Below are 288,358 nucleotides of genomic sequence, written 5' to 3'. Positions count from 1 at the left end.
GATAATGTGTACAAATCATTCAGCACCTTCCCTGCACCAGGGTGAGCACTCCGAACGCATTAAGTATTTTTAGCAGCAGTCAAAATTGAAAAAAGAAATGTATCCAACTTCATCAGGAATCTCCACAAAGTAGTAGAGAAAGAAATCACCACTTAGCATAACTGTTTTCTCACCTCAAAGGCATTGTGTGGGTCTTTCTCTCTGAACAAATGGAAGTTGTTTTTCTTTCCATAACAACATTAATTCCTTTGATTAGAGAGTAAGAAGGCCATTGGATGATTTCTGAACTCTGACTAAGCAGATACAAAGGAGATGATAAAAGCTGGGTTTGTGGAGCAGGTCTTGCTCATTCCAGAATGATGACACAAGTTTGGGTTAAGGATAGTGGAGATACATAAAGCGGTTGTACTGACATTTCAACTCAGTTCTTTAAGCCATGTTTATTAATGCCCTGACTTCTGGATACTCAGGCGACCACCCTCTGTCTGTGGAGGATGTTCATTTCAGAGGTGTGCCTTTAAGTGAACTGAAAGGACCCCGAGGAGAATGCCTGTCTTTCCTGCCCCCAGCCCCTCCTGTCCTCGGTGAATCTAAATGCAGGGCTTTCATCTTCTCATCTCTCAGCTTAGGTCTCCTTTTGTTTGGTGATGCCCTGTTAGGTTGCTTTGTGTTGGTTTCTCTGGGAGGCCTGCCAACCCCAGCCTCAGAAAAGGTTGGAAATGATTGAGATCAAACGCTTTGAGACAGTGTTACATTTCCTTTTCTTCCCAAAGCTTGTCTTTGTTTAGTCCATGCCCTGTGTTGTCTTAAATCTTCTCTCCCTCATGTAGTGCCTCTAGAGCCAAAGCGATTGCTAGGTCATAGAATCATACTCTTTGAATTGATCCTAAGAGTCATCAAATCCACCTGCCCAATATAGGAATCTCTTTCACAACTCTAACCCATGCTTATGTTCAAATATGAATTGCACACACTTCATAAAAGGGAATGCATTACTACAAAGGGTGTTAATTTCATTTTTAACCTAATTTTTAGAAATTTCTCCATATCTTTTAAGAAATCGAGTTGCACAGAATGTCTGTGTGATGAGTAGCTATCATATTCCCTCTTCTCTTATTTGTCTTTTCTTTATCAGATCAACTCCATTTTCTAAGCATTAAGGAGAAATTAAGTGTACAAGTAGAGGGTAGCCATAAAAATAGACAGATATACTTCATGCAATTCATTCAACAAATGGCCCAAAGTATGGTTCAGAAACTGTACTACATTCTGGGGATATATACTGAATGTTTGCATCCCCCCTAAATTCATACACTGAAATTCTAACCTCTCAATGTTGACAGTAATAGGAAGGGGAATGTTTGGGAGATGATGTGGTCATGAGGTGGAGGAGATCTCATGAATGAGATTTGTGCCCTTATTAAAAAAGTCCCCAGAGAGCTCCCATGCTCTATTACAGGAGGACACAGGAAGAAGACAAGCCATCCACCAGGAAGGGAATCCTCCCGAGATACTGAATTTGCTAGTATCTTGATCTTGCACTGCTCAGCCTCCATAGCCCTAAGAAATACACGTCTGCTATTTATAAGCTTTTGGTCTGTGGTATTTTGTTATAGAAGTCTGAATGGACTAAGACACATAGTAAGACTCATAGCAGAATCCTCACAAAGTTACCAACTAGCAAGAAATACATTAGAAAGGCAATTAACCAAAGATGACCACAGGGTAAAAATGAAAGTGTATAACAGGAGCACTTTTCCTAGGTAGGTGGAGGGAAGTATTCCTGAGGCAAGAATATTTGATCTCAGACCTGAAAATATTTAGGAATTAGCCAGGCAAGAAAATATGTGTGTGGAGGAGACAGAGGTGGGGAGGGGTGAAATAAGGCATTCTAGGTTGGGTGGTTGGTACTTGGGTGGTTCTGAAGTGAGGAGGAATTGAATATATTAAAGGGTCATGAGAGATTAGAACTTTGTGAGCAAGGGAGGGAGTCTTACGAGGCTGAATCTTATATAGTTTTGGACTTTATTATGAGAGTAATAAGAAATGAAGGGGGAATTTTAATTTGCTAAGTCATAAGATTTCCAGACATTTTACCACTTCAGCCCACCTGTCCTGGACAGACCCTAGTTATTCACCATTCTCCTTCAGATGTGGTGCAAGGCACTAACCACATGAGCTATGCAGGGTCTGATGAGTTCAGACTGGACTGGGCTATAGCCTCCTCTGCCCTGGACATTGGGCTAATGCATCCTAAATGGTGTTATTTGCTCAGATGGCCACTAAGTCATGGCTTATTATATAAACCCTGTGGTCTAGTAAACCAATGCCTGGTTTGAGTTGGATTTTTGACCCTAGGTGGAACCTTATGCCAAACATGGATGTCAAGGATTAAATTCATATTCTCTTTCTGCATCTTATTTAACCTGTATAATTTGAGTTTTGCTGTCATTTTGATTTTTCTTCTCTCTTCCATAATGTTTCTCATTATAAAAGCAAACTTTTATAAAGAAATATAAATATAGATAGTAAAATATAGAAAACTTACTATACTTTAGAAAACTTTACTATATATTCTATAGTAAAATATAGAAAAACATGGCAAAAAGAGAAATCATCAATAAGTAAATAGAAATAGCTACTATTATCACTGCTATTTATATCTTTCTGTAAGTATCATTTTCTACACCTGACATCATACTGTATTGTATCATAGCCTGTTTTTTTCCATTATTATTATTAGGTCATAAGAATTTATTTTCCACTGTAATTAAATGGCCTTCATATGTGCTCTTATTTAAGGACATTTAAGCTTCCTGGTATTTTACTTTACAAAAGAATATTTTTATATTTAAATACTTGCTTGCATTTCAGAATATTTCCTCAGAGTAGAACCCTACCAACATATTTAAAACTTCCTTGATACATAATTACAAATTGCTTTACCAAATCTGCTGACTAAATTTATACTTCTACCTGCACTGTATATTTTGAACAAACCATGCTAATTAAGGTCTTCTCTTGTGGCTCAGCTGGTAAAGAATCCACCTGCAATGCAGGAGACCTGTGTGCGATCCCTGGGTTGGAAAGATCCCTTGGAGAAGGGAAGGGATACCCACTCCAGTATTCTGGCCTGGAGAATTCCATGCACTATTTAGTCCATGGGGTTGCAAAGAGTTGGACACGACTGAGCAAATTTCACTTTCATGCTAATTAATAGGAGAAAATTAAATTTCTTTATTATTTTAATTTTAATTTGTAATTATTAATGACATTAATGATTTAAAATTTTGTCATAAGCCACTTGTATCTCCCTTTGTATAAACTTTTTCCTACATATGCATAGTGATCTTACCAAGTTTCTTATACATTTGTGTAATCCTTTTTTATATAAGGATTTTAATCCTTAGTTTTCCATAGCTCTGATAAGTATTCATCTCAATCCATTTGGAAATTTTAATTTTGTGATATAAAAATATAGGCAAATCTTTAAATACAGCCTTTCTGTGTACATACCATTTGAGTATTATTGTAGTAAAAAGGAAAAAACCACAGAGGTTTCCTTGCCTGATTTACTTTCTCTTTCAGTTTGACATGAGCCTAAAAAAAAAAAAAGTAAAGTAAAAAACAAGCTTTCATGGGCTTCACCCTAAGTAAATCTTATATAAATCCTTTCAAATGCAGTTAGAAATAAGTCAGGAAGAATCTTATTTCTCTAATAAAACTAAAGACTTAAAATGTAATTGAGGGTATGAGTTGGGGCCTGCAAAGATTGTATTCCAAGACTTGCCTTAATATTTTATAGTGTGCATGTATTTCATTGAAGAGAGAAAAAATTAATAAGACTCACATAATTCTTTTCTGGTACATAGTAATTACTCAACCACCATTAAATAAATGGAGTTAACTTATTATTTGTTGTAACTTTTATTTAAATTCTAATCTTAACCCAGTTCTCCTTAGGAAGGACTTTGAGATCAAAGTGTTCTGAACCTACTTTCTAATATATAAAATGAGGATAAAAATTTAGACTAAGCACCACAGTGTATGTAAAATACTGAGCCTGGAGCCATCATCCAGGAGATGGTCTGTTAGTGCTACATGTCTCTACTCGGCCTCTCACTCCTGTCTCAGGGTAGGAAAGACTCTGTAGTTCTTGAGAAAGAACGTGTGTGTATCTGAGTGCAGGCAGCCTACACTGGCATAATCCCAGTAGCATCCAAGTGGAAAAATAAATGATAGCTGAATTTTGCATATTGAGAGTCAGCTGTGTAGTTAGTACTGTGTGAGGCACTGGTCATACGGAGAATAATAGAACTCACTGCCTGCATTCACAAAGGAGTATTGGAACCTTTTGAGTAAACACTGAGAAATGCTGATCAAACTAATTTACCACTAGGTCTAGCTTTGCCTATTCTGCTGCTCCAATTTAAAATTTTCCTGGAAACAAAGAATGATCACATTGACTGCCTGGCACTGGAGTATGGCAGAGAAGAGCTCTGCACATGTACCATGTGATAATCCAGAAGAATCAAAGAAAATAACGTATTTATTGAGTCAACTAAGTAAGGAGGCAGGGGTTGTTACAGCACCCCATGGTACCATCTAATGTCAGAAGAAGTGGTTTTCATGTGATTCTGATGAAATATTCCAATAAAGAAAATTCAAATAATACAAGTAAGTCATTTGCTCCCAGAGGAACTGCTGACTCTTCTTCTTGTACAGGGCATATTACTGACCACATAACTCTGTGGGATTTTCAAGTTTCTTGGGACAACGCTGCTTTTAATAGAAAGTAAAACAAATTTTTATAAATTTGTTTTAATGTTCTTATGATTCACATTTTTCTTGTACAGTTATTTTTTTATTTTCAAGCTGTGTATTCTTAAAGCTTTGCAAAACTGAGATATTTAATCTTAGAGAAGAGATTAACCTTTTATCTACCTGGTTTGTTTTACTTAGTAGGATAGGAACATATGTATTATAACCTACAAAATATATAAGCTACCAATTGCCAGCATAGAAATCACTGAATCTTTTTTACAGGCAGTTTTTTCTCTTAAACTAGAAGAAATCCTAATTTAAAGAGTATGTGTAAAAGAAAAAGAGAACTGGCTCTCATTTCTTTCTATTTGTGTGTACCTAGTGTTTCTCCAGAATTCTTAAGTATTAATAAAACAAATTTTAGATGTGTTTTTATTTATTATTTCCAAAAGTAGATCTGACTCAAACACATTAAATAATTTCAAATGGAGGCTCTTTATTCCTAAGGCTCTTTATTTCTCTTTATTCCTTAAGAAACCATCCACTTAAATATCAGGTGAGTTTTTGTGCTTCCAAATTATATTACCACTATTCAATTAAAAATGTGGTAAGTGGACTTTTGTTACCATCTTGGTAACACTCTCGGATTCTCCTCTCTTCGCACCTAGTTATTTACGTGACTTTTCAGGGAGCGATTTGCACAGCCTAGTGGGCAGCCCATCATCAGTTAAAGTCACCTGTCTGGTTCAGAAGTGTTGGATTTTGGGGAGATCAGGCAGAATATAAAAACTGAAAAGGAAGGACAGGAAGGGAAAAGAGAAAAGAAGAGAGAAAAAGAAAAACAAAGAAAAGAAAAAGGAAAAAAAAATCTTAGGGTAATACAGGTGTGTTTTAATTAATTTGGATATTTTCTGAATCTTCTGTAATGTAGGCCATCACTGCCCCAGCAGATTTATTGTCTCTCAAGTCTGGGTGGTAGGAAGTTTAAAAAAGGAACTGGAAAGTGATAGAAGTCTTCCATCCTGGTATCTTCTAAGTATAGGCAGTCCATGCCCAGTCATGAGGCATTTGCTGCATCATTGTCATTTTATAAGTTAAAGCCAAGGGAAACACTCACGCAAACATCACTAACACCCTTAAGGCAATAACCACTCTGGAGATTGTGCGTTGAGACAGGAATCATTATCATTTTCTACCCCGGTCTTTCTGATCTCTCTATTCCTTCCAACATACACATAGGTCCAAAGGAACATACATGTGATTTAAGCTTATAATGTGTAGGTAGAATTCCTTGGTACACACAGAATTCAGCTCAGGTGCTATGTCTGGAGGAAAAACTATTCTAAGTAATTTAGAAAGAGTGCTATAAATCTGAAACTGATTTTAACAGGTTCTAAAGTATAGCTATAATTTGAGACACATATATATTTTTGCTTGCTGTAATTTACTAAATATTTTACTTTGAACTTTATTAATTTGCTTCCTTAGTTTCCAACTATTCTGATAAATATAAAAAGGAGCGCCAACGAGTCCTCTTCTTTCTTACTATGTTCTTTCTACAACTTTGTTTCTTATTAAACTTCCTGTAATTCACCAAAAGGCCAGGAATTAATTTTATTAATTTATTTGGAGTGTGTGTATGTATGTGTTTGAGAGAACAAGACATAGAAAGAGAAAGAGAGGATTGTCAAAAAAGGCTGCCTTGGTAGTGCTCCAATAAGTAGAGAGAATTGTCCTTGAACACAATTGTGCTGTTAAGCTGCTTTTGGGGTACAGGGGTCATAACAACTTTTTAGAGAGTAGAAAAACAAAAAGTGAAAGAAAAGTAGAGTTTCCTTGTGATAGAATTATGTCAGAACATATATGTTTTATACGTTTATGTTTGCTGCCATAATTTAGTTTATATTGAATTTTCATGTTTATTAATTTCTGTGGTATATGCCATGCACTGGATACATAGTGAGAATTTCTAAACCTGCAGCTTCTTAGAGGAAAGTGTAAAATTATTAAGTGTGTTCATATAAACTTAAAAACATACTATTTTGGTCTTTATTCTCTAGGCTATAAAGAAAAATGTTAAATTCACATTTTTTTTCCTCCACAACTTTGTCTCTGTCCGTTTCTATTGTTCTGACTTCCACTGTGGGATAATGTGTTTGTGGTTTCAGTTGCTTGCTATGTTCAAAGGGGTTTCAACTATGCATGAGGAACAACAGAATAGCTATTAGTTAAGGGTAACTATATACCAGTCACCAATAGCTGTCAGCAATTTGAGAGGATATCCTTTACCAGGATATACTTGAATGCTGGATATTGAAAAGGAAAGAAAGCAATCTATAAATGTGCATAAAACTATAACTGTCATAAAATAAAGTCTTTAGGAAACATTTCATTTATTTTTCATTCAATTTGAGGGTAGCTCCATTTTGTTTTATAATCATAATGCTTTCTTAATCAACCTGGGCTTGCTTTCTTTAAGTATTCCCCTTCCCTTCTGGCTTTAGTGTGCCTTCGAGTCTCAAACAGGAAGACAAACTCTAAGGATGTGAGATAAAAGGAATAGCTTCTTCTCTGTATGTGCTGAAGTACATTTTAAAAATGTTTGAACAAGTCCACAAAATCTGAGCCAAAAATAAATAAAGAAAAGAAAAATGATACAGAACAAAAGAGTAGAAGTTTGTTGCACACACGCAAACGCACATACTTGTATCTTTGGAGATTCTTGGTTCTCTGGTTACCTTCTTACCCTGAAAATTATGTTGGCATGTTTTCTTCTGAAAATCCCATCACATCACAGATCTGATACTTGTAATGTCAAATATTGCTTTTATACATAAGACACTGTATGCATTTTAAACAAAAACAGTTTATAGTCATGCTAAGAGAAATTTCTAAATTTCTTTCTTAATTTTACAGATATTATAACAGAAACACTAGTGATTGAATCAATACAGTTCATTGCAACTGAGAGTTGTTTTCTGTGTAAAGTCCTTAGCCATATCTATTCTGGATCTGACAGCAAAAACAGTAGGTAAGAACTCAGATTCTGGATCGAGACTGCCTGGTTGCAAATCCTGACTCTGCCCCTGGAAGCTATAAGGCCTTGAGCAAGTTGCTCAACCTCTCTATCTCAATTTTATCATCTATTTCAAAGGGTGGTTGTGAGAATTAAATGACTTGAAAGATGTTTAAAATTGTGCCTGGTACATAGAAATCTTCAATAAATGTTAACTATTATCATCAGTCAAGCACTTCTGCAATACTTGAGAGCTCAAACTGGACATTATTTCCTGGGAGGAAATTGATGGCTGCATATTATTGTATATTCCACTAGTTCCTGTTATGAGAGGAAACATTTAAAGGCCATTGACCGGGGAGGAAGTTAGCCTCGTGTAGTTGGATCCTGCCAGTTGTAGCCATCCCAGATCTGGCTTCCCACTTCCCTGACTGGCCTGGCCTTCTTTCACTTTTGCAGATCTGTTCCCTCATTTTTAACTCTGGGTTTTAATCATTTACATTGATTAGCCTTTTGGCACCTCCTCTTTCTGTCTGCTTTGTCTGTCTCCCAAAACGATGATTTCCAGCTTGCTCTGACCCCGGTATTTAGCTCCTAAGATGTCCCCAACACCTCCGTGTGCATGATCCTTCAACGCCTATTTTGTCTCGTTCAATCTTGCCTCCTCTTTTTCCAGCTCCCTGCTCCAGGGCTTATGGCAGAAAGAGGCCTTAGAAAGCATTGGTTTGGTAACTTAATATTCAAACCCTAGGAAAGGCACTCCTTGGTTTCATAGAAGCTACAGAATGTAGCAGTGATCCACACATTTTAGGGTACACCAGAATTATTCGGGGTGTGTTTAAAATGCAGATTTCTGAACCCTTTTCCCAGAGATTCTGAGTAAGTCTTTGATGGAGCTGATGAATTGGCATTTTAATCCACACGCTAGGTGATTCTGAAGCAGACTAGTCTAAGAAGCTTAATTTGAGAGACACTTGACTAAATTTTTGTCCTTGAATATATAGTCTGCTATATTGGCCTCTTCTACAAACTCCTTTCTTATTTTCTGGAAAGCACTGTGCACTGGGCCCACAATTATGCCTAAAAATAAATATATAGTGAAAAGGAAGAGGGTGCAGAGATAGCATTTTCCCCAGGGTTAGAATTTTTTCATGTCTCCCGGTTCTTACAGCAGTAAGTTAGGTGGCCAGTAATATACTTTTGTCCATATCTTACCTTTCAGAAGACAGAAAAGAACCCATACTTTTCCTAAAGTACACTTCTATATTATTCTTAAAGAATTATCTATTTACCCCTTTAGCATTTCAGATATTTTCAGAATGATCACTTACCCCTTTAGAAGAATATGCAGTCAGAAGATTTGGGAGAAAACTGAAACTAATTCTCTGAGCTATGATTCTTGAGTCAATTCTTCACTCCAGTTTTTCCCCCTCTTTTAGGCATCTTCATACCCACATGCCTGAATTTGAGCCTCATGTCACTACCACTAACCTCAAGCCAGAGGCCAAGAGAGAAGAATAGAGCTTTCTTCACTGAGCAAGGCTGAGTAATGCCATAGTCTCACCTTCCCCGGGGCTCAGTGTGCCATTGTAGCCCAGCCAACTCTGGTCTTTTCTGGGAGTGGTCCAGCCCCAGCCTCCTGCCTACATGACCTGAGTGCACTATCCTTGCCAGACTTTGAAACTTCTGTCTTTGAAGCATTTAAACTACACAGGCAATGCCGAAAAACCCATTCTTCCTTCCTGGCTTCTCTGGTTTGGTAAGTTTTCCTTTCCACAACACAGTCATGTGTGGAGCACAATTTGATAGAGCCTGGCTCTGTATTAGAAAAGGAAGACATGGTCTCTGCACTCGAGGAGTTCATCAGCTAGCTAGGAAGTCAGAAAAATAAAAGGCTCGAATGCATGGTGAATTGAGCCGTAACTGAGGATGGGCCAAGTGCACCGAAGTGTTGTCCCACACTGAGCTGTGATTGACAGTGTCCTTGGAGCCTTTGAGGCTCCTGGGATCCAAGTACCACAGTCATCCAAGCTCTCTCTCCTCATCACTGAGGTTCTAGGTCACTAATGCATAACCTAAGTCTCACCTAATGGCAGCATCTTCTAAGCTCTTCCTTTACCGTTAATAAAACATATGAAGTGTTTCCATCTCCCCTCAATAGGAAATGCCTTTTTCATCAACTGAAATCCCATAATACTTTACCTCAACATTTCTGTGGTGCTTACCAAAGTTTACCTTGCATAATGGCTATTTAAATACATGCTTTCTCTCTCTTCCAGATTAGAGATTCCCTGAGAGCGTGGACTACTCACCTCAGTGCCTTGCACGGAGCACCATACATAATTGATGCCTAATACATATTGGAACAAACGAATCAACAATGACAACAAAATCCTTCTGATAAAAGATCTTGAACCTGAGGTACCAGAGATTTCCCTGGTATGAATCATTTCCTTTTGGTTTTAGATTATGCAATCTTCCACCTCTGGTCTTGGGAGAGAGGGGGAAGCAAGGAATCAACCAACTCAAACCCTTAAATTCTGATAAATTTTACCAGATCCAGGAGTTTTTAAGTCTATACATAATATGTTGAAAGACATATTATCAAAAATAATATAATATCAAAATAAAATAATATAATATCAAAAATTCCAGTTATTCCATGTGTATATTTTAGTAAATACTCTGCTCACAAAAATCGGATGTGTAAATCTGAAGGCTAAGTTGTGCAGTTTATTGAGAAAAAGACACAATGAAAACAATGGTAGGAGAAACTGTTCAAAACTGCTGATTTAAAAGTACTTTACCTTGATCTTGAAGACTAAGTAAAAAAAATACCACATGTAGAATATTTACATAATTGTTAGGACAGCAGATAAAATAATGAAAGGGAAGAAAGTTGAGCATTTACATAGAACTTCTCCATTAGGCTCTATGCAAATGGCTTTCGTGTAGAGTATCTATTCAATATCTATAGCCACTGGGTGACATGGGTGTTACTGACTCGAAGGAGTCTAAGAAACTTGGACAAGATCACTTGTTCAGTATGTGGAGGAGCCAGGCTACACATCTAGTTCTATCTAACTCCAAGTCCCATCTTCTTTAATTATGCTAGTTAAGTATCAAAGATGTAGCTGAGTCTCCAAAATGAGGTCCAGAGATGTCTCATTTTAATACATTTTTAATGTATTATAAGTAAAATTAATAATTTATTCACTCTGCAGATGTAGTCTTTTAGTGGCTACGTTATTGTTCAAAGTTCTTGAGTATTATAATATGCAGCATGGGAACAGAGGCACATGATTGCACTAAATGGCCTTAGAAGTATAGTATAAAGTGATTAGATTTAGTATGTGTTAAAATCCCCAGATAAGTTATCGTACAATTAAAAAACACTGAGGCTATGATTTGGTGACCTTCTGGAAGGAGTGCCCCATGCTACTGATACCTGTCCTCATCATAAGAGATTGGAGTTGATGGGATAGGAAGGGGAGGCATTTAAATTCTTCCCAACTCACTTTTCTTGGTAATTTTTAGTTGTTATATTTATAAAATGGGAAAAATAATAGTACTCACTTGGTACAGATATAAAAGTAGATAATGTAAACAAAGTGCTTATCAGAATGACTGAATAAATCATCTATTTTAAGTATTGTTCTTAAAGTACAAACATTCATTCACTCAACATTCATGTAGCAAATACATATTGAGTATATGAAAGTGCCAGGCAGTATTACAGGAAGGATAAATACAATGTGAATAAGACAGACAAGATTGTTTACCAATGAAATTAAGATTTAATTTGAGTAGTTGTATTGCTAATAATAGTAGTATCTGTTGGGTGCACATTGTTGCTAAGTGCCTTGCCTATCAGTCACACAGGTTAGAATTATTATCTCCATGTATAGTTGGAGAAACTGAGGCTCAGAAATAATAAATAACATTGTCACAGTCAAAGATCTCCTGACTGAGGCACCTGATATTTACCCCAGAATTATTGGTTCAAAGTCAATGTTCTTTTCACTATATGCCAGATTTTCTTCTGACCAGGTGCTTAGCTCAAACATTTCCTGCTATTTTCCTTATATTTGCAGAATGTGCAAACTGGAGTTTGGTGATGGTTTCACAGAGTAATGGCTTAAACAGCTTGATGATATTAGTTGGGGTAAAAGTAACAATGGATAGGGCTTCCCAGATGGCTCAATGGTAAAGAATCCGCCTGCCAATGCAGGAGATGTAAGAGATGCAGGTTTGATCCCTATGTTGGGATGATTCCCTTGAGGAGGCATGGCAACCCACTCCAGTATTCTTGCCTGGAGAACCCCTTGGACAGAGGAGCCTGGCAGGTTATAGTCCAAGGGGTCGCAAAGAGTCGGACACAACCGAGGGGATTTAGCACACACAAACCTATAGAAGGGGAAATGGTGCCATAGGAGCCTAAGAGAACTGGAGCCATAGAGAAGAGGCTGTCTAACTGGAACTGTAATCAGTAGAGGAAGGAAGCTGCAACCATAGCATCAAAGGCAGGTAGTAAGAAATATCCTAACCTTGATCTCTCCTAGTTGCTTTTGTTGTTTAGTTGCTAAGTTGGGTCTGACTCTTTGTGACCTCATGGTCTGTAACCTACCAGGCTCCTCTGTCCATGGGATTTCCAAGGCAATACTGGAGTGGGTTGCCATTTCCTTTTCCAGTTGGGATCTTCCCAACCCAGGGATCAAACCTGCATCTCCTGCTTGGCAGGCAGATTCTTTACTTCTGAGCTACCAGGGAAGCCCCCTCCTCCTGGTACCTCCTACTAATTGAACCCAGCTGGAAAACAAAAGGAACATGCATTCAGGTGATATGGTCCCCAGAGGTCAGTCTTTCTAGGGCCCATAGCAGGGCAGAGAAGAGGAGAAATAGTTCTGAAGAGATTTAATCCAAACTCAAAAGATACCAAACTACGTAACTCAATGTTCAGCACAGCACGCCCATGTTAGTAGCACCGAAGCTGCAGGACCAAACAGAGGAGGAGTTGGCCGGGGAGGGGCGGGGGGGCGGGCAGGGATGTCCTGGTCTCTCTCCTTCCAATCTGCTGCCAGCACCTCCCATTGGTTAAATTCAATTCTTTGTTTTTTGTTTGTTCATTTTTACTGCTACTAACTGCCTGATCACTTAGGAGGTCAGCATAGTTAATAGAGGGGAAATTCCAAAGCTCTACAGTGATACATACATCTTTTCAGGGTTTGGTGGGACTGACCATGTGCTCTTTCTTGAAACCCCATCCTGCCAGGCTCCTCCGACGTCTGACTTTCCTGTTTTAACTTCTCTGGTATGTGTGTGTATGTGTGTGTTAGTCGCTCAGTCATATCCAACTCTTTGTGACTCCGTGGACTGTAGCCCACCAGGTTCCTCTGTCCATGTGATTCTCCAGGCAAGAATACTGGAGTGGGTTGCTATTTCCTTCTCTAGGGCATCTTCACAACCCAGGGATTGAACCCACGGCTCCCACGTTGCAGACAGATTCTTTACCATCTGAGCCACCAGGGAAGTCTCTGTGGTAGCAGGTATAGATTTTACACACCATATGGCTTAAGCAAATAAAGAAGATTTTAAAAAATATATATGTATTTATTTGGCTGCACCAGGTGTCAGGTGTGGCACATGGGATTTTTTTTTTTTCAGTTAAGGCATGTGAACACTTAGTTGTAATATGTGGGATCTAATTCCCTAACTAGGGATTGAACCCGAGCCCCCTGCTTGGGGAGCATGGAGTCCCAGCCCCTGGACCACCAGGAAAGTCTCAAGAAGACATTTTATTTCATTCCAAATGAACCTAGTGACTTTCAAGTCTATTAATGTTGAAAGACTTGAATTTATCAAATCAGTATCACTGAGGCTTTTTTTGTATTAAAGCACAGGGCTCTTTGATTCTTGCCTCCTATGTTCTCTTTTTCTTCTCTGAGGGGCCTACCTTTGTTTCTTACACGGGAGAGACTGTCTCTGCTGGAACTGTTCCTGTTCTCTTGCTCGGCAAATGCATGGTGGCTGCTGCTGGAAACTCGATGGTCTACCTCTGCTGACTCACTGCTCTCTCATGGAGCTTGGCACTGTGACCCTTTCAGTTGCATCCTCTGTGCATTCGTGGCTTTCACCGGCCTCCCTGCAGCTTCTGCTGAAGGCTCTCCTATCCCCATTTTATTCTTTAATAACTGGTCATTTTGACCTGTTATCTTTTGTGATAACTGCTTGTGACAAGATGATTTCTTGATTAGCTTCATTAGACATACAAAATATTTTGGGATCTCTTATGTATCTCAAGGAAATCTAAAAAGGTTGGGCAGTGGGTGGAGAGAGCTGGAGGAGGCTCTTTCAATCCATGCCCTGCCTAGGTCTGTGAGTAAACCTTTCCACTTTGCTCTGGCTACTCCAGTTGACAAAAGACCCTCCAGAACTCTATATCCTTCCAGAGCTTGAAAAAGGAGCACAGAGTCCCTTGTTTTTCAATCCCAAAACCCATCTGGGTACCTCTATCTCCACCTCAGATTTGGACCCTGAGGTGACAACTCTCACTAGCATCTGAACTCCCTTGACCTTTTTTTTTCCTGTTTCTCTGCTGGCTTCTCCTTCCCTCAGTACAGAAAGGATCCTACTTCTCTCTCTATGGTACAAAATCTGCTCTTGAATGATCATAAATTCTTATCGATTCTATAGTCTAAAGAAGAGAGTACTCTGAATTCACCAGACTTTTAGATGTATGTTGGGCATGGGGGTGGGGCTTGGGGGTGGGGCTTAAAAAAAAAAAAAAGCTTTCTTTTTCAAAGTTCGTGTCTCTATCACTGACATTCAAGGTCCTCTTTTGGAGCTCAAAAGAATGATCTTTTTTGTTGTGAGATTTCCTCCTCCCAACATTATTGTTTGTTTCCTTAACACATTAAGCCTCAGCCTCAGAGTTTACAGTCAATGATACATGAAAAGGAATTGGCAAGAAGGAAAATTGGGTAATGTTTGAAAATTTTATTGTTAGATTGTCTTTGTCTGCTGCTTTTCTAATTTCTTTTCATTCTCCCACAATGTCAACAATAATATTAATCAAGACATTATCAGTGAATAGCTTCAGTTCTTTCTATATATTTTCTTTCACTGCCTAACATAGTTTTGTGCCTGTAGTTCTTCACTTCTTTGAGAACATGTATCCTTGTGAGATTTGCTGAAGGTAGGGACTTTTTCCCCTAGAAAAATACACTCAAGTATATAACACATTGTCTTAGTCATTCAGGCTGTTATAATTAAAAAGAAAACAAAAACATAGACTAAGTGACTTGAGCAACAAACACTTGTTCTCACAGCTCTGGAGACTAGGAAGTCCAACATCAAAATGTTGGCAAATTCTGCCTGATGTGGACCTACTTTATGGCTCATAGACCACTATCTGCTTACTGTGTCCTCACATGGCAGAAGAGGCAAGGCAGCTCCCTAGGGTCTCTTTTATAAGAGCACTAACTCCATCAAGAAGGGCTCTACCCTCAACACCTAGTCATCTCCAAAATCTCACCTCCTAATACAACCACATTGAGGGGGGTTAGGATTTCAACATATGAATTTTGGGAGGATACAAACATTGAGTCCATAGCACATATGAAATTTTTTCAATTATTTTAAGAGGTTTATGGAGTTTCTTAACTCCATTAACTTCTATTAATGAAACCATGAGGGATACAATTTCCTGAGTTAAGACAACTTGTCTGCCTTGTTCATTGCTATAGTTGCAAGGCCTGAAACAGTTCTTGCCACTTAAAAAGTACTCAGAATCAATTACCCAGTTAAATTAAAAAATTAATATCTCCAACTCTTACCTCTCTTCTGAATTCTAGCTCATTTTGCCAACTGCCATTCAGATATCATATCAGAACATTAAACTCAATATATCCAAACAGAACCATTATCTTTTACTTTTGTTGCCTGTTCAAATCAATATTTTATTCTCCAGAGTCACTCTGACTCTACTGTCAGCATCTTTGACTCCTTCTTTTCTCGCTTTATGTTCAATTGGCTTTTCCAAACCCTACTGATTCTATCTCTACAATATTTCTCAGTTTCCAACAATCTATTGTCATTCTATGAAAAAGGTACTTTGGGGGGTATCTATCCACCTTCAAATGACCCACAAGCTTCAATCCCTCACTCACAGGATGGGTTCCAGGAAGCTATGTTTATCTCCTGCCCCCTTGTCCATAATTGGTTGGACACCTGATCAAAGCTAGGCCATTAGCATTCTATCTTTTAGGAATCTGGAATTAGGACTGAGAAATTCTAACTCACCTTAGATTAATTTCTCAAAAAGAGGATATATAAAAACTAGAGCATTCTGAGACATCTACCTTCAACCAAGTGGAGTGAATAGCAGAAGAATAAGATGCTGAGAGAAAAGAATGATGTCATTCTGAGAACAGGAAGAGCCAGCAAGTCAGAATCCAGAGCCACATCCAGGGTTCCTGACTTCTCCTAGCCAGGTTTCTTTCTATTCTCGAAGTCCGGATGTAGTCCTGATCATGAGACCTGTAGCACACCCTTTTTTATTCTTATATCCTTTTTTTTTTTTCTTTTTAAAAATTGATTAATTTATTTTATCTGGAGGCTAATTACTTTACAATATCGTGGTGGTTTTTGCCATACATTGACATGAATCAGCCATGGGTGTACATGTGTCCCCTGTCACAAACCCCCTTTCACCTCCCTCTCTGTCACATCCCCTGGGTTGTCCCAGTGCATCGGCTTTGAGTCTCCGTTTCATGCATCGAACTTGGACTGGTCATTTCACATATGGTAATATACATGTTTCAATGTTTTTCTCTCAAATCATCCCACCCTTGCCTTCTCCCACAGAGTCCAAAAGTCTGTTCTTTATGTCTATGACTCTTTTGCTGTCTTGCATATAGGGTCATTGTACCATCTTTCTAAATCCCATATATATATGTTAATATACTGTATTGATGTTTTTCTTTCTGACTTACTTCATTCTGTGTAATAGGCTCTGTTTCATCCACCTCATTAGAACTGACTCAAATGTGTTCTTTTTAATAGTTGAGTAATATTCCATTGTGTATATGTACCATAGCATTCTTATCCATTCATCTGCCGATGGATGTCTAGGTTGCTTCCATGTCCTAGCTATTGTAAACAGTGCTGCAGTAAACACTGGGGTACATGTGTCTCTTTCAATTCTGGTTTCCTCAGTGTGTATGCCAAGCAGTGGGATTGCTGGGTCATATGGCAGTTCTATTTCCAGTTTTTTAAAGAATCTCCACACTGTTCTCCATAAAGGCTGTATTTGTTCGCATTCCCACCAACAGTGTAAGAGGGTTCCCTTTTCTCCACACCCTCTCCAGCATTTATTGTTTATAGACTTTTTGATGGCAGCCATTCTGACCAGTGTGAGATGGTACCTAATTGTGGTTTTGATTTGCATTTCTCTGATAATGAGTGATGTGGAGCATCTTTTCATGTGTTAACATGGCTAACATACAGTTAGCCATCTGTATGTCTTCTTTGGAGAAATGTCTGTTTTGTTCTTTGGCCCATTTTTTGATTGGGTCATTTATTTTTCTGGTATTGAGTTGCATGAGCTGCTTGTATATTTTGGAGATTAATTCTTTGTCAGTTGTTTCATTTGCTATTATTTTCTCCCATTCTGAGGGCTGCCTTTTCACCTTGCTTATAGTTTCCTTCATTGTGCAAAAGCTTTTAAGTTTAATTAAGTCCCATTTGTTTAGTTTTGCTTTTATTTCCACTACTCTGGAAGGTAGGTCATAGAGGATCTTGCTGTAATTTATGTCAGAGAGTGTTCTGCTGATGTTTTCCTCTAGAAGTTTTATAGTTTCTGGTCTTAGATTTAGATCTTTAATCTATTTTGAGTTTATTTTTGTATATGGTGTTGGAAAGTGTTCTAGTTTCATTCTTTTATAGGTGGTTGACCAGCTTTCCCAGCTACACTTGTTAAAGAGATTGTCTTTTATCCATTGAATATTTTTGCCACTTTTGTCAAATATAAGGTGTCCATAGGTTCATGGATTCATCTCTGGGCTTTCTATTTTGTTCCATTGATCTATATTTCTGTCTTTGTGCCAATACCATACTGTCTTGATGACTGTAGCTTTGTAGTATAGTCTGAAATCAGGCAGATTGATTCCTCCAGTTCCATTTTTCTTTCTCAAGATTGCTTGGTCTAGTCTAGGTTTTTTGTGTTTCCATGCAAATTGTGAAATTATTTGTTCTAGTTCTGTGAAAAATACCATTGGTAGCTTGATAGGGATTGAATTGAATCTATATATTGCTTTGGGTAGTGTACTAATTTTCACTATATTGATTCTTCTGATCCATGAACATGGTATATTTCTCCATCTATTTGTGTCACCTTTGATTTCTTTCATCAGTGTTTTATAGTTTTCTATATATAGGTCTTTTGTTTCTTTAGGTAAATTTATACCTAAGTATTTTATTCTTTTCATTGGAATGGTGACTGGGATTGTTTCCTTAATTTATCTTTCTTTTTTCCCATTGTTAGTGTATAGGAATGCAAGGGATTTCTGTGTATTAATTTTATATCCTGAAACTTTACTATATTCATTGATTAGCTCTAGTAATTTTCTGGTGATTTCTTTAGGGTTTTCTATGTAGAGTATCATGTCATCTGTAAATAGTGAGAGTTTTACTTCTTTTCCAATCTGGATTCCTTTTATTTCTTTTTTCTTCTCTGACTGCTGTGGCTAAAACTTCCAAAACTATGTTGAATAGTAGTGGTGAGAGTGGGCACCCTTGTCTTGTTCCTGACTTTAGGGGAGATGCTTTCAATTTTTTGCCATTGAGGATAATGTTTGCTGTGGGTTTATCATAGATGTCTTTTATTATGTTGAGGAATGTTCCTTCTATGCCTGCTTTCTGGAGAGTTTTTATCATAAATGCATGTTGAATTTTTTCAAAGGCTTTCTCTGCATTTATTGAGATAAGCATATAGTTTTTATCTTTCAATTTGTTAGTGTGGTGCATCACATTGATTGATTTGTGAATATTGAAGAATCATTGCATCCCTGGGATAAAGCCCACTTGGTCATGATGTATGATGTTTTTAATATGTTGTTGGATTCTGTTTGCTAGAATTTTGTTGAGGATTTTTGCATCTCTGTTCATCAGTGATATCAGCCTGTAGTTTTCCTTTTTTTGTGGCATCTTTGTCCGGTTTTGGTATTAGGGTGATGGTGGCCTCATAGAACAAAGGAGCCTACAGCAAATATCAACAAAAATAAAAGCTGGTTCTTTGAGAAGATAAATCAAATGGACAAACCATTAGCCAGACTCATCAAGAAAAAAAGGGAGAAGAATCAAATCAATAAAATTAGAAATGAAAATGGAGAAATCACAACAGACAACACAGAAATACAAAGGCTCATAAGAGACTACTATCAGCAACTATATGCCAATAAAACAGACAACTTGGAAGAAATAGACAAACCTTAGAAAACTATAACCTTCCAAAACTGAACCAGGAAGAAGTTGAAAATCTTAACAGACCCATCACAAGCATGGAAATTGAAACTGTAATCAAAAATCTTCCAACAAACAAAAGTACAGGACCAGATGGCTTCACGGGTGAATTCTACCAAAAATTTAGAGAAGAGCTAACACCTATCCTACTCTAACTCTTCCAGAAAATTGCAGAGAAAGGTAAACTCCCAAACTTACTCTTATACCCTTTTAAGAAAATTTCTTGATTTCTTTGTTTGCTTTCTCTAGCTTGTGGTTTTCTGTTATTTGTGGGGCTGCGTGTTAGAGTGCAACTTGCCCTGTGTCAGCTTCCATTAAGGTGAGATAATAGATGATGTATCTTATTGTTAGTTGAGAAGTGGAGTATCATGACTATATTGATACAACTTTTGAACTACCTCATTCACATAAGGCTATAAAAGAGCTGACAGAGAGCAGAGCTAGAGAGAATTTGTGAGAGGGTTTCTTTACAGGGACTTCAACTTCCTAACACTGGGGCTCTTAATTTCTAACAAACCTCAGTAGGATCTGGCTGTGTGATCCTTTAAAAAGAGATCCTGTCCACAAGAGAATGCCTGCAGCATATTGTAATGCACAGAGGGAAGATCAAGAGCGTCCAGAAAGAGAAAAGGAACCTCTGTGTCAAGAGCATGCAGTTTAGTTGCAGCTCATGTGCAAATTTTGTGCTTAAAATCTGGCCATCATTGGCTTCTGTGTTCTGCTTATTCTATTCTGTCTTTCTCAACTTAACATAATAGACTTGGATATGAAGGCAACTTACCCTGCCAGTGGGTTGGCTCTCACCATCTGGCTAAGATGTCTTAATTGGGAGGTACATGAGAAAGATAGGTGTGACACCCCAGCCTTATCTCCTCTTTAAAGCAACCCCTGACCAGAACTTAGTTACATGGACACACCTATTGGGAAATATTGACTTTAGCTTGGCTGCTATTTGATCAGCTAATACTTCAGAGTTCTCTTACTATTAATCATAAAAAAAAGGGGAGAACAAATACTGAGGGCAACAGGTAATCTCATCCACAATTCTCATACTAATTTAATTGACCCTACATTCTACTGGCTGATTATTTTTGCTAAGGTATAATTTGATCATTTCACTTATTATCTCAAAAAATTTCAATGATCTCAAATTGCCTACTGAATGGAGTTCAAACTCAGTTTCCCTTAAAAATAATTCTTAGTGCTTTATTGACAGATATACTATAGACTTAATTATCTATTTTTCTATTCTTGAACATTTATATATTTTCCTTTCTTTTGCTAGTATAAGCAATGTTGCCTTATAATTCTTGTAGTTAACATCACTGTATTAGTCACTTCTAAAAGGATATTTTATAGTTTTTTACTCATAGTCCCATGTGTCATTTAACATATAGCACAGGATATATGGTTATTAAATACTTGCTCAGTGAGTAACAAGTAGACTAAATCTGCCATGAAAATGGCAGAGCCATGAACTGCAGAAACTGATTCACAAAATGAGTTAAAATAATTAAGCAAATTTTAACATAAAGCATCAAAATAGAAATAAGAAAGAGAAAAAAGAACATTAAAGTGCCTAGAAATTTTAATTAATTGTATTAGTTAGGTAATACCAGTTGCTAAAACAAATAAACCCCCAATTATAATGATTTAACAAAAAACTTTATTTTTTTACTGAAGTAATTGTTCCCTGGTAGCTCAGTCAGTAAAGAATCAGCCTGCAATGCAGGAGACTTGGGTTCGATCCCTGGGTCGAGAAGATCCCCATGGCAACCCACTCCAGTACTCTTGCCTGGAGAATCCCCATGGACAGAGGAGCCTGGTGGGCTACAGTCCTTGGGGTCTCAAAGAGCCAGACACGACTGAGTGACTAAGAACACAGCACAATAGTTAAATACTGATCTTCATGTTTGAAGAGAGGAAGAGGGAGGAGGTAGTAGTAGTTTTTCAGGAGCCAGGTTGACAGAAGCTCTGTGTTTTTAATAAAGTGGCTTCCAAGGTCATTCCTGGTGCTAGTCAAAAGAGAGGAAAAGAGGAATGGTGAAGAAGGAGTACCTTCTTCTTTACAGCCTTGGCCTGGAATTAACAAGTTACATGGCTCTATAGATAAAGGGGGGCTAGAACTAGTAGTCCCTTGTTGAGCAGCCTGTGCCAGACACAACCCTTCACCAGGAAAAGGAGCCTTAATCTCTGGAGGACAGCCATCTCTCTCTCTCAAATCAGCATTAGTTGAATAAAAAAAAAAAAAGTCTTAAAATCTGAATAGATCACATGTATGTGGAGGAAAGGGGAACTGCAAGGAGTCATCTCTCATTTTACTTCTCTTCATTTCCTTTGAAATTTTCTAAGAATTTCATGGTAGCTTCTCTCTTCTACTTAATGCTAAGGTTGGAAATAAATGCAAGAGCAGATAACTTCTGAACTTAAATTTTCTGAATGCAAGGGTCATCACTGTAAAGTGAAAAGAGCTTGGACTTAAGACTTATCTTTAAGTCCTAGCTAGCCCACTGCTAAATATGGTTTTTTGGTGTAAATGATTTAACTTCTCTCAGTCTTAATTTGCTCATCTATAAAATAAGGAGGAGCATTTGGCTGGTGTGTGACAATCCATATAAAATATGGTATCAGCCTCTTTTTGCCTTTTAAGAACTTGATCCCACCCAGACTGGATGTGCTAAGTGATCTTACACAATGTTGCAGAATTTATTTTCCTATTCACCCTCTCATATTTATTCTATAACTTGCTCCTCATCCTAGTCTTTCTCCTCCTCTGGCAATGGACCTAGTCATTCACTCTGCTCTTTGCATCATATCCCTTTAGTTCAATGCCAAGTCTAACTCTCCTCTGCTAACAAACCTTGACTCAGTATTTGTGTTTGTTTTTATCTCTATTTTAGCCAAATTCACTCATGATCACTTCTAAGTAATTCTCCTCTCAACTGACTCTGGAGCCTGGAATTCCCTTTTTATAGATTCCCTTCTTGAATTTTCCTGTTGTTTTATAAAGAAAATCAATATTACTTATTCCCTTCTTCTGATTAAATCCCAAAGCTACTGAAGCTATTGTCCTGCTCTCTGCCCTTATCCCATTCTGAGCTTTCTCTTGTAGTCTACAGAGGATCACTTGCTACATGGCATACATCAGACTCTCATGAACTCTGCTAAGGATGTCCTGTGGGGAATTCATTGAAAGCCTTTCTTGCATGTCACTCTGAAAAATGCGGTGCTTACTCAGACCATTCTGTTGTAATCTTGGCCTCAGAGACAACTGATGTAATAACAGCTTTCACATCATCATCTTTTCTGACTGCTTTAGACAGACAGACAGGTAGCCACAGGTATTGCTAACATAAGCATAGGGACAAGCCCCAGGTTTCAGCCAGTGTTTCCCTCCTCTTTCCCTTTCTTTACCAGCTGCAGAGGGTAGAGAATAAGCCTCAGAGTATGAACTGCACTAGCTAATATCCTGGATCTGGCTGGGCATTCCTCACTTTCACCTCCCTGGCATTCTTTCTCAAACCATTACATGTTTCCAATAAGAATGGCATGTTCCACCTGGAACTTCACATAGAGTAGGAAAATGAGATCACTACTGGTACAAATGCATACAGCAGACATTTGCTGTTATTTCTGGCTGGCCAACAATCATAACCTCATTTCATTTTGGAACCTTCCACCCCCCTTCCCCCAAATGTATGTGCTTTGGTGAGAAGGAGGTATACAGGCCTAGATGTTTCTTTTCTAAACAACCACCTGGTGACTTGAGGATGTGACTGAGGTTCCTACCTGGGACTTGAAGAATGACACAAAGACTTTCAGATATTCACTTAAGCTGTGATCAGTAACGTTAGTAGAAGAGCAGTGGCAACAGCCAATGCTACTACAAGGGTACAGAGGCCACAAGTGTCAATGCAGCACCCTAATAGGTCTCTGTGTTTGGCCTGACCATGACTATCTCAATTAATATTTTCTGAAATGGATTCTCCAGCTTTCCTATCCATTCAGTAAGCTACCTGACAGCCTTCCGATGAATCTCTTTACTGTATACACTAACCAAAGCAAATTTTTGTGTTTACAACCAAGAACTTTAACTGGCACAGTATATGATGTTTGACTTAGGAAATCTCATGATACTGCCAAAAAAAAAAAAAGAAGGGTGCTGCTTTCTACATATATAACCTGAGCTTTCATCCTGGTTCTGCCACTCAACTAGTTATGTATTTTAGGGCAAGTCACTGAAGGTGCCTCCAGTTTTCATTGATAAAATGGAAATAATTAAGCCTTTTCTAAATGCCCCCTCTGGTACATTGGTCTTTTTCTTTTTTTTGGTATATTTTCTTTAATGTCTCTTCTCCTTGTCTCACGTATGAATTTTATAAAAAAAGTTCCTACTATGAGCAGTCTTCACAGATTCAGCCCCAAATGCACCACTTCTTGAGATATGAAGAAAGGGGAACCCTCATACACTGTTGATGAGAAGATAAATTGGTACAGCCACTGTGGAAAACAGTATGGAGGTTTCTCAAAAATACTAAAAATAGAACTACCATATGGCCCAGCAATTCCACCCCTGGGTATATATCAGAAAAAAAAAAACACTAATTCCAAAGGGTACATGCACCCCAATGTCATAGCAGCATTATTTATACTTGCCAAGATATAGAAGAAACCTAAGTGTTCATCAACACATGAATGGATAAAGAAGATGTGATATGTATATATAAAAAATTAAAAAGCCAAATCAAAAAATGGGTGGAAGACCTAAATAGACATTTCTCCAAAGCAGATACACAGATGACCAACAAACACACAAAAATATACTCAGCATCACTAATTATCAGAGAAATGCTAATCAAAAGTACAATGAGATGTCTCACACTAGTCAGAATGGTCATCAGTATATGCTAGAAAAGGTGCAGAGAGAAGTGAACTTTTTTACACTGTTGGTGGGAATGTAAATTAATACAGCCACTATGGAGGACAGTATGGAGCTTCCTTAAGAATTTAAAAATATAACTACCATATGACCCAGCTACCCCACTCCTGGGCATATAACCGGAGAAAACCATAATTCAAAAAGAAATATGCACCTCAATGCTCATTGTAGCATTATTTACAATAGCCAGGACATAGAAGCAACCTAAATGTCCATCAGTAGAGGAATGGATAAAGAAGATGTGGAACATATACAGTGGAATATTACTCAGCCATAAAAAGGAACGAAATTGTATCATTTGCAGAGATGTAGAGGGACACAGAGTTTGTCACACAGAGTGAAGTTAGTCAGAAAAATAAAAACAAATATCATATAATATTGCTTATATGTGGAATCTAGAAAAATGATACAGATGAAATTATTTGCAAAGCAGAAATACACAGACATAGAGAACAAATATATGGACACCAAGAGGGGAAGAAGGGTGGGATGAATTGGAAGGTTAGGATTGACATATATATACTACCATGTATAAAATGGATAACTAAATAGAACCTACTGTATAACACAGGGACCTCTGCTCAGTGTTCTGAGGTGACCTAAATGGGAAGGAAATCCAAAAAAGAGGGGATAAATATATATGTACATTTGATTCACTTTGCTGTACAGCAGAAACTAACACAACATTGTAAAGCAGTAATATTCCAGTAAAAGTTGATTTAAAATTATTTTAAAAGGATGAAATTTTGCCATTTTCAGTAACATGGACGGACTTGGAAGACATTATGCTAAGTGAAATAAGTCAGATAGAGGAAGACAAACACTGTGCAATATCATTTATATGTGGAATCTAAAAAATACAATGAACTAGTGAGGATAGAGAAAAGAAGCAGATTCACAGATATAGAGAACAAACTAGTAGTTACCAGTGGGAAGAGGGTAGCGGGGAGGACATATGGTGGTCGGGGAGTGGGAGGTACAAACTTTGGATGTAAGACAGGCTACAAGGATGTATTGTACAACACCAAGAATATAGCCAATATTTTGTAATAAGAAAAAATTAAAATTAAGAAACAAAACAAATGCACCACATCTTCCTCTCAAAACTGGTATTCTTTCATACTATATTTGGTAATGGTACCCCACTCCAGTACTCTTGTCTGGGAAACTCCATGGATGGAGGAGCCTGGTAGGCTGCAGCCCATGGGGTTGCGAAGAGTCGGACACGACTGAGCGACTTCACTTTCACTTTTCACTTTCATGCACTGGAGGAGGAAATGGCAGCCCACTCCAGTATTCTTGCCTGGAGAATCCCAGGGATGGAGGAGCCTGGTGGGCTGCCGTCTATGGGGGTCACACAGAGTCGGACACGACTGACGCAACTTAGCAGCAGCAGCATATTTGGTAATTAATTGTACTCTCTCTTCACTGAGTTTTTTCTCCAATACCGTCTGTCCCTAATATTCTATGACTTAGACTTCCAAGTATGACACATATTCTCAGAGAAGAGATACTCCCAAGCATGGAGTTACCAGCAGTAAATGATCATTTAGCCTGGAAAACTATGGGATCCCTCTTTTCATTTGCTTCCAATGATGAGCATCCTCAAACTTCCATCTTAAAGATACAGTATCAGTCAAGATAATGCAAGTGAAAGAGGCTACTACTCTGCAAAGTACTACATTGTTAACTATTCCTCAGCAATGGTCCCCAACTTAGTGTTGTTTTCCCCCCAGTTTGGATTGGTCCTGTGTAACCTATAGAATGTGACAGAAATAATGCTGCATGAATTTTGAGGCTAGGTCATAAGAAGCATTAAGGTGTCCACTGGGTACTCTTGGAATGCTTGTTTAGGGGAAGCCAGTCACTATGAAAGAAGTCTGACTACTTGTGTTTGATCCCTGGGTTGGGAAGATCCCCTGGAGGAGGGCATGGCAACCCACTCCAGCATCCTTGCCTGGAGAATTCCCATGGACAGAGGATCTTGGCAGGCTGCAGTCCATGGGGACACAAAGAGTTGGACACAACTGAGCAACTAACACACAGCACCCTGGGACTGCCATGTTGTAAGGAAGCCCAAACTAACCACATGGAGGGAAGGAAGGAGCGGAGAAGAGATAGCGGGGAGACTGAGAGATTGATGTACAGCCAGTGCCCCTCTGTTTCTGGTATCTTGGCCCAGGAGCCAGACGTGTGAGTAAAGGAGGCATCTTATACATTGACCCTGGCAGATACCATGTAGAAAAGAACTGAAGAGTCCAGATTACAGTATAAACCAAGACCCTGGACACAGTAGACTTAGTGAAGAATTCCAGCCTCTCCAGCTGAGGCCCCAGATGTCAGAGCAGAGGTAAGCTGTTCATTCTGTGCCCTCTCTGTATGTCTGACGAACAGAACAATGAGCATAAGAAAACTGGTGTTGTTTTACACTATTAAGATTTGAGGTGATTTATATAGCAATAGATAACCAAAACACACCATCTTGGTATGTTTATTATTAGATGCATGAATAAAATCTTCCCTTGAACAGAATACAATTCATAAATGAAAGAGAATCTATTTTCAAAGATCCAGTGACATGCCTACAGAATGGCTAGCAGTGATGTAGCTCATATGCCACCACCCCTACTGAAGACTTTGCTAATAGATGTCAGCACTTTGTCCCACTGAGAGCACCCTTGATGTCCCGTCATTGCAGGGGTCTATGCAGCCAGTGCTGTGGGCACATGTGATGGAGTCTACTTACCATCCCCATCTCAAATATTTACCTTTCTCCTTGTTCTTCAAAAGACCTCTGAATCAAAAGTGAATAAAAATTATTACTACTAAATATTCAAGATTAGGCTTGAGGGGTTTTTTGATGAACATAATTTTACATCATCTTTTATCTAAAAAGAAACAATAAATTGAGAATCTCAAAAAGATTGAACAAATATTTGATTGAATGAAAAGGCATCTTCTAAAAATGTGTGGAATACAAACCATATATATATATATATACACATAAAATAATAATATAATAATAAAATATAAACTGGCTTGGTGGGATTATAAAGAGTTAAAATTTTGTGTATTTTGCTGTTCATTTTCCCTCCAATTTTCTACAAAGAACACATTTATCTTTTGTAGTTAAGAAATAAAATGAAATTTAATCATGAATACCCAACTTACCTAAAATATCTAACAGTACAAAATGGGCACTGATCAACCTGGTGCATACCTGCTGGGTATTATAACCTTGATCATACCAATTACTGCCACTGAGATGGCCAAAGACAAGTTGCTTTCTATATAATGCCTTTGCTGGCGCCTCTAAGAAAGCAGGAACTTAATGAATTAAACTATACATTTACTTTAAGGGAACATAAACTTCTCAGTTAATGGAATTTGGAGGATCCTCTGAAGTCATCTTTATTTACCAGTGCCAGTCAGCGTCCTGGAAATAGAAATCAGACCAATAAAATATTATTAATCAGATTTTGAGAACTGAAAAGACCAAAAAGGAACACTAGGCTATTTCAAAGGTAGTGATTACAGGAAGCAGCTTCTACCACTAAGGCTGAGGAACAGGTTGGGATTATTAGAAGTTAGCAGTTAAGAGGAAGGGCCTTTTAAGAGCCAAACCTCTGAGGAGAAGGTATTGAGTGTGTCTGGTGTGATACCTCTGACCTCTGATGGGGTGAAATCTGCGTCTGGCAAGATGAGAAAATTGCAAACTGGAACCAACTTCTATGGAAGCAGCTGCTGCTGCTAAGTAAAGAATCCGTTCTGACAGGCAGCAAACACACAGGAAGGAGCAAGTCCCTTCCCGCTCCAGCTTTCCACCTCCATCCTGTGCTCCGTGTTGACAGAGCTGGGGAAGAACTGTGGTTTGCGAGGACCAACCCAGAGTCATAAACAGATTATAGGATAAGAGACACTATAATCTCAATATCTACCCTGTCTCTACAATGCAGCTGGGAGTGCCCATTTCCAATATGTTATATTTAACCAACATTAAGTATAATAATGTTCTATGAATATACAGTGATGGATCATTTTACCTGTATTAAAAACCATCTTTCTAATAACCATGTCTACTTCTACTTCTGCTTTATTGACTACACCAAAGCCTTTAACTGTGTAATCACAACAAACTGTGGAAAATTCTTCAATAGACGGGAATACCAGACCACTTGACCTGCCTCCTGAGAAATCTGTATGCAGGTCAAGAAGCAACACTTAGAACTAGACATGGAACAACAGACTGGTTCCAAATCAGGAAAGGAGTACATCAAGGCTGTATACTGTCACCATGCTTATTTAACTTATATGCAGAATACATCATGCAAAATGCTGGGCTGGAAGAAGCACAAGCTGGAATCAAGATTGCCAGGAGAAATATTAATAACCTCAGATATGCAAATGACACCACCCTCGTGGCAGAAAGCGAAGAAAAACTAAAGAGCCTCTTGATGAAAGTGAAAGAAGAGAGTGAAAAAGTTGGCTTAAATCTCAACATTCAGTAAACTAAGATCATGGCATCCGGTCCCATCACTTCATAGCAAATAAATGGGGAAACAATGGAAACAGTGGCAGACTTGATTTTCTTGGGCTCCAAAATCACTGCAGATGATGACTGCAGCCATGAAATTAAAAGACACTTGCTCCTTGTAAGAAAAGCTATGACCAACCTAGACAGCATATTAAAAAGCAGAGACATTACTTTGCCAACAAAGGTCCATCTAGTCAAAGCTGTGGTTTTTCCAATAGTCATGTATAGATGTGAGAGTTGGACTATAAAGAAAGCTGAGCGCCAAAGAACTGATGCATTAGAACTGTGGTGTTGGAGAAGACTCTTGAGAGTCCCTTGGACTGCAAGGAGATCCAATCAGTCCATCCTAAAGGAGATCAGTCCTGAATATTCATTGGAAGAGCTGATGCTGAAGCTGAAACTCCAATCCTTTGGCCACCTGATGCGAAGAACTGACTCATTTGAAAAGACCCTGATGCTGCGAAAGATTGAAGGCAGAAGGAGAAGGGGTCGACAGAGAATGAGATGATTGGATGGCATCACCGACTTGATGGACATGAGTTTGAGCAAGTTCTGGGAGTTGGTGATGGACAGGGAAGCCTGGCTGCAGTCCATGGGGTAGCAAAGAGTTGGACATGACTGAGCAACTGAACTGAGCTGAATAGCCATGTCAACCAACAAGTAATTTTAAACAAACCCTTGCATGATGCCTGAAAGCTTTTGGACTTGAGCTCAGCTAAAAGCTGGAGTGAGTCTTCATTATCAAAGAAGGATCAGAATGGTCCATCCTTAATTTTTTGGACTTTTCTTTTGCTCAAGAAAATTGTAACTAGTTTGAAGATCTCTGAAGCAATCTTTTCAGTAAGCTGAACTTCAATAGGAGTGCATCGATTTATATTAGGGGGTCTTTATAAGAAAAAGCTTCTGATTCTAAAGTTGTCATCAGAAATGTATTTTCTGCATCAGAAATTTATTTCCAAATCACGTGTTATCCTTTTTATGATGACTTCTGGGAGAAATTCCCAACTGATCTCACTACCGAGAACAAATATTATTCTTCTGAGCAGTCAGTTTTTATCTTATGGACTCTGAACTATATAACTGATCACATTATCTTCACTTAGCTGCTGACAGATTGTGTCCCTACTGTATCCCCTACTCCACTGTATGTGTGAGTCACCATGAAATGCACTTTTTATTCTATTTCTGTCTAATCTTTGCCCCTGATTTTATTTCCTTTATTCCACTTTTAACTTATAACACTTGATGACATTTCATATACCCATTATAAACCTCCTAATACACATTACAGAAAAGGCAAAATATATTTAAATACATGTATAAGACAACAAACAAAAGAGTTTTATAGGTATTCTTGGGAAAAGACATCTGACAAGATCAAGTGATGCAATTTCAAGCAATAGGCTAAGTAAAATTATATATATATATATATATATATATTTGAAAACAGTGGAATATTTGAGACTGATGAAATGCTTACATTTTTATTGCTGCCACTGCAGAATATGTAATATAAAAGAAGAACTGATATAGTGTTCATAGTTTAAATTGCATTTATCTCACTTGACCTATATCTCTGTGGAGTAACTGGATCTCAGGAGAGTCGTGTGCAGAGGAGAGAGAGGGTCTTTGGCTAAGGAACTTGAATTCCCTGCCCCCATTCTTGTGGCTATCACTTTAAGAAACCTAAACACTCCACCAGCATTTAGGATAAACACTGGCTAGATACATACTGTAATGTTTAACTACCATATTACTGTCATTAGATCAATTAACATCTCTGAGCCTCAGGCTCCTGGGAAATAGTACACACCTGCCATTGCAGATAATCAAGAGGATCTGGCTAGCTAGTGTCTGTGATAGAAGAGCCCATCTCAGAATAGGCCTCCAAATGTGGTAGTCACAGTTATTATTGCTAAATATCTCCTACGTAAGAGGAGACAGATTATACTATATCCTCCTGGTGTTCCAATTTTCTGTCAGGTTAGGGGAAGCAACTGTTGAAAGGAAAATCCATCTTTTAAGCAATCTGTTGTTTTTAATTACTTGAGACCAAAGCCAATGGCCAGAGTTTGGGTTGAAGAGGCTGGCTGCTTGCTCTGAGGGGATTAGCTTTCTGGTGTGGAATAAACATCACCCTTGGAAATTTAAAATGACATTGGTGTAGTTTTGGAAGCAATTTTGGCTCTTTAAGAATACCACATAAGAATTGTTTGCTGCCCTGACTGTGGTCTTTTGAAATGTATGCTCTGGCTTGCTTGGTAACTCAGATGTCTAAGAGGTGCCACTTGCTGAAAATAGCTTTAGGTCAGTTCTTTTCCTCCCTGGTGGGAGCAGAAGGAACCAAGTGCTGTATAGGCAGAGCTATAGAGACAGTAGGAGATTCGTCCTGTTGTTTATAAAACGTTTTAAAGAGAACCCTGCAAGAAATGCCCAGAGAGGCCTCTCAACTACTTAAGTACCAACAATACTTAAATGTCCAATACCCACCCAAACAATTCCCTCTTTTCCATAGGGGCCACTTCACACAATCATATAAATGAAGAAATGAAGTCGCTCAGTTGTGTCCGACTCTTTGTGACCCCATGGACAGTAACCTACCAGGCTCCTCCATCCATGGGATTTTCCAGGCAAGAATACTGGAGTGGGGTGCCATTTCCTTCTCCAGGGGATCTTCCCAACCCAGGGATCGAACCTGGGCCTCCCACACTGCAGGTAGGCTCTACCGTCTGACCCACCAGGGAAGCCAATCATACATGAGACCATCAACTGAGAAAGACGACTAGGTTGTTGATTCACTCATGAATTTTATTGACTGTAGATGGTCCCAGTTCTCAACAGTTTTCCTTAAAACTCCACTCAGAGAGGACCCAGAAGGATCTCTGACTCTGACTCATCTGATTCCACGAGTAGCAATATCTTTTGTTGTGTTTACTACCACATGCTGTAGATTATTAATATTTACACTACTCTGCCTTCTATTAGAATGGGAGCTTCTGGGGAAAACACAATTTCTCTTTTCATTTCACATCTATATTGCCTTTTACATCTATATCTTTGTATTTCTATGTCACACATAATAAGTGTTTAATAAATATGAGTTAATTGAGTTAAACCATCTGCTCATCATGAAGCCAGCGCATGCAATGTCAGAAATGCTTTAAACACCTCCTACCTTTGCTTATTCGAAGCTTAAATTTAGAAGAGCTTAAAATGGAGATTAAAAAGCACCAAGTCGAACCAACAGACATTATACATAATGGTTCTGAGAGGCAGAGAAGTAAACCATGTTACCTAAGGTCACAGCTCTGACCCACAGCAGAGGCAGGACTGGCATCAACTATCTGATTCTCCCTTCAGTATTTTCAGATGATATGTAATAACACATCATTTTAGAACCAGAAAACCCTTTCTCTCAGTGTCTGTGTTTCTGTTGGTTGCCCATGGCAACTAAAGTTTCAGTGGGATTTCATCTCATTTGTGGGTATCCATGGGATGAGTGCCCTAATCGCCCCATCCCATTCCTTAAAGTCCTCCCTTTGGTGTTCCAGAAGGAAAATAAAAATTCTCCCTGAGGATCCCATTCTGATTTTCCACTTGAACATTCATTTTCTTTTTGTCAAAATCAATTGATAACAAATTTAAGCTAATGTTGTTTTTTCCTCTTTTTTGGATAAATTTCTCTCAGAATGAGAGCCCATTCTCCATTGCTTGAATGTATTAAAACAAAATATTTAACCGTGTTTGTGATAAATCTTACAAATGAGATGTTTTGGTTGACTTTTCCTAAGCTGGAAATGGTTTTTATCAACCTTACAAACTGAAGGCATAAATATCATATAAACTGCTATATTAGCTGTATTATGATTTAAATCTTTATACAGAGGTGGCAGGCAAAAAATGTCTATTTCTATAGAAATATTCCACAGGGTTTCAATCTAGAAAGAATTTTTAAAGAGGAAAAAAGTCTAAAACAGAAGGTATATCCTCAAAGAATACAGCACATAAATTACACACTTTAAATAGAATTGGCTTATAACAAAATAGTAAAAACCACCATTTATATTTTGAGCTTATCATGTGTCAGGCATATTTCTGATAACTTTACTTTTATAAGCTGACTCAGAGCTTATAACCACCCTATAAAGTGGACAGTACTACGATGTCTTTTACATAATAACTATAATGTCCAGCACATTCACATCTTCTGGGCAATAGCTATATGCCAAAGCCTAATTTAAGCATGTCAGGTACTTATATATTCATCTAGTCCAAAGTCCAAGTTCTGTTCACAGGCAGCAGTCCCCCTGAAGTCAGGCGGAGGTTTGTGATTACTTCCCAATCCTGAACCCACTGCATCTCTCCTTGCCGGCCTTCCACTATCTGCAGCCTGAGGTTCATGGGTTGACTTCATTTTGTTTAGCAATTGTATTCACAGTATTTAACAACCAGAATTACATGGATAACATCCCATCAGCACCACTGGGGCCACAGACTTGGAGCAGAGGACACGGTCACTCAAGGCTTTATTATTATTATTTTATTTTCTGGGCATGCCCCATGGCATCCAAGATCTTAGTTCTCCAACCAGGTATCAAACCTGCATGCCCTGCATTGGAAGTGTAGAGTCTAACCACTAGACCACCAGGGAAGTCCCTCAAGGCTTTATCTTGTGGTGTGTGTGTGTGTGTGTGTGTGTGTGTGTGTGTGTGTGTGTGTGTGTGTGTGTGTGTGTGTGTGTTGCAAGGGGGAGGCTGATATCCCAAAGGTAGGGCCAAGAAGACTGGAATAATGAAATGGTGCTCAGGAATCTCAGGACAGTGCCTGTTTACCAACTGCCATGGAAGTATTTTAATATTTTGAGAAGTGACATTGGCATAAAGCAAATGAATATCCAGTAATAAATTTCACACAAAAAAGAAAAAATGCTGGTGACTAATGACAGGAAGTAATGAACAGTAGTATAACGTAGAGATTGACTTGAAGCTTAGTCTCTGGAACCACACTGACTGAACTCAAATCCCTGCTTCCTAGTCATGTGGTACTGACAAATTGCTCAGCCTCTGTGCCTCAGTATACTCATCTGTTAAATGGGTGCCATGATAATGCTTAACTCAAATGCTGTAAGGAGTATTGAGAAAGGTCATCCAAGTAAAGCCCTTAGAAGAATATCTAATGCATAGTGTGTATCAGCTATTTTTCTAAGACTCTGTATGTCTTCAGAGGGCATCTTTGTGCCCCCTCTTTTATGTAGTGGATTTTAGAAGACTTTCTTGTAGTAGTTTGCCACCACCAAGCTCTTTATGCTACTTTAATGTTCACTTTTTTAATACTACCTCTCAGAAAAGTTGTTTTCCTGCATTTTTCAATCTGAAAGTCTTAGGGTTAATAAAACTCTTAATTGGCTACATTAATGAAGAACAGTAAAGACATAGATAACCCAGAAAGACAGTTAATGCTGAAGATTATTCCTTTTTGGCTTTTAAAAAAACACTTTCTGGAATTTGTCCCTTGAGAATTAATCTTTACTTCAATTCATCAAATATTTATAGAATGCCCATTTTGTGTCTTATTCTGTGGTATGCAAGGGATACAGAAATTAATAATATAAAATCCTTGATATTGGGGAAATCAGTCTAGTATGAAAACAGACCTGCAAATAATCTTTTACAATAAAGACTCATATAAGGTGAATGGAAGCATCCTCTCTGCTTAGGAAATCATGGAAAGTTCTATGGATGGGTAAGTGTCCCCTTTAGGGGGCAGGAAGGAAGGGACATTCTAGCCAGAACACCATGTGCAAAGGAAAAACATGGAGACCAGAAAAAGTGTGACACATTCAGGGAACAACAAGGACCTCAAGGACTACAGAGAATGTTGTACCTGGGAGCGTGGAGGGGGAGGACCCAGATCAAGAAGGACTTCGTTTGCTCTTCTGAGGAGCCTGGACCTAATTCTTTTGATGAAGGGTCTCCTTAGGAGGAACAGAGATCACAGTGGCAGCAGGGGGCAGGTTGGTTCTGAGGGTACATCAGGAAGAAAGTTAACTTTGTCTTTATGTTCCTCTTGCACTGACTTTGGCGATGCATTGTCCCTTTGCATTGTGACACCAGATGTACCAAGTAGCAGAAGCCAGCTGGACCATAAGCCATAGAGTATGCTGTGGACATGCTCTCAATGAGCTAGGCCTGTGCTTCTAGAAGGAGCCTCCCTCAAGCAGCGTTTATGTGTCCCTAACTTGCACTCCCACATCATTTGTCTCTACTTCTACAGTGCTCTATTTAGCACACTGAACTCTTGCTTTACATGTCTAACTGCCACCCTGGCCACTGGCATCCGAGGATGATGCCTCGTGCTTGGGCCCCAGTGAGGTTTGTAAGGCACTGGGCATGAATAGGACAGCAGTGTGATCCCTGACATTCAGCTGCACTTTGTATAAAATCCCAACAAGGCCCTTCTTTAGTCCCATGGACAACTTTCACTCCACTAGCTCTTGCCTCCTCAAGACCTACACCACATACACACAAATATGCACACACAAGCACACATGCATATATACACACACTTGGACCTTGCCTGAGACTACCCTGTGGCTTTGGAGCCATGAGGGCTCAGGCAGCTATATCCAGCCAAGCAGCACTGTCACAGAGAGCACAGGCCATAGACACAGACAAATGCTATAGACAACGCTTGTGTCTCTCCCCCCAAATTCCTATATGGAAAACTAACTTCCAATATGATAGTGTTAGGAGGTCAGGCCTTTGGGAAATGATCAGGCCACAAGGGTGGAGCCCTCAATAGTGGGATTAGTACTTTTATAAAAGAGACTCCAGAGAGCTCCCTTGCCCTTTTGTCATATGAGGCCATCCATCTATGAACCAGGAGCTGACTCTCACCAGACATCAAATCTGTAGGCACTTTGATCTTGGACTTCCCAGGCTCCAGACTATGAGAAATAAATTTCTGTTGTTTATTAGCCTCCCAGTCCATTCTGGAATGACAGCCTGAATGGATTAAGACAACAGGCTACAGTGGAAGGACAGGAGCAGTCTTGCTCCTGCAGACAAAGGAGACCCCCAAGGACCACTGTAGTGTCCTCTGCATTTGGACCAGGGTCCTGAGCTGGCACATGAGGCTATGAACGACTGTAATGTAGGTGTTAGTGTTAATTTACCCTCATTTCTATATGTTATTGGAGAAATATAGAAAAGTTCAGAGGATAATATAATACTTATATTTCTACCACCTAGAATTAATAACTGTTAATGTTTTGTCATAGTTGCCCTCAGTGTTCTTTAAAAAACAAAAACTTGTAGATAAATCTAAACATCTCCTAAAGATGACTCTCTCATTCCTCATCCCCTTTCCCAGAGGCTATGATCAAAATAAATTTTGAATGTGTACCACCAAATTAGTTTTCATCATTTTACATGTATATAGTAGTATCCACATGCTCTCATCTTATTTGTGCTCTTAACTTTATATAAGTCAGTATATAATTTTACTTTTTTCACATATTATTACTTTTACACACATTCTTGATGATTTTAACTGTTCTAGATCATCATATAAATATATCACAATTTATTTATTTTCTTACCTGCTGAGAGGCATTAAGGGAGTAGTTAATTTTTTCGGTGATACAAAAATATGTTATAATGAACATCTCTCTGTCTCTCTGCCTGCCTGTCTGTCTGTCTGTCTGTCTCTCTTCTTAGTTTAAGACTTAGATGCCTAGAGAAGGTTAAGTTGGGTAGCCAGTTTATGGAATAATGCCTTAAATAGGTTTTCTTTTCAATGCAAATCAAAACCACAATGAGGTATCACCTCACATTGATAAGAATGGTTATCACCAAAATGTCTACAAATAATAAATGCTGGACAGGGCATGGAGAAAAAGGAACTCTCCTAGAGTTTTGGAAGGAATGTACATTAGTGAAAATACTATGGAAAACAGTGGTTATTTCAAAAACTAAAAATAGACATATTATATTTTCCAGAAATCCTATTCCTGGGTATATATCCAGAAAAGATGAAAGCCCTAATTTGAAAAGATACAAGCACCCCAATGTTCACAGCAGCACTATTTACATTAGTCAAGACATGGGAACAACCCAAGTGCCCAGCAACAGATGATTGACTTAAGGAGATGTGGTATATGTATATATAATGGAATATTACTCAGCCATAAAAAAGAATGAAATATTGCCTTTTCAGGAACATAGATGAACCTAGAGAATATGATACTTAGTGAAATAAGTCAAAGACAGACAAATATCATAGGATATCACTTACATGTGGAATCTAAAAAATAATTAATAGAGATGTACAAAACAGAAACATACAGACATAGAAAACAAACTTATGGTTACCAAAGGGGAAAAGGAGTGGGGGAGGAATAAATTAGGAGCATGGGATTAACAGATACAATAAATAGATAGTTATACATAAAATAGATAAGCAACAAGGATTTACTGTATAGCACAGGGAACTATGTTCAATATCTTATAATAACCTATAATGGATAATAATCTGAAAAAGAATATATGACTGAATCACTCTGAATTACACCTGAAACTAACACAGTGTTGTAAATCAACTGAATTTCAATAAAAATATAGGTTTTCTTCTCTTAGGGTGTAAATATCATAAGGTCCTTTGGCAAATACTACTCACTCAGTTCATCTTGGTTACATGAATGAATGGTGGAAATGTGATCGGTAAATAAAAGAAGGATCAGTTAACAAGCTACTTTTAGATTTATTTATCATAAATATCTATCATATGTGTTTATCGTATATCCATGACTAATATTACTGGGAATCCACATCTTTAACAAATAACCTATTGTTACTTTTCTTTAAACTATTATTAAATACTTTATAATGCATCTGTTTATAAGTAAATGGATTTTTTCAAAGAGTTGTAAAATAATTGCTTTTAATTTTGCTTCTCTGGTGTCGCTGTTTGGAAAGTCCTTTTTATTTTTATCATGAGCAATGACACTTCAGCATACTTTTCCACGTAGTCACAAATTTTTAATCAAGAAAGTATTCCTAATTTAGTCTCTAAATTAAGTGTTGAACTTAGAAGGACATAATCACAACCTATATGTGTTTTCAAAGATATATTTATTTCTCTCTGTCCTTTTCACTTAAAATTACAAACACTATTTATGTTCATTGTAACAAACCAAGCAATATTCATTTAATCCAAAAATGTTTGTTAAGGCTCACTATTTTCCAAGCAATCTGATAAAGCAGGTAGACATAATAAGATGAATAGGTAGGAAATCAGAGATTCACATCACTCTTTCAACAAATGCTGCTAGATATCAGGGACTAAATCATGTCCTAAAGATACCAAAATGGATAAGACATCATGACTGGTTTTTAAGAGCTTACTGCCTAGTAAAAACATAAAGAATATACAAGATACTCTCTACTGGAGAAGAATTGAGCATACAGTCTTACGGCATCCCTAGGTGATCTGGGGAATTCTTTGTTGGCTGGAGCTGAGGTGAAATTGAGCCACTGTGCCACGTGGAAAGTCTGATAAAATATTAAGCCCCACAACTGAGGGATAATCAAGGCAAATGAAAGAAATAGTAGTTGTAGACTAACATCAAAGGCCTGAGTCAGGTCTAGTCTCTTAGTAACTTTGAAGTTTATAACAAAGTGAACATTTCTTACTCCTTTTCATATAACTTCATTTTGGGGGACAATTTAACTAAATTGAAGAGAATATTAAAACTGCGGCTTGAAAGTTTTTCTTTCAGTTCCTCTAAGGCCAGAAGTGTATGACCACATTAAAAGTAAAATTTAGCACAAAGAACATTTTCAAGCTTTTAAAAGGGGAATATGTCTGTCCTTATGTTTTCTGATCCAACAATTCTTTTCTAACAAACTGGAATTGATTTTTACCAAGGCTGTAAGTCTGATAACTGTTTGAATGCGTCCTGTATATTTTGTTATCTTCTGTTAGAAAAGAATAACATTGATTTGTATATTCTATCCTATTATACATGTGTTGGTGTGTGTAATTTCTTAGTGATGGATAAATAAAGAAATAAAATGATATAAGAAATAATTCCAGCTCTCATAATCTGAACTTCAAATCCTAACCTAAAGACACTTTCTCCTCTACAAAAGTAACAGAAATAAGATCAAATGTACTCTCTTAGAAACACAATTTTAAGCTGTCTTTTAAGAAGTCATTCATTTCAGAGTTTGTCCCTGGCTTCAATAAGAAAATAATTTTCTTAATCTTTTCTTTCCCTGCATCTAGTCTCCTTCTCTTTCTAATCTGTTTTGTTTTCCACAAAGTTCTTTTAAAACATGAAATACCCATATGTGTGTTTCTTTCTTCCCTTCAGCTGCTGCATTCTCCACCACATATTTACATAATCTGGTTGACCAGCTCATCAGTCCGTCCCTTCATGTGGAAATCACTGGAGTCCACAGGCCTCTAAGGGGTGGCGCTGCACTAATTATTTGTATGACATTGCTAGAGGAGCCATACTTGCTCCGGACTCATTTTGAACTTATCAAGGAAGGATGTGGATGACATCAGGGAAGGATTTTACAAGACTCTGTCTAGACTGCCAAAACAATCTGTGGTGGGAGAAAATTGCGTAAATATGGGCTACCAGGAAACAGTCATTTTTCTTCTCCCCTCCTTGTGGTCTTTTTTTGGTGTGGGACAGAGTGCAGCCTGGGTTGGCAATTCTGTAAATTATACTCTTTGAATCATGTAATAATAACTCAAGGACCAGAATGATTTAATGCCATATGGTAAGTGAATGTGGGAATCATCTCAGACCAAATAAATAAATAGAAGAAGCAAGTGACTCTGAGCTAGTTTTAACTTACATGTTTCTTCCAAATTTCTTAGCTTTATCCAAGGTTTTGTGGGTATTCCAGATATACAGACACTCTAAGGATAAATAATAGGTGGACAACTGATCATCCAGAATTTCTCCTTTGGATGGAAGACAGTTTGAACCCAGAGCCAACCCATCGGTATGTATAAGGCAGTCTATGCTTGCACCCTAGCTACTCGGATCTGGTGGAGGGGAGCCCTTGATCAGTTTAATTGGAAAATAAAAAGCCAATGCCCTCTATGTTCCAAATTGTGTTTTTTTCCAGACATACAAAGATCCACTGGCTTAATGTGATTATTTGCTTGGTCCAACTCTCTAAGAGCATTACTGGGTGGGTTTTCTTCATTGAATCTACTTTTTACTTCTTGCACCCAAAAATCAACACAAAAAAGAAAACAGATGCACTCCTTGAAATGTTAGGCCCGACAAACCTCTGTTATAGGCAACTTTTTTTCTCTATTTTTAACAAAGCCTGACACACAGAAAGGGAATCAGAGTTACACAGAACTGAATACAAAATCCTAAAAAAAGATTACTTTTTCTTCCTCCATAGTTTCCTTCTCTGGATTCCTATTCCATTTTTGGCTTAAATTCTCTTTACCCTACCTACTAACCACCATATACCATTTACCATTATGCCACTTTAGATCACCAAAATCTATCCCAAACTGGCCTATTTGGGGCCCCGTTTTTCAGACTAGATAAAAGTTACTGAACATTCAGACTGGGGTGTAAGTGAACAATTATGCTGCATAACAAACCATCTAAAAACATAGTGGCTTAAAACAGCTAATATTTTTGTTATATTTCATGATTCTCTGGATTGGCAAGGACCAGTTTGGTGGTTTCTTTACCAGTCACACTTGACTTTTCTTATGAGGTTGCAAGCAGATAGCCTCTGGGCTACAGATAGGACTTGGTGATTGGCTCCTTGTTTCTCTACAGGCCTTTCATCTTCCAGGGCCTCTCCATATGGTCATTCTCTCTATCAGAGTAACCTGGATGTCTTACATGGTGGCTTATGGTTTTAAAGGAATAAACCAAGTTTCCAGGCCTTCTTAATGGGGTTTGAGGTGTCAGCAGATTACTTTATTCTTAGGTCCAACCTAGATTCATTGAGGACACACAAACTCTGACTCTTGATGGGAGGGACAGTATGTACACACACAGAGGAACAGAATTAGTTGGGGCCATTTGTAAAGATTAACTGTACACTAGGTATCTATCTATTAGGTAAGAAAAAAAGAGGGAGAGAGAGACAGAGAGGAAGGAAGGAAGGAAAAGAAAATGAATGGAAGAAATATACAAAAAAGAAAACAAAAATATTTTCACAAAAGTTGATCCTTTCAGGAGTGCACTTCTGTTGTTGGGCATCTTGGGCAGCATGACTAAACTATAAAGGAGATGACTTGAAGTACAATTCCAGTTCAAATTGCACCAGGTGGAGACATTTTATATTGACTTAAGTCAATCTATTCTGGTCATACCTCCACACCTTTCCTGAGAACATAGCTCCCACCTCAACCTTAATTTATGAAGAACTGGGATGGCCAGCTAACCTCATTGCATAGCACAATCTTCTTCCAGACAATGAGAAACCTTGGAGAATCTATGAATTGGATAAGAGGTAGAGGCCAAGTAAGCAAGGGTAAAATGAATATATATGAAGTCTTTGAGACAGAAAAAGTATATGGCTTGGATGGGCAACAGTGAGCAGCTGAGGTTCAAAGGGAAATTGGCATTAGAAATCTAAGGTTCTGGTCACATTTCTGTCATTTGCCAAGAATGTGACCTCTACCAGATCATTGGAGTTCTTGAACCTATAGTTTCCTTAACTGGACAATGAGGGTGTAGAGCTGCCAACTATGTAGGTTGTAGGGTTGAACCTACATGAGTACAGTAGAAAGAAATGCATGAGTACTATTCTTTTGTAAGCTTTAAAATGTTTTGCCAATGCAAACTATCAAGAGTATAAGATGAGAGTTAGTAGGAGGTTCCCCAGTGGCTCAGTGGTAAAGAATCCACCTGCAATGCAGGAGACGGAGTTTCGATCCCTAGGTTGGGATGATACCCTGGAGAAGGAAATGGCAACCCATTCCAGTATTCTTGTCTGGGAAATCCCATGGACAGAGGATCCTGATGAGCTACAGTTCATGGGATCACAAAGAGTCGGACACAACTGAGCACTCACAGACACACTCACAGTAGGAAATAAGCTAGAAACATACTGTAGTTTATGATAGATTATATGAAGAAAATAACATGAAGCTTAAGTGTAGTTTAGCTGGAAGAAATTTAAAAGCACATAAATCACATGGATGGCCTGAATAATAAATCTGTTCATTCTAAAAATACACTTTATATTGCTCTTTCATTTGAATTTATACTCTTGGTTTCTCTAGAAATCATTTAAAAAGTTTTAGTTAACTAGTGTTATTTGCAACTCCTCTACGTTTGTATTTAAAGCAGAGATGAACATGAGCAGAAGTTATTCCATTATTTAAGTTCCATAGGTGTTTGCCTCTCAAATCCTAGGACAATTAGCAGACTTGCACTAATGCTTACATAAGACCTCACCGAGAACAATGAGTCACAGGGAAAATTGTTTTACACAAAGCGGTTAACTCCTTATCCTTGACTCAGAAAAACTGACTGGCTTTTGACCAGATGTAGTAAGGAGAGGAGACAGGGAGACACAAGAGAAGGAGCTTTTTCCTCCTGCTCTTAGCACATGGTTCAAAGGGTGTGTCGACACATAAATTCTAGGAGTAGTACTGACACATGAGTTTTCACACACACGTGGAATGAGGAGTTAGCTGAGGGTGTACCTGCAGCCCTGTGTGGGTTTTCCCTTGTCTTCCTGTTGAAAAATAAAGTGCCTCGTTCACCTAAAGAGAATGACTCACTTATAGAGCCTCCCTTGAACCCTGAAGCTCCAGGAACCTGCATGTAGCCTCCAGGAGGACTACAGTGGGTCGGAGCCGAGCAAGCAAGATGGGACACTTGCCAGGAACCAACTGCACGGGATTGAAGATGGCGCAACAGGTCATGATTCAGCACTCAGCAAAGTGGATTCAGGCAGTGGGATGATCCTGCCTTTTCTCTATTTCACTCAAATTGATGTTAATACCTCTTTGAAGAAGAAGAATGTCAAGATGACTCATTTTCATATTTTATCGCCTACTCTTAGAACATAGTAGAGTATTAGTCCTTAGAATTCTCTCCTTTCCATGTTTGTAAATCATGAAGATATTACCACCTGAAGAAACAAGCCTGTGAACGAATCTCGGAGAGAAAGATTCACAGGTGTATGATAGACTGGTTCTTCAAGAAAGGACATTCCTTGGAAAATTTGACTCAGGGAAACAGAACTTAAATGTTATGCAGACAGCAAATCCAGATGATTTCTGTTAGTGGAGCCACAGATAAAATGTCCTTGAATAATATATCAACCTTGGATTTAAAGAATAGGACACATAACTCGTAAAATCATTCTTTTAAAAAATTACTCAATTTTGCTTAAATATTTGGAACCCTGAGATGGGAATATCTTTAAATTTAATCATTTGTATAAGAATTCACTGGTACTATGTACATTGTTTGAAGTCAGTTATTGCATAAAAACAAAAGAGGGGCTCTTAGGGAGAAAAAAGGACATGGTATTTGAGGAAATGCCTTTTGAATCCTTTAATATCAATTATAACCAAATAAACTGAAATAAACCAAATAAACTGTGATGGACAGTGGAAGGAGAGGTGAAGGGCTGTCTGATCTCCGGGGCCCTGACATAAACTCCAGTAAGCCCACCACAATCCTGGTTGTCTGTGGGATCGTGCTCCACAGAGAAGTAGAGCTGTGCTTTGAAAAAGAAGCAGAGAGGTTGAATCAGTCACGGTAGCGATTTCTATCAGCAGAGTTCAAGCTCGTATCGGAAGCCAACCTCCTTCCTATCCGTGATGCCAGAGGGCCTCCATCTGAAGGTGACTCACTTGGCACTCTTCAACAGAATGGGGCGTTTAACTGATCTTTTTTAAAAAAAAGTCCTACTGATTTCTCTTTCCTATTGTGAGGTATCTCAGGATGTACTTAAAACAATAATTTGGTTCTTTTGTTTTCCTTAGCCATCTCAAGAAACCCACCTTAGAGGAGACAGAAAAAAAATGTGCATATGTGTGTGCATGGGTGTATGTGGATATATACACATATATATTTAAGAGTGTAAAGCCAAGTAATGACCAGAAAGAGGTATTTTTCTTCTGTCACAGTTTTAATTTGCTCTGTCCATTTTTCAATTTAGACTGGTGGAATAAAACCCAAAGATCACTTATTTATGTGAATGGTTCCTGCGGATGCTTCATTCCTATTCTATTTCTGAGTTCGGGTTTTTTTAAGCATTAAAGAGAAATAAGAAATAAACTGCTTTCTGCTTTAAGACCCAATCTCTGTAGTGAAATGATTTTGGGGTGTGGCAACAGGTACTACACTGGGAAGGCAACCTGCTACAGGGTAAAGAACCAGAGCTGAGGTCAGGAAATCTGGATTCTTGTCCTGACTCTGGTTTTACTTAGGTCATACCTAGCAAATCGGTTAACCACTTGGGGTCCTAAACTTTCTAAGCTGTAAAATGAAAGGGATGTATCGAGTCATCTTTATGGTCTCTTCTAGCTTTCGTATTCTATTATTCTTTTCATGGTATGTAAGTTGAAAATGTAGAAAAGTCCCAGATATGAAAAGAGTCAAGTCATGGTTTCTGATATCATGATATGATATCACACAGAGTTGATCCAACAGCTGGAGGTCTTGTTACACAATATTAAATGTTTGAAAAATATTCAATTGACCAGGAAGTACATGATTTTAGGTTGAATGTCCTACTAGACTACAAAGAATATAAAAATTAAAAATAGCATATATAGGATCAGTTTACCAAGTCCAATTTTTCTTTCTCTGATACTAGCTCCAAGGGGGTATTTTTATGATTAAACATCCATGTTGACTTGTGCTAAAGACTTCTAAAACATAGAGATAGCCCTTAAATGCCCATAATGTTGCCTTAACAATAAAGTTTACATATTTGAAGTTACATGTACCCTTCTGGTAATTATTTTCAGAAAAAAGTTTCAATAGTATATGCTTTTCCTAGTAAATTAAGAACAAGACTCCTATGTCCTCTCTAGATCTCTTTCTAGGCAAGTCCATCCAATCCCAGAAGTATATTATTTTTGTACAAACACCTAAGAACCAAATCCATATTGTCTGTGGAAAAGTCCCCTTGGAAGGCTCTGTGACAATTTAAATTCAATCTCATTGTCTTCCTGCCAAAATCTACTCCTCCTTGTCCTGGGTTTTCTATCTTGGTTGTTGTCTCTGTCTATCAATCATCCAAGTTAAAACCTGGCAGTAATCTCTACAAATATTTCTGACTCACACACCACATTCAAATGTTTTAAGAACCAGCAAATTAGTGGCAACTCCATGTGTGTGTTTGTATGTGTGTGTGGCTAAAACATTCTCTTATTATTTTCTGTATAATGATACTGAAATTTCAATGTACCAAGAGACAGAGGGCAGTTAAAGAATCTCACATGAAATTTAATTTTCTGTCAAATGCAATCCTCCCCATTTACCCAAATAACTGGATTTTACCTATATGGCTCTTAGCTTTCGGCTTCAATGTGGAAACTTCTAATTGTTCAAGTGGTCCTAAGGCTGAAATCAATATGGCTCATTCATGATTGGCGTAAATGACAGAACTCAGTTACAAAAACCTACAAATTGAAACTCGAAGGGACTTTCCAGGCTACTGCTCTAGCAAGAGGAAAAGGATGGGCTAATCCCTTGATTACTTTTCTCAGAATAGAGATTGAAATAGTTTTCCCATTCTCCCCAATGGACTAATCCAATTAGCCTTTATACAGGTGAAAACCACAAGGCCTTAATCAAAGGAACAGGCCTTCATACATACACACTAGGGCTTCTCAAAGTGTAGCCTCTGGACCATAAATTCTTGAGTTCCACCCCAGATCTATTGAATAAAAAACTCTGGGCACATACACAGTAGTCTATTTTAACAAGCCCTTCCAGTGATTCTGGTGCATGCTAGTCTGAGATCACTACTCTCCTAAACTAAAAACTGAAAGCATTGAATTTAAATATATCTTCATGTCTCCTTCAGTTATGCATGCAAATGTTTACTGGAAAGGATATCATGAACTTAGACCTAGCTTATTAAAAACTAAGTCAACTTTTATAATAGGCAACGTTATGAATAATCTCTAATCCTCACAAAAAGGAAAAAAAATTATTGATGTAGTAGCTCTAAATCTTACAAGTTTTGGTCTCCAAAGAAAGCAGCTTTTCTTTGTTTTGAAAAGTCTACTGTAGAACCCTTTTTATATCCATTTCCTCATATCTATTCTTACCATTATGACCTGAATTTATGACCTGACCATAATTATTCACAAAGACTATTTAGTAGCCTCCTAAAAGTTTGGTGGTTTGATTGCTAAGTCATGTCCGACTCTTGCAACTCCATGGACTATAGCCTGCTGGGCTCCTCTGTCCATGGAATTCTATAGATAGTCAAATCTTGTTATTCCATTGCCTCAACATTGCTGTGTAAAAGTGCTTTTCCTATGTTTTAGTTAGATCACAAATTACTCCTCTGTGCTGTGGTTTCAAACCTTCTTTCTACAGTCTCTAGTTTGGTTACATTGGACCATTCACCAAGGCTCAAACATATATGTGCTTCAAAAACTGGGCCTTTACTCATTGTTCTGCAAATGAAAAGATCTCACCACATCTATTAAAGTTCTATATCTTCCTCTGAGATACGTTCTCCAATTCTCACTGGAATTAATTTCATCCTTCCCTAATCCTAGGAAGAATGAAAGGGATGTAATACCTTCTAATTTTGTTGTGTGTTACTATCTGATTTAATCTTTATAACCATATAAAGTAATTCTAATGATTCCCATTTTACAGATGAGAAAGTTGAGGTTTCAAGAGATTAAGAGACTTGCCCAGGATCACACTGATAATAACTGGTAGAGATACGATGCAGACTCAGACCTATTTGTGGCTCAGGGATGATGACCTCTTGATTTATTATGATGTGTCTCCATCTAATGTTTATTTCAATATTAAAGCACATATATGACTCTATCTTCCATAAACTGAAGGAAGGTATCATTTGCCTCAGATGCCTGTTGCTGTTACAATATGCTGCATATATAAATGCTTAATAAATGTTTGTTGTAATGAAATTGAATTGAATCCCTTCCAAGGCACTTTTAACTGAGATATTTTTCAAATGCAGTAATCTCTCTTTCTAACTCTGATTCTTCATTAAGGAAATACTCTTCATTAATCTAGTCACTGTGTGAGGGGTGAGTGAATCAGTGCTGACACTGTTAAAATTTTTACTTTTTCACTTTTGCAGTGCTGACATTGCTGCTGGTGTGTGACATACATCTTGGCTCAGCTCAGATTTAATAAGCTAAATTGTACATGCTAATGTAATAGATGCCCCCCCCTTTCCTCTTGCAGAAATTGCAGGTTGATTATCATTTAGGACTTGATTATTAATTAGGATTATTATTAGAGCTATGTGCATTCTGCAAGTTACAAGTTCTTCCCTGTCTAAGCTTTTCTTTAATTTTCAGAATGAAAAATAAAGGAACCATGTTTGCATCAAGAAATTAAATGCATTAGCAAATCAAGCAATGGTCTTGAGAGTTTAATTACTGTGTTCAATCTGCTTAAAAGTGATTGAAGCCAAATAATTGTCTCAAAGTTTTGTTTCACATATTCTTTGTAGATGTGAAATAGGTTGACCCATCCAGACCAACAAGTTTAGCCCTTAATAGTGGAGCAGCCACTGGCTTGGCTCTAGGCCTGTGTAATTCACACCTTTCTTTTTCTCCTTCAGGGAACTATGAACATCAGCACATTTCTCCAACTCCCAGCTGCTCAGTTAGCATCTCCCTCTGCCCTGTCTACACAGGCTTATCAGATGACTGGAGTCCTGATTGGCTACATCCTGACAAAAGTGCTTTTCTCTGGATACCACTTTCCCTTCCTTTTTATTGGTTTTTCTGTGTTTGAACTTACCTGCTCTTTTAAAGGACTCAGCAGGTTGCTTGGCTTCGAAGCAGTTGCAAGGGCTGAAAAGACTCAGCTAATTTATACTCTAAAAGCTAAAGAGACAGAAGGAAGGAAGGAAGAAGGAAGAGTTCCAAGATGGGCCACTATGGAGTGAACTATTGATCTTTCTGTAGAGATCAAGCACCGTCTGTGGGGGAAGGGAGGTGTAAGGAGAACAAAATTAAGTTGAATCACTTATCTGTTTTAAGAGGTCCAAACCAAGCGATCAAAGCAAAGAGTTTTCTAGAATTTTTTGAACCACTGTTGGTTGCTGAAGAGAGAAAAATTCATCTGAAGTCATTAAGACAACCCCTATTCATCTAATTTAACTGAATTGTCACGTGTTCATCTAGTTTTTGAGCATAGGGGAGGAAATATAAGAATGAGTAACATCCTAGTTGTTTTTACAGCCTTAATTGCTTTTTTACATTTCCAAATGTAATGCATTCCAGAAAGTCACACTCAACTGAATTTCCTGCTTTTCATCTATTTTTTCACCAGTTTCTCTTCCTGACCTTATTCTTTCACTTACTTTTTCCTCTCAACATCTTTTTAAATTTCAAAGAGGCAAACACTGGGGCATAGCCAGGTTTGGGCAATAGGCTTAGGGCAGGAAGGTGTGGTTAGGGTGGAGGTGGTAAGAAGGCATTCTAGTTCTTTTATTTTCTCATTTCTCATTTCGGGTCTGGTTAAAAATGCAGCCTTTGTGTGGGTGTTTTTCTATGATGCACAGGTATGCACAACTCTATTCTCTCAAATGACTAACTATGAGTATGCCCATCTTGGAATAGTCTATGAATTTATATTAGCCACAAGGGAAATTCTACACTCAGAGGCAATTTTGCATGAGTGCCCAGTTTTTCAAATGATGTGTGTGTGTGTGTATGTGTGTGTGTGTGTTTGTGCACAAGTGTTCTTAGTCACTCAGTCATATCCAACTTTTCACAACCTCATAGACTGTAGCTGGCCAGGCTCATCTGTATGTGGGATTTCTCAGGCAAGAATACTGGAGTGGGTTGCCATTTCCTTCTCCAGGGGATTGTCCTGACTCAGGGATCGAACCTGTGTCTCCTGCATCTCCTGCATTGGCAGGCAGATTCTTTACCACTGAGACACCTGAGAAGACCTTTGAATGATGCAAACAATCAAATTAGTTCACAAAATATAGGGAGATTGATGTTTTTCATTTGGTTTTAATTTTGAGTGGGAATAACCATATATTAATTAAGGCACTTCTTTATAAGATATCACTCTGAATAGATAAATACCTTCATAGACATAAGCCAAATTTAATTCATCATTGCTTTGGTAACATCAACACTTTGTTGGGAAATTATTAGTAATTTGGGAAATTACTAATAAAGTGTGGGAAATTATTAGTAATTTCCCAAAAAAGAGGGGATAATTTAGTGATTCACAGGGAATTTCTGAGACTATGTGTCCAGAAATCTTTATAGAAAGATGTTTTGTGGATGGTTGATGATTTGGGGGTTGGATGGTTAGTAATGATGCTCTAGAATCAAAGAATATTGAGATGAGAAAAGACCGTGGAGATCACCTGGTACAACCTCTCATTCCATAGAGATTCTGTAGCTCCCAGATGCGTGACTCCAGGTTATCCATTCATTAAGGGCAGATGTGGGTCTGGCCCTTCTTCACTTTCCTTTAAGCTACACTTCTTTTCATTCTATGGTGCTATGACTGTGAGCAAACTCTATCAGGCTCATACATGCTGAAAGAGATAAAACATTCTTGAGTTTTTAACATTGTAAAGAATAGTGGGGATGACATAAGTGTTGGTTAAAACCTTAAATTTGGTCAAGTAGAGTTATGTTCTTATATTAATGTCCACATTTTTTTGTTTTCTACCAAAATAACTGTTTAATGGTTACAGCCATCTAAGAAAATCACAGTGCAGTGTAAACAGCTATGTGTAATATGTGGGTGGCTTCCCTGCTGGCTCAGTGGTAAAGAATCCATCTGCAATGCAGGAGACATAGGAGACACAGGTTCAATCCCTGGGTTGGGAAGATCCCCTGGAGAAGGAAATGGCAACCCACTCCAGTATTCTTGCCTGGAAAATCCCCTGGACAGAAGAGTCTGGTGGGCTACAGTCCACAGGGTTGCAAAAGAGTCAGACACAACTTAGCGACTAAACAACAATATGCGGGGAGCACTCTGATTCCCAAATCCGTTCTAAATTCCTCACAAATAATACAAAAACCAACTTAATTTCAGCTTGTCATTTTTTTCTTATTTAGGAAGGTTCAGTCAATTTTTATTCCAAATAGAAATGTCAGTATTAAAGTTTCTGTGGAAATAGATTTTTAATGGAAGAAGAAAATAGGTGCATTAAATTGATTCTGAACAAAATTTACAAGGTTGAGTGGAAAAGTTTTTGACTGACTCCTAGGAGAGGATCAATTCCATCTTTATCTTAGTTAATGAAATGAAGTTATCCTAAATAGTCTGAAATTTCAACAATGAAAATGTAACTTTCTTCTTATTTCTTAAAATATTAAATCTACCTTTAGTTGTTTGACCCAGTATCATTTAAGGGGAACAAGAAAGTAAATATGAAGTACATTCAGGGTATTTCCCCAGTCATAACTCTGTCAATTTGTGTGCATGGATCTACTAAAGTTACATATTCTTTGTAATTTCCTGATGTAGTATTAAAAACATTTAATCTTCATTTTGAAATATCTATCTTCCACATTATTTCTCATTCTGTTTTCATTTTTCCTACTTTTCCCAATGTTATCAGAGAAAAAAGAGGAAACACAGTGAAGCAGAGAAAAGGAATACACACAAAGTTCTTCTGTTTTTGTTTGTGACCAAGGTTAACACCAACAGTTATAAGTCATACCGGTAGCATATCAGTTCAGTTCGGTTGCTCAGTTGTGTCCGACTCTTTGCGACCCCATGAACCACAGCACGCCAGGCCTCCCTATCCATCATCAACTCCTGGAGTCCACCAAAACCCATGTCCATTGAGTTGGTGGTGCCATCCAGCCATCTCATCCTCTGTTGTCCCCTTCTCCTCCTGCCTTCAATCTTTCCCAACATCAGAGTGTTTTCAAATGACTCAGCTTTTAACATCAGGTGGCCAAAGTATTGGAGTTTCAGCTTCAACATCAGTCCTTCCAATGAACACCCAAGACTGATCTCTGTTAGGATGAACTGGTTGGATCTCGAAGTCCAAGGGACTCTCAAGAGTCTTCTCCAACACCATAGTTCAAAAGCATCAATTCTTCGGGGCTCAGCTTTCTTTATAGTCCAACTCTCACATCCATACATGACCACTGGAAAAACCATAGCCTTGACTAGGTGGACCTTTGTTGGCAAAGTAATGTCTCTGCTATTTAATATGCTGTCTAGGTTGGTCATAGCTTTCTTTCCAAGGAGTAAGCGTCTTTTAATTTCATGGCTGCAGTCACCATCTGCAGTGATTTTGGAGCCCCCAAAAATAAAGTCAGCCACTGTTTCCACTGTTTCTCCATCTATTTGCCATGAAGTGATGGGACCAGATGCCATGATCTTAGTTTTTTGAATGTTGAGCTTTAAGCCAACTTTTCCACTCTCCTCTTTCACTTTCATCAAGAGGCTCTTTAGCTCTTCTTCACTTCCTGCTGTAAAGGTGGTGTCATCTGCATATCTGAGGTTAATGATATTTCTCCCGGCAATCTTGATTCCAGCTTGTGCTTCTTCCAGCCCAGCGTTACTCATGATGTACTCTGCATATAAGTTAAACAAGCAGGGTGACAATATACAGCCTTGACATACTCCTTTTCCTATTTGGAACCAGTCTGTTGTTCCATGTCCAGTTCTAACTGTTGCTTCCTGACCTGAATACAGATTTCTCCAGAGGTAGGTCAGGTGGTCTGGTATTCCCATCTCTTTCAGAATTTTGCCAAATTCAGACTTAGATTGAAGAAAGTGGGGAAAACCACTAGATCATTCAGGTATGACCTAAATTAAATCCCTTATGATTAACAGTGGAAGTAAAAAATAGATATAAGGGACTAGATCTGATAGAGAGAGTGCCTGATGAACTATGGATGGAAGTTTGTGACATTGTACAGGAGACAGGGATCAAGACCATCCCCAAGAAAAAGAAATGCAAAAAAGCAAAATGGCTCTCTGAGGAGGCCTTACAAATAGCTGTGAAAAGAAGAGAAGCGAAAAGCAAAGGAGAAAAGGAAAGATATATCCATTTGAATGCAGAGTTCCAAAGAATAGCAAGGAGAGATAAGAAAGCCTCCCTCAGCAATCAATGCAAAGAAATAGAAGAAAACAATAGAATGGGAATGACTAGAGATTTCTTCAAGAAAATTAGAGATACCAAGGGAACATTTCATGCAAAGATAGGCTCAATAAAGGACAGAAATGGTATGGACCTAACAGAAGCAGAAGATACTAAGAAGAGGTGGCAAGAACACATAGAACTGTACAAAAAAGATCTTCACGACCCAGATAATCATGAAGGTGTGATCACTCACCTAGAGCCAGACATCCTGGAATGTGAAGTCAAGTGGGCCTTAGGAAGCATCACTACAAACAAAGCTAGTAGACGTGATGGAATTCCAGTTGAGCTATTTCAAACCCTGAAAGATGATGCTGTGAAAGTGCTACACTCAATATGCCAACAAATTTGGAAAACTCCGCAGTGGCCACAGGACTGGAAAAGGTCAGCTTTCATTCCAATCCCAAAGAAAGGCAATGTCAAAGAATGCTCAAACTACCACACAATTGCACTCATCTCACATGCTAGTAAAGTAATGCTTAAAATTCTCCAAGCCAGGCTTCAGCAATACGGGAACCGTGAATTTCCAGATGTTCAAGCTGGATTTAGAAAAGGCAGAGGAACCAGAGATCAAATTTCCAACATCTGCTGGATCATCGAAAAAGCAAGAGAATTCCAGAAAAACATCTATCTCTGCTTTATTGACTATGCCAAAGCCTTTGAGTGTATGGATCACAATAAACTGGTAGCATATATCCTTGATATTATGTGATCAGAATGGCAATTTACTTCTGTGGTCTTCCTCCCAAAATCATATAACCCCAGTTTAATCATAAGAAAACATCAGTCAAATCCCACTTGAAGGGAGTTCTACAAAATCTTGACCCATACTCAAAACTGTTAGGGTCATCAAAAATAAAGTCTGAGAAACTATTAAACCAAGGCTAGGCTAAGGAGACCTGATTGTTAAATGTAATGCAGTATCCTGGATGGAACCCTGAAACAGAGATAGGGATATTAGGGGGGAAAATGAGGATCTGAGATAAAATATGGACTTTAGCTAATAATGTATCAATACTGGTTAGTTGATTGTAACAAATGTACCCTACAAAGGTAAGATGTTAGCAATCAAGGAAATTGAGTATAGGATATATGGAAACTCTCTATACTATCTATGCAATAATTCTATATATCTAGAACTGTTCTAAAAAATAAAGTTTTCTGAAGCATATTGGAGTCTCCACAACAGATGTGGGAAGAGGAATGGGGAGGACATTTTAGCAAAAGGTCCATGTGTGCAAAGGCATAGACACCAAAACCCACTCTCCTTTTTATCCTCTACTTTATTAATACTGCTGAGTGAACCAAGAATTAGAAGCCTCAGTATTTTACTTATATAAGATTACTGAATGAACAATAAAGCTGCAGATAGAAATCTGGACATTGTTTTTTTCTCCCACTTCCTAGCCATATGACCATGGATCAGGCGCTTAATTTTAAAGCTTATTTTTCTTATTTGTAAAGTGGAATTAACAATGCCTACCTAATTAATTGTTGTTCAGTTGCTAATTCATGTCTGACTCTTTGCAATCCCATGAATTGCAGCACTCCAGGCTTCCCTGTCCTTCACTATCTCCCTGAGTTTGCTCAAACTCATGTCCATTGAATCAGTGATACCATCCAACCATCTCATCCTCTGTCACCCCCTTTTCCTTTTGCCCTCAATCTTTCCCAGCATCAGGGTCTTTTCCAGCAAGTTGCTCTTCACATCAGGCGGCCAAAGTATTGGAGCTTCAGCATCGTTTCCTTCTAGTGAATATTCAGGCTCAATTTCATTTAGGATTGACTAGTTTGATCTCATTGCCGTCCAATGGACTCTCAAGAGTCTTCTCCAGCACCCCAATTTGAAAGCATCAGTTCTTTGGCACGCAGCCTTTTTTTTGGTCCGACTCTCACATCTGTACTTGACAACTGGAAAAACCATAGCTTTGACTATACGGACTTTGTCGGAAAGTGATGTCTCTGCTTTTTAATACACTGTCTAAGTTTGTCACAGCTTTTCTTCCAAGGAGCAAGAATCTTTTAATTGCATGTCTGCAGTCACCATCCACAGTGATTTTGTAGCCGAAGAAAATGGAATCTGACACTGTTCCACTTTTTCCCATCTATTTGCCATGAAGTGATGGGAAGGGATGCCATGATATTTATTTTTTGAATGTTGAGTTTTAAGCCAGCTTTTTCACTCTCCTCTTTCACCTTCATCAAGAGGCTCTTTAGTTCCTTTTCACTTTCTGCCTTTAAAGTGGTATCATGTGCATATCTGAGGTTGTTGACATTTCTCCCGGCAATCTTGATTCCAGCTTGTGCATCGTCCAGCCCAGCATTTTGTATGATGTACTCTGCATGTAAGTTAAATGAACAGGGCAACAATATACAGCCTTAACATACTCCTTTCCCAATTTTGAACTGGTCCACTGTTCCAAGTTTGAACCCAATTTTGAACCAGTCCAAGTTCTAACTGTTGCTTCTTGTCCTGCACTAATGTTTCTCATTAGTAAGATGGTTATAAAGATGAAACAGAAAAAAAAGATGTGAAATAACAAGGAAATATTGGGATTATTTTTTTCTTTGTACATCCTGACTGCTCTGTCCATTCTTCTCAGGCCCATATGCTAGGTCACTGGCTCTGTTTCTTCTCCGATCAGACTTTCTGTGGTGCAGCAATAGGTAAAGAAGTAACACTATCAAGTGAAGAACAAGGAGTTTGGTTCTAGACCTCGCTTAACCTGGGAGATGGCTATACTGGAGTGTTTTAATGTAAGCAGAGTGGCTGTTGACAGAAAGCCAGGGTTCAAAGTACATATTCTCCACTCTCTGCTGCATCAATTAATATCTCTATTACATATTATGGATTATAAATTCCTTCATATTATTAAGCAGTTCTTATTTATAGCGTTCAGTACTTGGTGTGCATGCTCAGTCGCTCAGTTGCGTCCAACCCTTTGCAACCCCATGGAATGTAGCCTGCCAGGTTTCTCTGTCCATGGAATTTTTCAGGCAAGAATACTGGAATGGGATGCCATTTCCTACACACCAAGAACTTGGTATATGTTATATGATAAACAAATGAGTGATAATTGAGATTGAAATTTCTGTGTGCCAGTTTCACAATTCAATTCAGTTCAGTTCAGTTCAGTTGCTCCTTCATGTCCGACTCTTTGTGACCCTACGGACTGCAGCATGCCAGAATTCCCTGTCCATCACCAACTCCCAGAGCCGGCTCAAACTCATGTCCATTGAGTCGGTGATGCCATCCAACCATCTCATCCTCTGTTGTCCCCTTCTCCTCCCACCTTCAATCTTCCCCAGCATCAGGGTCTTTGCCAGTGAATCCGTCCTTCTCATCAGGTGGCCAAAGTATTAGAGTTTCAGCTTCAGCATCAGTCCTTCCAATGAATATTCAGGACTGATCTCCTTTAGGATGGACTGGTTGGGTCTCCTTACAGTCCAAGGGACTCTCAAGAGTCTTCTCCAACACCACAGTTCAAAAGCATCAATTCTTCAGCGCTCAGCTTGCTTTATAGCCCAACTCTCACATCCATACATGACTACTGGAAAACCATCCATAGTCTGACTAGATGGACTTTTGTCAGCAAAGTAATATCTCTGCTTTTTAATATGCTGTCTAGGTTGGTCATAGCTTTTCTTCCAAGGAGTAAGTGTCTTTTAATTTCATGGCTGCAGTCACCATCTGCAATGATTTTGGAGCCCAAGAGAATAGTCTGTCACTGTTTCCATTGTTTCCCCATCTATTTGCCATGAAGTGATGGGACCAGATGCCATGATCTTAGTTTTTTGAATGTTGAGTTTTAAGCCAGCTTTTTCACTCTCCTCTTTCACTTTCATCAAGAGGTTCTTTAGCTCTTCTTCACTTTCTGCCATAAGGGTGGTGTCATCTGCATATCTGAGGTTATTGATATTTCTCCCAGCAATCTTGATTCCAGCTTGTGCTTCCTCCAGCCCAGCGTTTCTCATGATATACTCTGCATATAAGTTAAATAAGCAGGGTGACAATATACACACTTGACATACTCCTTTCCTGATTTGGAACCAGTCTGTTGTTCCATGTCCAGTTCTAACTGTTGCTTCTTGACCTGCATACACATTTCACAAGAGACAGGTCTGGTTATCTGGTATCCTCATCTCCTGAAGAATTTTCCACAGTTTGTTGTGATCCACACAGTCAAAGGATTTGGCATAGTCAATAAAGCAGAAGTAGATGTTTTTCTGGAATTCTCTTGCTTTTTTGATAATCCAGTGGATGTTGGAAATTTGATCTCTGGTTCCTCTGCCTTTTCTAAATCCAGCTTGAACATCTGGAAGTTCATGGTTCACATATTGCTGAAGCCTGGCTTGGAGAATTTTAAGCATTACTTTACTAGCATGTGAGATGAGTGCAATTGTGTGGTAGTTTGAGCATTCTTTGGCACTGCCCTTCTTTGGGATTGGAATGAAAACCTTTTCCAGTCCTGTGGCCACTGCGGAGTTTTCCAAATTTGTTGGCATATTGAGTGTAGCACTTTAACAGCATCATCTTTTAGGATTTGAAATAGCTCAGTTGGAATTCTATCACTTCCACTAGTTTTGTTCATAGTGGTGCTTCCTAAGGCCCACTTGACTTGACATTCCAAGATGTTTGGCTCTAGGTGAGTGATCACACCATCACGATTATCTGGGTCATGAAGATCTTTTTTGTATAGTTCTTCTGTGTATTCTTGCCACCTCTTCTTAATATCTTCTGCTTCTGTTAGGTCCATACCATTTCTGTCCTTTATGGTGCACATCTTTGCATGAAACGTTCCCTTGGTATCTCTAATTTTCTTGAAGAGATCTTTAGTCTTCCCATTCTGTTGTTTTCTTCTACTTCTTTGCATTGATCACTGAAGAAGGCTTTCTTATGTCTCCTTTCCTTTTCTTTGGAATTCTGCATTCAAATGGATATATTTTTCCTTTTCTCATTTGCCTTTAGCTTCTCTTCTTTCCTCAGCTATTTGTAAGACCTCCTCAGACAGCCATTTTGCTTTTTTGCATTTCTTTTTCTTGGGGATGGTCTTGATCACTGCCTCCTGTACAATGTCACGGACCTCCGTCCATAGTTCTTCAGGCACTCTGTCTATCAGATCTAATTCCTTGAATCTATTCACATTTATGACTAAATCTATTGTCTCATTTAAACTTTGAAATTGTTCCAATAGGAGGAAATTAATATGTTCATTTTACAACTTAAATTCTGAGACGTGACCAAGGATATACTCCCAGGTCCAGGCCTTGGCTTGTGCAAATCTGAATACCTCTGTCTGGAAAACTCTTCTTCCTGATGCCATCACATTTACTTTCTTACTTCTTATATGCTTTTTTTTTTTAAGAAAAAAAAAACCACAAACACCACTTTCTCCTTGAGGATTTCTCTAATCATCCTATATAAAATTTCAAATCTTATTCCTATCTCTCAACCTTGTCTCTCACAGCCTGATTTATTTTTTCCTATAGCAATAATCACAATTTAATTTCCTAAAGAATCTACTTTTACATTTTATTTATCATTTGCCTTTCTCTTTCCCTTACACACACACACACCATGTTTTTGACTATTTTGTTTACAGCAATATTTCCAGAGCCTTGAGGAGTGCCTGGTACACTGAATGAAGGAGTGAAGAAATGAATGAATGAGGCTTGGTCCTATTTATCTTAGCAGGATGACCTCAGGCAAGATCATATGTCCTTTCTCTATGAGTTCTTCTTTTTCTTCACTGGGAGTCAGGGCCTGGTATCCACAGGTTGAATTCAGTTCTACCTTTTTAATTAAACAGGATCTCTACAGTGAATACAAAGATTTTCAAATAAAGTGTTTTTCTATCTTTGTGGAGTTTGTTGATATTGCTGTTGTTTTATTTGTTTCAATGTCACTTAGATCCCTTCATTAGAGATTAGGAGTACTGGCTGGAATTCAAGAAGCTCTTGGATGTTCAGAATGAAATTTCAGCTGCCCAAGCTATGTAAGAGAGAAAGAATTAATATAAAACCTGGGAAGTTTCTTTACTGTGTCTTTTAAAGACTCGCTTACTTACAATGTGCGTTTGTTCTAAGAAAAAAAGAACACAGGATGAGAATGGTGGGGGTGGAATAACTTGAAAGTTCAAAACGTTAATGACAGTAGGGGGTGGTACCTCGAGGCTTGAAGGACAATTAGAAAAGGAATTATATTCGAAGGGATGTTTTTCTTCTTTTGACCCACATTGGCTTAAGAATTTCAATTATATAAAGATGCTTTGGGTTTTCTGTGGTGTGATAGGAATTAATTTTCTTTTAAATTCTAACTTTGTTTGTATGAGTCTTTCTGTATATGTAAATTGAGAAGGATTTAAAGGAAGTTTAGCATCTAGATCAGTTGTTTTCATATGAAAAATCACATAAGAATCTTGTAAAAACACAGGTTTCTGGGTGTTTCTGAAGCCCCGTTAGATTGTAAACTCCACAAGAGTAGGAATTTGTCATTGTTGTTCACTGCAGTGTCCTCAGCATCTACAGTTCCTGACACATAGCAGGTGCTCAACATATAATGTTGAATGAATGAATGGGAATCTAGGGTGGCAAGTCCTGAGAACTTGCATATTTGAAAGTTCCCTTGGCCCTTCTGTGTAGGAAATCCCCCTCCCCAAATCCAACCACAACTAAGAAAGTTTAATCTATACTTTTCAATTATTCACCACTGTATAGCAGTGGTGTCATCAAACATTTTTATTGTTAAATATTACACATATTGAGAAAACTTAAATGTCAGTTTAATAAACTATTATAAAATAAAGAGCCATGTGACCACTACCCAGAGCAAGAAATAGAAAAGCATCACTCTCTAGAAGCTTCCCTTGGATCTCTTCCCAATCATGACATCTTTCTCCTGTGAAGAGACTCATAACCCTGATTTTTCTGGAACTCAAAGTCCTTGCTTTTATTTACTATTTCCCATATATATGTGCATCGCTAAACACAATAACTTAGTTTAGTTTATAAATAAATAGAACCATACAGTACGTTTGTGTCTGGCTTCTTTTATTCAGTCTTTGGGCAATTCATACACACTGCTGGGAATGTCTGTTTGTTCATTTTCGTGCTGTTTGCTATTCCATGTACAGAAAAGTTCATCTGCAGGACCTTACTGTTATAAGTGGAAGTCAGGCTGTTTCCTGACCTTTTCATCAGCAAGAGAAAATACAGATATAGATACAACAGATGTAGATACAGGTATGCTGATACCATATGAGTGTCTTATATGTAACATTGTGCTTTAAAAGAGCACACCCAGAAACAAGTAGTATTGGTTTTTATCAAGTAACAATTTAATGGATTTGTGTTAACTGAAGTATATAAAACTGCTGCTTCTCAGAGCCTCTGCCTCTTACACTGAAATTTACAGAGCCCAGGGGAGTGTAGCCAAATGTTGACAAGTAAGGGCTTTGGAATCAGGCTACTTCGGTTTGGTAGCTGCCTCTTCCATTTACTATCTGTGTGCTCTTGGGCTACTTACTTCCCCCCGAACCTTAGTTTTCTAAGTCTATAATGTGGGGGTTTTATAATAATACCTCATATAATCATAGCAGTGATTAAAAACAATGTCTGAGAAGCACCTGATTAATATCGGGCACTTACCATGTGCTGGGTATGCCGCTAAGGGCCTCTAAAGGCATGATGGGTAATTAATTCATTTAACCTCCTTTGACCTAGAAATCTACCAAGGAAATGTGGGAAATGCAAAGGTATGAAAGGCAAGAGCAACTTGAGATTCGGGTTTCTAGGGTCAAATGAATTCTAGTCCAACTCTCCTGCACATTTTAAAATAGCATAGAATAACTGCTAAAAGTGAACCTGGGGAGTTATTTAGAGACATACTTGTGAGGGATGCAATTTTTCAATGTCTTTTCTTCTCTAATGAACCGTGACTCATTTTATAAATAAAATGGCCTCTTTCAGCTGTTTCCTTTGAACAAGGAAGGCTTAGGCTGGCAGAGTTACACTAGATTAAGAGCTTCTTTATCTTATTCTGGAAAGTCATACAATATAGGTCTAGAGGAATATATTAATAAAGAAGTATGTCTCTAGTAAGAGATATGATAATACAACAAGAGGTTTTAATTATAAGTATTAACATATATTAGTTGCTCATCTTTGTATCATAACACTAGGCACTAAAGTAAGTACATGACATACATAAGATGGTGTTTTTCTCTGTATGCTTCCCTTTCCTTTCACCTCATTTAATTAGAAAGTTAAAGCCAAAGGAGAAATATAGGATGGGGGAGTGGAGTGGGGTAGCTCAGCAATAAACAGCGTGATCCCAAGTATATTCCCCTTCCATCCCCCTCAATCAACTTGCTATTGCATGGTGATCCAGAATTGTGTGTTCAGTATGTTAGCATTGTGCCACAAGTGCAAAGCAAGCACTTGCAATGTGACCAGTCTGAATTGAAATGCTCTGCAAATGCAAAACGCACACCAGGTTTCAATGACAGTATGAAACAATTAATGTAAAATATCTCATTAATACATGTTGAAATAATATTTTGGATATTGAGTGAAATAAAGTGTGTTATTAAAATTAAACTATTGTTTCTTCTAACTTTTAAAAATATAGCTTCAAGAAATTCTTAAATTACATGTACAACTTGCATTGTATTTCTATTAACAGCCTTGGTCTAGAACCTAGAACAATTCAGAGTAAAGGGTCAATATGCAAAGGTTAACTTTTAAAACAGCCAACAAGTGTGAGAAGTGTTAAAACAAACTGAGTTATTAAAGTTCTATTTCTTACATGCTTGAGTTTTTCTATGGATATTCAAAACTGATGCCTGATCTCATTTAATCCTCACAACAACCCTAAGAAGATATTATCTCTGTTTTAAAGCCGAAGAAACTGCAACTGAGAAATGTTAGTGGACTAAGTCCAAACTCCACATCCAGGTATTGGATCAAAGGCAAGAAGTTTTCCTCCAGGGCTCCTTTTAAATACCAGACAGACAGCTCTGCCTCCCTAGAACACAAGGGCTGCAGTAAAATGACTACTAAAATCAGTAAATTTGACATATCTGATGCACTCTTTCTTCTTCAAAGAACAAATAAAATCTAACCTATCAGCCAGGCTGAATTCCCCAAGATGGTCCAATGCATGTCCCTGCATCTAAAAGAAAGAATGAGATTCAAATTCTGAACCAAAAGAGATGCCTAGATGCTTTCAGGCTCCATTCTTGTGGTACAAAAAACAACCGACATATAGGATAAGTCTTACTTTATGTTTGTATAGTTTTCCACAGTTTACTAAACACTTTCTCATAAATAATTTCTTTAATGACAACTGGGAACCAGGAAGGAGTAAGTGACCTGTACAGGGTCTAACAACTCACAGGCTGATGCATCCTGGATGAACTCTCTTGCCACTGCACTGTGTTATAATCCACAACACTCCTTGTAGAAAATAAGCAAGAAAATCATCTATTTACCCATTTATTCACTTGTAAAATGAGAGTCTACTGCTCAGTATTAGGGATCCAATGATGAACAAAATTTGATATCTTCCCTAAAGAAGAAATTCTAGTGGAGAGGAGGGTCTTACATATAAATAACGATCACTGGTTATGTTTTCTCTGGAGAATCTTGACTAATACAAATGCTGGAGAAAAGGGGTGGGAAAAAGGCAATGATGACTCCCAGGTTTATAGTTTGGCATTTAAAAGTGTTGGGGAGGTTAGTCATTGATCAATATCAGTACTGCAAAAGGAAAAAAATCACTTTCCACTTTTCAGATGATGATAGTAGTTTTCCATCCCCCGCCCCTTTTAGCAAGCAAAAACTCATCATAGCTAGTTATTACAAACTCACATACATATATATTTAGCTCTCTTTCTGCAAGGGGATTTGACATCTGCTATATAATTTTCCTCACTATTTGAGCTAATAGAAATAAACAACTGAAAAGGACTTAACTTCTTATATAGATAGCATATTAACTGTACCAAACATTTTCAAGGAAAAAAAACACTATAAAATCCTGGGCTGATTGATATCATTAAGTATAGAGAGTATAGAGAGCTTGGGCAGAGAACTTTATGAGATTTTATCACTTCCTAATTATGCTGAGAAGACTGTTGAGAGTCCCTTGGACTGCAAGGAGATCCAACTAGTCCAACCTAAAGGAAATCAGCCCTGAATATTCATTGGAAGGACTGATGCTGAAGCTGAAACTACAATACTTTGGCCTCTTAACATGAAGAACTGATTCACTGGAAAAGACCCTGATGCTGGGAGATTGAAGGCAGGAGGAGAAGGGGATGACAGAGGATGAGATGGTTGGATGGCATCACCAACTCAATGGACATAAGTTTGAGTAAACTCTGGGAGTTGGCGATGGACAGGGAGGCCTGGCGCGCTGCAGTCCGTGGGTTCACAAAGAGTCGGACATGACTGAAGTGACTGAACTGAACTGAACTGAACTGAATTATGCTGAAATTACAGTGGACTTGCAGATGTACTGTAGGAGACAAGAAGACCAGGGCTTTTGTTTAACCCAATATGTCCAAACCCCATTTTTAAATTGTGCATTTGACTCCATTTAAAAGATCAAATATGGAGCTCTTGGAAAATAAGCAAAAAAAAAAGTCCTATAGGCCCTTCACAGAGAAGTGGTTACTTATGCTTCTGAAAGGAGCTGGGTCAGCACTTCACTTTCTAGAAGGTGAGGTTGTTTGCAGATGTCTCTTTTCTACCTTTCTTTCCTGCTAATGGTTTCTTTTAATGTTATCTTCCCTTTGATGATTTCTCTGTTTGATAGAGACTCCAAAGAAGGTCAACAAGAAAAATGAGATGCTCAGATCCTTCTCAGCTGACTTTAAAAAGATGTGTAGGGCAGCAAAATGTCTACAACAGCCATGCAAAAGTTTCAATCATTCTATAGACCCAGGAATATATTTACTACATGAACTAACTAGCTTTTTCTGTCTTAATACTGTCTGGTAGGATTAGGTTTGTGCAAGGGAGCACATGCTGCCCGAAAAAACACAGATCCAGTTAAGGAATTTCTTCAATTTCTTTACAATATGCCTTCATTTCTATTAGGAGATAGGTCTCAGATAATCTAGAGATGGCATATGATATGAAAAAGGGTTTGCAACCCTTCAGTACTCATGGAACTGGTTTCGAACAGCACCTTATATTGAAGTCTAAAAGTAGAATAGAACCCTAGGTATTCTTGCCTGGAGAATTCCATGGACAGAGGAGCCTGGCAGGCTACAGTCCATGGAGTCACAAAAGTTGGACATGACTTGGCTACTAAACTACCACCAGAAACCTAAGACAGGTAGAAAGCTGGACTAGTCCCCTTATTCATGCCCTTTTGTCTTTTGTGAGTAGTAGGACTCTTAAGATTCCATAGAGGAGGTATGAGAACTACTCACTCAATCAATATGTGGAGTTTATTATGTACATCATAAATTCACTCATGGAAAATAATGATTGGATTTTGAAGCACTTTTATTCTGAGTATGGTCCTAAACTCAAATATTTTGGATTTTTAAAATAATTGATTCTTAATGTGCATGTTTGATAGACTTACCCTCTGTTCAGTTGGTAAATAATATCTATTAAAATTATTGCTCAAGATACATGATTAGGAGTCTGATGGTTTAGCATTTCATAACAAAGTTACTTGGATCCATTCATTTCTGATAATATGATGGATGAGAGATCCTGAAATCTTTAAGATAGAAACCATCTAGTGATAGGAAGGATGGGAATACACATAAACACACACACACACACTCAAGCACATACACACACATCAGTGGAGGACAATGGAAGAAGATAAGAATCATCCAAGGTGCAGAACAAACCAGTTTACAAAGGAAAATAAGCACTGAAATTGCCCTAAGTGCATGTATAAAGTTCTGTGACTAAGAGCTTCCACAAAAGGCAGTTCCTATGAAGGAGGGGGCTGTGATCTAAGCCACAGCATTGTGCAGAGTAGATAGCTTTAGAAAACTCAGCAGTGGCCACAGGACTGTAAAAGGTCAGTTTTCATTCCAATCTCAATGAAAGGCAATGCCAAAGAATGCTCAAACTACCACACAATTGCACTCATCTCACACGCTAGCAAAGTAATGCTTAAAATTCTCCAAGCCAGGCTTCAATAGTACATGAACCGTGAACTTCCAGATGTTCAAGCTGGATTTAGAAAAGGCAGAGGAACCAGAGATCAAATTGCCAATATCTGTTGGATTATTGAAAAAGCAAGAAAGTTCCAGAAAAACATCTATTTCTGCTTTATTGATTATGCCAAATCCTTTGACTGTGTGGATTACAACAAACTGTGGAAAATTCTTCAAGAGATGGGAATAGCAGACCTCCTGACCTGCCTCTTGAGAAATGTGTATGCAGGTCAAGAAGCAACAGTTAGAACTGGACATGGAACAAAAGACTGGTTCCAAATCGGGAAAGGAGTACGTCAAGGCTGTATATTGTCACCCTGCTTATTTAACTTATATGCAGAGTACATCATGAGAAATGCTGGGTGGGATAAAGCACAAGCTGGAATCAAGATTGCCGGGAGAAATATCAAAAACCGCAGATACGCAGATGACACCACTCTTATGGCAGAAAGTAAAGAAGAACTAAAGAGCCTCTTGATGAAAGTGAAAGAGGAGAGTGAAAAAGCTGGCTTAAAACTCAACATTCAGAAAAGTAAGATCATGGCATCTGGTCCCATTACTTCATGGCAAATAGATGGGGAAACAATGGATACAGTAACAGACTTTATTTTGGGGGGCTCCAAAATCATTGCAGATGGTGACTGCAGCCATGAAATTAAAAGATGCTTGCTCCTTGGAAGAAAATTTATGACCAACCCAGACAGCATATTAAAAAGAAGAGAGATTACTTTGCCAACAAAGGTCTGTCTAGTTAAAGCTATGGTTTTTCTAGTCAAAGCTATGGTTTTTATTTTATTTAAAAATAAATTTTAAAGCTATGGTTTTTCCAGTAGTCATGCATGGATGTGAGAGTTGGACTATAAAGAAAGCTGAGTGCTGAAGAATTGATGTTTTTGAACTGTGGTGTTGGTGAAGACTTTTGAGAGTCCCTTGGACTGCAAGGAGATCCAACCAGTCCATCCTAAAGGAAATCAGTCCTGAATATTCATTCATTGAAAGGACTGATGCTGAAGCTGAAACTCCAATACTTTGGCCACCTGATGTGAAGAACTGACTCACTGGAAAAGATCCTGATGGTGGGAAAGATTGAAGGTGGGAGGAGAAGGGGATGACAGAGGATGAGATGGTTGGCTGGCATCACCAACTCAATGGACATAAGTTTGAGTAAACTCCGGGAGTTGATGATGGACAGGGAGGCCTGGTGTGCTGCAGTCCATAAGGTTGCAAAGAGTCAGACATGACTGAGTGACTGAACTGAACTGAACTGAACGACCCACACAAAACAGAGCACATGAAGGATTGTACTGTACTTGCTTGTAAGGTCAGTTGTTTCAGGAGTTTTGAAAGTTGGTTAACTTCATATTGATGACTTGAAATAAAGCTATGGTGAGAATATTTACACTACAGAAATCCATATAGACTATAAATCAGGGCCTCTTTTTTCTTTTCAGACAATTATTTGTTAAACATTTACCAGTATATCACTGGTCACTTTACAATAAAATGCCTGACTGACACTAAATGAAAATCTACCCAGAGAGGCAAATAGCAAAGGAAAATATCTGTTTTAGTCTCAGCTCTTCATAGCAGTGGGAAAAAAAAACAATAAAACTTCCTCTGAGATTTCAAGGTCAACTAGAGCTTTCAAAATATTTAGTCCTGAATGCACAAAATTATGTGGTTAAATAAAAAGATTTCTAAGGCAAAATTTTTATGATAAAATTTAGGGTTAAATTTTAGGCTACAATCTAGAATTGATTCAGTGGTGGTATACGATAAGCCTAAAATATCTTATGCCAGAAAGCAAGGAAGTGATCTAAGAATGATAAGAACACATCAAAATAACATAGAATCAGTTTGACAGAGCCCCTGGTCAAATCCAGGACAGTCTGTATCATATTAACACTATGGCATATTACTTAGCAATAGAAAGAAATTAACTACTGATATAACAATATGGACAAATTCTCAAACGCATCATGTTTAATGAGAGAAGGAGACACTAAGATTACATACCATATAATTCCACTTCCATAAAACATTAGAAAAAGTGACAAACACATCAGCTGTTGCCAGGGACAGTGGATTAACTCCAAATGGACACAAAGGAACATTTTAGATTATGAAATTGTTATCTATTATGATTGTGGTGGTGACTTCCTCAATAAAGCTGATGAAAAGGAAAAAAAAGAGAAAGCTATTGTCACTATATTAACATCAAACAAAATAGACTTTAAGGCAGGAAACACTATGGGACAAAAAAGGACATTTCATTATGATGAAGGGCTCAATCTGTCAGGGAAATGGCAGAATTCTAAAGTCGTATGCCTCAAATAATATAGTTTCACTATATGTATAAAGCAAAAATTCTAAAAACTAGAAGGAGCAATAGATAATTCCATAATCACACTGAGAGCCATTAACATCTTTTCCAGTGACTTTTAGAACAAGTACACCTTCCACACAAAAATGAGTATATTAACAAACGATTGGTAACAAACTTGACCTTATTGACACCCAGCCACTGCAGAGTACATATTTTTTCATGTGCATATGGAATATTAATAAAAAATCAACCATTTCTCAACAAATATTAGATAATTGAACTCATTCACAGTATATTTTCTGAACATAGCGGAAATAAGCTAGGAAAAATGTTAAGAAAAGATAACTAGAAAATCCCCAACTACTTCTGTGACATAATAAAGACTATATCTGATCTCTTTCATTGGTTTCTGGTTCGTGGCACAAGGAGCTTCAAAACCCTTGGATTTTCCTGATAGGATTGTCTTTTGCTTTTTATAATGAGTCACTTTGACTATACCTGAGTTTATGCTATGAGGTCACTCACGGTAAGCTCTTAGATAGTGTCTAGGGAGGAGCTGACCACGTCAGAAAAAACTAAGCACCTGATTAGAGGTTCAGAACTTTCAGCCCAATTCCTCCACTTCCATGGAGGAGAGGAGGCTAGGGACTGCGTTCGATCATGCGGCCAATGATTTAATCCATCATGCTGTATAATGAAGCCTTGATTAAATTCTGAACACTTCCTGACTGGTGAATATATTCATGTATATATAGAGAAGACGGCTGCACCTTGACTCCAAGGGGACAGAAGCTCCCATGTTCGGAACCTTTCCAGTCTTGCCCTATGTACTTGCATGCAGCTGTTCATTTGATTCCTTTATAATAAAAAAATAAGTGTAAGTATAGTGCTTTCATGAGTTCTGTGAGTCATTCTAGTGAATTATTGAACTGAGGGTGTATGCTGCTGCTGCTGCTGCTAAGTCACTTTAGTCGTGTCCGATTCTGTGCGACCCCATAGACGGCAGGCCACCAGGCTCCCCTGTCCCTGGGATTCTCCAGGCAAGAACACTGGAGTGGGTTGCCATTTCCTTCTCCAATGCATGAAAGTGAAAAGTGAAAATGAAGTCGTTCAGTCGTGTCCGACTCTTAGCGACCTCATGGACCACAGCCTACCAGGCTCCTCCATCCATGGGATTTTCCAGGCAAGAGTACTGGAGTGGGGTGCCATTGCCTTCTCCGAGGGTGTGTGGGAAGTCCTGAATTTGTAGCTAGTCAGGCAGAAGTGCAGATGCATTGTGAACATGAAGGACTAGCAGGTAGCATTTGAAATGGGGCAGTCTTGTGGGCCCTTAACTTCTGGGGTCTGTGCTACCTCTGGGAAGCTAACATTAGAATTGAATTGAGCTGTTGAACACCTAGATGGTATTGGAGAATAGATGTCAAAAAGCAATGTGGAGGTTAAGAAATACATCTCTTAATAATTTATAGATTGAAAATAAATACTGCTATATTTCAAAACATTGGGAGATACAATTGACCTTTGAACAACACAGGTTTGAACTGTACAGGTCCACTTATATGCAGATTTTTTTCAACAAATACATTAGAAAAAAAATTTGGAGACTTGCAACAGCTTGAAAAAACTCACAGGTGAACTGTGTAGCCTAGAAATATTAAAAAAGAATCAGAAAAAGTTTAGTATGTCATGAATGCATATAATACAGGTAGATAGTGTTCTATCACTTTATCAGTTCAGTTCAGTCGCTCAGTCGTGTCCGACTCTCTGCGACCCCATGAATTGCAGCACGCCAGGCCTCTCTGTCCATCACCAACTCCCAGAGTCTACCCAAACCCATGTTCATCGAGTCGGTGATGCCATCCAACCATCTCATCCTCTGTTGTCCCCTTCTCCTCCCGCCCCCAATCCTACCCAGCATTAGGGTCTTTTCCAATGAGTCAACACTTCGCATGAGGTGCCCAAAGTATTGGAGCTTCAGCTTCAACATCAGACCTTCCAATGAACACCCAGGATTGATCTCTTTTAGGATGGATTGATTGGATCTCCTTGCAGTCCAAGAAACTCTCAAGAGTCTTCTCCAACACCACAGTTCAAAAGCATCAATTCTGCGGCGCTCAGCTTTCTTCACCGTCCAACTCTCACATCCATACATGACCACTGGAAAAACCATAGTCTTGACTAGACGGACTTTTGTTGGCAAAGTAATGTCTCTGCTTTTAAACATGCTATCTAGGTTGGCCATAACCTTCCTTCCAAGTAGTAAGCGTCTTTTAATTTCATGGCTGCAGTCACCATCAGCAGTGATTCTCGAGCCCAAAAAAGTAAAGTCTGACACTGTTTCCACTGTTTCCCCATCTATTTCCCATGGATTGATGGGACCAGATGCCATGATCTTAGTTTTCTGAACGTTGAGCTTTAAGCCAACTTTTTCACTCTCCTCCTTCACCTTCATCAAGAGGCTCTTTAGTTCTTCTTCACTTTCTGCCATAAGGGTGGTGTCATCCGCATATCTGAGGTTATTGATATTTCTCCCGGCAATCTATCACTTTATAGGTGGGTGATATTTAACATGAAGTTAATACCCTTAGTTTACTTACCATTTTATAATTTTGCTTTCAAAGAATACTGTACAATGTGCCTCTCAGTCTCTCTCATAATTGGAGAAACTGCCTATCAGCCTATCATCACAGGTAAGCACTTTTTAAATATAACAATGTTTTCAATACTGTATTATGAATATGACTGTAATACTGTATGCTATAAAAATTGTATAATGATTGACTCATTGGTATAGGTCAGTCTTACACAGTACACTAGGCTACCATAAAGCAATAATATTGATTCTTTGTTATCAGTGCATGAATGGCTACACCTATAAATAATTATGAATTTATTTTTCACATTATCTTTTCCTTTTTGATGTCTAATATTAGTAATATATATATATAACATCTACAGTGTTTTGTATCATATAAGACAGTAGTGATATATACAACTCATCTTATAAACAGATGATATAAGATTATTGTATTGATAAATATAGTAAAGTACTGTAAATGTATTTTCTCTTCCTTATGACTTTCTTAATAACATTTTCTTTTCTTAACTTTATTGTAAGAATGTAGTATATAATACATGTAACTTGTAAGACATATAAATCAACAGTGTATGTTATCAGTGAGACTTCTGGTCAACAGTAGGCTATTAGTTAAGTTTTGGGGAATCAAAAGTTATATGCAAATATTCAACTGTGTGAGGGTTTGGTACTCCTAACCCTTGTGTTGTTCAAGCAGTCAACTGTATTTTGAAGTAAATTACAATGTTATGAACACAGCATATCAAAACTTGCAGGATACAGCTGAGCAATGTTTTAAGGTAAATTAATAGATATAAACACATGTCAGAATAGAAGAATAAAGGCAAAAAATATCTAAATTTTCACTTCAGGAAGCTAGAAAAGAATAGCAAATCAAAACAAAATATGTAGGGGGAAATAAATAACAAAGACAATAGAAAAAATCAAAGAAATAGAAAAAATCATATTATTGAATAAAATTAAAGCTAAAAGCTGATTCTTTGAAACAATTAATAAAATTGAAAAATTTACCAGGACTAATTAAGCAAAAAGACAGAAAATACAAATTACCAAGAGAAAGAATAAACAGATGATGTCACTACAACTCCTATAGAAATAAAGACAAATGCACAAAAATGAGTATTATATACATGACACTAAGAAATTCTACAATTTAGATGAAATGAGTAAAGGGAAAAATACAACTTATCAAAAACAGAAAATCTGAATAATCCAGTATCTATTAAAGAAACTGCATACACAATTTTAAACTTTCTCACAAAGAGAACTCAGGCCCAAATCACTTCACCATTCAATTCTTCCAAATATTTAAAATAAAAAAAAATACCAGTCACAGAGAAATTCTTTCAGAACACACGTTAAAAAGGAGCTCCTCCTAACTAATGTTATGAAGATGATGATTAAATATAATGTGAGATCCTGAGTGAGACCCTAGAGAAGAAAAGACATTAGGCAAAAACAGAAGAAATCTGAAAAAACTATAGATTTTAGTTAATGTTGGTTCATTAATTACAGCTAATGTATCATACAAGTGTAAGATGTTAATAAGGGGAACTGAAGAGTATGTGGCAACTCTCTGTACTGCCTTCTCAATTTTTCTGTAAATCTAAAACTCTTCTAAAAAGTTGTCTATTAAAAACCTTAAGAGATAAGAATATTGTGAAAATTTAAGAAAGATAAGCATATTCCAATAAAATAATTGCTTTTATATTGAGATGATTACCAAAAACAAACATATAAAAATAGATTTTAAAAATAATTTTTGTACCCCCATGTTCATATTAGCACTATTTACAATAGCCAAGACATAGAAGCAATCTATGAATGGATAAAGATGATGTGGTATATATATACCATACACACACACATATTCAATATATGTGTATATTTATTTATACATATACATACATGGACTGTTACCCATAAAAAAGAATGAAATAATGTCATTTGCAGCAACATGGGTGGATCTAGAGATTATCATATGAAGTGAAGTAAATCAGACAAAGAGAGACAAATATATCACTTATATGTGAATCTAAAATATGACACAAATAAACTTATTTATAACACAGAAACAGACTTATTGATGTACAAAACAAACTTATGATTAAAATGGAAAGTGGGGGAGGGATAAATTAGGAGCTTTGGATTAGCATATACAAACTACTACACAAAATCGGTAAACAATAAAGTTCAACTGTATAGCACAGGGAACTATATCCAAAATCTTGTAATAAACCCTAATGGAAAAATATGAAAAAATATATATATACGTATATGTGTATATTTTTATTATTTGTTTATTTATTTTTAACATTGTAAATCAGCTATACAGCAATAAAAATAAGTAAATAATAAAAAAGATTTTAAGGCTGAAGAGCATTAGTAGGGTTAAAGAAAGTCAGCATATAATGATAAAAGCTTCAAATCACTAGAGGGGTATAGCATATCTAAGTCTGTATGCACCTAAAATATAGATTCACCTAAACTATATAGTCAAATATTTAAAGCAAAATTTGACCAACCTATTGCTGCTTTTGAACTGTGGTGTTGGAGAAGACTCTTGAGAGTCCCTTGGGCTGCAAGGAGATCCAACCATTCCATCCTAAAGGAGATCAACAGACAAACAATTAATCTCAAAAATATACAAGCAACTTCTGCAGCTGTATTCCTGAAAAATAAACGACCCGATCAAAAAATGGGCCAAAGAACTAAACAGACATTTCTCCAAAGAAGACATACAGATGGCTAACAAACACATGAAAAGATGCTCAACATCACTCATTATTAGAGAAATGCAAATCAAAACCACAATGAGGTATCATTTCACACCAGTCAGAATGGCTGCTATCCAAAAGTCTACAAGCAATAAATGCTGGAGAGGGTGTGGAGAAAAGGGAACCCTCTTACACTGTTGGTGGGAATGCAAACTAGTACAGCCACTATGGAGAACAGTGTGGAGATTCCTTAAAAAACTGGGAATAGAACTGCCATATGACCCAGCAATCCCACTGCTGGGCATATACACCGAGGAAACCAGAATTGAAAGAGACGCGTGTACCCCAATGTTCATCGCAGCACTGTTTACAATAGCCAGGACATGGAAGCAACCTAGATGTCCATCAGCAGACGAATGGATAAGGAAGCTGTGGTACATATACACAATGGAATATTACTCAGCCATTAAAAAAAATACATTTGAATCGGTTCTACTGAGATGGATGAAACTGGAGCCCATTATACAGAGTGAAGTAAGCCAGAAAGAAAAACAACAATACAGTATACTAATGCATATATATGGAATTTGAAAGATGGTAACGATAACCCTATATGCGAGACAGAATAAGAGACACAGATGCATGGAACAATTTTATGGACTCTGAGGGAGAAGGTGAGGGTGGGACGTTCTGGGAGAATAGCATTGAGACATGTGTATTGTCATATGTGAAACAGAGCACCATTCCATGTTCGATGCATGTGACAAGGGCTCAGGGCCGGGGCAATGGGATGATCCAGAAGGATGGGATGGGGAGGGAGGTGGGTGGGGGGTCCGGGAAGGGGAACACATGTAAACCCATGGCTGATTCATGTCAATGTATGGCAAAAACTATTACAATAATGTAAAGTAATTAGCCCCCAACTAAAATAAATAAATTTATAAAAAAAAAAAAAAAATAAAGGAGATCAGTCCTGGGTGTTCATTGGAAGGACTGATGTTGAAGCTGAAACTCCCAATACTTTGGCCACCTCATGCGAAGAGTTGACTCATTGGAAAAGACCCTAATGCTGGGAAGGATTGGGGGCAGGAGGAGAAGGGGACGACAGAGGATGAGATGGCTGGATGACATCACCAACTCGGTGGCATGGGTTTGGGTAAACTCCGGGAGTTGGTGATGGACAGGGAGGCCTGGTGTGCTGCTGTTCATGGGGTCACAAAGAGTCAGACACAACTGAGCAACTGAACTGAACTGAACTGACCAACCTATTAAAAAATGTATAAACTTGCCATCATAAAAAAAGATATTAACGCACTTCTCTCACAAGTAGACAAAAAGCAATAGAATATAAAATATATGTACAATATAACTAATATATATGACCTCATGGATATACATGGAGCCCTGCATCCAGTAATTGAAAAATACACATTCTTTTCAAACCAACATGGAACCAAAAAACTGATCACATATTGAACCACAGAGTGGATCAAAATGAATTTAAAAAATCAGTTTCATAAAAGTTACTTTTCTGGGACCAGGAGAATTAAGTCAAAAACCAGTAACCAAAAATAACTTAAAGCTTCTAGACCAAAAATTTTCAAAAGACCTTTAAATTACCATTGAGTCAAAGGAGAATCATAACATCACTATATATATCAAATGTGTGTGATGTAGTAAAAGCAGTACTTAAAGAAAAATGTATAGTTCTAAGTATGTTTATTAGAAAAAAAGAAAGGATGAATAATCATGAACTAATTACACAACTGATGAAGTTAAAACAACAGAATAAAATAAAAGGAAGTAGAAGACATAAATAATTTTAAAATATGGACAGAAGTTAAGGAAATAAGAAATAAAGCTGTAACAGAATCTACAAAGCCAGGAGCTTCTTTGAAAATTAATAGCATTAACAAAATGCTATCAATACTGATCAAAATAATAAATAATAGAGCCAAAACACCAAGAGTAAAACTATTAAAAATGTAAAAGAACTAAAATATAGAAGATTAAGGAGATAATCAAGAAATTAACAGGAACAAGTTTATGCAATAAACTTGATAATTTATTTAAAAATCTAACTCAAGAAGTAAAAGAAAAATACATATTATGCTATAACCGCAAAGACTGAATTCATATTTAAAAATTCTATGAAGAAAATTCCAGGGCTGGATGGCTTTACATGGTTAGTTTCACCAAACATTCAAAAATCCAATAATTACAATCTTATAGAAATTTTTCTAAAGAATTGAAAAAAAGGGAATGCTCCCAAACTTTTTCTGACCCTTGATTGGAAAGGATAGTATGAAAAAGGAAAATCAAAAGTCAGTCTCACTCCTGAACAGATTTTTTTTTAAAACATCAAATTAAACTTAACATTATATGAAGAAGACAATGGCCAAGAGTGGTTTATCCTAGGAATGCTATGTTATTTTAACATTAGACAGTGTGACAGTGGAGTGGGAGTAGGTGAAATCCCGGTTAAACTTCTTCTCCCATGCTCAGAGTGAACACTGAAAATGGATCTCCTCTTGCACAGTGATAAGCTCTGTGTGATACCATTAAACATCCTGAAGAACCAGTTTTTTCAGACATTATATCTTTGCATCTATTTGTCTGGAAATAAAACTGGGTTTCAACTAGTTTTCTTAAGCAAAGGGACAATTTACTGACAATCAAAGATTATATGAAATGCTATCTCTATATTATAGGCATTGATAATACATCATCTGGTTATTAACAGGTTTTCTGCTTTGATAGACCCAAACTATGGGGGTGATCCCTTCCTGCTTCTAACCTGAGACCTCAGTGAAGGCATTCAGAACAAGCATTCTGTTCTAAAATGGGAACTGTGAGTCCTAAACACACATGTGAGTGCGTCCTAAACACACAAATATGTGTGTGTGTGTGTGTGTAGCCCTACCTAAGTGTATTGGTAGGGCTAGGGGGAGGCAGTAGAAGGGAGCAATGTCTTGACTGGTTCTCAACAATAATGGCTACCGTATACTACAGACATGATGCTAAGTGCTTTAAACATATTTTCTCATTTAATCAGCACAATTTTGTAAGAAAAGTCCTAGGGAACATTGGATCGCTTGTCCACGCATCTGTTATAAAGATGTTAGTGAAGAGAACAAAGTTTTATGACCGTATAACAAAGGTATTTTCCCTTTATGTAGTGACTGGAAGATTCTGATTATAATCAAATAATTTAAAGAGTCGGCCAACTACGAACCTACATGTAGTTAACTGATGTGGAAAAAGGAGCAGAGTTCAGTCCCCAGTTGACACTCTTCTCATTTTAAAATGATGAGAAGTTTTTTTGGATGCTAGTCTGGGAAAAGGAGTAAAGATGATTCATTTACTAATTTGCTGAATGGCAGCTATTCGAGCTGTGCCTTGGTCACTGATGCTGTAAGAAATATATTCTTCCACGTTGTTATTTTTTTTAATCTCACAAATGTATCATGAATTTAAAAATCCCCAGTGTTTCTTTATGATGCTAACAATAAGCCCTGTTTTCTTTCATCAGCAGCATCCAGGTTCATTGTCAAGCCCTCAATCTCTTTCAGCTTCAGTTTTTACTTAACTTGCAGAGATATTGCAAGCATTAGAAATATTGTGTGCAAGGCACCTCATATACTGCCTGTCACACAGTAAGTGCTCAGTTAAAGGTGTCCATCCCATCACTTCCCCTTTACTCTCATGTAAGCAGATTGCTATGATTTTTACACAAGAAGGCATATGTTCTTTCATTATAACATCTTTCAAACTATTTAGTTCCTTTATCATAATAAGTGAGGAAACTTACAAATGTCTAATGGAAAAAGCTTAAGACACTATCTTCAGGTAAGATATTGTGACTTGTAAGACTTTTGTGATGCAATCCCTATATAAAGCTTTTTTCAGCCCTCTTACCAGTCCTTATCTGCAGCCTTATATGGCAGCTAAACTTAGTTATTTGTATCTCTTTTATACATGATATTCCCTTAACCATATTGAAAAGACATTTTTGGGTTTTTTTAAATTATTTGTTTTAATTGGAGGACAATTACTCTACTAATTAATATTGTGGTAGCTTCCACCACACTTCAACATGAATCAGCTACAGGTGCACAAGTGTCCCCTGATCCCGAAACCCCCTCCCACCTCCCTCCCCACCCCATCCCTCTGGGTTGTCCCAGAGCACCAGCTTTGAGTGCCCTGCTTCGTGCATTGAACTTGCACTGGTCTTCTATTTTACATACAATAATATACATATTTCAATGCTATTCTCTCATATCTATCCCACCCTCATATTTTACCACATAGTCCAAACGTCTGTTCTTTACATCTATGTTTCTTTTGCTGCCTTGCATATAGGATTGTCATCACCATCTTTCTAAATTCCATATACATGTGTTAATATACTGTATTGGTGTTTCTCTTTCTGACTTATTTCACTCTGTATAATAGGCTCCGGTTTCATCAACCTCATTAGAACTGACTCAAATGCATTCTTTTTTATAGTTGAATAATATTCCATTGTGTATATGTACTACAACTTCCTTATCCATTCATCTGCCGATGGACATCTAGGTTGCTTCCATGTCCTAGCTATTGTAAACAGTGCTTCAGTGAACATTGGGGTACATGTGTCTCTTTCAATTCCAGTTTCCTTGGTGTGTACGCCCAGCAGTGGGGTTGCTGGGTCATATGGCAGTTCTGTTTCCAGTTTTTAAAGTAATCTCCATGCTGTTCTCTATAGTGGCTGTATCAGTTTGCATTCCCACCAATGGTGTAAGAGGGTTCCCTTTTCTCCACACCTTCTCCAGCATGAAATGACATTTTCTTATTTTTCTGCCTGGCTAATTCCTCTGCAAAGCACTATATCCTCCAGAGCCTTCTATTCTCCATTCTCATTCCACTCCCCTGGCTGAATTTGGTACTTTTCCCTTAGGTTTTCACAGCATTCCATGCTTACTCTGGCATTCATCTGTAAACTGAATTATTAAAGATGATTTTCTTAATTGTTTCTCCCTCTAGACAAGAAATCTTTAATATTGGGGTATGTGTTTCTAAATATTGTCAGTCTGCTACAGTGCCTATCTCTTGGTTGGTGCCCCACTAATGCTAGTTATTTGTTGAATAAGCATGAAGTAGGGTAAAAAATATCAGTGATTTCCTCTCCAGGGATCAATGCTATCAATGTGGTACCCACAGAGAGTACCTTAAGAATTTAAGGATAAAAAAACATAGCCTTTGCCAGTAAGTTCTTTTGGTTCTGACACATCATGATAAACATTTTGGAACAAATAAAAGTCCTTCATGTTAGTAAGTCTTTAATTATCTCTATTAATTGATAAAGAATGATAGTTATTAAGGGGTTTATCTAAAATTTTCCCAAAACCATATATTCAACAAGTATCTATTCTTTAAGCTAACAAAAAAATCAAATATAATAGTATTCAGTTTGGCAGTTTCAAACCATCTTCATTCAAACTTTAACAGATTACCTCCTGGGTTTTAAGGAGGATAATAAGGACTTTATTATTGAATTAGTTCATAGCTACCTTATTTATTTACTTTTCTGATTCGTTAAATTTTAATCTTAGCTCCTTTGCTGAAATCATTCTGGCCTAGGTAATTGTAACTTTTTATCTTTTTTTTTTCCTTTGAAATCTGAAGGATTTTCAACATTTTGATTGTAATCATCTATAATAGAACCAAAATAAAGTCTTTATCAGTTCATAGGCCAAGAAAGGCATTTCAAGAACTTGAATTATGATAAAATGCAAGCTGAAAATATTCAAAGTTGTAAACATAGTGTGAATGTATAGTTAAGAAAATCCACTTGGTGATCCCAGGCTTGTAAATAACTCAGAATTATTTTCTCTTGCTTAAAGGCCAATTTGTTAAATTCTATGACTATTTTTGGGAAAGTATGTATTTTAAAGAACATGAAAAAAATCTTATGTTTTTCTTCTCTCTTTACTGAGGTCTTTCCTCTTTTATAAAGCCTGTCCTGGTTCACCCACAAGAGACTGTTATACAAGTGATTTTCTGAAAGGAGAAATTTTCTTCCTGCATGTCAAAGAACATATTCTTATATGATACCATGGTATATCATGACAAAAGTAAAAACTTTCTCATTTTAATCTATCTTTTACCATCCTTGTGTTATGACTCCTTTTCAGTGTAACTATGTACTTTGCTTACTGGTTCCCTCTTTCTGGCTACAGCAGGTTCTAGTTGAGATTATTTAGATGTAGATGGTGCTGGAATCACCAAGGATAAGCTGTAATGCTTTTTGCATGACTTTGTCCTCCTTTCCACACTGACTCTAGACACAGAAATAAGTATCTCATGGTGGAAAGCACACTAGTCCAAGAATCAAAAACTGCATGTTTCTGGCACTTCCTCGTTGTGCTTACCTTGTAGGTCTGTGAGGCTTCTACTCATTGTAGCACCATTATAAGGTAGAGACTCCTTTTGTCAGAAGGATTTTAAAAGAATTATAGTCGTCATGGTAGTTGACTCCCCTGCAACATTTTATCTTCAGATGATTAATCTAAGACAGTGGTTTTCAAATGGCTGTACATTAGAGTCACCTGGGAAATTTTTTAAACTCTGGGTGCCCTGGCTACACCCTAGGCCAATTAAATCACAAGCTCTAGGGTTTGGGTCCAGAATTTTTTTTTTTTTTACATTTTCCCAGTGATTCCAGTGTGCAGTCAAGGCTGAGAACCTTTGATCTTGGGAATGCCATGACCTTTGCTCGTAACCAGTTTATGAATGAGCATGAGATTCAATTTTGGCCAGCAAAATGCATAGCAAAGACTGCAGGAAAGCTTTGGGAAAAGATTTCCTTTCCCGCAAACAGATACAAGAAGTAAAGAGACTTATTAAAAAGCCTAAGGTTGAAAATATCTCTAAGAGACAGACAGACCTGCCAAATCAGACAAAAGTGGGACCAAACCTTGGGCATGGAACATGCCCAACCTCTAAGCTTCCAGTTATTCAAGATTATAAATTTTCTCACTGTATAAATAAAAAATCAGTCTTCTTCTTATTAGCAATTGAAACATTCTAGGTGACTTGCTCCAAATGGGAAATATTGATTTTACTCGTGGCTGCTGGCACTCTAGGTCTGTGGTTCTTGAGTCTGGCTACATGTTAGGATGGGTAGCACTTTCAAAAATATGTGAAATCTTGAGCCTCACCCCAGACCTACTGAAGCAGAATCTTTGGGACAAAACCTAAGACTATATTTTTACAAAGCTCACTAAAAGATTTAAACATGGCCAGGGGTGTTTGAAAATAATTACTTTTTAAAAATTTTTAATTAGTTTATTTATCTATTTTTTAACTTTACAATATTGTATTTGCTTTGCCATACATTGACATGAATACACCATGGGTGTACATGTTTTCCCCTTCCAGAACCCCCTCCCACCTCCCTCCCCATCCCATCCCTCTGGGTCATCCCAGTGCACCAGAAAGTTTTTAAAAATACAGTTATTACGTCATGCAAATTTGGATGGAAAGAATTCAAAACATTATGTAATATGACTTTATCATTGCACAGATGCAAATTTTGAGGTCCAGGGAAGTGAAATTATTTTCTCAAAGAAAAATATTAGTTTCTTAATACATGTACAAAAGTTATGTTTAGATCTATAATTTGGTCTTTCTGTAACTGAATATTTCTCTTATTCTCAATCACTGGATTGGGATGTGGGTTTATAGATTGTGGACATTCTTCTTTAAACAAATCAGCTCAAAAACTACCTGAACTACATACTAAAAGATATATTAATATATTATTCATCTAACATGTAACTTCTACCAGAGATTTGTTTCATGCCTTCTTGTGCTCAGAAAAAGTATGAGTTAATTCCATTGGAATTTCCTTGCCCTTTGCTCTGCTGAGGTTGAATGTGGTTGGAAGCCAGAGGTCTAGGGGGAAAATTGCCAATAGTTGAAACAGTATCTCCTGTCAGGTTTGTTTGATCTCTTTGTGTTTTTTACTCTTTAGATTTGTCCTTGGATACTTTCCCCCTGCATTTGGATTCTCTAGCTTGCTACAGAGAACATTTTAAATAATTGACGCCAAACGAAAATGGGTATTTAGGTTGGGGATTTCTTATCTCACATACCGACTTTCGTAGAATATCTTGTACACTGTATTTCCAGTGAAGAAAATTTGCCTCTACCTAGCCCAATACTAATAATTATTATTTTATAATAATAAATACAGTATCCAATTTGGAAGGGAGCTGGAAACAGAACGTCTTCATCAATTAGGTTCACATTTATAAGTAAATTGTATGTGGCTACTAAATGGCACTAATAGTTGTGACAAATCTAGACAGTGTATTAAAAAGCAGAGACATCACTTTACTGACAAAGGTCTGTATAGTCAAAGCTGTGGTTTTTCTAGTAGTTAGGTATGGATGTGAGAGTTGGACCATAAAGAAGGCTGAGCACCAAAAAATTGAAGCTTTCAAACTGTGGTGTTGGAGAAGATTCTGGAGAGTCCTTTGGAGACCTAGGAGATCAAACCAGTCAATCCTAGGGGAAATCAACCCTGAATATTCATTGGAAGGACTGATGTTGAAGCTCCAATATTTTGGCCACCTGATATGAAGAGCTGACTCATTGGGAAAGACCCTGATGCTGGGAAAAATTGAGGGCAAGAGAGGGGTGTGACAGAGAATGAGATGGTTGGATGGCATCACTGACGCAATGGACATGAGTTTGAGCAAACTCAGGGAGACAGTGATGAACAGAGAAGCCTGGCGTGCTGCGGTTCATGAGGTCACAAAGAGTCGGACATGACTGAGAGACCGAACAACAACAACTAAATGGCAACCCACTCCTGTATCCTTACCTGGAAAATCGCGTGGACAGAGCAGCCTGGGGGGCGATAGTCCACGGGGTCTCAGTGAGTGAGACCCGACTGAGAGACTGAGCACCCACTGAGCGTGCGTAGCTGCCAAGTTCGGCACGTTGTTTCTGAAATGTAGTAGTATATGCCTTTTCCACAGTCAGCGTAAAATTTGATGTTATCAGGGTGAAATTGTGGCTCTTTGGACAGCCCTGCTATTTATGGATTCCTTCCCAGCTCAGAATCTGAAGTGTGAATATGAAGGGGTTCTATGTTCTTCATATTTGGGTTACCTTGGAGCACAATGCATAGTGGTTTGGGGCTATGGGCATGGAGGATTTATGCTCCTATACATCTAATATAGATAATAAAATAATTTTTAAACTATATATATATATAAATTTAAAATATTAGTTTCTGTTCTCCTGTTTCTAAGATTTTGTCTTTTTTCCCCCCTGAGAGCTAATCTCTAGGAGATTTGAGATACTAAAGCTCAACATATTGGTCATAAAGTGGGAAAACTGATAGAAGCCAGAAAAGGAAGCCCATTCTGTTCCATCCCTTTAGGTACCTTGGAAACTTTATGCAAATAAAAGTAATAGGATAAAGTGAAAAAGTTTGGAAAATACTCAAATGAGTAAAAATTGAAGGTATTTTTAAAATCGGTACAGCAATACTTGTGCATGAAAAACAATATAACCTCTGTGACAGTAAGAGTTAAGTCTAAATGAATGTTTCCCAAAGTACAGTCTGCAGAACAATAATTATGCAGGGTACAAAATAAAGTTACATGAAAAAATTTAAGTGAGTATCTTGGGGAAAATGAGTTAAATGGGATTTTTCAGTCTTCAATACTTTACTACAGAGTGTGATCATCCAAAAACAAAGTTCTAATCTGCCATGTTTTCCAAATATATTTGAGCATGTGATTTTTTTAAATGAAGCATTTTGCAGGAGTGAAGTTGATCTGTATCCATCTGTGGTATCTCCAGGACCACAATAAAGACTTCTCTGAGGTGTTGGAGTGGATTTCTGAAAATGGGAGAGAAGAACCAGAGGCTAAAGGCTGGAATGCACAGTGCAAATATTCCTGCAGATAATGAGCATCAGAATAGCCTACAACACAGCCTTGACACATATGTATGTCAGTAGCACAGGGCTGCTGTTCCACCATCCCTGAAGATTTACTGGTTCCACTCAGTTACAGAAAAAGTTATCTACACTTTCTTTTTGGAACTTGACTTAATTTTTCATTAAAATGCCTACTTTTATTTAAATACACAACACCCTTCTCCCCACAAACACGCTACTTAATGCCTTACCAACAGTAGTCATATTTCCAATCAGTATCCAACAATTGAGCTCATTTTGTTACTGTTGCTGATGTCACGAATTTTTGAGCCAACTTTCCTATGAAAAGCTGGCTCTCAACCATATTAACTAGAAGCTACATAAGAGGATCAAAATGAGGTGCCTCTTTCTGACTTGGCTTTCTCTTCCAGCATTAAAATGATAACCATCATTTATTGAGCTTTGTACTATTAAGCACCTCTGTACTGCCTCTTCTTTTTAAAACAAGCTGTTGAAGTAGCCATTATTATCTTCATTTTACAAGTGAAGAAGCTGAATCTTGGAGGGTTTAAGCAACGTGCCAAGATAACCAGTTGTCTCCCAATAAGCCTGTACTTCAATAGAAGTTGAAGAAAGCATATTGATGACTCAAAAGGTCAATAACAAGAAACAGATTAATTTGTAAACATCTAAGAAGTCAAAAGTAGCAGCTACTTCTCTTTCTTTCTCTTTAATTTGGTAAAAACCTAAATCCTCTGTTCTTTTAAATGACCAATTACAGCAAGCTATCAAACTGATCAAATCCAATGTGTGTGTGTGTGTGTGTGTGTGTGTGTATTAGGATGGATAAATGACCAAATATCTGAATGATTTTTGTAATCAAAACCTTGTACTTATAAGCTGGTAAGCCAACCATGGGAGAAAAGTCCAAATATAAAATTAATGCAATAATGGTGTTTATGTTTTTATTACCCCATAATTATATCATTCCTGTGATTGTTTTTCTTTTCATGCTGGCCTATAAAATGTTGCTGCCTCAACCTGTTTTAAACATCTACATCTGTAGGATTAGAACCAGTGATGTTTTGCCAGTTTCCATGAAAGAGAAGCCAGATGTACTGAACCCACCTTCTTTGATAGTTATAGTCCTTCATTAATATGACACCTGGCACTCTCAGCTTATTCTTTTTAGTGGAATTGTCATAGTCTTTAAATAACAATATGTTCTCTGTCATGAGAAATATGTCATAAAATTGATTATTCTACTGGTCTTTATACTTTGCTGTCATAATTTACATTAGTTATCCTCTTACTGTAAATAGTGATTTATTGTAAAGTTAAGATTGCTTATTTTTGAAAGTGAAAGTGTTAGTCACTCAATTGTGTTCGACTCTTTGCAACTCCATGGACTGTAGCCCACCAGGCTCTTCTGTCCATGGGATTCTCCAGGCAAGAATACTGGAGTGGCTAGTCATTCCCTTCTCCAGGGAATATTCCTGACCCAGAGATTGAATCCAGGTCTCCGGTATTGCAGACAGATTCTTTACCATCTGAGCCATCAGGGAAGCCCTTGTTTATTTTTAGGTTTACTTATTCAGATAAAATTTTCCATATATTTTTCATTGCTATCAAATCATTTATTCCAAAGATTTTTTATTTGTCCTTATTCACTTTGCACTATTTCAAATGCTGCTGAAATTCATATTAAAGTATAGAGATATAATTAACTCTAGGTTTGCCAATTAGGTTTGGGTAGACTCCGGGAGTTGGTGATGGACAGAGAGGCCTGGCGTGCTGCAATTCATGGGGTCGCAGAGAGTCGGACACGACTGAGCGACTGAACTGAACTGAACTATGTTTATGTATCAGTAGTTTGCTCATTTGGAGAAGGCAATGGCACCCCACTCCAGTACTCTTGCCTGGAAAATCCCATGGACGGAGGAGCCTGGTAGGCTGCAGTCCATGGGGTCGCTAAGAGTCAGACACAACTGAGCGACTTCACTTTCACTTTGCCAATTAGTGGGTGGTTATTTTTTTTTCATTCTCACAAAAGGATTATCAAATTCCTATAAATGCCAAGTTTTCAATGTGATCACATTTCTAGAAGTCCATTTGCTAGCAAGTTTTTAGGACTCAGTCTCTTACATTAAGTGAAATATGTACTCCTGCATAAGTAAAAAGTGTCCTACCTAATATATTGTTAACCTTAAAAATGCATTCCAATATACATTAGATAAAATTCTGTTTGATTCCACTTATATGAGGTACCTAGAACAGTCAAATTCAGAGTCAGAAAGTACACTGGAAGATGCCAGAGGCCGGGGGTGGGAAGGTGAGGGAAAGAGGATGGGGAGTTAATGTTTAATGGGGACAGAGTTTCAGTTTAGAACAATTTGGGAGATGGATGATGGTGAGATTTGCACAACACTGTGAATGTCCCTAGTGCCACTGAACTGTTCAGCTAAAATGGTTAAAATAGTATATTTTATGTGACTTTTATCACAATTTTAAAAAGTATCTCCTACCTAAAAATTTGGGGTTTGTATCTAGAAATGAAAAATTGCTACTCAAAACTGTACTAACTTGAACCCTCCATATCTATTATCAATTAAAACACTGTTAGAATAAATAAGTATTTAACAGTATATCTGTATTACTTTCTGGCATGACCCCAATACTACTGATTATTTTAAATTTAAATTATCTATTAAAATACATTTAGCCTTTGCCTCAGAATTATTTTCACTATTTTAATAATACAAAATACTAAAATTGTTAGTAGATAGAGCCTGTTAAAGTTGGCCTCTGGGTTTGTCTATTCTGCTTGGAAACGTTCCAGACCACTCTGACTTTGACCTTGTAATCCAGTATTTGCCAGTCAAAGCAGCACTGTGTAAACCATCCTGTGGCTCTTCCTTGACCTACATCTCAGCAGCTTGACTACTCTCCCATCAGCTCTCCCCTTCCCGCAGCTACTGCTGCTGCTAAGTCGCTTCAGTCGTGTCCGACTTTGTGCGACCCCATAGATGGCAGCCTACCAGGCTCCCCTGTCCCTGGGATTCTCCAGGAAAGAACACTGGAGTGGGTTGCCATTTCCTTCTCCAGTGCATGAAAGGGAAAAGTTAAAGTGAGGTCGCTCAGTCATGTCCGACTCTTAGCGACCCCATGGACTATAGCCTACCAGGCTCCTCTGTCCATGGGATTTTCCAGGCAAGAGTACTGGAGTGGGGTGCCATAGCAGTGAAGGGCAATGAGTGCAGTTCAGTGACTTCTCCTTTGATTTTATAATCAAATGATGCTGGGGGAATAGGGGTCCTGGACCAAATGTAGAGATGACCACTGTTCTAGATCTATGCTGCTCATTTATGGTCTAGCTCAGTGTACAGTCCACGGACAACTTATAGCTGAATACACATCTGATGCTTGTTCAAAATGCAGATCCCTGGGTCCCACTCCAGACCTACTGGACTCAGGGAAACTCTCTGGAGTCTACAAATTTAACAGGTTCCCCAGCTGTTTCTCATGCACGTTGAAGTTCAAGCACCGCCATTCTAGATGGTCAGGCTCACTTTACTGCATGTGCTGCAAAAAGAAAAAAAACAAAAACACATATACAGGAGACATCTATGAAGATGGCAAAATGAGGAGACCTTTCAATCTCTTCTAAAGAAATTTCCCTGAAATAGTTATGAAACTGTTAAAAACCAAAAATGTCTTAGGCAAGAACAATAAATGCCAAATATAAGTACATACTAGGATATGACATTTTATATGTATTTAAACCTCAAAAAACATTTTTAACTCTAAAATGGAATTATGATTCCCACTTCATAAAGTGTGGGTTAATTGTTCAGTCGTGTCTGACTCTTTGCAACCCCATGGACTGTACGGTTTGCCAGGCTCCTCTGCCAACGGAATTCTCCAGGCAAGAATACTGGAGTGGATAGCCATTCCTTTCTCCAGCGGATCTTCCTGACCCAGTGATTGAACCCAGGTCTCCTGCATTGCAGATTCTTTACCATCTAAGTCACCAGGGAAGCCCATTTCAAAAAGGGATTGTGAAGATTAAACAGTAAGGCAAATAGAGAAGTTATCATAGCACTGGGTATATAGGCAGCACTTAAAAATTATCCACACTTGTTCACTCTCCCCACTAAGATTTTCGTCAACTTCTGCCCATCCCAAGCTAGGTGTACAAGCTGAACATTTGCTGACACTACACTACTGAGGTATGGGCCACCTCCTTAAGAGTCAATAGGGTTTGATATTATTCTGAGATCCTAAACCCCAAATTTTTAGGGCATTAGTTTCAGAGAACTTACACTTCTGTACTGATTGCTGGTGTTTACGCAAATCTACCCTGCCTTCCACCTGTTTTTTATATCCACCCAAAACCCTCCCAGGAACTATGATTCAGGTACTTTTCAGATACCAACTATTACTAAGGACTAGAAGCCCCTGCTGAGACCTTTTGATTCCTTACATGTCAACAACACTAGTCTAAGACTCACACTCACTGCCCCACTGAGGCTCCATCCTACTGACTCCAGTCTATAGAGGAATTCCCCTGTGGGTCCCAGTTCCCAGTCATTTCCTTGCTGGCCACAAGTACTCTCCCTCTCCTCCCAGAATGTGTCATATCTTGGAACATTGTTGTTCAGTTGCTAAGTCACGTCCGATTCTTTGCGACCCCATGGCCTGCAGCATGCCAAGTCTCCCTATCCTTCACCATCTCCCGGAGTTTGCTCAAACTAATGTCCACTGAGCCAACGATGCCATCCAACCATCTCATCCTCTGTCGTCCCCTTCTCCTCTTGCCCTCAATCTTTCCCAGCTTCAGGGTATTTTCCAATGAGTCAGTTCTTCACATGAGGTGGCCAAAGTATTGGAGCTTCAGCTTCAGCATCAGTCCTTCCAATGAATATTCAGGACTGATTTCCTTTAGGATTGACTGGTTTGGTTTCCTTGCTGTCCTAGGGACTCTCCAGAGTCTTCTCCAGCACAATTTGAAAGCATCAATTCTTCAGTGCTCAGCTTTCTTTATGGTCCAACTATCACATTTGTGCATGACTACTGGAAAAACCACAGCTTTGACTATACAGACCTTTGTCGGCAAAGTGATGTCTCTGCTTTTTAAAATGCTGTCTAGATTTATCACAACTTTTCTTCCAAGGAGAAAGCGTCTTAATTTCATGGCTATAGTCACCGTCTGCCGTGATTTTCAGTTCAGTCCAGTTTCTCAGTCGTGTCTGACTCTTTGCGACCCCATGAACCGCAGCACGCCAGGCCTCCCTGTCCATCACCAATTCCCTGAGTCCACCCAAACCCATGTCCATTGAGTCAGTGATGCCATCTGACCATCTCATCCTCTGTCGTCCCCTTCTTCTCCTGCCCTCAATCTTTCCCAGCATCAGGGTCTTTTCAAATGAGTCAGTTCTTCGCATCAGGTGGCCAAAGTATTGGAGTTTCAGCTTCAACATCAGTCCTTCCAATGAACACCCAGGACTGATCTCCTTTAGGATGGACTGGTTGGATCTCCTTGCAGTCCAAGGGACTCTCAAGAGTCTTCTCCAACACCACAGTTCAAAAGCATCAATTCTTCAGTGCTCAGCTTTCTTTATAGTTCAACTCTCACATCCATACATGACCACTGGAAAAACCATAGCCTTGACTAGACAGACCTTTGTTGGCAAAGTAATGTCTCTGCTTTTTAATATGCTGTCTAGGTTGGTCATAGTGATTTTGGATCCCAACAGAATAAAATCTGTCACTGATTCCACTTTTTTCCACTGTCTTTTGCCATGATGTAATGGGACTGGTTGCCATGATCTTAGTTTTTTGAACGTTCAGTTTTAAACCAGTTTTTTCACTCTCATCTTTCACCCTCATCAAGAAGCTCTTTAGTTCCTCTTTGCTTTCTGCTATTAGGGTGGTATTATCTGCATATCTGAGGTTATTGATATTTCTCCTGACAATCTTGATTCCAGCTTGGGATTCATACAGCCTGGCATTTCGCATGATGTACTCTGCATTTAAGTTAAATAAGCAGGGTGACAATACACAGCCTTGATGTACTCCTTTCCCAATTTTTAAAAAGGCCATTGTTCCATGTCTGGTTCTAACTGTTGCTTCTTGACCTGCATACAGGTTTCTCAGGAAGCAAGTAAGGTGGTCTGGCATTTCCATCTCTTTAAGAATTTTCCAGTTTGTTGTGATCCACAAAGTCAAAGGCTTTCGTGTAGTCAATGAAGCAAATGTTTTTCTGGAATTCCTTTGCTTTCTCTCTATGGCCCAACAGATGTTGGCAATTTGATCTCTGGTTCCTCTGCCTTTTCTAAATTCAGCTTGAACATCTGGAAGTTCTTGGTCATGTACTGCTGAAGCCTAGCTTGAGGAGTTTGAACTCTACCTTGTTGGTTGAATGGCAATTTGAAAATTCTCTGGCATTGCCTTTCTTTGGAATTGGGATGAAAGCTGACCTTTTCCAGTCCTGTAGCCACTGTTGAGTTTTCCAAATTTGTTGACATATTGAGTGCAGCACTTTAACAGCATCACCTTTTAGGATTTTAAATAGTTCAGCTGGAATTCTATCACCTCCACTAGCTTCATTCATAATAATGCTTCCTATGGGAAAAGACCTTGATGCTGGGAAAGACTGAAGGCAAAAGGAGAAGAGAGTGGCAGAGGATGAGATGGTTAGATTGCTCAGATTCATGTCCATTGAGTTGGTGATGCTAAGTCCAGAAGATAGTGAAGGACAGGGAAGCCTGGTGTGCTGCAGTCCATGTGGTCTTGAAGAGTAGGACATGACTTAGAGAATGAACAAGAACAACAATGCTTCCTAAGGCCCACTTGACTTCACACTCCAGTATGTGTGGCTCTAGGTGAGTGACCACACCATTGTGGTTATCAGGTCATTAAGACCATTTTTTGTATAGTTCTTCTGTGTATTCTTGCCACCTCTTCTTAATCTCTTTTGCTTCTGTTAGGTCCTTGCCTAACTAAGCTTGGAATGTAGCCATCACTTTCTACAAACCTCCACATGAAATGGGAGACACTGAACATACACCATCTCTTGCCCGTCAGCCCCTCTCTCCCTTGCTCCTCTACTTACACATTGTCTTTCCTCTAGCTTTGATTCAGGTTCCTTTCATATTTATTTGCATCATGGACTAATCAAATGAAAATTAATACCAAAAAAATGCCAGCACAGACTATGATAAAAGTTTAAACTGTGTGAAATCTATAAGCATCTAAACAAGGGGAAAAATACCTGTTACAACTTACTATGGAAAGAGCCAAAATCAGGTTATTTTCAGATTTCTTTTGTGTAAGCACCAACTCTGAAAGAGTTGTCACAGAGTGGTAAGGATATCTCTCTCAAGGAAAAAATAAAAGACCCAGGAGTTTTATAACAAACCAAGCTTGGTATAAAGGAAAATAGGATACTATCTGATTCCTAACATTTCAGAAATACACCACTTGAGTGTTTTGTTTTATTTTATGAAAAAGGTAAGCATAAAATGAATCTGAATGTTGAATAATATTTTCCCATTTCTAATATATTTTCAGGGCTATGTTCCCATAGATAGCTAGAAGGGAAAAACAATAGCCACTTGAAAAGAAGTTTCTGCTTTTTGTTAGTCTTGGTGTCTTTTATTCCCATATGTATGTTTCAGAAAAAGATGATAAGTATGTCATCTAGTCACATTTTGAATAAATGTTCAACTGATAACAGGGTTAAATGCTATTTCAGAGTTTCACTGACTCCATGGAAGCTGAATATATAAAGCCAACTTATAGCCAGAAATAGTTTTATTGCCAATTTCCTCAGAATTCACAGTCTAGAAGAGTCAGCTAAGAAATTTTCAGCTAGGAATTCCATTTTATATATTAAGAAACTGAGCTTAGAGAAGTTTTTATCTTTTTAAAGAAATTTTTATTAGAGTATAGTTGACTTAAAATGTTTTATCAGTTTCTGCTGTTTAGAAAAGTGCATCAATTATACATATACATACAGTCACTCTTTTTTAGATTCTTTTCCCATATAGGTCATTACAGAGTATTAAGAATAGTTCCCTATGCTATATAGTAGGTCCTTATTAGTTATCTATTTTATATATGGTAGTATGTATATGTCAGTCCCACTATCCCAATTTACCCCTTTCCCCATTTCCTCTCTCATAACTATAAGTTTGTTTGCTACATCTGTGATGCTATTTCTGTTTTGTAAATAAGTTCATTTGTACCCATTGTTTAGATTCCACATATAAGTGATACATGATATTTATCTTTCTCTGACTTATTTCACTCGGTATGATAATCTCTAGGTCCACCCATGTTGCTGCAAATGACATTATTTCATTCCTTTTTATGGCCAAGTAATATTCCATTGGATATATATTCCACGTGGATAATTTATTAGTGTTAAGTCACAAAAATAGTGAATGGAAGAAACAGGTTCAAACTTTGCCTTTATGACACCAGAGTTGGTAGCTTTGACTCCTTTGTTGTCACTCCCATACTGAATGGGGAACACAAACATGCCCTATGTCTTGTGCACAAAATGAGATTAATTTACACGCAGAATCTTCTCACAGAACTCCTTTGCTACCCAGCGTGATCTTAATTAATGTTTGTTCTGATGATGCAGTAAATTCAGGGGTGCATGTCATCTGAGCTGCTAAAGAGCATGAGAATATGGGGATGCAAAGCCGTTTACACACTGTATTGAAAGTATAAATTATAGACCTTCCCTGTTAGCCTATGGCCATTATGAAGGCATGATATTTCCTTATCTCTTCATTAATGGAATCTATTACTATATATAACCAAAAACTGCCAATTTTGTAACGAACCTTTAAGATAAGAGAGGCAAATCTGCCCATAGTATTTGTGAAGTTCTGGGACAAATGAAAACTTGCAGTTCATGATCTTCCCCCTTTTTTCCCTTATCCTCTGCCCACTCCTACACTAAGTTTCAAGGGCCCCTGAAACTTGTGTGGGGACACTCCAACCGGTTATGTTAAAGGTCTGTCTATACCTCATGCAAATAGACTTCATTTGGCTACTTCTCAGGCCTGGGATGTGTCCAATGACATCACAGTGTCCCTTCAGGAGGGCCAGGGAGTATGCTCATGCAGCCCTAGAGTAGGGCTTGGGTCCACTTGGGACAGAGAACTCTGAAGACCTGTGTATCAAGACCGTGTCTAGCAGAGGGATGCATAGTGTCTGGTTGGGCCTAGCTTTCTTGATCCCGTTAACTCTTAGGACTAGGGGAGGGACACACCATAGGGAGATTTTAAAGTGTAGGATATAAATATGGTACTGGATCTTGCTATGACCTACTTTACAGAATGAGGAAATGAAAACTCGGAATCTTTATGTGCCTCATTCAGACACAAAAAACTAGTGAGAAGATCTGAACCAATGACTTCTAATGTCAAAGTCAAGACATTTTCCCCTATACCAGCTGCACTGTTGTGTTTCTATAGGGAACAGTAACAAATTATCCAGAATATTTAAGAGCAACAGATTCTCTCTTAACTTTTCCCTGCAGGCAAGGCTAGATTCTCCCTCTGGACATTGTCAAAAGGTTCCCAACAACTTTATAACCTTTGGGCCTCTGACCTCTAAAGCAGAGAATGGGGCTGATCAAGTGATAGTAAATTTGTAAGGGCTTCTGTCTCTTGTGGAGCAGAACTGTCAAAAGTGATGCTTGTTGTGTTGAAAGAAAACTGAAGTTTTATAAGAGCTGTAACTAGAGATTTCTTCTTATCATAATATGTCACTCATCCCAGCTGGTTTCTAGTCTGGATGGGATTGTGGGAAAGAGCATTTTCTTTCTTAGCAATTACAAAGACCAGGTTGAGTATCAAGGAGTTCTTAAGATTAGCATTTCTGAGTTCTAACTAATTGTCCATTAAGTTAACTTTATTTAGTTAGGTTATACTGTAAACATAGAGGATAATATGGTAAAATGTCAGGAAAGACTAATACTAAGACAAGCTTTCATGTTTTATTTTAATTCTCTTTGTGACAGAAGCCCTCTTTAAATTGAAGATAATTAATTATTAGTCTTTTATTATTATCATTCATATGGTAAAGAATCTGTCTGCCATGCAGGAGACCTGGGTTCGATCTCTGGGTCTGGAGAAGGAAGTGGTAACCCACTCCAGTATTCTTGCCTGGAGAATCCCATGGACAGAGGAGTCCTGTGGGCTATAGTCCATGGGGTCGAGAAGAGTTGGACACAACTGAGTGACTTTCACACACACACACATTATTGTCATTATTACAATTTATTGAGTATGTACTGGAAGTCAGTATGCTATCAAGTACTTTACATACATTTTTCTCCAAACACTACTGAGAATTTTTTTAAGTAAAAAAAAAAAAAATGGGGCTCAAAATTCTCAAGTAAACTCATCTAAGGCATCTGCTACTTAGCTAAGAGTGGTGAAGTTGGGATTCTAAGCCAGGCCTGTTTCCCTTCCTTAGTTGTTTGCCTTTTATTTTTAAAATCTATCTAATGGAGATCAAATTTGTGCTTTAACTTTATTCACCAATCTATTTGAGATTCTAGTTGATAGTTTGATTGCAAGGAAGAATGGATAATATTTACATTATTAACCCTAGGAGAAGATGGTATTTCTTATGCAATTTTGTACCCCTACATGTATATTCACAATATTAATACTTTGGGAAGAAGATTTTCTTTGACATCTACCTCGACTATCTAAAAGAGAATGAGGATCCTGAAAGAATAAAGACAGAGTACTAGGCCTATGTTTGGGAAATAGGGGTTGAGATTTGTGAGCCTAATATATATTGGGTTGGCCAGATAGTTCTTTCAAGATTTTCATAACATCTTATGGAAAAACCTGAATGAACTTTTTGGTCAACCCAATATATATTAGGTTACTAAATACCATGGTGTTTAAACACATGTTGCTAAACACCGTGCAATAAGTAAGCAACAACTCTTCATGTGTGTGTTGGTGCCGAATCTGGGCAGGTTTCTAGGTTCCCTTCTAAACCTTCCGGGCTGTGCCATAAATCCCAGGAAGGTGACCTATGACCTACATTTCTTGGTTATTTCTCATTCTGTTTTCAGCTCATCCTAGTGATTAGTTGGAAGATCTCACAGAGACTGCTGGTCACAGAGGCTTCCCTGCCATGCAGTCCCTCTGCCCTTCTGGAAGCATGTCTCCCACCGGCTAAAGTAAGTCATTTTTCCCTTAGGGAACCAAATCCAAACACTAGACCTTCTCTCGCAGCCTGTAATTAAATCTGGCGGGCAGGTCAGCAGTGCCAGTGGGTCAGGAAAGAGAAGAAAAAGGAAGGGGAAGAAGTGGCATTTGTTTCTTGGCTGTGCTGGTGCTTCTCTTAGAGGGAGGCTCTGGCAGCCGTACAGTGGTGTCCCTGTGCCCAGAATATTCGTGCTTATTCAGGGACTGCCAGCTGACTCCAAAATGGTTCTTCCCAATCAAGGGCTTTCGTGTTCACTCAGCACTGGAGGTTGAAGCACTTTCCTGGTGGTCCACTGCTGCCCAAAGATCTTTTCTGCATTCACCACCTGAGATTATAACACGGCAGAGCTTCTCATACGTTAACATTCAGCACAACTGCTTGAAGGGCTTGTTAAAGTAAGACCCCTGGACCCCTCTCCACCCCCCTGCACAGGTATTCTGGTTTAGTGAGGCCTGAGAACTTGCATGTCTAACAACTCCCAGGTAATGCAGATGCTGTTTGTTTATGGCTACTAAGGCTTCAGGTGGTCAAGGGAGGAGAAATGAGTTGAGATTAAGTGTCTAAAGACTAGAAAACAAACAATGTCTTAGTGAAGATACATAAGAACTCTGTGGTGTCTTCAACACAAAATCTTCTCCATGATTTGCTTTAAAACATAGTTGAAGCCATCGTTTATAGCAACAATTGAATAAGGAAATACTGTCCCTTTTCAAATTACATAGCATGAAATGCATGAATCTCAAGTCTACAGTTTGATGAATTTTCATGAATGCACACACCCATTGCGATGAATAAGCTTGTAAGATATAGAACATTTCCATTTCCCCAGAAAGTTCCCTCATGCCCCTTCCTAGTAAATCTCCTCCTACTCCTCCCTTCCAGGAAAACACTACTTTAATTTAGTTAACAAAAAGTAGTTTTCTTGTTCTAGAACTTCATATAAATAGAAAAATACAATACATATTCTTGTGTCTTGTGTATTTTGCTTTGGTCAGCATATTGTTGAGATTCATCATGCTATTGCACGTTCAACAGGTGCTCATTTTTGTTGCTTAATAGTATTCCAGTGTATTAATATCCTAAAATGTGTTTATCAGTTCTCCTGCTGATGAATGTTCTGGTTGATTCTAGTTTTAGGCCATTTGAGTAAAACTGACATGAACATTCTGTCTAAGTCTTTCCATAGATCAGGGAGTAGGTATATTTAATGTTTTCCAAAGTGATTATATCATTATACACACAGAGAGAACTTCTAATCCTTTCCAGTATTTCACATTGTCAAGTTTTAAAATATCAGCCATTCTGCTGAGTATCCAGTGGTACTGTTACCGAAACCGAGCTCATACTGCTTGTCACATGACAGGACAAGAAATTGAGAGATAGGTTACTGGAGCAAGAAACTCTCAGAAAGCCAGCAGACCAAGAAGATGGTGGACTAGTGTCTCAAAGAACCATCTTCCTTAAGTTAGAATTCAGGCTTCTTTTGACTAAAAGGGCAGGGTGTAAAGTCCTGGTTCTGGACATCCCCTCATAAAGGAGGAGATATGTTAATTTCTTCCTCTCTGCAGCCATTCACAGATGGGCCTGGTCAGGATGTTTCCAGTGAGCTAAACAAAAGTAGTTTAGCTTAGCACTCACTACTTGGGAGGCAGGGTTCCCAGAGATGGGTCATTATTATTATAAGCTTATAGGTATAACCCGTTTAGTGATTAATTTGTAATACAATACAAAGTTTCTTCCTTATTACAGTATCCCATTGTGATTTAGTTTACATTTTCCTGATGACTAATGATGTTGCCGTTTTATACAGTTTGATATAAACAATGAGATGCAAACAGCCAACTTATTGGAAAAGACTCTGATGCTGGGAAAGATTGAAGGCAGAAGAAGAGAGTGACAGAGGATGAGATGGTTGGATGGCATCACTGATTCAATGGACATGAACTTGGGCAAACTCCAGGAGGTGGTGAGGGACAGGAAGGCCTGGCATGCTGCAGCCCAAGAGTCAGACACAACTCAGAAACAGAACAACAACAATGATGTTGAGCATTTTTTGTTATATTTTATGACTACTCACATACCTTTCTTTCTCTTCAAGTTTTCTGCCCACTTTAAGTATTTTGGACTGTTTGGCTTTTTATTATTGAGTTCATTATATATTATGATTATAAACCTTCAGTTAGATATATATAACATAAACATTTCTGCAACTGTGTGCTTTTTCATTTTTTTTAAAGGTGTCTTTTGATGAGCAATTTATAATTTTGATAAACTCTATTTAATTTTTTTAATAGCTAGTATTTTTGTGTCCCTTGTAAGAAATCTTTGTCATGAACATATTCTCCTATATTTTCTCTTTCCACGAGTTTTGCAATTTTAGCTTATTTGATACCTCGCAAATGAATTTCAGTATATGGTGCAAGTTTGCAACTTTTAAATGACTCCTTTTTGTCTTCATTACCAGGAACATCAGAGTCTAATTTTAAAGTTAATTATGTGTAAACCCATGGCTGATTCATGTCAATGTATGGCAAAAACCACTACAATATTGTAAAGTAATTAGCCCCCAACTAAAATAAATAAATTTATTAAAAAATAAAAAAATAAAAAAAATAAAGTTAATAAAGAACTAAAAAAAATAAATAAATCAAAAAAAATAATAAAGTTAATTATGGCCATAATGTTGGGCTTCCCTGGTGGCTTAGATGGTAAAGAGTCTGCCTGCGATGCGGGAGACCCAGGTTCCATCCCCGTGTTAGGAAGATCTCCTGGAGAAGGAAATGGCAACCTACTCCAGTATTCTTGCCTGGAAAATTCCATGGACAGAGAAGCCTGGCAGGCTACAGTCCATGGGATTGGAAAGTGTTGGACACGACTAAGTGACTAACACATGGCCAAAATGTTAACTTTTATGGTTATCACATTCGTACTCTTCTTTTCCTTACTGCTTATTTTCTATTTTAATTTTTTCTTCTTATTGTACATTACTTTTACTTAAGAGGGGAAGTATTTATAAGTGTTTATACTTATATTAAATAAGTAGGATTCCCTTATTTATCCTAGTAGATAATTAGACTTAAAGTTTGCTACTTCGAATTTTCTTCTGTTGTAGAATATCAAGAACAGTGGAGGTCCCAAATAAAGGTCATCTTTGGATAATATCCACTCAACTGAATAAGAAATATTTAATGAAATTCAGATTAATGTCTTCTGTAATCAGTGTGGGGCAGTTTCTTTTACCTGTCAAAGAATTTCTCTGATCTGTCTCACCTGTGTTTGGTTTTGGTCCAAATGCCTAGAATTCCTGATGCTGGGAAAGACTGAGGGCAAGAGGAGAAGGGGACAGCAGAGGATGAGATGGTTAGATAGCATTATTGACTCAATGGACAGGAGTCTGCACAAACTCAGGGAGATGGTGAAAGACAGGGAAGCCTGGCGTGCTGCAGTTCATGGGGTCGCAAAGAGTAGGGCACAACTTAGCGACTAAACAACAACAATGCCATCAGTCAGGCTTCTATCTGCTGTTTTTGGTCAGGAAGATAAAGTTAAAAGGATGTGTTTTGTCTCACCATGCCTTATCTCAATGTTAACACACCTGTGTTTGCGGTACAGTACAAGGAAGAATGAGAATATGAGTCAGATGCCACGACAATATATTTCCTCTTAGCAAATAAGACATGTGTGCCGGCCCACCTGTCTTTCCACTAGTACTGCCTTATCACCAAATAATCCAACTCCATCATTCAGAGCCATGTATTTACATATCATTTATTTACAACTCTGTTTAGTATATCAATAAGATTTCTCATAGGCTTCAATATAATTAAGGCAAGCTATTTATCACGCCAGATACCAAGCCTAACAGTTTTATTTTCTGGCCAGCCTATCTCTCTTTCAAAGAAAATTTAGTAGAATGGAATTAAGTAGAAGTGATGCTGTTAGATAATTTTAAATCTTTGTAATTTGTAAGAAATTAGAAGTAAGGTCTTTGTAAACATTGGCACTTCATTAGTAATGCATTTCGTGTCACACACTTCACAGTCTACTGTGGTATATTAGGATGTCTGGACTCTCCTTTGAGTTACTGACTGATTACCTGTTGAAAACCTTTTTCTCGTGTGTGGACTTTCTGGTCTGCCATTTATCTTCTGCGTTCCTGTTTCTCTGAAAATTATCACTCCGTGCATTGAACTTTAAAAAAAAAAAGCCTTAGAGAAGGTTCACTGATTCTGAAGAAATAAGTGTGGCACTAGTTCTTGGAGAATAAGGACGCATCATAAGATAGAGTGACCGTGCATAGAATTCAGTGTCTACCATAAGAACAATTGGTCTGCTGCTTTTCCTGGGCAATTTAAAGGCGACCGAGAGAAAACTCATATGGTCAAAACAGGAGAGAGATAGAGGGATTTCATTTCCAGAAGCTAGAGATTTTGGGGGACTCACCAGCAGTTGTGGTAGAAATTGCATAACGTAGAAGTCTGATGTGCTCAAGATCTAGAGCAGGTTCCTATTACTAATTCACTTTACTACCTGAAAAACAGAAGAGGACTAAGAAGTACTAAGTGTGTACTGTTTATCAGACATTCAAATACATAATTTTAATTAAATTCTTCAAGGCATGCCTAGCAGCTAAGCGTTATCATCCCCATTCCACAAAAGAGAACACCAAGGCTCAGAAGATTTAAGTGACTTATTCAAGTTTACACGGTTACTAAGACAGAGTTCAAGCCTGATTCCAAAATTCAAGCCGTTGTACAAAACCACACTGGCTCCTTGAGCTTCAGTCTGTTCATGAGTAAAGGGAAGGAGTGCTAGCAGAGGCTTTCTGATGTCTCTTTGGTCTTTAGCATGCTCTCATTTTGCATGCATAGGGACAAGAAGACTGTTAGAGATAGGAGTAATAGAAATACACAATGTGCTTTAACTTCTGGCACAATTTTCCTTCTAACATAGTGTTATCTTCCAAAATTACAAAAGGAATGAATGTCGAAATCCAAAGCTACAAGAAGATACGACTTCAGATTTAGAACCAAAACAGCAATACAAATGCTACATATTCATTCTCTCTATACTTTGCGGAAAAGATCTTTAAAAATAAAAATATAAATTACACAATGCAACAATCAGCACATCAATTATTAAAATTATCAGATTAAAAACTTGGTCATCATGAGGTTTCAAATCTGACTCATTATTTTTAAACTGAAAAATAATAAAGCTTTTAGAAATGATTGTCTTATTTTCCTCCGCTTTTCAAAGTGCTTTATGTTTTGACTGAAAGCATTAGACTTGTCCAAATATTTCCCACATGATTACTGGCTGGGAAAATAGAATGAAAGCCAGAAAGAAGGAACCAGGTATAACACTCATTTCCAATGAGAGGTAACCAAGAGCAACAACATTGTAAGCAAATGGATGGTTTTCTTTCTACACTGAAATGTGCTTCTAAACATAATGTTGAATATAAAACTAACTGAACTTGGGAGGCAACCACTTTTGGGGAAAATTCTTACATGAACATTTCCTAGATATCATGATTCCTATCGTCATTTCTAACATGAGAAACTAATGTGACAATTATACTACTCTACACAAATACGATCAAAGAAATGGGGAAGGTAGGCTTTATATTTGTAAATAAAAAATAAACTTTTTGTCAGCCTCTGAGTTAGGTTTTCAAAGAGTTGGATTTTCTCTTTATTACTAGTTGAGTCTTGGTTTTCTAAGCTGTATTGCTTGTGTCCCTGAACCAAGAAAATTCTTACAGTGAGTTGCTATTGTTTTATGAAAGATGGCATTTTTCTTTTTCCCCTTTGTCCATTATTTGTGAATCCTCTATTAGGAGTTTGGAGCAATCAAATGACCCAGCAGAAAACTGTCAGAGCTGTAAGTTTTTCGGCTGGGAGCTTCACGTCTAAACGTTCCCATACATTTCATCAAATCCCCAGAATGTATCTAAGGGTCACGCTTCCATTACTCCTATATGGTGAAGCTAAGCAATGTTTAAAAGCATTATTTTATTATATTTGAAACAGAACAAAACAAAACACTACATATTTGGGTATTTTACTTAAAAGTGTTGGCAATCTAACATGATACTTCACAGTGTAAAGACGAAGTATGTCGTTTTTCTTTTCCTCGCACTAAGTAGGCTAAAGATTGTAAGTTGTTGTTAATGATACTTAAATCTAATTTTAAGCAGATACTCAGTTTACACCTTAAAAACATTCAAATGATACAGCTAATTCCTATTCACATTCAAAGATAGTATCCCATTGCAAAGAATAAGAGCTTAATTTGTAAATTCTCCAGTCCCACAGCCTGCCAAACCAGGGGCTAAAGACCAGACTTGTCTAAACTCGCAGAAAGGGAGAAAACTGCTGAGGGCTGCAAAGGGAAGTAGGTGCTTTTGTTCTGGTTGGATGGGGAGAGAGGGACAGGTCAGGCATAGCTTTCTTGCCTTTCTTCCCCATTCACTTGGGGCAGGGGCTTTTACCTCAGACTAAAACTTCGAGCTCTGGGTAGACCTAGGTCCTGAGAAGTATGTGTGAAGTATTAGCACTCCCCAGTGTATTTGGGGAACACTGCTTTTTTAACCAGTATGAAAAACTTAACAGAGTACTAGATAACACCTGTAAGTTGTTATATAACTATTTTCTGCACTTTCAGTTTCCCTATATGCCCCGAATTATTTTATACCATAGAAAAAGTAAGGTAAAATTAGCTATAAAGGATGTATTTGAGTCTCTAAATCCTTGAATATTATAAAGATACACATAAGGGAGTAATAATTATGACTTATTCTCTCCATCTTTCATGCCCACTTGCTTAGTCAGCTGTGATTAAACCTTAATCAACTTGGAACAAGGTTACTGTAAATATCACAGCTAAATACACTAAACACTGAATAAAGCATGAAACACTGCATGATTTTTAATAAAAAAGCAAAGAGTAACTCATCTTTTCCTTTCTCTTAAGCAAATGACCTGAATATCATCTGGCACCTACCCTAAGACTGACTCTAAAACATGTCATCCTACTTGTACACCTTCTCAGTCAAGTCACCTTATTACATTCTTTGAATGAATCTTGGTATTTTTTTTCACACTAGGTCAGAGCATATCTTGGGTTATTTTATATTTATGATGTCAATAAAAATGTTGAATTCAGTTATTTAAAAACTCATCAGAGTAAGTACTGTAAGTGAAACAACTGGGAGTTGTCTGGCAATTTTCTTTATAAACATTATTTGAAAACTTATTTCAATTTGAAACAGCAATTAATACTTAAGAATGATGTCTTCTGCTAATTGCTTGGAAGATTTACAAGTTTCTGACTTTCCAAGCAATATGGTGTTTATAATAAATCTCCCAGAAGTCTAGCAGAGTAGCAATTTTTTTTTAAATGCAAGTATTTTTTCCCTAATATTTTTCTTCTAATGATAATAGTTTCCATGGCTTCTTTGCAACATTCTGGAGTGGAATATGAGCAGCATAAGGCAAAATTGTGATTGTTGAGGAAAAAGGACATTTCAATGGAGTATGTTGGAATGATATTGGATTTATTTCCAGACTAATTTCTGTAGAAGGGCTCTATGTAAATGTGTTCATGGAGTGTTAGATCTCATTATTTTTTGTTTTGTTTCTTCCAAAATGAAGATAAGTCCTCTTGGGGGAAAAGGTCAGCCATTTTTTAATACAATCAAGAGTTAATAGAACAGAATAAAATCTATATTTCATAATGCTCTGAAGCTAAAGCCAAAAGCTGCCTCTATCATACAATTGTGTTGAAATATTTTTACGAAGGCTTGATCAGAAAATTATTAGTTTGATCAAGACAGTTTTTAGGGATTTTTATATTTTTTAAATTATTTAAGTTCAATCATTTTAAATGTAAGGGGAAATTTTGCCTATCTTCTTTTTTTTTTTTATTTCTTGAAACAAAAGCATAAAAATTAGGAAAAAAAATTAAAGAAAACTTCAAGTATATCCTTTAAGTAAAAGCTTTTGTTGACACAAAATATGATGCTGCTGGAATAGAGCATAAATAATTTGCATTTCTCTGAGATAGAAGAACTAAATATATACATTACTAAAGTAAGGAGTTATGATCTGAATTAACCCTCTTTAAAGACAGCTTTAGCGTGAACTAATACTCAAACTTCAAAATTTTAATAACAGAACAGCATCATGGTTGCATATCACTTTAAAAATGCATATTTGTTTTATGTCTATGCATACATTTTAAATACATGCTGCTGTTTTTCCTATTCAAATGTTTTCTAGTCTTGTTACCTGTTTTGGATTTTTCCAACTTTTACAAGAACGTAAAAATGAATCATTTTATTTTATCTAGTAAACACAGAAGCTATATCCTATGATGGTATAGGGGGCTGAAGAAGGTATTTTTTTTTTTTTTTAATAAATTTATTTATTTTAGTTGGGGGCTAATTACTTTACAATATTGTAATAGTTTTTGCCATACATTGACATGAATCAGCCATGGGTCTACATGTGTTCCCCTTCCTGGACCCCCCACCCACCTCCCTCTCCATCCCATCCCTCTGGGCCATCCCATTGCCCCGGCCCTGAGCCCTTGTCTCATGCATCGAACATGGAATGGTGTTCTGTTTCACATATGATAATATACATGTTTCAATGCTATTCTCCCAGAACGTCCCACCCTCACCTTCTCCCTCAGAGTCCATAAAATTGTTCTATGCATCTGTGTCTCTTATTCTGTCTCGCATATAGGGTTATCGTTACCATCTTTCAAATTCCATATATATGCATTAGTATACTGTATTGGTGTTTTTCTTTCTGGCTTACTTCACTCTGTATAATGGGCTCCAGTTTCATCCATCTCAGTAGAACTAATTCAAATGTATTTTTTTTACTGGCTGAGTAATATTCCATTGTGTATATATACCACAGCTTCCTTATCCATTCGTCTGCTGATGGACATCTAGGTTGCTTCCATGTCCTGGCTATTGTAAACAGTGCTGCGATGAACATTGGGGTACACGCGTCTCTTTCAATTCTGGTTTCCTCGGTGTGTATGCCCAGCAGTGGGATCTTCTTTAAAACCAGTACAACTTCCCCTATGAGGTTTTGGACTTTCCCATAGATGTTTGTCTGACAGGCACAAACACCACAAAGTATCCAGGCTCACCTGGGACTTGGATATCTGAAAGTCCACCCCAGAACACTGGCAGCATCCAGAGGACAGTGTGCTCCTTTAGATGGGTACCGTTTTCTTTCCAGGGAAACTAGTCGAAGCAGAGGATTCTCTATGGAGGACTCTATAGCTAGAAAACCAATTCTAGCTCTGAAAACACTGTTCAGCTTCCTGTTTGTATACTCCCTCAAGGGATTTGAAAATCAATATAACTCCTTGAAAAACTTTAAAGTGACATCTGAAATTTGTCCAAAATGTAAGTAAGTACAAATTAAATAATTTCCAACTTATTTCAAATATTCCCTTTTAAAAGTAAAATTGTTACAAAATTTTAAACTGCACCCTAGGGAATATAAATGCTAAGGTGATTTAATCCCCTATTATCATCCATCTAAAAGAATAACAGTTCAAAAACAAGCTCTTACTTAACAACTAGAAATTTAAATTTTTCCTTTTATTTTTTTGAACTTGTTTTTCCATTTCCCTTCCTTATCAGATTTTATTCTAATTTCATACAATCTTATTTATGTAACATAATTTTATTCCTTTTTAAATAAGAAAGTAATATATTTATTTCCTTATTATGGTCAGTGCAATTGTTCCTGAAAGTGACAATGTGAGTAAATCCTAAACAGAGAAGCAAGGGAGAAAGTTTTTCTCTAGCAGTGATGATGGTAAGGAAAGTGGTAAAGACACAGAGGTCATGAGGTCAAGGCAGGAGCCAGCTATTCCTTCCAGTTGGTCCAGGCCTTGGTCTGCCCACCACTGCATCTTCTAACAAGTACATTCTCCAGTGATGGTGACTGTTACCCCCACTCAGCCTCCTGTCAGTCTTCACAGAAAAGTCAATGCAATTTTATTCTTAAAAGTCTCTGTAAAAGGCTATTATACTTCTTCACAGCAAAAATGTAAGCTAAATTTACTTTTTAAAAATTTCTTAAGTGCTAAATGTTAAAAAAATTTCTCCTGAATTTTCCAGGGGATCTTCCTGACCCAGGTATTGAATCTAGGTCTCCTACATTGTAGACAGATTCTTTACAATTTGAGCCACCATGAAGAATCCATGATTAGCAAAAAATTGTATTATTGAGTTATGTTTAATATAATTGTGTTAAAAGATTGATAAATAAATTAAAAATAATAAAAAGTAATATTTTAAGAATACCTCTTTTTTGTATGCGTATTTCTCAATGAAATGGATCAGTCAGAATTTTCCCACATGGAATGAGTTAGGGGTTTAGTATTAATCCTATTCTTGTTTGTCATTTTAATTGAGGTTAGTGTTAAAAATCCTTATTTGTAGATGGGGATTGAAGGACACTTTATTATAGTTAATGACACTTAAATCTTGACTTTCAAATAGCTTTTATGTAAAAATTTATATACTGGCATGTCATAAAAATTATTTTTAAAGATCTATCAGCTGAAAATTTATTTAACCCCCTTCATTTTTGTGGAAAGCAAAGAACTAGAGACTGTCTGTGATTTGTTACCCAGACAAGAAATTCTTTTCACTCTTTTACTCCTATGTCAGCATAGTTAGTATTTTCAAGTATCCTTTGTCTGGTATCACTGCTAAAATGTTTTCACTCTAGAGCCATGCAATGAATGAAAAATATGACTTTCTCTTGTAAGGTTGCAAAAGGGCAATAATAAATATAGATCCACAGACTCTTAGTGAAGAATTCACAGGAAAGGTATTGCTCTGAAAATATCTTTAGCTCTATCTGTGTCCTGGACAGGTCTCTGTAAACCCCTATCTGAGTACTCTTTTTGAGGACCACTGTTTTGAAGCATCTGTGGTCTCTTGATGGCCTAAGAATTTTTAAAGGACAAATTAATAGGAAGATGGACTGTTTTAATGGCTCTGCTACTGATGACTTTTCTGTAGTATTTTCAGTTAGTGAGTCTTATAGCCCTTGCCTTGACGTAACTAACATAATAAGTCAGTGTAGTATAGTAGAAGAGGACTGGATTTAAGAGTTCAAAAGCATGGTTTCACCTATTATCTCTGCTCTTAACTGGCTATGTGCCTCTAGAAAACATCACTTTAATTCTCTGGACCTCAGCTTTCTCATTTGAAGTTGGACTAGAACAGTATTTCCCAAAGCTAAAAGGCATAATTTTAGATGGTATAGCTATAAACTTTCTTCATCTGTAATACATTTCTTTTACGGTTTGTTAGAAAAATCAGTGAGCTAATCAGCATGCTAAATCTATGATTCTAGGGACTTCCCTAGGTCTAGTGGCAGCTAAGACTCCACACTCCCAATGCAGGGGACCCAGGTTTAGTCCCTGGTCAAGGAACTAGCTCCCACATATGGCAACTAAGAGTTCACATGCCGTAACTAAAGATCCCGTGTGACTCAACTAAGACCTAGTGCAACCAAATAAATAAATTAAAACATAATTTAAAAAAAAACTATGACTCCTGAATATAGTTTTAAAACATGAATCTAAAAGAGGGAATATTTAAGATTTTTTAAAATAATCTATTTTTAAAAAATTAAATAACAAGATATGTAAAATCCATGAATATAGTATGGAAATTAATTGAGTTTGAGAAACATAGTTACAAACACTCTATTCCACCGAATCCTAACATTGTATGATTTTATGAAAAAGAACTGGAAGAAAATTAAAATGAAGGGAGGAAACATGGTAGAAGAGAGAGAGGGAGACAGGAAGAACTTTATGAAATAGACTTGGAGTAAGTCTATTTCTCAGTAGGCTTGTAAAGTGCCATAGTCATGGATGGCACATATCAACCCACATCAGAAACTCCAAAAAGCAAGTTCAGGCAACTTATTCAGTTAAACACTCATAGATAGATGTTTTAAAGGCAGAATAACAATTATGCAAGTCAGGCTTTCTCAACTGGCTGAGCATAAGCTAAAATGTTTACCACGTCTGCACAGTCAAGTGATGTGGCAATTTGATGTAATTACCTGGGCAAGGCAGGCAAATAAAACTTACCACAAAATTCAGGGGACTGAGTTACATACATACATCATCTGATCAAATTATCCAGGTAATCTATTCACCTACTTGTCACATTCCCTGTGTTGCCACAGCCAATTCCAATGCTGGAATTTTAATTAAAACAGTCTACTGAGAATATGGGGGCTTCCCTCGTAGCTCAGTCGGTAAAGAATCTGCCTGCAGTGCAGCACACCCAGGTTGGATCCCTGGGTCGGGAAGATCCCCTGGAGAAGGAAATGGCAACCCACTCCAGGATCCCTGCCTGGAAAATCCCATGGTCAGAGGAGGCTGGTGGGCTGCAGTCCATGGGGTCGCAAAGAGTTGGGCACGACTGAGCGACTAACACTACTACTACTACTACTACTACTACTACTACTACTACTACAGAGAATAAATGCCCTCCAAGTAAGTGTGGGGTTTTTCCAGATTAGTAAAGAAATACAACTTTTAAAAAGTTAATCATTACTCAGAGATAAAGAATACAATGAATTACTATATTAATGTGAACAATTTTCTAAGCCTTGTACATCTTGGGTGTAATGTGTAAATACATCCAGCTAGTTATATAAAAATATTTTTCACTTCATTTTTATGTTATCATGGTCAATATCCTTGGACTCTTATAAGTAAGATATTAAGAATAAAATATACCTTTATTCTTCCTTTCTGTGTCCTAATCTTTTTTTTTTTAGAATCAATAAAATGAAAATTGTTCAGCTAAACAACAATCTTTAATGTGCACACACAGACACACGTACACTCACACATGCACACTGGTACACATAAATAAACACCACCAAAGTTTCTTTTAGAAATGCTATAGTTAATACATATTAAAGATGGACCAATCCAGGAAGTATGTAAAAAGTGAATCTCAGTTATGCCTTCAGCTAATGCCTTGCTTCTCTTCTTGTCCTATATTCTAACAAAGAAAGAGCAGTCACCCTGGTGGTATAGCTTCGATGTGTCTTGGATCTCAAGTGCCTTTTCTCTAAACAACAATAGTAACTATATATTAAAATTATTAATATAGTAATAATTAATTAATAATAATAAATTAATTAATAATTAAAAAGATTAGGGCACAGAAAGGAAGAATAAAGGTATATTTTATATATAGTTACTATATTAAGAATATATATATTTTATATATTATTACTATTATTTAATAGTAATAATATTTATGACTTTATGAAGCAATTTCCATTTTCCCAATTCAGTATGATAACCTTATGGGATAGTGACACTTAGAGAAAAACCAATCAGTTTCTCTGAGCATTTCTTTTTCTAGGAACATTTAGGATATCAAGGCAATACTAATAATAGCTGCGATTTATGCGAAACATTACTAGTAGTGAAGTTGTATGTGTAAAAAATGTTTATCATTCCTTACAACATTGTAAGGAGATATTTTATGTATAGATTACTAAGCAATGCTCTAAGAGTAATATGCCCAGAGGCATACAGATAGTAGTGGGATTTGAACATAAATCCATCTTTTACTGAAGCCAGGAAAACTTTTTTCTACTCCACCCCAACCCCTTATTATTAACGATTACTGCTTACCGTTTGTTGGATGAAACCTAATTCTCAAATATGCTCTTTCCAGATGGGCTTTGATAGCAGATGTCAGTCCAAAATCCTTAGGTAGCTAGGATCAAGCAGAAAAAGGTTGGAAATTTTCCAACAGACTATGAGTAATAATGAGGCAATCTGGATAATATATAAACCCATTCACACCAACTCTTCTCCAAATCCCCCAGAGCACTTTTATTTAGCAGGGCAGGCCAGAGAAGCCCAACCGGCTGCCTGAAAGGAAAGGTGGGGCAAGAGAAGCTTTGCTCTAACGTGGGCAGGTCATTCTATCACCAATATAATCCTGGAAGGGTCCAGTTTTCATAAGTGTCCATCCTGAGACAAATCCAACATTGATTGAGCCATATCACTGTGGTAAATTTACATTCCCCTGAACATCCCAGAATGAGGGGAAGCTGACAATGTGAACACTCAGTGGTGAAATATCTGAGGATAATGCTCCTTGAACACTTGCAGGTTATCACACACATTATTAACGTAAGTAATCATGTGCTATAGGCATTCTGAATAATGCTCTATTAAATTTATGTGCAAAATACCAAAGACTATGCTAAAATATAATAGCAATAAGGCCACATTCAGACACTGGAACAAAGGACGAGGCCTATTGCCAAGACAAAGTTATATAATGCGTATAAATCACACTGGGAGACACTTTCTCCATATTAATCTGTACCATCCCTTTGTAGCAGAGTATGGCATGTTTTAGTCTTTCCTTTTTCCAAGTTAGGAAACAGGTTCAGGGACTAAATAAAATTTATTGAATACTAATGTGTCCCAGTTTCTGTGTTTAGGAAATAGCTCACATTATCTAATTTAACCTTGTCACAAGCTTAAGAGGGAAATTTCACTCTTACTCTATTACATAAGGAAATTAAAACCAGAGAAGTAAATCACCAATAGTCATGTGGCTGGTAAGTGGTCCGCTGAGATTCTAGCACAGGACTGTCTGACCCTAAAACTCCTTTAGCACCATGCTGCATTTATTTGATAAGAACTTAAGGGATTTGTCCAGAGTTCCCAATCTCAAAAACCATCTCTGTTAATTCCAAAGTCCTTTATTTTTCCATAACTACAATCTCCTCAATATTGAATCTAGCAATGGATTTTGAGTGGATTCATCCTTGCTAAGAATCTCTACAGTGAAGTGATTTACTCTACGATGGCTTCCATCCAGTTAAGAGGCATAACCACCAGGAATAAATATTTTCTGAACATCCACCATCTGCCCCACACTGTGATAAATACTGCTGAGCTCACCAAAATGAACCCAATGGCTTCCAGAACTTCTAGCAGCAACATGTTTCTCTAAAACCAACAAAAATAGGTACCTTTTCAGGTTACGTGTTTACTGTAAGCAGGAGTAGGGAAATACAACAATTCCATTTCCCTTTGTGCTGTTTGAGGAAGGGAGGTGAAAGCCCAGCTTTTGCCTTTGAATCATATACCTTGGATCGTACGTCAGGCAAATTGGTGGTCACCTTCAGGTCCTAACCCGCAGAGTAATCCACCTCAGGAAGCCTCGTCATTCAGGAAAGTTAGGTGCCAGGTTCCACAAACCTGGACTTGCTGGGGGAAGGCCTCTTCAGCCAAGAACAGCACAACCAGCAAGGGGTAGTGGGAGGCAGGAGCAAGCTCAAGGCTGGCAAGTAGGCAGGATGAGTCACTCTTTTGATGTGGAGTGGTTATTCCAAACACAGCGGAGGTGAGCAAGCATTTCCTTCCCCTGACTACTCTGACTACTGTGCAACAGCCCCTTTGTGTAGGCAACTGAGTCACAGGACAGGAAGACTGCAGAACTTAGGAAGCAGACACTGCTAGTATGTAACGTAATACAAGTTTTACTGAGATGAATTTGGTCTTAGCCTGGTAACATTTCAATCTGCTCTATAAAGTAGTTACCTCTTTACTACATTTCTAAAGCCCTTCCCCCACTCCTCCCTGTTCTTACTGGGGATGCCAACTGAGAGGTGTCCGTATTTAGCAAGACCTTTTCAGCAGAGTTAACTAAAGGACTCAACTAACTTTAGTTAGGAAGGTTTGTGTATGCATTTGTCTGATTGTCTTACTTATAGAATGAAAATGTCATAAACAAAAGATTATTAAACCCCTTGGTGGTTCTGGGAATGCCTGGTTCTTTCATAGGAACAGAAGATTCAAATGCTGGGTCATACTGGATCCATCTGGCCCAGATGGATCTAGTTTGACTATAGAAAGCAGATGGAAGGTACTGCTATTCCCAGTGGCTTCGACTTGGGCCTGATGTTGGTGTTTCAGCATGCTTCCTGCTGCCTTTCTGTGCTCTTCTTGGGAGCAGGGCCTAGAAGCCTGATGACATTTCCTAGACCTCATGTGAGTTCTGGTATAGGATCCTCTGCTAAGAGACACTTGCATGAGATTTGAAGGTGAAAGAGAAGGCACCATTATTGCTTTGTCAGTAGCAAGACACAGAGGGTCTTTGGTAGATAGGGACCTGAGCTTCTGCCAGTGACTTCTGAGGGCCCTCCTGCAAATCACCCACTTTGGCACTGCAGACAGCTGAGATAGCCCATGGAGGTTCCTTGAAACTCCTGTGCTTCCTGATTTCCTGAGCTTTAATGGTAGTTTCTCTGATTTTTCTTGTCATCCATGTTTTGTAATTCCTTCAATTCTTCCTTTTTAAAATAGCTAGAGATTGCTTTTTCTTTGACCAAACCCTGCCTGGTACCCACTTTAAAAGGTCAAGGAATGCATCCAAACAATTTGCTTTCTACAACTTACTAAGGATCTATTTCCATCCAGTTATTCATCTTTTTCAAGTTTTTTAAAAAATATTTTCATTGAGTAATTCTTCTTGTGGCAACGAACTACAAAATGTACTACCCAGTCATAAAATGTATTTCATTTATTTGTTCCTTTTAAAAGTATTTCAAACCTTGGGTTATCTCTGGCATAATATTAATTAAATATATATTCATCTGCCATATATAATTTATCTCATTATGGTTATTGATCATATTTAAGGTATTTTGGTTGTTTAACCTCTTCTTAGATCAGAGAATATCATTTTTAACCTGAATTTCATTTTTTAAATTTAGTTGTCCTTGACTAAACCTTTTCTGGACAAAAAGTAGAAGGAAAGACAGAACTGAGCTAATTCTTAACAATAGTATCCAAAGTATGGAAGTATTATATATAAGCTGAGTAAAGAAACAAGATAAGACTTTGAGAGAAATTATCTCTGTAAATTAATGCCTTCCCTTCACAGAGATCAGTCTTAATCTTTGTTTCCTCCTGTCTCTTTTACATTTATTTTATTTTCATTTCCCAACTAGCAAAGGAACTAGGCTTATTTTAGATACTACTTACTTGAAGCTCAATACTGTAGGTAAGAGATCTGAGTAGCTTAAACTCTAAACTTTGTCATTGTTGGATAAGCATCTAATCAAAATGGAGTGAATAAAATATCATAGATGAATGAATTTGACATCGTTGGGTACACTTTACTTTTGCATGTAGGAAAACTATACTGACCAAAATACTCCGTGAGATTGTGGATAGTGCTGTTTGATTACTTGGCTTTCTCAGAAAGTAAGAGTTGGGTGTTCACTGTCCAAACTTGATCATGTCTCCTCCCTTTGGGTTGTACCATGAGACTTTCAGTATAAATCAGTAGTCATAGATTGGAAGCCCAGACCACAGACCAAAGATGGTCTGCAGATTCAGTCATTCATTCATTAACTCATTTTTAAAAAAACGTTGATCAAGTTTCCATTATGTGGAGGTTCTGTGCTAGGCACCAGGAATATAGCCATAAACAAAACAACCCAAAATGTCTGTCTCCAAGAAGTTTACATTCCATTATTGTAAGAGACAGGGGAAAAAAGTCAAATAAATAAAATGTATATATGTTAGATGGTAAGTGATTTCTAGCAAAATCAAGCAGGAAAGAGGCACAGGGGGTTGGGGAAAAGATGTGATTTCAAATAGGGTGACGAGGAAAAGTCTCACTGAAAGGGGGAATATTTAAGACAAGACTTGAAGGAAGTGAAGGGTTAGCTGTATGACTCTATAGGGAAAGAGCCTCCAGGCAAGGAAAGTGCTGGTGCAAAGGCCTTGAGACAGAAGAGTATGTTGCAGCCAGACACAGTGAGTGAATGGGGGCGAGAGAGATTAGAGAGCTGTAGGAAGGTGATCATAGAGATAATAAGGGCCTGCTGGTGGTCATGGTGAGAGCATGATAGATAGCATAGGTAGATGTATTCTGTTAGTAGTCAGCCCACTGGTTTAAAAAAAATCGGTTAGCTTCTAATACTTTAAAAGTAGGATACTTTATATAAACATTCTGATTTCTAATATCCCTTGGGAAGAAATGAGATTTGGCAGCATTAGATCTATATTACCATACTGTGACCAAAATGCTGAGCAGTAGCTGCCCCTTTAATATGATTCCAGGGCTCTCCAGTGACCCTTGTGTGCATGTTAAGTCACTTCAGTCACGTCCAGCTCTTTGTGACCCTCAGGACTGTAACCTGCCAGGCTCCTCTGTCTATAGGATTCTCCAGGCAAGAATACTGGAGTGGGTTGCCATGCCCTCCACCAGGGGATCTTCCAGACCTAGGGACTGAACCCACATCTCTTATCTCATGCATTGGCAGACAGGTTCTTTACCACTAGCACCACCTGGGGAAGCCCCAGTGACCCTTATTCCCCTATTTTTCTCACACATGCCTGCTCCACTAGGACCTGAAGGGGTTTTTGTTTGTACCGTATCAATGAAGAGTTGATGAGGTAGTTAATTTACTGAAGCATATGGAATGCCCTCTGACCTGCCTTGATCTCTTCCTAGTAAAAGTTTGAATGGAATGACTCTGGGCCTTGGGGGCTCCTGTTCTGGCTAAGCACCCATGCTGCTCTCTAAATGACCACAAATCACTAGCATAAATGTGCAACAAGAGTGACTATGTCAGCACAGTAACAGATAAGATTCAGGTGTCTGACCACTGTACACTCAGGAAGACAGGGCTATGGATCAGCCTGTTAGAAATTGTTGTTCTGGTTTTACTTGGAGCATTAAGAACTGTCTTTGAGTTGTTTTATTTTTTTGAGTATAAGCGACCTACAATACTATGCTAATTCAGAGCACACAACATAGAATTTAATATTTCTATACATTACAAAAGGATCACCAAGATAAGTGTAGTTACCACCCGTCACCACACAAAGTTATTACAATATTATTAACTATGTTCCCTATGCTGGACATTTTATCCCCATGACTCATTTATTTTGTACCCAGAAGTCTGTACTTCTAGTTTCCATCAACTATTTCCCTCATGCCCCCACCCACCTCCTCTCTGGCAACCACCTATTTGTTCTTTGTATCTATGATTCTGTTTCTAGCTTGTTATATTTGTTTGTTTTGTTTTTCAAATCCCACACATAAGTGAAATCTGTGGTATATGTCTTTCTCCATCTTATTTAGTTCAGTTAGCATAATACCTTCTAGGTCCGTTGACCTTGTCTCAATATTTCATTCTTTTTAATGACTGAGTAGTATTCCATTGTCTAAATCTTCTTTATCCATTTATCTGTTGGTGTACACTTATGTTGCTTCCATATCCTGTATACTTAAATAATGTTGCTATGAATATTGAGGTGCATATATCTTTTCCAATAAGTGTTTTCATTTTCTTTGGATAAATACTTGGAAGTTGAATTGCTGGATCATATGGTAGTTCTGTTTTTAAATTTTGAGAAATCATCATACCATTTTCCATAGTGGTTGCACCAATTTAAAGTCCCATCTATAATGCACAAGGGTTCCCTTTTCTCCATGGCCTCACCAAAATTTATTTGCTTTTTTGATGGCAGCATTCTGACAGGTGTGAGGAGATATCTCCTTGTGGTTTTGATTTGCATTTCTCTGATGATTCAATATCTTCTTTGGAAAAATGTCTCTTCAATTCTTCTGCCCAATTTACTGTTTGCTTTTATACCCAGAGTTCTAGTTTTTTGACAGATAACATTGAGGAATAGAGTTTAGCTGTTTCCACATGCCTTTGTATGGTGGCGGTGAGCAAGAAGAGAAGTGGGGAGAGAAAAGGTGTTGTCCAAAGTCAAATAAAATGAAGCTCTTTTGTCCTCTACTAATTGCCAATACCAAGTAATTGATCTGGACTGTTTGGAAAATCCACAAGGCTTAAAAATGATCAAATGGCCTCTATATGGATGGTTTTCTTGTCATTTACCCATAGGCTGATGACTCAGAAGCTATTATATTTTTTTCTTCCTAGTTCTTCTAGCCAAAAGTTAGGATTGAGTCAGCCAAATGCTTCCAAAATGAATTACAGAATGTACACTTACTCATAAGAAATGCCATTGTATAGAAAAGACTTGTTCTGGGGCAGTACCAACTTGTGCCTGGTAAATCTAGGTATTTAGTGGGTTTTTTCTTAATTAAAAGAACATGAGTAAGAATGATTTTTATAGCTAACCTGAGCTTTAATAAGTCTGCATTAAAGAATGGTCATTCAAATGACAATTTAGAAAGTTCAAGTTAAATACTTCAGAGTAAATCTAATCCCCAAACATTTTAAGGTGAAAAAGATACATAACAATTTAGTTACTTTCTTTAAAATGATTCCGGAAGATAACTGAAACAATCCTAAATGTTCAGCTCCAATACTTCTCCCCTTAAGTGAGAGAAATGCTTACAAGAGTAAGAACTTCATTCTAAAGTAGGTTTGGGAGTGTGGCTTGTTTGGGAAGGACTCTGACAGCAAGCAAACAGAAATAGTCTCCAAGATGAAAGTGGCAGAATCTCACTGGGTCATGGATAGAAGCAAAGGTAACTGCAGCTATGACTACAGTGAAAGTAAGTTAGAGAATCAAATACTTACCGAATTTAGACACTGTAAATTGTTCATTTGAAAAATGCAGGACACATTTGCTGAAATTCAGTGTTCACTCTGTTGCTGTCCTGGGTTGGATTTCACAGGCAAGAGACTCAGAGAAAAAGAGTTTTGTGCTCGAAGTTTAATGGAGATAGCTTGGAAGTAACACCTGTAAGAAAGCAAAAGAACCAGGATTGGAAAGAGGAAGAAGTTTATCTTTGATTCAGTAGCAACAGAGGTCACAGTTGAGCCTGTGGGGAAACGCGGGGGTTGGGATGACACTTCAGAATTGTCCCAAGTTGAGGGGTGCAGTCTCCTTGGCCAAAGGTGTTTCTGAAGAAGGGACTCATCTGTGAACTTTCATAAGCCAATGTGGCAGCTGGAGCAAGGAACACCTCAGTCATGAAAAGAGAATGTGGGTGGTGCTCTTCAGTACTTACTACGGTTAATGTAGTTTCCTGCCTCAAAGCCATAGCACTGGAAATGAATGACACACCAACTTCCCTGACTTAACACCGCACAGGGAGTATCACAGGAAGCAGTATGGTACAGTGTGTCATTTGGATGCAGAAAACCTAGGATCAAATTGCACTGGGCAACTTATTAGTTGAGAGCAGGGTCAGCTACGTAATTTACAGGGCCTGGTATGAAATGTAAGTGCAGAGCCCCTTGTTCAAAAGGCAGGAAAACATGCCATTAAAGATACTAAAATACAAAGCTTTTTTTTCTCTTTTCCCCCTCTAGCTGTCTCTCTTCCAACTTCTTATGGTGTTTTGATTTGCTATTTAATGCTGTTCTAAATAGAGAAGACATTAAATTTAAATCATTAGCATATTTATCTTGATATTGAGCAATACCAACCTAAAGTACAAATACAATTGTATTTATTTCATATGTGCCTATGTATTTCATTCTTAACAGAACAGTGAAAATGTTACACAAAACTAAGTTAGCTGTTTTATTTTACTTCTTGATACACACAAATTCTACCAACAATCTATTCTTTTAACTTACTGATAAGTAAGGAAGGACTTAAAAAAATGATAGGCTTCCCTATCGTTTTCTTTCCTCCTATGTCATAATTCTCAGCATAAGTGGTTGGATGATATAGATAAACAACATGAGTGTGGAAGAATATGATAGAGTTCCTTGGTTGTTTGTTTCTTAGAACACCATTTTCTTTTTCCACATTCAAAAAAAAAAAATCTAGTTTTAAAAGTAAGTTGACTTGATCATAGATGTCACATGCCTTCATTGTACTTGACTTGAGTCTTTCTGAACTTCTGCACATCTCTCAACAGAATTCTGGGCTCATGAGGCAGTATGGAATGGCATATATACTACTGTGCGTATCCCATCTGCTCATACTTATACTTCGTTGTTCTATCAGACTTCACTTACAGAAAACAGATTCGAAGATAAAATTTTTAAGAATTTCAAGACAGTCGCATGAGAATATTAACCTGTGAGAAGGGTACTACACGACTGCAAATGTTTCATGTCCAGGAAGCTGTCCCAGGTCTTGGGGCTTTGTAAATAATTTAATCTCTCTTAGCCTTAGTATCATCATCTATAAAGTGGGATGATTATGCCTAGCAAGTTAACTTAAATGATTTTCAGAGAACTAAAATACGTAAAATTGCTCTGTAAGGAGGAAGAACTAATGTTTACTGAGCTCCTATTATGAGTCCTACTCCAACCATAGTTTCCTTCATAGCTCAGTTAGTAAAGAATCCGCCTGCAGTGCAGGAGATCTGGGTTCAATTCCTGGCTTGGGAAGATCCCATGGAGGAGGAAATGGCAACCCATTCCAGTATTCTTGCCTGGAGAATCCCATGGACAGAGGAGCTTGGTGGGCTATAGTCCATGGGGTCGCAAAGAGTCAGGCACAACTTAGCAACTAAACCACCCCGCCACTCCAGCCATTCTAAAATACTTGCCTCATGACAACCCCAGGAACTCTCTAACCTGTAAGCCCTTACATATATCTTAGTCTTAGAAGATAATTCCTGTATCTCTGAACCCTTTCACTTGGTAATACTTACTCATCCTTAAATTCCAGCTTTGATGCTACTTGGTACAATAAATGTTTGTTAAGCACATAATCTGTGCCAAATGTTGTGCCAGATGAGGTTAAACTTAGAGACCCTGATCCACATTTCCAAGATGGGTTAATTATCTTCCTCTTGTGAAACTACCTTTATTATAGCATGTATCATATTATACCAGTACATTGCCTGCTTGTATGTCTATATCTCCCCTAGACTGTCTCCCCGATTTACTGAAGATATTTCCAGTGTATGACATGGGTACATAGTGTCATAAATAAATATTATTGATAGACTAAGTGAATACTAGCTATTATTGGAAAGAAGAGTGAAGAAGCTGAATCAGCAGTTGAAACAATGGTCTGAACAAGGAGAGAAGAATGGGCTAAAGAAATTAATCCATAACATCAATACTGGAATAAATAGTAATAATAAAAATTTTAATATACAAAAGGTAACATTTACTGCACTTTTATTTAGTCCAGGCACTATGCTGTGATCTTTTTGTATGTAATTCTTTTTAAAAATATTTATTTTATTTATTTGGCTGTGCCAGGTCTTTTTTGCAGCATGTGGGATCTTTCCATTGCAGCATGTGAACTCAATTGCGGCCTGTGGGACCTAGGTCCTTACCCAGGGATTGAACTGGGCCCTCGGCATTGGGAGTGCAGAGTCTTAGTCACTGGACCACCAGGGAAGTCCCTTGTATGTTATCTAATGGAATATTGTCAACTGTCCTGTGAGATAAGAGCTATCAGTAATACCACTTTTAAAATGAGGAAGCCAAGAGTTAGAATAAATAAGTAAAACTTAGCAGAGCTTTTCAGCCCTTCAGTGGTAGAGCTTGGACTTGACTTCAACTCATTCAGCTCCAAAGTTGTTCCATTAAGGACCTGGAGATATTAATGACAGCAAAGAAAGGATGAAAATGAAGGTAGAAGTTCACTAGACAAATTGGAGGTTAGGATGGGAAGACAGAATATTCAATTTTAAGACATTTCAGAGGTAGGCAGTCCATCTAGAGAATGACAAGGTGCAGAAGAGCTGATGTATGAAGATACTTAAAGGGAAAGGTCACTGGAGTGAGCAACTTCAGTCACTCTCAGTGAGATAATGTGTCTAAATTATATTAAAGTTAAAATACTATGCCAAAATTCTCTCTTTCCACAAATAAATCTTCCCTGATTCTCCCATCTTGGAAATTTTTCTTCTTCCTTTGAACTCACATAATCCTGTCTGTGTCTAAATTATAAAACAGTATTTAGAACATATGTGTATATGTCTTATTTCTCCATGCTACTCATACAATATATTATCTACTTCATCCTTAAACTTTTCTAAAACACCTAGGAATGGTATCTTGCATACACAAGATGCTCTCTTTAAAAGGTGTTGAATATATCAATTCAGTAAAAATAAAACTCCAAGTATTTTTGAACTTTCAGATGAGAAGTGGCTTTAAGATTTCTCTTTTGTCAAAAGGCAATTATTTTAAGTGCTGTTTATATTCCTTGAAAATTTGAGAGCCTTTTGAAAGGAATAAGAAATATTACTGATTTTTAAATTATATTATTACACTCCTCAATTCAGTTTTGACACTGATTGCATGTTAGAGAGATCTACTAGCTAAGTTGGTAGCAATGCAAATTTTTTCATGTAAGGCAATAATTAAAAAACCACAGTTTTTTCCACTGAAGTGTACCTACAAGTAATCATGGCTATATGATTGATTTATATTGACTTAACAGTCCTAAGAATTGGAAGATTCTACTGACATTGAAAGATATTAAAGCAAAGAAACCCAAAATACTGTAAGTCCCTCTTTTATTTGGTATTTGATTTATTGAGGGGAAATGAGAATGAAGTTTTGATAGATGTCAGTTTATTCCACATTAAAAGGGAAAGTGAAACTAAACTTTCAACTTCCATAAAAATTAATTTTCTTCCAAGAAGGAAATCTCTGGTTTGTGTTGTAATGAAATTATATTTGACTGTTGAATCATTGTTGTCTTGTAATCCTGAATATGCTTCCACTGAATTCAGGAAAGGCTATTGGAGTTGTAGAACACCTGTGAATGCAGATGAATTTTAAATACTGGCTGTGTCTGAGCATATTTTAAATGATGTGCATTATTACTAATTTAAAATCCTCTGAGTCAACAGTGACTTAGAAATTAGAATAAGCTGTTGAATCAGAATTTAGATTACAATGGAAAATCAAGTTCATTTATTTAGTGAGTAGAAATGTGAGTGTTCCAACATGATATACAGAATCAAATTAGTTAGCAATGATTTTGTTGGCTAATTTGGCAATTCAAATCTTCATTTCCAAGCACCACAGCTATATTAGTCTGCTTGGGCTGTAATAACAAATTCCATAGACTGGGTGGTCTAAACAACAGAATCCTATTGTCTCACAGTTCTGGAGGCTGAGAAGCCCAAGATTAAGGTGCCAGCCAATTCAGTTTCTGTTGAGAATTCTCTTCCTGGCTTGCCAAATGCCACCTTCTTTCTGTGTCCTCACGTGGCAGAGAAAGCAAGTTCTGGTGTCTCTTCCTCTTCTTCTAGGACAGCAACCGCCTCAGATTAGATCCCACTTTTATTACCTCTTTTAACCTTGATCACTTCCTCACTGTCCCTATCTCCAAATACAATTGAGGTTTGGGGCTTCAACACACAAATTTGTGGGGAACACAAACATTCAGTCATTTCAGCAATTATATTAATTTATTAAATGTTATATATATTTTGCTATTTTGACTAACTACTGGCCTATTTAAGTTGTACTCCAATAAGTTATATTATACCACTGGTTCTCAGCCCTGGCTGCACATCGTTATTGTTGTTGTTGATGTCATGATGATGAGCTGCCCATTTAGAAAAAAAGGGGGGATTTATGCATTTTATTCAATCATCTATATCTAAAATGTATTTGAGCTACCCATTTGATTTTTAAACTAGCCAAGACCATAAGAGACTACCATAAACAGTTATATGCCAACATATTGAACAATCTAGAAGAAATGGATAAACTCCGAAAAACATATAATCTTCTAAGGCTGAATCAGGAAGAAATAGAAGATCTGAACAGATCTGTTCCTAGTAATAAAATTGAACTGGTAATCGAAATATTCCCAACAAATAAAAGTCCAGAACCAGATGGCTTCACAGGAAAATTCTATTAAGCACTTAAAAAGGAGATAACGCCTTTTCTTTTTTTTTTAAAAAATAAATTTATTTATTTTAGTTGGGGGCTAATTACTTTACAATATTGTAGTAGTTTTTGCCATACATTGACATGAATCAGCCATGGGTCTACACGTGTTCCCCCTCCTGGACCCCCCTCCCACCCCCCCATCCCACCGCCCCAGCCCTGAGCACCTGTCCCATGCATCGAGCATGGAATGGTGCTCTGCTTCACATATGATAATATACATGTTTCAATGCTATTCTCCCAGAACGTCCCACCCTCACCTTCTCCCTCAGAGTCCATAAGACTGTTCTATGCATCTGTGTCTCTTATTCTGTCTCGCATACAGGGTGAGATAACGCCTTTTCTTCTCAAAGCATTTCCAAAAATGGAAGAGGAAGAATACTTGTGAACTCATTCTATGAGACCAGCACTACTCTAAGGCCAAAACCAAAGACACTACAAAAAGAAAAATTAAAAGATAATATCCCTGATGAACATAGATGCTAAAATCCTCAATAAAATATTAGCAAACCAAATTCAACAATACAATTGAAAACATTATACATCATGGTCAAGTGCGATTTATTCCAGGGATACAGTACTGCAAATCAACCAAGGTAATGCACCACATTAACAAAACAAAGAAAAAAATCACAGGGAGATCTCAACAGATGCAGAAAAAACATTTGATAAAATTCAATATCCGTTCATAATAAAAACTCTCACTGAAGTGAGTATAGAGGGAACATGATAAAGGCCATTTATGACAAACCCACAACTAACATCATACTCAATGGTAAAAAGTTGAAAGCTTTTCCTCTAAGATTAGGAAGAAGACAAGGAGGCACACTCTTGCCACTTCTATTTAACATAGTAACAGAAGACATAGCCAAAGCAATTAGGCAAAAAAAAAAAGAAATAAAAAGAATCCAAACTGAAAAGCCATGCATAAAAGTTTATTAATCAATAACAAAGGAGACAAGAATATGCAATAGGGAAAATACAGTCTTTTCAATAAGTAGTGCTGGGAAAACTGGACAGCTGCATGTAAAAGAATGAAGTCCAGTTCAGTTCCGTCGCTCAGTCATGTCTGACTCTTTGCGACCCCATGGACTGCAGCACACCAGGCTTCCCTGTCCACCACCAACTCCTGGAGCTTCCTCAAACTCATGTCCATAGAGTCGATGATGGCATCTAATCATCTCATCCTCTGTTGTCCCGTTCTCCTCCTGCCTTCAATCTTTCCCAGCATCAGGATCTTTCTAAAGAGTCAGTTCTTTGCAAAAGAATGAAACTGGAACAATTTCTCATATCATATACAGAAACAAATTCAAAATGGACGTAAGACCAGAAACCATAAAACTCCTAGAAGAAAATAAGGGCAGAACACTCTTTTTGACATAAGTCATAGCAAAATTTTTTGGATCTGTCTTCTCAGGCAAAGGAAACAAAAGCAAAAAGTAAACAAATGGGACCTAATTAACCTTTAAAGTTTTGGCACAGCAAAGGAAACCATCAACAAAATAAAAAGACAGGGGGCTTCTCTGTGGCTCAGTGACGAAGAATCCACTTGCCAATGCAGGAGACACAAGTTCAAACTCTGGTCCAGGAAGATCCCACATGAAACAGAGCAACTAACCCCAAGTGCCACAACTACTGAGCCTGTGCTCCAGAGCCCGGGAGCTGCAACTACTGAGCCCATGTGTCACAACTACTGAAGCTCGTGCTAGAGACTGTGCTTCGTAACAAGGGAAACCACCACAATGAGAAGCCCGTGCACCAAAACTGCAGAGTAGCCCCTGCTCAACACAACTAGAGAAAAGCCCATGCAGCAACAAAGACCCAACACAGCCAAAAATAAAGAAATAAATAGAATTATTTTTAAAAAGTCAAAAATAAAAATACAATCTACTGAATGGGAGAAAATATTCACAAATGATATGTCCCATGAGGGGTTAATATCCAAAATATAATAAACAGCTTACACAACACAATATAAAAAACAATTTAAAAAGAGGCAGAAGACCTGAATAGACATTTTTCTAATTAAGGCACACAGATGGCCAACAGGGACATGAAAAAATGCTCAATATCACTAATCATCAGGAAAATGCAAATCAAAACCACAATGAGATAGCATCTCACAACTCACACCTGTCAGAATGGCTATCATCAAAGACCAAATGTTAGGGAGGATGTGGAGAAAAGGGAATGCTAGTACATCATTGGTGGGAATGTAAAGTGGTGCAGCCTCCATGCAAAACAGTATGGAGGTTCCTCAAAAAACTATAAACAGAACTACCATATGATCCAGCAATTCCACTGCTGAGTATCTATTCAAAGAAAATAAAAATACTAATTCAAAAATATACATGCACTCAATGTTTATAAAAGCATTATTTACAGTAGCCAATATATGAAAGCAACCTAAGTGCCTGTGGAGATGAAAGGATAAAGATGTGGGATATATATGTATATATATATCTGTATATGTGGGATACATTTACACACATATATATACACACACAATGGAATATTATTCGTCCCCCCCAAAATAATAAAATCTTGCCATTTGCAACAACATGGATCGTCCTGGAGGTCTTTTGCTTACTGAAATAATTCAAACAAAGAAAGAAAATATTGTTTGATTTCATTTACATGTGGAATCTAAAAATCAAAACAAATGAACAAATAGAACAAAGACAGACTCACAGATACAAAGAACAAACTAATGGTTACAAGAGGGGAAGGTGTAGGGGAATGGCAAAATAGGTGAAAGGTATCAAGAGGTCTAGTATAACATAAATAGGTTACAAGGATGTAATGCACAGCACAGAGAACATAGTCAGTATTTCATAATAACTTTGGACAATGTGTAATCTATAAAAATACTGGATCATTATGTTGTACACCTGTAACTAATATAACTGGAAGTCAACTATACTTCAATAAATTTTTTTAAACATTTACTAAAATTGTCACTTCTAATTATCTTAAGTTTACACTTGGAAAGTATTGTGGTCACTTAACATAGTTATTACACAAGATGACTATTCAACTGGATATTTCAAAACAGCTCTTATATATTAGATGTAAAAAATAATAATAACCCAGTGGTTAGCCTGCAGTTTTCAATTTAAATTGGGTCTAAGGAATTCTAGTAGTAATAATAATAACAAACTTTCTTAATAAACATAAATGTCAATTTTTACAAATTTCCCTCAGAGAAATGCTCAGATTTATTGCATTTCCTTGTGCATATAATTTCCATGGATATGCTGGTATACTACAACAGAAAGTATTCCAATAACTTTGTACAAAATAATATACTCACTCCAGTATCCTTGCTTGGGAAATCCCATGGACAGGAGCAACCTGGCGGGCTATGGTCCATGGGGGTCACAAAAGTGTCAGACATGATTTAGTGACTAAACAACAACAATATGTATAGCTAAATCATTTTTCTGTACACCTGAAACTAACAACATGTAAATCAAATATACTCCAATGTAAAATAAAATAAATAAAAGAAAAATATATGCTAATAAACAATATAAATATTAGGCTAATAATAACTATTGCGTCAAGATATAATTGATAAATTAGTCTTTACAAAGGAACTTGCTACTAAAGTTCCAGTATATTTTATTAGGTATAATTTTTAATCTCTTTAAAGTTATAAAGTTCTTTGATATTCAATTAAAAGCTCTAGAATTTTCTTTCCAGGAAAAAAAAACACATTTACACATAGACCATATTTGGGATATACTCTTATGAACTCATCGACTATGAAGCTTCTTCATGAATTCCCAGTTAAAAAACATCTCCCTAGTTTATTTAGAAGGTATCTTAACTGTCAGAAACTCAGTTTCCAAATCACTTTTCAGGGACATGAACAAAATACAACAATCTGTCCAGCAAAGTCTAATTTAAAAAAGGTAATTGTGGAAGAGAAAAAAATCTTGATGCTTAAAAGAGGCCTTTTAAAGATCTTATGGATACTAGAGGCTGGAAGGAGGTTCATGTAACCCTCAGGTTTCACATGACCGCCTGCCACTGAGGTTTGCCTTAGAAAATCATCCTCAACTCACTCCTAACTCCACCTTCCTTTACCTGGGATAACATTTCGATTAAAAAACAACCAGGTGATAAATACCTTTTGGTCGTACCCTTTTCCTATTTATTCACATTGTGAAAAGCTTAAGCAGATGTGATTTGTTTGTTTCTTTCTCTCCAGAATATTTTTGATTTTTGCATTCTATGATTTAGTAATAACCTTATATCATGTATCAAAAATCAATTATTAATGCATTCATTTAACAAATACTTACTGAGCTCTTACTATATGTTTCAGTTCAGTTCAGTCGATCAGTCTTGTCCAACTCTTTGCGACCCCATGGACCACACCACGCCAGGCTACATGAATTCCTGTAGTTACCCAAACTCCTGTGATGAGTCGCTGATGCCATCCAACCACCTCATCCTCTGTCATTGCCTTCTCCTCCTGCCCTCAATCTTTCCCAGCATCAGGGTCTTTTCAAATGAGTCAGCTCTTCGCATCAGGTGGCCAAAGTATTGGAGTTTCCGTTTCAATATCAGTCCTTCCAGTCCTGAGGAGATCAGGACTGATCTCCTTTAGGGTGGACTGGTTGGATCTCCTTGCAGTCCAAGGGACTCTCAAGTGTCTTCTCCAACACCACAGTTCAAAAGCATCAATTCTTCGGCGCTCAGCTTTCTATATAGTCCAACGTCCACATCCATAAATGACTACTGGAAAAATCATAGCCTTGACCAGACGGACCTTTGTAGACAAAGTAATGTCTCTGCTTTTTAATATGCTGTCTAGGTTGGTCATAAATTTTCTTCCAAGGAGTAAGCGTCTTTTAATTTCATGGCTGCAGTCACTATCTGCAGTGATTTTGGAGCCCAAAGAAATAAAGTCATCCACTCTTTCCACTGTTTCCCCATCTATTTGCCATGAAGTGATAGGATCGGATGCCATGATCTTAGTTTTCTGAATGTTGAGCTTTAAGCCAAATTTTCCACTCTCTTCTTTCATTTTCATCAAGAGACTCTTTAGTTCTTCTTCACTTTCTGCCATAAGAGTGGTGTCATCTGCATATCTGAGGTTTTTGATATTTCTCCCGGAAATCTTGATTCCAGCTTGTGCTTCATCCAGCCTGGCATTTCTCATGATGTACTCTGCATATAAGTTAAGTAAGCAGAGTGACAATATACAGCCTTGACGTACACCTTTCCCGATTTGCCACCAGTCTGTTGTTCCGTGTCCAGTTCTAACTGTTGCTTCCTGACCTGCATACAGATTTCTCAAGAGACAGGTCAGGTGGTCTGGTATTCCCATCTCTTTCAGAATTTTCCACAGTTTATTGTGATCCACACAGTCAAAGGCTTTGACATAGTCAATAAAGCAGAAATAGATGTTTTTCTGCAACTCTCTTGCTTTTTCAATGATCCAACAGATGTTGGAAATTTGATCTCTGGTTCCTCTGCCTTTTCTAAATCCAGCTTGAACATCTGGAAGTTCACAGTTCACGTATTGCTGAAGCCTGGCTTGGAGAATTTTGAGCATTACTTTACTAGCGTGTGAGATGAGTGCAATTGTGCAGTAGTTTGAGCATTCTTTGGCATTGCCTTTCTTTGGGATTGGAATCAAACCTGACCTTTTCCAGTCGTGTGGCCACTGCTGAGTTTTCCAAATTTGCTAGCATATTGAGTGCAGCACTTTCACAGCACCATCTTTTAGGATTTGAAATAGTTCAACTGGAATTCCATCACCTCTACTAGCTTTGTTCATAGTGATGCTTCCTATGGCCCACTTGACTTCACATTCCAGGGTGTTGGGCTCTAGGTGAGTGATCACAGCATTGTGCTTATCTGGGTCATGAAGATCTTTTTTGTACAGTTCTTCTGTGTATTCTTGCCACCTCTTCTTAATATCTATATGTTTAGCATATGCTGTAATGGGGGATCCAATGAGTAAAATCACAGTCCCTGCCCTCATAGAGCTGACAGTCTAGTCAGAGAGACAAACTATAGTCAAAGAGTATAGCATAATAATCACAAGAGTCATAGTGCTATGCAGGAAAGGTACATGGAGCTACAAAAGGACATAATTGTAGTATTGGATGAGTCAGGAGGTCAAAAAAAGAGCTGAATGTGTTGCAATTTAAAGAATGAGTGAGAGTTAACCAGGTGAGTAAGAGTAGAAAAGCACTCCTATGCAAACACCCATGTCCTCTTTGTCTGAACTTGCTCCTGCCTTACTCAATTTGGTCTGTGCTAAGATATTTGTATCTTGCTCAAACAGTCTGTGCAAAGGCCCTGTGGCTATCAGTTCAGTTCAGTAGCTCAGTCGTGTCTGACTCTTTGCGACCCCATGAACCACAGCATGCCAGGCCTCTCTGTCCATCACCAACTCCGGAGTCCACCCAAACCCATGTGCATCGAGTTGATGATGCCATCCAGCGTCTAATCTTCTGTTGTCCCCTTCTCCTCCTGCCCTCAATCCTTCCCAGCCTCAAGGTCTTTTCCAATGAGTCAGCTCTTCGCATCAGGTGGACAAAGTATTGGAGTTTCAGCTTCAACATCAGTCCCTCCAATGAACACCCAGGACTGATCTCCTTTAGGATGGACTGGTTGGATCTCCTTGCAGTCCAAGGGACTCTCAAGAGTCTTCTCCAACACCACAGTTCAAAAGCATCAATTCTTCAGCACTCAGCTTTCTTTATAGTCCAACTCTCACATCCATACATGACTACTGCAAAAACCATAGCCTTGACTAGATGGACCTTTGTTGGCAAAGTAATGTCTCTGTTTTTTAACATGCTGTCTAGGTTGGTCATAACTTTCCTTCCAAGGAGTAAGCATCTTTTAATTTCATGGCTGCAATCACCATCTGCAGTGATTTTGGAGCCCAGAAAAATAAAGTCAGCCAATGTTTCCACTGTTGCCCATCTATCTGCCATGAAATGATGGGACTGGATGCCATGATCTTAGTTTTCTGAATGTTGAGCTTTAAGCCAACTTCTTCACTCTCCTCTTTCACTTTCATAAAGAGGCTCTTTAGTTCTTCACTTTCTGCCATAAGGGTGGTGTCATCTGCATATCTGAGGTTACTGATATTTCTCCCAGCAATCTTGATCCCAGCTTGTGCTTCATCCAGCCCAGCATTTCTCATGATGTACTGTGCATATAAGTTAAATAAGCAGGGTGACAATATACAGCCTTGACGTACTCCTTGTTCTATTTGGAACCAGTCAAAACTAATTGAATGTATAGGCCTAAGTGTAATTCATACTGCTCTTGTTACTACATACTTTTTCATTCAGATACTTGGAGCCTCAAGGTTTTTTGAGGACGGAAAGATTTCCTCTCCTTCTGCATCTAGATATATAGATAGTTTGGCTACAAGGAGGAACTTTGGATCTGAACGTGAGAAGAGATGACTACTAGCAGCTGGCAAATCACATAATCATTCCTTCTCAGGTCTTGATGTTTTTGTTAGGATAATCTATATAGGAACATTTTTGCAAATATATTTATCAGATAACTCTAAAGAAGACATATAAAGTGTAATGGATGTAAGTAGTGGTGATAATTTCAGTAGTAGTGGTAGTATACTTTTCTAAAACCTCATCCTGCTCAGTGTTTTCCATAAAGTGATTCAGTGGAAGCCACAGAGCTTCTGCTATGTGGCAAGGGCTAGGAGTGGGGAGGAGGTTTTTAACTTTAAGGCAAGGTATATGAGTCTGTAGAGAAAGTGTTCACTTTATTGGCTTTCAAATAGAAAAAAGCCATTTTCTGTGTGTGTTGGGAGAGGAACTGTGGCCTTTAAGTTCAGGAAAAAGAGCTAGACTCAGGGAATTCAAACCCGGGATCTGTAACAACCTAGAGGGGTGGAATGGGGAGGAAGGTGGGAGGGATGCTCAGGTGGGAAGGGATATATGTATACCTATGACTGATTCATGCTGATGTTTGGCAGAAACCAACACAATACTGCAAAGCAATTATCCTTCAATTAAAAATAAATAAATTTATAAAAAACACCTAGAGCTAGGAATCTGCAGAGCATTTTACAAAAAAGCAAAACCTATTGGGAAAAAAAAATCACGTAAAAACAATCAAAATATACTTGGAACAAATTTAATTCTTAGGCCAAGGTTTGATCAAAACACATATCTGAGCACAGATGAAATTGAGTAAGGCAAGAGCAAGTTAGGACACAGAAGAAGATCCCTGCTGGGCCAGCACAGAATCTCTTCCCTATGCAGATTATCCTGGGTGCTAGGGAGTGAAGAGTTGTCATCCCAGCACCCAGCTTTCATTCTTAGCAGCTTTCATTCATACATAACAGTTATAGGGTCTCATCTCAAAATACAGTTTCAGACATTTCCAGAAAGTCCTTTCTTGCCTTTATAAATTCACGAGTAGATGCAAGCCTACAAAAAGATCCTGCGGTTTCGTAAATCCTGACTATTGTCTAAAACTAGGATGTCAAGAGTGAACATGATCAGTCACTTCTGTCGCTCAACTGAATTCTGTATTGATTTCTGTTTTGTATTCCCTTATACTACATCTTGTTAAATCCTCATGTTCTCAACAAAACTTCTAGAGTAAGTTTAAAGCCAAAGCAAATTGGCACTATTTTGACCAAACCAGCCTCTCCCAATGTTTACTGATACATTGCTTTCTAACCTATATACAGCACCGTCTCCTTCACTAATGGGCTTAATGTAAACTCAACCCAATGGTCTATGTTAAGCTGTTTCACCTTCCAGCTGAACAATGCTCCCCTTTAAGATGCATCAGAGAACCAAAATTGCTAGATGAGACCTGACTCAACTTGTTTCTCTATTGTAGCATAAGATTAAAGCATTTTTTCACCTACTTCCCCCAACCCCCACCCTTTTCTAATCCTCTATCCGGCTGATTCATAACAGCTGTTAAATAACTAGACATTTAGGTAAAGGCAAACTGAACCTATAAATCAATGTGTGTGATATAATAACCAACTCTTTCCGGCACAGCTTGCCTTGGTTTGCTTTTTTTAATGCTGATGTCAGCTGCAGCATATGTATGAAGGGGTTTAGCACAATTGTAAATACTAATCTCCAGGCTGCTAATGTCATCATGGAAATGGATATAAGTAAGTGAAACTCACAGTACATTCTTAGACATATGATGGGAGATTCTGAAGACATATGTTTCCTCCAAGCTGCTGCAATCCTCCTGAGTGTGCATATATGCTAGGATTGCCTTGTTTGTAAACTACAGAAGCCAATATCACCTAGTTTCAGCAGGGTAGGGAATTTACAATGGTACAGAATGTCTCATCAACCCAGCGGCAGGGATGCAGAGGGGCCACTAGCACCTAGAAAGCCATAAAGATTTTCTTTCTATTTCATCTCTCTTTTTAAATTTTTATTTGTTTGTTTTTGGCTGTGCTGTGTCTTTGGTGATGTGCAGGCTTTTCTCTAGTTGCAGAGAACGGGGTCTACTCTCTAGTTGTGATGTGTGGGCTCCTCGTTGTGGTGGCTTCTCTTGTTACAGAGCATAGGCTCTAGAACACAAAGGCTTCAGTAGTTGTGGCTCCCAGGCTCTAGAGCACAGGCTCAATAGTTGTGGCTCATGGGCTTAGTTGCTCCGTGGCATCTTCCCAGATCAGGGATCAAACTGTGTCTCTTGCATTGGCAGACAGAGTCTTTACCGCTGAACCACCAGGGAAGCCCTCCATTTCATCTCTTTTAGTCCATCTGTTCATTTTTTTCCCTCTGCCTTGACTAGGTTCCTCTGTGTGACAGATACTGGCTGGTTATTTGGCAAATTCATTTTCCTTTTCTTCTGGGGACACATCTAGACCACATTTTCCATCAGGTGTAGACATGTAATTAGTTCTTGCCTTCACTTTGAAGCCTGACCCATGAGAAGTTCCTTATAATTTTCTAGTCTCTCTTTCTCTTCATCTGCTGCCAGAATGAAGACGATTGAGACCTTAGAGCAAAGTGACAGCCACAGGACAAAAGGAGCTCGAGTCCTGAATAACTGCATGCCTCTCCCTCCTGCTATTAATGACACACGCTTCACCCCCATCCAACTACCATGGATTCAATGTGACTGAGAAATGAGGTTCTGTCCTGTAAAATTCTATTCTATTCTGTTAAGCTATTGCGATTTGTGAATTCATCTTTTATAGCAGTTAGTATCACTCAAAGTCTCCTTTCCTATTTTGAAAAATTCCCAACCTGCAGCTTCAGAGCATATATCTTACAAATACAGCCCCCAAATAAGGGAAAGTCTTTTCTCCATTGGTCTTATTTTCAGGAATCGGACTGATGGAACCAATGGGTCAAGTCCTACCCTTGATGCAGTCAACTTTAATGAGGGAAGTGAAGTTGTCACGTGCAAAATGGCCACTAGAGGGTTCACGAGGTGAAGAGAATAAAACCAAGACAGATCTGAGTTCCTCTTCCAGCTCTGCTGCTAACTCATTGGATAGTGTTTCTTAATTAACACACTTAGCTGTTTTGGACATCAGTCCCCACATATCAAAATGAGATATTTAGATTGTCATCTCCAAAGTCTTTTGCAACTTCATAACCCATAATGCTTCCTATTATGCCTAGAAAACAACTCAACTCTTAAACAACAAAATGAGAGTTTCCTTGAATTTTCTTGTCCTTAGCATAGAGATGCCCCAAATATCACAGGACCTTTTTGCTGTTCTCAGATACCCTATTTGGTGTCTAACATAATGTAAATATTATACCCTGAATACTCATTGGAAGGACTGATGCTGAAGCTAAAGCTCCAATACTTTGGCCGCCTGATGCAAAGAACTGACTCATTGGAAAAGACCCTGATGCTGGGAAAGATGGAAGACAGGAGGAGAAGGGGACAACAGAGGATGAGATGGTTGGATGCCATCACCAACTCGATGGACATGTGTTTGAGCAAGCTCCAGGAGTTGGTGATAGACAGGGAAGCCTGGCATGCTGCAGTCCATGGGGTCGCAAAGAGTCAGACACAACTGCGTGACTGAACTGAACTGAACTGTGTAATAATTACCCTACAGAGTTACTGTAAGGATTTTTAAAAATTCACTTTTATATGGCTCTAGTACTAAATGAATGCTTAATAAAAGCTTAAAAATGAACTTATCTCCTTATACTGCAACACCTAAATATCAGACTTCCACTTTTATTGACCTTCCTGTCATTAAGTCACTAGCCCAGGGTCTAGCACATAATATCTGTCTAATAAGTGTTATTAAATGAGTAAATAAATAATTCATATTATATGGAATATATAGTTAGTCTTATAAAAATACAAACCTTTCTCTCATATTAAAGTATTTCTTTAATATTATAGTCCTTCAACTGATTACTACTTATTAAGGATATCTCCACTTTTGCCAGAAGTGCACTTCTTTATGAATAGCCTAAGGTATGAAATCCTTAGGTCCCAGGGTTTCTAGTTTGTGGCTATTCTTAGAATTACTTGGGGATCTGGGGAGCTGTTTAAATATACTGATGCCTAGGTCCCATCCAGACTTACTGAATTGGAATCTTGGGGGTAGATCCCAGGCACCAAGGTATTTTTAATGTTCCCCAGTATAGCAGCCAGGGCTAAGAACCTCTATTCTGGCCTATCTGTTCACGTTGCAGCCATGTATTAAGTATATGTGTTTTTCACTTTTGTAACTTGGATTTTCACTCCTCTACTTGTTAAACGTGGTGTATTAGGCACTACATTAGTCAGAATTACCCAGGGAAACAGAATCAGCCAGAGATGTATATGAGAGATTGATTAAATTAGCTCATGTGATTGTGGAGGTTTGGCAAGTCCAAAATCTGCAGGGTAGGCTGCAGGCTGAAGACCCAGGGAAGAGCTGAAGTTTGAGTCCAAAGACAGTCTGCTGGCAGAGTTCCTTTTCTCAGGAGATCAGTGTCTTTCAGTTAAGCCTTTCAACTGATTGGATGAGTCCCAACAATATTATGGAGGGTAATCTGCTTTCTCAAAGTCTGCAGATTTAAATTTTAATCTCACCTAAAAATACCTTCTTAGAGAAACATCTAGAACAGTGTTTGACTAAATATCTGAGTACCATAGCCTAGCCAAGTTGGCACATAAAATCAACTATCAAGGGCACTTAGGATGCCAATTTTTGCCATTTCCTTTGCTAGTTAAAAGCAATTCCCAGTGACTCCCTGGTGCCCCCACAGGGCTTGCTTTACAAAAATCAATTTTCTTTATGGTGGAGATTATGACTGCTGCTCTGGAAGAAGCAAGAGAAGCAAACCTGAAGTGGCAGGGTTAAAAGTCTAACTCAAAAGCGCAGCTCGAAGGATGGCCGGGAGGATTCTACATCAACTGACTCGTCTGCCAGAGCTCTCCTATTTCATACTTGTCTCCCTGTGAATGTCTCTTAGAAAACTGAGCTACTATGTCTGTCAAGTGAATATGCACATTCATCTGTTCTTATGGGAATTACATCCAGGAAATCTAGATTAATCCCAGATCAAAACTGCCAGTGTAACCAACAGATTCTCCACTGAAAATAGACACAACAGCTATGTCAACACGCAGTTGTCCTTTTCAAAAATTTTGATTCCAAAAGTTGAACCTAATCCAAGTCCCTAAGTAAAGGTATATAGGGTATTTTCCTCACTTGGATACATGAAAATCCACTTTAGATTAAAAATCTCTTTACAATTTTACCTATGATTGCAAAGTTGAAATTATTTTAGAAAAGTACCATTGTTAAGCAGTGCAATCTTTTTCATCTAGATTGGATTGTCAGAATGTCAGAGGATCAGATCTCCAGAATTATTGAAAATATGCCTGATTTATTTGACCCCAAGCATTTTAAAACAGACTGTATTAAAAGTCTGCAAAACATGTCTCATAGCCAACACTACTTTCATGCCAAAAACTCAAATTGGAATACAGTTGTAGAATGAAGTAGAGTTTTAAAATAGTCAATAATTTCTAGTTAACCCCTCAATTTTTATATCTTTCATATAAAGTATCTGTATCATTGATTAAATTGGAAGGTTTATAGATTGATTAGTCCTATGAAATTTTAAGTGAATCTTTGAATGATAATTTCTGGTTTATGTGTATGTTAAATCATGCATCATCTTTATAATTAAGCTAAATTACCAATAGCATATTATTAACAATCCTACATTAAAAAAATAATTACTGGTGTCAAAATTATTAAAAGTAATACTATCCAAATCATCCCAACAGCTTCTATTGCTAAAGGGGTGTGCAGTGCCTACTCCAAACTAAAAGGATCCTTCTTTTTCCGGATGGACTAAAACTATACTTAAAATATTGAATCATATCCCTTTTTCACAAAACGAAAGTTTCGTATGGCCTGTCTTAGTTCAAAGTAAATTAAAATTAGGTTTGTTTTGAAAGTCATCACTAGATTTGAGGGCAAGGGGAGTAAGTTGATAGATTATGAAACTATTGATTCCTCGGAGGAGTACTGCAAACTATGCATTTGGAAATATAAAATTACTTACAATAAGTATTCTCACACTACCTTAGAGTTGTGTATTCATATAGTGGTGGAATAGAGCATAATACCTCAAGAAATTTGTGATATACATGGCAAATAATTTGTTATTATGAGAAGAACGAGAAAAATCAGCTACATGACTTGTGAAATTTTACCCTCCCTTCTGTCTGCCCCCATTTCGAAAGAGAAAGATTTCTTGCTCCTTGAATCAGCTTTTAGAACCTCTGCCCTTTTGTTGTACAGAATGCAAGTAAAGGAAGGACTTAAAAATGAGTAATAATGGAAGCAAGAGAAGCAAAGTTGACCTCTATGATAAAGAGCTGATACAGAAAGCAGAGAGGAAAGAAATTAAAAAATTAATCAGACTGGTTTGTTTCTCATAAATCAAAAACTTGTGAGAGTTTTCGAGGGCACTAGGAAAGGAAAGATAATTAGAAATATTTGGAGATGTTTTTGGAAAAAATTGAAAGTAACAGAAGATGAGGAAAAAGGATTTATTTTAAGCATATTTCCTGTGGTTCATGGATGTCGATTCTTTGGCATTTTTAAGAGAAGTAAAGAATTAAATTACTTCTCAATTATTTTGAATGCCAGACTGATGTTTCTCTGAATAATCCCAGGCAGAGAAGGAGCCACAGGGAGACTTAGCTTTATTTAGGTTACATTACTAACAAAAATAATTTACATATTTTTTAACAGACTGAATTAACATTACTTTTATTCAGTTGTATGTCTCATGAGTGGGGATAAAGAGGTAAAGTTAAAAAGTTAAAACTCTCTTGCCAGAAACAACGCAGTCCATAATGATCAGCCTGGTATTGATATACGGTTATTAGATGTGGCAATTTCAGTATACTAGAATCTGCCTGCAATGTGGAAGACCTGAGTTTGATCTCTGGGTTGGGAAGATCCCCTGGAGAAGGGAAAGGCTAACCACTCCAGGATTCTGGCCTAGAGAATTCCATGGACTGTATGGTTCATGGGGTCGCAAAGAGCTGGACACACCCAGGCAACTTTCACTTTTGAAAGCTTATAAATTATAAGTTTTAAAAATGTTACCCTCATATTGTTTTTATCTTATTGATGGAGGTTTCGCACAGCTGATGTCAGAGTCAGAATTAGAACTTAAAACTAAAAAAAAAAATTCAGTATAATTCACCACAGTATTTTGCCAGTTTTTAAAAAAAAAATCAACAAAAACTTAGTACCACTAACACTTCCTTCATTATCTTTTTATTCACCAGATATGCAGATATGTTAATGGAAAATATTTTTCATAGTAGACAACTATTTTTATTGACCTATTAAGTTACCATCAATCTTTCTTATGTTAAACAATAACAACATTATTTGATTAAATAAGAGTATTCTTATTCCTTAGTATTTAAAAAGTACTCCACAGATCAGCAGCACAGGTATCTCCCGGGAACTTTTGGAAATGCAGGATCTAAGACTCTGCCCCAGATATATTGAATTGGAATCTACATTTCACTTGATCTCCAGGTAACTTGCAACCATACTAGAGTTTGAGAAGCACTGTTCCAATTCATAGATGTTCTTCAAGTGAAATCAGTGACCATCTGTATTAGGATTACCTAGAATGCTTATAAAATATACATTTCCTGGATTCTTTCTGAGATCTAGTGGGGTCTTTGAGAACAAATTCTTAATAATATTCTATGTGATTGTGATGCACATGAAAGCTTGAGGAAGAAAGTACTGGGCATTTTTGTGTATCAGTATTTTGACCCATGTATTTATATTCAGCTCTAAGCCAGTAGCTACGTGTTTATTGGGTCTGCTGTACTTACAGGATCTGTTGCGCTTCGTCAGTGCTTACTGGGCTTCCCAGGTGGCGCTAGAGGTAAAGAACCTGCCCGCCAATGCAAGAGATGTAAAAGACACCAGTTCTATCCCTGGGTCGGGAAGATTCCCTGGAGGAGGAAATGGCAGCTCACTCCAGTATTCTTGCCTGGAGAATCTCATGACAGAGGAACCTGGTGGGCTACAAAGATCGCAAAGAGTCGGACATGACTGAAGCGACTGAGCACACACAATGCTTATTGATTCCTCCATCCTTTCTGAGCCATATAAGGCATAATTGGAAAACTCTTTCTGGCCTGGTCTTATTGGCTTTTCCTATATCTCTATTCAACTACTGGGGAAAAGAGGATTTTCTACATCTCGAGGGTAAAAAGTCCTTCCCAAAAGAACTACCTGGGAGGCTAACTGTAGCTGATTACTGAGGGTCTTTTACAGGAAGACATTCTTTTACTTCCAAAATACACTTTATTTATTTATTTTTGATTACTCTTTTTATTTCATACATTCACATGAATCAGCCATTGGTGTACATGTGTTCCTCATCCTGACCCTTCCTCCCATCTCCCTCCCCATCCCATCCCTCAGGGTCATCTCAGTGCACCAGCCCTGAGCACCCTGTCTCATGCATCGAACCTGGACTGGCGATCTGTTTCACATATGATAATATATATGTTTCAATGCTATTCTCTCAAATCATCCCACCCTCGCCTTCTCCCACAGAGTCCAAAAGACTGTTCTATCCAAAATACACTTTAAATTCATAATATAGTACTAAAGGCTTTCAAGGCTTTCTTTAAGGGAAAGGGCAATGCAAGAGAATCTCCAATACCTGCTTCCAGTGTCTTCTCTGCCACCTACAAGTTATTGGCCTTAGGCAGATTGCTTAGCCATTTGACCCTCCTTGCTGGACCTGTGAAATCAGGATAATGATACCTGCCTGTAGGTTGGGCACTGTTCCAGACTGTCCCCGGAGATCCTTTCCAACTTTGAGATCCATGATTCCATCAAACCAACATATATCACAGTAATCACCATTTTGTGTTTCTACACTCTTGGATTCTTTCATCAATTTTCCTCTCCAATCTGTCATCTTGAAGTCACCCATGTATACCTCTCCCTTACAAATATTTTAGTAAAAATGAATTTAGAACATTCTTATCAGAGAAATTTACTTTCACCAGAAGTTTAAAATTTAAGATAATTAACCTGTCAGAGTTAAAACACCATGTCTGTTAATTACGTGTTTAAGTGGATGCAGGTGAAATGAATGGGTGTGGCTAAAGAGACATACTTGAGAAATTTAATAGTTGCCACTTAATTTAACTACTCTGAGCTCATCTAAGGTGCATGAGAACAAAAGAGTAACGTGGAGCCTTGAAGGTTTCACCTGCAGTAGAAACAACTCAGCAAACGCATCAATGAATACAAAATCCGTAAAGTTCGATGAACCATAGAAGCTTACAAATTGAACAGAAAATTACTTTAAATTCCTGCCCATCAAAAGTGGCTTAATCTCATCTATGTTTTCTGAGTTTATTAGAGTTAAAAAAAAAAAAAAAACCCTCTGTTTTCATAGCCTCTAACAATTTCCTAAGTACAGTAGAAGGACAAGGTGCTTGTTGAGCTACAATGTGATTTGAATAAGAGACCACTTCTACTCTGAAGAACTCTTGTTAAACATTTCCTGAGTGCTGCACTGAAGCAGCTGTCATGGTGCTCTACTTACAAAAGACTTGGTTATACTGGTTTCTGTTATATTTGTATCTTGATTCATAGATAAATGGCTATATGACGTATTCATTAAGAACACAAGTGTTGAAATCAGGCAGACCAGGATTTGAATACTGGCTGACTTACCAGTTTTGTAACATTGGGCAAATATCTTGTTTTCTCTCCTGCAATCATGTTAATAATACCTTCCTTTGAAGAATACTGGGGATTAAAGGAAATAAATTTACTTTAAAATAGATTTATGCAATCATTTATTTGCTCATTCATTTTTCTCAGCAAACGTTTACTATATGCTTTCTCTATGTCCACTAGATAACAGGAATGATGAATTTCTGATGGTCAGCAGAAAATTAGCCGGACAAGCCACTGCCTTCAATGAGATGATATTCTAGTTGCCTGTCACAAATCCTGTCTCACAGTAATCACTGAACAGTTGATGATTATGATGACTATTTTTATTGTTAAAAGCATACTGTGAAAGTGAAAGTGTTAGTTACTCAGTCATGTCCAACTCTTTGTGACCGCATGGACTGTAGCCCGCCAGGCTCCTCTGTCCATGGAATTCTCCAGGCAAGATTACAGGAGTGGGTTGCCATTTCCTTCTCCAGAGGATTTTCCCAACCCAGGGATCGAACCTGGGTCTCTTGCATAGCAGGCAGATTCTTTACCATCTGAGCCACCAGGGAAGCCCCTAAAAGCATATTACTTTTATCCAAAATTAAATATTAAACCCAAAATACCATTAAACATTGAAAATGCACAGCAATAAATAGGTACATTTCCTGCTCTTGACATCTCTCATACACATGTGCAGCTTTTCCAAACTCAGTTCCTATGTGAAGGGGATAAAACCTTGAGGTACAGCCAAGTAGGCCTGAATTTGCATCAAAAGGAAAGATTTTAAATGAGCTTTAAAAATCAAGTTATATTGAAACTGCCCAGAAGAGAAGTATAGGGTGAGGCTTCAGAGCATGAACTCTATAACCATGTTATTAGGTTTGAATCCCAATTCTGACACTTGCTAGCTTAATGACTTTGGATAAGTTACTTAATCTATCTCTGCTTTGATTTTCTCATATATAATATAGCAATAATAATACTTGCTACCTCAAATAGTTGCTGTGGATCGTAAATGAGTAAATCCATGAAAATCCTTTTCAATAGTGCCTGGCACAAGTGAGGATAAACAATGTTGAACCATGTCATTATTATTATTAATGTCACAAAGCACTTATCATTGGCGTAGGATAATGCCAGTTAGAGAGAAATGTGATTTGAGGTAACTAAAATGAACTTCCCCTGGATGGTACAGGAAGAATAATTCAAAACCCTGTACATATATCTATGTTGGTTACCCTCTGCTATATTTTTCAAATTGTTAATTTGAATGTTAATATGTGTTATATGAAAAAAAAGACTTCTATTGGATATCAATATGAGTTAGGAAAAAGAGAGTTCCATAATCCATAACTTCAGAAGGATTAGACAGCTTTCAAAGTAAAACAGCTTTCTTACTACAGGACTTCTCAGAGCACTGGGTATGCTAATATGCAAGATCATTTCCATAAGGAGAATACATTATTTCCCAAAATTACTTTACAGAAGTTTTGAAGATTCATTGTTAAAAGAAATAAAGTTTGAGAAACAATGATATAGATGGGAGAGAGATTTATCTTTGAAGAGACATAAAGCAACATCCTCAATTTACTCAACTGTTAAAAGAAACAAAAAGTGATTTGAAACTGGTCAGAGGGAAAATGGAGAAAGGGGAACAGTCAATGGTGTGCTGAAGCCAGCTCATACTGTCTTATGAGACTCAAAGATTAAATTTTCAGGAATTTTGAGAGCCAATTTTTAAACAGAGCCAGTATTTTTTTTCAGCTTTATTAACATATTATTGATCACAAGATATTTAAAGTGTACAATGTGATGATTTGACATATGCATACACTGTGAAAAGATTCCCCCCATTAAGTTAGTGAACATATCTATTATCTAACATGTTTATTTTTTTTGTGAGACTATTAAATTCTAATCTCTTATATAGTTTCTCTGTTGTATACTTTCAGTTATGCAATACAGTGTTATCTACTATAGTCATCGTGTTTTACACTAGATCCTGAGACCTTATTCACAGTATAACCGAAAGTTTGGTTTTCCTCTTTGCCCCACGCCTCAGCCACTGGCAATTACTTTTCTACTCCAAACAGAGCCATTATTTAAAAATAAACTACATAAACTTACAAATAAATATATAAAATTGAAAATGAACATCATAAGCATTCAAAAGTAATCACTTCCTAAATATTTTAATGTATGCATTTTTTATTATCTATGCCCTTGAGGTTATGTACATCTATTGCATCTGTATAGCAGAAATACTACATAATGGTGTGGTATCCCACATCTCTTTTCAACTCTGTCCAGTGACTTAATCTTGGTAGGTTGAAATCAGTCTTGATGAGGATATTTGTACCATAGAATCAGACAAATGCTATGAATCAGAGCTTGATTTATTGTTTTGTAGATTTTCTAGATTTAAGGATGCTACGGAGAAAATGTCAACAATGCAGGTTAAACTTAAAGAAGAAAAGCTACGACAAACCTAGACAGTGTATTAAAAAGGAGAGATATCACTTTGCTAACAAAGGTCCATACAGTCAAAATTATGGGCTTTCCAGTGGTCATGTATGGATATGAGACTTGTACCATAAAGAAGGCTGAGCACCAAAGAATTGATGCTTTTGAACTGTGGTACTGGAGGACTCCTGAGAGTCCCTTGGACAGCAAGGAGATCAAACCAGTCAATCCTAAAGAAAATCAACCCTTAATATTCACTGGAAGGACTGATGCTAAAGTAGAAGCTCCGATACTTTGGCCACGTAATGTGAAGAACCAGCTCATTGGAAAAGACCTTGATGCTGGGAAAGATGGAAGGCAGGAGGAGAAAGGGGTTACAGAGGTTGAGATGGTTGGATGGCATCACTGACTCAATGGACATGAGTTTGGGCAGACTTCAGGAGATAGTGAAGGACAGGGAAGCTTGGCATGCTGCGGTTCATTGGGTCACAGAGAGTCAGACAGGACTTAGTGACTTAACAAAAAAATTAAAAGTGTGTCAGGTCTGTGATAGTTACACTGTCAATAAGACAAAGTTAAGAAAATTATCTTTTAGTATTCAAAAAATATTATCTAATTCAGCAATGTAGTCACCAGAATCATTTATGTACCAATGAGTGAGGTTCCAATGCTGGAGATGTAAGAGACATGGGTTTGATCCCAGGGTGGGAAGATCCCCTGGAAAAGGGCATGGCAACCCACTCCAGTATTCTTGCCTAGAGAATCCCATGGACAGAGGAGCCTGGCAGGCTACAGTCCATAGGGTCGCAAGGAGTCGGACACAACCGAAGCAACTTAGCACATACGCACGCCCAAGTGAGTTTCCAACATGCATCATCACTTTCTCACTTTTATCTTGTCCATTAACATAAATGAATAAGCCTTGTTTTGTTAATGTGGTATATCATGTTGGTTGATTTGCAAGTATTGAATTGTTTGGGGTATTCTCTTATGAGTATTTATATTTCTATGATAAGAAGCATATTTTGGATTCAATAATAGGACGTAAAAGCAAAGTCTATAGATTGAAAAACAAACGTGAAAATACTAACTTGGAGTATTCATTCTGAAGTGAACCTGAGAGATTGTCAGACTCATTGCAAATATTGACTAGATTCACATTATAATTCCATTATGTGCCTTTATTTTATCTTCAGGAATATTAATGGATATCAGCAATTTATTATATTCTTTTCTTTTGCCTATGTCTAAAAGTTGTTTTAATAAAAGAGATTGAAAGAAATTAACTAAATATTTCATAGAGGGGGTGCATTAAATTGTTTTTAGCCATATTTGTCTACCTTAAGTTTGGTCTTTGTACAGACAGCTATCAGCTCATTTTGGAGTTGAAATTTAATAACAGTTAACATTGGATAAAAGTCTGCATACTTGCATAGCTTCAAACTTTTTTTATACTCAGTTCAGTTCAGTTGCTCAGTCATGTCCAACTCTTTGCGATCCCATGGGTTGCAGCACGCCAGGCTTCCCTGTCCACCACCAATTCCCAGAACTTGCTCAAACTCATGTCCATTGAGTCAATGATGCCATCCAACCATCTCATCCTCTGTTGTCCCCTTCTCCTGCCTTCAATCTTTCCCAGCATCAGGATCTTTTCTAATGAGTCAGTTCTTCGCATCAGGTTTTTGAACTAGCTGCAAGAATTTACAACATTCTTTCCATCTCTTACCATCCCCTCCAATCAAACACTCATTTGCTCACTTTTTCCTCACCCAGATATCTCATGGACTTACATCAATGCTCAGGTTTCAGACACCACAGGGGACCTCACAAAATGTAAGCCCACAACAATTATTATAACTCAAAGTTTTATTGATGTTTAATTTAACTGTGGGGAAATTTGTCATTTGTCTTCCTCCATCTTCCCAACCACCTACCACCAACACTTAACACTCTCCTGTTTTAATGTCTCATGCATTTTCATCACTGATAATCTTCCTATGAAATGTGTAGCAATGCTTCACCTAACATTTCTCTTAACTTCCATTTTACTCTAATATAACATGATGAGATAACATTTTTGCATTCTCTCAACAGGTTCCACAGCCCTGTACCCAAACTCTTATATCTATGGAAAATTAAAATTGGTGTTAAAAATCACCCAGTCTGTTGTTTTCAAAAGTATGTACACAGGTTATTATTAGGAATTTGCATAAAAAAGACTGCTTTATTTCATGAATTCTGAGCACTTTTAATGTGCTAATAAAATTGATTTTTTTTTAAGGTTAAGGAACACAGCATTTTCCAAATGCATGTGCTCGTGGAAATGTTTTTCCTAGAATACTCTTTAGACTCTTGAGTTTCATGGAATATGACTTGAATTAATTCCATCCTTATACTGCAGAAGGGGAAAATAGGACCTATAGAGAAGAGGCAACTTGCCCAGAATCCCTCAGATACATATGGTAGAATGAAGATTTACATGGTACACTAGGACCTTTGAGTTCTCATACTCAAGTTCTCAATATCTTTGTGTGGCTCCAGCTACATTCCTTTCTTGGTTCTTATAATAATCAATAGACCATATTAGCTAGTAAATCAAATATGGGTGAGACTAGAGGTAAGAGTCATTCTGAAAACTTATGGTTACCAAGGAGGGAAGAGAAGGGTGGGACAAACTGGGAGATTTGGATTGGGATTGGGATGTATACACTACTACGTACAAAATAGATAACTAGTAACAACCTACTGTATAGCATAGGGAACTCTACTCAATGATCTGTGGTGACCTAAATGGGAAGGCAATCTAACAAAGAGTGCATATATGTATTTGTATGACTGATTCACTTTGCTGTACAGCAGAAACTAACACAATATTGTAAAGCAACTATATTACAATTTTTAAAAAAGGCAAAACTCCTCTTAAGATGTGAACCCATGAGATCAGACAAGTTGTGTGCATCCAGACCACAATGACAGAACAAGAATAAGATAGACATCCCCATTCCAAAAGGGAGAAATTGGAAAGAAGGAAGGTGGGTCTCAAGGAGGTTCAAAACCCAGCCAGGCAAGTTTCATGAGATTTTAAGGCTGGAGAATAATTCACTTTGGCTTAATGCTCTTTGCAGGCCCATTGCAGCAGATGTCTCACTTTCCAGACACACTGGGGTAGTGGTTTTGCCCCCAAAGCTCTGCTGAGGAGGGTTCAGCCCCACAGCTCTGAAAGGCCCCACTTTGGGCAGAAGTTGTCTGGCCTGTTGAAAGCAAGGTGATGACTTCCCTTTCTGAGATGAAGGAGGTAATCCAGATGATTTCTGTGTTATCTTTGGGATCAGTCTTCCTCCCTTGTCTTCAAGAACAGCACATGTTTGCAGCCAAACAGCTCTATGGTCCTGTCCTATAAAAACCTAGGAGTCTGACACACTTCTTAATTCCTTCTTATCTCTTTCCTCTACAGTTCCAACTGGCCATCTTCCTGCTCAGGTGGCTGATTAAGTGCAGGGTTCATACCTACACCCTTTATCAAAAGGATGCTTGGCCACACCCTTAGCATTCCCTTCTGAATATAATTTCTCTCTCTCTCTTTTTTGCAATATGGATAGACTGGAAATTTTCCAAGTCTCAAAGTTCTAGTTCATTTTTGCTTAATAATTCCATCTTCAAGTCATGTCTCTCTTCCCAAATTATACTATAAACAGTCAGGTGGAGTCAAGTTGCACCTTCAACGTTTTCCTTAGAAATCACTTCCAAAAAACAGTAGAACATGAACACAGTTCTGCCAAGTTCTGTGCCACTTTATAATAAAGATCTGCTTTTCTCTACTGTCCAATAACGTGCTCCTTATTTCTACCTGAGGTCTCATCAAAAGGCTTTTACTTTATTTACCTTATTTTACCTTTTACCTTATTACCTCATTTTTCTACCAAATTTCTGTTTATGATTACTTAGGTACTCTCTAAGAGGATTGAGGCTTTGTCTACAACTCTCCATTTTTCTTTCTGAACTCTCACCAGAATAGTACTTAATGGTCCACTCGCAGCAATGTAGGCTTTTCCTAACCCTTACCCATTTAGCCAGTTCCAAAATCACTTCCACCTTTTATATATTTCTTATAGCAGCACCACAATTTCTTGGTACCAACTGCTGTCTCAGTTCAGGCTGCTATAACAAAATTCCATAAAATGGTGGCTTAATAACAACAGGTACTTATTTCCCATAGTTCTTGGGGCCAAAAGTCCAAGAGCATGGACAGATTCTGGCGAGAGTTTTCTTCTGGGTTGTACACTGCTGACTTCTTGTCATATCCTCATATGGTGGATAACAGAGAGAGAGAGACAGGAAGTAAGCTCTCTCCCTTGCTTCATCCATGAAGTGCACATATCTTTTAGATCATATTTTTCCATTTTTTCTGGGAAAATCAACTCACTATAGACATAAGATAAAAGAAATTTAGCAATAACAAAAGACATTCAACACATTTCATTGAAAGTGAAAGGGTTAGCCATCCAGTCGTGCCCAACTCTTTGTAACTCTATGGGCTGTAGACCGCCAGGCTCCTCTCTCCATGGAATTCTCCAGGCAAGAATACTGAAGCAGGTTGTCATTCCCTTCTCCAGGGGATCGTCGTGACCCAGGGATCAAACCTGGGTTTCCTGCACTGCATGCAGATTCTTTACTGTCTGAGCCACTAGGGAAGCCCACATTTCATTGAGTACGTACGATATACTAGGCATTGTATTAGTCCCTAGGGCTAAAACTGCAAACCATACACAATCCTTGGTATCATGGAATTTACTGTCTTATAAAGTATACCCACTAGAGAACAGGCAATAATGCAGTATAAGTATAGGATGATACAAAACTATAAGTGAGAGACAAGTAATCCAGATTTGAATGAGAGGAAGACTAGGAATATTTCACAGAGGAAGTGATATTTAAGACCGCTAAAAGATGAGTAGGACTTAGGTGAAGGTGAAAAGGTTCAGCAAAAAGGGTTCTAAACTAGAACATCTTCAAAGCCATGAGATTAAAGAGAACTTGACACGTTTGAAGAATTGATAGCATCTGAAGTATAAAGGGTAAGAGACTAGGCTAGAGTGACAATGCTGCTATATCACAAAAGACCATGAGAGCCACATTAAGGATTCAAGGGGTTACACAGATGGGACTGGGAGCCACTAACATGTTTTACAAGTGTGGGTGCAGAGTTGAGAAGTGATACGAGGGAGTCAAAGACCAGGTGGAAAGCTGTTGCAATCATCCCAGGAAGAGATAATAACTGTGCTAAGGGAATAGCGAAGTGAACAGGGAGAAGCAGGGAGAGTTTATGAGGTGGATTAACAGGATTTGGTGGTTGGTATGTTGGAAAAGTAAGACAAAGCAAGGCAAGGATGAACTGGGTAGATGATGAACTATTCACAGAATGAGGATCCTGGGGGAAGAGAACATTTGAAAAATGGCAGATAAGACTATATTAATAGGTATGTTAAGAGGAGGCTGTTCTTAACACATTTTTTAGTTAGCATTCTATATAAAAATGAAAAATGTATATTGAAAAAGTATATCTCTGTCATACTGTCATACTATTGTCTTACATCAGTAGGGAATATACTAATAGAGAATCCCTTTTACATAATTTAGTAAAATTTGGAAATAATCTTTTACTCCTTTCCTAGAAACTTATAAATTATTTCTAATCCTCAACTACTACTGTATTGTCCTAGCTCTCCTGGTTTTAAATATATTTTTGATATAATAAAAGAGAAACTAAAAGTCCAAAGTTATCAGACAGAAACAAATATAAATTGGAAGCTACAGATGGAATAAAATTTAAAGGCATTGTGTGCTTTTGATTCATACTTCCAGATTGCTTTGTGCTCTTTTAAAAATATTTTTCTAACAGTTGGTAAAATGCTCCACGTGGAATACCAACAATTGTAGCAGCTGGTGTTTACGGCAAATGACAAGGCTGAATTAAACAATTATTGTCTCCATTTCAGGATGGTTTGTAAAAACAATAAAGTTTTAAGAAGGCACTGACTTTTAAAGGAGGTTAAGCTGAATTCGTGTTCCTATCTTTTTGGAGCTATAGTACGAACCTTGAGATCAAAATAGAATACTGCTAACACGGAAAAGTGACCTCAGAAAATCATGCCAAAGTTTACATAGCTTATAGCAAAACATGCTCTGATAATAAATTACAAGCTCAACTTGCTAGCTAAATTGGCAAAAGTCTCAGGAATTTTTATGTAAGAACTCTATAAAAATTCCTAGCTTTGAAAATCAGTAAGAATTCTTACCCTTTATAATCAAGGAAGGACACCATAAACAATAGAAATTCATTTTAAAAAGAAAAAACCATATACCAAGTTAAATAATTGCTTCTTCATTTATCATAATTGTGTTTTGCTTATTTGCCCCCATTTTTTATTTAAATGGCATCTCATAGTATTTATTATCTTTTTAAACTGAAAGTGGTGGGAAAATAATAAAGAAAGGAATTCATATTCACTTCCTTCTGAATTGAGTGGGATGTATGCTCCAGATATATGAGAAATCTTGCTGAATGGTAGAAAATATATTTTGCTGATAAAAACACCTCAGAAGTATTCAGGCACAAGATGCTGAATGCCATGCAGTTTTATATCAGCAGATATAGCTACTTCTCTAGTCCTATGAAGTGTGTGTAGCTCATCCATCCATGTTTACAATTAGTTGACATTCAGAATTCAATTGTGGGTTCGAAGCTATTAAAGAACAACCAAAGCAGCCAGGAATATAAGATGTAGAAAGAAGGAAAAAGGATTGCAGTTATCCTCTACTTGCTGCTACTTTTTCCTCTTAGCCATTTGCTAATTTATAGCTCAGGGCACCAAAGTCACCAAAGGTAGCGTTCTAAAGTCTGTGGCAGTCTCACTGAACTGAGAGATGAAAAATCAGAGTTCAGAACTTCAAGACAGACACTGTTTAAGGGACTAATATTCTGAAGAAAGGCTTCCCTGGTAGCTCAGCGGTAAAGAATCTGCCTGCCAATGCAGGAGATGCAGGAGACACAAGTTTGATCCCTGGGTTGGGAAGATCCCTTGGAGAAGGAAATGGCAATCCACTCCAGTATGCTTGCCTGAGAAATCCCATGGACAGAGGAGCCTGGTGGGCTATAGTCCATGGGGTCACAAAGGAGTCAGACACAAAACACAACTAAACAACAACATTCTGAAGAAAAGAAAGCCTAACATTCTGAATGCATTTCACCCCTAAAATATTTGCCAATCCCTAAGCTGTGGAGAATTCCAGGGATGGTGGAGCTTGGTGGGCTGCCGTCTATGGGGTCGCACAGAGTCAGACACGACTGAAGCAACTTAGCAGCAGCAAGCTGTGCACTGGTGACTGAGAGACAAAAACTGAAGCTCATATCCTGTTAAGGAGATAGAGCCTAGTAAATACTCTGGGATTTCATTTAATATCCTTAAAATCTTAGCTCCTAGGACCGAATATAAATGATAAACATGCTAGTTTTCACAAGTCCTGAAACATAACTTCAAATCAATTCAGCCCCTGATTGAATCAAGGTATCCTATTGGTACTGTATCTTCCTATTTATTTTAATTGGAGGTGAATTACTTTACAATATTGCAGTGGTTTTTGCCATACATTGACATGAATCAGCCATGGGTGTACATGTGTCCCCCATCCTGAAACCGCCTCCCACCTCCCTCCCCATCCCATCGCTCAGGGTTGTCCCAGTGCACCAGCCGTGAGCACCCTGTCTCAGGCATCGAACCTGGACTGGAGATCTGTTTCACATATGGTAATATACATGTTTCAATGCTATTCTCTCAAATCATCCCACCCTCGCCTTCTCCTACAGAGTCCAAAAGTCTGTTCTTTACATCTGTGTCTCTTTTGCTGTCTCGCATATAGGGTCATCGTTACCATCTTTCTAAATTCCATATGTATGTGTTATTATACTGTATTGGTGTTTTTCTTTCTGACTTACTTCACTCTGTATAATAGGCTCCAGTTTCATACACTTCATTAGAACTGATTCAAATGCATTCTTTTTAATAGCTGAGTGATATTCCATTGTGTATATGTATCACAGCTTTCTTATCCATTCATCTGCTGATGGACATTAAAATGTCTTTGGAGAAAATTAATATATCCTAAAGTTTTTCATAGACAATATCCAATATTCAATATTAAATCAACTGGCATACATGTACAGAGGATCAAATGATTAAAGGCCATGAACAAAAATAGACAATGTCAACAAATCAAAAATCAAGATTCTGAAGTCATCAAACACAGACTTTAAAATAACCATGATTAATATTTTTAATAAAAGAGGTTTAAAAAAAGACAGAGAATTTAGCCAGAGAACCAGAATCTACTAAAAAGATATCTAATTGAAATTACAGAATTTAACCATAATTAAAAACTCAAATTCAGTACATGGGTTTAATATCATGGACAGTAGAAAACAAGATTCAGAATAGAGCTTGACAGGAAAATGTTAAAATTGGTACCCACAGAGACAAAAAGGAGAAAAAAATATAGAAAAGAACATAAGAGATATCCAGGACTTAGAGAAAATATCTAGCATGTGTGGGACTGAACTTTGTAAAGGAGAAGAGAGGAAATAACTGACAAAAACTTTTATAAAAGTAGTGAAAGACACAAAAAGTTTAAGAAGCTCTTTGTACCCCAAGCAAGAGAAAACAATGAAAATCAAGCTTATATATATCACAATAGAACTACTGAAAGCTAAAAACAAAACAAAACAAAAAATCTTAAAAGCACTCAGAGGAAAAAGATACATAACCTTAAAAAGAGTAACAAAAAACTAACTGCTGACTTTTCAAATTTTTCAACAGAAACATTGGAAACCAGAAGAAAATGATATGATATCTTTAAAGCACTGAAAGAAGATGGTTGCCAATGCAGCATTCTTTATTTAGGGAAAATAGCCTTCTAAGATGAAGACAAAGTGAAAATCTTTTCAGACAAACAAAAACTTAAGAGAATTTGTTGCTGCTATAGATATACTTAATGGAGTTCTTCTAACAAAAGGAAAATGATCCCAGATGGAAGTTCAATCATACAAGAAGAAAGAAAGACCACAAGAATGAATACATAGATATGCAGACCTAAATGAATAGTAATTGTAAAAATAACAGATAAAATAAATAAAATAATTTCAAATTACAACTTCGCAGTTCGAAAAATACTGCTCCTACCAGACTTCTGAGCCATATTTTCTAGCTGTTTGGCTGTGAGGGAGATAAGCACAGGATACTGGTGAAGGACAGAACAAGGGTGTCCAGACATCTTGGAGACATGCGAAAAACTTTCCTGAGAAAATCGTAGGCATAAATTATCTCTAGTTACTCCCCTTAATAAATTCTTTGTTCTTGAAAACTCAAATAGTCCATGGTTTCTCGAACATAGCTGGTTGCTTCTTCACTTAGGATTTTGTTTATGTTATTCTCTCTGACTAAAATGCAAACATGATTTCTAACTCACCTCCCTCATATGTTCAGATCTTTCAGGTTTGAACTTCAATGCCTCTGTAACTTTTAAGTCCTTTCCTGGCCATACACCATCAACCATCCCTGATACCCCAATCCATACTATAATAATCTCTCTTTCATAAAAGAAATATGTGTTTATGTTGTCTTGCTTATTAAGATTTAGATTCTTTAAGAATGTCCTCTCTTTTTCATCATTTCATCATTTACTCAACAAATATTGAATAAATGGATAATGGATGGATGAGCAGATGGATGGAGAAGCCTTTATGATCCTTCTCCAAATGAGTACAGATTTTGCTATGATTTGGCACTTGCTTAATTATCAGTCGAGGTCCATCATGCCATTTTCTCTCCATCCCTGCTTTCTTCTGGTTTTAATCACATTTTTTGGACCATCCAATGCTACAGCAGGAATATATTTGAGCTAGTGAAAAGTCTCAGTAACTAATTTTGACCTTGAAGTCAGTTAAAAGAGTGCTATAAAAGAGGAAAGTGGTAGCTGTTGATATTATGAGTTGGTGATGGGGAAAATATAAAAGACAATGTGTTTTTTAATACTTTCAACTGGTTTATATTTTCAGAGTAAAACATCAGCAAGTACATGCCTTTGAAATCAGTGTTTTTCCATGTTGTTTTTTGTCTGGATCAGGACAGAGAAAGTAAACAATATTCACAGTAAAATGAAAACAAAATACTAAATTGTTCTTTTGTACAATGCATTGGCCTGCATACAGATAGATGAAGTCTGTAAAAAATAATCTATGTTCAGCCATGCAGAGATAAAAACTGCCACTAACACCAGCAATTTAGAACAGAAATACTGCCTGAACCTTCATATACACAATGAAACAAACTCCTCAACTGAACACATGTGGTGTTCTCAATATTTTTTCTGGTAAATATTTAAGCAGATGATCTAAGAAGGTCAGAGTTTGCCATTGGTGACTGTTGATTTTCTAGTTAAAAGCATTTTTAAAAATGCCTGTGGTTTGGCCTTTGTGCATTAAGTGAGTTTTCTATAGGCTATAGAAGCAAAAACAACAAGAACTAGGCAGAATTAATAATGTATCCCATGGACTTTAAGTGCCTTAAACAGATGTGACTAAATGCCTACCTACAACCCATTCTACCCTTCTCCCTATCCTTGATCTTACTGGAGATCTCAGTGTGTTCAGCTCAAAACAAAACAAAACAAACAAAAAAATACATGTGGTAGTGTTTCTTGAAGCTGAGGACAGGTCATGTGACATAGGTCTCCTCAATGAAATGTAAGCAGAAGTCAAGTGCAAATTTCTGACAATTACAATTATTTTCCTGGAATAAACACTACCTTCTTCTGTGGACTCCTCTCAGGAATTCATGAACTCAGTGTCTAGGGCTGTACCACAACAGTTGTCAGGTAATCTGAAGAAAAAGCTAAGAGAATTTCAAAGACCTCTATTCTGATCACTCAAGGTGTGGAACTAACGCTAGCAATGCCAGCAATCTCCAGACTTATGTGAGAAAAATAACACGTGTTTTTTGAAACCAACACAATTAAGATTTTCAATTACATTTGGGCTGAAATTAAGTCCCAGAATTAATCACGATGATTTCTTATCAATTTCTACCCACAAAAACCTAGTATATACTGTTTTTCTCAATAAAACAGGAATGAATGAATAGGTGACTAAATGAATGAACTATACAATCATACTAAGCAATCATTCTACAATTCATGGCAAATGTATTTGAAATGTATAGGAAAAAAGAAGTGTGAAAAAGCGATACAAAGTGCTAGGGCAGGCAGCATCACCCCTTTTCAAAATAGACCACTGGGCATCAGGAGTTATAGAATACACGCGTGAACAAACCAGTAGTGGTCACTGTTCTACCCAAGATCTGCCTGTGAGGCACAGATCCCTGTGACAGGCAACTTCTTCCATAAAGAGGCACTGAAACTTTGAAATCTGATGTGTTAGAACTAACCGCTTTTCTATGACTACCTAGATCAGAAATGGAGAGGGAAAACATTTGCCATGGAGAAAACCAGGAGAATGAGTTAGGTCAATGGGGAATGCAGGAACAGAGGAAACACATTGGGTGGCTGGGGCGGCAGGCAGGCTCCTTTAGGAAGGTCTCCAAGCAATATGCCAAGATTGACGGGTAAGGAAATGTATTTCCTCCCCTACTCTATTTAAGAATTTTTGTGTCAAACATGTTTGACTCCACTGTTCAATGTCTGACTTCAGAAATATGAAAAGTAGTTCTGCACTATAGAAAGCTCAGGGTCTCTATAGCCTGCTACTCAAAGTGTAGCTCCCATACCAGCACCATTAGCATTAACTGGGAGCATGTAGAAATGCAGGCGTTTGGGCCCCAACTTCGACTATTCGATCAAGTGCTTCTTTTGCATGTTAAACTTTGAGATATACTCTGCTAGAAGGCTTACTAAAATATTATCTGTCTTGATGTTTGAGCAGTTATTTAACTATATTTAAGTCAGTTGAGACAGTAAAAATTCATTTCCCCTTTGGTTTGTAAATCCTCTCCTTAATAATTGATTCAGCGATTATAACTTCTCTAAGTCCTAGGTATCAGATAGTTTTTAGAATGTCTCTCACACTTTTCTTTTCCATACTGTTTTATTAAATGGTTATATTTAAAAAAAAAAAAGTCTTGAGATAAATTGATATATGAAAGAAAATGAGTCTCCCTTCCCCTCTGCTGGAGGTTGGAAGAGATATGTCATTCACCAGGAACTGCATTTACTAAATCTAGAAACTGGTCCCTTTAGTAATCCTTTTGTTATTTACTTCAAGGTGGGGTTCTGTTATTTAAGAGCCTACAAAGCCCTTGGGAATCTGAGTCATCCTGTTCTCCCTTTTGCCAATATACTTTCACTTGTAGGCAAACTCTAAATGAATGGCATGAAGAAAGGCCAAATGACTTGGCTGGAAGGTAGAAGATTCATTTTTACAGACATTCTTAAAGACAATGAATTATAGTGGGGTTAGGAAATTCAAACTCTTCTGCTGACCATGCCTATTCCAGAAACGATACAACTGTGAGTAAAGTTATTGTCTCCACATTTCTTCAAAGGAAGATGTCAGGGAGGGCAGAGGGTGGCTAATACCAAGGGTTCATTCCTCCTGCCCACAGATATGCACGTTCCTTGGGCAGAGTGGTTATAGTTTTAAACATTACAGCCAGATGTGCAAAGAAAATACATTTTCTTTATTTTCTTTGCAACTTACTGGATTTTCCTTGATGTCTATCAGAGGGAGTCTTTAGTTCAACTTCATAAATTGTCTGATACAATAGTCAGTTGAGTTAAATGCTTAATCTCTTTCAAATAAAAGAGTCAGTCCTTCAGGTTCTTCCTCCACCCAGGTCCTCTCCAAGAAGGCCCTGGATGAATGGAATCCTGCTTTGTATTGTCCTCGTCTTTCTTTTCTGAGGAATGGCTGCTTCTGGTGTCTCTCAGGAACCACCAGGTATGACTGCTTCAATCCCCGAGCTTGCAGGCATCTGCTGCTAAAGTTTGAAGCAGATATTGCCTAGAGCCCCTCTCTCAGTTTAGTCACATTCTACTCTTCCTGAGTGATTTGACCCCACTGCGGACCACCCTGGTACAGCAAACCCCTCTAAGACTCGAGCATGTTCTTCATCTATAGCTTGGCCCTAGGCTACCCAACACACAGCCTCTATCGTAGTCACTGGATGTCTTGCTTCAGGGACCTATAGTAGACCCACTCCCCACACTTCAGCTTTCTTCAGCATCTGCCAAGGGGCATGCAGGCACCCTGGAGTTCCTCATCTGTCTCCCTTGCCTTCCTCTCGGTCAATGAGATATGCCATTGCCCTTGGCCATGATGGGGTAGTTGCTACTGGGACAGAATTCTACAAAGCCAACACAGAGGACAGAGGTATGGGGAGAACATAAAAGCCTTATGTTCTGTCTTATTCTGCTTCTCTCCTCTTTTCTCAAGTATCTGGCTTTCCAATTCCTCTAAACCAGTGCTACTCAGATGCCAATAATGGGCCAATAATGGTCCACATCAAGACATGCACAGAAATTGAAAGTGAAGTTTTTGATACTCTTAGTAGCAATTTGGCAGAGTAATTTTATATCTATCAAATCTAATGCTTTTCTATTTGCTTTTTCTTATAATTTTTATTATGTTTTAAAAATCATAGGTGCAAGATACATTAAAAACTTTTAAAATGTGGTTCTTCCTCATGGTGAATTTGAGAGGTATGAAACCACTATCTATTTTTATTAAGCAAGCTGCACATCTAGAATCATGGGAAGGGCATCCTCTTTGTGTTAAGGGAGAAATATGAGATGAGTCCACCAGACTTAAGCCTGGATGTGCTGGAGAGATTTATGACATCTTTTTTCTTGACAAGCCTAGATTTTGAGCTTATTTTAATTTGTAAAAGCAAACCTAAATCTTATTTGACAGTTAAAGTTAAGCAGATTCCCTGTGTTCTGCTGGGGATGGTGTCCTGACACCCTTCACCTGAAGCACTAAAACCCATTGTCTCAAGGAGTGAAAAGCCCCAGAGCAACGTGATCTACAGAATGAGGACAAGATATATCAAAGGAAGGGCTTCCCTGGTGGCTCAGTGGTAAAGTAATCCACCTGCCAATGCAGGAGACACAGGTTTGATCCCTGGATCAGGAAGATCTTCTGGAGAAGGAAATGGCAACCCACTCCAGTATTCTTGCTGGGAAAATCCCACGGACAGAGGAGTCTGGTGGGCTATAGTCCATGGGGTCGCAAAAGAGTCGGACATAACTTAGTGACTAACCAACAAGATCAAAGGAAATGTTATCCTGAGGTTGCCAATGTAAAAAGGGTTGGTTGGAGAATGACTCTATTTCAAGAAAATCTGAAAAGAATGTTTTTCATAATTTTAAAAAAGCTCACATAAGCAATCAATACAATGTGCCCCATGTGTTCCCGTTCTTTGCAAAAGAAGAAAATCTCCAGCAAACCGTCAGCATTCAAGTACATGTTGCAATATCTGCAGCAAATATTGAATCTCAGTCTTTTCCAGTAAAAAGGCCAATGAAAAGAATTTGTAGATGACATTTGAACAACATAAGTTGAACCCTGTTTCCTAGAGAAAGCTCGCACCAGCTGGGATGCCTGAAGCAGTTCTGGCACTAGGTGGGTGAGTATTATTACTATTAATATTTAATTAAGCTTCTGGCTGAGCATCCTGCTGAAAGGATCTCTCAAAACTAACATAACATCACCACTCTAACAAAATAAGACCTAAATTAGGAAACAGGAGAAAGCTACAGTGATTTCTCATCATATTGAACTACCTTAGATGTTATGTTGATCTCTTTGGAGTTAGGTTTCAAAATACAAGTTCATTTGTCACTTCCAAATTGAAGAAAGGCTAAATTATGCTTGAACATAATTGTTTTGAGACTGTCTTATGTCCCACAGCTTCCCTGCCAGTGCCTTTTTCCTCTGCTCCTTACCTCCACCCCTTCTTCAGGGATCCAGACTCCTTCAATGTGTCTGCCAGACTTGATCTCAACTCCAGTCAAAATGGAGAGAATCTGATGTGATTTATCTACCCAAGTTGATAAATTAACCAATTACATCATAACATGACTGTCAGTTGATATACTACTTAAGGAGTATTTGCATCTCTACTTTCTGACTTTGATTATAATTGTAGACTTTAGAAAACTACAAGTCACACTACATTTATCTCATTCGAGAGAAAAGAGACTTTTCTTTAAGGAAAATCTGTCGTCTTCCCTACCCAGATGGACCTCTGCTTCCTGAGTGGAATCCATATTTTAGGTGATACAAGTAAAAGGACAGTGTTTTTTCTCACCAGCTTCTGGAACCAGGCATGGCGGTGGCCCTCTTGCCTTTGAAGATGAAATTCCTCATCTTAGGTGATATATTAAAATATATTCACATTATAGATTAAATATAGTATATGTAATTATGTCAACTAAATTCAGTTGCAACAGGCTCACTGATATACTGTCAAATTTTGTAGGAATTTATTTCACTTGATAGTTTTATTTATTCTAATGTTTGCATATATATTATAAAAAATATGGTTTTACTTATTTCAATTTGGTAGATTCCACGTTTTGGTGTCAGTTTGTCTTTTGCCCTCAAATATTTGTATTAGCTGTCTTGGTCCAGGTTCCTCTCAAGCAGAATCTGAGATGAGCAACCACGTACAGGTGGTTTATTATGGAAATGCTTCCAGCAGTTGGGAGAAGTAGGTGGGGACGAAACAGGAAGCCAAGCATGGGTATGATTTCAGATGAAGTCCCAGCCTCAGCCTGATCCTGTGGGGAGCTCTGAAACACCACACAGGAAGGTTTGTCCTATCTTTTGAGGCAATGGAGTTGGGCTTTTGTACTTTCACACCGGTCAGTCATTGGCTGGCAGCCAGTAGACAGCAATAGTCCCAGGCACTTCCCTTACTGGTAAGGCAGCTATGTGTTCAAGAACAGTCCTCTGACGGAAACAATGGAGGCTTTATCAGCAAAGAATACAGTGGCTGGGGGACAGGAACATAGGGCTGGTGAAAGAGACTGGGGACAGGGCATCAGGGAAGGAAAAACAGTTCTACACAAAAGCCTTTGAAGAGATCACAAGCACCATGCCTGGAGCACCTAAGAGACGAAATAAGCCTTGAAATCCAGATTGCTTCCTGCCTATCATAGGTCTGCCAAGAGGTCTCCCCCTTCCTTTGCCCAACCTAATTCCATCTTTATCTTCTCCTTTCCTCCTTTAGCCCAAGACCCAAGCATTGTTCATGGAGTCTGGTATACTTGAGGAATCTGCTACATCTCCAGAATTAAACAGAGCAGAGGAGTATTCTAGCTGATAAAATAAAATGGTATTTAGCTATCTGATAAAATAAAAGAAATGGTTTTTTTCAATGATTCATCTATTTTCATTGTTATAATTTTATGTTTGTCCATCTTATCTTTTGATTTGTTCTTACTCAACAATGGTCTCCAACATTTTAACCTCAAGTGTTCTCTCTTATTTAATGATCTGAATCCAACTCAAGAGATACAAAGATCCTCTTTCTAAAATGATGTTTGCACTCTAATTGACTTCTTTTTCAAATATAGTTTTCAGGTACATATGTAAAGCCTTATACTTCAGAGTGGAAAAGAATGTAAGAGACTCTTCCATGAATGGAAGGAGACTCTATGGAATAAACTTTTTTGAAGACCCAGGCTCCAGATAGAAATTGTGATCTTGGCAAAAGCACTGTAGGCATGAAAAGAAAATCTGAATCTGAAATTCATATCTATTCCATGAGGACATATCTCTTCCTTCTCCAAGTGGCCAGCTATTTTTTCTAGGAATAATGATATATCAGGGACCTATTGTTGGCCTCTGTGCTACAGCAATGGCCATAGCCAGATCAGCCTTGATGATGTGAATTCAGTGGTGTTGAGCTCATGCATAGCCATATTCCTACCATTATCAAAGTTTTCTGGTTCTTCATTCCCACTTTGAGTTGAGAGTTCAAGGCTCCAAACTTATTGTTTTCTTTTTATAAGTTCTCTAACACAGTCAGGAGCAGTTAATATACTCTAAAATCTTTCTAATCATCATTGTTGCACAGCAATCAAATGTAACCTCTACTTGATCACTCAGAACCGTACTTTCCATCAGCTCACCGTCTCATACTACTGCCAGTGATAATTTGAGGAATTATGACTCTATTACATGCCATACACTACCAGGGTTCACTTTCTACCTAACAAGGAGGTCATTCATGTGTTCATAAACAACACATATGTGAGCAATCTTAATTTCAGAATCTCTTACAGAAGGTCTGTTTTCTGAGGCTGCTCTTGGTACCAAGTACTATATCATCCAGAGGCCTAGCAAGAGAACCAGGCACAGAGCAGGGCAGAAAAGGTGGATAAACATGTTGCGGGAACAGGAAGGACTGGTGAGATAGGATGCTTAAAAAGGATCTATAACCCAAAGCAAGTATTCTTACTACCTTTATGTCAAGAACTCTTTTATGCAGTTGTATTATAATTTCCAAAATTTAAAGAAGATAAATATTACAATCCATGGAAATCTAACCCTTTGAAAACTCATTTACATTAAGGACTTTTCATTGGTTTATACACACACACACACACATATATGTATATCACACACACACACACACACACACACATATATATTATGGGCATGTTCTTTCTAATCTCTGCTTCTTTTTCCCATAGTTCTAGCTTTTGGCCTGTATGCAACTCATTAATAGCATATCAACTGGATTTAATGTTTGGCTTCACCACTAGATTTACAGCCCCGTAGAGCGACCACTACAGAAGTCTCAGGTGTTAGTACCCATGACCACAAAACTGTATATTCAGGAGCTATTTCTTTGAGGCTCCACACAGACACCTAATCCCCTACTTTTCTTAGAACTGCTTTACACTATGCTGTGAGATGTTTCTTGGCCTGACATGATGAGGCATGACATAATAGGTGTCAGGAGAGTCAGGAAAATATGGGGGGAAATTTGTCAATGAAAAAATCCAAAACCATAAAGCTTTCTGCCAGATCTTTCATTTCAGACTTGCTGGAAACTCAGACCTACCATCATGGGCTTTGGTAGTCAAAGCAAACTGAGTGGTACTAAGAAACCTTTGACACGTGTGAATTGGCAGCCTGTATTGTTTCTGATTCAGCATAATTTCTTAAGCTGCTTGGCATGTTTGTTTGGGATTATGAAGCATAAAAGCTCATGTCTTTTTTTTTTTTCAAAGAAAAAAGAGCCTATTTAGTGATTGTGACAACTTAGAAGATCAAGAAGGCTGGCACTTGGCAGTCATTGGCCAAAGCTCAGAAATTTGGAAGGTGTAAGTGGAGATTTCATAGCCCAGATGTTCCCACGATGCTAGCATGCAAACTTCTACCTAGGAAAATCAGTTCACTCTACTCACATGCCATTGCCTTGTTGGGGATGGTTCCTTCTTGGCTCCTCTAGATCTGGATTAGATATCAGCATTTAGCACTGCCTAGAAATTAACAGTACAGGGGTCAGTTGACTTGCTTAGTGGAAAAAAAACAAATGTTCTCCAAAAAAGGGACATGGTTCAGTTCTTTTACATTTTAAACTTGCTACTTTCATGATCCTAATTAAATCCATAACCCAACTATCCAACTCACAAGTGAATTGCAGAGATGGGGCATAAGTGTGCAGTTGGAAGGGTATAAGTCCTCCAGGAAGTGTTCCCTACTATGAAACACTGCATGCCATACTGGGCCTTACCATACCATATTACATCCTGGAAAATTTCCTAGCTTATCAAGGGGAGAGGGGAAGAAACTAAGATTTTAATCTCTGGCTTGGCTTTACCCTCAAGTTAATAGTCCCTTGAGGTATCTTAATTAATTGCAGTCAGATACAATTTTTTGCCTGGAAAGTACTCAGTTTCATAAGCATTTGTTGAGAACCTACTATACATCCAGCACTATTCTAGGTACCGCAAATACAACAATGAGCATAAATTCCCTACCCTGCTGAAGCCTACATTCCAGAGGAAGGAGACGTATTTTTAAAAATACATAAAATGTATAAAGTGTGTAAAACAATGATGAGAGTAATAGAAATGAAGTAGGAAAAGGGGTGTCAAGGCAGGGGTCAATTTTAAATAAGGTAATTAAGGAAGACTGCAGAGGAGAAGTCAACATTTCAGCAAGGACCTGGAGACGGTGAGGGTGAGATCAGGGGAGGCTGGTTTGGCTGGGGCAGAGAGATGTGCTCAGAGAGAGGAGCCACAGTGTAGGTTGTCGCAAGTCCCTATTGCTTCTACCTTGTGGTGTGATGAGAAACCTTTGGAGGATTTTGAGCATGACTAATGACTCTTGTAAAAATCTATGACAGGGACTTCCCTGGTGGTCCAATGGTTAAGACTCTGCACTTCCGAGGCAGGGGGTGCAGGTTTGGGGAACTAAGATCCCACATGCTGCACAGTGTGGCCTAAATCAATAAGTAAATCCTATGGAGAATACTGATATTTAAAATATACATGTGACAAATATCATATGATATTGCTTTTATGTGGAATCTTTTTTAAAAAAAAAAGAGTACAAGTGAACTTATTTACAAGACAGTAGTAGAGGCATGGATGTAGAAAACAAACTTATGGTTACCAAGAGATAAAGGAGGGGAAGGAGAAATAGGGAGATTGGGGCTGGCATATTCACACTACTATATAAAATAGAACCTGCTGTATAGCACTGGGAACTCCACTCAACACTCTGTAATGGCCTACCTGGGAAAAGAATCTTAAAGAAAAAGATTTTATATTTGTACACATATAACTGATTCACTTTGCTGTATACTCAAAACTAATAAAATGTTGTAAATCAATTATATTCCAATAAAAATTTTAAAATATATAATATATATATATATATATATATATATATATATTCCCTGGCAGTCCAGTGGTTAAGACTCCATGCTTTCACTGCAGAGGGCCCAAGTTCCATCCCTAGTTGGGGAACTAAGATCTCACATTGATGCACAGCATGGCCAAATATATACATACATATACATATATGTTGGGTGATCACTCTGTTAGACTCTCTCTAGCTATTTTGTCTGAACTGACTTCCAGGGGAACAAAGCTGGAAGAACCTAGTCCAGAGGTCACTGCACTTATCCAATTGGTGGTAATGGTGGCTTGGGCCAGAGTAAAAGCAATGGGAGTGGTGAGAAATGGTCAGATTTCTAGTTTATTTGGCAGCTAACAGTGACAGGATTAGCTGATGGACAGGATTGGAGTGGAAGAAAATGGGAGGAGTCAAGTTGGATATCAGTGAGCAACTGGAAGCCTGGACTTTTGTGTGTAAGTAGAATCACCTATGGCTTCCCTTGTGGCTCAGCTAGTAAAGAATCTGCCTGCAACGCAGGAGACCTGGGTTTGATCCCTGTGTTGGGAAGATTCCCCTGGAGAAGGGAAAGGCTACCCACTCCAGTATTCTGGCCTGGAGAATTGCACAGACTGTATAGTCCATAGGGTCGTAAAGAGTCGGACACAACTGAGTGACTTTCACTTTCACTTTCACTTTCAGAATTACCTGACAAAGAAACCAAGCCAGGTCCAAGCTGGATTTATATGTTTAATGCCCACATGCAAAAGGAAGCTAATGTGTGACTATTTTCTTATGTCTTTCATAAATCAGCATGTATTAACTACTGAGGCATGTCATTTAAAGGACAGGATATGGTCTGTACACATTAAAGCTTCATAATAGTAAATACTATTCTTGTCTCCTTAATTGGGAGTTGACATCACCCTCAGTCACCCTGTGGTTGAGTCTTGCTCAGAGAATGCTACTGAGTTTCCCAAGTCTTAAGAAAATAAGGTAGTCTTTCACCTAATCTAAACTCAGGAGCTATGGAAAGAGAAAATGCAAAATTCAATGCATGAACATAAATGAAATAATATAGCAGAATACTATAAAGCTAAAGACTTAATACCAAAGCAAGTTTATCCTGTTGTAAAATTTCAGTCATAATATCTTTTCTTTCACAGTGTATCTTCCTTTCTTCCTCATAGTTCTCAGCAATTCAAAATTTAGGCAAGATAACACAAAAGAGGACGACAGAGGACAAGATGGTTAGATGGCATCACCAACTCAATGGACATAAGCTTGAGTAGACTCCGGGAGCTGGTGATGGACAGGGAGGCCTGGCGTGCTGCAGTCCATGGGGTCACAAAGAGTCGGACACCACTGAGCGACTGAATTGAACAAAAAAATGGTTTAAAAAATATTGGTCAAAAGTAACAAAAAATGTAATTAATGTTATCCGTTTTTTCAACCACTAGATCACACTTTCTGAAGACACTCCCAACTTTTAATTTGATTTTCAAAGAAATAACCTCGGGGGTAGTTCAAGAGTCACCACTTTGGTTTAGTATTCTCACGCCCTCAATCGGTTTCTTGCCATGAATATCTAACATGTACTTTGAAGTCATGTGGAAGAAGTCTTGAAAGTGGAAAAAACCCAGGCCCTGGAGTAAATCAGACAGTGGAAATATGACCAAGGGAAAGTGAGTCTAATTCTCAACTCTTGTAAAATATAATAATGGATACTATTACTGGATAACAATATCTAATAAGGTTGTTGTAAGCTCAAATTAATTAATGTATAAAGGACCTATGTAAAAAATATGGATTTAACAGGAACAATTATTACTGTCAGCATTTTCAGTAAATAAAAACAAAACCTCAGTGAACTCAGTCATATTTTTGGAGAAACACAGTTTTGAGATTATCCCAAGTTGATAAAAAAAATATTCTACTGTATCATAAAATAAGGCCTGTCTTCCAAGGACAAATTAGTTACCACTATTCTGTATCTCTTTTTTCCCCCCTCATTTTTATGAGCCATGCAGTGCATCATATGTTTCACATACATGACCTGTTTGTATTTTATTTGCTAGTTCATGATTCCAAACACAAAAGACTAGTGGCCACTAATCATTTGCTCAAGCCCTTGGATTTAATTATCTCAAAATGCAGTATCATAACAAACTAAGCTAGTGATCTACAATAATCAAGAGAAAGTTTCTTTAAAAACTGTATCCTCTCCTAATCAAAGAAAGAGTGTGGTGAACATGAATGATTTTATCTTGCTCAGCATGCCTTCCCTGTGTCTTTCTACGAACAGACTCTACCTGCCTCGCTGATGGGAGGGCTGGACACTTATGACCTGGTGAGTTAGACTCATTCTCCAGAATTCTTCTAAAATTTTAAAAATCAGGGTGAGTTGTATTAAAGATGAAATCGAGAGACAGGGCTCACATTCATTGGGTAGGCCATTATGATTCTCCAAGTATGGTCTCTGGACCAGCAGAATCATCCAGAAACTTACAAAAACAGAATGTACATTCTTGGGCCTCACTTGAAACTGACTAAATCAGAAATCCTGGAGATGGAGTTCAGGAATCTGTTTTAACAAGCCTTCCAGATGATGCCGATGCACTCGTAGCCTTAAAAGACACTGGTGTGAGTAAACCCTGATTCACAAGTCTGTCATACGAAATTACTCCAAATGAAGAAAATAATGGAGCCCGTGGTATATCGAAATATATGGGACTATATTATAACAGTCTTGAACTACTTACTATATGTTTGTAATATTAAACTAAGATGGAAAATGTCTTCAATTATCTTAGTTTCTGATTTCAAGGACCTTGGCTTTAAATTTCAAATGAAATTTCTTAGCTGTGTCCGAAACCTCTATCATTCAGTCCTCCCTTGATAACTGAATGTTACAGACTTAGATTTTGCATATATTTGTAACAGCTGTGCACAGTCCAGCAAATACACACACACACACACACACACACACACACACACACACACATATATAGCTTACTATATAGCCTAGATAGTAAGTTCAAATTCAAACTCTCATATGTGTCCCTCTGTACTGTGACTTTTAATTAGGAAGTCATAAAACATCTATTAATATTTTTAAATAACAATGCTATGTGACAGATGTGCCAAGAGATGTTGTGGCCTGTCAATGTGCTTCTTCCTGAGGCCTCAGACTCAAATGTTCAAACATTCTAACAATGATTGAAGCATGTAATGTGTAAGAAAATAGGGGGTGTGGTAAGGACTATAGCAAACTGCAGCATGCCTGTTATGCCTTGAATTCAGAGACATAAATTTTAAAAATTATGAAAACACCACAGGCTAAATGAAACATGTCAGTTATTGGATTCAAATTTTATGAACCTTGGTCTATTCCTACCATATTCTTACATTGCACACTTGTGGGTTTAGGGGTAAAATGAGCCCTGCCCAACAAAGAAGCAGCAAGGGACAACTCTGTGGAAAATAGGTCTATTTCTTAACTTCCTCTTACCTAGGGCAACCCTGGGAGGCAGGCTCAGGGTCTACAGGAAATCTTTTTTAAAAAAAAAAAACTTTTATTGAGATATAATTCACATACCATATGTTATAGGCTGAGTTGTATTCCCTCAAAATATGTATGCTGAGTCCTAACCTCAAGTATCTCCGAATGCAACCATATCCAGAGATAGGGTCTTTATTGAGGTAATTAAGTTAAAATGAAATCATTACAGTGGGCCCGACCCCAGTGACTAGTGTCCTTCTAAGAAGAGGAAATGTGGACACAGACAGAGAGAACATAAGAAGACACCACAGTAGAAGACAGTGATCTACAAGTCAAAGGGAGAGGAATGGAACCGATCTTTCCCTCATGGTCTTCAGAAAAAACCAACCCTACTAATACCTGGGTCTTGAAGTTCTAGACTTCAGAACCATTAGAAGATAAATTTGTGTTGTTTAATCCACTCAGTCTATGGTACTTTGTTATGGTAGCCCTAGCAAATTACCACATCATACAATTCATTCATTTAAATGGATTGTAGCATATTCAAATGTACGTGCAACCATCACCACAGCAATTTAAAATGTTTTCATTTTACCTAATAAAGAAGTCCTGTATCCTTTAGCTATCAACACCCTATCACTCTACCCCTCTAAAGTACTGATCTACTTTCCACCTCTCTAGATCTGCCTGTTCTGAACATTTCATATAAATGGAATCATATAATGTACAGTGCTTTGTGACTGGCTTCTTTCATTATGTGGATATACCACATTTGTTTGTTCATGAATCAGTTGATAAACATCTGAGTTGTTTCTACCTTTGGGATATTATGTATAATGCAACTCTCAACATTTGTGTAGAAAAAAATTTTGTAAGGGCAAAAACCTTGTGTTTGCGTGGAGCTAAAACCTGTTCTAAATGGACAAAAACTCCCATTTCCTTGAGTTGGTTTCTGGCAAATTTCCACCTTTCTTATTTTCTCTCAGGCCTACCCATCATTCTTATTTTAAACAAGCTATCATCATCCACTCTCACAGACTGATTCACAGCTGATTTGTTCAACAACTGCATGGCATCGCATTTACTGAAGAATATACGAGGACCCTCAGGGGAGAATAAAAGTGTCATTGTGAACAGAGCATCGGGTCCATTAGAAGCTCAGTCTGGGAAAAGACATGTGGGTGAGTGAATGGGTGGGTGTGGAGCTGTATTTGTGTTCAGAAGCATTAAAGGTCTCCCCAGGTGTGGAGGGGCTGGCCAAATCACGTTAGCTGGAAATGCAGTCGTTGAAGTTCTGCCAGAAAAGGAGAGGCTTCTGAGTGAGATGAGGTGCACCTGGCCCATTAGCTCATCAGGCTGTTCTTCAGTGCTCACATAAAGGTGTAATTTATTCGAATCCTATTTACCCTTTAGTTGTAACATGAGCCAATAAACAGTGGGAAAGTCACAGGATCTTGATAGTTGCTAAATTATATCATGGAGAGCCTGAAAGAAGAAACTTATGCATACACTGATGGAGTAGGTCACCAATTCCCTGTTTTGACTAAAGCTCCCCTTTTTTGGCATGGGGATGCAGTTTATAAAATAAGGGCATTCCCGTAGTATCCATATACAGGTGGGGTACACACACTGTGTCCCTATGGCAGGCTTATAAGAATAATGGTCTCACAATATTGGCTCAGCAACTATGTAATAAGCAGAGCACTTACTATGTGCTAGACATCAAGCTACATATGCCAGAGGTGCTGTTGTGAAATAAGAGGAGCACAGTCCTTGCCTCACCCTGTCCCAGACAAGGTTATTCACTGATTTGTGGACTAGCAAATTGTTCCTGACACATCTACTGAATATTTTAGTCCTGTCCTATAGAATCGGTTAGATAAGTAATATCTCTCTTACGCTTTTCAATATTCTTGGATTCTGAACTATCAGTCTAACAACTAAGCACCTATATTTGCCAGACACTATGCTAGGCAGAGCAAGTTCAAGAATAACTGCAACATATGGTCCTTGCTGTCAAAGAACCAACAATCTAGGAAGTGCTTGCGTGTATGCCTGCTAAGTCGCTTCATTTGTGTTTGACTTGTTGAGACCTTACGGACTGTAGCCCACCAGGCTCCTCTGTCCATGGGATTTCCACACAAGAATACTGGAGTAGGTTGCCATGCCCTCCTGCAGGGGATCTTCCCAACCCAGGGATCGAACCACATCTCCTGCATCTCCTGCACTGCAGGCAGATTCTTTACGACTAGCGCCACCTGGGAAGCCCACGATGTGTTTTATACTTGTGCAATACTATAAACCATAGGGATGCACATATACCATATACATGATGGAAGACTCTCGAACAGAGGTATAAAAAAATTGGAGCAGGGAAGTCTTCATTCTTTCAAAGAATATGGTTGGTGGTTGTGCACAGGAAAAGGGCTTGGGAGTTTTCACGAGAAAGTGAGGTTTGAGCCAGCTCTTACAGGTTGAAAGCATTTGCTCAGAGAGTGAAGGAAGTTAAAGGAATTCTACTTGGGGGGAATAGCCTGAAGAATGGCCCAAAGGCTTGGAAGTAGTGTTTGGAGGAATGGCAGGTAGGTAGGCATTCTGTCTGCTCTTTTCTCTGTCACCTCCTGAAGACCAAGGCTCAGATCCAGAGATTGTTCCAGTTAAACACTTCAGTGGAAAGTTAAGACCAGTCTGTCATTTCTCATTTGAACACCTGGAAAGTCACTAAGCACATCAAAGTATGCTCAGTTTTCTGGGGCTTACCACACATTCAATGTCAGTTTCTATAAAAGCAGAGGACAAGTTTAAAGGGCAAATAACATTGCTTGATAGGATCTTGCCATGTCAACACTAAGTAGAGTCTAAGTTTTAAGTACAGTTTGTCCTTTATCAAAGTTGACACTAGGTAGTCCTCCAATTTTCTGTGATGACTTTAACTTGGAAATAACTGTTCTTCTCATGAATCTATGTAAACTGGATTACTACAGGTCAAGGGCAAATTGTTCAAACCTGATAGAAGCATCACAGAATAGTAATAAGTTCTGAAATCAGATTGCCCTGTTCTAAATCCTAACTCTTCTACCTACCATGTTTACTCTTTCTGAATCACACAAACTCAATTGACTTCAATTATTTTACTGTAAAATGTGGCTACCACTGTACTTGCCTTAGGGGCTACTATGAGGATGAAATAAAACAGTGTGTGTATTCAATCTGGCTCCTGTATGACACTGGAATATGTGAGCTGCTATTGCAGAGAAGTGGTGAAGACCCTGAGTGTCCTCTTGTCCTCATCTGAATCTGAATCCTGCCACTGTACCATCTTTAGCAATTTATTTAGTTTCTAAGCTTTGGTTTCCTCACTTGTAAACAGGACAGGAACATAGAATTATTGTGAAGATAAATTAGAGAACTATATCTCAAACTGGAAAAAAATCTATTGAGGAAAGAAGTATATGTAAAGTGATAACCACAACATCTGGCACATACTAGGTACTCAAAAATAACATCTCTTGTTATTATTAATATTATTTAAAACATCAGTCAGTCAGTTCAATTTAGTGGCTCAGTCATATCTGACTCTTTGCAACCCCATGGACTGCAGCACACCAGGCTTCCCTGTCCACCACCAACTGCCAGAGCCTACTCAAACTCATGTCCATAGAGTTCGTGATGCCATCCAACCATCTCATCCTCTGTTGTCCCCTTCTCCTGCCTTCAATCTTTCCCAGCATCAGGGTCTTTACAAACGAGTCAGTTCTTTGCATCAGGTGGCCAAAGGATTGCAGTTTCAGCTTCAGCATCAGTCCTTCCAATGAATATTCAGGACTGATCTCCTTTAGGATGGACTGGTTGGATCTCCTTGCAGTCCAAGGGACTCTCAAGAGTCTTCTCCAACACCACAGTTCAAAAGCATCAATTCTTTGGCGCTCAGCTTTCTTTAGAGTCCAACTCTCACATCCATACACGACCACTGGAAAAACCATAGCCTTGATTAGACGGACCTTTGTTGGAAAAGTAATGTCTCTGCTTTTTAATATGCTGTCTAGGTTGGTCATAACTTGTCTTCCAGGGAGTAAGTGTCTTTTAATTTCTTGGCTGCAATCACCATCTGCAGTAATTTTGGAGCCCAGAAAAATAAAGCCAGCCACTGTTTCCACTGTTTCCCCATCTACTTGCCATGAAGTGATGGGACCGGATGCCATGATCTTTGTTTCCTGAATGTTGAGGTTTAAGCCAACTTTTTCACTCTCCTCTTTCACTTTCATCAAGAGGCTCTTTAGTTCTTTCTGCCATAAGGGTGGTGTCATCTGCATATCTGAGGTTCTTGATAGTTCTCCCAGCAATCTTGATTCCAGCTTGTGCTTCATCTAGCCTAGCATTTCACATGACGTTCTCTGCATATAAGTTAAATAATCAGGGTGACAATATACAGCCTTGATGTACTCCTTTCTCAATTTGGAACCAGTTTGTTGTTTCACGTCCGGTTCTAACTGCTGCCTCTTGAACTGCACACAGATTTCTCAGGAGACAGGTAAGGTGATCTGGTAGTCCCATCTCTCTAAGAATTCTCCAGTTTGTTGTGATTCACACAGTCAAAGGCTTTGGCATAGCCAATAAAGCAGAAGTAGATGTTTTTCTGGAACACTCTTGCTTTTTCGATGATCCAACAAATGTTGGCAATTTGATCTCTGGTTCCTCCGCCTTTTCTAAATCCAGCTTGAACATCTGGAAGTTCATGGTTCATGAACTGTTGAAGCCTCGCTAGGAGAATTTTGAGCATTACTTTGCTAGCATGTGAGATGAGTGCAATTGTGCATGTATAAATCATACTAAATAAATACTAAAGAAAAATGAGTATATAAATCATACTAAAGAAAAATTTATTCATATTTTCCAAACTTTTAAAAATTAATTTTGGGAATGAAATAATTTTGAATGCATTCTGGATATTTAATAAAAGCCTGAGGTTGGCCCTTTTGTACAGGGCAAATACTTTGATGACTATCCCTTTATTTGTATTAGAAATTTCCTGGGGACTTTCTGCTCGCCAGTAGCACTTCCTCATCTCTATTTTGATATTTAGCCATTATAGCTTTAATATCTATTGATACATATGTTTGTTTGAGGGAAGTGTTGGGGTTGGTTTACCTAGGACTGTGAAGAATGTAAAAGGTTTATTGGGAATAAAACGGAAGGAAAACAGCCAGAATAGGTAGGGCTAGCCTTAGACTCACTGCAGACTGACAAGGTCTCTGCCAGGCCAAAGGAGAGCCCAGAGTAAGATCTGCTCATTAGTGTCATCATGATCTTGGGTGTAAGGGTTGGGCCCTCATAGCCTGCCTTGACCAATTACTGGTCAGAGTCATCCTGAGAAGCACATAACCCTAGCTTGGCTTACTTGAATTCCAGAGCACTTCAAAATGGGTATGTCCTCAGCTTGAAAGCTGACATGGATTGTGAAGGAGTTAGATGGAGGCCTTCAGCTAGTGGAATTTCTCATAGCTAGGCAGCAAGTCCCTTCTCAGAGGAACATCTGAAGAGCGCATGTATGTGTCTGCTACAGGAAGATTTCAGGAGATATAATGTCAGCAATGGACCCTGTCTGAGGCTGTTCAGATTGCTATAACAGTATACCACAGACTGGGTGGCACCTCAACAATAGAAATTCAATTCTCACAACTCAAGATGCAGGGAAGTACAAGATCAAGGCACTGGCAAATTCAGTGTCTGGTAAGAACCAGCTTCCTGGTTCATAGGTAGTCATCTTCTTGTAGTGTTCTCACATAGCAGAAGGGGCAAGGGAGTTCTCTAGCTTCTTTTATAAAGGCACTAATACTATCTATCAGGGCTCCACTGTCATGACCTAATCACCTCACAAGAGCCCCCCCTTCAAATATTATCACATTGGGGATTAGATTTCAAAATATGGACTTTGGGGAACACAAATATTCAGTGCATAGCAGACTCAGTTTATGTACTTCCTCACATTTTCTTAGCTCCTACCTGTTCCTGGACTTTAGCCACTTTCCCAAGAAAGAGCCTCTGCCACCCCTGAAATGTCCTCATCTCCTATTTGACCTCCCCTGGTATGCAGGCCAGGTTCACATTTGGCCTCTGCTGCATCCACCATGATAGGAATGGCAGCAGCTCTGATGCTCACCTCAGTCAATTAGACCCATGGAGGCGCTGGTTGCCTAACTTCTGAACTCAGATGAGGGCCCACCCCAAGAAGACATGGATCTGGCCACGTAACCCAACCTGCTCAAAGTACAAGAGAATTAATGCCCCAGAGGCTGAATTCTAACCAATGAGAAACAGAAGACTAAAAGGATGAAGCAAAGAAATCTCTTGTACTTCTTCCCCTTCAGTGGACTGTCTCACAATGCAGAGGTTCTGCATACCCTATCTGCGTTAACTCCCACAAGACAGTGTCCATCTCTCTTTTCTTGTGACACAATGGCCAGCACAAAAACACACTACCTTGCATTTACTTTCCCTCTATCCCTACCTCATTTCCTTTTTGTTCTTCTCTCTTGCTACCCTGGAATCACAATTCCAAATACAGTTTCGGCTTCAACCTGTTTTCCTGGACCTGAGCTGAGAAACTAGTTTATTATTCTGTACTAACTAGGTGCCCAGCACTCTTCTAGGAGCTTTAGATATATTCTCACTGGATTCTCTAAACAATTCAATGACATCAGTATCCTTAGTACTGTCATTTCTGTTTTACAGGTAAGAAACTGGGGCACAGAAATATTAAGGATCTTTTACAAAGTTCTATAGCTAGTAATGACAGATCTAGGATTTGAAGTACAGATAGATGGTTTGCCTCTAGAGACAAGGCCCTATGCTCTGTCTGTAGTTGCATTGGTCCTCATGCCTGTTTTTATGGTTAAATGTATAGATAGTGCCAATTCCACTGGCCAAAAATGCTGCCACATATCATCCAAGGCAGTACTGCTGAGTCAGACATAATATGAGAAATATTTATCTAATTATAAAACTTGAATCAAGTAAAGGAAGATCATCCAGAGGCCTTGGAGGAATACTTGGGAGGTCTGGGTTCCCTCTGGCTTCCTCAGTTTAGTTAGCTATTTGAATTTGGATAAATCACATAACCACTTTGTACCCATTTGCTAGCTATGACATGAATGTATAATCCCTAAACTGCCTGCTTCACACAACTTTTGTAAGAATTGAGTAAGTCATATTCATTAAAACATTTCTAAATACTGAATTATTACTACTACTTCAATAAGAATAATTCTGCTAACAAAAGGCTTACTAAATATTAGGAAAATTTATATTAATTTTTTATATCTCCAACAAAGGACTGAAGCAGACTTTTGAAGACACTTGAATATAACAAAATAATAAAAATTTGAAATAATCAATAAAAATGAGGCAAAGGAAAATGTTGCCAAGCAAATAGATCTAGGAACAAGACCTCTAGCATAAATGCTATTTATCTTTGCTAGTAGAGGAATACACATTTTATTTTACACTTTCTGGAGCTAACATAAGGAAGGAAACATCATCAGTTACTGGATTCCTAGCATCCACAACTTGAAAACCAACCAGTTGCCTAAATAATCCTGACACTGATAGCAGAGAGAGATTTCTCAATTAATCTCCACACAGAGGACATTACAGAAATAATTAGTAGTATCCCCTGCAATATTCTAGCAATGGATACATTTTCCCCTCAGAGTAGACCAATGACAACACACCAGAACATAATTGTAGAAAGTAATTCTAGGAAGAACCCACACTGAAGTACTCTCTGGAATTCTGGCTTAATTCTGGGCTAGCTTTTATAATTCCTAGATAAATAAATAGAACATAATATGGATGAAAATAATAACAAAATATTAATAGCTAAGTCATTTTATTCAACAGATAGTTCTCCATGCAACTACTCCATGAGCCAAATGCTGAAGAGAAAGCAGTGAATCAAAGAGATAAAAATCAATGCTGACACTGAGTTTCATTCTAGGTAAAAAAGACAGAAAATAAATAGATTAGTTAAATATATTGTATGTCTGGTATGGAGAAAGATAAAACTGAGAAGTGGGACAGTAAAACAATACAATAATTAAACACTATTGAAATAGCAGTGCAGAAATTCTCAAACAAAGAATATCCCAGAATGTGTGCATAAACTTGAACACTTTAGAGACTTTAATATTAGGAGGCTATAATATCCTTTGCTTTTTTCTGAGAGTGGCCAAAGGAAAACTTGTATCAAAGTTGAATAGGTAAGTAAAATATTATTCAAGACTATTACAATAGGAGAGAGAAGCCAGAACTCAGTCTGAACTCAATTGAAAAAAAGGTGGAAGGGTCTTTAAAGGCTGAGATGATTAGTGGAAAAGCCCTGGAAGATGCTCAGGCATTGGGGAGTGACTGATCGATCAATGGGATATTATATGGAACACATTGAGTGTGCAAATGCTTTTCTCTGTGATCAAGCCATCTGTGTTTGCTAATTGGTAGTGCCCATAGGCTCCTACCCTTCCTCAGAGCCTGCGAGATGATAGTGTTAGCTTCCACGATAATTACATTTCAAAGTGATAGCTCTGAGGTCCCTGAGAAAGACATTCCTCGGTTGTAAAACATGAAAAAGGATTTTAAAAACAATGACAACTCAAAGGAGCAGAGAAATAAGGTACAGTTATAAGCTGTCTTATGTAACTGCTCTAGAAAAAGTTTTCTTATGTAACTGCTCAGAGCCTCGAGTGAGGAAGAAGACTGTCCAATATTTAGTGATGATGAGGGAAACATATAGCCATCATGCACACGTACATACCCACACACACTTGCACATAATTTTTCTTCAATATATAGGCTACGTTATTGGTGTTCATAACACTTCCTCTTTATTATATTAATATCATATTTACTTGATAAAATCTGCACAGTAAGCATTGTTAAAGTGTATTTTATAATTATGTGAAAGTTGTCTTCTATCACAGTGATACAACAGACAGCAAAAAAATATGATTTGTACATAAGCCATCGTTGCTAATAGAATATAGACAAGCCAACAGGGGTAGGATCTAGGTGTTCGCAAATGTTTGTTTGCTGATTGATTATTAAACTTTGATTTCATGACCTATTTCTTACTAAAGTATCAGAAAATGTCTGCTACCTGCTTTTTTATGTTTTAAGAGTATTTGGGAAATACTTCTGGTTATTCCTAAGAACTACTTGTATCATCATGGAATATCACATATAAGGCTAAGAATGATTTTTAAAGAATAATACCTCAGAATTTCTGCAGCTAAGGAGGAAATTCAATAATGTTTACATGAGGAGTGTCAGAACACCCATCTTTCCAGCAAGAGGAGGGTTCATTTTCAATTCAAACTCAGTCTGAAAGATATTCTTCATTCTCAAGGGAGCAAAATTGAACAGTTCTTCTATTAAGGAGAATGTGGAGGGAGCAGACTGAATGAGAGAGAGCAGTCAGAAACTGTACAACAGTGGCAGAAAGCAGCAGATCCAGGCAAATAGAAAGAGAAGTTGTTCCAGAGATAACCAGAGGCCACAGTGTAGGGAACTATCGTTATCTTTGAATATACTCTCAGCTGGTAAAGAATCTGCCTGCAATGCGAGAGACCTGAGTTTGATCCCTGGGTTGGGAAGATCCCCTAGAGAAGGGAAAGGCTACCCACTCCAGTATTCTGGCCTGGAGAATTCCATGGACTGCAGAGTCCATGGGGGTCACAAAGAGTCGGACACGACTGAGCGACTTTCACTTCACTTGAATATACTTGATAAAGACTATAAAGGAAAGAATTCAATGACCAAGAATTTTTTTGCATGAAATGAATGGACTTGGAGGGCATTATGGTAAGTGCAACAAGCCAGACAAAGAAAGACAAATACTGTATGATGTCACTTATATGTAGAATCTAAAAAAACAAAACAAACTTAGTGAATATAACAAAAAAGAAACAAACTAGTGGTTTACAAATACAGAGAACAAACTGGATATCAGTGGAGAGGTGGAAGGGGCCAAAGGGACAGGGGATTAACAGGTAAAAACTATTAAGCATAAAATGAAAAAGCAACAGGTATATAGTATACAACACAGGGAATACAGCCAATATTTTTTAATAAGTATAAATAGAGTATAACCTTTAAAAATTATAGATTGCTATGTTGTATACTTGCAACTTATGATGTCCATCAACTATACTTCAATTAAAACCTTTTTATTAAAAACAGAATTTTTTATTACTACTAAAAAACATTGAAAAACAGAGAAACAGCCACCTTAATGAAGTTCAGCTGGGGGGTATCAAGGACATACAGATGAGTAAGAGGTATCTAAATGACAAAGGAAAAGAAATCCAAATAAGGCCAAACCAGAGACAATTAGCCAACACACACTTGGCTTACCCCTAGAAAGAAAGAATTTGAAGATTTTGGCAGAAACCTACAAATTTCATTTAGAACTTATAAGTAATTATGCTTAGGTTAATGTACTATAAACTCTACCTAGTCTGAATTATTTTAACTAATCCTTCACCTTTCTTATAAAGTCTAAAGACAAAAGACCCCACTGGATATACTAAAGATGGGAAATCAGGTCAGGGGAATCCCAACCGACCACAGCAGTTAAAATTCTGGTGCCCAGCAGGGCAGGAAGATAAACAGAGAGCCCAGAGCCCTTCTGCATGTGTGGTAAGTCACTTCAGTCATGGCAGACTCTTTGCAACCCTGTGGACTGTAGCCCGCCAGGCTCCTCTGTGCATGGGGATTCTCCAGGCAAGAATATTGGAGTGGGTTGCCATGCCCTCCTCCAGGGGATCTTCCTAACCCAGGGGGATTCTCCAGGCAAGAATACTGGAGTGGGTTGCCATGCCCTCCTCCAGGGGATCTTCCTAACCCAGGGATAGAGCCCCTGTCTCGTACATCTCCTGCATTGGCTGATGGGTTCTTTACCACTAGCACCACCTGGGAGCCCAGTAGGACAGGGAAGATAAACCGAGCCTTCTTAGCACTCCTGATTTCTATCTGGGGCTATTCCCAACACAGAGGTTGGAATAAGGAGGCCTACCAGCAATCATTTCCCTTGTACTTCAAGTAATGCTTTTAAGGCATTTTCTCACAAGAAGAACATAAGTAGTATTTAAGGATCCTTGGCAACACTCTGCAGACAGAACTCTCAGAGCTTCCATTGGAGATCAACTATTTATTTTCTAAACAAAGGTCAAGATTAAACTTAAAGATTAATTTAGCTAAATCTCTAATACAAAGGGATTCAGTTAAGATTGGAGTTCACCTCTTCCTTCCTAAATCTCATAAGACATAAAATCTGTCTGAGGCACTGGACAGCAAGGTACCTGATGTACAAATGTTACTTATGCTATTGTCCTCTAGCACTTTGTGAAAATGAATCCATAGGAAGCATTAAAACTTCCTCTGTTAGGGTTTGTTTTTTTCTCTCTTTGCATTTTATTTACTTGAACCCAGGATCAACACATGTTTGAGATGATTAGGTCCAAAAGAGAAGAGAAAATCGTGGTGTGGATTTAAGTTTCATCTTGTGTATCTGGCTTGATTGATCATTTTATCAGGGACAGTGTGTATATTCAAAAATGCATCGAGTGAGTATAAGTAATCTCTATTTTCTAGGCATTTTAATAAAGTTACTAAATGGATGGCATCAGATATTGTTTTTGCCTGCAATGGGATTTTCTTTAAAGGAAAACGATCAGTGCAAAGTGGCACTAGGATTTTTCAGTGTGGGTCCATCTGCAGCTCATTTATGTTTTTATATAGCTCTGCCAATGTTTTTTACTTTCGATAGTCCAAGGAGTCACTGGCATCTTGTCAATTACAATAGCCAACTTCTCTACCTGTGTATATACAGGGAATTAGCAGCCACGTGAATTTAGGAGCTGTAACATGACATTGAGTCAGGAAAAACATAACAGCAGCTCCAGAAAGCAGATAATCTCTCAGAAGACAGCAGGAGTATCAGGTTCCCCTGCCTTGGTTTTGATTTATACCTCCTCATTTTTTTCCTTTTGAAAATCTGGATAATATGCAAACTTCGATATACCAGGTTTTTTAATCCTTTTCAAGAAAACATTACACATGTGAGATTATCAGGAAGACAGTGCTGCTGATATTTCCAGAAAAAATCAAACCACAGTGCTTATGAGAAGACCCTAGAGGACTCAGAGCTTGTAAATGAAACCACACTGTTTCCTTTAGTTTGAGTTTTTCCCTACATGTGGAAAACTCTAAGGTATACAAAAAGAGTTCTTTACGGCTGGACACTCTTATATTGCTAATGGCTTCTGACAGTGTGTTACAACTTATTTAATCCAATTGAATTTGATTATTCATGTCAGTAACAAGATAAACTGGTTGACAGGAAATTTTCTTCAGCCACTGGTTCATATCAAATCTGCAGATTCAGTTGTCTAGAAAAGAAGAGATAGGGGGAGGAGACAGCCAGAAAGACAATTCTAATCCAGGCTATTCCTGAAATTTGACTTTGACTATGAAGAAGGTATTGATTATGGGGACAATTGATACTTCCTCCAAAAAGCAGAGTAAAAACTTTCCAGTGGAGTACACACCATTCATTGAAATATAGTCCTATATCAACCATGTCCAGTCCCTTTACACACACACACACACACACACACACACACACACACACACACACACACATACACTGCTGAAGTTACACAAATCCTTCATACTTCCTAAAGAGAATAAATTCCCTCTTTATTGTTTCCATGCCTTTGCACATTGTATCCTTTGCTCAGGATATCCTTCTCTGAATTGACAAACTTCTATCCTTCAAAAAAAAGCAAAAATAGTTCCTTGTCAATAAAATCATCCAGAAAGTCCTCAGTGTCCCAAAGCAATTTGTATATCCTCTTAGTTCTATGTTCTTCAGGCTTCTTTGCACATAGGCACCCCTGGGATCTGGCATGCTCTTGTTAGCAATGGCAGCTCAGTAGGATGCTATATGAGAAGGGAGTGAGGGGTGAGGGACAGTGCCTCTCATTTCCAGGATATGAACGTAATTTGAAATATAGTTCCCCTGACCCACTCTCACCCCATCAAAAATTCTGGCTTATCCATCCGCAATCCCCAATTCCAGTCTATCACTGCCTCAGTTACTCCTCTTGTCATAATATCTTATGAATCTTTGTTTATACTTCTGTCTCTAATACTAGATGTTACTCTCTTTATAGTCATCATGCCACATCGCCTCAATACAATCCCTCATACATAGCAGATGCTCTACAAGTGTTTGTTCAAGGAAGAAGTAAGTGAATGAATATGTGTTGAAGTAAAAAATGATTTCTGGGACACTATAAGCAGTTAGTATCCATAATTGGTGAAGAAAGAACCAAAAAAGGAAGTACTTCAAACTGAAAAGGAAGGATACTAACTAGCACCATGAAACCATGTGAAAGTATAAAACTCATTGATGAATGTAAATATATTTGACAGTATATTTACCTTCACCAATGGATATATATATATATACACATATATATACACCAAATATTTACCTTCACCTATATATATATGTATATATATATATGTCTATGTATATATATATATGGAGAGAGAGAGATACACACATTGTACATCTTAAATATCTATAATTTTCATTTGTCAAAATACATACAAATTTTAAAAGAAGCAATAAACAAATAAAAACAATTGAAAAACTTATTTGAACATCAAGGTGAGCAGCTTCTCTCCCATTAAAGAATATGCTACTTTTAGCTATTCCCTGTCTCCATGGTAAAAGGAAATCTACTGAAGATAAGAAAGTAGAACAAACACTTCTAAAACATAACAAGCTGACAGAGTTATTTCATTTCTAGCCTCAGGACTTCCTTCTGCACTAGTCTCCAACTCTAAAAAAACTTGTTTGTACTCCTAAGAGGTAAGGCTGGGATGCCGCCTCCGATAGGTTCAGAAGGATAATTGCCTCTGATCAAGTTGTCTGTCCGTTGTCTCTGTTACTAGTATCATCACAAGGCTCCTTAAGTCAAGAATCTTTTGACGTGTTAGTCGCTCAGTCGTGTCCGACTCTTTGCGACCCCACAGACTGGGGCTCGCCAGGCTCTTCTGTCCATGGGATTCTCCAGGAAAGAATACTGGAGCTGGTTGCCATTTCCTTCTCCAGGAGATCTTCCCGACCCAGGCTTCCCTGGAGGCTCAGTGGTAAAGAATCTGACTGCCAAGAATCTGTTTTAACAGCAACAAAAAAGAAATTTCTGCTTTCTAAATGTTCCATTTTCCTAAGCAGATAGCTACCTTTTTCACTGACTTAAAGGATTTGCAAATGAAATACTATATATACTAGCATTTTCTTGTACAGAGCAGTAATATGCCCACATATTAGAAGAAATAAACACACTTATGTACAAAGTTTATGGAACATTTCCCCAAATACTTTAGACCTTTCATTTCTCAATAAGGGACTGAACTTTTTCCGTCAGTTTGAAAAAAAATTGTAATACATTGCCTTAACTTAATTATTTATGGATTTAACTTTCTTGAGTGTTGGGAGGGCTGTGAATAAACAGAAATAGCCTTAAATTTTCCAAAAACTCTATCTTTGAGTCCATTGTACCAACACCTATCAGAGAGATAGCGAAAGAATAAGAAAACAGTGATGGAGGGAGGGAAGGAAAGTGTGAGGACCATGGCTATTGCTTGAAACTTTTATCTCCATGTCTAGTTTTCAAGATCTGTTCTTATTTTTATATTTTATAGAAAATAGGTTTTGAAGGGCAGATACCAAACCTATCCATTTATTTGAAGTGCTTGATATACTATCCACTTAAACATCTGAAAGAAAACAATCCGTCAATATCAGAAAGTTTCAGAAATAATGAGATGCACTGAAAACAATAACTTAAAGACTGGAGTTTTTAATTTTCTCCCAGACAATTGGAAATCTTTTGATATAGTCTTTTAAGGTATTCTAAGATTCTCTGAAACATACAAATATAAAATAAATCACAAATAGCATAACGTATAACTGCAATATACTCTGATGTTAACTCCAATTCTTATTCACCAGACTATAGGTGACATACCTAAACAGCTGTGCCAGTACTGGGTCTGGATTTGTCTTTCTCCTGTCCTAAATTTATATTTCTAAGACTTGTTGATTTTTTTCAACACCCTCACACTGCGTTATTCCACAGTAGTCACTTTCAGGTGACAGGCTGCTGCTGCTGCTAAGTCGCTTCAGTCGTGTCCAACTCTATGTGACCCCATAGACGGCAGCCCACAAGGCTCCCCTGTCCCCGGCAAGAACAGTGGAGTGGGTTGCCATTTCCTTCCCCAATGCATGAAAGGGAAAAGGGAAAGTGAAGTTGCTCAGTTGTGTCCGACTCTTTGCGACCCCGTGGACTGCAGCCTACCAGGCTCCTCCGTCCATGGGATTTTCCAGGCAAGAGTACTGGAGTGGGGTGCCAGTGCCTTCTCCATCAGGTAAAAGGACAATACATTAAAGGTGGAGAGTTTTGTGCACTTTGCATTTGTTCTAAAATCAGAGCTAAATGCAAGCTTTCCATCTCAGCCATCAAAACTTCATCAACCACATTTCTATTGCTCTTGTTATTTCTGTTTCTGTTCTGAATTATTCTTCTATAAGTCCTTATGCAAGAAGTAGAGGTGACACTTTCATCTGACTAATGTCAAATGCTCTAAGCCTTCTTGCCTGGATCACCAGATAACTGTGGATGTGTTGGGACACCACTGTAGTTTTCAGAATTAATAAACTCTGCTCTCACTCAAGCACTGTCCTCAAGGTGCCATTAGTGTTGAATTCTAAGTAGGATTGTTTCATTATTATTACTTCTTATTTTTTCCAGGTTTATTGAGATACAGTTGACATAAAACAATGTAAGACACATTCTTGATCTGAATCTCAGATTAGTGTATCATAACTTGGCTTCTTAACCAGCTCTTAGTCTTCAATGAACATTTTTGAAAGGTGTTGATTAATTATTTAATGAGGAGCACAGTCTACACATCCCAGTTTACTCAAAAAACTTTCCCCAAGTTTCTAAGCACCTTTGGATATCATTAAAATAGAGACTGATTGTGAGATGTCAAGCTCCCTTTTTCCCACTAAAGCCAGAGGAATTCAGAAGTCTAAGATTGGTACAAATGGGGGTTCAATTTCAATCTAAGGATCTAATGCTTGATTTTAAAGGTTTAACTGTAGTATCATAGTTAATAGTTTGTCTTATTTTTAAGAGGTTTTAGAATAGACCATTTTTGTATAAGTATTTATTGAGAATCCACTAAATACATTCAGAAAACTAAGATCATGGCATCCGGTCCCATCACTTCATGGCAAATAGATGGAGAAACAGTGGAAACAGTGGCTGATTTTATTTTTCTGGGCTCCAAAATCACTGCAGATGGTGACTGCAGCCATGAAATTAAAAGACGCTTACTCCTTGGAAGGAAAGTTATGACCAACCTAGACAGCATATTAAAAAGCAGAGACATTACTTTGTCAACAAAGGTCCATCTAGTCAAGGCTATGGTTTTTCCAGTAGTCATGTATGGATGTGAGAGTTGGACTATAAAGAAAGCTGAGTGCAGAAGAATTGATGCTTTTGAACTGTGGTGTTGGAGAAGACTCTTGAGAGTCCCTTGGACTGCAAGGAGATCCAACCAGTCCATCCTAAAGGAGATCAGTCCTGGGTGTTCATTGGAAAAATTGATGTTGAAGCTGAAACTCCAATACTTTGGCCACCTGATGCGAAGAGCTGACTCATTTGAAAAGACCCTGATGCTGGGAAAGATTGAAGGCAGGAGGAGAAGGGGATGACAGAGGATGAGATGGTTGGATGGCATCACCGACTCAATGGACATGGGTTTGGGTGGACTCCGGGAGTTGGTGATGGACAGGGAGGCCTGGCATGCTGTGGTTCATGGGGTCTCAAAGAGTCGGCCATGACTGAGCAACTGAACTGAACTGAAAATACCTGGCAACTAAAACCAGAAAGTCATTGTCATAGTTTCCATGCAGCTTGCAACATAGAATCAAGGCAGCTAACTAAACAAGAAGTTAGGACAAAGACTAATATGTGTTATGACAGAGGAAATTCAGGCAGTCTGGTGTCAAGTAAAAGTCAAGAAAAAAAGTCTTCTGAAAGAAATGCTACATAAGAAGATACCAAAGGGTGGGTGAGTTGGAGTTGGGAAAGGGGTAGGGATGGAAGGATGCTTAGAACATTCTCCAAAGCATTTGTTTGTGCAAATGAAAGCACAGTGAAAACATGGAACTGAAAGAAGTTCAGAATGATTGGAATTCAGAGGAGAGGGTGGAGTGACATTAGATGAAGTTGAAACCCAAGGCTGAGAGAGAGGAGAAAACTGCAAGCCAAGTTAAGGAATTTCCCCCCAAGGGATACAGGAAGTTATTGAAGGGATTTTTATTTTAGAAAAAAATAAAATGTCAATGGCAAAAAAGCGGTCAACAGACTAGGGGCAAGTTAGGATGTAGGAGACCAGGCAAGAGGCTGTGAAAGGTAATGATGATTTAGATTTGGATAATGACAGAGGGAGGGCTGCCCAGGTGGTGCCAGCAGTAAAGCTGCTAGTGCAGGAGACAAAAGAGATGCAGGTTCAATCCCTGGATCAGGAAGATCCCCTGGAGGAGGGCATGGCAACCCACTCCAGTATTCTTGCGTGAAGAATGAATGGACAGAGGAGCCTGGCAGGCTACAGTCCATGGGGTCCCAAAGAGTCAAACATGACTAAAGCAACTTAGCACACACACACACAAACACAGTGGCATGAGAAAAGAGAGAAATGAATGGAGTCTGGAGATTTTTTAGAAAGTCAAACTGGTTGGAGGGGAAGGGAAGGAAGAAGAAAAATGGGAAAAGGATAAGGAAGAATCAAGATTATAGCTTGAAAGTGAAGTTATTACTAAACTGAAAAATATGATTAGAGGAATTTAAGCATAGAGCTCTGTTTTCATCAAAGTCTAAAAATAGTTTAAATGATTCAGAGTCTTTCTTGTCCCATGATTCTATAGGTATATATCTCCTAGTCATTTGGCGTTAAGAGAAAATTTCATTTTTCAAGTCATTTCTAGTTCTGAGTTAAATCCACAGTACTATCTGTAAACCAACCATCATCAAATTCAGACTTCAATTAGCCACCCCCACATGTAGGGAAAAATCAATATTCACACTTTTGACATTATAAAATACTTCTGTGTAAATATTGATCTACTTAGAATAATTTGGGAAACTGTAGATTGGGATAATTTTGATGCAAAATAGTTTCAATAAAGCAATAAAGTATATTTTCTACATGACATTATATATTCTATAAGAGATGAAGAATGAATATATTCTTTACATAAAAAGAATTGAAAAAAACAAAATTTTAATGAATTCCTAGTTAGATTCCATTTTAAAGGATTATCAAAAGAATACAGAATATTAATCTATTCATGGCATAGAGAATTTTCAATATTTACATATGATTCTTTTAAAAACATTTATTATTTATTACATGGTCTATATCCACAGAAATTACTGATGAGATAAAGATGCTGGAAAGCAGTCTACCAACAGTTCCTATAAGTATAATGAATGTTATAGAAGAGAGAGTGAAATAAAAATGCTGAAAATAAATATTGGAATTTTGTTCTTCTCAGTATCAACATACTGGGAATATATTTTAGAAACCCAACATTAATAGAGGGGAACACAATGAAGTCCTAGTAATCAACATATCACTGTGAAATACTGAGATTTTTCTAAATTTCCCCCCCAAAATAGTCATTCAATTCAGTTCAGTTCAATCACTCAGTTGTGTCTGACTCTTTGAGACCCTATGGACTGCAGCACGCCAGGCATCCCTGTCCATCACCAACTCCCGGGAGCTTACTCAAACTCATGTCCATCGAGTTAGTGATGCCATGCAGCCATCTCATCCTCTGTCATCCCCTTCTGTTCCCGCCTACAATCTTCCCAGCATCAGAATCTTTTCCAGGGTCTTTACAGTTCTTCACATCAGGTGGCCAGAGGATTGCAGTTTCAGTTTTAGCATCAGTCCTTCCAATGAATATTCAGGACTGATCTCCTTTAGGATAGACTAGTTAGAGCTCCTTGCAGTCCAAGGGACTCTCAAGAGTCTTCTCCAACACCACAGTTCAAGAGCATCAATTCTTCTGCGCTCAGCTTTCTTTAGAGTCCAACTCTCACATCCATACATGACTACTGGAAAAACCATAGCTTTGACTAAACGCGCTTTTGTTGCAAAGTAATGTCTCTGTTTTTTAATATGCTGTCTAGGTTGGTCATAACTTTTCTTCCAAGGAGCAAACGTCTTTTAATTTCATGGCTGCAATCACTATCTGCAGTGATTTTGGAGCCCAAAGAAATAAAATCTCTCCCTATTCCCATTGTTTCCCCACCTATTTGCCTTGAAGTCATGGAACCGGAGGCCATGAACTTAGTTTTCTGAATGCTGAGTTTTAAGCCAACTTTTTCACTCTCCTCCATCAATTTCATCAAGAGGCTCTTTAGTTCTTCTTCACTTTCTGCCGTTAGGGTGGTGTCATCTGCGTATCTGAGGTTATTGATATTTCTCCCAGAAACAGTGATTCCAGCTTGTGCTTCATCCAGCCTGGCATTTTGCATGATGTTCTCTACATTAAAGTTAAATAAGCAGGGTGACGATATACAACCTTGATGTACTCCTTTCCCAATTTGGAAACAGTCTGTTGTTCCATGTCCAGTTCTAACTGTTGCTTCTTGACCTACATACAGATTTTTCAGAAGGCAGGTCAGGTGGTCTGGTATTCCCATCTCTTTCAGAATTTTCCAGTTTGTTGTGATCCACACGGTCAAAGGCTTTGGCATAGTCAATAAAGCAGAAGTAGATGTTTTTCTGAAACTCTCTAGCTTTTTTGATGATCCAACGAGTGTTGGATATTTGATCTCTGGTTCCTCTGCCTTTTCTAAAACCAGCTTGAACATCTGGAAGTTCATGGTTCACGTACTGTTAAAGCCTGACTTGCAGAATTTTAAGCATTACTTTGCTAGCATGTGAGATGATTGAAATTGTGCGGTAGTTTGAGCATTCTTTGGCATTGCCTTTCTTTGGGGTTGGAATCAAAACTGACATTTTCCAGTCCTGTGGCCACTGCTGAGTTTTCCCAATTTGCTAGCATATTGAGTGCAGCACTTTAGCAGCAGCAGCATCTTTTAGGATTTGAAATAGCTCAACTGGAATTCCATCACCTCTACTAGCTTTTTTCATGATGATGCTTCCTAAGGCCCACTTGACTTCACATTCCAGGATGTCTGGCTCTAGGTGAGTGATCACACCATTGTGGTTATCTGGGTCATGAAGATCTTTTTTCTATAGTTCTTCTGTGTATTCTTGCCACCTCTTCTTAATATCTTCTGCTTCTGTTAGGTCCCTACCATTTCTGTCCTTTATTGTGCTCATCTTTGCATGAAATGTTCCTTTGGTATCTCTCATTTTCTTGAAGAAATCGCTAGTCTTTCCCATTCTATTGTTTTCCTCTATTTCTTTGCATTGATCACTGAGGAAGGCTCTCTTATCTCTCCTTGCTGTTCTTTGGAACTCTGCATTCAGATGGGTATATCTTTCCTTTTCTCCTTTGCCTTTCGCTTCTCTTTTCTCAGCTATTTGTAAGGCCTCCTCAGACAACCATTTTGGCTTTTAGTGTTTCTTTTTCTTGGGGATGACCTTGATCACTGCCTCCTGCACAATGTCACAAACCTCCATCCATAGTTCTTCAGGCACTCTGTCATCAGATCTAATCCCTTGAATCTATTTATCACTTCCACTGTATAATCATAAAGAATTTGATTTAGGTTATACCTGAATGGTCTAGTGGTTTCCCCTACTTTCTTCAATTTCAGTCTGAATTTGGCAATAAGAAGTTCATGATCTGAGCCACAGTCAGCTCCCAGTGTTTTTTCCTGACTGTATAGAGCTTCTCCATCTTTGACTGCAAAGAATATAATCAATCTGATTTCAGTATTGACCATCTGGTGATGTCCATGTGTAGAGCCTTCTCTTGTGTTTTTGGAAGAGGGTGTTTGCTATGACCAGTGTGTTCTCTTGGCAAAACTCTGTTAGCCTTTGCCCTGCTTCATTTCATACTCCAAGGCCAAATTTGCCTGTTACTCCAGGTATTTCTTGACTTCCTACTTTTGCATTCCAGTCCCCTATAATGAAAAGGACATCTTTTTGGGGTATTAGTTTTAGAAGGTCTTGTAGGTCTTCATAGAACTGTTCAACTTCAGCTTCTTCAGCATTACTGGTTGGGACATAGACTTGGATTACTGTGATATTGAATGGTTTACCTTGGAAATGAACAGAGATCATTCTGTTATTTTTGAGATCACACTGAAGAACTGCATTTCAGGCTCTCCTGTTGACTCTGAGGGCTACTCCATTTCTTCTAAGGTATTCTTGCCCAAAGTAATAGATATAATGGTCATCTAAGTTAAATTCACCCATTTCAGTCCATTTTAATTCACTGGTTCCTAAAATGTTGATATTCACTCTTGCCATCTCCTGTTTGACCACTTCCAATTTACCTTGATTCATGGACCTAACATTCCAGGTTCCTATGCAATATTGTTCTTTACAGCATCAGACTTTACTTCCATCACCAGTCACATCCACAACTGGGTGTTGTTTTTGCTTTTACTCCATCTCTTCATTCTTTCTGGAGTTATTTCTCCACTGTTCTCCAGTAGCATATTAGGCACCTACCAACCTGATGTGTTCATCTTTCTGTGTCTTGTCTATTTCCCTTTTCATACTCTCTTTCTTCACTCCACTCCCTGGTCATCCTCCCCAGCATAGAGGGAAGGTCATTTAAGGACAAAATGAGAAAATTGTTGTCTACAAGCCCAGGAAGAAAGTCCTCAACAAACACCAATCCTGACAGCAACTAGTTCTTGGACTTCCAGCCTCCAGAGCAATGGCGGAGTAGAAGGAGGTGCGCTCATCTTCTCCTGCGAGAATGCCAAAATTACAACTTACTGCTGAAAAACCATCGACAGGAGAATGTTGGATTCCCATCAAAAAAGATACCCCACATCCAAGGGCAAAGGAGAAGCCCCAGCAAGATGGAAGGAAGGGCGAAATCATGTTTAGAACCAAACCTCATACCCACCAGAGATGCTCAGAGGGCTCAAACAAAACCTTGTGCACATCAGGAGATCCCACAGAGACCGAGCCACTCCTGCCTTTGAGTGTTTGAGTGTCTCCTGCAGAGGTACTGGTCAGAAATGGCCTGCCACAGGGTCGGGGCACTGGGTACAGCAGACCTCGGTGTGACATAAGCCCTCTTGGACCGAGCCACTCCTGCCTTTGAGTGTTTGAGTGTCTCCTGCAGAGGTACTGGTCAGAAATGGCCTGCCACAGGGTCAGGGGCACTGGGTGCAGCAGACCTCGGTGTGACATAAGCCCTCTTGGAATAACCCCACCATAGAGCTGCCAGAGCTTACACGGGACTGGGGAAACAGACTCTTAGAGGGCATAAACAAAACCTGTGCACACCAGGGCCCAGAAGAAAGGAGTAATGACCCCTCAAGAGACTGACTCAGACTTGTCCATGAGTGTCTAGGAGTCTCTGGCGGAGGCATGGGTCGGCGGTGGCCTGCTGCAGGGTTGGGGGCACTGAGTGTGGTAGTGCATGCACGGGACCTTTTGAAGGAGGTTGCCACTATCTTCATTAACTCCACCATAGTTTGGCCTCAGGTCAAACAACAGGGAGGGAATACAGCCCCCCGCATCAACAGAAAATTGGATTAAAGATTTACTGAGCATGGCCCCACCCATCAAACAAGACCCAGTTTCCCCCTCAGTCAGTCTCTCCCATCAGGAAGCTTCCATAAGCTTCTCATCCTTATCCATCAGAGGGCAGACAGACTGAAAACCACAATCACAGAAAACTAATCAAACTGATCACATGGACCACAGCCTTGTCTAACTCAATGAAACTATGAGCCATGTGGTGTAGAGCCAACCAAGACGTACAGGTCATGGTGGAAAGTTCTGACAAAATGTGGTCCACTGGAGAAGGGAATGGCAAGCCACTTCAGTATTCTTGCCTTGAGAACCCCATGAACAATATGAAAAAATATTCGTTACACATCTACAACAGTAAAGGGCCTGGAAGCCTATCCTGAGTATGTATGTGTGCAATAATAACAAAATCCTTCTTTCCTCTGCCCTTAAGTCTGCTTATCATCCTATGTTCCCTGTTTCAGTGATAGCTTCCACTTGCTGTTAGACACCAAAATAAAAATCTGGCAAGCATGCTAGACCTCACCACTGACACTTATTAGGTCCCTTGATTTCAACCAATTGTATTTCTTAAATATTTTTCAAATTAATCTTTTGTTCTCTAGAATCACCTCTAGCCCATGATGTCTCCCACCTAAATGATTGCAACATTTTACTAAGTGGCTTCCCCCTTGTTCAGGTTCTTTATCTTCTTTCAAACCCATCATCTATACTTCCACCAGACAGGTTTATCTGAAACACAGATCAGACCAGGTCACACTCTGTCTAAACTCCTTCATCACTTTTCCAGTGCTCCTTTCAGTAGATAGCTTTTATTTCTTTTTTGAAGGGTTCTAATGGAATTTCAAATATTGTGATCCCAGAGACTTCCAGCCTGATAATGGCAGGACACCTTACATCAGACTAACAGTACCCCAGGAAACAATTATAAACTCTTCACAAAAAAACTTTAAAAGCAACACTTTAAAAGCAATGGAGAGTGGCCAAGAGCAGCAGAAACAGGAGGTGATGTGACCCTTGAAATTATGGGATCACATTGGGTTTATGTAGCTTTTCCCCTGAGGCTCTCTCTGGCCTCTGTGGTATTTGGAATATAGAGTCAAAAAAAAAAAAAAAAAAATCTGCAGCCTTAGTGACCTGAGAAATGAAATTAAGTACCTTCCTCCAAGAAAAGATGAAGTCACAGAAAGGGATGTCTTAAAAGTTGCATACATATGTCCCCTCAAATCCTTGCTGTCTCCCCGGCTGCATGTGCAGGGAAGTAAGAGGGAAAATGACTGAAAGACTGAAAGCCCAAAAGAACTAACCAATTATTTTAGCTGCTACCTGCTGCAGAGAGGCAGTTTAGAGTTCAAGTCCAATCAAATTGGAGGGGCTAGGTAAACTTTTGGGGTATTCCACTGAATTCCAGAAAGTCACACATTGAAAATAAATATGACATTCCAGGACGAAGAAATTTTCTCTTGAACTAAGGACAAAACTAAAACAGGCCTGATTAAGCAAATTGTTGAACCAAACCCTGTAAGTTCAAAATGTTCTGTCTATAATTAAATGGTCTACTAGAATAAAACTTAACTCTGAGTGAGGGTTATCAAACTACAGTCTAGGGCTTGTTTTTTATGATCTTCAAGACAAAAACGGTTTTTACATTCTTGATGGGTTAAGGAAGAAGAGGAAGCAGAAGCAGAGGCAGGAGTGGCAGCAGAAAAAACAAAAGCCATAAGTGGCCCACAAAGCCTTAATTGCTTGCTATCTGTCCCTTTACAGAAACAGTTTTCCAACTCATAGCATGTGTCCAAGGATAGTATAGCTGAGTATTTGCATAGAGATGCTTAAACATTTCAACTGTACTATAAAGCAAATAAAAAATAAACACTCTGGAAGTTTCCTGGAGGTGCAGTGGTTAAAAATCCATCTTCCAATGCAGGGGACATGGGTTCAATCCCTGGTCAGGGAACTAAGATCCCACATGCTGCAGGACAACTAAGCCTGAGCATTGCAACTACTGAAACCCATGAGCTGCATCTACTGAGTCCATATGTGCCCTGGAGCCTGTGCTCTGCAACAAGAGAAGCCATCGCGATGAGAAGCCTGCGCACGGTAACTAGACAGTAGCCCCTGTTTGCCACAAACTAGTGAAAAGCCCGCACAGCAACGAAGACCCGGCACAGTCAAAATTAAACTAATTAATTAATTAATTTCTCTAAAAAAGAGTGCTCACCTCTCCATAAGGACAGAGTCTTGGTTCCTGGATAAAGTAGTTGGGAAAGTAAAAAAAATGAGCTTTATCCTCCGTTGACAAATTTGTATACATATATCATTTATCAAGTTTCTACTACATGTAGAATTTTATATGGCTCACAGAAGTTTGTCACTTGCATTTAAATATGTTTGTCTATAAATGAAACCTGTTCTCTTTCTACTATGTTTACCTTAGACCCTCTCAAAATATACATATCCATACACAGAGTTCAATAATTATCTGTTAATTTAATGACTAATGCTAAACTATTATATGGAATCCAGTGACATGTTACTCACTGGCCTTTCCTAGGTTTGGTCATATGTGTCCTGAAACCAGCAAGTAAGGCTATGTCTGCTCACACCCTGAGTCAAAGCTGGCCAAAGCAGTTAGATATTTGTAGCTTCAGACTCGTTCACTGATTCAGTCTGTAATTCATCTTATTTCCCTAAACAGAGTAGTTAGTGAACCAGTATCAACCACCATGCCACTTTCTTTGCCCAGCATTTGGCTGATTTGTTTTATAGATCAGTACTGAACTCCTATTTTAATTTACTACTATGAATTCCATTTGCCCACCTAGGCCTGGGGCTGCTGTTGGCTGAAGCCAGTCACAAGACATCTACCCTTCAGTATGAGTGGACTCTACCCTCTTTAACCACCGGCAAGGACCCTGATCAAAACCAAATTGGCCATTTGAAGCCACACTAATGACTTGAAAAATTCTCTATCTCCCATGCTATAAAACACAAGCCTAGACTGAGTATCAGTCCACTTTCTGGTCATATGGGCATTGAAAAATGTTCTGTTATGCGTGTATGATTGTCCTATCAATGAAAGTCATGTCCTGAAAATCATGGCATTTCTCAATTACCTGATTTCCTCTTTTAAGCACCAGGTAGACATGGCGTTTCCCAATTGCTTAACAGCAGAGCCTGCTTAAGATTTGAAGTTTTCAAAGTCCAATCCCAAGGAATATTTATCTGAATATGAAGAATATTTGTGGTAGTATTTGCGGTTAGTGAGCATTCAATCTGAGGTAACACCCAGAAAACCTTAACATATACAATAATAATATTAACTAACATGTATTAAGTATTTGTATGGGCCAGATTTATACATGTATTGTTTCATTTAATTGTCAGAACAACCATAAAAGAGGAGTGTAGAAAGATGGTAACGATGACCCTATATGCGAGACAGCAAAAGAGACACAGATGTAAAGAACAGACTTTTGGACTCTGTGGGAGGTGAGGGTGGGATGATCTGAGAGAAAAGCATTGAAACATGTATGTTACCATATGTGAACAGATCACCAGTCCAAGTTCGATGCATGAAACAGGGCACTCAGAGTCAGTGCACTGGGACAACCCTGAGGGATGGGATGGGGAGGGAGGTGGCAGGGGGGTTCAGGATGGGGGACACATGTACACCCATGTGTGATTCAAGTCAATGTATGGCAAAAACCACTACAATATTGTAAAGTAATTAGCCTCCAATTAAAATAAATTAATTAATTTAAAAAAAAAAGAGCAATGTGGTAGGCAGAATAATGGTCTACAAAAGACGTCCACACCTTAACCCCCCAAATCTAAGAAAACATTACATTATAATGCCAAAGAGAAGTAAGTAGTAGATAAATTAAAGCAGGGAGAATATTATGGGTTATCTGAGTAGCCTCGAGGTAATTGCAAGAATTCATAAATGTGGAGGCAGGAGAGGCAGGAGAGTCAGTGTTAGAGTGATACAATGTGAGAAAGACTTAAATGGCCATTGCTGGCTCTGAAGATGGAAGGGCATCACTAGCTGAAGAAGGTGGACAGCCTCAAGAAGCTGAAAAAGGCAAGAAATAGACTGTCCCTTGGGATCTCCAGAAGGCATACAGCCCTGCCAACATCTTGATTTTAGTCCAGTGAGACCCACATCAGGTTTCTCAGTGACAAAACTGAAAGATAACTGTGTATTGTTTCAAGCCACTACATTTGTGACCATTTGTACAGCAGCAATAGGAAACTAACACAAAGAGGTACTATTATTTCTCTGAATTTAAGGTGAGAAATGTTGGGTCCCAAGTAAGGAGAGTTAATTATCTCAATGGATGCATACTTTGTAATGAGACAGTCTCATAGTTTGGATTATGAAGCAAGTGAAATTTCTGTTTATTTTCTTTAAAGACATTATTATTATTTTTTTTATTTAACAGGGTGAATTTTATGGTGTTTTAATTATACCTCAATAAAGCTATTATACAACACATTAAATTTTTTGCATATTTTACTTATTTGTATAAACTTCTGTAATTTAAAAAAAAAAGTTTAAATATGTTTATGATTTGTATTTTTCTTTTCGTGAAGATGTTGCGCAAATGTATTTCTTGACACATTAACACCTCTCCTTTTTCTCTCATCAAACCAGCCTGGAATCCTAAAGCACTGGTGCCTTTCTTTTGTTGGTGGTTATGTTTTTAATTAACTAATTAATTTTTGGTTGTGCTGGGTCTTTGTTGCGGTACTTGGGCTTCTCATTGTGGTGGCTATTCCTTGTTGCAGAGCACAGGCTCCATGGGCTTTAGCAGTTGTGGCTCATGGGCCCTACAGTGCACATAAAGACATTATTATTTCAGCTACTCCTCCTCCTAAAAATGTATGTGAAGCTATGATTGATTGCACTTGTCATATAGCACATGGCTTTTAAAACTATAAAACTGGCCTGTATATAATAAAGGAATTTTTTCTGAAAAATCTCATTTCACAATCATGGGATGAATATTTCGTGTAACTCAAGCAACAAAAGCATCTTCCCAGAACTGGTAAAATTTCCATGTAAGAAGTCCAAGAACTTTAAAGAAAGTAACTAGAAGAGAGTCAGCCAAGCAAAGAAATCTATCAGAAAACGTTTTAAATTTATCAGAAAATGGCTTACAACTGGGAAGAGCATATGGATGTTTTTAACTGAGCTAAAATGCCATTTTCCGTTGTTGACTATATAAAGCAAATAGTTGTATCTCTTGAAATCAACCAGCTCATATTAGTATCTCTGGTATATAACAGAACTTTAGTGTTTGTGCCAAATTCCTTAGGGGTGTCAGACACATCACAGGAGCATATTTCATGATAAGCCCTATGTGTCTTTTTATTAAATATCACAGTAAATCCTCACCTGCATAACTCTGAATAACATATTTCTGTGGCAAATCTTTCACCGGGCAATGATCTATACTGAGACAAAAAAATGCCTCAAGCACCTTCATTCTTAGCACTTTGTTACAGTGGCTTTAATCTATAGCTTATTTCATCAGCAGAGTACATACTGATATATCTAATGGGGCCTAAACCCTGTTTGGCTTAAAATGACATTCTCTAGGGAAGTGAAATGTGCTTACTGGTATGAAGTCAGCTAGTAACACAAAAACTATGTTTAGCAATTTATTAATTTCATTTGTTAGGCTGCAGAGCAGAGAGCCAAAACAACAATTGCGTTACTCTTTTGTTCCTTATCCTGTGTCTACCCACTGATAGGGCAGCATTTAGGTGGCTCCTGGGGCTAAGCTTCAGAGTCTGCCTAGGGCAAAGCTTTCACACTGGTGGGGCTTTCTCTACCCCTCATCTTCAAGCTGTCCCCAGGTCTAGCAAACAAACACTCCTGAGCAAGTTCTCATGTGCTTGGGCCAAGTTCCTTAATCACAGCCCTTCGTTTCTGACTTTGTCTATGATGACTCAAGAAGACTATTTTTCATCTTATGTATCTCCAATTATTTTATGTACACATTGTGGCTGTATTAGTCACCTAGCGGCATGATATTGCTACATAACAAATGAGCCTTAAAACTCAGTGACCTACAACAATAAGCATTTATCCTTACATTTATGGATCTGTGCATAACATGGTTTGGCTAATCCAGGCTTTCTTTCAGGCTGTGGGTGGGCTAGCCTTGGCTCTTGGCTGTAGGTTCAGTTCAAGTCTGTCTCAAGTATCTTTGTTCTGGGGCTAGGCTCATGGGGAAACAGCTGTCGAGGGCATGTTCCTCTCATGGTGGAGCACCGGAGCATAAGAAGGCCAACAGGACCATTCAGGCACATTTCTGGAATCTGCTATGTTACCACATCTGATTACTAAAGCAAGTTACATGTCCAGGCCCAAAGACAAACACTAGGAAAAATACAGTTCACACACGTGAGAGCAAGGCAAGGGAAGAAATGATATAAGTATCTCATGGGAGAAGGAAGAATTGAGACCAAAAATTCAATGTACCACGCTGGCCTATATCCACAGAAAATGTTGGGCTTCCTACTGAACCAGCTCCTAGAAGGAGAGGGGTAGAGAAGTGTTCAAAAAAAGAAAAACGCAAATTGCAGTTAGAATAACTAAGAGTTTCCAGTAATAAATCAAATTCAACAGGTATATGTTAGGTTTTATTTGCTAGCAACCTTAATCCTTGCATTTTTAGCATAGTTACAATTCATCCACACCTTCTTTTATAGTTACTCTCCCATTTTGTACCTGCGTAGGCATCCTGCTATTAGCATTGAGGTTTTTAAAAATAGCGCTGGCTCTGGAGTTTGAAAGGCCTGAATTTTAACCATAGATCTGCCATGTATTTGTGAAGTAACCCTGAGTGAGTCCTTGTGTGTTTTGTGGCTAAAGGTTCCTTATCTTTAAATTATGGTGATATCTGTGCTGTTGAGTTTTTATAAGGATTAGTTATAACACATGTAATACTTCTGTCACATAGTAGGAGTCCAAAATAGGAACTTATTTTCTTATAATTTGTCCTTCATCTCTCCCCTTCTCTCTGTCCTTCACCCAGGATCTGCCATAAAAATTTGTTTGTTGGTTCAGAATAGTTGGTGGACATCTGACCATCTGTCCACTTTGACCATTTGTCAGTAAACAAATAATAACTTGGAGCCAAGCCATTCAGGGTTATCAGGAGTACATCATCTAAAGAATTTTCTCACAAGTTGGCAAGTTCATGGTTTTGCTCTCATTCCTGTGAAGTATCTTAGGAAAATATAAGTATAGAATTTCAAACATGTCAAGTCTAACTGTACAATCAGCTTTCAACTAAGCAAGAAAGAAAAACAGATCCTACCTCCTGCCAGGGTGCTCTAGGTCTACGGGGTTTAGAAATTTAAAACTTCCTTTACAAGAAAGGATTCCTTGAGCTCCTATACATCACTTCAAATTTAATGTTTAACTCCACTTCAACTTCCTAATATGTGTTCTAATTTACCAAAAAATAGTGCAATCAATGGTGTAATCACTCACCTAGAGCCAGACATCCTGGAATGTGAAGTCAAGTGGGCCTTAGAAAGCATCACTATGAACAAAGTGAGTGGAGGTGATAGAATTCCAGTTGAGCTATTTCAAATCCTGAAAGATGATGCTGTGAAAGTGCTGCACTCAATATGCTAGCAAATTGGGAAAACTCAGCAGTGGCCACAAGACTGGAAAAAGTCAGTTTTCGTTCCAATCCGAAAGAAAGGCAATGCCAAAGAATGCTCAAACTACCGCACAATTGCACTCATCTCACATGCTAGTAAAGTAATGCTCAAAATTCTCCGAGCCAGGCTTCAGCAATACGTGAACTGTGAACTTCCAGATGTTCAAGCTGGTTTTAGAAAAGGCAGAGGAACCAGAGATCAAATTGCCAACATCCGCTGGATCATCGAGAAAGCAAGAGAGTTGCAGAAAAACATCTATTTCTGCTTTATTGACTACGCCAAAGCCTTTGACTATGTGGATCACAATAAACTGTGGAAAATTCTGAAAGAGATGGGAATACCAGACCACCTGACCTGTCTTTTGAGAAACCTGTATGCAGGTCAGGAAGCAACAGTTAGAACTGGACACGGAACAACAGACTCGTTACAAGTAGGAAAAGGAGTACGTCAAGGCTGTATATTGTCACCCTGCTTATTTAACTAATATGCAGAGTACATCATGAGAAACGCTGGGCTGGAAGAAACACCAGCTGGAATCAAGATTGCCGGGAGAAATATCAATAACCTCAGATATGCAGATGACACCACCCTTATGGCAGAAAGTGAAGAAGAACTAAAGAGCCTCTTGATGAAAGTAAAAGAGGAGAGTGAAAAAGTTGGCTTAAAGCCCAACGTTCAGAAAACTAAGATCATGGCATCTGGTCCCATCACTTCATGGGAAATAGATGGGGAAACAGGGGAAACAGTGTCAGACTTTATTTTTTTGAGCTCCAAAATCACTGCTGATGGTGATTGCAGCCATAAAATTAAAAGACAGTTACTCCTTGGAAGGAAGGTTATGGCCAACCTAGATAGCATATTTAAAAGCAGAGACATTACTTTGCCAACAAAAGTCCATCTAGTTAAGGCTATGGTTTTTCCAGTGGTCATGTATGGATGTGAGAGTTGGACGATGAAGAAAGCTGAGCGCTGCAGAATTGATGCTTTTGAACTGTGGTGTTGGAGAAGACTCTTGAGAGTCCCTTGGACTGCAAGGAGATCCAATCAATCCATCCTAAAGGAGATCAATCCTGGGTGTTCATTGGAAGGACTGATGTTAAAGCTGAAACTCCAATACTTTGGCCACCTCATGCGAAGAGCTGACTCACTGGAAAAGACCCTGATGCTGGGTAGGATTGGGGGCAGGAGGAGAAGGGGATGACAGAGGATGAGATGGTTGGATGGCATCACCGACTCGATGGACATGGGTTTGGATGGACTCTGGGGGTTGGTGATGGACAGAGAGGCCTGGCGTGCTGCAATTCATGGGGTTGCAAAGAGTCAGACACGACTGAGCGACTGAACTGAGTGAAATCAATTGACAAACCACAGTCTGTTTTAAGAAGGTTGGATTCATCTTTCTCACCATTGTAATTTTACCACTTGGCACAACAGATGCTCTATAAATATTTGTCAAATAAATAAAAGAATTAATGACTGAATTTTAAAAAATCTATGGTGGTGGTTTAGTCGCTAAGTCATGTCCGACTCTTGTGACCCCATGGGCTATAGCCTACCAGACTTTTATGTCCATGGGATTCTCCAGGCAAGAATACTGGAATGGGTTGCCATTTCCTTCTCCAGGGGATCTTCCTGACCCAGGAATCGAACCCAGGTCTTCTGAATTGCAGGCAGATTCTTTACCAACTGAGCTACAAGGGAAACAAAACAAACTATAGAACTTCTAATTAAATACAAACTAAACTAAGCTCATTATTTTTATTTCTCAACTCAAAATGCATTTTATTACTCACTTCTATTGACTTTAAGCTGCTATTTCAAACTATCAGTCCTAGGCCCTAATATTTGAAGTATAATAAATTACTCTTTGAGATTTACTGTGTTATAGCTCAGGTTTACACTGAGAATGCAAGCAGCATTTAGGGGTTAAAGAGGAGGTCATTATAATCTAACTAGGGATATACTTGAATTTATAAAATGAATAATAACGCTAAAATGAAGTTTTCATTATTCCATAGTTTGATTTTTAAAGAATTGAACTTTAACTTTTTAATTCTCATGAATTAAAAGAAGTCTTGCATCTAGGGTTATTTATTGTATTTTACCTGCTTTAGAATCAAAAGCAAATGTTTGGCAATCATTTAAAGGTATTATTATAATATCACACTTCAGAATTTGAACTGAAGCAGCAATTCAAGAACTGCTAAGGAACTGACTAAACAATGAAGTTAGTGAGTGTGTATGTGTGTGCAAACACATGTGTGTGCAGACATATAATATACAATATACTCTAATCCACCATAGGTAAGCATAGGTAATATTATGCATGCATGCATGCTAAGTCGCTTCAGTCATGTCCGACTCTGTACGACCCCATGGACAGCAGCCCACCAGGCTCCTCCGTCCACAGGATTCTCCAGCAAGATAATAATAGGTAATATTTTATTCATATAGTTTAATATATAGTGTACCTATAATGCAAAAGTTTAAATATAATTTCAAACAATGCCTTAAATCTTAGAGTGTCCTTTTGTGAAAAGGTTTCAAAGTGACTTTTTTTATTCTAATTACATTAATTTAATTTGAAAAAATTTATAAAACTATAATAAAAAATAATATATATAATAGGTATATTTCTACACACTTCATTGGCACCATCCAGGAAAAAAATCCCTATTACATTTTTGGTATATTTCTTTTTCTTTTATTATGAGGATATATATATATGGGTAGGGTGGGTGTGTGTATGTACTCAAGTCGTGTCTGGCTCTTTGTGGCCCCATGGACTATAGCCCACCAGGGTCCTCTGCCCATGGAATTTTCCAGGCAAGAATACTGGAGTGGGTTGCCATTTTCTACCTCAGGGGATCTTCCAGACCCAGGGATCAAACCCGCATCTCTTGCATCTTCTGCATTGGCAGGAGGCTTCTTTACCATTAGCACCACCTGGGAAGCTCATATGGGTTGGGGGAGGATTAACAAAATTGAAGTCATATTGTGTAAACAGCTTTGCTCTCTTTCTTTCACTCGACAGTACATACTATATAATAAGGATATCTTTCAAAGTTCTTTATTTGCATCATTTTAATGATTGTCTAACATTCTATACTACATATTTAGTCAATCCTCTAATGTTGGGCATTTAAGGTATTTTAAATTTTATAATATTATAAATGAGACAGTAATTATTGTCTGCTGCCAGCTACTCTGTTCTACCCAGAAGCAGGCTTCAACCTAACCAAGTAGTAATGCTCATTTTGGCCAGATTTTCAAACCAGGACAACTTGTTGGTCAGTTATCAAACAATAGAGTGGTGACTCTTTAGCCAGGTATTTACCCCTGGTTGAGCTAGTCAAGGTCAGCAGAGATCATATGTTCACAGTGGTGAGAATAGTGCTAATCAAAGTGTGGTAACTGCGATGGTATTCAAAGGTAGGCAAGATGGTTTTAGATGGTACAGGAACACATGAGTAGTTATATGTCTAGTTTTAATGCATAATAAAATAGTATCAATAGGGTAACCCCTTTGCATGAATACTTCAGTCAGTTTCAGTGACGATTTGTGCCTTTCATACACTCATTGAACAAACTTTCATTGAGAATCTTCTAAATCTTAGGCTCTAAGTATGGGGAATACCAGTGTAAACAAGATGTAAGTTTTCTACCCTCAGGAGGCTTACATTCTAGCATGAGAAACAATAATTAAAAAGTAAACAAATATTTAAGTTCAGGAGGAAATAAAGAGAAGAGAATATGACTCGGTAGGCTTGGACTCATTTTAGGGAGAGAGATCTGAGTATATCTTTTCATAGGAGGTACCCCTTCTATTAAATGAAGGAACGAGCCATGTAAAGATCTAGGGGAGCAGCATTCTCAGCAGAGTGAGCAACAAGGACAAAGACATGAAAGAGAACAAGCCGGGTGCATTCTGGAAAACAAAAGCAGCCTGCTTGACTCAGAAGACTGAGCAAAGGGAAGCTGGTTAAGATGAAGTCGGGAGGGTGATTCAGGAGCCAGATTATAGAGGGCGTTATAATACTTGATAAGGATTACTTTGTTCAAAGTGCAATAGCAAGTGTTCAAAATGTAATAGCAAGCCACAAGATAGTTTTAAGTGGGTTTTAATGAACAAATTTATACTTCGAAAATATAATCTGCTGCTGTACGGAGAATGATTGGAGGAATGCAGTAACAAAAATAGGAAGGCAAACTAGGAATTTAATTGATGCCACAGCCAGTTATAATAATAACTTGGACCAACATGACAGATGGATATGGTGAGAATTGTCAGATTCAAGGTATGTTTGAAGGTATAGCAGACCAGACTTGTTGACAGAAGAGAAGTAATGTTTGAGAGAATAAAGGATGACACCAGGTATTTGATTGTGTAACTCAGTACACAAAAAGCAAATGTGTTTTTCTTCCATTTTACTTAGCTACTTAAATGAAAGTGTCAAGTATGCAGAGTTTGGGTTTGGGTTTTGCCAAAGAAGCACAATGGAGACAGGGAAGAACAAAAGAACTGACAGTACATGAAAGGGAGTTATGGTGACACCTATGGAATCCAAGATGGGTAACTGAAGAAGGACAAAAGGGAGAATTGGACAGAGAAGAGGTATGGGGTGGACCCATGAATTATTGGAGTGGTAGGGTTCTTGAGGAGACAGGAAGAGATGCTCTGGATATCAGAAAGTGGGATGATGGGAAAGAAGAATTTGGAGGTTACAGATAATCATAAAATCTAGGCTATGACTGTTGGAGTAGGTGAACACAGTCAGGGGAAGGGGTGGAAGGGAGGAAGAGCTATTGGAGTGAGGAGGTCAAAGAACTAGAATTGATCTCCCAAGTAAGTGGTTCTGAATCATTTCTGTTCATTCAGATCAACCTGAGAGTTAAAAAAAAAAACAAAACAACTCTAATACTTGAATTCCATCTTGACTATTTAATCTACTGACATTGGTTGTAATAAAGGAAAGTACAGTGTTCATTTACAGCATGCCAAGCAACAAAAACAAGGTAGTTCATGCTCAGAAGATCCAAACTCCTTGGTGGATTTCAGGGAAGGGTTTTAAAGGCATCACTTTCGGTGAGTGTTGCAGCTTGTGGACCTTCTTCTGATTGGCTAATGGTGAGGTAACAGGGTGATGATTTAGCAATCTTAATCATCACCCTTCTGGTTCTAATCAGTCTGGGGTCTGCTTGCTTGTGGTCAGCATGTAGTCAGCATCCTCCCCCAGAAGGTCTTAGTTGAACAACTCAAAGATACATGACAGATTGTTACGTATATTCCTTGAGAAGGAATATTTTATCTGAACCATTGTCATTACTTTTCTTGCTTGACTGCTTTTCCTTTCTGCAATCCCTGTCTTCCATTATTAGTAACTGATTGAGTCTGTTCTTTGCAACCTCAGGGAAAATCTAGAAGAGTAATGCCTTTCTCTACAAACAAGAAATGGAGAACATGGCGGGGCTTTTTTACCTGAGACAACTTCATAGGGTCCTGCTTGGTTTTAACCCCCACTTCTCTTTGATACTCTTCAATCTGGAGGGGAATACGGGTGAGACAAGAAAGGGAATGAAGTTTCCAATAGAGATGTTAATCATAAACTTGGCAGGGGAACTTGGTTTTAGGGAAGTCAATTTTAGGAGTAGTGGTGAAGGGAAACACAGTGAGCCAGCTGCTAAAATCTTTCATGTGTGAAGCAGAATGACTGAGTACATAGGAAGTGAAAGCACTCTAACATAACCTCAAGGGAACTGGGGTTTCTGAAAGAGAAGCAATGATGAGAAACAAGGAGAATACCTATTATTCTATTCCTCCCTCTGATCTGGAAATGTGGGGCAAAAACAACCATCCTTTAAAAGAGCAGCAGGTAAGCTGGATGTAACTGGGAGAGTCAGGTCTTAGAAGGTGATGTATCCAAAGAATAGTCTGAGACAAGAATTCAGAAAAAACTATTTAGAGAAGAGTGTGAAGGTAAAAGAGGTTCAAGCCCTGAGTTCTAAAGGCTGCCCTGGCAAGGACTGCAGTTTGGGAAGGAATGAGACAGTAGGTCAGGTAAAGGGATATTCAGAAATGTATGGATGAGAGTCCCTATGTTAATCTGAGAGGTTTGAATTGTAGTGATTAGTCCCATGGTCTCTCAGGGAAAGGTGGAAAATTAATTCTAAGGATCACTTCCTTCTTGGGATAGGTTGCTTAGGTAGCGTGTGGTGATGAAGCAAGTGGAGGACCTGGGTAGGTGGAGTGGGAATCTGTGAATCTCAAACCCTCTGAAGTTGGACCGAGAGCAGTGTCAAAAGCTGTAGAATAGTCCCGCAAGTGTAAGCTACGAGCTTTCTTTAAAATCTTTGACATGAGCAGTTAAATGGCCTGAATCTCAGAACTTAAAGAGTCCTGTTGTATTATCTATTTATGTATCTGTTTACAACTAGGCTTTAAATTGCCCTAGCAGAATCTTTTTTTATTAACCTTTTACCCTCAGCACCTAGCACAGTGCTGGCTACAAAGGAAGTGCTTAATAAATGTTTGATATACTGAAATGAACTGCTTAAAAAGCTAAAGACAAGATTTTATTGCATCTAGAGTTAAGTAACCAAGTGAGGCACAATATTTTGTTAGCAATTCTAGATTGTAATCTTACCAGGCTGGACCTATTGCTAAATACACTTACATTTCTAACCGCAAAGAACACTTCTATTTTTCACTTGTTAAAATAATTAAATTAAAATAGTTTCTGCCAGGAATTGGTGCCACAATATATGTGGTTAAGTATTACATTAAGAAATCAATATTTCTAGCTTGCACTAAGTACATTAGCGTCCCTTAATTTAGAAGCGTGAATAGTGTGTGAGCTTAAGATTCATTTCATGAAAAGATAAATTAGATCAGCTAACCTAAGGAGAAAATGAGACCTCAACATAGTCTTTAGTTCTAAACTTTTTGCTCTATTTAGGGCACAGGTTTTCCCTTTCTCTGGAATTTGTTGTTTGGACTCCGGGCAATCTAACACAAAGCAAAAGCAAAGAGGAGAGAATCTCTGCTCAAAAAATCTGCTGTCTGACCTCAGTCTCTTGTGGTAGAACCCTGTTGTATTTCTTCCTCATTTATAATGATGTATTTCAAAAATCCAGGTACCAAGTGTTTAATCTAATATGTGATTTGCTAGTATATTATTTAAAAAAAATCTTTTTTATGCTGTATATTAAAACAAAGATTTATTATGAGAGAAAAAATAAGGAAAATAGAACAAGACCATCCTATATTTATGCAACCCAAGCGCAATAAAAAAATACAAAGGAAAATATTCAAATATACAAAAATTTATAAAATCATAAATATGCAAATCACAAAACAATTGAAAGAAAAAATATTTTCATCAAATATGAAAAAGGGTTAATAAGAAAAATAACCTCAATAGTTAAGTAATCAAAAGATATGAATGACAGCTTCACAAAGATATATAAATTGTAAAGGAAATAAGATAACAATCAAAATACTAGTTTATACTTAACAAATGAGCCAAACTAGATTAATAAAAATACAAATGCTAGTGAAAGCGTGGTATAAATATTTGCACAGAACTTGTAATATTGTAATTTAGGGTAACCATTTTAAAAACTTATATTGAAGTGTTATTGTTTTAACATTCCTACCTTTATACTTAATAATTCTAGCTCTTCAGTTAAAAAAAAATCAATAGAATGGATACAAAATTTTCCAAGATGTCTGCTGAATATTTTCAATTGTAAAATCATAATAGGAACAATCTGTACAAATTATAACAAAGAGATAGTTATAGTTAGAGTACTATGAAAGTTATATGGAATCCTTAGACTGACTGCTCTACAGAAAAACCCCTCTTATTTATGGTTTCACTTTCAGTTACCTATGGTCAACCGTAGTCCAAAAGTATTAAATGGAAAATTTCAGAAATAATTCATAAGTTTTTAAATTGCACACCATTCTTCGTAGCAAGATAAAAGCTCTCACCATCTCACTGTCCCATACAGGATGTGAGTCATCCCTTTGTCCAGCTATCCAACCTCTTAGTCACCTAGCAGTTAGTTATCAGATCTTAGTTATCAGATCAACTATCGAACTGTTGCAGCACTCATGCATAAGTCACCCTTATTTTACTTAATAATGACATCAAAACACAGTAGTAGTGACGCTGGCAATTCAAATATGCCAAAGAGAAGCTGTAGGAAGATTCCCCTAAGTCAAAAGGTAAAAGTTCTTGACTTAACTGAGGAAAGAAAAAAAAAAAGTATGCAGAGTTCGCTAAAATCTAAGTCAGAACTAATCTCTCTGTAAAATTTTAAGAAAGAAAAAGAAATTCATGCTGGTTTTGCTGTTGTACCTCAGATTACAAAAGTTATGATCACATTGTGTGATAAATGTTAGGATAGAAAATGCTGGTGACTCAGTGGTAAAGAATCTGCCTGCCAATGCAGGAGACGCAGGAGATAGGAGATGTGGGTTTAATCCCTGGGTCAGGAAGATCCTCTGGAGAAGGAAATGGCAACTTGATCCAGTATTCTTGCCTGGGAAATTCCATGGACAGTGGAGCCTGGCGGGCTACAGCTCGTGGGGTCACAAAGAGTCAGATGCGACTCAGAATGCAGGCATGCACCACAAGATGGAAAAGACAGTAAGTTTATATCATAAGATATTTTTAAGAGAGAGAGACCATATTCCCATAACTTCCATTACAGTATATTGTTATAATTGTTCTATTTTATTATTGTTAATCTCTTACTGTGCCAAGTTTATAAACTAAACTTGATCATACAATATATATATATATAGAAAAAAACATAGTATATGTAGAGTTCAGTACTGTCCATGGTTTCAGGCATTCAGTGAGGATGTTGGAAAGCACCCCACATAAGGGACTGCAGTAGTACACGACAGTGGAACAATGTCATGGAGTTATAGTAATTATTATCAATATATATTATATAATATATATTATAATTATTATAATAATTATATTAATTATTATAATTAAATAAGCTTACAAAGTCTATTTAGCCACATGGAAAAATACTTCTGTAGATCAACAAAAAAATGAGAAGTTTCAACTTATACGTGCCCTGAGATTACACTCAATAAAATACGTGGAATTTGGATGATTAAAAGGAACTAACACTGTTAATATAACTATTTCAAAATGAATAATAGTAGTAGCTAATATTTATTAAGCACTTACTTGGGCTAAGGACTGCTCTAAGTACTCTACATGTTTTATCTAACGTAATCCTCAAACCACCCAATTAAGTAGGTATTGTTAATATCTCCATTTTACAGATGAGGAAATGGGAGTCCAAAGAGGTTTAATGTTTAATAACTTTTTTCATGGTCACTCAGCTACCGTCAGAAGGCAAAGAGTCAGAATTCACCCCCTGCTAATCTGGCCTCATGATGACATAACAATGAACTATTTTCTTTTTGAAGCTGCTTTATACTATGGTTGAGTTATTGCTTAAATGATTAACAAAGGATTTTTATGCAAACTATCTTACTCAGACAAAGCTAAAGGTATGGAAAATAGATCTCTTTAATTCTTTGCCATGGGGATTTCCCTAACTCCTAAGAATTATTTATTTAAAAGGAACTTGGAAAACAAGGAGCATTCCTTGTTTCTCCATTCCTGCTATCATTCCTAATAAACCAGTCTCCACTATAACTGATTCAGGGAGAGTTAATACTGTCAGCTCTAGGGGAAAATCAGCCCTATCTCCATACTGAGATAAAGATAACGCTTATAGGTTCTCATCCACCTGGTGAATACTGTTACCATTCAGCTGTTGAAAAAAACCACAATCAAATCATAGAAAATCATGCTTCCTAGGGGCACATGAAGAAATGCAAAGGCACAGGCTAGAAAAAAATATACGTTATAATACCATATGATATCACTTATATGTGGAATCTAAAATATGGTACAAATCAACATATCTATGGAACAGAAACAGACTCATCGATAGAGAGAAGAGACTTGTTGCCAGTGGTGAAGGAGGGTAGGAGAGGGAAGGAATGCGAGTTCTGGATTAGCAGAGGCAAGCTATTACATACAGGATGGATAAACAACAAGGTCCTACTGTATAGCACCAGGGACTATATTCAATATCCTGTGACAAACCATAATGGAAAAGAACGTGAAAAACAATATATACATATATATGTATGTATCACTGAGTCACTTTGCTGTACAGAAGAAATTAATTCAGCATTGTAAATCAACTATATTTCTAATAAATTTTTTTAAAGATTATATTAAAACTATTGAATTTTTTTCCTCTTTCAAAAATAAAAGCCTGTAGGAAATCTCGCCTTGAGCATTTTTGCCCAATGTCATAGCAATCTTCTTTTGCCTTCCCTCAAAAACAAAGGTAATCTGAGTGTCACCCAGCACACACATGCAGTTTAGATTCATTTTAAAGGAACAGTCCACTGGTGTCTCTGGCATAGCATGAGACTACGGGGTTGTGGAAACATTTTCAGCAGACCCGGAATACTGATTCATCACTCCAAACTAGCCCTCTTCTCTAGCTCACTCCTAAGAATCAATATTCTTTTCAAATGTTCATTATTTTTATCTACAAATAAGAAAAAGAGTTTCTTTACAGTCCTAAAAATGGCATTATAGGAGGCACCAATTTGAATGGCAACTCAAATGTGCTCTGGGGGGGGGAAAGAAAGCAATGGGAGCTTAAAAAGGCAACAAAGAGAAATTACGCAGGTTATCTTTACAGAACTAGGATTGGTGCTGGCAGGCATTCAGTCACTTGCTGGCAGCATTTAGGTTGCTAGGCTGTGATCTCTAAGGAATAAAGAATTCTAGGTGGTCTCCAGAGGGCTGGATCCAAAGTTCATGTTGTGTCAGGGATGGACACATGTAAACTCTACTTTCTCAATGGCCTCCCAGCTCCATCTCAGATCACTTTGAAATAAATGACTTAATTTCTTATTGATTTAAGCCACTGATACTTAAGAGATTTGTGTTACAACACCTAGTACTCTCAGCTAACCATCATTTATGGCCCCCTTACCTCCCCACTCTTTTCAACTTTGGAAGGGTCGCCCTCCTTCTTTACCTCCTGCCTCCAGAACCCACAGAATCACAAATTCAGTCTGCCACAGCCTGGGCCTTAACAGCAATCAGTGTGACGCTGATTAGGGCCTGAAAAGGGAGAAGGTATCCTTGGACCCAGATATGTTCACCAATCTTCAGTCCAGTTAAATTTCAAAGACTATCCTGGGGGCATCTCTCAATGAAAGAAAGGGGGGAACCTGTAAACAGAATGAGTTTGAGATTGCTTCTCATAGGGGACTCATCAGTTCAGTTCAGTTCAGTCACTCCGTCGTGTCCAACTCTTTGCAACCCCATGGACTGCAGCACGCTAGGCCTCCCTGTCCATCACCAACTCCCGGAGTTTACTCAGACTCATGTCCATTGAGTCGGTGATGCCATCCAGCCATTTCGTCCTCTGTCGTCCCCTTCTCCTCCTGCTTTCAATCTTTCCCAGCATCAGGGTCTTTTCAAATGAGTCAGCTTTTCGCATTGGGTGGCCCAAGTATTGGAGTTTCAGCTTCAACATCAGTCCTTCCAATGAATATTCAGGACTGATTTCCTTCAGGATGGACTGGTTGGATCTCCTTGCAGTCCAACGGACTCCCAAGAGTCTTCTCCAACACCATAATTCTAAAGCATCAATTCTTTGGTGCTCAGCTTTTACAGTCCAACTCTCACATCCATACATGACCACTGGAGAAACCATAGCCTTGACTCGACGGACCTTGGTTGGCAAAGTAATGTCTCTGCTTTTCAATATGCTGTCTAGGTTGGTCATAACTTTTCTTCCAAGGAGTAAGCATCTTTTTATTTCATGGCTACAGTCACTGTCTGCAGTGATTTGGGAGCCCCAAAAAATAAAGTCTGACACTGTTTCCACTGTTTCTCCATCTATTTGCCATGAAGTGATGGGACCTGATGCCATGATCTTTGTTTTCTTAATGTTGAGTTTTAAGCCAACATTTTCACTCTCCTCTTTCATTTTCATCAAGACGCTCTTTAGCTCTTCTTCACTTTCTGCCATAAAGGTGGTGTCATCTGCATATCTGAGGTTATTGATATTTCTCCCAGCATTCTTGATTCCAGCTTGTGCTTCATCCAGCCCAGCGTTTCTCACAATGTACTCTGCATATAAGTTAAATAAGCACGGTGACAATATACAGCCTTGACGTACTCCTTTTCCTACCATATTCAGATCATAGTTTCGGAGATTGTGATATTTGAAAGAGATTAGCTTCATCTACCAGATTAGGGCAAAAGCTGGGCTCTGTGTTTAGTCCGTGTTGCAGAGGTGGCTCACAGCAGCATCTAAAATTCACAGTAACATTAAGATTAAAGAGCTTCATAGGAACATGTAGGAGCTACAACCCTCGTGGCCACAAGAAGTGGTGTCACCTTTGTAGGCCTTCCTCAGAATGCACTGTTGTCTGCCTTGAGTGCTGCAGAAGCTTTACCCAGTCCCGTAAACCCCACTGGTGTAGACTCATTGATACTGGAAACATTCACCGCCGGATGAACATGCTGAAGGCTGGTGTGATTTTTAGTGCTTGGCTGATACTTGGGAGGAGGCAGATGCACTTCTAGGTACAGAGTCTGCACCTGAGCACAGAGGGCTCTCCCTGTCCTCCCCAGGATAGACTATGCTGCTGGACGAAGAAAGTCAAGTCCTTCACTGCAACTCCACTGACCCCACTCCTTGAAGGCAAACATCTATGTCTCATTCATTCAACTGTACTCTTCCTCCAAGTATTTATAGCAACAGAGCCCTAAAAGCAGAGAAGAATTGGAAAGCAGAGAACCCTGCACAGAACAGATTCTCTACGTTTGTTCAGTGAATATTAGAAGTAACCCAGAAGTTGAAACTTGGTTTCTCAGACATGAGCATTGCTCATTGGCAGAGTATCTGTCCTCTCCCTGGCCCAGGACACCGGGATGAGCCTCTCCTCTTGTGTGGTAGTGAGTTTTATGTATAAACTTAGCTGGGCTATGGAGCCCAGTTGTTTGGTGCAATACCAGTCTAGATGTTCAGGGAAGGCATTTTTTTCACATATGATCCACATTCAGATGTGTAGACTGGAAAAAAACAGATTATCCTATACTTTGGCCACCTGATGCAAAGAACTGACTCATTGGAAAAGACCCTGATGCTGGGAAAGATTGAAGGCAGGAGGAGAAGGGGGCAACAGAGGATAAGATGGCTGGATGGCATCACCGATGTGATGGACATGAGTTTGAGTAGGCTCTGGGAGTTGGTGATGGACAGGGAAGCCTGGCATGCTGCAGTCCATGGAGTTGCAAAGAGTCGGGCATGACTGAGCGACTGAACTGAACTGATGGTGGTGCTGGTGCTGGTGGTGTAAGGCACAAAGTTGGGTCCGACTCTTTTGCGATCCCATGGGCTTGGATGGGCCTCATCCAATTATTTGATGGCCTTAGGAGAGAAAAACTGAGTTCCGCTAAGGAAGAAGAAATTCTCCCTCCAGACTGTCTTCAGACTCACACCTGTAACATCAATCTACCCTGGGTCTCTAGCCTACTGTCTGCTGGCACAGCTCACTTTCTACAAACCAACTGATGCTTTTACAGAAACTGAGAGCGTGAGCCTAGGATTAGTTCACCCCTCTCATGATTACCCTGGTGGCCCAGCGGTAAAGAATCCACCTGCCATTGCAGGAGATGTGGGTTCCTTCTTTGGGTCAGGAAGATCCCCTGGAAAAGAAAACGGCAATACACTCCAGTATTCTTGCCTGGGAAATCCCATGGACAGAGGAGCCTGGTGGGCTACAGTCCATAGGGTTGCAAGATTGGACATGACTTAGAGACTATACCACCACCCCATGATTAGCTTCCCTTCTCCTGTCCCTGACCCAAAAGAGAAGTGCGTATGAGATGCTTCATAAATGTTTCCATCGCTCTGGACTTTGATCCCAGCACAGCTGCTTCTGCTCTGCTAACCTTCCAGTGGTTAGGCAAGAAAACACTGGGTTTATTTGTATCTATCACCTCAATTTAAGTCAGGTGCCTTTCCCCCAGAAAATCATAGATTATTTGAAGATGAGAAGTTGTCTTTATAGTAAGAGTGCCTTTTAGATAGCAAAACCCCTCTGCTAGAAATACTTTGCTGCTTCTCCATAACTGTTGTTTTGTACCATCTCCCTCCCCTGCTGAAAGGTATGCATTCCCTTTAGCCCTTTCCAGATATCCTAAGATATGATTTTATCTCACTATCAATTCTGAGGGGACCATCTATTGATCCTTAAAGGAGCTGTCAAACTAGATTGAGTCCTCCTTTTAAAATCCTGGACTTCCAGCATACCTTTAAAAGTAAAAATAACACAGAGGTGACTGGAAGATTGATCACTCCTCCATAACAAGATTAAAAGTCATGGTTTTCAAAGAATGGAATTGATTTACTAATAAAATCATATAGTAAAAGCCAATGATATTCCATTGCCCTGTTGTGTGTCCAGTCACTTCTCCTGATAAAACGTTTGCTTTATCCTCCACATGAAAATGCAATTAGATCACATAGAATCTCCTACTTAAAATACTGTAATGCTCTCCACGCCCAACAGAAGAGAGTCAGAACTCCTTAGTGTATATAATATAAAGATCAAAGACATAAATGCTGATGGACAGGAGGTTGATGACTGTGCTGAAGGAGGAGAGACCTGGCGCAAACTGGGCAGTACACATGTCACCCATGTCGCTGTGCTGGAACTTCAACAGTATTACCAGATTCTCTAGATTTTCTGGAAAGCCTGGAATCCCTATTTTTCCCATGTAAAACATGCTAAATTTTAAATGTCCCTGATTTAAGGAAAATACTGAATGAGCCAAACTAAACCAATCTAATTTCAAATTCAGGCCACAGGGCCCTCTTTGCAAGGCTGGACTCTGATGTCTGCTGCCTGTAGGGCATCACCTCTCACTCACCCCTTAAGCACATACCCTGTGCTCAGGTCATGTTCTGAGAAAGGCAGCTCTGTAAATGCCCTGCCTTCAGTCCCATGTTCACAAGCCCCTTCTTGCCTGTGGGCACGTAAGTCATATTTCATGATTCAGCTCAAGGGCCTTTCCTCAAGACACCCTTTGATCCTGACTCAGACCATATTCACCACACTGTCCCTTGTACCCTTCTCTCCAAACTCCATGCATCTTCTCCATTACATCTATAATTTATTGCTCTTCTTTATTTTTTTTTTTTGCATTTTATTTTTATTTTATTTTTTTTAATTTTATAAATTTATTTATTTTAGTTGGGGGCTAATTACTTTACAATATTGTAATAGTTTTTGCCATACATTGACATGAATCAGCCATGGGTTTACATGTGTTCCCCTTCCTGGACCCCCCACCCACCTCCCTCCCCATCCCATCCCTCTGGGTCATCCCATTGCCCCGGCCCTGAGCCCTTGTCTCATGCATCGAACATGGAATGGTGTTCTGTTTCACATATGATAATATACATGTTTCAATGTTATTCTCCCAGAACGTCCCACCCTCACCTTCTCCCTCAGAGTCCATAAAATTGTTCCATGCATCTGTGTGTCTTATTCTGTCTCGCATATAGGGTTATCGTTACCCTGCTCTTCTTTATTTATCTGACTCCTCCTAAGAGACTCTAAACTCTCCAAAGACAGGAACAGCATTTTATCAATTTCTCTCTCAACGCAGGGCCTGGTACCTCACCATCATCACTAGCACATACAGTATTTAACCGTGTTCCTGATGCCTTGCAAGTATTAACTTGAACTTTCACACCAGACTAGTAATATCCTCCTCATTTGACAGATGAGGAAACTGAAGCACACAGTGCAAGAAGATTCAATACCAGATAGTCTGGAATTGGAGACCATGCTTCTAGATTAGTGTCTAGAAGCATGGTCTAGATGTTAGACCACATTAGATTGTATGGAGAAGCATTATTCTTTGGAAATAAAATTATATCTAAGGGTCATTTTCTAACACAGGATCACTCTTTAGTACTTCTAATCCTTTTCTAATGTATCTTTCAGCTGCTAATCAAATAGAAAAGCTGAAAGACTGTTTTGTCAAGAAGGCAAAACTTCACTAAAATAATGTTTAAAGAATCTAAATCTACCTAGGTTTCTGAATTCATCTTCCCTTGATTCAGCCTTGGTGAAAAGCAGAGTGCTGCTTGACCTAGTGATAACCCCATTAGGGAGTTTCATTTGGTGCAAACAGCAATTTAAGCAAATATGCCCTTCTGTTTTTTCTAGTGCTTTTTGTTATTACAGTAGAATCCAAGTTGAGTTTCATGTGGGAAATCAAAGAGCCAAAGAAAGGGACTTTTCATTATATGCAGAAATGCAATGAAATGCTTTGTATTCCCATTCAAGCAGTTATTATTTTTCTGCACAGCTAAGGAATGGAATATCTAAAAAGAAACTAAGTGCTAGACTGGCCTCTGCTCTTTTACACAGACGGAAGTTTCACAGGCCTGTGTGAAGTTTCAGGGTAAGTGCTGTCAGTCTTAAAAACCCGTAAGTCTGCATTTTCCTTTGAGCTCAAGCACTCAAACTATAGACGTTGTTACTGTTTTTAATCTGATTATAAATGTCCAACTAAAGCAGTTAAATGTTTAGAAAAGGTGAAGACCTGATAATATGTAAGAGACTTTGAGGCACTCTGTTGACACTCAAATAACGTAGCCAAGGACAACGTAGGAAGTCATTTAGTGCTATTAATCAGTAATCTAAAAGCATTGTGTCTGTCTGCAAGTGTCTTTCTCTTGGCTAACATTTGTGAAATGATCACTGAAAAATCTGATAAGGGAACATTGTTGAAGTACACAGGAAAATCCAAATGATTGCCATCAATTACAGCTCACCTTCTGTAAGACTCAAACTTGACATTTTAAAACATTTTTGTTATCATCTTGCTTCAAAATGAACAATGTACTCATGGTTAAAATTCTACCTTCCTTTAATCTAGATATTTGTGACATAGAAGGTCTAATCCTCTAGTTAGTATTTTTACTTCGGTAATTTTTAAAATAAAGTTATCATACCCTCTGTATCGTTTTTTCCCCCAAAAATATTGTTCTGTGTTCCTGACCCATGAAAAGTGGTGCCATCTGCTGGCCACTGATATATCTAACTCCATATGAACAGTTTGAGATTTTTGCTGAAAGAACTCTGAAAAACAAAAAAAAGGCGCCTTGTTCTATACAAGCAATGGAAGCTGAGGACAGCTGTTTAACCTTTAAATTATCACACTCTTTCTCATATGAAGCTAATATGACTGAAGCGTTAGACAATGTTGACTTGCAGGGTTAAAAGCAACAACAAAAAAGCTAACGTTTGCTGCCCCCTGCTGTTCAAATTCCTTAGCGTTTCTGAACTTTCATTCTCACTGAAACCAGAAACATAATTAACGCATTCGTTCCTCTATTCATTCACTCATGTAGCCGTTCACTCAGTTTTTCATTAAATGAAAGAACGTAAGTCATCCTATGCACCTACAAACCATGCTGTATGCAGGTGACTGAGACACAAAACTGACCAATGTGAAATGGAGAGAACAAAGAAGAATTTCAAGGCAAAATGACATGAAATCTGTTTTTACACGTCCCTGCTGCTACTGCTAAGTCACTTCAGTCGTCTCCGACTCTGTGCGACCCCACAGACGGCAGCCCACCAGGCTCCCCCGTCCCTGGGATTCTCCAGGCAAGAACACTGGAGTGGGTTGCCATTTCCTTCTCCAATGCATGAAAGTGAAAAGTGAAAGTGAAGTCGCTCAGTCGTGTCCGACCCTTAGTGAACCCATGGACTGCAGCCTACCAGGCTCCTCCGTCCATGGGATTTTCCAGGCAAGAGTACTGGAGTGGGTTGCCATTTCCTAGAACCCATCAAAGATTGAAGGCAGGAGGAGAAGGGGATGACAGCGGATGAGATGGTTGGATGGCATCACCAACTCGATGGACATGAGTTTGAGTAAACTCCGGAAGTTGGTGATGGACAGGGAGGCCTGGCCTGCTGCAGTCCATGGGGTTGCAAAGAGTTGGACACGACTGAGCAACTGAACTAAACTGAACTGAGAACCCATCAAATCAGTTGTACAAAATCTGTGATGCCTGGGCTTAGTAATAATGAGGACGAGAAAGAGAGAATAGAAGGGGAGGACAGGTGAGGAGCAGGAGAGGGAGAAGCAGAGTGTAGGTGGGCACAGTGAACGTGGCGAAATCCAGTCATGACAACTTGCTGCACCCTCTTTAGTCCGTTATAAGCATAAAACGTTTTAGTAAGGAGGTAGATGAATTTAACACAAGTATGTTCCTTTTGGAGCAAGTTTTCTGTCTAACGTTTTAATTTTCCCCAGGAAGACCAGGAAATGTGCTCTGTTCTGTCCTTTCATAGTACCTAGTGGCAGTCTACCCTCACCCTCACCACAATGTATTACAATATCTGACTTCTCTTTCTGACTCCTCTCAGCAAATGGCAGTTCGTTAAGAGCTGAGAGGGGATAAAGTCATGCATCTTTCTCTCTTCAGCTCTTACCTTAAGGCCCAGCACATGGTGGGAAGGATAATACAGTCGTTAAGAATTTAGACTTTGCAGTTAGATTGAGGACTGAATCCCAATTACCTAGTTATATAAATTTGAGGAGACTTCTTAAATGTACTGAGCCTCATGTGATCACTGGCATAATAACATGTACCCTTGTGCCTTCTCTAACATCACATTCCACCTAGAATTTTATCATCTTAGTTTGCTTTAATCTCTGTAAAATTCCCAGATCCCTAGGAAAGGTAACATTAAAAACTGCAACTGGACATTTAAAATTTATCAGGAGTGATAGATTTGATGGACTTTTAGATGGCGGGTGGGGGTGGGAGAGAGAAGACTGAAGGCCCAAACAGACAAGGAAGCTTTTGAAAAAGGTAAATAAGCAGAAAAAGAGAGGTGAGGGTGAGTCAGCTTTTCTCAGTCTCCTCATCTCTAAAATGGGGAGTATAACAGCATCCAAGGTGGTTGTAAGGATTAAATGAAGAATTTGTAGTTTTCAAGAAATATTAGCTGTTTTTATTGTTGCTCATAAAGATTCGCAGAAGACAAACATGACCTCATTCTCAATTTACTTTTAAGATTTTATTTCCAGACAGCACATGGATTTAGCAGGGATGGATCTATGAGTTATTTATGAGTTATTTCCTATATTTTAATTTTTCTCCACTGCCCACAGCTGTGCCTTATGTTTTAAAAGCAGAATGAAGAGAAGAAACCACAGGTTGCTATTACAAAAATACCACATATTGGGGGGCTTAAAGAGCAAACATATTTCACAGTTTGGGAGGCTGGCAAGTCTAAGGTCAAAGTTCTGACAGATTTGGCGTCTAGTAAGGGTCTGCTTGCTAGTTCATAGGTGACTGTTCTCTTACAGGGCAGAAAACGTAAGGAAGCTCTCTGGGGTCTCTCTTATAAGAGAATGAATTCCATTCATGAGATAACCCCCTCAGGACCTAATCATCTCCCAAAGGTCTCACCTCTTAATACCATCACATGGGGAGGGGTTAGGATTTCAACATACAAATTTTGGAAGGACACAAACATTCAGCACATAACATTTGTCGTCGCTTAGATACTGACTTACTGAACAGAGCATATTACATCGCAACTGTATGTTAAAATATAGTTGAGCACTTAAAACATTCTGGTTCTTTTTCTTCCAGAGCACAGAAATGCCCATGTCTCTTTCTCTTTTCTTTCTTTCTTTCTTTTTTTTTTTTTTTGAGAATTCATGATGCCTATGTTTCACAATAAGGAGGAGATATAGAGAACAATTTAGTTACATAGATACTCTATGACACATATTTTTATTTTCAAGCATTTCCATGTAATGTCATTTTTATCTTGTTTAAAATGTATTTATTTTTAAAGTAGGTCCTTTTTAGTTATCTATTTTAAATACAGTAGAGTGCACATGTCAATCCCAAACTCCCACTCTCCCCCACCTTTCCCCCCTGGTAACCATAAGTTCATTCTCTAAGTCTGTTCCCTGTCTCTTTATAACAAGATTGAACACTCTTTGCTTCACCAGGGGAAGTGAATAGGCTTTAGGAATTCATATTGATATTCCTTTTCTTACAATAGAAACAATAATAACTACCTCGAGGATGTGAGGATTTTGGAATTCCAGGATGGATAGCCATTCTGTTAACCAGAATACATTCCTCATGTGCAGCATTCCTCTAGGGAGAGTGGTTGAGATTTTCCTTCAATAAATCCAAATAATAGATAACCATCCACCTTTGGTGGGATCTCCAGAAATGAAAGGACAGGCACAATTTGAAGTGAACATGGAAGAAGAGACAAGATGACTTGAATGGAAGCTATTTCTAGGTATTTTAGGGTGAAATGAACTCACAGTAGAAATAAGTAATGGAGAAAACTAAAGAAGTAGAAATTGATTGGATGAAATAAGACGATTAAATAGGGGAATCTCCCAGTATCTGGAGCACACCAAGTTCAAAACAGATGGTCAAAACTGACCCTTATTATCTCATTTCAAATCATGTGATTCCTCCCTCAATCAAAGATACAAGTTACATGTTATTGCTGGACACTCCATTTTTATTAAATATGGGGTTGCTGGGGCTTCCCTGGTGGCTCAGCAGTAAAAGAATCTGCCTGCAATGCAGGAGACTCTGGTTCAATCCCTGAGTAGGGAAAATCCCCTGGAGGAGGAAATAGCAACACACTCCAGTAATCTTGCCTGGGAAATCCTACGGACAGAGAAGCCTGGTGGGCTACAGTCCACCGCAAAAGAGTCAGATACTACTTAGCAACTAAACCACTGAAATATCTATATAGTACCTTAATCAGAACTGTTGTAAGGTGGCCTGGGTACTTTTTTAGAATTGTCTTCAGAAAGACAAGATACAGATAAACAGAGGGAATTTACAGGGCAAGAACAGCAGGGCAAGATAAGGTTATAGACAGTCCCTTAAGACTCCTGCTATCTTGTTCCAGATTCTTTATACCAATCCTAAAGGGAGAGACCACTGACTATCAGAAATTTTGATACCTTGATTCTGGGGCTTGTTAAGAAAAAAAATTATCCAAACATGGAAATAAGCCAAAAAGATTACTGCCTGCCTATCAAAGCATTGTCTGACAAGTCAGCCCAAAGGTCATCTGCTTCTGGGAGGGGAGAAGCTCATTCAATTAGATGTTGTCTGTGTTTTTCCCCTATGAATAGTGGGCTATCAGCAACAGGACAAGCTCTCCACAGCGGCACCAAGAACTATTTTTTTGCATAGCTTCAAAGTAAGGATAATTTTTACAATATTAAGTAATTGGGAAAATATCTAAAGAATATTTTGTCACAGGTGAAAAGTATATGCAATTCAAATTTAAGTGTCCATAAGGTTGTACTGGAATACAGCCAGGCTCATTCAATTAGATATGGTCTGTGTTTTTTAACTTTACACACTCCTTAGTTTTTGCCTCTTAGTAGGCAAGGTTTGCAGACCTCTTGCCTAAGGGCTATAACTGTGTTTTATTGTTTTTTATTGATAAGGGTTCAGACTCTGGTGGTAGATATCTTACATCAAAGCACCTAAGTTGGTCAAGATTCCCTAACTGTGAAGCACCATATAATCCAAGGTCTCTGTGTCCCTGCAATGGTTCCCCTCTGAGTAGTGAGCTGTCAACAGGACAATCAGCACACTAGCTCCTAGGAAACCACATTCAGGAGGAACTCCCAGCCTCCTGCCCTTTCAAAGGAGCACTCCAGTCTTCCACTTTGCCATTTCATTTTATAATTTAAAAGAAACAGAAAACTTTACATTGCAAGAAAATTTAAATCTTGAGCAAATGATGAGTGAAAATTTTTACTGTTTTAAGTAAACAGGATATGGGAAGCACCCAGTTATGTCTGAATGAAATTATACTTGTGTGGGGTTTCAGTGTTTTACTGCTGAAGGGAAAAAAGGAAGTTCACCCCTCCACAGCCATTCTCCCACCCCCAGAGTAAAATGTTTGCAATATTTCTATCAGAACATCACTGTCACCCAGCATTTTGTTGAAGAGAATTCATTCCATCCAGGGAGTTTAAATTGGATTATACCAATGGAGTGCAACGTGTGGGGGGGTGGGGCGGGGGCGGGGGAGGGGGGTGCTGATGAAGACAGGAATCCAGATTTTGAATCTAGTTGAATTGGACTTTGATCGGGGTGGTTAGGGTTGAAGTTGGCCCCGGCCCTGTGGACCCAGGCTGGAAGTTAGGGAATGTTTTATCCCCTGGAAAATCTGCCCCATAGCCAGAGTTTGTAGGTCAGAAAGGTTATCATTATCCAGCAGCACGTTACTCAATTTTCTTTCTGTCATCCCAGAGGCTTGGGCCAACCCCACCTCTGCTCCGTCTCCAACGACTTAACAGAAAGGAGCAAACCCCGGTTGAGTCGCGGGGATGAGACGAGTCAACCGCACCCCGCCCCGCATTCGCAGTTGGAGGCAGCCTCAGCATTCGCAGTTGGAGGCAGCCTCAGCGAAGAGCCTGTCCCCTCATCGCCACGATTCCCCCTCCCTCCCCCGCGAGAACTTCTGGAGCAAGATGGGCCTGGCTCTACAGATGAGGCCGAGCCTGCCGCGCATACGAGACGGAGTCAGAAGCGCTGCTCTTCCTTGTCGGGTTCTTGCGAAAGTTAACAGAGCCGATGAAAGTGCAAAGCACAAAGTCTGGAACAGCATAAGCTACCAATCAACGGTCCCCATTATTATCACTATCATGAACCCGTTAGCTACAACTCGGGGTGGGGTGGGGAGGGGGCGGGAATCAACGGAGAACCGAAAAGGCCTGCAAGAGGCGGGAGGCGGGCACCTAGAATTGAGGGGGGTGGCGGGGGAGAGCCCACGCCAGCAGCCAATCCAGCTGTCCCCGGGAGGAAGAGGAGGAGCCACCGCCGACCCCGGGACCTCCCTGCTCAGACCCGCGGCGCGCGCCTGCACCCGCGCTGCTTCTCTGCTCCCCGCCTCCATCCCGAGCGTGGCCGCTGCTCCTTCCTCGCCAGACATGGCCTCAGGTGCCACTCCCGCTGCCGTGAAGGTGAGATTAGTCGTCCTGGCTGCTGCGATCCTCCCTGACCTGTACGCTCTCTTTCCGGTCCGGGGGGACAACGCCTCTGGGCCGTGCGCCTAGGCAGTGCGCCCCCACCGTGGCGGGGAGGGTCTGCGGCTGTTTAGCCCGGGGCGGCGAGCGAGGGACAGGAAACCACCGCGGAGTTTGCCATTGCCCAGCCTTTGGTCTCAGCTGCTCACGCAGGGCGAAGGCACGCCCTTCGGAGAGGGGCCGCGAATCGGTACTGCAAGCACCTTTCTAGGCAGATGAGAGTCTGGGGCTGGGTATGCCACGTAGGTGGGCGCCTACAACCCCTGAGGGTCTCCTCGAGCCCGGAACCCTGCCCGACTTAAACGCTTCCGCCCTGACTTGGCCCTCTGCCCCGCGGCCCACGTGGGAAGACCACATGCTTGCTCTTTTGCGAGCTTCCGGCTTTTTTTGTTCTAAACGTAGGCCTTCCCTGCTTTGGGGACTCTTGCGAGTTTTTTACAGCACCGAAATGGAATATAGGAGTACTGGGCCGCTCCCTGTTTGGAGGCCTCTGGCTTTAAACTGCTTTGTTGTTGTTCAGTCGCTAAGTCGTGTGGGACTCCTTGGGACCCCATGGACTGTAGCCCACCAGGCTCCTCTGTCCGTGGGATTTCCCAGGCAAGAATACTGGAGTAGGTTGCCATTTCCTTCTCCATGGGATCTTCCCGACCCAGGGATCAAACCCCCGACTCCTGCTTGGCAGCGAATTCTTACACCATTGAGCCACCACGGAAGCCCAAACTGCTTTGTGGGCAGCCTTGAAAGGTGGAGATCAGTTTCCTTGGGCTCTCGGTCCTCAGGGGTCTCCGTATAAGGGATTATTGTGCTGTGGGAGCTTTGGCCAGAGGAAGGCCCTAGTTCCGAGATTTGCAACGGGTTTCCCTGGGGCTTTTAAGCACTTCCTCCTGTTGGTCCTGGGTGGGGAAAGAATGTAGAATTACAGTCCACAGAAATAAATTAATGATCAAAGTTAACATCACTTTCAGGCCTGACCAGCTAAGAGGTCAGTTAACTTGTCTGGCTTTAGACATTCTTGGCTGATGAGATAGGAAGGTCCACGATTGTGGAATCAGTTTTCAGTTACTCCTGGAGAAAGCAAATCTGTGGTCAGTGTGTACTCAGTCAAAGTGATTACCTTAGTAGGCCCTTGCAGCTATCAGACACTAGATGAAAAGGGGGTGGGGTGGGCAGAGTTGCAGTCACACTTAAGATACTAAATTCCTTTTTCCATTTTGAAAAGAATCTTGCATTAAACAAGTATTTGTAGAATGCCTCTTCCGTATCAGTCATAGAGAACAAAGCAGAATTTTTATGAAGCTGTTTTTCATTTCAGTAAAATGGGAACCTTACTGTAGGGTTTGCTGGGACATTAGACTTGTATCGTCTTTTACCACATGGCTGAAACTTATTCAGTGGTAGCGCTTCCAAGTGAGGGAGTTGAGATTAATTTTGATTATCTTTTTTCCAAAAATTAACATATGTTAGGTTGCAGCTTTCAGTGGGCAAGCAAGAAACTGTTGCCTTTCCCTTACAGGAATACACTTAAAGTGATGTTAAAAATAGAGACGAGTGATACTTAAAACAGCCTCACTTTAACCTTGTTTGGCATTCTCCCTACCACACAGTTTCCCTGTAAAATTAGTGCAGTGCATTTAAGTGCACAATGGGCACTGTGATTAGAACTCTGATATAAATATTGAATGATGTATATTTGTTCTTGGCCAGCTGCTGAATATAAAATTAATAGGTACATATAGTGTTGGGCCTGCCTGCTGATTTCTCTTTGGAGTCAGAACAGGTGAAAACTTTGCTGTTGCAATTCTTTCATTCCTACACCATTTCTGCCAGACTGTTGAGGCAACATCCTATGTAAAGAACATGAGATGCTAATGTCCTGAGCAAAATAAGCTAATGAAAACCATATCCTAGCCCCAGATCATAAAATGTAGAGCTAGAGTGTTCCTTAAGACCATATACCCATACATACCTCTTTTTTCAGAGGCCCAGAAAGGTCACCTAAAGAGTCCAGAATTACACAGTTGGACCTAGACAGTGATTGATCTGATGTAGACATTCCACCAGTTAGATGCTGTGAGCCATTTTCTGAACTCTGACATGTGTCTTCCCTGTACCCTGTTTTACTCTGTTGACAAAGGTCATGCAGCTTTAAGGAAGAGGGGGTATAAAGTGTGTCCATAAGCAAGCAACCTCCTAAGTGCCTTCTGGACACTCTCCCATGGAATTAATAGCAGCGATTGTCTGAGAGGACCTCAGAGATACCATATCCTACAGCAACAGGCATGGGCAGGTGGCACGCTTAACCACACAGAGGGTTTGAACCAGTCTTTGCCATTCTGGGGAGCTCCTTTAATGGGCCATGGCTCCCTCAGGCAGCTGCCCAGCTTTTACTCTGAGAGATTAAAAATCAATCTTGTTTACATGATTGCTATGACAAGGAGGGGATGTGGTCCCATCATAGTTGGGTAAGCTAAGTTGCTTCAGTCGTGTCTGACTCTGTGTGACCCCATAGACGGCAGCCCACCAGGCTCCCCCGTCCCTGGGATTCTCCAGGCAAGAACACTGGAGTGGGTTGCCATTTCCTCCTCCAATGCATGAAAGTGAAAAGTGAAAGTGAAGACGCTCAGTCATGTCTGACTCTTCGCGACCCCATGAACTGCAGCCTACCAGGCTCCTCCGTCCATGGGATTTTCCAGGCAAGAGTACTGGAGTGGGGTGCCATTGCCTTCTCCGTCATAGATGGGTAGTGGGCTGTAAACAAATTGGTATTAAGGGGGATGATGGGCAAGTTATAGAGTGTAGACTGGAGAACAGTCCTTTGCAGCTCTCCTTTTTGCTGGCTGAGTGTGGACCTTACACTGAAAAGTCCTTGAGTGACCTTAAAAAACTCATGGACAACCCACAGACCCCAACTGGAAACCAAAGGACAGTAAGCTTTTGTTTTTTGCCTAGAGACCCAAGGACAGGACGGTTCCTCCCTTAGTAGAACTGTCCTGAGCATTGTTGGACATAAAACAAACACATCCTGGGTCCCTTCTCCCCACAAAATGCTGGTAGCACTCCCCCCAGTCATGGTGACAGCCAGAAATGTCCCCATGGGTTCCCAGGTACCTCCCAGGAGAGCCTCCATACTTGGTTGGGGACCCCTGGGGTAAGTCCCTGAGGCAGAGACCACCTGGTGAGGAGACAACACAGCCAGGGTTATGTTCTGAGTAGCAGAGAAAGACAGAGATAAGGGGCTTGTTGTTGTTAAGGAAGGCTTTTTTTATTTTACTTTTGCTGGAGGTGAGAAGGTGTATAGAAACAGTCATGGATATAAATGCATTATTTCACTTGATTCTCATAGTTGTACAGATTAAAGAAAGACTGGGCTTACCTGGTGGCTAAGAATCTGCCTGCAATGCAGGAGACCCAGGTTCGATCTCTGGGTTGGGAAGATCCCCTGGAGAAGGGAATGGCAACCCACTCCAGTACCCTTGCCTGGAAAATTCCATGGACAGAGGAGCATGGCAGGCTATATAGTCCATGGTGTCACAAAGAGTTGGACATGACTGAGTGACTAACACTTTGACCCATTAGAATAATACCTTGACTTTGCAAGGAGAGGTGGGTTAAATTAAAACTGTGATGTTCTGAACCTGCAGTTATTTTGGATTAGCACCCCACCCCGAGACCTCAGTTAATGTTAATTACTTGTTCAAAGACCCATTCTCCAAAAATAGTCAAATTCTGCTCAATGTCACTAATCATCAAAGAAATACAAATCAAAACCACAATGAGATCACTTCATACCTGTCAAAATGGCTATCATCAAAAAGCCGACAGGACTTCCCTGGTGGGCCCGTGGTTAAGAACCTGCCTGCCAGTGCAGGGGACATGGGTTTGATCCCTGGTTTGGGGAGATTCCCCATGTGCATCAACTAAGCACCTGCACCACAACTGCTGAGCCTGCGCTCTGGAGCTCGAGAGCCATGATGCTGAGCCTTCATACCTAGAGCCCATGCTCCCCAACAAGAGAAGCTACTGCAGTGAAAGTCCATGAACCACAGCACAAAGTAGTAGCCCCTGCTCACTGCAGCTAGAGAAAAGCCCACATGCAGAAATGAAGACTCAAACCACCAAAAATAGATAAATAAAGGGTCTACAAATAACATGTTGATGGCAGCAACCTAAGTGCTCGTCAACAGATGAATGGATAAAGAAGTGGGGTGTGTGTGTGTGTGTATGTATATATATGCACAATAGAATATTAGCCATAAAAAAGAATGAAATTCTGCCATTTGCAACAGTGTTGATGGACCTAGAAAGTATTAGGCTTAGTGAAATAACTCAGAGAAAGACAAATACTCTTTATCACTTTTATGTGGAATCTATGAACAAATGTCTATAACAAAACAACAGAGAACAAGCTAGTGGTTACCAGTGGGGAGAAGGAAGGGGGTGGGGTAAGATAGGGGTATAGAATTAAGAGATACAGACTACTATGTATAAAATTAAAAACCAACAAGGATATACAACACAGGAAAATATAGCCAGTATTTTGTAATAACTGAATGGAGTATCATTAAAAAAATTGAATCACTTAGCTGGAACTCCAACACTTTGGTCACCTGATGTGAACAGCCAACTCATTGGAAAAGACCCGGATGCTGGAAAAGACTGAACACAAAAGGAGAGGGAGGCGGCAGAGGATGACATGGTTAGAGAGCATCACTAACTCAGTGGACGTGAATCTGAGCAAACTTCAGGCAATAGTGAAGGACAGGAAAGCCTGGAGTGCTGGAGTCCGTGGGGTTGCAAAGAGTCAGGCATGACTTAGTGACTGGACAACAACAATGCTATACACCTGAAACTAATATTGTAGAATAACTGTACTTCAGAAATTTTTTAAATAGTCAATTTCTGAGGGATTAGGAGTTAGAATTTCAACATATGGATTTGTAAGACACAATGGCATTCATAACCATTCACCTACTAGGGTGGCTTACAGAGAAGGGCCTCCTGTCAGAGATGGAACCACTAGCTCTCACCATGGTTGAAGATTCTGGACAGGCTCCCCATACAGCTGACCTTCCAAGATTTTGCAAGACTCTGGCTAGAAGGCCTCACAGCAAGGTCAGCCCATTAAAAGGAGGACTTTTGTCTGCTGTACTTTCAGACCTGTCAGTGGTGACCAGAGCTGAAGGACTGCAATGCTCAGAGCAGGGGTTGCTGCCAGCTGGAGCTTTAGCTCTTACCTCATCATGGGCTTGAAGAACTCAGAGGCAGCCCATCTCCCTGGCAGGGGCTAGTCTCACCTGCTCAGGGTTATGGTATTTTTGAGAGTGCCTTCATGGAGTTCTAGGTTCCTCCATGTAATATTTCCAGGCTTCAAAGTGATGGTGAGTGGTTGTTGAAACCAAGTAAGGTATGTGAAATCAGTTGCCAGTACCAGGGGAAGTAGGGGTTAGCATGAATCCTTCTGGCATCATTGGAAGTAACCATTCTTGCCAGGTAAGCCAACATTTAGATAGCAGTGGCTTTAAATGACTAGGGGATTCTTATTTCCGAACTTTATCTTGTGTAGTGAAGAAGTCCTGGCTGGGCAGAATTGGCCAAGAAATTCCATCTCAGACCTTGAATGCTTCTCCTGAGCATTCTAGGGTTGCTTGGATACATGCAATACCTTGAAGACCTGATAAATATGCATGAGGCGGTGGTTGGACTGCCCCCTCCATTCTGAGGTGGTTCACTCAGGTGCCCAGAGTTGCATTTCCATGCTTGTTCTGTGACCATGGTCCAGAACTTGAACTGGGCATCAGTTTCCTCCTAACATGAAGACAAGGTTCTAATTGTTGTTGTTGTTCAGTCACAGTTATGTCCAACTCTTTGCCACCGCATGGACTGCAGCACACCAGGTCTCCCTGTCCCTTACCATCTCCCAGAGTTTGCCCAAGTTCGTGTTCATTGCATCGGTTCTAATAGGGTAGGGTGTTATTATGGATTCCAGGGTATATTGGGAGGTAAATACATCATAGTGGTTGAGTATGAAAACCTGGGTTCCTAACCCAGCTTTGCTCTTTATAATTTGCTCTTTGGAAAAATTTCTTAATTTTTGTGTTTTTCTTTCCGGTTTTGTAAAATGGGTATTAACACTATAGGGCCTATTTTACAGGATGACTGTGGAAAGTAAATGAAGTAAGGCCACTGAAGCACTTAGCACAGTGCCTATGATGTGTAAATGAGAAGAGACAGTTCCTTTATCAAGGCAGATACTGCATTGACCATTTGAATTTAGAGACTGGAGGGGAATGACAAACACCGTCTTCCAACAACACAAGAGAAGAATCTACACATGGACCTCACCAGATGGTCAATACTGAAATCAGATTGATTATATTCTTTGCAGCCAAAAATGGAGAAGCTTTATACAGTCAGCAAAAAATAAGACGAGGAGCTGACTGTGGCTCAGATCATGAACTCCTTCTTGCCAAATTCAGACTGAAATTGAAGAAAGTAGGCAAAACCACTAGACTATTCAGGTATGAGCTAAATCAAATCCCTTACGATTATACAGTGGGAGTGACAAATAGATTCAAGGGATTAGATCTGATAGACAGAGTGCCTGAAGAACTATGGATGGAGGTTTGTGACACTGTACAGGAGGCGGTGATCAAGATCATCCACACAAAAAAAGAAATGCACAAAGGCAAAATGGTTGTCTGACAAGGCCTTACAAACAGCTGAGAAAAGAAAAGAAGCGAAAGGCAAAGAAACAAAGGAAAGATATACCCATGTGAATGCAGAGCTCCAAAGAATAGCAAGGAAAGATAAGAAAGCCTTGCTCAGTGATCAGTGCAAAGAAATAGAGGAAAACAATAGAATGGGAAAGATAGAGATTTCTTCAAGAAAATGAGAGATACCAAGGGAAGATTTCATGCAAAGAAGGGCACAATAAAAGACAGAAACGGTATGGACCTAACAGAAGCAGAAGATATTAAGAAGAGGTGGCAAGAATACACAGAAGAACTATACAAAAAAGATCTTCATGACCCAGATAACCACAATGGTGTGATCACTCACCTAGAGCCAGACATCCTAGAATGTGAAGTCAAGTGGGCTTTAGGAAGCATCACCATGAACAAAGCTAGTGGAGGTGATGGAATTCCAGTTGAGCTATTTCAAATACTAAAAGATGATGCTGTGAAAGTGCTGCACTCAATATGCTAGCAAATTTGGAAAACTCAGCAGTGGCCACAGGACTGGAAAAGGTCAGTTTTGATTCCAATCCCAAAGAAAGGCAATGCCAAAGAATGCTCAAACTACTGCACAATTGCACTCATCTCACATGCTAGCAAAGTAATACTAAAAATTCTCCAAGCCATGCATGGTACGTGAACTGTGAACTTCCAGATGTTCAAGCTGGATTTAGAAAAGGCAGAGGAACCAGAGATCAGATTGCCAGCATCCCCTGGGTCTTCGAAAAAGCGAGAGAGTTCCAGAAAAACATCTGTTTGCTTTATTGACTATGCCAAAGCCTTTGACTGTGTGGATCACAACAAACTGTGGAAAATTCTGAAAGAGATAGGAATACCAGACCACCTGACCTTCCTCCTGAGAAATCTGTATGCAGGTCAAGAAGCAACAGTTAGAACTGGACGTGGAACAAGACTGGTTCCAAATAGGAAAAGGAGTACGTCAAGGCTGTATATTGTCACCCTGCTTATTTAACTCATATGCAGAGTACATCATGAGAAATGCTAGACTGGATGAAGCACAAGCTGGAATCAAGATTGCCAGGAGAAATATCAATAACCTCAGATACGCAGATGACACCACCCTAATGGCAGAAAGCGAAGAAGAACTAAAGGGCCTCTTGATGAAAGTGAAAGAGGAGAGTGAAAAAGTGGGCTTAAAGCTCAATATTCAGAAAACTAAGATCGTGGTATCCAGTCCCATCACTTCATGGCAAATAGATGGGGAAACAGTGGCAGACTTTAATTTTGGGGGCTCCAAAGTCACTGAAGATGGTGACCGCAGCCATGAAATTAAAAGACGCTTACTCCTTGGAAGGAAAGTTATGACCAACCTACACAGCATATTAAACAGCAGAGACATTTACCAACAAAGGTCCATCTAGTCAAAGCCATAGTTTTTTCAGTAGTCATATTTGGATGTGAGAGTTGGACTATGAAGAATGCTGAATGCAGAAAAATTGATGCTTTTGAGCTGTGGTGTTGGAGAAGACTCTTGAGAGTCCTTTGGACTGCAAGGAGATCCAACCAGTCAATACTAAAGGAAATCAGTCCTGAATATTCATTGGAAGGACTAATGCTTAAGCTGACAGTCCAATACTTTGGCCACCTGATGTGAAGAACCGACTCATTTGAAAAGACCCTGATGTTGGGAAAAGTTGAAGGTGGGAGAAGGGGACAACAGAGGATGAGATGGTTGCATGGCATCACCGACTCACTGGACATGAATTTGAGTAAGTTCCGGGAGCTGGTGACGGGCAGGGAAGCCTGGCATACTGCAGTCCATGGGGTCGCTAAGAGTCGGACAGGACATGACTGAACTGAAATGAGCTGGGGAATGACAGAATTATGCCACTGGTGCTTGGGCGTTTCATCCCTTAGTTGTACTTTACCTTACCATGGAACCAGCAGGTGGCGACTTTGCCACATCTTTTCACTGCGGGCCTCCATATGCAGCAAGAAAAAGAGTGATTCTGTTCCCCTGTTTGGCTGAGTTGCTACACTTGTTCTGTATCCCTTATAAGAGAGTGGGTTTTCATAAACCACTGAAGCCATTTTGACTGGACGGGCTCTTCTGCAGATCATTCCAGTACTAGAGACCATATCCTGGCCTTTCTGAGTTGTAACAGCTCTTATTTTCACACCCAGTACTAAAATAAATGAAATTAAAAGACGTTTGTTCCTTGGAAGGAAAGCTATGACCAACCTAGACAGCATATTAAAAAGCAAAGACATCACTTTGCTGACAAAGGTCTGTATAGTCAAAGCTATAGCTTCTCCAGTAGTCATGTACAGATATGACAATCCATAAAAGACTGAGCTTCGAAGAATTGATGCTTTCAAATTATGCTGGGGAAGACTTGAGAGTAGACTGCTAGGAGATCAAACCAGTCAATCCTAAAGGAAATCAACACTAAATATTCACTGGAAGGACTGATGCTGATGCTCCAATACTTTGGCCACCAGATGCGAAGAGCTGACTCACTGGAAAACACCCTGATGCTGGGAAAGATTGATGGCAGGAGGAGAAAGGGGTGACAGAGGATGAGATGGTTGGATGGCATCATCAAGTCAATGAACATGAATTTGAGCCAACTCCAGGAGACAGTGGAGGACAGAGGAGCGAGCCTGGTGTGCTATAGTTCATGGTGTTGCAAATATTTGGACATGACTTTGCAATTGAACAACTAAATCTTGCTCACCAGGGCTGAGTTAATAGCTACCTAGTGCATGGTCACTGTGCAGCCAGAGTGGTATGGGCTGAAGCTTGGGGCAGCTGAGGGTGGGCCCCAGGGCACTGAACTTGAGCAAGACCCCGGCTGGCATTTCTTATTCACTGCTGTGGTGCTGGGCTAGCTTGCCTAAAGAGTGGTTTCACAACCAACTCAGGTTTGTTTTGTATATATGAGTGTGAGTCCACTGTTAAATCCAGAATGGGAGATGCCTTGGCCCAAGGAAACAGCGAAGTCAAAGTGGTAGTATTTTTTAAAAAATTAAAAAGAAACCCAAAAATCCACCCAAAGTTTCTGTCCGTAGCAGAATCCCCCAAAGTAGGCTGAGAGTGATTTCAGAGTCTTCAACTGAGTTTGGTGGTCTAGGTGATGACATGGGCTGGAAAGTTCATTACATCCCCTACCCATCCCAGCTATAATCTGTGATGCTTTGGCAGTACATAAGATGATAAAATGGAGATGCCAGCTGGAGGAAGGGTTAGGATTTCATAAAACTGTGTGATTTTAAAATTTTCTACTGAACTGGAATGATTTAAACCCACTGACCTAAGTGAATGAACACTTCCATTGATTTGAAAACTGCAATATTGGACTGGTTAGTCTTTACCTATTATTAACAAAGCAGAAAATGTTGAATTGCTATACATTATTTAACCTGTTGTGGTTTCAACAATGTGCCACAAGGTGGCAGCAACCTCAAAAACTAGTTTAGCCACCTGATGTGGGAATGCTTTCAAAGTACCGTCATATAACCTGATTTTGTAAAAATTTTAAAGTTCTTTGTAAAAATCTTACTCAATTGTGCTTTTTCTTACTGTGCTGATGTCTTTTTCTAGGAAATAGAGCTAGTGAGGTAAATGCTTTCCCACATATTAGTATAAATCAACTTGTGTAACATGATCTGAAAATTATTTAATTTGGATATTCAGTTAATTCTTAACTTTGAAAATTTTTTTCTCAAGGAGCTACTTTCTTACGTTGAATAGAAATTTTACTCAAGTGACAATAGATTTAAAGCTGTTCATTGAAAAAAAATGCTCAGGTGACTTTTCATTAGGTTTGTAGTAATGAGTCATCTCTGTAGCATATTGCTGACAATTTCATATTTTTCCTTTAGGAAGTATCAGCCCAGGGAAACCTTGCTAATGATTTAGTTATTTAATTTTTAGTTTACAGTTAATCCGTTATCTTTGTAATTGTTTTTGTTCATGTGTCTTAATCATCAAATCAGATTAACTCTAGAGGGTAATATCAGGTTTTTTTAATTCACATTAATCCCTGAGGATAAGCACAATAAAGTTAATCTCTGGAAAATGCAATATAGCACTTAAAAGTAATTTGGGACTACAGCCTTTGAATTACTTATATTTACATATATATGGATGATGGTTGGATTTCATAAATATACATGAGGCTAACTTTAAATGCTTTTCCGTATTCCTCTGTGACCCCTTACAGCTCTGATTTTAGTGGCATAGGAAAGAAAATTTCTCATTTCTTTACAAGTGGGGTAATGAGAAATCCTTACCAAATGGAAATACTATTTTCTATCCTAGTTGTCTTTTGAACATTTATTCCATTATGCATTCAATAAAGATAATAAAATTGGTTAGAAAGTATTTTCTCCAACCATATTTACATATCTTTATGTTTGGTTTTATAACTTAAACTAGTTGAAGTACTTTTCTAAGCTAATTTGTTATTCAAACACTCAGCAAAAATGTGACTTAGCCCAAAAAGGTGACTCATGCGTTGGTTATTTCTCGAATACAAAAGGCTTTCGAATATTTGTTGAATGACTGCTTTTCAGTAATGCTCAGATTCTTAAAAATAATTTAGGGCTTAGCAGGAATGGAGAAGAGCATATAAGTATGGATAAATGAATTTACTTAAAATAATGAATTTGTTTCTACTGAAAAATGATCAAATGTGATATCTTTTTATTGTCTCCTTTAGATTGGAATAATTGGTGGAACAGGCCTGGATGATCCAGAAATCTTAGAGGGAAGAACCGAAAAATATGTGGATACTCCATTTGGCAAGGTATCCAGTTTGTGGAGACATAGCTTTTTTCTTTTTCCTTGCTAGCTTGATTTTTTTAAGTTACAAAAAAAAATTTTAATTGCTTTTGTCTTGGCCACACAGGGCTGCCTGCCCCAGGCAGAGAGGGGCCAGGAGTTCTGCCAACTGAGACAGTGTCCCTAAGGATGCCTTGTACTTGACTACCTAGAACATGGCTTTTAAATACATACAAATAATTTCTTAATTATATCCCTAGAAGCCAGATGCTCATTTCAAACACAGGAACTGTACCCACCAAATCAGTGCATTCAAATCAGCTTCTAATTTGGGGCCTATCGGTCATGCCACAGTCTTTAACAAACGGAAGGAAATATCAAATGGTCTTTTCTTAGTAAACCCTGGCTCAAGGGGGGATTTGGGGGGGACTGAGAACACAACTGCAGAACTAAATTGGAAGTAAAACATTCCTCCTTGTCTATTAAAAGGAGGCTGTTTAGTTTTCCCAGACCATGCATCATCCAGCCAGGGGGAGGGTGTCTGTCTTCTCCTAATTCCATAGGGGTACTTTCAAACCTGTGGTTCCTCTGATCCTCCTACAAAGATCCCTGCATCTGGCAATCCCAACCAAAATCCTTTTCAGCCAGGTCCTTAGATTTGATCTCTCATCCTCCCAAGTCCTGCTGTCAACTCACTGACATATTTTCTTAACATCCTAGGTTCTCAGACCTGTATCGGGAATGGTTCCAGTGCTGAGTTCATAAATTCCCTGAGAGTGGCCTCCTACTCCTTTTGCATTTCACTCTCACACCTGTTCTTGAACCTGGCAAATACCCTTGACACACCTGTGTATGATCAGTCTGGCATCAGAGTCCCCAGGGGTGCTTGCTACAAATAGATCTTACTAAATGGTCTCTACCCACGCACCCTTCTAAGTCATACATGTCTCTGTGCTGGTAGAGAGGGCTCAGTAAGTACTGAGTGATTAAGCTGAACTGTCAAATCTAGACTCTTCTACGTCTTTAAAATATACCTTCAGACCTCAAGTTTCTATGAATCCTACTGTAGTTGAGCAGTTGAAATGGCAGCTTTTTTTGGTGGTTCTATGTATTTTCAAATCAATGACTTGTAACCATTTTTCATTATGTGCAGCCTTCTGATGCCTTAGTTTTGGGGAAGATAAAGAATGTTGATTGCGTCCTCCTTGCAAGGTAAGGTATTTCAATCTTTTGAATGTAACTACTAAAGGACAGTTTAAATTTAACTTAAATTCTGAAAAGAGTATTGATGCAGGTATGAGTTTTTAATGTGTTGGTGGAGCCATAGCATCTGAGTCATCTTTATAGCTTATGGTTTGGGGGTAGGTTTTACTGACTTTGGAGATTAAAGATCTTGCCCATGCCCCCTTAGGTTGGGAAAATGCTTAGAAGAATCTAATGACTGATGCGATGATTTGACTAAACTTGAAGCTCTGCTTTCAGTTCTAGCAGCAAGAGGAAATGTTTTCTTCTGTTCTTTTTTGTCTTTTATCAAGATCAAGAAAAACTGTTTTATTCGTGACCCCTTGTTTAATAATAGTTCTGGATTTTTGGGAGGGGGTTTCAGGTCCCTGAAGTTGAGTTCTCTATGGTGTCTATACCCTTGTTCCCTTGACAAGGCTCATGCTCTTCCGTAGAGAAAGGAACAAGTCATTTTTCATAGTTAGAAATTAGTGAGACTGCATATATTAGCTTTCTATTGCTGCATAACAAGCGACCACAGATTTAGCAGCCTAAAACAGCGTACATTATCCCACAGTTTCCAAGTAACCAGAGTGTGGCCAGCAGCTCATCTGTGTCCTCTTCAGGGTCACACAAGGTCATATGGGTATATTTAAGTGCTTGTTCTTATCCGGAGCTCCAGGTCCATGTTCAAGCTCACATAGTAATCGGCAGAACTCAGTTCCTCAGGGTTGAAGGACTGAGGCTGTCACTCCTAGAGGCTGTCCATGTTCCCTGCGTTGTGGCCCTCCCCATGGCCATTTCAGGAGACAGAAACTTGCTTCTGCAAAGCCAGTGGGAAGTCTCTAGTACATGCTGGAAGGAGGGGCCTGATCATAGGAGTGACTTCCAGCTCCTGTGTGCTGTGTTCTGTTGGTTAGAAGCATCTCAGGTCCACCCACAGTCAAGAAGGAAGGAATTATTCAGAGCATGAAAATGAAGACCACCCTAAGGTCTGTGCTGCACTGCATTTTCGAAACGGAAGTGGCTTTGCTGAAACCAGTGAAGCTAAACTTTAGTTTTAGATGGTCGCACAGGGTTGGTTTCAGGCAACCTTCTTGTTAATCTGTGGTCATTGCTGGAGAAACACTTAATTTCTTCCAGACTCTTAAGAGAAAGTGGTTGGTGTTGTAGCCCCATGGTGAAGGTTTTATACTCCTACCAACTGAACTGAAGTGTGTCGGATTGTGAATCACTCTACGTAGTGGTTCATAACTCCTTTTGATGTTTGAACTTCTGTTGAAAATCTAATCAGAGATTTGGAGACCCGCCTTAGAAAAATGCATGTGCAGTAGTAGTCCACTCTCACTGGAGATTTCGGTTACCCATAGTCAACTGTGGTCCAAAAATATTAAATGGAAAATCTAGAAATAATTCGTAAGTTCTAATTTCTGTGCCATCCTGCTCCGTCTGCTTGGACCAGGAATCACCCTTTATCCAGTGTATCCACCTGTTGTAGGAAAAAACTGCATATATGGAAGTCAGTACTACCTGCATTTTCAGCAGCCACAGGGGGTCTTGTAATGCATTTCCTGTGGATAAGGAGGGGCTGCTGTACTTTCTGGGCATTCATGGACTTCCACCTTCTGAGAGGCCATTTTTGACCTTGGGGTAAAAACCCTGATATGCTATGCTTATCTGCAGTTACGTACAAATTATTTTGATAGTCTTAATTCTGTTGTTAGTGATCAGAAGAGATAAAGTTATTTCAAAATATAAATATGGAATGATATAAGAGATACTGAGTAACAACCCTGTGGTACCGGTTTTTATTATCTATTTTAACAAATCCCCCCCCGCAAAAAAAATCGGGGCTGAGAGAGCTGAGTGACTTTGAGGTCACACAGCTAGTAAGTGGCAGAGCTAGGATTTAAACCCAGGCAGTTTTACTTTAAAGCCCAAGCTTTAAATCATTATGGTACAAAGTCAGATTTTTGTGTGTCAGTTACTTCCTTGAGAGCCTGCTTATTGCATTATTATGTGTGAAGACTACTGGTCTCCTGACACTTAGCCTTGCTGTAGTCGAATGTTCCCCGTGATGTCTGTAGTTTTTCAAGCAGCTCAGGATAATTCTAACTCTGAAATACTGCTTGTAAATATACCCTCTAATGTGTGAATTTTTAAAAAATAATTTTAGAAATTGTGTTTCCTTCACTGGCTGTTTACTGGCACACTGGGTTGGGTGGGTGTGGGTGGATATGGGGGGGGCGGAGAATGTGTGTGTGAGTACTCAGTTTTTTGTCCAACGAATGAACTACTCACATGGCAAGTCCAGTTCTAGGTACCAGCAGAGAAGACAGATAAGGGCCTCACCCTCTCAGCACTGATGCTAGCGGAAAGATGGGTGTTGAGAAGGAAATATATAGTCTGAGTGGCCAGTTGGTGCCAGGAAGAAAAATAAGGTCGGGGTAGTGATGTGTTGTAGATTCCGTGGTCATGGAAAGCACACCTCTGGGGAGGTGATGTGTGGGCCAACCCTGAGCAGGAGTGAGCATAGCTGAGCAGCCAGGCCAGCGAGGCCAAGCAGAGCAGGGGCGGGAGAAAGGCCAGGGCTGAAGCGGCCATTTGCGGGCTGCGCCCAGATGACCTGAGGGCCATGGTCAGGTGTCTGGATTTTGTGTGAAGTGTGACAGGAAATCATTAGTGGCTGTATGAAGTTTGCTGGGGCTGCCACAATCAGAAGCCATAGGCTGAGTGAAACGGGAATTTGTTTCCTCACAGTTCTGGAGGCCAGAGGTCCAAGACCAGGGGATCAGCAGGGTTGGTTCCTTCTGAGGTTAGGAGGGAAGGGTCTGTTCCAGGGCCCTCTCCTTGTCTTGTAGAGGACTGTCTTCTCCCGGAATCTTCACATGTTCTTCTCTGTGTGTGTCTGTCCAGATTTCCTTTTATAAGGACACCATTTGTGTTGGATTAGGACCCACCCTGATGACCTCATTTTAACTTAATTACCTCATTAAAGAGCCTGTCTCCAAATACAGTCATGCTCGATGTACTGGGGGTTAGGACTTCAGCCTAAGAATTTGGAGGGGACATAATTCAGCCCATAACAGTGGTGATGTGTGAGGTGACCCATTCTTGGACCATACCTGCTGATGTCAAACAACTGGGAAATCTAGTATTTTAAATGTTTCAAAATTTAAGTTTATTTGGGTGATCGAGCAGAAAAGAATAGACAGATTAAACTGGAAAGTTGAGTTTCTATCTCTGTCTGTGTGTTTCTTCATTGGCACCTCTTATTTTCTGTGTTATGGCTTAGGGGAGACCAGATGCCTTGGATTCTGGGGTATTGGTGCCCCACAGGATAGACATGGTATGTCTTCCCGGGGAGTGAATTCTAAGTTAGCTGTTACCTACTCTCAATAGGAAAGTCAATATGGAGAGTAAAGTGAGTCTGCACTTTAAAACCAAATGCACTTTATGGTTTATAGTTAAAGTAGGCCGGTAATTGCCTGACCTGTTTGCGTTCTTCCTCTGCCAAGGAAAGCACTTTGGTGGAAAAGGGCTGGAAGGGACTACTGTAAATGAGTTTTCTTTTCCAGGAGTGTTAAAATGCCCTGCTCACTCCTCTACCGTGTTTACTCTCTTTCCTTAGGCATGGGAGGCAACATACCATCATGCCTTCAAAAGTCAACTATCAGGCGAACATCTGGGCTCTGAAGGAGGAGGGTTGTACACATGTCATAGTGACAACAGCTTGCGGTTCCTTGAAGGAAGAGATTCAGCCTGGCGATATCATCATTATTGATCAGTTCATTGACAGGTGAGCAGTCACCTAAAATGCCTCAGGCTCCTGTAAGATCATTCCCAGCCCCAGTGGATAGGGTGGGGACTTGGGGGAGAGGCGGCACAGGCCTACAGAAACAAAACAGAATAATCCTCATGAACTCTCAAGTTCCTAATTCCCAGCTTCAACATTTATCAGTTTGTAACTTTAAAAGCTAAGAATTCTGTAAAAAACAGATTACTTCATATTTCTTTCGAATTAGGTGTCTAGGCAATATGTGTTTCCCTGTTGTCTCACAAACATTTTTATAGTTAATTTGTTCAAATGAAGATCCAAAGAAGCCTGTTTTTCCGTTTTTTTGTCCTTTAGTCTTCCCCATATGCTAGATTTTACTGATTGCACCCTCAAGTGTCATTTAGTGTCTTCCTCTGTCCCCTGCATTTACCTTATAAAACAGTGCTTAATTCTGGAGGCCTGATCAGAACCAGGTTCGAATTCTTGGCAAGAATCTTTCTGCGTCATATCAGGAGGCACGTAATGTCTGGTTGTCTTTTTCTGATGTTAAGATCAACAGTTTGTTCATGAACTAGTGATTTTTTTTGTTACTTAATTGCCAAGAAAACTAAGATCATGGCATGTGGTCCCATCACTTCGTGGGAAATAGATGGGAAAACAGTGGAAACAGTGTCAGACTTTATTTTTTTGGGCGCCAAAATCACTGCAGATGGTGATGGCAGCCATGAAATTAAAAGACGCTTACTCCTTGGAAGGAAGGTTATGACCAACCTAGATAGCATATTTAAAAGCAGAGACATTCCTTTGCCAACAAAGGTCCATCTAGTCAAGGCTATGGTTTTTCCAGTGGTCATGTATGGATGTGAGAGTTGGACGGTGAAGAAAGCTGAGTGCCGAAGAATTGATGCTTTTGAACTGTGGTGTTGGAGAAGACTCTTGAGAGTCCCTTGGACTGCAAGGAGATCCAACCAGTCCATCCTAAAGGAGATTAGTCCTGGGTGTTCATTGGAAGGCCTGATGTTGAAGCTGAAACTCCAATACTTTGGCCACCTGATGCGAAGAGTTGACTCACTGGAAAAGACCCTGATGCTGGGAAGGATTGGGGGCAGGAGGAGAAGGGGATGACAGAGGATGAGATGGTTGGATGGCATCACGGACTCAATGGACATGGGTTTGGGTAGACTCCGGGAGTTGGTGATGGACAGGGAGGCCTGGCGTGCTGAGATTCATGGGGTCGCAAAGAGTCGGACACGACTGAGCAACTGAACTGAACTGAATTGCACAAGGAATATATAATGTTCTTTTACTAAAATATTAAGCAAGAATGGACTGCCAACATCCTGGGCTTTGCATTTAGAAGTAGGTGAAGAATGACGAGAGAAAGTGGATGGTCTCCTAGGGATCCCATCCATGCACTGCCTTCACCTCCTATTCCTGGTGGGAGTAACCGCCTCCCGGAATGCACTCAGTGGAGACAGGTAACTGCACTCTGCTACTTGAGATGGGGAGAAGTACCAGAGAGAGTAAACCACTCGGTATTTCCTGTCAGAGTCCCCCATCCAGTCACCCAGACCCACCTCAGTCCATCCTGCTCTTCCAGTCTGTTGGTTATGGGCTCGCTATACCCAGTGCCCCTCCTACTGCATCTGTTACAGGAGGAAAGTTGAATCAGTCCTATTCTGTGTCTTCTGTTTTCACGGATTTAAAATGATCTCTAGTCCATTGGGAACATTCTCGAATGTTTCCTGATGAAATGAAGCTACTAGCTTGAACCAAGTGCAACTGCTTGTTCTACAAGTTAGAAATGATTGAATATCAGCAGTTTCGTGTGGTTCAGTCTAATAATGAGGATAGACTAAAATCATTACCTGCCCCTTTCATTTTTCCTGTCATTTTTCTGCATCTGACACTACATGTTTTACAATTTCCCCTCTAGAATGTAAACTGTGTGACGGTTACAGACCCCGTATATCCTGTTTGCCACTTTATCCCCAACACCCACCGCACTACCTGGCCTGTGGTTGTTCAGTCAGTAGTGTCTTGAGTGATGGAGTGAACATGATTGTTCGAAGGGAGAGGGAGGCTGGAGTCTGTGTTTAGGGCACGTCTTGATCAAAATCTCTGTGGCTGTCAAAGACGTATGTTTGGGGGTAATGACAAGAAAATGGGTGTAATGTGGTTTTTTAATAATGCAATACACAAAACTCTAGAATGATGTGGATTTATACAGTATTATATGTGATACTGGAAAGAAAAGTTTGGCTTGGTGACTAAGCCTGGGATTAATTTGTTACTTAAGTGGTGTAACTGTACACTGTTGTATTTCCCAGATCTTTTTCTCACGTAGTAAATGTAGATGTTTCACATACTGGCTCCCAAGAAAGCATTTGGGACACAAAGAGAATAGAAAAGAGTGTTGCCATCAGATCTGGTTTCTTCCTGTCTTGGCACTTAGCTGTGTGACCTTAAAATCTTCTGGTATCTGTTTGCTTCTATGTGCCATGTCCATTAAACTGCCTCCGTATTCTCAACTTAGTGAGTGCCTTTAATGGAATCTAGTTTATGTTACCTGCCCAATAAATGCCTTTACTATGAGTCTGGACTGGAGTATGTCTACTAGTTAACATCACTTGGTAAAGACAAGAAAAGCTCTGTTAAAAGGGAGAATCCCCTAAGAATGATTTAGAATGCAATCTTAAATTTTATATTGATTATATAACTAACATTTTTTTATATATTAAGTTACATAAGATACTAAAGCTAATTTTACCTATTTCTCTTACACTTTTTTGATGTGACTGCTAGAAAATTTTAAATTACATATGTGACTTGCATTATATTGTTCTTGGAGAGCATCTTATAAGTATTACTGCTGCTGGCTGAGCTGTGTGGTTTCTGTTAACCAGGCTTGAGAATGTCTTATAGGATGGGAGAATCAGAACTTTTTGCCTTGTGAGAAATGGCCTCTGTGTGTTGTATTGATAGTACTTTATTATTTTAACAGAGTAAATCCTGGTGTGTTGAGGCAGGCACCTCCACTTACTCCTGTCAGCAGGATGAATGGTGAGCTGGAGGCTGTGCTGTTTGTAGACTGAGTGCCCATAGCTGTAACCACAGCCTCAACATGTTGAGTAGAATTGCAACATCCCGCCAAGCTGCACAGTGGATTAGCGCTGTGGGGGCAGGAGCACTGGACTAGAAGGATTCATCCTGGCTCTGTTTGGCCTCAGGCAGATCATATCACCCATGTGGGCTTTGGTCCTCTCTTCAGAATTACAAGTTGAATTCTATCACATAAGCTCCTTTTCCTTGGAGGATCCATGGGTTCTTCTCCAGGGACTGATCTGGAAACACATATTTGCCTAATGCTATAATTTTGCCAGTACATCATCTAAGAAACAATGTCCTCATCCTAAAGTGTCTTCAAAGGCTAGAAGGATTGTTTTAATCTCTGACATACATTCATGATAAAGAATCAAGAGGGAAGAGTGTGATTATTCTTTTTAATAGATGATAGAACTGGAACCTCTTGCTTTCTCTGCCCTCGATGCTTAGCATAGGGGAAAAAGGACATCAACCTGGCCTCTCACCTATGCTGTGCAGAGGTCATTAAGCTTTAAGAGTGACAGGCAGCTTTGATTTTTATGGTTGTTTTTTAAAATCATTTTGAGTTTTATAAGCTAAAAATGAAAAATATCCTTGAAAGGTATCTGACAGGCTGAAAGCTCTTTTAAGAAAATAAGATGATTCTCTTCTAAAAATCCTTGGGATTGCTCATGCTACATTCCAGCCTGTGAAAACTTGAAAGCCTGGGCATGAGAAAAGGGGAATCCTGGGTGTGGCTGACCTGGAGAAATCAGAACAGCAGACAAGTGGGGAGAGGAGTGGTTCCAGTATTTTGGGGTGTGTCCTCTTAGCCCTTCTGTTTCTCAGACATGCAAGGAAATAACCTTTGCTAAGGCACAAAGTGAAAGTAGTCATTCATGTGTGATTAGGGCTGCTGTATAAAGGAAAATGGATGTGGATCTAGCACTTAAAGCTGAAAGGAGGAGTCCTTTTGTCATTTTCCCATGTGTGTTACACGGTGACAGGTTTCCCGGTGACTCTTCCCTCATCCTGGCTCACATGTGCAATATTCGTCACAAAGCAAAAATAGTAACTCATTCCAGGGACCTGTAAGAGGCTCACCCACAGTAAATGTCCTCAGTGCCTTGGGCCTCCTGATGTACTGGTTTGGTTAATCCCTTTCTTCTGCTTGGTGGAGGGCTCCACTAGCAGAGCCATGAGTCATTTGGCAATTCAGGATAAAACACGGTTAAGCATGGGGCTTGCTCTGCTTCTTGACCATCATTTAACAGTCCATATGAACTGTGGAGAGAATGTGGCTGACCTTTCATCTGTCTTAAGAGAAGCTGTGAGGCTCTTTCTACTTTCAAAGGATCTTATAAGGGAGACGCTCCCAAGATTTATAATCTGGGGTACTTCTGTGGGACAAGTCTGTGTCTGAGGAAGGCACACCTGGTTCTCACAGTATCACTGCTGGGGAAGCAGGACTCTCTGAGTGAGGGAGAGAAAAGATCTAGGAAATCCTAGTCCATTCCCCTCCCCAGAATCTGGCTTTGCTCAAGAAACTGAGATAGCAGTCTAAAAGCTCAGCTACTCTCAAGTTTTCACTAGGCTTTTCAGATTGTTTCTCTGTTGTGCTTCACACCTGCCTGCATCCTTATGCCTTCTGCTCTCCCATGTCTATTTGCCACCGCCCAGCAAGCAGTTGGGACACACAGCTGGCTTTGCTTGTTCATTGGTTCTGCTTCCCTCCCTGCACTGATAGAAGTGCTTCCCTCCTTTGAGCCCGGCAGGATCAGTGATAGTGTTTCTATGGAGCTGGGTCCTCCCTGCCTGAGGTTTGGTGATGGCTCCATATAAGACTAACCAAATTCTGAGATGAGACTTAGAAATTTAGAGGCATGACTATGTGTTTACTTGGCTTTTGTTTCGTTTTTGCTTTTCAGACTTGCAGGTAAAGACATAACCATCCCTCACATCCTACTGCACTTTTAAAGCCTGACTTTAATGATACATTATAAATGGAGTGTAGAGGTGATCTCTGATGAGATTTTTGCCATTACAGAGCAAGCAACACTGTTTCCCCACTAGCTGCTTTTTTCAAAGCATGAGGCATTTTGTTGTCTCTTCCTGTTTTCCTTCTGTTGCCCATCCCTGCCATTATGGACCAGTTAGATACTTCTACAAATTCATTTGTCTTTGGGGTTGGAAGGAGCTTATTATATGGCCTTTCACCCCAAACTAGTAACTATCCATGCCATGGAAGACACACATGGGCAGGAGATTCTAGCAGTTTCCACAAATGACCTTTCTCCTCTTCACCATCAATCCTGATTATTATCATTGAAGGGAATTCAACTTACACATTTATTAAAGGAAAAATTGGATCTGCAGAGTGTTTGGAAAGATGCCCATGTTATATTAGGTTTTAAAAAAAATGCAAACTAGTCGGATCTCTTAAATTGCTTCTGTTTCTACCAGAAATATCTCAAAGTGAGGCTAGGTAACATCCATAAGGGTAAGAATAAAATTCTTTCTAATAGTGGCCTCTTAAGGGGTGTTTTTTGTTTGTTTTTTTAACAATGAGAAAAGTATGACCAAAAAATTAAGATCAAAAAAAGTCAGGAAGTAATTCCTAATGCCAGGTGTTTTCTGCAAAATGCTGTTAACACACTGGCCTGCAGCCCCTGGTTAGGTTCTGCTAAAAGAATGCGGTAGAAGTCCTGGCTTGGAAGTGAGGACATCCAAAATTGTTTCCTGGCTCTGCCCCCAAATTCCTGTGTCATTTAGTGTCCTCATCTGCTAAGTGAGGGTGCTGGATTGATTCCTAAGAGTTCTGATGTCCACCCTCTTAAGAGAATTCTTTTCTTGATAGAGTCGGGAGAGGTTGGGGGTTGGGATAAGCGTTGGCTGGTGATGCAGGCTTACTCATCAGGAAAGTCCCGCTGTAACAGTGGTAAGGGATTATGTCAGTTTATTTCCCTCTCCCAAAGACACAGCCCTGCCTTGGGCTTCCCCCGCCATGTCACACTGCAAAGTTCTTCCCCACCCTTGGGAGGTCAGCCTGGGGAGGTTGAGATGTGTACTGATGTCAGTTCCTTAGTCCTTTGGCCTCTTGGGCGGGGGGTGGGTTCTTACCAATAGAAATGGAGGTTTATGATAAAGAATTATACAGGAAACCTTTGCTCAGCCCTTTCTCACATTCCTGTCAGCAGTTACTTTAAAACCTTTCTGTTCTCTGTTTCCTGCTCATATCCTTCGCTCTTGGTTGAAACGGTTGCCTCTTTACAAGAAAACAGATGTTATTAGGCACAATCACGTCATCTTCCTTCACCCTCCCTTTCACCAGTTACTTGCATCCCTGTTTGTCATCATGATGTTGTCCTTGAAGTGGGGGCCTCTATTCCCTGTGTGAGGTTAACTCTTGTCCTTGCTTTGCAACCTACCTTCTCACCTTCTATCCTTACTGTTGTTTAATAATGCTGATAAGCTCCCAGTGTTTGAGTTCCTACCAAGTGCCAAAAATAAATTAACCCTGTTTATAGCTCAGTCGGTAAAGAATCTGCCTGCCATGCAGGAGACCTGGGTTCGATTCCTGGGTCAGGAAGATCCCCTGGAGAAGGAAATGGCAATCCACTCCAGTATTCTTGCCTGGAAAAGCCCATGGATAGAGGAGCCTGGTGGACTACAGTCCATGGGGTCGCAAGAGTTGAACACGACTGAGCAACTAAACCACCACCATACATAAGGATCACTTCCTCAGTTTAAATTGATGGAACTTAAGCTTAGAAATACTGGTCATTGGCTAATAAGTGGGACCTGTGGGACCTGTGGGATCTGAATTAGGGTTCATCTCCAAAGACTATGACCTCAGCCACTCCTGATCTGTGGACTTCCCAGGTCTGTCCTCCCCCTTGAAATCCACACAGGCTCCCAGATTCAGGACAGGGTCCCAAAGACACCTCACACTTTGTAATTCAAGTGTATGTTATCAGATCAAGTGTATAATATTGTATATTAATACATATATGGACTCTAGAAATACGGTACAGATGAACCTATTTGCAAAGCAGAAATAGAGACACATAGAGAAAAAAGGTATGGACACCAAGGTGGGAAAGGAGAAGTGGGATGAACTGGGAAGTTGGGACTGACATACATCCCCTACTCTGCATAAACCAGGCAACTAATGAGAACCTGCTGTACAGCACTGGTAGCTCTTAACTCACTCCTCCGTGTCAGCCTAAATGGGAAGGACGTCCAAAAAAGAGGGGAATATATGTATAACTCATGCACTTCGCTGTACAGCAGAAACTAACACAACATGGAAAAGCAACTATACTCCAATAAAAAACTTTTTAAAAAGACTGAATTATCCCCCTTGGTTGTCTTCTAACCCATACCTCCCCCCATCCCGAGCTCCGTCCTCTCCACTTAGTAAGTTGCTGCGTTGGTAATACTATGGCACTGCCGTCCACCGCGTGGTCATTGCTGAGGATCTGTCACCCCTATATCCAGTTGGTCTCCAAGTCATATACCCATATGTGCCCTGAATCCACCCTGTTGTCCGTCACCACTGCCCTCATCTGGGTTATTAATGTTTCTTAACATTTTTGCTTCTCTCAGCTTGACTCCCTGGTTTCCATACTACTCCCTGGAAATAGAAAGAAAGACACAGTCACAAGAGAGCTGGAAACCAAGCCCAAACATTTGCTGCCTCTGGGAGGGCTTGCCCTGAAATCTGTTACTATAATTTGATGTAATTTTGCCTCGTTCCTTTTGTCATCAATGGTAATGATCTTTGACGTAAACTTAAAACTGTCTCGTCCCCTTTGTGGTGCTTTCTTCATTGCTTTTGTACTTTGCATCCCTGCTCATTTTCCTTTTCCCAGTGAAGTATTAATGTTTATTATCTGGTCATCTCTGGTCTTTTGAACATGAAGTATAACTGCACCAAAGGATACATTTTTCAATTAGGGGTTCTCCTGAGATAGACTGTTTGGATAGACCTTAAGAGATGTGGGTGGAATCATTTCCCTCAAACCAAGCTCCTCATAAGGAGCCCTTGGCATCGCTTTGCTGGTAAATTAACTGCCTGGAGTCCACGTGTGCTGAGGCTTACAGACATGTCCTATGCTCCAGAACTACCTTGGAAGTGTGCAGGTGCGTGACAGGTGTTTCTGCTGTGGGACAACTTGTCTGCAACTCAGCATTTCTTCAGAGGAAAACTATTAACAGATAGCAATCTTTGTGTGCAGATTCAAGGGTCTTGATCCTGAAAGAACCTGCCAGTCAGTCTTTCTCTGCATTTTGTTCCCTGCTGTGTCTGAAAGTGCCCAGTGTTCTCTCCCTGATGGTCTTGAACTCATTTCCCTTGCCAATACACACCATAATTTTGTCTGCTTCACTCTTCCATGGCAGTTTGTTGTTTGTTTTCTAACTTTTCTTATCTCATATTCCTTTTTGGGGGTACCCTTGACTTGAGGCCCCCTCAGAGGTTGGCAGATGAGGAGTACAGAAGCAGATTTTCGACCGGCAGTAATGACTTGGGCTGAGCAGTTGCTTCAAGTGTTCCCTGTCTTCACACTGACTGTATCTCTCCTTCATGTCCCCATTTTAAATACGAGAAGACTAATAAGAGACTGAGGTAGACAGAGGTCAGGGTGACTTTCCTGCAGGCACACAGCTAGCCAGGCAGTGGTAAAGCCAGCCAATTGGGCAGTCTCTGAAGTGTATTTCCAGTGGGTATCCCAGGATGATAGTGGGGTTGGGGGTGAGAATTAGCAGTCCCTTTACTCAGCTAGGAGGGTTCACCAGTTGAAGCAAGAGTTGGAGGCAGACCTTTGGCATCACATCTTTATTACCAGAGAAATTACACTGTGTTAACCAGGTTAAACCATATGAGCACGTGTATTAGCTTCCTTTCGCTGCTGTAACAAATTACCACAAATGCAGTGGCTTAAACAACACAATACTATTAGCTAATTCTGCAGGGTAGGAGTATAACATGGGTCTCAGTGGGCTGAAATCAAGGGCTGAATTCCTTGCTGGAAGCTCAGGAGACTCCCTTTCCTTGCTCTTTGTTACCTGCATTCTTGGCTCCTTGCCCCCTTCCATGTGCAATGGAAGACAACATGTGTTCTGGGCATTAGGGTATGGATTTGGGGGTATGGTGGGAGGCATTATTCTGCTTGCTACCACATGCCACTTTTACAGTTTGGTAGGGCGGAGCACTGCCCCCAAACTATCATCCTTGGTCTAGATTGCTTCTATCAACTGGGTGATCCTTCCTGTTCTTCTCGCCCACAGTCTAGAACACTGCTTCCCAACGGATCCAACCAGTCTGATGTTGTCTAAGGCTCATTTTTTTCCCTATGGCCCAGGAATGTATTTCAGTTCTACTCTTGATGGAAGGAAAAAGATATCCCATTATGGCCCCCCTTTATCAGGAAAAGATGCTCACTTGGGCACTGCTCCAGATCTACAGAAATCTGCAGGTGTCTTCCATTGATGGCCTCCATATGCTTGCTTCTGCTGCACCTGCATCCATCTGTAATGTGACTTGTGTGAATCTGTGTGCTGGATGCTTTGTCCGTTCCCTCACTGATCCTCAGGGCAATAGTAGTAGTGCTTTGTAACAACTGTTGTTTATCCCCAAACTCACACATTTGACATAAAAAAATGGAGGAGTTATTGCATCTGCCTGTTGGGATGTAGCTACTGGAGATTTCTGTGACCCTGTTTTCATATTTAAACAAGGGTGTAAGTATATGTTGTTAATACTTACCTTATGAAGAAAGAACTCACAGAGGTTAAGTAATTTGCTCAAGGACACATGAAAAATCAGTAACAAGATTGAAATCTGTGTACAAAACTGAGGGTGAGCCACTATTCTGTCTACAGAAGAGCTTTTTTTTGACCAGAAATTAGGAGTGAACAGGCAGGATTCCCCATCAACACAGGCTCAATCAGGTAACAGTCCCCACTGTGTGGGACGTCTCTTGCTTCTTGCAGGCTTGTAGAACCTCTGACTTTATTTAAAGCTCTTGGGGGGAGGAGAGGAGATCTTAAAATTACATGTATTTTCATTTTAGAATTTCCCTTGGGTGGTGTCCTTCAGTCCCTTCACTGGTGGTTGCATACCACATTGTTCTTGATCTGAACTTCACTCAGCATAATCATGCCTCATTTTATGCAGTATAGGACTATTCACAGTGATTTAAATTCAGATCATTACTTGAATGTATTGCTATCTGAGTTATGCAGAACACCGTGACTGGGTGGGCAGGCTGCGTAAAGAGATGTTTCTCATCGGCATTTTCCTTCCTAATATCTTAACGATATAACCCTGAAACTATTAGACATATAGGTATTAAAGTCCCCAGGTCTTCCTTGGGGCTACCCCTCCTGCAGGGCTGGGTGTTCTGAGGGCCTGTTCTCAACTACAGCTTCTCCTTGGTGCTGACTCCTGATTCAGTCTCCAGCTCAGACCTCAGTTCTGAGCTGCCGTGGGGTAGCTGGGCCTCAGGGCTGACTCAGTCCTCATAGCACTCTTACAAATGAGTGGTGAACACTACATTTTATAACTGGAAAATGAATCAAAAAGATATGGTGGTTTTGCTATAAACCATAGAGGTGGAAGTTGGGGAGCTATGTTTAAAGAGAAAAATGTAAAATAAAATGTTCCAGTTGAGAGGGAATTAAAACTGTAGGCAGTTAATATCACACGTTTATAGCATAACATAAAGAATAATTAACACATTATTGTTGTTGCTTAGTCACCAAGTCAGGTCTGACTCGTTTGCGACCCCGTGGACTGTAGCCTGCCAGGCTCCTCTGTCCATGGTATTTCCCAGGCAAGAATACTGGAGTGGGTTGCCATTTCCTTCTCCAGGGGATCTTGCCAAGCCAGGGATCGAACCTGCATCTCCTGCATTGGCAGAAAGATTCTTTACCACTGAGCCATCTGGGAATCCCAGTAATGATGTCTTAAGGTAAATATTCAGAACAGAGAGAGGAGTAATTAGGTGAAGAAGGGACAGCGAGAGAGGGACAGAATAGATAAGGTGGGGTGTTACTACACAGATGTCTACTGGGGTATAGCCCCTGAAGGGTTCTGTGGTCCTGTTTTTACACTTAAATCATGGTTGTAAATAGGAGTATTGCTAATTTGACTCACTGAAGGCTGAAACCAAGACAAAGCTGGAGGATGTGGCACCACTTTATTAGTCAGTTTTACAAAAAGAAAAAAGCCTCTGTTTATTTAGGCTGGAAGAGTCATTTGACCTGTTCTTCAACCCCATCTGAAATTGCTTGGGGTCATGAGAGACACTGGGCTGGAAGAAGCACAAGCTGGAATCAAGATTGCTGGGAGAAATATCAATAACCTCAGATATGCAGATGACACCACCCTTATGGCAGAAAGTGAAGAAGAACTAAAGAGCCTCTTGATGAAAGTGGGAGAGGAGAGTGAAAAAGTTGGCTTAAAGCTCAACATTCAGAAAACTAAGATCATGGCATCTGGTCCCATCACTTCATGGGAAATGGATGGGGCAACAGTGGAAACTGTCAGACTTTATTTTTCTAGGCTCCAAAATCACTGCAGATGGTGATTGTAGCCATGGAATTAAAAGACGCTTACTCCTTGGAAAGAAAGTTATGACCAACCTAGATAGCATATTAAAAAGCAGAGACATTACTTTGCCAACAAAGGTCCATCTAGTCAAGGCTATGGTTTTTCCAGTGGTCATGTATGGATGTGAGAGTTGGACTATAAAGAAAGCTGAGTGCTGAAGAACTGATGCTTTTGAACTGTGGTGTTGGAGAAGACTCTTGAGAGTCCCTTGGACTGCAAGGAGATCTAACCAGTCCATCCTAAAGGAGATCAGTCCTGGGTGTTCATTGGAAGGACTGATGTTGAAGCTGAAACTCCAATACTTTGGCCACCTGATGCGAAGAGTTGACTCACTGGAAAAGACTCTAATGCTGGGAAGGATTGGGGGCAGGAGGAGAAGGGGATGACAAGAGGATGAGATGGTTGGATGGCATCACCGACTCAATGGACATGGGTTTGGGTAAACTCCGGGAGTTGGTGATGGACAGGGAGGCCTGGCATGCTGCGATTCATGGGGTTGCAAAGAGTTGGACACGACTGAGCGACTGAACTGAACTGAACTGAACTGAACTTAGCCTTTCCCTTAAGACTCAAGTGATAAGGGGGTTGAGAGGAGCATCGACTTTGTTTTCATTCCTCCCAAGCTCTGAGGCCTAATCTCTGAGAGAGGTGGCTTTGATGCCAGGTGGTATCACTGTTTAATGTGTGATGGAGAGGAAGTAACAGGTTAACTTTGAGAGGTGGACATGCCAGCTGTGTAAACTGAACCAAAATGTTTCTCCATACTGTTCTCTACCCTACCAGTAGAAGTAGAAATGAAGTGATGTACCTTCAGCTGTTGGTTTTCCTTTGCCCTGTTGCTACCCTGCTCTCCCCTCTCTAGGAAAATGAGGGCACTCTCTCTCCTATATTACTTATGAATTCAAGTTTAGAACAGTGCAATGGATATAAAAAGTGCTTTATTCTGAAAACTTTGAGAGAGAAGTTGCTGAGTGACTTGGCACCGGGTTAATTTTGGACTGTCTTATGGACTCAAAAATATTTTATCAGAAAGTTAACTTTAGAACTTTCACGAGACTTTAGAATTAATTCTAGCAGGCAGATGCACAAGTTTAAGCAAGACAGCAGAGACAGATGCTTCGAAATGCAGAGCTGGATGAATGGCTGCTTTCTTCAATGGATCAAAGGCATGAAAAAATAAGGTTGAGGGTGGAGGGCAGGAGTTACTCTCAATTTAGTGACAGGGCAGTCAAATGCAAAATTTGAACCTTGGACCTTGTTTGGAATATGAAACTAACCGAGCAACAGTTTTTTAAAAAAGAAAAAAGATTTTTTATTTTTTGAGGACACCAGGGAAATTTAGCACATGGTCTATATATTAGACAATAATATAAGAATTGTCGTTTTTATCAACTGTGATAATGACATTGCTATGGAAAGTAATCCATATATTTTAGTCCATCTGAAGTAGGGATAAAGGGACAAAGTCTGGGATTTGCAATAAATGAAGTAGGTTTGACGAAATTTAGGAAATTGTTGAATCTAAATATATATACGGGGTTCACTATACAATCCTTATAGCTGAGATGACAGAAGATGTTCATAGTTGACTTCTTAAGTGTTTTACCTGGCCTCCTGAGCCCAGAGGTGAGTTTCATCTACTCTTCAGTGTGGTTATCCTGTCACAGTCACCAGACCACAGATACTTTAACTCCTGTTGGAAAGCAGGTTGCCACCAACCCAGAGCCAGAAAAGCCAAGTACCATCAAGAAGCTCTCTCTCTTTTTTTAAACAGTTTCTTTCAGCTTATCCAGAATTACTGATTCTAGAGTGAGGACCAAGATACTGACTTAGATACAACTGATTACCAGTTCTAAAGGGTTGAGAGGTAATTTTTTAAAAAATAATTTTTTTTACTTTATTTTGTAGGACTACCAGAAGGCTTCAGACCTTCTATGATGGAAATCATTCCTGTGCCAGAGGAGTGTGCCATATTCCAATGGCTGAGCCATTCTGCCCTAAAACAAGAGAGGTTTGTAATCTTTCTGGAAGGTGCACCAGAATAAATCACGAGGGCTTGGGGTGGCATCTACAGACAGATTAGTTGGCCAAGCATGTGATCTCTCTTCCTCTGTCTAGTTTGATGCTTATGCAGGGTTTTAGGAAGAGTTGTTTCCCTTTATTAATAATCCCTCCACTACTCTCGGTCATCTGTAAGCTGAATTGCTCAAAGTTGCAACCTACCTTTTTTTTTTTTTATATATAAGTTTTGATTTTAGTGTCAGGATACCTGGATACCTTTTAAAATAATTTAGACAGCATAATATGGAGTATACACTCTGGAACCAGATTTCTTAGGATCAGGTCTTTATTCTTCAGCTTAATTGTTGCTTGTTTCTGGATCAGAACCTTGGACTCTGGTTTCCTTATTTATAAAATAAAGTAATGATAACATTGATACCTCACAGGACTGTGAAGGATAAAAGAGTAACTTATAAAGTGCTTTGAGTGATGCCTGTCAGTTATAAGACATCTAGTGACTGGTAACTGCTTTTATGAATTAAATTATTAATAATCTATTAATAGTCAGATTGGCATCTTTGCCTTTGAGCTGAGTTTGACTTTTCCTGTCCAACCTCCTCTCCTCTCCAGGATTATAGTAAGATCTCAGGACTGTAGAGGCAACCCTTACAAAAGCCGGTGGTGGTATAAAGTGAGAAATCCCAGCCTTAGCTTTCAGAGAATAAAAATGGCTACCACAATGCACAAGTCCATCCATGGTACTTTTCTTATAACCCCAAAATTTGAAAGTCAAATGCCACCTAGTAGGTCACAAGTACTGTCAGAAGCAAACTGTCTAGTAAAATCTCCTAACTTAGACAATACAAATACCTGAACATGTTAATCATTCAGATGATTTTAACACCTGATGTGAAACACAGATTTATGTTCAACCTTGCATAATCATGTAAAACTAGCTTCTTTACAGGCAGAGCTAGAGTGTCTTAAATAACCTCACTCTGGTCTCAGAAATCTAGAGTCCAAAGCCAGGCATTGGAGGGAGCCATTTCAGATATATCACTGCATGTTTTTTCTTTGTGACTTCTGTGAAAGCATATTTTTAAGTTTTAAGTAGGAGTTTAGATATACATTTGAGTCTTGAACAACGTGGGGCGTGGTTAGAGGCACTGACCCATCTTGCAGTTGAAAATCTGAGTATAAATTTACAGTTGGCCTTCCATATCTGGCAGTTCTGCATCCAAGGATTCAGCCAACCCACAGAGGGAACAGCATTGTAGCATGAATCTATTGTGAAAAAACTCCATGTAAGAGTATACTACACAGTTCAAACTTGCATTGTTCAAGGATCAACTGTATTATGTTCCTGGGTAGTTCTCAGGAGAATGTATCAGAATGATGTTAGTCTTAACCTCTGAAACACAGATCTGTCCCCACAATAAATGTGCTCTCCAAGAGAAATTAGAAGTGTATAATAACATTTTTGTCCACTTCAGACTGGGGGAAGCTTGGAAGAAGTAGACTAGCGAGAGAATATGAGTGTTAATAGGAAATCTGAGGTATCACCCCAGTGATTTGGGTACTAGGAGTAGAGGTGTGTTACGGGAAATGCTAATTCAGAGGTATTCAAAATACATGTAAATATGGTGGCTGAGTGGTAGTTTCCAGTAATACAGTTTGGCCTCCTTTGAGACTGATTCAATTCAGCTATTATTAGTCTAGCCAAGCTAAGGACCCTTACATAAAGATTTTAAAGAGTGCTAGGGAAGGCAGTTTAAGAAAATGGGGAGGGAGGGAGAGGCCTTCAGAATATTATTTTGTTCTTATATACCCTAAAAGGGATTTTAAACATACTATCCAAAAATGTAAAGAGTGGATGGTGTTGCCCCTTGGTAATTATCACTTAAACTTTCAGTATCCTTGTGATCTTTTGTGTACTGACAACAGATTGTCAAGATGCATTGTCCAGTGGCAAGTAAGGTACATAATGGCTGTACTGTATCTTATCATTTGTGTTAAATATGTCTGTGTATATAAGGGGCTTCCCTGGTGGCTCAGCGGTAAAGAATCTACCTGCAAGGCAGGAGACATGGTTTCAAGCCCCGGGTCAGGAAGCTCCCCTGGAGGAGGAAATGGCAACCCACTCCAGTATTCTTGCCTGGGAAATCTCATGGACAGAGGAGCCTGGCAGGCTACAGTTCATAGGGTCGCAGTCGCAAAGAGTCAGACATGACTGAGCATCTGAGCACTCATATGTGTGTATATAAAAGAGATAAATATGAAAATATTTATGTGTAAATAGAGTGTTTCTAGAAAGCTGACCAAGGAACTAGTAAGTGATTTCCCATGGGGAAACTGAATCCCTCGTACACAGGCAGAAGAAATACTTGTCACAGAATAAGAACCTTTGTACTGTTTACATTTTCTACCACATGCAAGTATTACCTATTCTGAAAACAGTGTCACTTCCAGTCAAAAAGTAATCTGAAACAAATTTCTTCAAAAAGTCCTGACACATTAAAGAGACCTCTCAGGCTAGAGTTGTATTTCTGGCACCTTACAATGGCGTTATCTGTTTGTGTGGGAGTGCAAAGTGCTGCTTCAGGCGGCAAGCCCTCAGGGTCTGCCACTGGCTGGTCCACGCCCAGAAGCCTCCAATTCCTCCTCCCCAGCATGGCACCCACCCCAGGGTGATGGTGAAGACTTACATGCCATATGCCACTGGCTTGCGAGAATTGTGATCTTCCTTCACACATCTTTAGAAGCACTCTGAAGTTTGGCCAAGACATACAGCTCAGTTATTTGGGACTTTTAAAGACATTTAATGAAGACAGGACTGGGCTGGTCATACCTTAGTTTTGAAAGGGGTGGGGACAGCAGGGGAAGGAGTGATTTAATAAGGCTTATTATTTATAACTTATGCTCCTTAGGAAACAGTTTTGATTTAGCACAGTCTTACTTTCAGCATGTACAGGATAAACAAACATGATGGAGCATCAGCCAGTCATTGGCTAGGGCTTGTCATGGTTCTAAATTTAGAGTTGCCAAGGCTCTTATTAAAATTCTTTCTTCTATTGCCATAGCATAATGTTATTTTTAAGGAAATAGGTTAATTTGCCTGTGTGGTTCAGACATGTGCAGGCAAGACTTTGGCCTAGATTGGAGCCTTCTGTTGACTTTGAGTCACTCCATTTTGTATATAGTATCCTAGGAACTTTGACCAATTACTTAGGAAATGTGTAGAAGCTGCCAGTGTTAATAATTTGAAGAGGACTTCCGTGGTGGTCCAGTGGTTAATAATACACCTGCCAATGCAGGGAACATGGGTTTGATCCCTGGTACGAGAGGATTCCACGTGTCGTGGTGCAACTAAGGCTCTGCACCACCACCAGTGAGCCCGCGTTCTAGAGCCAGTGAGCTGCAACTACTGAAGCCTGCACGTCCTAGAGCCTGTGCGCCGTAACAAGAGAACCCACCACGATGAGAAGCCCAGGCACTGCATCTAGAGGAAGCCTGTGCACAACAACCAAGACCCAGTGCAGCCAAAATGATTAATTAAAAAAAATAATTAGAAGACCAGTTAAGCATTTATGTATTGTGTTGGGCACTCCTTGCTGTGTATTCCTTGAAAGTGTTGCTCAGTTGTGTCCAGCTCTTTGCAGTCCCAAAGACTATAGCCCACCAGGCTCCTCTGTCCATGGAATTCTCCAGGCAAGAATACTGGAGTCAGGGTTGCCATTTCCTTCTCCAGGGGATCTTCCCAAGCCAGGGATTGAACCTGCTTCTCCTGCATTGCAGGCGGGTTCTTTACTATCTGAGCCACCAGGGAAGTGGAAGTATATTCCTTAGCTCATTTAATCTTCACAGTATTTCTGAGTTGTATTAGTACTCCCATATCACTGATGAAAAAACTAGGACATAGGTAAGTGAATTCTTGGCAGTACTTGAACAGTTAAGTTTAAAGGACTAACTTTTTTTCAATTAAACAGGAATGTTTAAGCACAGAGTAAGAGAAAAATCAAATTAGATTAGATATACATTATTAGACACTAGAAAAAGTTATCAAACTTTTAAATAATGTTTCTAAACTCATATATGGCCTTGCCTCTAAAGGGATGCCAAGATAAGTTTATCTCTGGATAGAAGAAATCAGCATAGCTCCATTCTGTTTTTTACTTTATATCTTTAGAGAGGCAGCAGGCAAAGAGATTATGAAAGCGCTTTCTACCCCCAAAAAGCTTTCTCAAAAGCTCTCAGGTTTTGTATAGAAGAGCAATGAAAATGAGTTTCTCAGGAGCTTAGAAACTTCACTCTGCACATTCCTGAGACATGGATGAGGAGGGTGCCTTGGGTAGCCTTGAAGGTTAAGAGCTTAGACTCAAGCCCACATTCACAGTCCATGATAATCTATTAAAGCAGCTAAAAAGTGAGATTAAAGCATGTAAACAAATGCCTGGTGTAAAGAAAAAGCCCACTGTTTGCGCTTATTGCTGTGAGCTAGAGGTTGGGTGGGACAGAGCATTATGGAAATGGACAGGGAGCTAGGAAACTCCCTTCTGTGATCGCCCAGGTTCTCTTTCAGGGCCTGCAGGTACTGGGTATTTATAGTAAAAATCTTTTAAAGTAGCAGGGAAGAAAAAATAAAGCTCAACTTCTGTTTGTATGTTTTGAGTTTGGTTCTTTCTATTCTAGGTCCTCATAGAGACTGCTAAGAAGCTAGGACTCCGGTGCCACTCAAAAGGGACAGTGGTCACCATTGAGGGACCTCGTTTCAGCTCCCGGGCAGAAAGCATCATGTTCCAAACCTTGGGGGCGGATGTTATCAACATGACCACAGTTCCAGAGGTGGTTCTTGCTAAGGAGGCTGGAATTTGCTACGCAAGTATCGCCATGGCGACAGATTATGATTGCTGGAAGGAGCATGAGGAAGCGGTAGGTGGGATTCTCTTTGGTACATGTATGACCTGGGTTTCCATATGCCATGAGAGCCAGTGAGAGAGTGTCTTAACTCTTTACTTCTATTACATTAGTTCCAGAAAGTGCCTTTATACCAAGTTTTAAAGTCAGCTTTTTATACACTGTCATTAGGTGTTACTAGATTTTTTTTTCTGTAGTTCCTATTGGAAGAACAAAATCTTCATAGAGAATGAAAGGACACTTATGCAAGGATCAACAGGGAAGAGTACATTGTAAACATGTAGGTGTGATGGGAATCTTACTGAGACTCGGCCCTTACATTACAGATAAAGACTCTTGGTTATAAGTTCTTTATGCTCCTGTTTATTATGTAGCGGGGAAACCTATTAATGTACCTCTTCCTGGTAAGAGGATTCTGTATTCATGTCTAACGTGCCATAGATGAGTACTGTGCTTGGTATAAAAATACAACAGCAGACAGACAAGTCCATAAGGAGCCAACATTCTGGGTTTTGAAGGAACTGGGTAGAGCTCAAACAAACCAATGTGAGAAGGCTTGGGGTTACACAGAAATAGTGTGGTAGATACAGAAGTACCTATCAAATTGGCCCAACCAAATACAATCTAGGAAGCCTGGCTTAAGTGTGATGGGAAAGATGGCCATGCTGGAGAGGTGAGGAGGGGGAAGAGGGAGGCAGGGCCATGTAGACTATGTAAGGATTTCAGATGGGAGGTCAGTGAGGGTTTTGAGGCAGAAAAAACAGCAAGATCCAGCTGGTATTTGGGGATTGTGGGCCGGTGCTCAGGCTTCCAAAACAAATATTTCCTCTGTGGAAAACTTCAAAACATCTACAAAAGTAGAGTTTAGTATAATGAACCCCCAGTTACCCATCACCCACCTTTCCACAATCATCAGCCATGGCAACTCTTGACTTATTTATATGCCCCTACTCAGTTTTCTCTCTCCTACCCTCATGATTTTGAAGTAAATTTTTCTAAAAGGCCTCTCTTTTAAAAATAATTTTTTAAAACCACACCACCACTGTTGTACAAAAAATTAGTGATATTAATTCTTTAATATAATCAAATGTCCAAACTTGTCGCATTTTCCCTCTTGTCTCATAATTTTTAACTGTTCAAATCAGGATCCCTTGTAATCCACACATTGTATTTGAATGATAAGCCTCTTAAATCTTTAATCTAATATTCTCCTCCCTTTTCATTCCTTGCATTTTACTTGAAGAAACCAGATCATTTGTCTTGTCATTTATCTTATTTTAAAAAGAGAAAAGGACAAAACTGCAGCCAAGAAATTTTGAAGGAAGAAGTATGGCAGTGGCTGTTCTGGACACATTTAGGGAAAGTGACATCTTCTCTAGGGGGACCGTACCACCATCTCAGAGCTGCTTGTTTCACCATCCAATTTCATGTAAAATGGGCTAAGATAATCTAGCTGCCTGTCCATCCATGGGTATGGAGTTTAGGTCATGGATGAACACAGATTCTTTGAGGATGTTTGTTACTTAAGAGATTTGCAAATCCTGACCCAATGTGGTCTCTAACTTGGCAGCTTTCGTCACCTCAGGGGCAGTTCAGCCTCATGATGTTGAGAAGCTGCTTCCAATTAATAGAAGACTCCAACCTCTGCCACTCCCCGAGAGCAGACTTCCTGCCTGTGGCTTTCTGCGTGGTCTCATAACATTTGTCTCCTTTGCAGAGCTAATGGTGCTTTCATTTAGTAGGCCACATGAGGTTTGGAAAACAGTCAATTGGAGCTACTTCAGTTAAAAGCAAAAAAACTAAGCTCTGTGTAAGTGGTAAGGCATGAAAGCAAATAATATTAAATGCCACAAGGAAAGCATAGACAAAGATGGCATCATCTCAGTCAGCTGTGTGTGTCATTGTGCTTGTGCTTTAAACCAGATGTGCAGCCTGGCATGGAAAAAGGTTCTCAAATTGCCTAACCCCTTCTTCAAATTCCCATTGTTCTTTTTACTTGTAATATTGGGGGAGTTATTCAACCCTTCCACATGAGTAGGGGTTATTAATTACATTTCTGAACTTGTAGGATTACTGGAAGAATTAAACATGATAAATACAGAGCCACTAGTATAGTACTAGGGCTTCCCAGGTGGCACTAATGGTGAAGAACCCGCCTGCCAATGCAGGAGATACAAGACACAGATTCGATTCCTGGGTCAGGAATATCCCCTGGAGGAGGGCATGGCAACCCACTCCAATATTCTTGCCTGGAGAATCCCATGGGCAGTGGAGCCTGGTGGGCTATACAGTCCATAGGGTCGCACAGAGTTGGACATGACTGAAGCAACTTAGCACGCACAGTATAATACTGACTCCTGAGAGGGTTGTAGTCAGATGATAGGTATGATGGAATGGCAGAGGGATGTAGTTTCCGAAGGAAACTTTTGAAATTTAAGCTGGATGTTGACCAAGTTAGAATTTATTGTGAGAAAGCAGAAAGGACATTCTGAGTGGAGCGCAGCAGCAGAAACAAAGAGGAGAAGGAGGTCAGAATCTATACAGAAATAGCAGTCACAAAGTACGAGGAAAAGAGTAAAATATAAGGTAAATCTCTTGGTTGTTTCACGACGCTACATTTGAAGTTTCCTACCTGGCAGGCCCCCAGCTGGCCGCCTCCTCCTGCTATGATCCCTCCCACAGTGAAGGCACTCGGCTTTGCTATGGTGCTTATCATTTTGTTGTAAACACATCTCCATATTGTGGGAGGGGTCTAGGAAGGAATAGGAAGGTATAATCATGGTGCCCATGAATCTTGGGTTTCTTCTAAGCATAGTTAAGCATGACAAGTACTCTTTCTGGTCATCTGTCTTATACTCAACTTGCTTCAGCTTCCTTAGGAAGCACTTTGAGTCATACACAGAAGCAATGGGGTAAGCTTCCGTGAATCCAACTTCAGTCATAAACATAACAGCTTTAAGCCAACCATGTTTCATCTACACACTGATCCATGGTCTTATCCGTGAACATTTTAGGGGACATCTAACATAATCACATTGCCGTTATCACAGTCCAACAATAATTCCTTAATATATCCAGGCAAAGTTCAATTTTCTAGTTATCTCAAATAGCATAAGTGATTTTTTGCTTCCAGGTGTTCTTAAAAGAAACCAGGGCATTTGTCCTGTAGAGTTTCCCACAGTCTGAATTGCTGAAATCATCTCCTTAGGATGGTTTATCCAATTTCACAGTGTTCTATATTTTCTGTAAATTGGCAGCAGGATCGAGATTTGATCTAATTCTGACATCATAATCCACAAGGAAGCTCATGAAAGTGGACTGTTTGTTTGGTTTGGGTTTCTGGTTTTGTGATGTTAACAGCCCATCCATTAATTCACAGGGAGTATAAAAATGGTGATACTTTGATTCCATCATTTTTATTAGCTTAAAGACTTCTCTAAAGGGAAATGTTCTTATCTTCTGATTTATCCAGTATAGCAACAGTTTTAAAACTGGAATCCATTCTGTGGACATGAGAAGAGCCACAAGCTTTCTAGGCCATGCGAACACATTATACAACTGAAAAGCTTTCTCAGACACCATGTTAAAAACTAGTTGTGCTTTTCAGAGATGTCATTGGATTTCTCTATGACCTCTCCCCTAATAAATGCAGAACTTGGGTTCAAGTTCTTGGGAGTAAACTGACTTCAACAGATCAGGTAGGAACTCAGAAAAAAATGTTCTATGAAAAGCAGTGGGATTTTATCCCACTGCTGGGCATATACACCAAGGAAACCAGAATTGAAAGAGACGCGTGTACCCCAATGTTCATCGCAGCACTGTTTACAATAGCCAGGACATGGAAGCAACCTAGATGTCCGTCAGCAGACGAATGGATAAGGAAGCTGTGGTACATATACACAATGGAATATTACTCAGCCATTAAAAAAATACATTTGAATCGGTTCTACTGAGATGGAGGAAACTGGAGCCCATTATACAGAGTGAAGTAAGCCAGAAAGAAAAACAACAATACAGTATACTAATGCATATATATGGAATTTGAAAGATGGTAACAATAACCCTATATGCGAGACAGAATAAGAGACACAGATGCATAGAACATTTTATGGACTCTGAGGGAGAAGGTGAGGGTGGGACGTTCTGGGAGAATAGCATTGAAACATGTATATTATCATATGTGAAACAGAACACCATTCCATGTTCGATGCATGAGACAAGGGCTCAGGGCCGGGGCAACGGGATGACCCAGAGGGATGGGATGGGGAGGGAGGTGGGTGGGGGGTCCAGGAAGGGGAACACATGTAAACCCATGGCTGATTCATGTCAATGTATGGCAAAAACTATTACAATATTGTAAAGTAATTAGCCCCCAACTAAAATAAATAAATTTATAAAATAAAAAAAATTAAAAAAAAAAATTAAAAAAATTAAAAAGAAAAAAAGAAAAGCAGTGGGATTTTAAATTGCTGGTAACATCCTGTGCTGTTGTTTCTCTAGGTTTCAGTGGACCGGGTCTTAAAGACCCTGAAAGAAAATGCCAATAAAGCCAAAAGCTTACTTCTCACTACCATACCTCAAATAGGATCCACGGAATGGTCAGAAACCCTCCATAACATGAAGGTAAGTATCCTCTCCATCTGCAAGCAGACACTTCCATAGACTCTCAGCTGCCCTTTTCTCTAATTTCCATTGGACCATTGGTCCATCTCTTCATGTATTTTATACTAGACTAAATGTTTTCTACATGTTTTCATGTCATTTACTAGCATACTAATCATGAATGGAAGAGAGATATATTCTGGCTGGTAATGCAAGAGCACTAAAAGTTGAGGTGAAGGAGTTTTATTATCTAGTCTATCAGGTTCTTGACACTGTCCTGCTTTGCAGTGTATCCCTAAATTTTACTTCAGAAGATTGGTAGTGTTTGCTCTGTACATGTATTACATTGCAGACAAGGCTGTTTTCTCTTTGGCAGATCCATGCTAAGTACTGGCAGCCTTTAAAGCCAAAACCCTGGCATACAGTACCAAAATGGTGCCAGGGATTGTCTATTTATAGTTAATGTTGCAGCAGACAAACTAAGACAGTAATAAACATGTGGAGGGTTGCAGATTGGTAGCTTTTCAACTCTAGTATTAATTCCCAGAATATGATTTGAACTGATTGCTGGCTCAGATGTGTGGTTTTTTTCTGGACCTCTTGTGACTCTCTTGATTAACCACCTTAGATAAGGAGTTGGCTGAAATTGATCAGATGTTTTATTCACCTAGTATCCAAAGAGGGTAGCCAGCATATCCAAAGGTCTCCTAGAATACATCTCTAGTCTAAGTCTTAGAGTTGAGAGAGGATTTGAAAAGTTGATAAAAGCCCTCTCAACCTGAATAACCACCGAGGAACCCTGGAATGACAGCCACTGTTTTAGTGTGATGACGATACTGTGGTAGTAGATGACTGCCAACTGCTGGGCATGGAGGAGCCATGATTTGTAGTTTGCTGACTGCCATGGTATAAATGCTCTTGCACAGCCCATTTCAAGCTACCAACACAAAGCCACTGGTAAGCTGCGAAGTGATACACATAATGGGTTTTCACAAGCTCGTACAAGCAGGCTCCAGAAAACCAGTGTAATAAAATGTCTCTCGGCTTGAGGACTGGCAAAGTCAGGAATACTGGCATTTTGTAATCTGTCTTCCCTACTAGACTTTAAATGCGTAAGGAGCAGGAAACACATCTGTTGGTTTCAGCCTATCTACTCAGGAGATAAATGTTCTTTAATGATAGGTCCTTTCCCTCATGAGCTATTTCAGCATAATTGAAATATAGGCAATTCTTTTTATATGGATGAAGAAAAGGGGAACAGAAAATAAGTTCCAGGAATTGGAGAATGTCACTTTAAACTAGAAACAGTTACATCTGGTGAAACGTAATGAGCGGAATGCAATAGAACAGCATGACTTCGGCTTACTTATCTAAACAAACACACTGCTGACTGGCAGGAAATGTGATTCATCCTTTTGGTGCTGCTGAGGCTGTTACCTGCAGGATGGGACGGTGAGGTTTGGGGTTTGGTTTTTTTTGTTTTTTTGTTTTTTTAAGGTTTCTGACCCCATTTTGACCATAGTCTCTTGAACTTTCAAATATAATTTGTCAAGGAATAAATTTATTATTTCAGCTTCATTTTTAAGTAAAAATGGTTGGATAGTAGATTGATGTTCTCTATTCCTTCTGTGAAGCTTCTGAAAGTGTGTGTAAAACTGCATTTTTTTAAAGGGTTAATATGTGTAGAAGAGAGAAAATGAAGAACTGCTACTCTAGACAAAATTGAGAATCATGGCCTCCATTCTGTAACGTATAAGGAACACCACACTGCTGCTGCTGCTGCTGCTAAGTCGCTTCAGTCGTGTCCGACTCTGTGCGACCCCATAGACGGCAGCCCATCAGGCTCCGCCGTCCCTGGGATTCTCCAGGCAAGAATACTGGAGTGGATTGCCATTTCCTTCTCCATTGCATGAAAGGGAAAAGTGAAAGTGAAGTTGCTCAGTCATGTCTGACTCTTAGCGACCCCATGGACTGTAGCCTACCAGGCTCCTCCATCCATGGGATTTTCCAGGCAAGAGTACTGGAGTGGGGTGCCATTGCCTTCTCCGGAACACCACACTAATAATCCCTTATTCCAGGGCAGTATTTTCAGCTCTCTGAATGCTTAAGTGTGTATCGTTAATTAACTAATTCATTTCAGAATCACTTAGCCAGCACCAACTATATGTCAAGCTATGGTTTACACAGATATGTAAGACGCTGTTATGGAGAAGCTCCTAGTCTATTTGGATACTCGCACATTAAAATTTCAATGACATTTTTCAGTGGAATAAGATAAAGAGTAGGGGTTGGTGTATAAACTATGTCCTAGTGGATGTAAAGGGGCAGGGGTGGAGATAAGTGAGAATCAGAACAGTCCTCTGAGATAAACATTCTAAACCTCACTGTACATGAAAGGAGAATGAGGAACTAATAGCTAAAGAGTTACGCTCAAAATTCCACATGTGGTTAGTGATTATTAAACTTTCAGTGAACATGAGAATTTTCTGGAGAGTTTATCAAATATATATCCCATGAGTCCTCACTCTATAAAAATCAAAGTGGTAATAAGCACTCCAGGTGATTATCATGCCCCCAAGCATGAGAATTCCTGCCTATAGTAATTGTTTGATTAATCATAATCTGTGCCTACTTCCTTTCAGAAAACGGCCCAGTTTTCTGTTTTGTTACCGAGACATTAAAATAGCATGGCTGCCCAGAAGACCAGGAGACTTTGAAATTCCAGTCCTTTTGGGAATTTCTGCTTGAGAAAACATAGAAAAGATATGCAGTTTTCATGCCCTTGCTGCCCAAGGAAGAAGTGATAAGACATTGCACTCATCAGAGATGCCTTCTCAAAGATTTGGACTGCTTCAAAATAACAGAAGGAAAGCAAATTACACTTCTGGAAAAAAAAAGAAGATACCTTTCACCATTCCCCCACTAAATTTGTAACAATAAAGGTAGTAATATTCCTATGTTGCCAAGGAATTTGAAGAAGAAAAGCTCTTAGACTATTTACTGGTGTGACTGTAAGTTGATATAATCTTTTTGGAGGGCAGTTTGGTAAAATGTATCAAAGGCTTAAAAAATACTCTTTGTGCTGGTTATTTTAACTCTTAGGAACTTATCTTTAAGGAATTATCAGAGATACATATAAATAATTATGAATAAAGGGTGTATAACATAGTTATCATAGCAAATATTCAAAACAATCTGAATATCTAACAAATGGAGGTAAATCATGGTCAAGCTCTAATTAGATTGTGAAGCAGCCAACTGAACATCATGGTTTCACATAATTTACAAAAGACATCGTTGCTCTATAATATGGAATGAGGATATGTAAGCATTTTAAGTACTAATTTTGTTTTAAAATTCTACATAGTTATGTACAAAGAATAGAAAGAAATATACACACTCTTCTGTTACTGTATTTGGGAAGAGGGATACTGGATAATTTTTAATTTTATTTTTTCCATTTCTTCACATTTTTCTACAATGACTATAATCGAATAGTGAAGTTTTAGAAATAAAAATGGGCTTAGAAAGATGCAGTTCTTGAAAACCCACTGTTTTTGGTAAATGCAGCAGAAGTTAAGATGGCACTGCTAAGAGGAGTTCTGTTTCAGTTCCATCTTTATATTGTTAAAAAGATCATTAATGACTGGTTAGAACAATATTTGGGTTTGCAACAATGTGAGAAAAGCTGAGTGTTTAATATGGAGCTAATCTTAATTATTTAAGAGACCATATACACACATTATAGTGTGTCAGATATTTTTAAAACTGATATTTGACTTTGTTTCTACACCTTTTTATGATTTGATGAATGATTTTACATGAGTTGATTTTTTTTAAATAAAAAAATGGAAGCTTCTTACTGTGTTTTATTCTCAATTTTATAGGAATGTGGTTTGTTTTCTTATAGAGAGATTTTTCCCTCAGAATTACTCCTTACTGTAGTCTATTAGTCCTTTAGTAATGTATATCTCTTGCCTGTTCAAAGAGAATGTAGAATGAATGTATTTGTGTCTAACGAATTGTCTTCAAGATAATGAGCTGCTAACTGTAAATAATAAAATAAACTAGTTACCCTTAAGCATTAATACAGAGCTCTTTGGGGTACATGTAAGTATGGCTCTTGAACTCTAATGCAGTGTTTCAACTCTGTACGTGAGACAGCCACAGAGGACATGATGGATCTGAACCTAGGGTTCTCTGGCTCTGTACACCATGATTGTTTTCACTACCCTGTAATATATGCTGTGCCTTACTACCCTTCTTTCTTGGTAGACATGTGAGGATGTCAGGGTTGAAATATAGGCATTTTTCTTGTTCCTTCAAAAATATGGTGGTTTCCAAATTCAGTTCAGTTCAGTTCAGTCATACAGTTGTGTCCAACTCTTTGCGACCCCATGGACTGCAGCACACCAGGCCTCCCTGTCCATCACCAACTCCCAGAGCTTGCTCAAACTCATGTCCATTGAGTCAGTGATGCCATCCAACCATCTCATCCTCTGTCATCCCCTCTCCTCCTGCCTTAAATCCTTCCCGGCATCAGGGTCTTTTCCAGTGAGTCAGTTCTTTGCATCACGTGGCCAAAGGATTGGAGTTTCAGCATCAGTCCTTCAATGAATATTCAGGACTGATCTCCTTTAGGATGGACTGGTTGGATCTTCCTTCAGTCCAAGGGACTCTCAAGAGTCTTCTCCAACACTACAGTTCAAAACCATCAATTCTTTGGCAGTAAGCTTTCTTTATAGTCCAACTCTCACATCCATACATGACTACTGGAAAAACCATAGCTTTGACAGACAGACCTTTGTTGGCAGAGTATGTCTCTGCTTTTTAATATGCTGTCTAGGTTGGTAATAACTTTTCTTCCAAGCAGCAAGCATCTTTTAATTTCATGGCTGCAGTCACCATCTGCAGTGATTTTGGAGCCCAAAAAAATAAAGCCTCTCTCTTTCCATTGTTTCCCCATCTATTTGCCAAGAAGTGATGGGACAAGATGCCATGATCTTAGTTTTCTGAATGTTGAGTTTTAAGCCAACTTTTTCACTCTCCTCTTTCACTTTCATCAAGAGGCCCTTTAGTTCTTTGCTTTCTGCCATTAGGGTGGTGTCATCTGCATGTGTGAGGTTGTTGATATTTCTCCCAGCAACCTTGATTCCAGCTTGCGCTTCATCCAGTCCAGCATTTCTCATGATGTACTCTGTATATAAGTTAAATAAGCAGGGAGACAATATACAGCCTTGACGTACCCCCTTCCCAATTTGGAACCAGTCTGTTGTTCCATGTCCAGTTCTAACTTGCTTCTTGACCTGCATACAGATTTCTCAGGAGGCAGGTCAGGTGGTCTGGTATTCCCATCTCTTTCAGAATTTTCCACAGTTTATTGTGATCCACACAGTCAAAGGCTTTGGCATAGTCAATAAAGCAGAAGTAGATTTTTTTTTAGGAACTCTAGCTTTTTTGATGATCCAGTGGATGTTGCTGAGTTGATCTCTGGTTCCTCTGACTTTTCTAAATCCAGCTTGAACATCTGGAAGTTCATGGTTCACATACTCTTGAACCCTGGCTTGGAGAATTTTGAGCATTACTTTGCTAGTGTGAGATGAGTACAATTGTGTGGTAGTTTGAACATTCTTTGGCATTGCCTTTCTTTGGGATTGGAATGAAAACTGACCTTTTCCAGTCCTGTGGCCACTGCTGAGTTTTCCAAATTTTCTGGCATATTGAGTGCATCACTTTCACAGCATCATCTTTCAGGATTTGAAATAGCTCAGCTGGAATTCCATCACCTCCACTAGCTTTGTTCATAGTGATGCTTCCTAAGGCCCACTTGACTTCTCATTCCAGGATGTCTGGCTCTAGGTGAGTCATCACACAGTCGTGGTTATCTGGGTCACGAAGATCTTTTTTGTATATTCTTCTGTGTATTCTTGCCACCTCTTCTTAATATCTTCTGCTTCTGTTAGGTCCATACCATTTCTTTCCTCTATTGTCCCCATCTTTGCATGAAATGTTCCCTTGGTATCTCATTTTCTTGAAGAGATCTCTAGTCTTTCCCATTCTATTGCTTTCCTCTATTTCTTTGCACTGATCACTGAGGAAGGCTTTCTTATCTCTCCTTGCTATTCGTTGGAACTCTGCATTCAAATGGGTATATCTTTCTTTCCTTTACTCCTTTGCCTTTCGCCTCTCTTTTCTCAGCTGTTTGTAAGGCCTTGTCAGACAACCATTTTGCCTTTTTGCATTTCTTTTTCTTGGGGATGGTCTTGATCACCACCTCTTGTACAATGTTATGCACCTCCATCTATAGTTCTTCAGGCACTCTATCAGATCTAATCCCTTGAATCTATTTGTCATTTGCACTGTATAATCGTAAGGGATTTGATTTAGGTCATAGCTGAATGGTCTAGTGGTTTTCTCTACTCTCTTCAATTTCAGTCTGAATTTGGCAATAAGGAGTTTATGATCTGAGCCACAGTCTGCTCCCAGTCTTGTTTTTGCTGACTGTGTAGAGCTTCTTCATCTTTGTCTGCAAAGAATATAATCAGTCTGATTTTGGTATTGACCACCTGGTGACGTCCATGTGTAGAGTCTTCTCTTGTGTTGTTGGAAGACGGTGTTTGCTATGACCAGTGTGTTCCCTTGGCAAAACTCTCTTAGCCTTTGCCCTACTTAATTCTGTACTCCAAGGCCAAATTTGCCTGTTACTCCAGGTATTTCTTGACTTCCTACTTTTGCTTTCCAAATTATAGAAGTTCTTTTCTTGATTCAGTAGTGTTTTCTTGCAACCTCATTTTTAACTTCTCAAATGGAGTATACAGTTCACTTGTTTTGTTGCCCATCATTCACTCCTTAAGCAAAGCCAACAATACAGTTTTCCTCATAGCTCATCCTTGAGGACTTTGCTGACCATTTCTTCCTAGAATACTTCTCAATTCCATGATTCTTCACTCCTTTTCTTAGCTACAACAATAAGTGAACACTGTGATAAGCTTTGAGTATGTCAGAGTTTCCCCGGAGAATGATGGGCATAATAGAAAAGTTCTAGGTTAGCAACTCAGCCCCTTAGAGGAGTGCTGAATTACCAATTAGTACATCTGCATCTACATAAAAATATTTTACTGGCATTGTGAGCTGCTTGTTTTTATTTTGCATTGTTTTTCATGATTTTGACAAGTAGATAACTAGAATAGTTCATAGGCAGAGTGTTAACCAAAGAGTGGAGAAGGCTGGAATAGTAGGGTTACATTTGAGAACTGAAAATACTTTGCAGATTAGCCTCAGTGCATCCTGGATTTGTTCATAACAGGTCAAAACTTAAGAAAGGCTAAAATTCTCAGTGGTGTGGGAAAGTCTAAATAAGGTGCATTAATTCAAATCAGTGTCTTTATACGCCAGTATAGAACAGTGTGTATGACAAAAGTGGAAATCAGAAAATTATGTAAGGTAAAGCGGTTTGTATTGGTGAATAGCATATTTATGTCTTACGGCCACACAGAGTTTCTGGAAAGAAGCTGAGTGACCACCTCTGAGGTATGAATCAAGAGACCTACTGTCTACCTCATACCTTTCTGTACTGTTTGGACTTTTTACCACAAGCATCTATTTAGATGCTTATAGGTTTTGAGGAACGGAGAAAAGAGACCTTGCTTTGTAGCAGTTTATATAAAATAATCTCTTTAGCCTGATGTTGATTTCTGTTAGGTCATGTCTGGGGCAGTGTGTCCAGTTTGGGGCACAATACTTTCAGGGGAACTCTGACCAAAAAGCACCAACAGAAGAGTATAGGAACTGGGAAAACAATGCCCACATATGTAATGGTGGAAGGAACTGAGTATGTCTAACCATTTAAGAGAAAATCTTATGTGAGCATTTCAAATATTTAAAAGTCTGTCATGCAGTTATAGACTAATCTATCTCACTATTGAGTAAGCCTCCATAAAATCATGAAACATCTTTTTACTTATGAGATCCTTTGTTCCTTGAACTTATTATCACAAGATCAATCTATATTTGTGTAAGTGAAAATCTGATGTTATTTTTCCTACATAAAACCTTCATCAGCTGTTCATGCACCTTCCCCTCCATGTCAACTTTCAGCAGGTAACTTCAGTTCCTTCTTCACTGACAAAACTGAAGCCTCAGCAGAGGACTTCCAGACATACCCCCCTTTACCCTTCCCCAAACTCTTTTCTCCTCTCTTGTTATTTCTGACAATACACATATCAGCAGCACCTGGCTGCTGCTGCTGCTGCTGCTGCTAAGTCGCTTCAGTCGTGTCCGACTCTGTGCGACCCTATAGATGGAGCCCTGGAGGGCTTCTTAAAACAGACTGCATGGCCCCACCCTAGAGTTTCTTTTTTAAAAGTCATCAGTCTCAGACATCATAATCTGGGGTTTGTAGCCATCTTGAAATTATACACACATTTCAGTACTGATGTCTCAGTCCCTCTTTCTATCTTTGTATCTTCCAGCTTCTACTGAGCTTATTGACTGGTGCTCCCAACATAACCCATTCCACTGGTGGACAGAGGATACTTAGAAAAAATTCTTTCTCTTAAATTTTGAAATTAATCTACCTGTAACTTTCATTTATCCTTCTCTGGAACTGTTTGGGCATCATCTAATCTCTTCCACACAGCACAGTTCTAATATTTGATGGTGGTCTATCTGTCCTCCCAAGAGACCTTTTGCCTGAACATCTTTAGTTCATTTTCTTTTCCAGTGTTCTTGAGATAAAATTACATTTGATACTGTAAGTTTCTAAGTGTACACCACAATGGCATATGTATATATTGCAAACATTATCGCAGTAAGTTTAGTTAACATCCATCACCTCATCAATTCAGTTCCATTCAGTTGGTCAGTTGTGTCCTACTCTTTGCGACCCTATGGACTGCAGCGTGCCAGGCTTCCCTGTCCTTCACCAGCTCCCAGAGCTTGCTCAAACCCATGTCCATCGAGTTGGTGATGCCATCCAGCCATCTCATCCTCTGTCATTCCCTTCTCCTGCCTTCAATCCTTCCCAGCATCAGGGTCTTTCCCAGTGAGCCAGTTCTTCGTATCAGGTGGCCAAAGTATGGAGCCTCAGCTTCAGCATCAATCACCTCATTCAGTTACAGAAAAAAACTTTTTTCCTTGTGAGGAGAACTTTTAGGACCTGCTCCCTTAGCATCTTTCAAATATGCCATAAAGCATTGTTAACTATAGTCATCATGTACATTACCTCCCCAGTACTTACTTATTTTATAACTGGGAGTTGATACATTCAACCATCTCCATGTAATTCCCCTATCCTCTAGGCCCTACTTCTGGCAACCTCAAATCTGATCTGTTTCTATGAGTTTAGTGTTCTCTTTTAGATTCCACATATAAATGAGACCAAACAGTTTATGTCTTTCTCTGAAATATTTCACTTAACATAATGCCCTCAAGGTCCATCAGTGCTGTTACAAATGGCAGAATTTCCTTCTCTTTATGGCTGTAGCATATTCCATTGTTTCTGTATATACCACATTTTCTTTGTTCATCCCTCAGTGAGTACATAGTTTGTTTCCATGTCTCAGCTATTGTGAATAATGCTGCAAAAAAAGGACATGGGGGTGCAGGGATCTCTTCAACATAGTGATTTCATCTATTCTTGTGAACCTCCAATGTTTCCCATAATGGCTGTACCAATCTATATTCCCACCAACCTTGCACAAAGTTCTCTTTTCTGTACATCCTGACAAGCATCTGTTACCTCTGTTTTTTTTTTTTTTTTCTTTGGATGATAGCCATTCTGATGGAATGGCTGACATGTAATCTCATTGTGGTCTTGATTGCACTGCCCTAATGTTGAGCACCTTTTCTTGTACCTTTTGGTCATCTGAATATCTTAGAAAAATGTCTTATCAGGTCCATTGTCAATTTTTCAATTAGATGATTATTATTTGCTATTCAGTTGTGTGGGTTTTTTATATATTTTGAATGCTAACCTCTTGTCAGATACATGATTTGCAAATATCTTCTGCCATTCTGTAAAATGCTTTCATTTTGTTGACTGTTGCTTTTTGGCATTCAGAAGCTTTTAAATTGGACGTAGTCCCATCTGTTTACTGTTTTATTTTGTTGCTTGCGATTTCAGTGTCATATTCAAAAAATCACTGCCAAGACCCATGTCAATAAGTATTTTTCCCAAGTTTTCTTCTAGCAGTTTTATGGTTTCAGGTCTGACATTTAGGTCTTCAATTCATTTCAATTTAATTTTTGTGAGTAGTATAGGTGTGAGATAGGGTTCAGAGTTTCTGATTCAAGACGTCTGGGATACAGCCTGATAATTTACATTTCTAATATAAGTTCCAGATGACATTGAAGCCACACTTTGAAAACTGCTATCATAGATGTTTTTCCCTGCGTATCCACTTACTGGATCTTATAACTCTCACCTAGTCAAAGATTTCACTCTAGCACTTGACCCTCTCTAAAAATCAAACCATCTCTCATTACTGGATCATTGCATCTCAGTGCACAAATATACTATTCTTTGTCCCATTAAAAAAAAATACTTCTTGACCACAGTTCTGTTTACTGATTGTCTTAGTGCTTTGAATTTCACTGAAATATAACCTCTTGAAGAGTTATGTATTTTCACTGTCTCCAACTGGTCTTTCTTTCTTCAGCTCACTCCAAATCAAATTTTGCCAGCAATCCACTTCCAATACCACCAAAATTATTCTCAAAGTCATCTCTAGTAAATCTACTGGTCCACTCTCAGACTTCACCCTATTCCTATCAGCAGCATTTGATACATTTATTCATTCCTGCTATTTGATAAACTTTCTTCACGTGGCTTTCAAGGACATCACACTTGATTTTTCTTCTACCTCGACTGCTGCTACTCAGTCTCCTTTGTTTGTTCCTCCTCCCTAATCTTTCAGCATTACCTGCCTCAAGGCTCAATCTTTGGATTTTTCTATCTTCACTCATTCTCATCTGCATGAGGGGACCATTTCTCATCTGCATCCCAAATCTGCCCTCCCAGCAGAGTTGGCAGTTCCATCCTTCCAGTTACTCAGACCAAAAACATGGAGTCATCCTTGCCACTTCAAAAGCCATATTCACACCAGGAAAACTTTATTCACTCTGCCATCAAAACACATCCAGAAACCAACTATTCCTCACAGCATCTACTGTCATTTCTCATCTGATTACTGAAATAATCTTCTAACTGGTCTTCCAGCTTCTACTCTTCTCCGTAAGACCTGCAACTTTCCCTTATCTCTCTGAATTCCTTCCTAACTATCCTCAAAACTCACTCTGCTCCATACCACCAACCTTACTTTTCCTATAACACACCAGGCCTTCTCCTCCTTAAGTATTTGCTTTGTGTCCCTCTTCCTGAAAAGTTACCCTGGATAAACATGTAGCTCAGGCTTGCAGCTCCTTCAATTCTCTACTCAGAAGAAACCTCAATAGGTCAACCTCAACCATCCTACCTTAACAGAAGGCAAAGATCCTCACTCCACTCACTACACACCCCCAGCATTCCTGGCTCGACTCTTCTTTTTTCTCTGTAGCTCTCAGTGTTCCCAATATACACTAGTATTTGTGTTTGCTTATTTGTTTTTGTTGTTTGTTGACACCCTCCCCCTACTGCCTTCTCTCAAATGTAAACTCTGCAGGAATCCTGTCATTCATTGGTACATATTCCCAATGACCACAGCAGTGTCTGTCTGGCACTTAGAAGGCTTTCAGCCAATACTTTCTAAATGTACAGTTTCCCCTTCCTCATCACAAGCCCTGCATGTTCTAACATTTTCTGGCCTACTACAGCCTCTTCTCTCACCTCCCACGCCTCATGGCACTCTAGATCAGAGCTAGCCTATGGAAATACAATGTGCACCAATGTGTAATTTTAAATCTTCTAGAAGCCACATTTAAAAAGTAAAAAGATAGCAGAGGAGCTGTTTGGCAGCAGCAGCTGCTTCCTGCCTTCCTTTCCCACCACCCCACATTGGAGTGGAAGAGACAGAGCCTGGCACTGTAAGTGCAGATGGCCAGCAATCAGCCAGCAGCCAGTTCACTGCCTCCTGTTCTCCAGTTCTGAAAAGAAAAATCCTTTTTGAGAGGACACAAGAAGGTAGAGTGGAAGGAAGCCAGGTCACCTCTTCTTACGGAAACACCAAAATCACAACTAACTGCTGAACCCCACTGACAAAAAAAGCAAACACTGAAACCTACAAAAGAGACACCCTACATCCAAAGACAAAAAAGGAAGCCACAACAAGATGGTGGAAGGGACACAATTGTGATAAAATTAAATCTCGTACACACAGGGTGTATGGGATACATTTGGAAAATAATTATACCAATTATACCACAGAAGTTCTCCCACAGGAGAGAAAGTTCTGAGCCGCCATGTCAGGCTCCCCAGCCTGGGGGTCTGGCAACAGGAGGAGGAGCCCCCAAAGAATCTGCTTTGCAGGGCAGTGAGGTTTGATCACAGGAATTTTACAAGACTGGAGGAAACAGAAACTGCACTCTTGAAGGGTGCACACAGGGTCTCACTTATACCAAGACCCAGAGAAAAAGCAGTAACCTCCTAAGCGGCAGGGGCAGACTTAGCTGTGAGTACTAGAGGGTCTCCTGCAGAACTGGAGGGTGGCTATGGCTCACTGCAGGTACAAAAACACTGCGGTGATAGCTCTGGGGAATACTCACTGGCATGAGTCCTCTTGGAAGCTGCCTTTTTCTCACCAAGACCTGGTCCCACCCAACAGCCTGTAAGCTCCAGTGATGGGATGCCTCAGGCCAAACAGCCAGAGTGGGAACGCAGTCCAACCCATCAGCAGACAGGCTGTTTAAAGTCTTCCTGAGCACCCAGCTGCCCAATAATCACATTCCCTGACATGGCCCTGCCCACCAGATGTACAAGACCCAACTCCACCCATCAGTGGTCAGGAATCAGTCCCTTCCACCAGGAAGCCTGCACAAGACGGGGCAGACAGCAAGAGAAAGAACTACAACTCTGCAGCCTGCAGAACAGAATCCACAATCACAGAAAGACAAAATGAGACAGCAGAGAAGTATGTCCCAGATGAAGGAACAAGGTAAAACCCTGGAAGAACAACTGAGTGGACATAGGCAAATCGCTTAGGGAAAAAAGTCAGAGTAATGATAGTAAAGATGATTCAAGATCTCAGAAGAAGAATGGAGGCACAGATTGAAAAGACATAAGAGATGTTTAAAAAAAGACCAAGAAGAACTAAAGAACAAACAGAGATGAACCAGTACAATAACTGAAATGAAAACTACAGTAGAAGGAGCCAGTAACAATAACTGAGGCAGAAGAACTGGTAAATGAGCTGGAAGACAGAATGGTGGAAATCACTGCCATAGAACAGGATAAAGAAAAAAAGAATGAAAAGAACTGAAGACAGTCTAAGAGACCTCTGGGACAATAATATAAATGCACCAGCATTCGCATTTAGGAGTCCCAGAAGCAGAAGACAGAGAGAAAGGCCCTGAGAAAATATTTGAAGAGATAATAGAGAACTTCCCCAACATGAGAAAGGAAACAGTCACTCAAGTCCAGGAAGCACAGAGTCCCAAGCAGGATAAACCTAAGGAAGAACATGCTGAGACATACAGTAATCAAACTGACAAAAATTAAAGACAAAAAATATTAAAGCAACAAGGGAAAAGCAACAAAAAATATGAGAGAACTCCCATAAGATTATCATCTGACTTCTCAGGAGAAAATCTGCAGGCCAGAAGGGAGCAGCACAATATATTTAAAGTGATGAAAGGGAAGAACATACAGTCAAGAATACTCTAGCCAGCAAGGCTCTCATTCAGATTTGAAAGAGAAATCAAAAGCTTTACAGACAAGCAAAATCTATGAGAATTTAGCACCATCAAACAAGCTCTGCAACAAATATTAAAGGAACTTCTCTAAGCAGAAAAGGCCACAACTAGAAACAACCTTAAAAATGGAAAACCTCACTGGTAAAGGCAAACATACAATAAAGATAGGAAATAATCTGCAGACAAATATGACATCAAAACCAGCAATTGTGAGAAGAGAGCACAAACACAGGAAATTGGAAATGCATTTGAAATTAAAAGACCAGCAACTTAATCTTATTTATATATATAGACTGCTATCTCAAAATCTCATGGTTTATCACAAGCTGAAAATCTACAATGGATATACACACAAAAAAGAAAAAGGAATTCAAACACAACACTAAAGATAGTCCAACCACAAGAGAATAAAAGAGGAAGGGCAGGAAAAAAGGCCTATAAAAACAAATTCAAAACAACAAATTGGCAATAAGAACACACATATTGATAGTTACATTAAATGAATCAGATGCTCCAACCAAAAGACAACTGGCTGGATGGATACAAAAACAAGACTCATATACATTCTGTCAACAAGAGACCCACCTCAGATCTCGAGGCACATACAGACTGAGAGTGAGGGGACAGGAAAAGGTATTCCATACAAATTAAAATCAGAAGAAGCTGGAGTAGTAATATTCATATCAGACAAAACAGACTTTCAAATAAAGACCGTGACAAAAGACAAAGAAGGACCCTACATGATGATCAAGGGATCCATCAAAGAAGATAAAACAACTAAATATTTATGCACCCAACATAGGAGCACTTCAATATGTAAGGCAAATACTAACAGCTATAAAAGGAGAAATCAACAGTAACACAGTAATAGTGGCAGGCTTTAATATACCACTTTCATCAATGGACAGATCATCCAGACAGAAAACTGGTAAGGAAACACATGCCTTAAGTGACTCATTAGACCAGATAGACTTAACTGATATTTATAGAGCATTCCATCCAAAAGTAACAGAATATATATTCTTCTCAAGTATACCTGGAATATTTTCCAGAATTGATCACATGATAGGCCACAAAGAGAGCCTTGGTCAATTTAATAAATTTGAAATCATATCGAGCATCTTTTCTGACTGAGCATCTTCTCAGCATCTTTTCATCTTAATCTCTGTGAGATTAGAAATCAGCTACAGGGAAAAAAAAGCCTGTTAAAAACAAAAGCACATGGAGGCTTAACAATATGCTACTAAACAACCAATAGATCACTGAAGAAATTCAAGAGGAAATGAAAAAACACAGAGACAAATGAAAATGAAAGCACAATGATCCAAACAGCATCAAAAGCTATTCTAAGAGGGAAGTTAATAGCAATATAATCGTACCTTAGGAAACAAAAATCTCAAACAGCCAACCTAACCTTACACCTAAAGCAACCAAAGAAACAACATCAAAACTCAAAAGTCAGTACAGTACATATGAATGAGTGCCATTTCAAGAGTGAGTTTGTAAGTCGAATTTGTTCATAAATCCAACAAAGTTCCCTTGGTACTTAACTAACACCATTGTCTATATAGTACTGTACTGTAATAGGTTTGTAATACTTTTCACACAAATAATACATAAAAAGCATGAAAAATAAAGAAAGCATTTTTAATCTTACAGTACAGTACCTTGAAAAGAATAGTAGTATAGTACAAAACTTGGCATACAGGGCCTGACATTGAGTAAACAGTCAAGAACTGGAGGAGGGAGAGGAGGTGGTAGATGGTAGAACTGAAGTATGGTCAGGAAACAGACAGCAAGTTGCAATTTCACTCATGCCTGACACTGATGGCATGGGTTCTGGTTCCTTGCTGGATTCAATTGTATTTACCCTCTTGGAAAAACAATCCAGTGCTGTCTGAGTAGTAGATCTTTTTTTCTTCTCATAGATGACACAGTAGACTGACTGAATGAATGACTGTTGCAACCTTCATGTACCTCTCTACATTTAGGTCCTGTCCCTCAAAAACTAACAGTGCCTCCCTAAATAAAGAAAATCCCCTTGCTGTTTCCTGTGTCATGAATCTCTTCAGTTCTTCAGGCTTCTTCCTCCTCTTATCTCTCTTTGTTCTTTCTCTGGGCCTCCAGTTACACTAGGTCTTCATCAATAAGTTCTTTGTGTTATACAGCAATGAGTTCAATGAAGTTGTCCTCTTGTAGATTTAGCTTAAAATAAAGATTCTACACTATTATACTCTACACAGTACTGTAAAGTACACAAAAGTACCACAGCCATTTGTAGAGGATGCACACACATGACCATGTACACCAGGCATGTAAACTAACTTATGTAACTGGACATATGAGCACACTTCTGCATCTTTGAAACTTAGCAGCTTAAAGGTTTGTATGTAAGGAACTTACTGTGGAAGAAATCATTAAGATCAGAGCAGAAATAAATGAAATAGAGAGAAAATGGTAAAAGGTTAACGAAACTAAAAGCTAGTTTTTTGAAAATATAAACTAACTTGATAAACATTTAGCCAGACTCATCAAGAAGAAAAGGGCAAAGGCTTAAATCAATAAAACTCGAGATGAAAAAGGAGAAGTCAAACCAAATAAAAAGGATCATAAGAGGCTGCTACAAGCAACTACACACAAATAAAATGGATAACCTGGAAGAGATGGACAAATTCTTAGAATGGTATAATCTCTTAAGACGGAACCAAGAAGAAATAGAAAATATGAACAGGCCAACCACAAATACTTAAATTGAAACTGTGATTAAAAACCTCCCAACAAATGAAAATCCAGGACAAGATGGCTTCACAGGTGAATTCTATCAAACATTTGGAGAAAAGTTAAGACCTATATTTCTGAAACTCTTCCAAAGAATTGCAAGGAAGGAACATTCCCAAACACATTCTATGAAGCCACTATCACCATGATACCAAAACCATACAAAGATAGTACAAAAAGGAAAATTACAGGCCAATATCACTGATGAACCTAGATGTAAAAATTCTAAACAAAATACTAGCAATCTGAATCTGCCAATACATTAAAAGGATCATACACCATGATCAAGTGGGATTTATACCACAGTTGCAATGATTTTTCAATATCTACAAACCAATCAGTGTGATATACCACATCAACAAATTGAAAAATATGGGAAGGAAACCTAAAAAAGAGTGGACATATGTATACATATGACTAATTCACTGTTTCATCATAGAAATTACAACATTATAAAGCAAATATAATCCAATAAAATTAATTTAAAAAAATTGAAGAATAAAAATCATATGATCATCTCAATAGATACAGAAAATGCTTTTGACAAAATTCAACACTCATTTATAACAAAGACAAAAACTCTCCAGAAACCTCACAAATGCTACATATGACAAACCTACAGCTAACATCATACTCAACCAGGAAAAGCTCAAACATTTCCTCTGACATCAGGAATGAGACAACAATGTTGACTCTCACCAATTTTATTCAGCATAGTTTTGGAATTCCTAGTCACAGCAATCAAACAAGAAAAAGAAACAATGGGAATCCAAATAATGGGAAAAGAAGACATAAAACTGTCACTGTTTGCAGTGACATGATACTATACATAGAAAATCCTAAAGATGCTACCAGAAAACGACTAGAGCTCATCAATGAATTCTATAAAGTTGCAGGATACAAAACTAATATATAGAAATCTGTTTAAAAATATCTGTGGATATTTTTACACACTAACAATGAAAGATCAGAAAGAGAAATTAAAGAAAGAGCCCCATTTACCACTGCATCAAAAAGAATAAAATACCTAGGAATAAACCTATCTGAGGAGGCAAAAGACCTATACTCTGAAAACTATAAGAGGAAAGAAATCAAAGGTGACACAGATGGAAAAATATACTATGTTCTTGGACTGGAAGAATCAATATTGTCAAAATGATTATACTATCCAGGGCAATCACAGATTCAGAGCAATCCCTATAAAATTACCAATGGCATTTTTCACAGAACTAGAACAAAAAATTTTTAAATTTGTAAAGAGACACAAAAGACCCCAAATGCCCAAAGCAATCTTGATAAAGAAATATGGAGTTGGAGGAATCAGGGTCCCTGACTTTAGACTATACTACAAAGCAACAGTCATCAAAACAGTATGGCATTGGCACAAAAACACAAATATAATTCAATGGAACAGGATAGAAAGCCTCACAAGTAGGGTCAGTTAATGTATGACAAAAAGGGACAAGTCTATACAATGGAGAAAAGCCAGTCTCTTCAGTAAGTGATGCCAGGAAAACTGGACAGCTACATGTAAAAAATAAAATAAAATCAGAACATTCTTTAACACCATACCCAAAAATAAACCCCAAACGGATTAAAGACCTAAGTGTAATACCTGATACTATAAAACTCTTAAGAGGAAAACATAGGCAGAATACTCTTTGACATAAATCACAGCAATATCTTTTTCATCCCATCTCCTAGAGTAATGGAAATAAAAACAAAAATAAACAAAAAGGACCCAATTAAACTCAGAAGCTTTTGTACAGTAAAGGAAAACAAACAAAATGAAAAGAAAATGAACTCGCAAAATGGGAGAAAATATTTACAAACAATGTGACCAACAGGGGATTAATCTCCAAAATTTACAAACAGCTCATGTAGCTCAAAATTTAAAAAAAAAGCGCAATCAAAAAATAGGCAGAAGACCTAAACAGACATTTCTTCAAAGAGGACATACAGATGGCCAAGAGGTATGTGAAAAGATGCTCAACACTGCTAATGATTAGAGAAATGCAAATCAAAACCACAATGAGATATCACCTCACATCAGTCCGAATAGCCATCATCAATGCTGGAGAGGGTGTGGAGAAAAGAGAATCCTTCTACACTGTTAGTGGGGATGTAAATTGGTACAGTCACTATGGAGAACAGTATGGAGGTTTCTTAAGAAACTAAAAATAGAGCTACCATGTGTGCTGTGTGCTGTAAGTCACTTCAGTTATATCCGACTCTTTGCGACCCTATGGACTACAGCCCGCCGGGCTCCTCTGTCCATGGGATTCTCCAGACAAGAATACTGGAGTGGGTTGCCACGCCATTGAACCTGAGTCTCCTGCAGTTCCTGCACTGCAGGTGGATTCTTTACCACTGAGCCACCAGAGAATCTACCATATGATCCAGCAATCCCACTCATGGGCATATATTTAGAGAAGAACATGGTGTGAAAGAATACATGCATCCCAGTGTTCACTGCAGTGCTGTTCACAACAGCCAAGACATGGAAGCAACCTGAATGTCCACTGACAGAGGAATGGGTAAAGAAGATGTGGTGCATATGTACAATGGAACATTACTCAGTCATTAAAAAAATGAAATAATGCCACTTGCAGCAACATGAATGGATCTGGAGATTACCATATTAACTGAAGTAAGTCAGACAGAGGAAAGACAAGTATCCAATGATATTGCTTACATGTGGAACCAAAACAAAAAAAAGACACAAACAAACTTATTTACAAAACAGAAACAGACTCACAGACTTAGAGAAAGAAACTACGGTTACCAGGGGGGACAGGGTGGAAGGGAGGGATACATTGGGGGTTTGGGATTGACATGTACACACTGTTGTATTTAAAATAGATATCTAACAAGTACCCCTGTGTAGCAGAAAACTCTGCTCAACACTTTGTAATAACCTAAATGGGGAAAGAATCTGAAAAACAATAGATACATGTATATGCATAACTGAATCACTTTGCTGTACACCTGGAACTAACACAACATTGTTAATTAACTATATGCCAATATAAAATAAAAATTTTTTAAAGTAAAAAGAAACAGGTGAAATTAATTTAAGTAACCTAAAATATCCAAAATATTATGTCAACATACAGTTAATATTAAAAAGTTATGAAATTTTACATATTATTTTACAAACACAAAATCTTTGGTATCTGGCCTGTACTGTACACCAGCAGTGCAGCTCAACTGAGATGCTAAATTGTCATAAGACATATTTACTCTTTATTTAAATGTAATAACATTTACTTTGAAAAAGCACATTCACATAATCAAGTTGTTATTTGTTCAAAATATATTGAAACAGATGTTCATTTTTAAGCTAAAGTTAATTAAAATCAAATAAAAATTTGGTTTCTCAGTCACATTTGCTCCATTTCAAGTGTTCAACAGCTGCATGTGACTAAGGGCCACAGTAGCGAGCAGAGCAGTTTTTGGGCTTGCAGCTCCAAGCAACCTGGATAGGCCCCTTCTTGCTGCTGGCCCTTTGTAACTGCTGTCCCTCCACCCAGAAGACAGTCCTCTTTACTCCATCATCACCTCTCTTCATTTGGCTCATTCACCATCTTTCCTTTCTCTGTGTTCCACAAATACCTTGTTCTATTACAGTACTTTGTCACATTGTTATTATAATTGTCTGATTTGTTGTCTATTTAGCATAGCAACTGATACATACGAGTTACCATGTATAACTGTCAAATAAATATATAAACCCATGATATTTCTGCCTATTGAAATCTCAGTCATCCATCCATTTCCAGTTCAAATCACTTCTTTCCAAGAACCTGGTCAGACCAACTCACAGTAAACATTTTCTTGTTTGTACTCCCAAACCACCTGGTCCATATTTCTCACAGACCATTTATTAGAATAATTTTACTTATGTACAATTTCTGCTCTCCAAACTAGATACACTGGAAAACCAGAAACTCTGGAAAAGAAACTTACTTACATAATAGGTGTTCAATCAATAATTAAATGTACTGCCTGGTTTGAATCTTGGGACTGGTAACTGCATTTTCTTGGATAATTCTATGACACTTTTTTTTTCCTGTTTTAACTATGATGTTAAAACCTACTTTCTTTCAATCTTTTGACTGGATTTTAAAAGAAGTATTTCATAAAAAAAGAAAATTTACTTTCTGAATGACTCCATCTGTCTTCATGTACATGTAGTCAATCATTCATCAAAATGTCATTTATCTCCCAAATATCTCCATTTACCTTTGACAACCTTCCTAGGAACTAGTCAGATCTGATTCATTGTCTATTCTATCACTGCAGATATCTGTCCATCTCTCTGAAAATATAAGTAATCAATCACTCATCAAAACGTGGTTATATACCAACCTTGTTCATTTCATTTATCACTGATGAGCAAGATCCTAAATATTCAATTAACAGCGAAGCTTATTTTTCCCTTTTACAAAAACATATCCTTCAATAGACAAACTAAAGGGGAATACAGCAAACCAAACTAAAACTCTGCTGCCAAATGTGTTCTATATGATTTAGCACAAGCGTTAAAAAACTGTTTCTCTACCAGATTGAGGACAAGATGGTTGGATGTCATCACCAACTCAATAGACATGAGTTTGAGCAAATTCCAAGAGATGGTGAAGGACAAGGAAGCTTGGCATGCTACAGTCCATGGGGTCACAAAGAGTCAGACACGACTGAGTGACTCAACAACAATTAGCAGATTGAAGAAGAAAGATGAGTGTGTACAGTTATTGTAGATAAATCATAATTTCTCAGCCTCTCACACGCTTTATAAACAAAGCCCTAATAAATAACCCCAAAGGGAAAGTGGGATCTGCCTGTGGGTGGCTGTGAGCCTGGAGTCCCACTCCCTGTTAACTGTTCAATTCATGATGAGGAAAAGTCCACATTTTCCAAGAGAAGGAATGAATGTACAGATCTTATGTTGGTACCTAAATTAATATTAACAGAGTCCTTTTTCCCAACTAGCACCCCCTTGTTATCTTAGGGAGGTAGGGAATAATCAGGGTACAGTATAGCTGAAAAATACCTCAGATGGCGGAAATTAGGAATTTTGGGTTTCGAATTTTTATTTGGCAAAAAAAAATCATATAACATTTATTCTGTTGCTTTGGTGATTATTTGTATCTTTTAGGAGTTGTTCATCTTGCCATGTAGTATGTCTTCCCAAGGACATTGTTGTTGTTATTGTTCAGTCGCTCAGACGTAGCTGACTCTTCGTGACCCTATGGACTGCAGCACGTCAGGCTTTCCTGTTCTTCACCATCTCCAGGAGTTTGCTCAAATTCATGTCTGTTGAGTCAGTGATGCCATCCAACCATTTCATCCTCTGTTGCCCCCTTCTCCTCCTGCCCCCAATATGTCCCAGCATCAGAGTCTTTTCCAATGAGTTGGCTCTTTACATTAGGTGGTCAAAGTATTGGAGCTTCAGCTTCAGCGTCAGTTGTTCCAATGAATATTCAGGATTGATTTCCTTTAGGATTGACTGGTTTGATTTCCTTGCTGTCCAAGGGACTCTCAAGAGTCTTTTCTAGCACCACAATTAGAAGGCATCAATTCTTCAGCACTCAGCCTTCTTTATGGTCCAACTCTCACATCCATACATGATTACTGGAAAAACCATAGCTTTGACTAGACGGACCTTTGTCAGCAAAGTAATGTCTCTGATTTGTAATATGCTATCTAGGTTTGTCATAGCTTTTCTTCTAAGGGGCAAGCATTTTTTGATTTCCTGGCTTCAGTCACCGTTCACAGTGATTTTGAAACTCAAGAAAATAAAATCTGTACACTGTAGCCTTCTATAAATTGTGGAGTGATTTAGTTGCCACTCTCAAAAGCCTGGCACATGCTTATACTTAATGAGCAATCAACAGATTGTTATTGGTTTTACTTCAATCAGTTTTTTAAACTGAACAACTAATCATATCAATAAGATACTGTAAAAACAATTTTTGAAAAAGAACAAATCTTAAAACACAAAAGTATTTCAGAATTCAGCATATAACTGAAAAAGGGATATGGGCTTGATTTCATAGACATTTTATCGCAGAGCACATTTCTTCACCATAAAAAAAAAGCATTTGATGATTTCATTTAGAGAAACTGTCAGTGTTTGCAAACCATGCCCTTAGTTTCATAGATGATGCAAACTTAGAAAGTCTATACATCAGAATGAGATGTGCACTCATTAATAGTCTTTTTGACCTCATTTTAGTTAACAAATTCCACTCCCCCATAAGAATCAAGATTACCAGGCCTAAGTGGTAAGTAATACGAAAGCCAATTCCAAATATATGCAAAAATAAAAAAATAAAAAAAACAGTAATGAATCTTATCCATCACCCATCTTCAACAATTAACATCTCATAGCCACAGCCACTTTGTTTCTTCTATACTCCCAGCCACTACTCTCCTCCCATGCTCTTTTGAAGCATTTCACATATATCATATATCATTTCACATATATCGTGTTATGGTGTTGAAGAAGACTCTTGAGAGTCCCTTGGACAGCAAGGAAATCAAACCAGTCAATCCTAAAGGAAATCATCCCTGAATATTCACTGGAAGGACTGATGCTAAAGCTGAAGCTCCAATACTTTGGCCACCTGATGCAAAGAGCCAACTCATTGGAAAAGGCCCTGATGCTGGGAAAGATTGAAGGCAGAAGGAGAAGGGGATGACAGAGGACGAGATGGCTGGATGGCATCACAGACTCAATGGACATGGCATCACCAACTCAGTGGACAGGAGTTTGAGCAAGCTCTGGGAGATGGTGAAGGACAGAGAAACCTGGTGTGCTGCAGCTCATAGGGTTACAAAATGTTGGACACGACTGAGCAACAGAACAACAACGTATATATGTTGATATATCATATAATTTTACTGATGAATTTCAAATTACCATATCTCAATGTTACTTCTAAAGAATAAGTACCTTTAACATAGCCACAACACCATTAGTAGACATAAAAATGAATAAAAAGTTCCTTAATGTCAAATATGTCCCGAATATTCAAAAGTTCAAATGTTTCATAAATGTCACTTTTTAAAACTTAAATTTATTTTTAATTGAAGGATAATTGCCTTACAATATTGTGTTGGTTTCAGCCATACATCAACATGAATCAGCCATAGGTATACATATGTTCCCTCTCTCTTGAACCTCTATACCTCCCACCCACCCCAAAATGCCACTTTTTTTTTTTTTTTTTACAAATTGTTTATTTGAATCAGGAGGCAGTTGAAGTCCACATGTTGCAATCAATTGATATGTATTTTCTTCTTCTTTTAATCTCTGTGCTCACCAGCCCTCTCTTGCTGGTTATTCTACTCTTTCTTTCTCCCCTTCTCCATCTTTCATATGCACTCTTTCTCCTTACATTTTATTTGAAGAAACATAGTTGTTTCTCCTTGAGAATTTTATATAATCCAGATTATAAGTGCATCCCCATAGCATAGTTTCATTTAATCCTCTATCCTACGTCCGTCCTTCCTCTAAACTGCTAAGCCAAATCTAGACAGATTTTTTTTCCAAAGCTACTTCAGAGGAGGTAGCATGTTCTTCCATCAAGGAGCACATACTGTCTCATCTGTCTTGGATTTAACAGCAATAAGCTTTTAATGCCTCTATCCATCAATTTAATATGAGTTTCCCCAAAAGTGATATTCTAATTCAATGTCACCTCCATTTAAATACATGAAAAGTCATATGGCAGCCTTCCTGTTTTAATTAAGATCAAAACCATCTTGACTTACACAGAAAGAGCATTTCATAACATTTAAGTCATTCATGATAAACAACAAGCTTAGTAAGCAAGAAATCAAATTTTCTTAGAATTTAAGAATGGGTCAGATATATACCATAAAGATGCACTGGATAAACAATTAGGAACAAAGCCATAGGAAAAGATGACAAAAGAAAAGGATGAAACTTCCCCTTAACATATAGGCAGATTAAAAGAAAAAAAAACTACATAGTACCGAAGGTAATTTGAAATACAGTCAACAAAATTAGAAACTCAGAAGAAAGTTATATAGATAAGAGTTGGAGACATCATTGGCAAGCTGGATTATGAACTAAAGGAGAAACCCAGATGTACAGAGAAAGAGATAGAAGATAAGATAGAGAGCTTGAAACATAAAGTGAAGTAGAAGTTTTAACATAGATCTTATTTAAAGAAAATGCTTTTTCCAGAAAGAGGAAATAAAGGGAGTGGGTGGTGTGGCTCTGATGAGGAACTCATCAGATTCACCTACCAGAGAAACTAGTGAAAATTACCTTAAATCAACCAGTTAAAATCTCTGGATATGGTTCAAATACATACAATAACTATAGAAACACACACTTACGAAAATTTTCTGTAATTTGTTAAGAATATTGAGAGTCTGTGGTATTTGAACTTAGATCTGCTTCCTCCTTCCTCCGTCCTAACTCAGCAAGATGGAAATTTTACTCCAGACTGGTATACCCAAGAACACGGGGATCCAGCTTCCAGTTTGACAGCTATAGTCCCAGACAAATGGTATGTTAGTATTCCTCCCCCGCCTATCTATTCAGTTCAGTCACTCAGTTGTGTCTGACTCTTTGTGACCCCACTGACTGCAGCACACCAGGTCTCCCTGTCCATCACCAACTCCCAGAGATTACTCAAACTCATGTCCATAGAGTCGGTGATGCCATCCAACCATCTCATCCTCTGTCGTCCCCTTCTCCTCTCCCCTTCAGTCCTTCCCAGCATCAGGGTCTTTTCCAATGAGTCAGTTCTTCGCATCAGGTAGCCAAAGTATCGGAGTTTCAGCTTCAGCATCAGTCCTTCCAATGAACACCCAGGACTGATCTCCTTTAGGATGGACTGGTTGGATCTCCTTGCAGTCCACAGGGCTCTCAAGAGTCTTCTCCAACATCACAGTTCAAAAGCATTAATTCTTCAGCAGTCAGCTTTCTGTGTGGTCCAACTCTCACATCCATACGTGACTACTGGAAAAACCATAGCTTTGACTAGACAGACCTTTGTTGGCAAAGTAATGTCTCTGTTTTTTAATATGTTGTTTAGGTTGGTCATAACTTTTCTTCCAAGGAGCAAGCATCTTTTAATTTCATGACTGCAGTCACCATCTGCAGTGATTTTGAAGCCCAAAATAATAAAGTCTCTCACTGTTTCCATTGTTTCCCCATCTATTTCCCATGAAGTGATGGGACCCTTTGCCATGATCTTAGTTTTCTGAATGTTGAGTTTTAAGCCAACATTTTCACTCTTCTCTTTCACTTTCATCAAGAGGCAAGTGTTATGGGCAAGTGTAGGTGAGAGGTGGGTCTCTTCTGTTGAACTCCTAAGAAGGCTCTACCCTGGGTGTGGTGCTGATGAGGATACTGAGACCCAATTATCCTTCTCCTGGTTTATAAGGCAGTGATTCTATACTACAAGGGTCAAACAAAAAAAAGAGCCAAAGGTGTTGTCCTCTCTCCCCCACCACTGAGCACTTGGCTGTTAAATTGGAAGTGTCACCAACAAGAAACTTGCCACGGTCACCTCTTTCACCTCCATAGCCATAACTTAGAGAATTTTGCCTTGAGGGAGAGCATGCCATAAAACAGAGAACTATTCTCTTCCAAAAGGAACTGACTTCATTTGCAACAGAGTAGAGAAGTTCAAACCTAAGAGTGCTATCATAACTAGTAGAGGTTTAGTAAAGGGAAATTGGGATGATACTGGTAGAATCACTGGATATATAAGCTAAACTGTAAGCTGGATAGTTTGTGTGAGAGAATCTGGGAAGGACATGGCCGAGAGGAGACTGCCTGAAGTCAGGGAAAAAAAAAAAAATCTCAACACACTTCCAGAACTATCTCTTCAAAGGATTCTATATTTCACTGGTTCAGCTAGTGAGCAATTTATGTACCAGGGCATTGTTGAAAGTAATTAAATAATCACCTAGCAATTAGTAGAGTTCAACATTTGGTTATAGTCAGGGACAGAGTCAGCCAAAGAGAACCCCCCAAAAATCACCATTACCCAAGGTGACTGTGGACATAACCAAAAATATGCTACCTAAGAAGCAGTACCAGAAGTTTACCAGTGCAAGAGAGAAATAGACTCTACTAAAATAATACAGCCAGTTACTCGGCCAATAAACTAGCAAATAGCAATAAACAGCACCAGAGGGAGAAACTGGTACCCAAAGTTACTACAATACATTATCTAAAATATCTAATTTCCAACAAAAATTAGTCATGCCAACTTGGAAGAAATGGATAAATTCTTAGAAAAATATGACTTTCCAAAACTGAACCAGGAAGAAATAGAAAATCTCAACAGACCCATCACAAGCACGGAAATTGAAATTGTAATCAGAAATCTTCCAACAAACAAAAGCCCAGGACCAGATGGCTTCACAGCTGAATTCTACCAAAAATTTAGAGAAGAGCTAACACCTATCCTACTCAAACTCTTCCAGAAAATTGCAGAGGAAGGTAAACTTCCAAACTCATTCTATGAGGCCACCATCACCCTAATACCAAAACCTGACAAAGATGCCACAAAAAAAAGAAAACTACAGGCCAATATCACTGATGAACATAGATGCAAAAATCCTTATCAAAATCCTAGCAAACAGAATCCAACAACATATTACAACGATCATACATCATGACCAAGTGGGCTTTATCCCAGGGATGCAAGGATTCTTCAATATCCGCAAATCAATCAATGTAATACACCACATTAACAAACTGAAAAATAAAAACCATATGATTATTTCAATAGATGCAGAGAAAGCCTTTGACAAAATTCAATATCCATTTATGATAAAAACCCTCCAAAAGGCAGGAATAGAAGGAACATACCTCAACATAATAAAAGCTATATATGACAAACCCACAGCAAACATTATCCTAAATGGTGAAAAACTGAAAGCATTTCCCCTAAAGTCAGGAACAACACAAGGGTGCCCACTCTCACCACTACTATTCAACATAGTTTTGGAGGTTTTGGCCACAGCAATCAGAGCAGAAAAAGAAATAAAAGGAATCCAGATTGGAAAAGAAGAAGTAAAACTCTCACTGTTTGTAGATGACATGATCCTCTACATAGAAAACCCTAAAGACTCCACCAGAAAATTACTAGAGCTAATCAATGAATATAGTAAAGTTGCAGGATATAAAATTAACACACAGAAATCCCTTGCATTCCTATACACTAACAATGAGAAAACAGAAAGAGAAATTAAGGAAACAATTCCATTCACCATTACAAGGAAAAGAATAAAATACTTAGGAATATATCTACCTAAAGGAACAAAAGACCTATGTATAGAAAACCACAAAACAGTGGTGAAAGAAATCAAAGAGGACACAAATAGATGGAGAAATACACCATGTTCATGTATCGGAAGAATCAATGTAGTGAAAAGGAGTATACTACACAAAGCAATCTATAGATTCAATGCAATCCGTATCGAGCTACCAACAGCATTTTTCACAGAACTAGAACAAATAATTTCACAATTTGTATGGAAATACAAAAAACCTCAAATAGCCAAAGCAATCTTGAGAAAGAAGAATGGAACTGGAGGAATCAATCTGCCTGACTTCAGGCTTTACTACAAATCCACAGTCATCAAGACAGTATGGTACTGGCACAAGGACAGAAATATAGATCAATGGAACAAAATAGAAAGCCCCGAGATAAATCCACGCACCTATGGACACCTTATCTTCGACAAAGGAGTCAAGAATATACAATGGAGAAAAGACAATCTCTTTAACAAGTGGTGCTGGGAAAACTGGTCAACCACTTGTAAAAGAATGAAACTAGAACACTTTCTAACACCATACACAAAAGTAAACTCAAAATGGATTAAAGATTTAAATGTAAGACCAGAAACTATAAAACTCCTAGAGGAAAACATAGGCAAAACACTCTCCGACATAAACCACAGCAGGATCCTCTATGACTCACCTCCCTGAATATTGGAAATAAAAGCAAAAATAAACAAATGGGATCTAATTAAAATTAAAAGCTTTTGCACAACAAAGGAAATTGTAAGCAAGGTGAAAAGACAGCCTTCAGAATGGGAGAAAATAATAGCAAACAAAGCAACAGACAAAGAATTAATCTCAAAAACATACAAGCAACTCCTGCAGCTCAATTCTAGAAAAATAAATGACCCAATCAAAAAGTGGGCCAAAGAACTAAACAGACATCTCTCCAAAGAAGACATACAGATGGCTAACAAACACATGAAAAGATGCTCAACATCACTCATTATCAGAGAAATGCAAATCAAAACCACAGTGAGGTACCATTTCATGCCCATCAGAATGGCTGATATCCAAAAGTCTACAAGCAAAAAATGCTGGAGAGGGTGTGGAGAAAAGGGAATCCTCTTACACTGTTGGTAGGAATGCAAACTAGTACAGCCACTATAGAGAACAGTGTGGAGATTCCTCAAAAAACTGGAAATAGAACTGCCATATGACCCAGCAATCCCACTCCTGGGCATATACACTGAGGAAACCAGAATTGAAAGAGATGCATGTACCCCAATGTTCATCGCAGCACTGTTTATAATAGCCAGGACATGGAAGCAGCCTAGATGCTCATCAGCAGACGAATGGATAAGGAAGCTGTGGTACATATACACAATGGAATATTACTCAGCCATTAAAAAGAATACATTTGAATCAGTTCTAATGAGGTGGATGAAACTGGAGCCTATTATACAGAGTGAAGCAAGTCAGAAAGAAAAACACCAATACAGTATACTAACACATATATATGGAATTTAGTAAACTGTTAAAGATAACCCTGTATGCGAGACAGCAAAAGAGACACAGATATATAGAACAGTATTATGGACTCTATGGGAGAGGGCGAGGGCAGGATGATATGGAAGAATGCCACTGAAGCATGTAAATTATCATATGTGAAACGAATCGCCGGTCCAGGTTTGATGCTTGATACAGGGTGCTTGGGGCTGGTGCACCGGGATGACCTGGAGGGATGGGATGGGGAGGGAGATGAGAGGGGGGTTCTGGAAGGGGAAAACATGTACACCTATGGTGGATTCACGTCAATGTATGGCAAAACCAATACAATATTGTAAAGTTAAAAAATAGATAAATAAACTAATTTAATAAAATAAAAAAAATTAGTCATGCAAGGAAACTGGAAAGTACAACCCATACACTGGGGGAAAAAATCAGTCAACAAAAACTGGCTGTGAGAGCAACTAAATATCAAATTTAACAAAGTCTTAAAAGCATCCATTATAAATATGTTCAAAGACTAAAGAGAACCATAATTAAAGAATAAAAAGGGTATGATGAAATGTTGCAGTAAGTAGGAACTATCAATAAAGACACCAGAATTATAAAAAAGAACAGAATGGAAATTCTAGAGTTGAAAGTACAATAACTGAAGTGGAAAATTCACTATAAGGACCAATAGTAGATCTGAATTACCAGAAGTAATAATAAGCAGAACTGCAGAAAGGATAATAAAGATTATGCAACCTGAAGAATAGAGAGGAAAAAAAGAAAGATGAAAAATGAAGAAAACTTCAAAGAAATGTGGGACACAACTAAGTACAGCAAGGAAATCCTTGCAAGGGAATCCCAATAGGATTAAAATCTGACGTCGCAGCAAAATAGAGGCCAGAAGGCAGTGAAATAATATATTCAAAGTGCTCAAAGAAACTGTTAACTAAGAAGGCTATATGTTCAGCAAATCTATCTTTTTTTAGAAAAGCAAAGACAAAAACAGAGACTTTGGTCCTAGTGATGACATTTCCTCCTTAAAAGAAGGAAATTAGTCAGATTGAAAGTAAATAAAGCCAAATAGTCATAATTCAATTCTTATGAAAAAGCAAAGAGTACCAGTAAAGGTAATTATGAAATTATAAAAAAGGCACAAATGCATATTTTATACCTTTCTTCTCCTACCCAATTAAAAAAGCAATTTTATACAACAATATGTATGTATTATTGGGCCTATAACATATAAAATTATAATATATTTCCTGTTAACAGCACAACAGAAGTACATGGGAGCAAAGTTATATTGCGCTAAATAAGGAAATAACTCCAAATGGTAACTTGAATCTCCGAGAATAAATGAAGAGAACCAGAATTGATAAATAAGCTTAGTATAGCAAAGGTTATAAATATATAATTGATCTTCTTTCAGCTAGCCTAAAAGATATAAAATTATATAAAGCAATAATTAAAACCATGCATTATTGGGTTTGTAACATTTACAGATGTAATATATTAGCAATATTAAAACATAGGAAAGGGAATACAGCTATGCAAGAGTAATTTTTCTAAATCTCATGGGAAGTAAGTTAATATAAATCTGAAGCAGACTCTGATAAGCTACAATGTATACAGATAGCTGGGAAGAGAAGAGAAGCGAAATGCAAAGGAGAAAAGGAAAGATATTCTCATCTGAATGTAGAGTTCCAAAGAATAGCAAGGAGAGATAAGAAAGCCTTCCTCAGCGATCAGTGCAAACAAATAGAGGAAAACAACAAATTGGGAAAGACTAGAGACCTCTTCAAGAAAATTAGAGATACCAAAGGAACATTTCATGCAAAGATAGGCTCGATAAAGGACAGAAATGGTATGGACCTAACAGAAGCAGAAGATATTAAGAAGAGGTGGCAAGAATACACAGAAGAACTGTACAAAAAAGATCTTCACGACCCAGATAATCATGATGGTGTGATCACTCACCTAGAGCCAGACATCCTGGAATGTGAAGTTAAGTGGGCCTTAGAAAGCATCACTATGAACAAAGCTAGTGGAGGTGATGGAATTCCGGTTGAGCTATTTCAAATCCTCAAAGGTGATGCTGTGAAAGTGCTGCACTCAATATGCCAGCAAATTTGGACAACTCAGCAGTGGCCACAGGACTGGAAAAGGTCAGTTTTCGTTCCAATCCCAAAGAAAGGCAATGCCAAAGAATGCTCAAACTACCGCACAATTGCACTCATCTCACATGCTAGTAAAGTAATGCTCAAAATTCTCCAAGCCAGGCTTCAGCAATACGTGAACTGTGAACTTCCAGATGTTCAAGCTGGTTTTAGAAAAGGCAGAGGAACGAGAGATCAAATTGCCAATACCCGCTGGATCATCGAAAAAGCAAGAGAGTTGCAGAAAAACATCTATTTCTGCTTTATTGACTATGCCAAAGCCTTTGACTGTGTGGATCACAATAAACTGTGGAAAATTCTGAAAGAGATGGGAATACCAGACCATCTGACCTGTCTCTTGAGAAACCTGTATGCAGGTCAGGAAGCAACAGTTAGAACTGGACATGGAACAACAGACTGGTTCCAAATAGGAAAAGGAGTACGTCAAGGCTGTCTATTGTCACCCTGCTTATTTAACTTATATGCAGAGTACATCATGAGAAACGCTGGGCTGGAAGAAACACAAGGTGGAATCAAGATTGCCGGGAGAAATATCAATAACCTCAGATATGCGGATGACACCACCCTTATGGCGGAGAGTGAAGAAGAACTAAAGAGCCTCTTGATGAAGGTGAAGGAGGAGAGTGCAAAGGTTGGCTTAAAGCTCAACGTTCAGAAAACTAAGATCATGGCATCTGGTCTCATCACTCCATGGGAAATAGATGGGGAAACAGTGGAAATAGTGTCAGACTTTACTTTTTTGGGCTCCAAAATCACTGCTGATGGTGACTGCAGCCATGAAATTAAAAGACGCTTACTCCTTGGGAGGAAGGTTATGACCAACCTAGATAGCATGTTTAAAAGCAGAGACATTACTTTGCCAACAAAAGTCCGTCTAGTCAAGGCTATGGTTTTTCCAGTGGTCATGTATGGATGTGAGATTTGGACGGTGAAGAAAGCTGAGCGCCGCAGAATTGATGCTTTTGAACTGTGGTGTTGGAGAAGACTCTTGAGAGTCCCTTGGACTGAGAGGAGATCCAATCAATCCATCCTAAAAGAGATCAATCCTGGGTGTTCATTGGAAGGTCTGATGTTGAAGCTGAAGCTCCAATACTTTGGCCACCTCATGCGAAGGATTGACTCATTGGAAAAGACCCTAATGCTGGGTAGGATTGGGGGCGGGAGGAGAAGGGGCCGACAGAGGATGAGATGGTTGGATGGCATCACCGACTCGATGAACATGGGT

General features: G+C 38.9%; 1 protein-coding gene and 1 long non-coding RNA gene across 3 annotated transcripts; one reads left to right on the top strand and one right to left on the bottom strand.

Moving 5' to 3' along the window:
* Positions 1 to 81,703: 81,703 nt before the first annotated feature.
* LOC145538067 (uncharacterized) lies at positions 81,704 to 221,482 on the bottom strand. The gene is made up of 7 exons (XR_014076623.1): positions 221,089 to 221,482; positions 220,434 to 220,510; positions 198,118 to 198,180; positions 157,171 to 157,245; positions 113,766 to 113,928; positions 106,855 to 106,939; positions 81,704 to 81,837 (listed from the first exon to the last, which is right to left on the bottom strand). It is a non-coding gene; the product is annotated as an uncharacterized LOC145538067 (long non-coding RNA).
* Positions 212,448 to 259,411, top strand: MTAP (methylthioadenosine phosphorylase). Of its 2 annotated transcripts, none has more exons than XM_081569437.1 (8): positions 212,448 to 215,791; positions 227,274 to 227,360; positions 228,489 to 228,547; positions 232,188 to 232,355; positions 245,944 to 246,046; positions 250,726 to 250,965; positions 255,451 to 255,573; positions 258,195 to 259,411. In XM_081569437.1, the coding sequence occupies exons 1-8, from the start codon at positions 215,156 to 215,158 to the stop codon at positions 258,231 to 258,233; spliced, it is 1,455 nt and encodes a 484-aa protein (XP_081425563.1). In that variant the 5' UTR covers positions 212,448 to 215,155; the 3' UTR covers positions 258,234 to 259,411. The 2 variants fall into 2 exon arrangements, with proteins under 2 accessions (XP_081425563.1, XP_081425572.1); XM_081569446.1 differs by lacking the exon at positions 212,448 to 215,791 and adding an exon at positions 221,520 to 221,816.
* Positions 259,412 to 288,358: the final 28,947 nt, after the last annotated feature.

This window comes from Giraffa tippelskirchi, chromosome 1 (genome assembly GCF_054371585.1).
Source record: "Giraffa tippelskirchi isolate mGirTip1 chromosome 1, T2T-mGirTip1v1.2.pri, whole genome shotgun sequence".
NCBI lineage: Eukaryota > Metazoa > Chordata > Mammalia > Artiodactyla > Giraffidae > Giraffa > Giraffa tippelskirchi.
Note: the sequence above shows the minus strand (reverse complement) of the source record. Positions and strands in the feature narration are given on the sequence as shown.

What these genes read in the sequence shown, in the direction of transcription:
- MTAP (XM_081569437.1), top strand. Translation starts at nt 215,156, where the DNA reads ATGAGACGAGTCAACCGCACCCCGCCCCGCATTCGCAGTTGGAGGCAG. An exon ending in TGGATACTCCATTTGGCAAG is followed by an intron (nt 227,361 to 228,488) that starts GTATCCAGTTTG and finishes CATTATGTGCAG; the next exon opens with CCTTCTGATGCCTTAGTTTT. An exon ending in AAACCCTCCATAACATGAAG is followed by an intron (nt 255,574 to 258,194) that starts GTAAGTATCCTC and finishes ACTTCCTTTCAG; the next exon opens with AAAACGGCCCAGTTTTCTGT.